This window comes from Marmota flaviventris, chromosome 6 (assembly GCF_047511675.1).
Source record: "Marmota flaviventris isolate mMarFla1 chromosome 6, mMarFla1.hap1, whole genome shotgun sequence".
In the NCBI taxonomy this organism is placed as follows: domain Eukaryota; kingdom Metazoa; phylum Chordata; class Mammalia; order Rodentia; family Sciuridae; genus Marmota; species Marmota flaviventris.
Genome location: NC_092503.1, coordinates 52,841,082 through 53,117,757, shown reverse-complemented (window position 1 = coordinate 53,117,757; position 276,676 = coordinate 52,841,082). Strand labels below are relative to the sequence as shown.

The 276,676-nt window shown below is 37.1% G+C and overlaps 1 protein-coding gene, 1 non-coding gene and 1 pseudogene across 11 annotated transcripts; 1 reads left to right on the top strand and 2 right to left on the bottom strand.

Annotated features, from left to right (window-relative positions):
* Positions 1-63,548: 63,548 nt before the first annotated feature.
* Positions 63,549-63,655, top strand: LOC114086983 (U6 spliceosomal RNA). Its single transcript, XR_003581718.2, has one exon. It is a non-coding gene; the product is annotated as a U6 spliceosomal RNA (small nuclear RNA).
* Positions 63,656-85,420: 21,765 nt separating this feature from the next.
* Positions 85,421-249,240, bottom strand: Cdk19 (cyclin dependent kinase 19). 10 transcript variants are annotated; one of them, XM_071613128.1, is made up of 16 exons: positions 248,676-248,752; positions 216,491-216,552; positions 214,529-214,586; positions 191,015-191,090; positions 145,754-145,864; positions 143,762-143,902; positions 113,864-113,921; positions 107,936-108,067; positions 103,446-103,589; positions 103,029-103,098; positions 97,984-98,056; positions 97,495-97,592; positions 97,317-97,379; positions 96,693-96,771; positions 95,716-95,982; positions 85,421-89,795 (listed from the first exon to the last, which is right to left on the bottom strand). In XM_071613128.1, exons 4-16 carry the CDS (start codon positions 191,036-191,038, stop codon positions 89,664-89,666), a joined length of 1,392 nt encoding a protein of 463 aa, XP_071469229.1. In that variant the 5' UTR covers positions 191,039-191,090; positions 214,529-214,586; positions 216,491-216,552; positions 248,676-248,752; the 3' UTR covers positions 85,421-89,663. The 10 variants fall into 10 exon arrangements, with proteins under 10 accessions (XP_071469229.1, XP_071469228.1, XP_071469227.1 ...); XM_071613127.1 differs by lacking the exons at positions 214,529-214,586; positions 248,676-248,752 and adding an exon at positions 249,092-249,219; XM_071613126.1 differs by lacking the exon at positions 214,529-214,586.
* LOC114086807 (small ribosomal subunit protein bS21m pseudogene) lies at positions 197,314-197,572 on the bottom strand (annotated as a pseudogene).
* Positions 249,241-276,676: the final 27,436 nt, after the last annotated feature.

Sequence of the window (276,676 nt, the reverse complement as noted above, 5' to 3'; positions counted from 1 at the left end):
CTAGTATTTTGCTCTCAGCAACAAAAAGCTGACTAACATAGAAATCTTATAATTTTCTGAATATATTTTTGATGAAATAAATTTACTTCATTGTAAAACCATTTTTTAATATGCTTGCTTCATATATTCTATATGTATTAGAGCTAAGCACTGGAAATGGAAACTTTTCCAGATATGTCAAGCAGAAAGGGATATAAGCAAGGGAATTATTTATTTTCAATATTGTTGGAAGGGCTAGAGGAGAAATCAGGGCCCATAACCTGAGTAAGGTCACACCACCCAAGTTTCAACCCGGAGGCCAGGAAGCTGCAGGGGGCTGCTGTTGCCACCACTGTCTCAGACCCTCTGATAGGAGGAGCACTAAATGGGGTATGCTGCACAAGTTCAAAAAGAACCACAGCCTGCCTCACTGACCCTGTCAGCTACGATACACCAAGAGAAACAAAGTGAAGGATGAAGGGTGGGTCAGCTGAGGGGCAAAGCTCATCCTGGGTTTTGTCTCCTCCAAATGCCATCACTGCTCTTGTGATAGCCTTTCTTTTAAAAGGGCTTTATTTCCTGACCCCATCTTGCCCCCACCTGCTTTCCACCCTGCAGCTTCCAGTTCTCTGTAGCTCCCTCAAGCAACTGCAATTGGTCACTTGCTGTAGAAGCCTACAGAAGGTTTCAGGAAGTGGATTTTTGTAAGATTTGGTTCTTCATTTAATAAATATGTTAAGTTGCTTGTGTCTACTCTGTGTGAATGGGCAAAAATGAGTTTAAGATGTCATCCCATACATAATTTACATCTGTATTTATCTCTCTGTGTGTGTGTGTGTGTGTGTGTGTGTGTAGACAGAGAGAGAGAAGGGGGGGCACAGAGAAGAACCTGTGACGGGGGAGAGAGTGAGCACAACTTTGTCAAGCTTTAACAAACAAATGTTACCTCATTTACTTCTCATGACTAAAATCAATACTGTACTCATCGTCATATTCAGATAAGAAAAATTAGTCTCAGAGAAAATTAGTAATCTATTTCAGGTTGTCCAAGATTGAGAGTTGTAGAGCCAGGTTAAAACTCAGTCTTGTCTTACCTTAAGTCCACAACTAATAACCATGATGCTGACACTACTTATATAAAAAGTGCTGTGTTTTACAGAGATACCATTGAAATGACTGGAACCTAAATCTGGTGACTTCAAACCATTAGTTTCCCAACCTCCCTAAAAATTTCCTACAAGTTCCTGGTGTGTTTTACTTTCACACCTGCTGAGGGCTCTGCCTGGTGCAGCTTTGAAAGGACTGATTCCTCAAAGCAGGTGGTATGGCAAGGTGGATTTGAGTGAATGTAGTGTTTCCCTCTTATGATGAAGTCTGGAGGACCCACCTTCAAATATAAAACCTACAATTCTCAGACCCTCTGAGGTAGTGAAAGCAATAAACATCATCAAAGAAATGAGAAGGTAATCATAGCCCATGGGAAAGAACTTCAAAGAAGAAAGGAAATCTGAGGCCCAGCAAATTGTGTCAAACTCAGGTAAGTCTTTCTAAGAACTGCCCCACCAACAGTATTTTAATATGTGTGTGTGTGTGTGTGTGTGTTTGTGTGTTGTCAACTTAAAAGGCAATTTGATGCACATTGAGTATGAGAACAAAGAGTTTATTAGAGAAAATGAAGAAGGCCACCCAGGGGAGAAAACATGAATTGTAGCAGCCCAGAATAAGCACCCCCAAAATGGCATCCGAAGGGGTCTGAGTGTTTACAGGTTTTTGAAAAGAACAGTAGGAGTTTATAGCAGACTGGTTGTTACAATTGTATTGGTTGTGGGGCACACTCCTGTAATCCCAGCAGCTTAGGAGGTGGAAAGCTGGAGGATCGCGAGTTCAAAGCCAGCCTCAGCAATTTAGTAAAGTGCTAAGCAACTCAGTGAGACTCTGTCTCTAGTAAAATACAAAATAGGGCTAGGGATGTGGCTCAGTGGTCGAGTGATCCTGAGTTCAATCCCTGGTACACCCCGCCCCCCCCCCCCAAAAAAAAGATGTGGGGAAAAAATGCATTGGTTGACAAGGACAGAATGGGATGTTGGTTTTGAGTCACTTATGTAACACAGTTTATGTAAGAATTTTAGTAAGAAGGAAAAGGGTTCACTGCTGAGAGCCATAGCCAAGTAGGAATGACATGGCATTTTTGGTTAAGGTGACCCTGTTCAGGGATTAGGGTGGCTCCAGGTTTAGGGTGGATCCTGCTGGGAATAGGGCGTATCCTGCTGCCTCAGGCTCCCACTCCTTGAGTTCCCGTGGGGTTCTGAGAGAATTGGTACGCAGAGCCCGGTGAAGGGAGTGTATTTTTCCCAGAACGTGCGTGTAGAGCCGGTGAGAGTCGGGAATAAAGAGTTGCTGTTTGAATCTACAAGGCTTTGTGGTGGCTCGGTTATTTTGTGCCCAGCCAGACTGCGGCAGTTCACTGGGATTTTTATCTTTATGACTTCAGGGAGTTTGAAGAAGCCATGCCAGGTCAGAATGATCTGGTGAGGGTGGTCTCCTCTTGTGACCCATGTTTTGCTCAGACTAAAGAATTTCGTGACTTCATTTTTGTGAAATTATATACATAGATCAATACATAGATCAAAATTTAAAAATCACCGTGATGTAATAGGAATTATATATTTGGTCTTCATTCCTGGTCCCTGGCGCAGACCTCCCAACTCCTTGGAATTTCCTCAGTGACAAGAGTAATAGGAACATCTTTTGTTATTCATAAGTCCCTGTCAACCACACCTGAGTTTAAGCTAGTAAAGTGACTCCTGGAGGGCCTCTCAATGGCTTCCAGATGAGGCTGGTCTCCAGAAGAACCAAGCCTTAATGACGGGAGTGGAAATTTCATCCTTTCTCCAGAACAAGGAGAGGGACTGGAGATGAATTCAATTACCAGTGGCCAGTGATTTACAATCATGCCTACGTAGGGACACCGCCAGAAACCCATCAACAGCAGGGTTTCCAAAGCTTCCAAGTTGGTGAACACATCCACCTCCTGGGTGGGTAGCACACCCCGAACTCCACAGGGATGGAAGCAACTACTATTGCCCGAGAAAGCTCAGTCCAATCCAATAGCAAGGACACTCTTGAGAAAGAGAAAAAAGGTTTATTGCTTTGCTAGCAAAGGACAAACACAGGTGACTCCTGTCCCAAAGGCTGTGATTCTGCCCATTTGTAGGAACAGGGGGCTTTTGTAGAGGTGTTTCAGAGAAAATGAGATTAGGGAGAGATTAGGAAGGAGAAGATCAGGGAGGAGAAATTTAGGGAAAAGAAGATCAGGGAGGAGAAGTTTAAGAAGATTGGGAAAAAGGAGGTGGGGGGGGAATGTAAGTTTCAAAGCCACAAGGGATATAGTCAAAGCATCAAGTGAACCCCTGTTATATTTCTGCTCTTGGTCCCTTTCAGAACTTGCCCTGTGTACCTTCATCTGTTTCTTCATCTGTATCTTTTAAAATAAACCAGTGTAAGTGAAGTGTTTTCCTGAGCTCTGTGAGCCACCTTAGCAAATCATTGAGGAAGGTTTCTGGAACCACCAGTTTATAGCCAGCTAGTCGGAAGCTGGGGTGATCCAAAACCCATGTGGGAATGGTCTTCTAGAACTAAACTCCTAACCTTGTGGTAACCAATGCTCATTTCAGGTATATAGTATCAAATTTGAATTGTTAGACACTCATTTGGTGTGGGAGAATTGGAGAATTACAGACAGAGGTACTGTCTGTCGAAAACTGTGCCATTCACATAGATCAGACGCATTTGAGTCTTTCCACAATGTCAGAATTCATTGAATTGGAATAAATTCAGAAGCCTCATCAATCTGATTGCGTTTTAATTCACCGGTTTTTCTTGGTTTCACTTATTGGTTGTAACTATGGCAATTGCAAGTTACTTTGTACTTAAAATACAGCCCTTGCTGCTCTGCTACTGCAAATAATTTTTTTTTTTTTTGAAGGAACAGGTTTCTTTTTCTTCCTCTCTCCCTGCTCCTCCCTAATTTCTCCCACTCCCTAATCTCAGGGGAAACAGAATTACCTTTCTTCCCCATTTTAGGCAGATTTATCTGTCCTTGAGTACACACCCATCAGATGAAAGTAGTCCAGACTTTGGGGATGATAGCTAAAGATCTCAGAAATTGTTAAGGTCGGGCGAGTGTCAGAGGAAGAGACCACCAAGAGACTGTCTCATGCAACAGCAGAGGGTTTATTGGGGGTCCAGCATGCTGGGGCTCAGAGCTCACTTCAGAAGAGCAGAGAGCCCTGAGTACAACTTAAGCAGAGTTTATATACATTCTTTGGAGAGGGCAGGGACTTCACATACATCATAACAAATCATCGCACACCGCGGGAAAATCAAACAACAACTCCAAAGCATGATTGGCTCATTCACTGGCGGGAACAAGTTGGGTAGGGGTGATTGGTCAGTACAAAATAGGGGTATACATTTGAACTGATTGGTTTAAGCCCTGAGGGGTGTACGTGCTGAGCTGCATGGTTTCTGGGAGGGGTTGTTTTTACAGAGCAACCAAATGGTCAGGAGAGATTTCTCAACATACATTCTTAACCTTTCAAAATGACTATCTCCTAACTTAACAAGTGAACTTCAACTCCAACAGAGAACACAAAAATGTAGCCTTTGAATCACCTCTTTAAAAGCTCCCTGTTCCTGCTGATGTGCAGAATCACAGCTTCTGGGACTAGGGTCCCTTGTGTTTGTCCTTTGCTAGCAAAGCAATAAAGTTTCTTTTTCCTTTTTCTCAAAACTGTGTCCTCATTATCGGATTGGCATCAGGGACAAGGATCAAGCTTTTGGCAACACTTTTATGCCATTCCAATGTTTTTTGAGGGTTGGGAAGTATTGGGGATTGAATCCAGAGGCACTTTACCACTGAGCTACATCTCCCGCCCTTTTTATTTTTTATTTTGAGACAAGATCTTGCTAAATTGCTTAGGGCCTTGCTAAATTGTTGAGGCTGGTCTCAAACTTGCAATCCTCCTGTCTTAGCTTCCCAAGCTGCTGGGAGTTAAAGTACCCACTGATTATAAAAAGACCACATCACCAGCAAAGTCATTATAGGTGGTCAAATGAGGATTTAAAAGCTGAACCAAGTCCAGTCCCAGACCTGTCAAAGAGCAGAGCTATCAAGGCAAGGGCCCAGACCACAGGCAGTTTCAAAGTGTAAGCTTGAAGTGTGCCAGGCCAAGGACAGGAGAAACCTCCCTGAGCTGAAGCCCAGGGACAGAAAAGCAATTCATTGCTATAGTGATTTTCCTGGGATAGACTCATGACAAGTAACCAAGTGACAGGTCAGCCTTCTGCTGTGCCATAGTTTTCTAACAGTGGCCCACTTTAATGCCTTTTTTCTTTTCTTTTTTGGTCAAACCAACCTAACAGTACCGTCAAATGAACTCAGGAGCATTCGACCACTGAGCCACATCCCCAGCACTATTTTTTATTTTATTTAGAGACAGGGTCTTACTGAGTGCTTAGCACCTCACTATTGCAGAGGCTGACTTTGAACTCGTGATTTTCCTGTCTCAGCCTCCCAAGCCACTGGGATTACAGGCATGCTCCACAGTGCCCAGCTCACTTTATGCTTTGAATACAGACCTTGCTGCTCTGCCACTGCAATTTATTTAAAAAATGGACATGTGTCTTTCTTTTCCTCTCTCCCTGCTCCTCCCTAATCTGAGGGGAAACAGGATTATCTTTCTTCCCCATTTTAGGCAGATTTATCTGTCCTTGAGTATACACCCACCAGAGGAAAGAAGTAATCCAGATTTGGGGGATGGTACCAGAAGATCTCAGAAATGACTATCTCAAATTAACAAGTGAATGACAACTTCGACAGAGAACACTAGGAATGTAGCCTTTGAATCACATCTTTAAAAGCCACCTGTTCCTGCTGATGGGCAGAATCACAGCCTTTAGACAGGAGTCACCTGTGTTTGTCCTTTGCTAGCAAAGCAATGAAGTTTCTTTTTCCTTTTTCTCAAAACTGTGTGCTTGTTATTGGATTAACAACAGTGACAAGGACCGAGCTTTTAGCAACAGTTTGAAGCACTCCTCCTTTTAAGTGGGATTGATAAATTCATGTGTCTAATGTTTTTGATGTGATTTGACATGCCCAATTGTACATGTTCTCCTGATTTAATTTTATAAGTTCACAAATAGTAATTTGTATGAACACTAATTATTTATCAGTTTATGCCTTATGGTTGTGTTGGGTAGATGGTGGTTGTCTGCTAGTACAAACAAGATACAGAGTTATTCTACCTTGGCACGTGTACTCAAAATGCAGTAACTCATGACAAGCTTCTACTTTATAATGTTGCAGGGACAAAAAAGGCAAGACACCAAATAGGAACATAAGCAGTTTTATTTGCTCAGAGGGCAAAGCTTTCACTAAATCCTCCCCAACCCCCAACCCCAAGTTCAGGTAGTTTCAGAACTTTATACCCAGTGTCTAAGGGGAGAGGCTCAGAAGTTCACAGTCTGCAGAAGTTCACACAAAAGCAGCTTTTCCTTTCACTGTTATGGGCAAATTAACACTTCAAGGACAGCACCTGAGAAGGGGAGAGCTTCTGCTCCCCTTTCTTTTCTCCCCCTGACAGCTGTTACCAGGGAGCCCAATTAGTAACATCTTCTCTTATCTTTGAAATATAAACATTTCTGTGAAGCTCCAGCCCAAGGCCAGAAGCCTAGTTAAAAGAATCTGTTTTTCTTATCACACTCTGCATTTGCAAGCACACTTCTACAAACTATTATATATGTTATTATTTATTTATATTAGATAGCCCATAAATGTTTGTGAAAAACTAGTAAAGGGGCATTCAGCATCTGGATTGCTGATCTCTTCCAGGCCAAGCAAGCTAAAGCAACAGGAAATAAGAAGTTTAATTACATTGAACACTTCATAGAGATTCTTGTGCTGATAGTCCTAAAATCGATTATGGTGAAGATTTCTGGAGAAGCTTAATTACGATTTTCTGGGGAGGAGGGGATGTCACTACAATAAGATGGAGTAAGTTAGTCTAGGCACACCCTAAAACTGCTGTCCTACACAACACAGAGTAACCCAACAGAGCACAGCCTGCTCTCCACAAGTGCAAAGAACAGGGGGAAATGACCTTTCCTATTCCATCTGCTATATCCTGGTTCACTCCCTTGGGCCCAGCAGTAACTGCCATTATCAATTACTTGGTGCTATGGCTCCCCAGATTCATGTGTTAAAAGTGCTAATCCACAAAGTGATGATATTTGGAAATGGGGCCTTAGGTGGTAATTAGGTTTAGATGAGTTCATGAGGGTTACAACATTGCTTTTGCTTTTTCTTTTTTTTTCTTAATTGCACGGTATTTTTCCATTATATGAATGTACCACAATTCATTATCCAAACTTGTATTGCTAAACATTTGGTTGTTTCCAAACTTTTATGATTACAAATAATGCTGTGATGAATATCTTTGCTATAAAAATACATGCCACTTGCACCTACAAGAGCGATTTGTTGGCTAAATTCCTAGAAGTTTCTGGGTAACAATGTGTTGATATCTGTAATGTTAATAGATATTGCCAAATTACCCTTCCTCATCATTGTGCCAGTTTACACTCCATTCCATATGGATGATCATGTTTATTTTCCCCTTACTTTCCATCCATATAGTATGTTAGTGAACTTCTGAGATTTATGGAATAGACATGTAAAAATGTTTCTTCTTTATAATTTTTTTTTCATTTTCTGTGCCTGATATTGAGAAACCTTTCACATGTTTAAGAACCTTTTGTTTTATCTTCTATACTTCACATCTTTTTCTCATTTTTATTGGTTGATATTTTTCTTAATGATTTGTAGGAGCCCTTTATGTAACAGGAAAACAAAACCTTTATGGATGATAAGAATTGTATGCTTTCCCTTGATTTATTGCTTGAATTTTTATTTTCCTTATGATGATTTTTGTCATGGTGAATGTCCTCAGCTTTTATAATAGTTCAATTTATCAAACTTTTCTTTTAAGTCTTCTAAATTTCCTAACATATTTAGAAATTCATTCTCCATTCTAAGAAGAAAATATCTCCATGCTTTCTTCCTCTCTTTACTTCTTAAATGTAAGTCTTTGTTGAAAATATATTTTGTATAAAGTATGAAATATAAATCCAACTTAATTGATTTCCAGAGAATCACCCAAACTGTCCCAATTTTGTTAAGAATCCATTTTTTCCCACTTCTGATTTGAAATGCATCCTTACTGTATACCAGAACCACAGGAATGACCATGTACCATGACACATAATTACGTTTTGGAATTTTATATTCTGTTACATTGATCTGCCTATTATATGCCAGCACTGGAAGGTTTGAATCATTATGGATTTATCATATGTTCTAATATCTCATGGCCTTTTCCATAATTTTCCTGGCTGGTCTTGCCCATTTATTTTTCATATTAACTTGAGAGGCATTTTAATTGCTGTCAAAAAATATGGCTTGTAATATTTTCACTGAGATTGCTCTAAAGTAAGGAAAGTTGAAATGAGTCTGATGTTGAGTCTCTGCTCAAAGGCAGGACTTGCCTTTTCATTTGTTCATACTTGCTTTTATCTCCCTCAGTAAAAGTTTTCTTTTGAACTTTCATATTCTTTGAAAAAATTTAATCTCCTTTTTTCAGTTGCAGTGTAAGTAGGGTCTTCTATTACATCTTCTAACTGATTATTGGTTTTCTATTTAAAAGGCTATTTCTGTATATTTATATTTTTTACCAAGCCAAATTACTGTCCACATTGTTTGACATAATTTCTCAGATGATGCTTTTAAATTTTCCAGATATGTCCTCTGGAAGTAGTGATCAAGTTTCCTCTGCTTTTTTATGTCTCTCATTGCTTTTAACTAATTGAATTAGCTAGTGTCTGTAGAATCATGTTAATTTTAATGGTACTAGACATCTTTGCCTTTTTCTGATTTTAATGGAAACATATTGTTTCTCCATTGTGCTCAATGCTGGCTTTTAGATTGAGATAAATATGTTTACTCATATTATAAAACTATCCACCTATTGCTAGATGACAATTTTCACCAGAACAGCTATTAGAGTTTTATCATGTGCCATCAAGTACCTAGAGAAAAGACAATATTAATAGATTTCCTGATTTTTAATAACCTTTGTATTCTTGGAATAATTCCTAATTGTTAATGTTATTATTTTTTAATGTGCTGCTGAAGTCAAGTTGCTACATCTCATGTTGGATTGTTGCACTGATATTCAAAAATGAGATTAGTCTATGATTATTTGTTCAATCTTTGTTGCATATAGTTTTCAATGTTGTATTGGCTTCATATAAAATAATATGGATAGTTTTTTCCCTTTTATGCTATGGAATAGTTTAAGTAGCATTGGGGTCAACTACATAAACTTCCTCTTTTTTTACAGTTCTTTGCTTTACCAACTTTTTCAATTAATCAATCATCTACCAGCCCCATTGTCTCAGATAAAGATATTTTATTATTTCAACTTTTTTCTATAATAAATATGGGTTACCGTTGTAATCATAAGAATATCAAAATATTGTGAAAATGAAGAAATAACCAAAGAAATGTACAAATGTATTTGCATGCAAAATATTTCAATATAATATTATTAATAATAAAAGCAAATTGAGGTCTAAGTGTTCACAGAGAGCTGGTTAAATAAATGATTATATTTTCTATATAATGCAGCTATTGAAAATGATGTTTTGATATGGGGGAATAATAATATATGTTCCTCAACTGTCTGAAATTTTGTAGTAGAAAACATTTACTTTTATGATAAATAATATATTTTTAAAAATCTAAATTTTAAATAGTTAAAATGATGGTGTGGTTGAACATTGTGACAGATGTTCACAATGTATAGCAATGCATGTTGCAGAGCAGTTTGAGCCAATCTTTGTCATGCATATCTCTATAGCATAAGGTGTGGAAATAAAGGTTGGAAGTGATTTTTGGGGGGCTTATTGGATTTGGGTGATGGCATTTTATTTCACTTATATTTACTTTCCAGTTTTTCTAGCATGATTATGAAGTATTTAAATGAATGGTGAATGGATGAATAGGCGGGTGGATAGTTAAATAAGTGGATTAAATGACAGTGTTTCAAGATTAAACAAGCATATTTATAGAATTAATTAGATACAAGTTCAGGAACACTAGATGGCTTTGGTCCACTTGAGTAAGACATCTTCCAGAACAAAAAGTTGCTGATCACCCAAACATTCATAGAAAGGCCCAGGTGAAGTCTAACTGAAATACTTCCCTCTCAAGTAATTTCACAATAACTCTTTCCAAAAATGAATTTTCTAGATTAGCCTTTAAAACAAGCAAGCTCCCAAGGACACTCGAAAACAGTGGTTACATTCATTAATTCCTAAATGAACAACAATCTTACATGGGGCAAAATGTCTTAGTATACTTAGAGTTCTATTTGATAAATTACTAGAGACATGTAGATAATTATTTGAAAGAAGGAGGTCAGTAGCCAAGGTTTTAGGTCTCTGTTCTGTTCTATAAATGTGGTTCTCTGTTGTGGTAATAATACTTGTATAGAGGGTCTTTCAAGTTGATAACATAACTCCTCCACAGAATTTGGACTCCTCTGTGAAACTTCCATGTGTATTGAAGTAAAAAGAAAAAAAATGGAATCACAATACTAAAAGGATGTATTAGTAAATCATTGTGTTTTCCTATACAAGCTACTTTGCTGATCACTCAGGACTCAACCTGTGAAGTTGAATAATACATAGCATCTGCCTCCAAAGAGATGTATTGCCAATGAAAACATTTATCAAAGTCATATAGGCAGAATTCAAAACCAAGAAAGTTCAGAATAGCCTTACGACTCTACTGGTCATGTCTTGTTTTGCCGTAAGAGGTCCTTCTACTTTTATTTTCATAAAATCTTTTCCTCTGGGGGCAACCGCACCCTCTCTTTAGCAGAGATAGACACTTTAAAGATACAAAATTATAAATGCAAAGTTATAAATACAAGAAATCAAAATATATTAAACTTTTAAAAAGCTGACAAATATGAACATATGTAAAACAATTCATATGTTAATTCATTCATTTTAGCCATTCCATGGTGTACACATATTTTAAAACATGTTATATACCATAAATATATTTGGTTTTTAATTTGCCAATTTTTAAAATTGAACTAATAAATAATGTTTAAAAAAGAACACAACTTGAAAATAGAGGCATACACAGAGCCCTAAAAGCCTTACAAAATCTCAAAAACTAACCTAGTATTTTTGTTAATTTATATTCTGATACCCTCTATGATATTTTTACCCTAGATGACATTGTTTGCTGGATCAGACCTTACCCAAGGCCAACTATCACCAGATTTTTCAGTTACCTAAGCCAATATTTTTGTGTATTCTTTAAGCTCCTTTGAATTATTTACAACATAGTATCCTAATTCATACAAAGATATCTGGTAATCTCATAATAAGCTTTAACAACAGGTGGACCTAAGGTTATGAAGAAAAGCACTTCTGCATTTATCCCAGTTCGAAAAACCCAGAATGTATGTGCAATCACATGGCAGTTCCCTCCAATAGTAGAAAGAACTTAGAATCACTTAATTATATCACTGTGTGATGATTTTATAATTGAACCCCATGAGGATATATGGGAAAATAAAAACATTTCTAAGGCCAGAACAAGAAAAGGAAAACATTATTATTGACTTCACCAAACATTTAGTAGACAACCATTAAAGAGAGATGATTATATGGATCCTTTGATGTGATTGTTTAGAAATAATTATTGCCAAGTGTTGCTTATGTTTCCAGTGGAGCGAAGAAATAATCAATTGTGTAAAGATGAAATAAGGTAGAAAAAGTTTAATTGACTAAAAACTGTATTTCTTAAAATCCATTAAAGAATGACATCTTAAAGAAGTAAATGGATATCATAACCTACAACAAACATTAGGTGATGAAGCTTTGAGACATAAATGTGCTATGGGAAAACAACAACTCTTAGAAAATTCTGTACAACTTTCCACATTAATGGGAAACAGAGTCACTTTGCAAGCATGAGGGCTTGGTATGGTTCTGCTTGGACTGATGGAAGAAAAGAGCCCAAACAATAATTGCAGATATGATTTGGAACAGACTCCTACTAGGACTTGTGTTTTATCACTACAGCTAAAGAGCAGAGGTGGCCAAGCACACCAAGTTTTAGTCCGTCTTTTCTAAGTGCCATTTATTTATTTATTTATTTATTTATTTATATTTTGGTAATGGGGATTGAACTCCGGACACTCAACCACTGAGCCACATCCCCACTCCTATTTTGTATTTTATTTAGAGTCAGGGTCTCACTGAATTGCTTAGCGCCTCGCCATTGCTGAGGCTGGCTTTGAACTCACAATCCTCCTGCCTCAACCTCCCGAGCCACTGGGATTCCAGGTGTACACCACCATGCCCTGAAGTGCCATTTATTTAACAGTGACCTTCTTGGATGTACTTGGAACCATTAAAGAGGAAAGGGACAGGATGCTTTGAGAGGTTTACAAAAACAGTTAATATATGGGATGAATTTTCTTTACAGCCATTTGAAAAAACCTACATTTTCAGTTATTACTCATAATGAAAAACTAGGTCTCCTGGCAGAATCATGGCCCCATGGGGTGGAGCCTCAGAGAACATCTCATCCAGGACACACTCTGCACATTAAGTAACTTATCAAAGACCACCCAGCGGCATGCAGCAGCCAGATCTGCACAACTTAAGTAAAAAGGAGAGTTGAACCTAAGGAGGAATGTTTGTGTCCATTCCAAAGTTGTAAAATCACACTCTCCATCCCCTACAAGTTATTCTTCAGTTTTCCCAAACTTCCTTCCTTCTACCCACTTTCACCGTATCCTGAGAATATCCTTGTTTCCCCCATTACTTCAATGACAAAAATGAGATTTATTCGTACAGAAAAATATACCTCCATAGGCCACACAATCCATGAGGGAGTGAACCCACCTGTCTTGTCCATGATCACATCCCACCCTCCTAGCCTAGTGTGCTCAGCTAATTGCTCAGTAAAGTCTCCCCTACCAGCTGGCTTGACATGACTGTGGTTCACTAAGACAACTTATCAACCTGCCTTCAGTTCTCTTTTGTGGCAAATCTTTGATCATTCATCATCAGCTAAACTTCTCATTCACCCTTACACATGGCCTTCAGCCACCCAGCCCCTCAGACTCAGCTGACCCTCACTTCTTAGTGCACCAAGAGTACATCAACTAGCAGAGAACATCTGCACACTCCCGGCAGCACATCTGTCCCCTCGCCTGTCCATGCCTAAGTGTTCTGTTTGGACAAGCTCTTTGTGCTCCTAAGCCCTGCAGCTGTGCACTGGGTGCCACTCCTCCTATGTGCTGAAGGACTTCAGTGTCAATGGTGCTCTTAACTCCTCTCTTCCTGAATTCTCCCCTTCTCCACTTGGGAAACTACAAGGTTGCGATATCTTGATCCTCCCTGGAGTCCACATCATTTCAATCCACCATCCCTTTTTCTCCTGTTCCCTTTAAAGCAAAATTCCTGGAAAGAGCTGTCATACGATCCTTGTCTCTCTTGAGCCAACTCCAGTCACGTTTTTTGCCCACATCCATGAGTTCCAGTTTGCCAAATCCCACAGGCAACTATGAGTCTTTATCTTATCTCTCAGAAGCTTGACAAACTAGAGCACTTCCTTTTCCTGGACACCAGGACTCACCCTCCCCTGGTTTCTTGTGACTCATTGCCTGCTCCTTCTCAGGGCCCTTGCTGGATCTTTCCCCTTTTTCTAGGTTGTTGCTGATTGTTTCGCTTTGCTTTTTTCAGTACTAGGGATCAAACCCAGGGCCTCGCATGGCCTAGGCAAGAGCTGTACCCCTGAGCTACACCCCAAGCCCTCTTTTCCCTCTTTCTGGTCTATAAATGTTTTCATGCTCTCAAAGTCCTCAGCTTTTTCTCTCTTCACTTTTCTCATGGGTCTTGCAGTTTTAAATGCCATCCTTACACCAATGACTCTCAAATTGGTATCTCCAGCCAGAGCTTTTCCCAGAATGCCAATGTCTTGAAACCTCCCTGGGAAGTCTGATGGGCACTCAACCTCAATATATGCCAAAGAGATTTGGTGACAATGAACTCCCCAAATGTGCTCGTCCCCCCCATGTCCTGTATCTTGGTAATTAGTGTCTTCATTCTCCTGGTTGTTTAGGTCCCGACTTTGGAATCATCTTTGATAATTTTTTGGTTTTTTGTACCAGGGATTGAACTCAGGGGCACTAGACCACTGAGTCACATCTCTAGCCCTTTTTTGTATTTTATTTAGAGACTGGGTCTCACTGAGTTGCTTAGCACCTCGCTAAGTTGCTGAGGCTGGCTTTGAAATGGTGGTCCTCTTGTCTCAGCCTCCCATGCCACTGGGATTATAGGCGTGCGCTACCATGCACAGTTTTGATGCTTTTTTCCCACTCACCTTCTACATCTAAGCATCAATAAATCATGTCACTTTTCTCTCCAAAGTGTACCCCATTCTAATCACTTGTCACTACATACTTGCCACCATTCTCTAGTACTAGCCATTAATTTGGACTTCTGCAATGGCCATATCTCTGTTTCAACTCTTGCCCCCAGATCCCAAGTCTATTTTGAGCATAATATCCAAGGGTATCCTTTGGACATATGAGATTTGTGCTTACAAGAGGAAATACACAATAAATTCTATTGTTAGTCATAAAGGAAAATTTGAAACAATCTGTCAATGAATTAATATTATGGTATATTTTTACAGTAGAATTACTATGTAACAAGGGGAAACAAGATAGATTTAAATGGGAGATATGAGAAGGCCTAGAAAATATTGCTGTATGAAAAAAATAATTTAAGAAACTGGTTAAATAAATTATGCTGCATCTATACAATGAAATGATAGGCAATAAGTAGTAATGTGTAGGTGGAATACTATGTACTAATTGGAAAGATGTTCAAGATATTTTGTGAAAATCCTTTTAATTAAAGGTATACATGTATATGCTTAAGTATATTCAGATTGTCCCTGGAATGATGCATAAGAAACTGATAAATTGGCTTTTTCAGGGAATGGAATATGAGGCTCAGGTGAAGAAGGGGATAGTTATTTTTACATTATGCCCTTGGATGCTACAAAAATTTTATTATGAGTATGTATATGTATATGTGAGCACACACAAGTATGTATACTGATACACACATACATTTTTATGGTATTTTAAGGTCGATTTGTTTGTAGTTTTGTTTTACATGTTCAACTTCATCTGAAATTGTTAGAGTCTGTAAACAAGTCAAAATAACATACACAAGTTGTTCGTCCCCCCCTGATTATTCTGCTGCAGCTGGACTGCGACAGATGGTGGCCCGTACGGGGAGCCCCGGGACACTCGGGGGTAAGTGACGAAAAAAAGCTGCCCGTCCATAGATAGGACGGGAGCAAATCTGCTCGTCCCTAGACAGATAGGGCGAGAGGAAAAATGGCGATTTTGAGAAAATGGAGAAGATTGATACAGTATGTTTGTGTCTTGTTTTGTCTCAGTGTATTGTATTGTCTTTGTGATGAAAATATGGAAGGGGTGAGAAGTAAATTACTAAGGGAAGAAGGCACCCCAGTGGAACAAAGAATAGTTAGGGCATGTGTTGATAAGAGCCCAGGAACTCTAGTCAGAAAGAAGAAAACAGTTCAGAGGAGGAAGGATTATCAAGAAAGAAATTGCAAAAGGCTACTACTAAATACTTTTCGTTATCGGAGGGTGCGTGAAGCCGCATGGAGGCTGCCGCGTATAGGAGCCGATCATGGCGCAGCAAGGAATTTCCAAGCTGCGGCAGCCGGCTCTTCCCCGCCCCCCACCCGGGAAGCAGAACGCCACTGTGAGAGCCCAAATCTAGACCTGACCTGGAGGCTGATAAATAATGAGTACTATTAATGCTTATTTCAAATGTAAAAAACCTTGAGATAATGTACTAAATTGTTCAGAAGGTTGTTTTCTTAGTGGAATGCTACAGGATTTTCCATCCGGTGTTCCTGCTTTCATCCCAGTGCCAGTGAGGGCGAGGGTGAAAGAATTTCTAGTGTGGCTGAAAACCAGACAACCGGACGAGACTTCAGATCAAGCTAGTTGCCTGCAGAACTTACCTGGACTGTGATTTAAGCTAGCTGCCTGCAGAACTTACCTGGACTGTGATTTACCTGGACTGTGAGTTAATCTATTGAGACACTGCTTTACCTGGACTGAGATAACAAACTGTAATCTACAACAAATTGTAACTCGGTATCTTTGCTAATGGTGTCATTGCTGGTATAATTTTTCCAAGGGCTTCTTGCATGGAGCCATCAATTGGCTTGGTATTGTGGCATTTTGTATCCTTCCCTTCTGTTTGTAGCAGGTTATTTATGGTGTTTCTGTAAAAACCACTATGGTCGTTATTTAAATTAAGCAAAAGGGGGAAATGTTAGAGTCTGTAAACAAGTCAAAATAACACCTGGCATTTTGCCAGGGGAATGTTAGAGTTCGTAAACAAGTCTGGATGGTGCCTGGCAAAATGCCAGAGGGAGTGGTTTGAGAAGTAACAAAAGCGAGCCATTAAGTGTGGAGATTCCTGATTGGTTGACTGCTGTATCTAGTTTATGCTAATTAGATAAGCTGTGTGGAATGTATAAATACTGCTCCTGTCCTGCAATAAACGGCTTCCACTCCTGCTGTATCAACATACACAAGTTGTTCGTCACCCCCCCCTTCCCCCCCCCCCCCCCCCCCCCCCCCCCCCCCGGTTATTTTGCTGCAGCCGGACTGTGGCATGAAATGTATTGATATAAAGAGTAAAGTAAGAGTATATTCTTGCAGCAGGGCACAGTGGCCCACGCCTGTAATCCCAGCAACTTGAGAGGCTGAGGCAGGAGGATCTCAGGTTCAAAGCTAGCCTTAGCAACTTAGCAAGGCACTAAGCAACCATTAAAATTTTTTTTAAAAGAGCTGGGATGTTTTTCAGTGGTTGAGTGCCCCTGAGTTCAATCCCTGGTACAAAAAAAAAAAAAGAAAAGAAAAGGAAAAAGAGTATATTCTTGAAGTAACTGACAGTTATCCCAATGCTAATCCATTTTTTTTCTCAACCAAGTCAAATGTCACTTTCACTGTACACTATGTTTCTATTGCTACTTTTTTTTTTTTTTTAATGATGCTGGGGATTGAACTCAGGGCCTCACACACTCTAAGCACTTACCATACCACTGAACTATACTCCCAGCCCTATGATTTTAATTATCATCATTTAATTCCTCATCAGCAGATTTCTAAACTCAAGTAAATGACCAATTCAAAAAAAATTTCCCTTGGGTTTGTGCTGCAACGCTATAAAAAAAATGATTGATACTGAGGTACCTATATATATGCTCTGCAATTATGTACTAATTCATTTTAATACAAATGTGTCCTGAATTGTAAAGACATTTGAATTTCAATATTTCCCTTTTCTTTAAAAATAGGTAAATAAATAAAAGCAAGGGAAAGCCTGTATTTCCTTCATAGCTATATTATTAACCCTGAGAAACTGTGCTTACTGCCTGCCAACATGCTTCTGGTCCCCTCTGTGGGTGAGTAATTGTGTGTTTTACAAGCACTCACCTGGATTTATATAGCCGTTCTGTAGGAAACTGCCACAGAACCAGCATGTGGTTAAGATTGTTCATCTCTCACTTAAATGCTGCTGCCTAAAACTTCCCAGCTGGAAGGTGGGCTTAGTGCTCACAAGAGCTACATTTAACTATTGGAAGGACTTGGAAAATTCCAGGTTTTATTAGATTCTGAGCCCTTGTTGGCTCGGTATTGTTCTATTTCTACTCCCTTTCCAAATAAGATAGTTCCATGTTCTGCTTGAGAGTGCACTGCAGAGGGACAATTTATACATTCTGTAGAATCGGTCTACAGTGGTAACAGGAAGAAGAGAGCAACAATAACGGGTTAGAAAATAATGGCCATTTTGTTTCTGGTAGCATTGCAGACTATATCCCTGGGCATCCCTCCCTCTGCAAAGCAACTAAAAATTCTAGAGAAATTATTTAAAGGTGTAATGTTTAGATTTAAATGTATAACAAAACATTAAATTGGGAGTTTTAAATGAGACATCAAGATATGATAAATGTCAGACACAAAGTAAGTTTTGAGACAGACCAAGATGATGTTCAACACAGGTGACCAAGAATACAACCCAGGCTGAAGACACGGTCTCGTGGCTTTGCCCTGGAACTCCACTGGGAGGGCTTTTGGAAAGAATTCCTTTTGAGAGCTCCTGCTACCCTACATGGGGTGGCCATAGAGAAAGAGACTCTAGCAACATGGGCGGTATTATCTTAGGTAACATGACCACAATCACACCTCATCACGGGCATCCATCTGCTTTGCCATATTCTACTGCCTAGAAGTAAGCCACAAGTCCTGCCCATACTCAAAGCCAAAAGCAATAATAGAATAATTGAAAAAGGTACAGTCAGCCCAGCGTCTCCATGGTTTCTGCATCTGTGGATTCAACCAACCTCAGATCAAAAATACACAGAAAACAGAGGGTTGAGAAAGGGAAGAAGAAGAAGTACTGGGGTTCTAATTAAAATAAGATATATTTCATATTGTATAATTATATAAAAATGGATTCAACTGTTATGCATAACTAAAAAGAACCAATACATTTTTTTAAATGTATGGAAAAATCCCAGAAGGGAATACAGCATGTATTAAGTGCTTTGGTCAAAGATAATTCTCAAATAAAAATCTTCACTGTTACATACACACATATACACATGCACGCGCGCAGGAAAGAGAAAACTTCATGTCATTCATTATTCTCTAAACAATACAGAGAATGCCTATTAGCATAGTACTCACATTGTATTTTGTGTTAGGTATTACAAATAGCCTAGAGATGATGTAAAGTACACAGGAGTCTATGCATAGGTTATATGCAAACACTACACCACTATATAAGGCACTTGAGCATCCCAGGGTTCTGGAATCAGTCCTCATGGATATCAAGGAACCACAATGTATGGATGGCTTTTCTGCATTGATGGAGAAAAAAAATGCATTTGACCCAATGGATTTTTTTCTTTTATTTGTTTGTTTGTTTTGTATAAAACAAATATACAAAAGCTACAAGGTCTGCAAACATACTCCTTGGATACTGTCTCACCTGGTAGTTTCTTTTCACACTTGTGTTTAATTTCCCTACTTGCTTTTATTTCCCTACTTGAGCCATAAGTTTCTGAAAGATTGGAGGGTGTTTTACACTGTGAGTCCCAGGAACCCCGTAGCAGTGTCACATACATACTTGGTACTCAAACATTATTTGGCTGGAATCAACTTGGCACAGGGGAAAGTGCACAGGGTTATAGAACCCAGGAAAGATGCATTTATAACCCAGATCCTTCCGTTTACTCAGTGGATAAACTACAGCAGTTACTAAACAATCCCCCTTCCTTAATTTCCTTATTTAACCCCATATTTTTGAGATAAAATGAGCTAATGTGTATAAATTGCCTGATTCGATAAATTGTAGCAATTGCTGCTATTTATAACAACAAACACTAGTAATAAAGTGTTGAAAATGAGCACATTTAACATTCAACAGAAAATTAAAACAGCTTTCTGTGATGGATATTTTTTTGCATGTATTAAAGTATCATGATTGCTTTTGATTGATGCTGCCCTGAATAAGTGTGGCCTAGCCAGATGTCCACCCTCTAAAGTGCTCCATCACCTTCTCTTTGCCAACTACCTTCTTCAAATCATCATTTCACTTGCATGTACCTCCCCCAAACGAATCTGATTACAACTACATACGACACATACTGAAGAGTTGTCTTCTAATTGTAGTAATGTTTCTGCCACGAGAGGGCACAATGTGACTGTATATACTAGGTTAAAAAAAATACAATCATAAAAGTTAATAAAACATTACAGGATACACTGTGCTCCTATCATTTTTTTTTTTACTTACTTTTTTTTTTTTTACATCTTTGACTTAATTGTATTCTTTAAGGCAAGAATAATTGAAAGAAGGCTATTTCCACAATTTTCTTCTGAAAAATATTTGTCTCAGACTATAACTGGTTAACTTGGCATTATTATTTTCTGTTTAAACTGCTATGATTCATCTGTTTGGGGGAGTCATTTCCTGCCGGGCCTGAAGAGGTCTTCTAGTTCCAAATTACTCCACGTTCCTAGTTCTTGTTATGTTTCCTGCAGGGCATCAAGTTCATGGGTTTTATTAGAGCCTTGCAAATTAGTAGAAAAAATTTACTAGCCCATAAACATTTTTATCAGCTTCATCTTGCTCCTGGGGGCAGATTGGTAATGAAATGCTGAAAGCACGATTATTCATAACTTGCTCAGCTATAAAACTAATGATTGTTATGCAACCAGTCTCTAGCTCTCCCTCCCCTCCTCATGAAGAGCATGCATGTCAAATGGAAGTGAGCATAACAGCAGTCAAGTAAGCCTGCAGCTGAACACCAAGGGCAGCCCATGTGTGTGTGGCAAGACTGTGCCTGGTGTCAAGAGTAGCAAGAGTGAGACATGCAGTCCGATTACGTTGACAGATGAAAGTCACCTTCTGCTGTGGTCTGAATGTTTGTGTTCCCTCAAAATTCATATATTGAAATCACAATCCTCAAGATGATAGTGTTAGGAAATGGGACTTCTGGGAGGTGCTTAGGTCATGAAGGTGGAATCTGATTAATGTCTTATAAAAAGAGATCCCAGGGAGATCCCTCCCCCTTCTGCCATATGAGGCACAGTGAGAATTTGGCTGTCTTGTGAAGAAATAGGACCTAACCAGACACTGAATCTGCCAGGGCCTTGACCTTGGACTCTCCAGCCTCCAGTACTGTGAGGAATCAATTTCTTTTGTTTATAAGCTATCTTGTCCTTGGGGTTTTGCAAAGCTGCCCTAACTACACTCTCCTTCGAGAAATCCTGCTGGCAACAATGTACAGTCCCTGGTGAAGGGAATTATTGACCAGAATGTAACTGTACCCTTCTGCTTGTCCTTGTCCTTGTCCCTTCACACACACCCCACACCCAGATACCCAGTGGGAAATGGAGAAAACCTCGGCATACTGTTGACTAAGGTTTCTGACCTTGGGACTGAGTTGGATGCTTCCTGCACAGGAAGCTGGCACTCTCTGGTGTGACCCAGTTGTTCACATCACCACAGTCTACCCATCTTCATTGTGAAGTCACAGGTGCTCCTTTGTGGTTGCCACATTCATTTCAACTTAGACTTCATATTCCATTCTAATCTTAATATGGCAAAGGTAAATGCCCTCAGCCTGGTATTCAGGAGTGCCTGTCCCTTTCTGGAAAAGTGGCTGTGGTATACTGTCCTTCATACCATTATAGCTCATATAGACCTACTGGTTCACCCAGGACGAATGAACTACATAGTCATTAATAATGAAAGCAAATGCACCCCAAAGCAAAGAAGCCTCCTGAAGGCAAGAGGTGATAGAGGGACAACAGCAAAGGAAGATTTTTTTTTCCCTCCACCATCAGCACTTCTCTCCTCTTCGTTCAAAGGCTCCATGGAAGTGCAGGGAGCCTGACTGATCCCATGATTGGCAGTGGCTCCTGATGTGAACCCTGCCCATAAACAGAGCCCAGGGGGATTGATGAGGACTAGTGAAGACATGGCCCCATAAGAGTGGGGTGGCTGCAACCAGGATCCTCGGTGGTTCCCAGGACTGGGCTGCCAGGACAACTGTGCCCGAGGATGCTGCTAACCTAAACTTCAAGACAGATTTCAGGACTGGTCTTTGCCTATGGCTGTACCCAGAGGTTAATAGATGCCCTGTGAAATCCCACTAAGTTCCTTTGCTCCAGGACTTCTAGGAGCCTATAACAGGCCAAAACTCTTATCTCCCAAAGGAAGATATTATTTTACAACAAATCCATTTTTGAAATAATGTCATACAAACCTGCTGTTTTGAGTTACTATGGGAACTATTTTTCTAATTATCTAATTTGGGTCAATTATTCCAAAAGAAAAAAAATCATAATGTGTTGTTCACTTATTAAGTAAGAGCAAGATGTGTTTAATCATGTGTGACAAAACAATAAGATTGAAAAGTACCTCTAGGGGATTATTAGGGGATCAGAAGTGGCATTATCACTATGATACATAATTATCACGTAGTACTGCAAATACCCTGGGTCCTAGAGAAAGGTACAAATGTTGTCTTTCATCCAGGTGTATCTGTGTTTCAACAAGCTTGCAGTGTTTCTCAAATGTCACTTTGTAATTATTCCCATGTTCTAGAAACTGGTTTGACAGTATCCTGGCATATGGTATAATGAATGAATGTGAAGGGACTCAGTGTTCATTAGGCAGGATTTGAATGCCTGTTACCTCAAGAAGATACTGTTTCCAAATCTAGTAATGCTCTAGATTATTCCCCTACACATAAGTAAATCGAATGCAGGTCGACGACTTGAGGACTGGGGATGTGGCTAAGTGGTATAACACTTGCCTACCATGAGCAAGTCCCTGGGTTCAGTCCCCAGCATCACAAAAGAAATTTAAGAAATATATACCTTCTTCCAAGCTTATGACCTAGAAGCAGACAAATTGGTTAAAAGAAGGCATTTGTGGAAAAATTAAACTTTGAGAAAATCTGTAATAATATATGTTTGTTGTTGTTATCATTGTCTTATATAGTAAGCACCTCTGTGATAACATATGGCAAAAAGGTGCCAGAAAAGTTTTTGGTGGTTCCTTTTGAAGGCTAGGAGTATGTTTTACTCACCTATAAGACTTCCCTACGTCCTGCTGATCTTGCTGAAGACTAAAATGTTTTTCTATTATCTATCCTCATCTCTAGACCATGAGAGTAACAGTGAATTAGAATCCTCAGAGCATGCCCAAGGACAGTGGGACTGGCAAGAATTATCTTCTGAATTCCAAAGAGAAGAAACCAAACCATCAATGTTCTGGGCTCACGAATAGATGGCAATAACCAAGTTCATACTTCATTCTGCTTGTGCAATGTAGCCAAAACCCACCAACACTTGCACCTTTAGGAGCTTCCTTGAGAGTGCCTCACATGAATACCTGTGTCAAGTTGGCCCAAGAGGTGATCCTCAGGGTTCTGACCCAGAAGCAAATTCAGCCATCTATTCTGAGACACCAAAGTCTGACTTTAAGACCAAAAAACCAGAAATTGAAAAAGAAGGAAAAAAAATCTGAGTCTCCTCCAGAAGCCTAGTAGGGAGAGGGAAGCGGCACATCTAATATTCCTGGCCACATGGGCAGATTTAAATGGCCCAAGAAAAAAAATGTGCCATTATGAGTGGAGAAGAAAACAGCTATTGTCTAACACTTAAATTAAAAATACTATATAAACAACTAACAGCTGTTTTTCAACCTTTGGTCTTCAGAGGAAAAAAAAAAATCAATAAAAGAAAAGACTCTTTCAAGTGTGGCTTTGGTCAACTAATTTCCAACCCAGAATTAAGCCCTGTTTCAGATAGTTTTATTTTGAAGACTAGAGAAAACTACAAAGTCAAATAAGCCACCAAAGGTCCAGATGGAGGCTGAGCCATACAGGCTTTACTGTACCAAGAGAAAGGTACACCTACGTCCCAGTGATCTTGGAGTTGAAAGCAGAAACCATCACTCTTGAACCCTGAAATTGGAAAGTGGATTTTAAAACGAAAAAATATTGACGTGCAGAAGAAGGCAAGGAGGAGTATCTCTTTGTTTGATTTCAGCTCTGTGACTACAACGACCTTCAAAAGGAGTAAATGACAGTCCATCTTGTCCATGTATAAACACTACCTGACAAGGCCGAGAGGACTCTAATGAGTGCCCATTTTGTAAATAAGGAAATTATAGGGGACTTTCCAAAGGGATATTCACATGAAAAATGACTAGCTGAGTCCTATAATTATGAAGCCAGAGGGATAAACTAACAGGAACTTTTTATAAACAGAGACTCAGGATGATCCCTGACTTATTCCCTCCGGGTCCTCTGCTAATGCTGTTTTCTCCATGCTGAATACCAGCTTTGTCTACTTAAGTGCATTATCTTACATGTATTTTAGATATGGACTTTTTACCCATTCCTTACTTTTTCATTATATATTAAGGTATAGATACAACTATATATAATAGAGAGAGAAACAGAGCTTTGAAATGTTCTGTTTCCTATATCATTGCTTTATCTTTCTTAAATTTAGGAACTTCAACTACATCTCCTCCTGCCTATGTATATCTTGTTGCTGTGTCTCTATTGATTAAATATTATGAACTCATGACATCCATTCCCACTATTATGGCAGAGGCAACCCTCTGAAAGCAGGAGCTACAATTTTCTAAGATCCTGGGTACAATATGGTTTTTAATGTGCTGCTGGGCTCACAGAGAGCAAAGAAACTCTCCAAAGTCCAAAGAAACAAGCATCTGGCTGAAATCCAGGTAGCAGGTCATAGGGTGGGGCAAAGTCCAACATTTACCACCCCCCAACCCCTCCACACACCCCCATGCCAATTGTAAGGTGTAAAACCAAAGTCACATCTCCTACCTTAATCCCTGACCATTGAAGAGGGTTAATTCAGTCCTCTGGATTCTGGAAGAAACAAACAAAAACCTCTTCTGGAGTAAATACCTTCAGGATTCTCACAAATCAAACAAAATTCAGAATCAAAGATCACCAAACCACAAAATAATAAGCCACCATATGTAAGAGAAAACGGAAACAATAAATTTATATTTCCAGGACTTTAGTACTGAATGCAAAATGTGAAATATATGGAATGTTTTTAAAAATCCAAGATGGAATTATAACTGTGTAGATATACCAAGAGATTGCAAAATATGATCAAGCAGATTTGGGAAAGAGGCAAGTAAAACACTTAAAAATGAAAAATATAATTGTTGAAATTAAACACTCTGTGGTAGAATTAAACACTAAATCAGACACAGTAGAGGGCTTGTGGGGAGCTGTATAGCTCAGTGGTAAAGTACTTGCCTGGCATGTGCAAAACCCTGGGTTCAATCTCCAACAACACGAAAAAGAAGGAGGAGGAGGAGGAGGAGGAGAAACACAGTTTAAAAGAGAATTATTTAACTAATAAGCCTGAAGAAATTATCCAGAATCAGGCTGGGGTTGTGGCTTAGTGGTAGAGTGCTCACCTAGCATGTGTGGAGGCCCTGGGTTCGATCCTCAGCACCACATATAAATAAATAAAACAAAGGTATGTGTCCACCTACAACTTAACAAAATATTTTTAAAAAGAAAGAAAGTTTCCAGAATATAGCACAGAGAAACAGAAAGATAGAAAATATGAAATAGGGATTAAGACAATGGAGGACAGAATGAGAAGGCTTAATGCACTTTACAACAGGAGTTCCAGAAAAGGCTAGAGAGAATAAATGAAAGGCAGTATTCAAATGAATAAGAATAATAAGAGTTTCTATAACTGATGAGAAATATTAGTCCCCAAATACAGGAAGTACCACCTATGCCATGCAAGATAAGTTTTAGAAATCTACTCCCAGACACATTGCAACAAAAACGCAGAATGCAAAACTCAAAAAGAAGCTCTTAAAGGAAACAAGAATAAAAAGCCCATAATCTACAAAGAAACAACAGTTAGATTGTAACAGACACCTTTATACAGAACCCAGCGTACTATAGAATATCTTCAAAGTGAAAGAGAAAAAACCAGAGAACTGCATGTGATGCAACACTACTTTTAAGAATGAGTGGGAAGTAGATTTTTCAAATAAGCATCATTATGTATGAACAAGAAAATGAGCAATACGAGGGGTGCGACACTTAAGCTTCTTTATGAGCACACCTCAGGAATCCTTTCATGTGAAAAACAGATTTAATATGAGGTTAACATTTACTGAGTTGAGTGACAAGGAGACTTTTTCATGTTCCTTCACTCTGGGAATTCAAGAAACAATTGAGTTATTGGTGGTTTAAAATGTCACAGAGCAGTAATCACAATGTGCTTCCCACTCTCAATTACTTCAAGTATTCTCCGATTTTGAGGCTATTCTTGAGAACTAAAATGTTTTTCTAGGATATATTGTGTAGTTTCCACGTGCTCAGCCTGACTAATGCATTAGTCACAGGCTCCATGAGAGACTAAGCAAAGTAAGTCTGTATCTCTGGAACAACCTTGCTTCCCAACTAAGAGTTCTCCACTCCCACCAATTATCTCCCCTACTGCCATCTCTGAAACTGCTTCTCTCCCTGACAGGAGACACTTTTTGAGTAGGGACTTGCTGCTTCTTGAAGCCTTTTAGTTCGGTAAAAAAATCTCCATCCTCCCTCTTGTGCAGAATTTCTCCCTGGATTTCTCACTCCTTATCCTATCATCTCTTGTCTATTGGTAGGAAAATGTGTGCACCCAACTGTTAAGAGAACTGAGAACAAGAAACTCAGAAGAAAACTTTAGGTGAAGTTGATGCCACTCGAACAAAGATATTTTATTTATTTAATTAATTTTTTTGTAGTTGTAGATGAACAGAATGCCTTTATTTTATTTGTTTATTTTTATGTGGTGCTGAGGATGGAACCCTGTGCCTCACGCATGCTAGGCAAGTCCTCTCTCACTGAGCTACAGCCCCAGCCCTGAACAAAGATATTTTAAGCCAGGCTTTTTGTAACATGGGACAGTGTAAGCCAGCCCAAGACCCAACCATCAGGAACTAGCTTAGCAAATTTTGGCAAAATAAGAAAATAAATTGATGATAAATAAAGGGAATGTGGGAGTAGTGGCTTCAGGGAGATTATGAAGCTATCAAGTTGTTTATATGAACTTATGTCAACTAATAAACACGCAGACTCAATTATGCACAAGGGTTACAACTCTGTAATAATCAGGCAGATACAGAGCTAAGAATTAAATATAGAATCTTCTAACTTAGTAAACTTATGAATGAAAGCACTTTTATATTGTTTTGCTGCCCCCATTATTCTTGAATGTTTTTCCATACAAAGGGGGCTGCTACATTTTTATTTAGAATGGTGGACTGAAAAACATATGATGATAGAAATGAAGAAAATCATGAAGAATGCTTAACTGTTTCCAATCACTGAACTTGGACAAATTCCAGTCATCTTTGTCCTGGCTAAATTATGTCTGTAGAGGGCTGGGAAGGGCGCTAGAGAAGGAATTCACTGTGACCATGTTCAATCATTGGTATCCTAACTCCATGTTTCCACTGCAGTGGAGGGAGGGCATGACGTCCTTGTGGGTCCACAGGCAAGGCACTCCACTACACAAGCCTAGAGTCCAAATGCTTGGAGTACCCCAGTTGTGTTTAAGTTTTGTTATCTTTTTTTTGTTTGTTTGTTTGTTTGTTTGGAATCAGAGTCTCACTGTGTTGACCAGACTGGTCTCCAACTTCTAGACTCAAGTGATCCTTCTATTCCAACTTCCCAAGGAGCTGGGACCACAGGCACACACTACCATGTCCAGCTCCTGCTTAAAGATTGGTTCAAATGCTTAATTTATCTTTTCACAATTATGTTCTATGTTGGGCATCCTACTATAAAATAATAAAACAAGGTCATGGAAGGAAAAAATTATAATATATAATTCTCTCTCTCTCTCTCTCTCTCTCTCTCTATATATATATATATATATATATATATATATATACACATATATAATAAGTTTAGATATATATAATCATATATATTATATATTTATATATATTATATATATTATAAATTATGTATATAGTAGAGTCCCAACAGGAGATAGGAACTACACAGTAACTTCTACAAGAAAAGTTAACTTTAAAGAGTTATTACCAGGGAGACTGGAGTTATAATTGATGGGCTAATGAGAGGCAAAGAGAGCCCTAAAAAAATATAGGAATAGCAGAGTTAGGGAGTAGTTACCATCATCTCCCTTAGAGCTAAAATAGAGCATTAAAGAAAAGACCACCTGATCCCAAGGCTGAGTGCCAGGACTCAAGGGAGTGGGTCAGAATAAGGCTCCTTGGAAGGCGGAAAATTCACAAAGGACCTTACTGGTGAGACTTACCTGCTCTCCAGAGTGCTGAAGAAGCCATCTGCCACAAAAGTGCTCAAGGTGGGGTTGAGAATGTCGCTCAGTGGTATTCTTGAGAATACCACTAGCATGTGCTCGTCTAGCATGTATGAGGCCCTGTGTTCAATTCCCAGTACTGCAAAAAATAAAAAAGTAAAAATAAACCTGCCCAAGGTGGTGCTAGGGAAGCCCTCCAAGGGGGTCTTTAAGCCCTCTCCTGCTAAGCTGAAGCGAAGAGGCAACAAACTGATGACTGTCACAGTAAATCAAACTGTTGGAAGGAGCTTGGGCCATACAAATGTTCCTTACAGGGTGGGAGCCCTAGATTTTCCTATCAGAGAGCTACGCTAGTTCCGCACTTCCTTCCTTCTATACAACACCTGTTGGCTCTCCATCTTAGTCATTAGGATTACACATCAGGCCCTAGAATATATATTTATTTTTGTCTGCCACCAGGCAGCCTGGACTTTCAGACATAGTAAGGAAAATAATGAGCTAAGAATACTGCAAAAATGTGTCATAGTTAAATAAAATGCCGATATCATGGTTCTCAAGTTTCTGTAACATACGGTTCCACCATGTTGTGATTAAGAGCATGGTCTCTCAACTACTTGCTAATTGCATAACCTTGGACGAATTACCTCGCCTCTCAGTGCCTCAATTTCCCCATCTGTAATGTGGGAAAAATAGTAATATTTTCTTCAGAGGGTCATTGAGAGCATGAAATGAATTAATATTAGGTTTGTAGGACAGAGCTTAGCATCTAGTAAGCATTGCATGTCACATTGTATTAGTATCTGAGAATAGCAATACCCTCTCCCATGTGCACCTACACCTCATGAGTCTAACCCTAACCCTAACCCTATGATCTCTCCCATGTTCCTTTCCTAGAATGTTAATCTTCCTCACACACATGGCTCCTAAGGGTCACCTGGGCGCAGCACACCCACAGAATCACGCTGTGAGTCCATCACTACCACCGGTCGTGCAGGACAGCCAGCTCACTCTTCTGTCATCAATGCCGGACAAAAAGCTGAAAGCCAAAACAAGTCCTGGCCCTCACATCCCTGATCCAAACAGCCTGGGGCCTGGCAGTGCCAGTAGAAGACCCTGAAAAGAAAAACAACCCCAAACAGTGCACAGGCTTGTCTTTGTCACGGCTGACCCCGCTCACAGCCTGGCACGGAAACAGAGCCGCTTTATGAGAAAATGCCTTTCTTTCCACTCGGTAATTGAATCCAGTTGTGGATTGAGGTTGCACGTTAATGGGGTTTAAGAAAGGTTTGCCTCTCAGACACATCCACTCCGGCTGAGCCACCTTTTCTTAATTAAATTGTAATTAAGCAAGGTCCTAAAACGTCCATGGACAATATCATCCTTCGGGATGGGACCCACACCCCCACCCAAGAAATATGCTAGGAATCCTTTAGGCTAACCTCCTGGGGGAGTCCAACACAACCCCTCTGATACTGAATTGGGTCTTCTCCAAATAGCAAAGGGACCACTTCACAGAACAGCCAAATTTTCAGAACACATCAGTTGACTTTGACATAGTTCCCCTTGGAGGGGGCTCTCCGTATCTGATGAACATATTTCTCCTGGAGATCCCTAATGGGGAAGAGTTTCACTGTGGCCAGGACAGGATGTTTCAGGGTCAGATTTGGTTGCATCTTGTCCCGTGGCTATTGCTGCCTGCTGACAGCATGAGACCCTCTGTTGATGAAACGAAGCAGTCCCTGTTCTAGCAACTGCCACCCAAGTCAGGACAGCAAGTCTTACACCACCCAGCTGGAATCCTGCCCTGGAGCCCTCGGGGCACAGATTCAAAGGTCTTTGTCAGAAACTCTTCAGTAGAGCAGGCTTAAAAAAAATTTTTTTTTAAGTTTTAAATTTTTTTTAACAGTTCATCTTGCAATGATGAATGTTCCACATGGGAAGTACAGTGGGATATGGGTTCAATTAGAAAGAGTAAAGTTTCTTTTATAGACATAAAGCAAAGTGAGTCCTTGGGCATCCACTCTGTGCCCAGGACTCTGGTTGGGTAGAAGCTACAAAGTGTGTGATGGTCCTTCCTGTTCTCAGGCACCTCTTGTGCCCCCCTCCAGCCTCTCCCTGGAAGGCTTTTCCATCTGTGTCAGTTAGGGTGCTAGGCAAGAAACAAATGGCACATGGAAACTCATGGCAGAGCTCAGCAAGGGGATTGTTTGCAAAGGTGTGGGCAGGGTGTGGGGAAGCCATAGGATGGGTCTGTGCTGTTAGTAACAGTGGGCAGTTACCACCCCAGCCTGAGTGTAAAGGGGAAGGATCAAGTCCTAGATCCAAAGAGAAAGAAAAGTGTAGAAAGCACCTCCTAACTAGACCTGGGACACAGCCACTGGAGCAACCCCACAGCAAGCAGCAGCAAATGAATTCCCACCCCTAGAACCCCTGATCTTGGTTCTCCTGCAAGGATTCCCCACTGGGGTTGCACATCAGAAGCCAGAGGGCAATGGGACCTGTGGATGGAGCCATACAGGTCAGCCTGGTCATTGTTCACCGGCTCCTGGTATCTTCCCAGGTATATGTACAAACACATTCATTCCTTCTTTCTTGTATTTCTTCAGGAAAAAAAAAAAAGTACATCATATACCTATTATGTGCCAGGCCTTAAAGTATAAAGGGGAGTAAGACCTAGTTCCTACTTTCTAGAAGCTCCCAGGTACAGTATGTTCTGGGTGCCTCCCACCAGCTCTTTCAGATCCATCCTCTGCCCTGCTCATGTCCCAAGAGGCTGACTGTACAGTGCCATCCACAGGTCCCATTGCCCTCTGGCTTCTAGTGGGCTCCTCCAGTAGGGGGACTCCTCCAGCAGGGAACCCCTATAGGAGAACAGAGGTCAGGATCAGAGGGGTGGGATTTGCCTGCTCCTTATTGTGTGTTTGCTCCAGTGGCTGTGTCACAAGTGACTGTGCTACTTACCAAAACATTCACAGCAAAGAGGGTTCGGCAGCCTGGAGTAAGTGGTAGGGAGAAGGGGGAAAGCTGAGTCTTAAAGGAGTCCATGGCTAGGTCCATGGGGAAGGCATTTTGGGAGAAGGAAACAGCGTGAGGAAGAGCCTGGAGCCAGGAATGAGTTCACTGAATCCATGAAACAAGAGCCCAGTGTGTCGCCTCTGGGGTGGGAGGTTTGTGCAGAGAGCAGGAGACATCAGGGGAATCGGAGCAGAGTGTGCACTGGGTGGTGGCGGCCAAGGAGTCTGGGCTGGACCTGCATGCAGTGGACAGGCACGGAGACCTGGGCAACTCAACAGCAGTGGAAAGTTGGGAGGGACAAAGACCAGAGGTTCCAGATAAGGATGCCTGGACTAACCTGGAGAAGAAAGGACCGAGGTGTGACATGAGAAAGAAGCAAAGGATTTGGTGACTCGCTGGCACTGGCAGGGAAGATGAATAAGAAAAGAGGCCATTGTCACTGCAAGAGGCTGAGGCTGAGGCTGGAAAATTACAGCACTGGTGGCGCACAGCTTTGCTGAGTGTGACCTTGGTCTCTCCTGGGACCAACCTGGTCTGTGGTCACCCCTACGGTGCTAAACACTGTCTCCACAGGAGGACTGGGCTCCTGGAGGTCCTCGGAACTCCACAGACTGAGTGAGCACCCCTAACCCTCTTTAGTCCTCAAAACAGAACCTCAGCCTTGGCCTGGGGGAGTCCCACCTAAGCACCCTTCTCCACTCCTGCAGCCCAACTGGGTCAGGCTGAAAAACCCCACCCTGAGATCCCCTGACCAGCCCTGTCTCTCTGATTTGGGGAAGTGACACTTGGTGACCCTCAGAGAGAAACCAGGCCTTCTCTTTCATTGGAACCAGCAGCTCATGTGCACAACATGTAATGGGAGTAGGGGGAGCTCCAGGCCTCCCTGAGCGCTTCCCTTTGTCATTGCTGCACAGCTAAGTCACAGATCCCCTTGTCACCTGGCTTGTGTGCCAAAGTGGGAGGATTTTCCCTGGAGCCCTTGGGACCACATTGCCTCTACTGGAACACCTTGAAGGATGGAAGGTAGAAGAGAAAGGCAGGCATCAGCACTGAAATCTCCGTTGATTTTCCAAAATCAGGTGGTGTGTTAGCTTTTCATCATTGTGACAAAATACCCAAGGGAAAAAAAGAAAGATTTCAGCTCATGGTTTCAGAGGGTTCAGTCCATAGTCACTTGGCCCTTTGCTTTGGGCCTTTGGCAAGGCCAAATGTCATGGTGGAGAGTGCATGGTAGAGTAACGCTGCTCACATTTTGGTGCCAGGAAGCAAGAGGAAGAGCCAGGGTCCCACTATCCTCCTTGGTGGCACACCGGGGTCCCACTATCCTCCTTGGGGGCACACCTGGGTCCCACTCTCCTCCTTGAGGGCACACCTGGGTCCCACTCTCCTCCTTGGGGGCACACCTGGGTCCCACTCTCCTCCTTGGGGGCACACCTGGGTCCCACTATCCTCCTTGAGGGCACACCTGGGTCCCACTATCCTCCTTGGTGGCACACCTGGGTCCCACTCTCCTCCTTGAGAGTACACCCGGGTCCCACTATCCTCTTTGAGGGCACACCCCCAGAGAACTAACTCCCTTCTAGTAGGCCCCACCTCTCCAGTAAAGCTATTAGCTGAGGACAAGACTTTAACACATGAGCCTTTGGGGGACATTTAGATCCAAACCTTAGCACATGGGGATGAGCAAGGAAGAAATGAAGACAAAAATTCTTTGAGTGAAGCTCTGCCTAGACTATTGGAGCCCAGAGTTTCTAAATTTGTAATAACTGAGGGCTGGGGCTGGATGGACTGTGGAGAGCTAAAATGCTGAGACACAACACTCAGTGCTTCAGGGCCTCCAGCTAGGGTACAGTACCCCTGAACCCCATATTCCTTAGTTTGCCATAGCAAATAACCACAACAAACATGGTGGCTTAAGACAACAGAAACTAATTCTCTCAGAGTTCCAGAAGGCAGAAGTCTGAGATCAAGATGATGCTATGCCGCCCACCCCACAAAGGCCCTTCCAGGAATTCCTTGGCTGGCAACTACATCACTTCCATCTCTGCCTTTGTCTTCCCATAGCCTTCTCCTAGTCTGTCTTCTCCTCTCCCATCTCTTACAAGGATCATTTTCATTGGATTCAGGGCCCACATGGATAATCCAGATGATCTCAAGATCTTTAATTAATTATTTCTGCAAAGACCCTCTTTCTATCTAAGGTCACATGCACAGGTCCAGGGACTGGGACATGGACATATCTTTTGGGGGCCAACATTCCATCAATTACTGATCACCTCCCTCTTCATTCTCTCCTTCCCTTGGGTCTCTCACTCTACCAAGAAACATGTTTGAGCTTTCTCATCAAAAATAAATAGATAAAGTGTTTCTACCCTGCCACTTTCCCAGGCTGCTCTTCACTTGTTTACCAGGCTGTTCTTCACCTGTTCTTCACTTAAACCGTCAAGTTGCTCCAAGGAGTGGTCTGCATGGCTACTTCAATTTCTGAAATACCACTTGCTCTTTTCCCCACTTACATTTTTTTGGGAGCAGTAGGGTGGTACTAGGAATTCAACCCAGGGACATTTGACCATTGAGCCACATCCACAGTCCTATTTTGTATTTTATTTAGAGACAGAGTTTCACAGAGTTGCTTTGTGCCTTGCTTTTGCTGAGGCTGGCTTTGAACTCACGATCCTCCTGCCTCAGCCTCTGGAGCCACTGGGATTACAAACATGTGCCACTGTGCCTGGCTTCCCCACTTACTTTTTATTATGATAATGTTTCAAGCTTAGAGAACAATGCAAAGAACAGTATGGTGTTTTGTTTTTTTTTAAAGAGAGAGAGAGGGAGAGAATTTTTTTAATATTTATTTTTTAGTTTTCGGCAGACACAACATCTTTGTTTGTATGTGGTGCTGAGGATCGAACCCGGGCCACACGCATGCCAGGCAAGCGAGCTACCGCTTGAGCCACATCCCCAGCCCCAGAACAGTATGATTTTTAGTCCACATTTTTCTCCCATTTAATTTCTTGTGGTAAAACATAACATAAAATTTATCATTGCAACCATTTTGAAGAGTGTGATAAATTAGAGGCATTAATTACTCCCATTTTCTTTTTTTTTTTTTTCCTTTTTTTTTTTTTTTTTTTTTTAGTGGCTGGGAATCAAGCTCAGGGCCTTGTGCATGCAGGCAAGCACCTATTTACTCTTGAAGGCTTTGTAACTTGGCTTTGACCTTCACCATGTCCATTAAGCTCTCTCAAAGATTACCAGCTTCCATTTCAACCTTCACAGCCTCTTACCAAATTGGGAACTGCCGACCATGACAACCCCTTTCCTAAAGCTCCTCCCTCAGCTTCCTAGACCCCTGTTCTCTTGTTCTCTACTATTACTGTAAACCTTCCCATCACCACCCCTGTTTTCTAAATAAGGATTTCTTCAAGGACCTGTTCTAGTTCCCCTTGGCTTTTATTGCTTCCTTGGAAACCTCTTCTAGTCTTATCCAGTGTGAGGGCTTCATCTAACTCCTCAATGCAGACCATTCTGTTTGGGTGGCAGGGTGTTTTGTTGTTGTTGTTTATGTTTTGGTACCAGGGATGGAACCCGAGGGGGCGGGGGGGGGGGGGCGCTTAACCACTGAGCCACATCCCAAGGCCTTCCCCACTTTTTTTTTTGTATTTTGTTTAAAGATAAGTTCTCCCTAAATTGCTTAGGGCCTCTTTGAGTTACTGAGGCTGGCTTGGAACTTTCCATCCTCCTGCCTCAGCCTCCTGAGCCACTGGGAATACACTACTGCACCTGGCCAGATCACTCTGTTTGACCGTGAAGACTACACTTGTCTTGGAGACCTAGATCCATATTTCCAGTTGATTTCTGCCTACACCTCAATGTCCCACTGAGACACAGGATGTCCACAAAGGGACCCATAATCTCTTTCACATATTTCCTCCACATTGGCCCCATTCTGAATGGGGCACCACTCCCCTCCCTCCAGCCCAGTGCAGAAATCTTGGTGCCATGTTTGCCTTCAAAACCCACTCTGACCCATAACTCCATCCCCCCAGTAGCTTCTCTCTCCTGAAATTTTTTCCAATCTGAAGCTCCCGAGGCTAATGCCTGTCCTCCTTTCATCCAGGGAGACTGCGGTGGACTTTGAACAGGCCGCTGGCCTCCACCCTCTGTTTCTGTTTGATTTTCTGAATTTCTCCATTGATTTTCCAAAATCAGGTGGTATGTTAGCTTTTGGTGTTTGGTGTCACATATTGCTAATGGATTGTTCTCCCTAAAACCTGGTTCTGATTCATCTGGTTGAATATCTTCATGAACTTCAACTACTTTGAGAATCAAACCTGTTCTCTGTCGCTGAGCATTCACTGCCCTCCCTGGGCTGGTCCTGACCCGGTCCTGACCCACCCTCCACTACCATGTACCCTTTGTTCCAGTCCATCAGACAAACGGGAGGTGTCCTCTCTTCACATGACGCACTTCCCTCCTTACCTTTGCCCATTCAAAATATGGGTTTCATGGTCTTCTAAAAGTTCTCTTTTCTTTCAGTTAAAATATGTGTAACAAAATAAGAGACACGGACTAAAGAGAAGACTGCCAATATTACATAAATTGGAATCACCCAACTCTTATTTCCTGTACCAAGAAAAAAAAAATTCCCCAGAACATTCTTATCTAACTAGGTTACAAACAGAGCTTTGTTTGCTCATGGAATTCACCAGCCTGGAGTGGAACCATCACCGTTTGAAGACTTGCACATTTTCTTGATGATTCACCTTTGGGGGAAGGCATCGATTTTCCTGCTCCTAATTTCTGTAACAGAAAAGAGGCTTTGTTTGCAGACAAGAGGATAACAAACGCTATTGCTTCAACCTTGCATCCTTGCACGTGAGGTTTCCAGGAAGTCAAACAGCGCCAAACACGTGAGGCACAGATCAAATAATGGCCTGCAGAAATAATGACAGAAACAGAGATTAGACTGTAGGTGCTTCAGTAAGTGCTTGTTTCTTGTGCATTTCAGTTCCCAAGTCCTTGGTCTGACCAGGAGGTGGCATCAGAATGCTTTTAAGAAGCCCCTCACACCTCACCCTGTCCAGCTACAGCAAAAAGACAATTTTTTTTCTGGAAAAACCTAGGTGTGGCATCCTTTGACCCAACTCCAAGGACCATGTAGTCTTTCTTTATGTTGTCCAATATCTGAATTTCAGATGCTTCTTTTGCTTCTTGGCTTTTCTTAGTGCTATCCTGTCCCCACAGCCATTGAGAAGTTCAAAGGCAGACAAAGCTGCAGCTTCTGAAGCAGCCAGAGCACTATGAGCACTAACAGACCTCAGGAACAGCCGACATTCCTGTAGAAAATACTCTGTTTTCTTCAAGACAAAGGTGTTTGGGTATACACAGCCTGAGGTTGAACATTTGGCAGGAGCTACCAGGTCCATCCCTCTGGAAAAGTTTGCCAACCTCTCTCAGCCTGTTTCCTCACCTGTAAAATAAGAGTTCTAAGATCACCTTGCAAGTATTGTAAGGGTTAACAATCAAAACATGGGGCTGGGGTTGTGGCTCAGCAATATAGCACTCACCTAACACAGGTGAGGCCCTGGGTTCAATCCTCAGTGCCACATAAAGATAAATAAATAAAAATAAATATTTTTTAAAAATCAAAACATACAAAGGACCTAGCTCAGGGCTTGGTACTGAGAAGATTCTTGCCTCCTGAGTCACTGGGATTACAGGCATGCATCACAGCACCTGGTTGTAAAATTACTTTTAACACCCTAGATTAGTGTTTTAAAAAAAAAAGATTAAGAATTTAAAATCCTTTTTATGGGGTTGAGGGAATTGCTCATTGGTACAGTACAGTACTTGCCTGGTGCACCTGAGACCCTGTGTTTGAGCCTTCAATCCTCTCAAACCCCATCACCACCACCCAAACTCCTTTATTGTGTTTACAAGACACATGCACAAAAGAAGAATGAGAAGGAGAATAAGCAGAAAAAAGAGAAGAGATTTGAGATAGACTTTTCAAGGATATTCCCACTACTCCCAGAACAGAGATCCATTTTTATTCCAGGGTCCACCTCTCCCCTTCTCTTAGCTCCTGTTGGCTGGGTAGAGTCTGCCCAAGACTGCAGAGCTCCAGCAACTGGCCCAGAGGAGGTCATTCAGACCATTGTACTCTCTAGTCACAGTCATTGGTTCAGAGATGAGCATGTGACCTACACTAAGCCAATCAGAGAGTCTCTAGGGAATTGTGGAAGCCATTAGAAAAGATCATCTTTTCTGGGGTACACACCACTGAGGTGTGACAGCTGCTGCGACCATGTTGTTACCACAGAGTGTCCAGGGAAGCTACCCAAAGGCAGTTGAGGTGGGGAACCAAGGGAAGTTTCAAAGCCCTGAAACAGAACAAGATTTGGGCAGAAGAGAGAAACAATCTGGAGTCAAAAGGGCAGAAGGGGCAAAGAATAAAAAAGGGGAAAGAAAAAGGGGAACCTGAGAGGCAAGGGGTGGATGCAGCAATAAGCAGAAGAAGGCACAGGGAGAGAGCATCTTCTCCAGCCTCCCTGAGGTCCAGCTCCTCCTGCTCCCCAGGTTCTGCTCCACCACTAGATGGGAATTCAGCTGCTAGACCTTAAGAGTTGGCATCCTGCTGGGAACTTGTTCAAAGGAAATTATAAAGAATATGCACAAAGAGTAATGTGCAAGGGTGTTCACTGTCCTTATTTGTGATAATAGGAAGTTGTAAACAATACAAATGTACATGATAAGTGTACGTGACATTTATCTGTTGTATATACATGCATAATCACAAAAATGTATATATGTATGTATATATGGTCCTGGTCCCTCATTAACTGTAAGGACACCCCAGGTCCCCACTTTCCCCTTTCAGGACTGTCCTTTAGTGTACTGGACTGAGAGGAGGACAGGAAGGGAGTCATACAGCAGACCATTGCTGCAGACTTTTCTCTATTGGCAGTACCTTGGACAGGCTGCTGACGTCCTCTGAAAGGCAAGCATCCAGGAACTGCCTTTCTGAGGGTGGGGATATGTGTTAGAAGGACATGCAGGACAGGCTCAGCCCCTTCCATGCCCTCAGCTCCTGTCACTGAATGTAAAGTCTACAGACTGAGCTCAAGCTCATTGGAAAATGGTGGAGAGAGCCATCTCAGCTGGGGATGGAACAAATTCAGCTACTTACTAAGTAGCATCCACTTGAACCACAGGGAACAAATGTCCTGGCTCTAACTAATTGGGTGGGTTCACCCTGCCCCCTGCAATCCTTTCTTCTTTCTCCAAGATCCTTTGCTTCCTAATGAGGTACTAGAAACCCATATGTCCTTTTCCTAATCAAATGCTCAAGTGGGGGAACTAATTTACACCCCAATATTTATTGTTGATTTTCTTAGAATCCCCACACTGGGGACAAAGCACAGCTGCCTTCATTGCCCTTCACCTCAGGAGGGAGAAGGAGTCACCTCTCACACCCACTGCATTCCAGTGACTCACGCTCTCTGCTCACTCCCCTTCCCAGACTTACAAGGTAGAAGGTGGTGTTGGTGCTAACAGAGTCACATAAGTCACCTCTTAGGAATCTCTGCCTCCTGGGCATGTTGGCTCAGATGTGGAGAACTTCCTTGGCCTCACTGTGGGCTTCAAATAGCCAACAGCAACAGGAAAAGTCCCGCTCCAGAGCTTGTTACATGTTTCAAGTAGTTGAAGTGCCTCGTCCAGAGCTCTTCTTTCCTTTTTGCGGAGCCAAGTTTTTATCTGGTATCATTTTCCTTCTGCCTGAAGGACTTTCTTTTAGTACATTTCTTCTAATACAGGATCATTTTTTTTTTCAGTCTGAGAATGTCTGAAAACATCTTTCTTTTGCACTTGTTTTTGAAAAACATTTTTGCTGACTAGAGAATTCTGGGTTGACAATAGGTTTTCTTCAGTGTTTTAAAGATTATTGTTCCTCTGTCTTGTCACCCCTTGTTTCTGACAAGACCTCCATTGTCATCCTTATCTTTACTTTTCTGTTCATAACCTAACATTTTTTTCCTTTAGCTGATTTCAAGCCTTTATCACTGGTTTTGAGCAACTTGGATATGATGTGCTTTTGGTATCAGTTTCTTCATGTTTCTTTTGATTGAATTTTTTCCTTGCTAAGCACTAGGTATTCTTTTATGTTAAAAAATATCCTAAGTGTTGTTCTGGAACACAGTTTAGCTACTTGGAAATATTCTGACCCTCTCACAGTGTACTTTTAAGCCTTTTTGGGAAGGGCTGGGCTGCCTTTTGTCTAATAGCCTACATACTAGTCTGAGGCTAATTAAGCCCCAATACCCAGAATACCCTTCCCAGCACCCTTACCCATAAGTACCTTGTGGATTATAAGGCTTTCAACTCTGAGTGGTGGTAACAGGGACTACCTCTGACCTGAGTGAGCTCTAGGGACACTTCCCTCAAATCCTTTTAGGGGATTCTAACGCAGCCTTGTGGTCTTTCCTTACACACACATGCTGATCAGTACCCAGCTGAAGACTCAAAGAGGACACTATAGAACTCGAGTTCTCCTGGGTGCAGGTGTCAATACGGTGTTGTGTCCTGAGGATTCCAGGTATGTGGTCTCCCTGGGATTCCAGCCCTATCTCCTCTACTCAGGAACCAAGTCCTCTCACTTCAGATAGAAGTTGTTTGGGGGGAAAATCAAAGAGCTCAGGGAACCTCAAGTCAAGGCTTCTGTATGCCAGAGAGGAAGTAGCATTGTTGGATATGGAAAAAGACAAACCCCAAAACAATGCGGCCCAGGGAGAAGGTATGAGGGAGTCACTGTCTTTCACAGTGACAAGACAGGCCCCTGGGTGGAGATATCCATCATGTCTGAAATGACAATTTCTGGGAAGAGGCCAAAGCATTGATGCCACCCTAAGCAAATTCTTTCCCAGATACTGACCTCACACCTACTAACCTCACATCTTCCATCTGGCCCTGTAAAGAAAGCCCAAACTGACCTGCTCTTTCATTGAATCACCTCTCAATTTAATCTATATAAGCCTAACCCCCCCTCCCTTTGGTTGGTGGCTCATTTTCCACCAGGAAAATGGGTCCATCAGAAGCTTCATTCTGTTCCTGAATAATAAAAGCTACGCTGAGCTGATTCCATGAAGTTTGCATCGGGCCCGGTCCTTTTGCCCTAACAGGGTCATTTGCTCACTGGGTCTCACTGTGATCTTCATTTCAACATCTGCCCTGTTGTGCCTTCAGAGATGTTAGCCTCACACCACAACTTCTGCATTGTTAATGTAGAGGCCTCTGTTTACTCTGGATCCCTTCTACCAAATCAGCCCGAGAATAATTGAAGGATATTATGGAATCGCAGCACCAGGAAGAGGCAGACAGCAAAGCTGGGATTTGAACTGAGCCCCCAAGGGAATCTGGGGTTCACTGAAGCCTATTTTATAGTTTAGGAAACTCTAACCAGGCGGTGCTCTGGTGTACCCAGCCAGGGTTAAGATCTGGTGCTGCACCCAAATATCCATCTCTGAAAGATCAATTGCCTTAGCATTAAACAGCTCTTAATTGGTTTGTATATTTAATGAACATTCAGCTCACTACATCATTTGCCCAAAAGCACATTTCAAACCAGCCAGAACTCTGAATCCCAAGCATTTCCATGTCTTTGTCCGTGTGATCTGAATACTTTGAATGATCTGCTTGTTTGTCCACATGGTGGAGGGAGAATTCCCAGTAGTCGCCTGGATCACCAGGAGAGGAGGTTTTGGAAAAGAGGACAAATGTCAGTGAGAAGCAGGAAAAAGAAGAAGGAAAGAAACAATGAAAGCAATAAGCCCATTTCTCAGGTGGTTTTAAAAGCTTCTAGTCAGAGACAATGAGCAGATAAGTATCTCCTTTTCTTTACTGGGATATTTTTAACGGAACTGCCTCTTTCCCATTTACTTTAATACAATACTAAGCGCCCACTTCTCAGCACATAAAAAGCCGGGAGGTTCCCAGTTGTGATGCCCAGAATGGACTTAGATCTGCCTTGTTGACCAGTCATCACAATAGGGCCTTTCATTGCAGGGCCACAGGATCCCCTGCAACGTGACTGAGAGCTGGCAAATGTTCCGGGACAGCACAAAGGAACGGAACTCGTCTTTGTACTATGGGTGTACAAACCAGTGGACAGCGTTTGGGGTCACCCGAACTTAGTTCAGAGCTCAGTGAATGGACAGGCCGCTTAGCTGCCCTCTGGACCTGTCTCCTGCACCCTGCAGGTCACGGATGGCCAGAGCTGGGCTGGGCTGTCTAGACAGGAGGAGGCCGGGCCCAGGTGAAGTCCACTTGGGCAACACACCATGTGTTCTGTGGTATTGTAACTTCTTCAACAAACTTGTACATTTCAGAAAGAGCTCTCTTACACAGAGTGTGGAAAAGTAAGGACATGAAATTGGGACATCAGGAAAAGTCTGCTGGGAAAATACTCTTTGTATCAAACTGAAGGGAGAAAGACTTCAAACATTTACCTTAAAGGCAAACTTACTGGGTATTATGTAACCTCCACACTGACCCTACGCATGAAGTATCTCCTACAGACTTTTTATCTGGATCCACAGGAAAAGGCTTCAACTGGGGTGAGAAAGTTGGAGTGATGTTCTGTCCATTGATTTGTCTTTATTTCTTCCGATGGGAAGTAAAATGGTAAAAAGGGCCTTTTCAAAACAAAAGCCCCAAAACACTGGAGGATCCTGATGTGCTTTCCAAACCAGCACTGATTCTTATGTTCAGCAGAGTTTGGGGGCCAGTTGAAATGATACCTATAGAGCCGGGCATGGTGGTGGAGCAAACCTGTAATCCCAGCAAGTTAGGAGGTTGAGGCAGAAGGATTGCAAATTCAAGGCCAGACCTAGCAACTTAGTGAGACACTCTCCCAAAATAAAAAAGTCTGGAGATGTAGCTCAGTGGTAAAGTGTCTCTGGATTCAATCCCCAGTACCCCACCCCCAAAATGACACTTGCATGGAGTTTATTGAACATATACTATGTCTACTATATAGACTTTGCTATCCTTCATTGTCATAATTTTACTATGGACCAATTACCAAGAAAAGATAAAAAAAAAGCCATGAGAATACTGGTGACAAGAAAAAAACATTGTTCCACAAATTCTTGCTGTATATGAGAGTCTTCATGTTCAGAGCTCATTTCACGCTTATAACAACCTCATGAAGAGGGAACTAGCAAATCCTTTATCTCCCAGGGGAGAAAACAGGCTCAGAGAGGTTATGGAACTGGTGCAACATCACACAACCAGAGTCAGGATTCAGATTCAAGCAATGTGTTGACTACAACCATCCACAGCTATTGTTGGTACCCAGGGGAACAGGAGCAGGAAGGCAGAAAAGAGAAAGCAGCGTGGGTGGGTGGGGTTCTAATGCAGTATGGGGGTCTGTCCAAGATGCAGCAAAGGGGGAAAAATAATCCTTCTGCAGATGAGGAGAGAGAAGAGGCAGAGTGTTGATGGCAGAGTATCGGTGCCACGTGGTGGGTGCTCTTTGTCTTCTCTGGCTCTCCTGGCAACAGTTAATAGTAATGTTCATGTAGTGAGGCGCAGATAGGACGGTTCCACCAGGCACGGCATGGCTGATAAACATGCTCATCTCTGCTCCGTTCAGCAAGGGAAACATCGTTAGGGTCTGTCCAGCAGAAAAGACAAAAAAAAAAAAAAAAAAAAAACGGAAAGATGCTTAAATTCCAAGGTTATGTGAGAACTGAGAAGCAAGAACAGGTGGTAAAATTTTTTTAAAAAAATGTATCTTCTGAAATATTAAGCTCCTAACAAAATCCTAACATTCACCAAGACAGGCAACAGGAGAGGTAAAAATGTGAGGAAGAAGACTCACGATTGAGGCTGTTTTTCCACAACATATTATTGCTACTGCCACATTTTTCTAGAATGTCTGAAAATATCCAGCTTTACAACACATACGTATTATTTTTGAGAGGTGCGTGTCTATAACCTCGGGATTGAAAAACAAACAACTGTATTGTCATGAGCTCACGCTGGAGTCTGTGGAAATTGTTTCCCCTCCTTATGTATCAGGATTCTAATTAGGACTATTATGGAAAATGAGCTTTGTGGACTATTGAATGGGCTCTTTGTGCAAATTGCAAATCTAGGGCTCTGCATTCTTTTTGCCTCACCAGATGGGGAGGGTGACCCCCCAACCCCACTTTGCGAAGTCTGCAATCAGGGCATACTCTCTCATGCTGGAGTGGTCCCTCTCCACACCTGTCATAAAAATAAGACATTCTTCCACGATGGATGGATGGATAGATGACTGGCTTTCAGTTTTCCCTTTGGCTCCAATCATAACTTCAACAAACAGAAGTCCATTTGGAAATCGTTCCCCTAAGACAGAACTAGTGACCTAAAAGGAGTAGGGTGAACAATAAACCTGACTCCTCCCTTTGCCTTGAGGATGTTAGAAATGTTCCACTTTTCTAATATTGTCTCTTAGTTGAAAGGGGAAGCAGGATGCTGCTCCCCTGAAACCCTAAGGCCTCAGAGAAAAGAGGTAATCCAGAGAGCCAGAGTCTCCCTGGCTTGAGAATCAGCATCAACAGGTAATTCCATTCACAGGTAAAACCTCCGGTATTCTTTTAAGAAGTTTTGTTTTTCTTTCCCTCTGGGGGTGGGAGGTCTTGCTATGTTGCCCAGCCTGGCCTCCAACTCCTGGACTCAAAGAATCCTCCTGCCTCAGCCTCCCAAGAAGGATCCTCTTAATGTCAAGGACTGTGCCTCTCCTGGGGTAGCTGTGGGCAATGCATAGAAATGGTTTTGGCTCTACCAGAGGTCTCCAGATACATGGTTTCAGGGGAACAAGTAAAGGTTGTTTACCAACCTGAGGGAAGCAGGAAACTGCTGACCCTGGCTTAGTAGGGTCTTCCCACTATAGGACCTGGAGGCTCCACAGTGCCAGAGAAAAGCCAGCATTTCAAGGAAGGTGGAGCCTAGTGCTGCAGATTTTCCCCAGTGGTTCTGATAAGCTCAGGTGGGTGATGGCAGTGGTGTTGGGCAGGCTTCCCAGTGCATCAGGCTAGTTATATCACTGACTCTTGTCCAGGCCTGCAGAGTCAGAATAGTCTATCCCACAGAGCAGCAGCCACATTGGATGAAGTCCAAGCCAACGCTGCCAGAAAAGAGCCCATCCTGGTGGTCCCAGGGGAAAACTCTGGATAACAGGAAGATCCGTCTGCATAGGAGCCTGTTGGCTGTGCCCTGGGGGCAGGAACTGAGCAGGAGGTAACCCTCTAAGGCCAGCAGGACTTGGGGTGCATGAGTGAAGCAAGGGACTACTGATCTGGACCACAGAGGTACTCCTGTCATTTACTTGGTGGTTTCTTTTTTTTTTTTTTTTAAGAGAGAGAGGGAGAATTTTAATATTTATTTTTTTAGTTTTCGGCAGACACAACATCTTTGTTTGTATGTGGTGCTGAGGATAGAACCCGGGCCGCACGCACGCATACCAGGCGAGCGCGCTACCACTTGAGCCACATCCCCAGCCCCACTTGGTGGTTTCTTAATGGACCCCCCATCCATGGAGGGAAATAAGTAAAGCATAATGAGATTTTCATTAAGCTAAATTTGTTCAATTCAAAGAACTGCTATTTGTTCTAGAAATATGTCCATTCTACTTTTTTGGTAGGAAAAAAGCACTTACTTTTAAAAAGATGTGATAATGTGACAGTAGGTGGCAACATTTTGGGGTATCATTTTTTAAAAAACATTTTTAGTTGTAGATGGACATAATACCTTTATTTTATTTATCTATATGGTGCTGAGGATCAAACCCAGTGCCTCACATGTGCTAGGCCATGCACTGAGCTACAATCCCAGCCCCTAGGGTATCATTTTTCAAATATTTCTATTTGTTAGAATAAAACATGGTAACACTCTATTAGTCTTCCGTTTTGTTTGCCTGTGTGTGTGTGTGTGGCAGATTAAAGATAGCTACAAATTCTCAGGTACTTCTCCCATTAAGAGGTACATCTAATTTGTCTCCTCGTGAGTCTGGGTAAGACATAGTGACTTACTCGACTAATAAAATGGGGTGGACATGACCATCTAGGACTTCTGAAACTAGATCATAGGAAGTCAGTGGCCTCTGCCTAATCCTGTTGAGATCCAACTGCCATGCTGTTAGGAAGCCCAAGCAGCCATGAGTAGAAGCCCAAAGCCCCTGGCCAATAGCCCAAGACAAGTCCCTAACTGACCTCCAGCATTAATTCATCTGTCAAAACTCAATTCTTCTGGCCAAGCCTGGCCAGAACCCCAGATTTGTGAGAAAATTAAATATTTTGATTTTAATTTTTTGTTTGTTTGTTTGGTTGGTTTTGTCTTAAACTACCACATTTGGGGATGATTTGTAACATAGAATATAAATCACAAAAACAGTTTAAATGGTCATTGAATTTCCAAAGCCAGAGAACCACTGCTTTATTGTGGCAACTTAATATCTTGTTAGGCAAAATAGCAAACCCCCAAAGAGGACCATGTCTTAATTCCCAAAATCTGTGAAAATGTCATGTCACATAGCAAAAGGTGATTAAAATTACAGATAGTACCGAGCCTGGTGAAATGTACCTGCACACAGGAGGATCTCTTGAGCCCAAGAGTTGAGACCAGCCTGGACGACATATTGACTCCATCTCAAAAAAACAAAAATACAGGTAGAGTTAAGATTACCAATTAACTGGCTTTAAAATGAGGAGATTGGCCAGGTGTGGTGGTGCATACCTATAATCCCAGTGACTCAGGAGTCTAAGGCAAAGGGATTATCTAAGGCAAAAGGATTCAACAATTTAGCAAGACCCTCAGCAATTTATCAAGACTCTGCCTCAAAATAAAAAAGGACTGGGTATTAGCTCCACAGTAAAGTGCTCCTGGGTTCAATCTCCAGTACCAAAAAAAAAAGAGAGGGGTGGAGATTGATGATCCTGGACTATCTGAGAGTTACCAATGTTGTCATGAGGGCCCTTAAGTGTAGCAGAGAGAGGCAGAAGAGGTCAACATGGTGCAATGCTAGGAGAACTTGACTTACTGCCTCTGGTTTTGAAGACTGAAAGAAGGAGCTGCCATAGTCTGAATATTTGTGTCTCCACAAAATGTTGAAACCTGATCCCCGACATGATAGTATTTAGAGATGGAGCCATTGGAAAATGATTAGATTAAGAGGCCTCATGGCAGAGAACAGGATCAGTGCCCTTGTGAAAGGGAGCCAGAGAGCCCAGGGAGAAGGCAACAAATATGAATCAGAAAGCGTGCCACTGCCAGACACCACCTCTGCCATCCCCTGCATCTTACATTCCCCAGCGTCCAGAACTGTGAGAAATAAACTTCTGTTATTTATAAGCCATCCTGCTTATGGTATTTGGTTATAGCAGCCCAAACTCACTAAGACAGAGGTCACCAGCCAAAGAATGACAGAGGTCATTCAAGACTAGAAAGGGCAAGAAAACAGATTTTTCTATAAAACATCCAGAAAGAAATGAAGCTTTGCCAGCACCTGGATTTCAGTCCATTGACATCCAAGCCAGACTTCTCATCTCCAGTTACAAAATAATTTGTGATATTTTAAGCTACTAAATCGGGGATGATTAGCTACACAGCCCTAGAAAACCAATACAGTGTCCAACCTGTGCTACGATGTATTCTACCTTTCAGAAGTAGAATAGAGGGTTAAAATTATCTAAGACCTTGTACAGCCCCTATTTTAGAGATGGAAGTTTTCTAAGGTCCAACAGCTAGATTGTGACATACCCAGGGCTAGAACTTCAGACCTCTAAACTCTAGGAGGAAAGGAAATTTGGGGGAGGAAGTTTCTGATTTGTTCTTCATTGTATCCCCAGTACCTAGGATGGTGCCTGACACAGAGTAGTATTTGTCAAGTGGAAAAATAAAAACTGATTTCTAAATGGTCTATTTTGGTCACTTACTGCAATAAATTTACTAAAAATGAAAACCCAATTTTTTTAAAAGACAAAAACAATCAACATTGCCTCTTCTATTTTACAACAGATTATGAAGCTTTTAATAATGTTCTATTTTAAATCTCATCACTTGCTTTATTTTAGTCATCAATAATTACATTTTTAAAATTATTTTAGTTGTATTTGGACAAGATACCTTTTATTTATTTATTTATTTTTATGCGGTGCTGAGGATTGAACCCAGTACCTCGCAACGTGCTAGGCAAGCATTCTACCACTGAGCCATAACCCCAACCCAGATAATTACATTTTATATAGGTATTTGGTACAAAATCCAAAAGGCACTAAAAAATAAGAGTTTTAATTTTGTCCCAACCATGCAAAAAGGCAATCACAGTAACCAGATTCTTTTTTTTTTAATTATTTCTAGTTGTAGATGGACACATACCTTTATTTTTATGCGGTGCTGAGCACATATTTTAGAGCTCATGCAAGGCAAGTGCTCTACCCCAGCCCCAGTTACCAGATTCTTATGCATTCTTCCAACTATATTGAATCATACAAAAGCACATAAACATTTTTTTTATGAAGACCAGTCTCTAGACTTGACTGAACAATAGTGCTACTCTGTAACTCCTCTCTAGCAACAGCCAACCTAGCAGTCAGGAATGAGTATTTTTCCTTGAATGATATCTTGTTTATGGAAATAGAAACATACCATACAGATAGTTCTACAAATGGTTCACATTTTGGGGGATAGAGGTGTGCAAGGGATTGAACTCAGGGGTGCTCAACCACTGAGCCACATCCCAGCCCTATTTTGTATTTTATTTAGAGACAGGGTCTCACTGAGTTGCTTGGCACCTCACTTTTCTGAGGCTGGCTTTGAACTCGCAATCCCCCTGCCTCAGCTTTCTGAGCTGATAGGATAAGAGGGGTGCACCACCACCACACCAGACATGTTTTACATTTTTTAACCTACAAAATTTTACCAAATTTTTTACCTAAATTTGGGAGATAAATAACGTGCCATCTCTATATTCACAACCATATTCCCTAGCATAACACCCTCTGCATACAACAGGGGCTCAATAAATGCTTAATGAGTTTCCTGTAAGAATTCTAAGTATGGGAAACCTGTTGGCATCTATAAAATATGGATATGGAAGAAATCAGCAGTGCTCTGTGGATCTGCTAAGGAATGGGAGGGGTCCAGTATCCATCAGAATTTCTATTTTAAGAGCCAAACCCAAACCAAAGTGTCCACCTTTTCCCCTGGGTTCTAGGCTCAGCAAAGCAAGCTTCTCAGTCTGGAAGATGCCACTTGAGCAAACAGGAGCCAGAGGCGAACCCCTGTTATGTCAGACCTTTAAAGTTGCAGAAAAGTTGAAATGTGGGAAAGAAAAGGATCTGGAGAGCCTGACTTGTTTACTCCAGAGGAGAGGCTGCAGAATAACTCACGGCCATTCCTGAGAGAGCTTCAGGCAGGAAGAATGGGACTAAAGGGCTACAGGAAGAGTGGAGCAAATATCAGAAAGGCTCGGGATAGTACCATGGCCTGCAGCCTCCGCCCCGATATCTTTTCGGGAGACCCTGCCTCTGCCAGCATATACAGCAGCACTGAGGAAGAGGTGCCCCTCTGCACAGACCCAGCTGAAGGGACACAGGTGTTCAAGTGGAAGAAGCCTTTGCCCCACAATGTGACCACAAGGCAGAGTGCCAGCTAGATTGCAGCCTCAGTCACCTCTGCCCTGTGCAAAGTACAAACTCCCAACCCAAGGCAGAGGGGTGCCTGCTTCCCCTGGTGTTCACTCATTTGTTGGACAAATATGTACTGGAACCTACTGCATGGTAGGTGTAAGGTCCTTGCTTAGCATCTAGATGACCATCCTAAGTGACAGCCACCATTTAAAAAAAAAAAAAATTCACTTTTCTGCCCAAGGGCGTTTCTGAGAAAGGCTCACCACTCCCTCATACCAACCCCACCCTTAACCTCTTGCATTAGGACCCACCTGGCTCTAATTCCTGATCCTGTCCCATAAAAGTCCCGAACCCTAAGCCTGTGTTGCCTCTCTCCATCTATGGAGAGATGTGCCTTTATTTGCCAGCTCTGACAAATAAACTCTCGTGTGTATTTCTGCCCGGTCTCCGTCTTTCATTTCTCACTCACCAGTCTCCCTGTTGCTCACTTTCCTTTCACTAGGCACATGAGTGACCCTGGAAGCAGATTTCACAGCTCGAGTCAAGCCTTCAGATAACTGTAGCCCCAACTAATATTGTGACTCCAACCTCATGAGAGACCCTGAGAGAGGACCCCCCAATTAGGCTGCTCCCAAATTCTTGATCCACAGAAATTATGAGAGAATAAGCATTTGTTGTTTTAAGCCACTGAGTTTTGGGGTCTTATTACATGGTGATGGATACCTTATACACCATAGCTAACCCTTGCAGGTCCATCTCACCATACCCTGCAGTCCAGACCTCCCTGCCTCCCACACCCACCCCAACGTCCAATCTGTTCAGTTCCCCCACAGTGACATTCCCATGCTACTGTCTCAACTATGACCTTATCCCAATCAGCTCATAGACTCTTTAATGCACTTCAATCACTTGCAGGATAAAGATCAAATCAATCAAATCAACCTGGCTTTCAAATCTGTCTGTAAATCCAATTCTGCAAGCATTAATTGAGCATTTGTGATGTGTTTGGCAGGGTGCGGCAGGGAACACAAGAGCGACTGTTGCAATCTGTGTGCCTTGGCTTTCTGTTGCTGTGACAAAATACCTAAGAAAAACAAAGGAAAAAAATTTATTCTGGCTCCCAGTTTCAGAGGTTCCGGTCCATAGTTGCTTGGCTTCATTGTTTTTGGATGGGTGGCGAGGCAGAGCAGAAGGGATGGCATAAGCCAACTGTTCATCTCTTGGCAACATGAAAGCAGAGAGACAGAGAGCAAAGGGCAAAGGGCAAAAAAACACCTTCAAAGGCAAAGCCCACTTCTTCCAACTAGCTCCCCCCACCCCAAGCTTTCCACCACCTCCCAACAGCACTACTAGCTGGGGACATTTAAGATGCAAACCACTAACAGTCCCTGCCCTCAGTGTTACTGGTGAGATGGACTGATGTCTCTGGAACAATCAGAAGACAGTGCAGGCTGGAGTTCAAGGTTTGTGGGGTTGGCAGAAAGTGTTGAATGAGAAGGTCACATGGGCTGGAAGTGGGGAGGAGGGGAGGCTGGGCCTGATTCAGTTCAGCACCAGAAAGGGAAGAAGGGGAGGGCTTAGGTGAGTAGAGGGACTGAGCTCTGACCGGAGCAGAGGAAACAAAGCCGGGGCCAGCTGAGGACAGGCAGGGCCTGGAATGCCTGGTAGAAGAATTCAGACTTAACCCAACAGGCAATGAGAAGTGCTGAGAACCTATTTAGGTTGATGAGATTAAAGGGAAGGTAAGATGGAAAGAAGATGAATGGATAGGAGGGCAAAGAGAGTGGAGCCAGGGATAAGATGACTTTGAATGGTTTGTCACCACTGAGATGTGGGGACCTAGAACCAGGCACCAGAAAGGAAAAGGAGCATCACTTTGATAACGAGGGTCCACATTCCCCCAAGCCCACCCCAGCCTGACACCCACCTCCTGCCCAGGTGAGCACAGGTCCTGTGAGACTGGAGTGAAAAATAGGTGAAGTTCCCACCTAGTCTGTAGCCCAGGAGTTTAGCCCTGTGTGTTAGGATCAGCCGGGAGCTCAGTCTGAAGCCATTTAGCAGAATGATCAAATGCAGAATCTGACAGACTCCCTGGGTCACAGACTGAGGAACCTCATTCATTCACTTAATTCTCCAGAGCCCTAAAGTTATCAAAACATGAGGATAATAAGAGTACCTACCATGTGGGTTGCTATGGAGATTGAATAAAATGAAAAGCAATTAGAATAATAAGGTGTGTATGTGTGCGCGTGCATACACGTGCTTTTTTTATGTGGACGCTTTTGTTAAAGAGAGTGCTCTTTAACTGACCTGGGGTGCAATTTGGTATCAGTATTTTTTAGTTTCCTGAGTGGAGCCAAGATTAATAATCACAAATGTATAGCCTCAAGAACACCCTCCACCATCTTCCCTTTCAGACTACCTACTTACAGAAGAAGTTAAAACCATCTCTGAAAATATATTCCTTGATTCAGATGAAGGAGAGAACAGAATAGATTATGGCCTTGGCTCATGGAGAAAGTTCAGGATTTGGGAGGATTATAGCAGCAAGTTTGAGGATGTTCAGAAGTTTCAGCTGAATTTGGTCCCAAGTCTTTGAAATCCCAAAACTCAAGGAGAAGGACTGCACAGTGTTGGTCTCCATTTTCTGGCACCCAGCAGGGCACCCACCACTTGCTTGTTCACCGGAGGATAAGGCAGGCCTCACTGAGGTCAGTGCACACAGCTGACTAGTCTAATGGGCAAATTTGGTGAAGTGATGACAGTCATAATGGAAATAGGCTGTGTACCTATTCAGGAATGCAAATTAGATTTTTCTTCTTGGCTGGAAAATCTCACTGTTAAGCCCAAAATATTCAGATTACCACTTTCCAGTATATAGTATTCTTACATTAACTGAACTTGGAGGGAGATGACTGTTGTCCTGAGAGTTGATACTATGTAGATGAAGGTGTCATATTCAGAGTGCTCATCAAGGGGTAGAAAGCCTTCCTACACCCACCAGACCAGTGCTTCTCAAGTTTGATGCATTTACCACTCACATTGTTCAAATGTAGATTCTAATTCATAGGTCCAAGGGAGGACCAAGGCTGTGCATGTCTATCAGGCTCCCAGTATGTTGATGTCTGCTGTTCCTGGAAGCAACCACTCTTCTGAAGGTGAAGCATCAGTCCATTTTTGGTAGGAAGTCTGCCCAGGTTTGGAGAATCATGTTACTTTGGTTTCAATAATTTGTTTCCACCAAAACTTATGTTGAGACTTGGTCCCAAATTTGTCAATTGGAGGAGGGGCCTAGTAGGAGGTGTTTGAGTCATGGGGACAAACCCATGATGGATTAATGCCTTTCTCCTGTGAGTGAATTCTTGTTCTTGTTGGACTAATTCATTTCCATGACAGCAGGTTGTTATCAAGTGAGGCTGCCCTAGGTTTGTCTCTTTCTTACCAGCCTGCTTGCCCTTCCACTTTCCAACATGAGTTGAAGCAGCATATGATTCTCACCAGAAGCTGAGCAGATGAAGCCACCCAATCTTGGACTTCCTGGCCTCCAGAACCATGAGCTAAAATGAAACCTCTTTCTTTACACATTACCTAGTCTCAATATTCTGTTTAAGAAATAGACAATGGACTAAGACACATGTAGACAGTAGTCCTGGATTGAGCTTAAAAGAATGAACAAGTCTCTGCCCATGGGTTACATATTAATTAATTTTTCTACCTTTAAAAAAATCACCAAAACAAAATTGATCACATAACTATGTTATATGCATGTACTAATATGCCACAGTGAAACCCCACTATTCTGTATTATTATTTTGCACTGATTTAAAAAGTTGAAAAATATTGAAATATAATTCCCAAAACAAATTTAGAGAGTCTGGGCAGCTTTAATTATGTCTAATGGGGTTATTGGATTTTTTAAATTTCCTTGGCATCTCTGATCTAATTTGGCATTTGGGGATTTCTGGTTCCAAAATACTCTGAAATGTTCTCTGTATGTAGACAGAATCAACCCACCGATGCTGCAGAAACAGGGGTCTCCTCCAGCTCTAGGACTTGGACAGACCTCTGGGAATAGTGTTGATTATTTAACTCCAGGGCTGGTTAATTGAGGCTCAGCCAAGTTTGGGGCTTTGCCACATGTCCCACTGCTGGTAGAAGATTCAAGAAGATCTCAGTGTGTGTTCCTGGCAGGTTGTTTGGTGATTGATATTTATGATATCCTGTTTCCATCACAGGGCCCTTACTTAGTTCAAGGACCTGACTCCTTTCCAAGGATCATAGTACAGAGGCCAGCCAGTGTTTATCTCAAGGTCCTTCTTTGGGCATTTCAGCCCGCCCTGGGGGAGACCTTTCTATTACACTCTCTGGTGCTGTACCCAGCTCTTCTGTAGCAGTGTTGCTGTGGCCTGAATATAGTTTGTTCCCATCAAAACCCATCTCAAGACTTGATTCCTCAATGCAACTATGTTGGGAAGTAGGGACTAGTGGGAGGTGTTTGGGACTTGAGGACAGAGCCCTAGTATATGAATTAATGCCATCTCATGGGAGAGAGTGAGTATTTACCCTCTGGGGACTGGATTAGTTACTGCGGGTTGTTAAAAAGCAAGACTTTCTCTTGCTTTCTCTCCCATCATGGGATCCCTTTGTACACACCTATTGGCCCTTCTACTTCTTGCCATGAGGCTTTCACCAGAAGCCAAGCAGATGCCAGCACCATATTCTTGGACTTCCAGAACCATAAGTCAAATAACCTCTTTTCTTTAGAAATTACCCAGTCTCGTGTGTTCTATTAGAGTAATAGGAAACAGACTAAGACTTTACTGTTATGTACAATGTAATTACTGATTAAAATCTAAATGTCTCTCATTTAGCCTAGGATGAGGTTGGTGCTTCTTAGTATTCGATATTTTATGTCTGTCACCTAGCATAGCATGTGACAAGTAGCTGCTCAAAAAATAAGTCTGGAATGAATAAACGTCAACTTTTGTGCCCTGTGCCAGCCATTATTCAATTGTTTACACATATTTACCCTTTCGATTCTTAAGACTTTATGAAAACAAGTTGTACTATTATCTCCTTTCACACAGAGAGAAACTAAAGCAGAAAGAACTTAAGTAACTGGCCACAATTACACAGCCTCTAGAAGTCTGTGCTTAAGCACTGGATCACAATGCCTTTCAATAAAATTCCACTGAGTGCCTGCAGAGTGAGGTTTAGATGCCAAGTAAAGTAACATGAGCTTGCGGAGCCAGAAGACAGAAGCATAGAATGTGGGAGACCAGGATCCTGGGAAGCAGACTAAAACAGGCAGACCAGGCTGTGAACAGTGGCCCAGGGGCTGCACATCCCAAGGGACCACAGATAGTCAGTCTTCAAGCATGAAGGGTTTCAGCTCAGATTCTTCATGTGTGTCCTGACTGTGGCCAAACCCAAGGAGGTGACAAGGGATGGAGACAGTATGTAGGGTTCACAGGGAGGTTCACCAGAAGGAAGAATTAGGCAACACCAAGGGATTCAGGGCTTCTCCACCAGTACAGTTAGCCTCAGGAAAACAGCTGGGCTGCAAGCACCTCCACACCTGCTCTGCAAGGCGTCCATGGCCTTCTCCAGGGCCCTCTGAGAGCAGCTCTCCCTACATACTTTGCTCAGCCTCTGTCTTCGGTCCTGTAAGTGGACTATAGCTCTCAATTTCCATCTCCTGTCCTCTTGCCAGTCAACCTCCAGGGAAGCCCAGCATCGGTGTCTTTCACATTGCTGTTCCTCCCCATAAATCAGGTCTGACACTTTCTCTTTTTTTTAATATTTAAATATTTTTTAAGCTGTGATTGGACACACACCTTTTTTTTATTGATTGATTTTTATGTGGTGCTGAGGATGGAACCCAGCGCCTCGCACATGCTAGGCGAGCGCTCTACTGCTGAGCCACCACCCCAGCCCCTACTTTCTCATTTTTTATTAGAGCTGTTACCATTCTTCTAATGATTCTTGTTATTTTTAGAAATTTCTTTGAGTGAGCACTGCAGTCTGCATTTTATTTGGAAGCCCCAACTAAGGTTTTTCTCTCCTACACTTGGCATTGTAGACTTCTGTCTCTAGCACAAGAGGTGCTTTTTGCTAAAGGAGTTGGGGAATTATCAACTAGGTGGGGAGGCATTTGAGGCCAGGGAGGGAGAGACGTTACACATTTTAAGCCCAGGGATGTACATGCCTGGCACAGCCAGTCCTGAGCAGCATCTGTATCAGTTCAGTGGGGTCTGGTCCAACTGACTCCAGATATAGTCTCCAGATTTGCCCACTCTGGTCTGGACTGAGCATGGGGAAGAATATGTGCAACCAAAGCTGTGAGCCAGAGCTTTGGGAAAGCTAGGAGATGGGTAAGGGGAGGAATGACTATATATCACTCACTATTTCATTTTTTTGCAAAAGTATGATACAACTGAAAATAAAATATCTCTCTTATTGCTTTCAGAGGTAGACTAGTCTCATTCTCCTGCCTGCAGAGATTGTCCTTCTAGGTGCATAATACAGATAGTCCCCAACTTAACAACATTCGACTTTCGATTCTTTGTAGTGGTGACAGTGCATGCATACAACCATTCTGTTTCACTTTCAATATAGTATTCAATAAACTACATGAGAGATTCAACAGTTCATAATAAAATAGGCTTTGGGTTTTGTTCAACTGTGGGTTAAGTGTTCAGCACATTTTAAGGTAGGCTGGGCAAAGCAATGATGTTCTGTGGGGTAGGTGTATTAAACAAATTTTCCACTTATAATTTTCAATCTATTAAGCATTAAATGCTAATGAGTCTATTAAGCCATGGCCCCAGTCTTAGTCAAGAAGCATCTGTATTCTCATTCAGCTTTTGGTGTCAGGGTAACTTTTTATAATAATGTCTAAGTTCCCAGATAAGAAGTTAAAATGATGGATCAAAGACCTAGGAATTAAACCAGAGACCTTGCATCTAATAGAAAAAAAAGTAGGCCCCAATCTCCATCATATTGGATTAGGCCCCTACTTCCGTAATAAGACTCCTATAGTGCAAGAATTAAAATCAAGAATCAATAAATGGAATGGATTCAAAGTAAAAAGCTTCTTCTCAGCAAAAGAAACAATCTGTGAGGTGAATAGAGAGCCTACATCTTGGCAGAAAATTTTTACCCCTCACACATCAGATAGAGCACTAATCTCTAGGGTATATAAAGAACTCAAAAAGCTAAATACCAAAAAAACAAATAACCCAATCAATAAATGGGCCAAAGACCTGAACAGAAACTTCTCAGAAGGTGATATACAATCAATCAGTGAACATATGAAAAAATGTTCATCATCACTAGGTATTAGAGAAATGCAAATCAAAACTACAGTCAGAATGGCAGCTATTAAGAATACAAACAACAATAAGTTTGGCGAGGATGTGGGGAAAAGGTATACTCACACACTGCTGGTGGGACTATAAAATGGTGCAGCCAATATGGAAAACAGAATGGAGATTCCTTGGAAAACTGGGAATGAAACCACCATTTGACCCAGCTATCCCTCTCCTCAGTCTATACCCAAAGGACTTAAAAACAGCACACTACAGGGATACAGCCACATCAATGATTATAGCAGCACAATTCACAATAGCTAAACTGTGGAACCAACTTAGATGCCCGTAAGTAGATGAATGGCTAGGGAAACTTTGGTATATATACACAATGGAACATTACTCAGCATTAAAAGAGAATAAAATCATGGCATTTTTAGGTAAATGGGTGGAGTTGGAGAAGATAATGCTAAGTGAAATTAGCCAATCCCCAAAAACAAATGCCAAATATTTTCTCTGATATAAGGAGGCTGACTCATAGTGGGTTGGAAGGGGAAGTATGTGAAGATTAGATGAACTCTAGATAGGGGAAAGGAGAGGGAGGGAAAGGGTATAAAAAAGATGGTGGAATGAGATGGACACCATTTCCCTAAGTAGATATATGAAGATGTGAATAGTGTGAATATACTATGTATACAACCAGAGATATGAAAAAATGTGCTCTATATGTGTAATATGAATTGTAATGCATTCTGCTGTCATATATAACAAATTAGAATAAAAAATAAAATTAAAAAAAAAAAGAATAGACAATGAATGAGTACTTAGCACTGTCTCTTTTCTGTACATGCCGTGCTCCTTAAAGCATGGCTTCTTTGATGACTTCATCACATTGTCCTTGATTTACACTTCACAAAACATGATTCTAGTTCTTGTGCAAACTCCCAGATCATGCAGAGAGGAGGTGGCTCCTCTGGGGGACTGGAAGCCTGAGGGGGCCCTGCTTGTCACTAGTGAGTGACAAGTGAGTCTGTTTGACTCCTGCTTGTTTATGAGGCAGGGGAGAGGCTGTCCTGGTATGTTTGCCATTTTTTAGCTTCATATTTTCATTTTATCTTTTCCTTTGTTTCTCTGTAAATCTTTCACCCAAATTCTTTTGCTCCTACTCTACTCTAGGAAATATTGGAAGAAAACTCTTTGTGTGTCTTTCTTTATGTTCTTAAAAATCACAATATTTAAATTCTCACTGAAGAATGAAACCATGTTCATTGTTGAAAAATGAAAGGAAAAGAACTGCTAATAATCCTAGCATTCAGGTACAACCGCTATTCACAATTTGGATTACTGAGATAAATCCCTAGGTGTAATGTATTATATTTTCATTTATATGGCTGGATTTTATTTGCAAGTGTTTTATTAAGGACTTTTTTCATCAGTGTGCCTGAAAATTTCAGGTCTGTAATTTTTAAATATCTTTATCTTGCTTTTGTATCAGGGTAATGCTGTTCTAAAATAGATTCAGTTAGGAAGTGATCTTCCTTTTCTATATTATAGAAAAGCTCGAGTAGAATTGGTACTATTTCTTCCTTAAATGTTGGTAAGATTCACCAGTGAAAGTATTTGGGCTAGGAGTTTACTTTATCGGAAGATTTTTAGCTACAAATTCAATTATATTACTTGTTAGAGATTTATACATAACCTGTTTCTTCTTGAGTCAGTTTTGTAAATTGTATCTCTTGAAATATTCTCTTAAATTCCTTTTGATTTATACCAAATTAGTGTGATAGTCTCTAATTTTTATTTTTATTATCTGCTATTTATTTATTTGTTGCCATTCTGGGAATTGAACCCAGAGCCTCCAAAATGCTAAACAACCATTGGCTAATTTCACTTAGCATTATCTTCTCCAACTCTACACTCAATTCTCTAACACTGAGAATTGAGGTGTGGTGGTGCATGCCTATAATTCTAGCTACTCAGGAGGCTAAGGCAGGAGGATACCAAGTTTGAGGCCAGCCTGGGCAACTTAGTGAGACCCTGTAGCTCACTAAGGAAGTAGCTCAACCACTCACTGCTTTAGCCTGTACATTTTGATATGTTGTGTTCTGTTAACTTTAAATTCATAATGTTTTTAGTTTTATTTATTTCCTTTTTGGTCCATGAATTATTTATAAATACAATGTTTAACTTGCAAATATTTGAGGATTCCCAAATGTCTCTCTGTTGACAGACCCTAATTTAATTCCACTGTGAGCAGAGAACATCCTTTGAATGATTTCAATTATTTTAAATGTATTTAGATTTGTTTCCTGGTCCAACACATGGTCTATCTCAAAGAGTGTGCCCTGCCATTATTAAAAGTATTTAAATTGGGGCTGGGGATGTGGCTCAAGCGGTAGCGCGCTCGCCTGGCATGCATGTGGCCCGGGATCGAGCCTCAGCACCACATACAAACAAAGATGTTGTGTCCGCTGAAAACTAAAAAATAAATATTAAAAAAATTCTCTCTCTCTCTCTCAAAATAAAATAAATAAATAAATAAAAAGTATTTAAATCATTTTTACTCTTACTTATTTTCTGTCCAGTTATTTCATCAATTATCAAAATTTGGGTATTGAAATATCTACACAGAATTGTCAATTTCTTTCTTCAGTTTTGTCAATTTTTGCTTCATATGTTTTGCAGCTCTGTTGTTATTTGTGTCTAATAGTTATACCTTACTGCTATATTAGTTTTTTTTACAATTATGAAAAGCTTCTCTCTCTCTCTCTCTCTCTCTCTCTCTCTCTCTCTCTCTATATATATATATATATATATATATATATATATATATATATATATATAATCTCTAGTATATTTCTTTTCCTAAAGTCAATGTCTGATATTAATTCAGCCAGCCCAGCTCTCTTATGATTACCGTTACATAGTCAATCTTTTTCATCCTTTTACTGTCAATCCAGTGTGTGTGTGTGTGTGTGTGTGTGTGTGTGTGTGTGTGTGTTGCTGGGGATTGAATCCTGGGCCTCTCATATGCTAAGCAAGTGCTCCACCACTGAGCTACACTCCAGTTCCTGTCAATTCTATTTTTATCTTTAAATCTAATGTTTGTCTCCCTAGACAGTATTTTATTGGATATTGTTTTGTAACCAGTCTAATTATGTTTGCCTTTGAATTAGATGTTTAGGAAGTAATGTAATTATTGATAGGCTTGTATTATATCTGTCATGTTGTTATTTAATTTCTATATGTGGCAGATTTTTTTGTTGTTCATCTGTAGCTTTTATTTTCTTCTTTTGTATTAAATACCATGTGTAACATTTTTATTCCATTGATAGGTTTTTAGATATTTAAAATTTTAAATAAAGAAATATTTTAAATTCTTAATTGTTGCTGTATAGATGAAAATATACATCTTACCTTTTCAAAATATAATTCAAGTTCATACTAACTTAATTCCAGTGTAATATGGTAACTTTGCTTCAATATAACTCCATTCCTCCTTCCCTTTTGCTGTTATTATTTATATGTATACATGTGTTATAAACTTATAAAATTATATTTTATTATACTAATTATTATGACATTTTTACAAAATATTTTTGAAGAAATTAAGAGGAGATAAAAGAACAATTTTTACTATTGACCCACATACTCACCATTTCCTGTGTTCTTCTTTTTTTTTTTTTTTCTTCTCTTTTTGGATTCTGGTTACCACCTTGCATTCATTTCCTTTCAGCTTAAGGAATTTCCTTTAGTGTTACTTGTAAAACATATCAGCTAGCAAACATTCTCTGATTTTGTTTATTTGAGAATATTTTACCTTCATTATTTTTTTTTTTTTAGAGAGAGGGAGAGAGAATTTTTAATATTTATTTTTTTAGTTATTGGCGGACACAACATCTTTGTTTGTATGTGGTGCTGAGGATCGAACCCAGGCCGCACGCATGCCAGGCAAGCACGCTACCACTTGAGCCACATCCCCAGCCCCTTTACCTTCATTATTAAAGGTTAGTTTTGCTAGACATAAATTTTCAGTTTTTCTTTCAGCAATTTGAATATATCATGCTACTGTTTTTGGACTTCCATGTTTCTAATGAGAGGTTGGTTATTAATTATATTGTCCCCTTGTATGTGATCAGTTGGTTTTCTCTTGTTAGCTTCCAGATTTTCTTTTGCTTTGGCTTCCTACACTATAATGTGTCGAGGTGTGGTTCTTTGTATTTATTCCACTTGGGTTTGTTTAGCTTCTGGGGTCTGTGGAAATTTTTCATCAGATTTTGGCAATTTTTTTCCATTATATCATTAAATTTTTCCTGCCTCTTTCTCTTTTAGTCTTCTGGGGCTCCACTTATGTATATGTTGTTATGCTTGAGTTATCCCAGCAACATCTGAGGCTCTATTGATTTTCTTTCATCTTTTTTCTGTGGTCTTCAGATTGAGTAATTTCTAATGATAGGTCTTAAAGTTCACTGATTCTTTCTTCTGTGATGTCCTCTAGTAATTTTTGTTTACAGTTTCTGTTATTATACACTTCAACTCAGAATTTCCATTAAGCTAATGAGACACAGTGACATGTGGCTATAGTCCCCGATGCTGGGGAGACTGAGATAAGAGAGTTGCTTGAACCCAGGAGTCTGAGACCAGCCTTGGCAATAAAGTAAGACTCTTTCAAGAAAGGAAGTAAGGAGAAAGAAGGAGAAGTGGGAGAAAGAAAGAAAGAGATGAAAGGAAGGGAGGGAGAGAAGGAAGGAAGGGAAGGAGGGAAGGAGGAAGAGAGGAAGGGAGAAAAGGAAAGAAGGAAGAAAGGAAATTTCCATTAAGTTCCTTTCTAAAAAAAATACTTCTACTTCTATATTGAGATCTTCTATTTATTGGTTCATTGTCAACATACTGATTTCTTAATTCTTAAGCATGATTTTCTTTATTCTTTGAATATGTTTATAGTGGCTGCTTTGAAATATTTGTCAAATCTAATTTCTTCTGGGCCCACTCAGAATCGGTTTCTATTGCTTCCTTTTTTCCTTGAGTATAGGCTAGATTTTCTGTTTCTTTACTTGACTCATGATTTTTGTTGAAAACTTGACATTTTATATGATATAGTGTAGCAATAGTAGACTGATTTTTCCCCTGAGCGTTTATTGTCTTTATTAACTGGTCTGAACTTAATAAGCAGAATCTCCGTCTCCTGTGGTGTGTGGTCACTAGTGCTTCTGCTTGGTTTTGTTTTGTTTTGGGGTTTGTTGTTGTTTTCAGGTTTTGTCTTTTTTTTTTTTTTTTTAATTTTTAGCCTGCCTAACTTTCTAAAGATCATTCCTGTATCTGAAGAACTCAGTGGTCGGACAGGGATTGGGCAGAGGCTGGGTTCAAACACTGTCAGCCTAAAAGATCCATCCTTTGTAATGGATCTCAGTGTGAGTGGAGGAATGCATTCAAAATTCAGTCCATTTTTGAGTCTATCTAATTTTGACTTTCTTTCAGGCTCTCTTGATTCTCCCCTACACATATGCATCAATCAGGGATGTGTGGAGAGTTTATATAACTTCTCTAGGGTGCTCTCGTTTCTAGGATTTCCCCCATTAAATTTCTGCTGGTCAGCTCCTTACTCCAACCAGGACTGCAACCACAGACTAAGAGAGCCGCAAAATTTCCCTTACAATTTCTCCTGAGTTAGCTGCTTTTATTGTCAGCACTGGGGGTGGGTCTTCATCTTCCACTCCAAATCAAGCCTACCAGATTCTGACAGTGAGGCTGCTGGTTTTCACCATCAGTGCTGCCCTGGTAACACTGCTGTGTTCAAGCCACAGGGCAGGGGCAGCTCCAGGCATGAAGGCCATAGACTCTCGTTATTTTTATATAAAATGTTAGCAGGTTTTCAAGACTACATATTTTTCCATGTATTGTTTTATTACTGAGGAAAACTCTAAATAAACCTGTTAGCTTCACTTGCTCTTAGTTGACTTTAAAAATCACTAATTTAGAAGGTCACACTGCTGAGTAATACATTATTAGTCTCACAAGTTTTGCAGGAGTTAACACGTCTGATGTGAAGATTATGATGATAATGGTTGCCTAGGTTACTCTTCAGGGACCTGAAATCCAGTTTTGCTGTAAAAACTCTTCACTTGGGTCTATGGATGTCCAATGGGTTGAGTGGAATGGGATAAAAAGACTTGGCATCTCTGCCTTCATACTGTGTCTGTCTCCTTTGTTGTCTTAACCTTTAGGTCAGATTCTACTCAGCTCTGTATGTAGGCCTGTTGAACATGTGAGAAATGTGTTGACTTGACCTGGGCTCTCCTAGCCATCCCCCCAGGCCAAAGACACCTACCAGCCACCATGACCAGAAACACCAGACCAAGAAAGAAAGAAAAAAAGGTGGCATCCGTGTTCCTGGAAGATCTCTGCCTATTCCCAGAAAAGATATGAATATTCCTCCACTTTATTATCCTATCCCTCCTCCTCATTATTCCTATGTGGTTTCTGCAACCGCTCAACCAGAGTTGAGAAACTGATTTGTGAGCAAAGTTCCCTCTTCTCCTTCATTTGGCCACTGAAGAAAGCCTTTCTCTCTCCTCAGGACTTGTCTCTCAGAGGAGTGTTTTTCCACGGGATGAACTTCCATTTGAAATGTTTCCCTTTGAAATATTCAAAGCCCTGACATATTTTTTTAACAATTTCACTCAGTTTTGTGTGTGTGTGTGTGTGTGTGTGTGTATAGAGATGCAGGACAGATTTGCCCAACCCATGACTCTGCTATGATCAAAAGCCTCACTCTATATGTACATTGAAAATGCAATCACACACACTGCACATCTTGTTTTCCACATTGGAAAGTCTATATTCCAGATTTGGTTTCATTCATGCATTTGATAATTTGGCTTCTTTTGGTTGGTTTTCTAATTTTTCAAATGGAAATTTTGGGATCAAATGTTTAAAAAGAGTAGAAACCCACAAGTCTAAGATCAGCCTAGGCAACATAGCAAGCTCACATTTTAAATAAAACAAATAACTAATAAAAAGCTGGAAAGCAGGGATTGTAATGAGTCAACCTAACAACTGTTTAGGGCACAGGTCAGGCAGATCAAGAGAGGGACTCCCTGCTATTGTGAGTAAAGTGGTCAGAGGGTGAAAAAGAGAACACCTCAGGGGCTAGGGTGTGTCTCAGTGGTAGAGCATTTGCCTAGCACATGGGAGGCCCTGGGTTCCATCCTCAGCACCACATAAAAATAAATAAATAAATGTATTATGTTAAAAAGAGAGAGAGAGAAAAATTAAGAGTAACAGTTTAGATAGGTGTCAATCTCATTGTATTTATTCTACTTGGGATGGATAGTTTTCATTAGATTTGGGAATTTTTATTCATTTCATCATTCAATATTATTCTTCCATTTTCTCTTTTGGTCTTTTGACCTAATCGAAATATTGTTATGCTCTCTTTGACAGCACATATACTAAAATTGGAACAATACAGAGAAAATTAGCATGTCCCCTGAACAAGGATGGCATGCAAATTCATGAAGCAGTCCATATTTTTAATAGATTCTACTGTCATGCATAACTAAAAAGAACAAAAAAAAATAAAAGAAATATTGTTAGTCTGAAAAGGGGGGAAGTTGTTTGAAAACCTGACAAAAAAAAAAAAAAAACGGTACCAAAAGCTATAAGATCTTTGCATTTATCTGTTTATGTATATATGCATGTTGCTATGTGACATTTTCCTATCTGGATGGTATTTTCAAATTAATTTATAAATTCCATAGAGGAGCTCTGTTTAATTAGCTAAAAGGAAAATAAGTGATTATATGAATTGAGTGTTCCTTCAACTCTTGGAAGTACCAAGACCAACTCCAATGTATTTCAAGTTCACATGATTTGAGTAAATCTTTGGTAAAGAAGACTAGTTTAATATTGTTGGTTTAATAATTAAAAGCTGCTTTTTCTGAGTTATCAGCAAAAAGATGTATTTGACTTTCTGTTCTTGCTTTGTTGACAATGGCCTGAGAAGCACATGCTGTAAAAACAGTTAACAAGGAAATAACTCAGGACGGTGGTCAGCTTGGTTTAACATCTCACAATTTTTTCATGAACAATTCACGCATCATTGTTAAGTACAAGTAAATGAGGTGAACATAAATGGGATAAAAATTTATAAATGAATTTTCATAGTTTCAACAACTTTTTTTGGGTAACTTGAAAGGTAAAAATTATAATATACTAAATTAAGTGATATTCATTAAATCTCTGAACCTGTCTAAGTCAGTTAAATGCTGAAACATTAACTCTGAACTTAAATTTAAGTTTATATACTTTTGGTATCTTTTTATTTGGTAGAGAGAAACTAAAAGTATTTGGGCATGTTAATAAATATGGAAATGTATACAATACATAAGTGTGTATTTCTAAATATTAGAGTTACTAAAAGTTCTCATTAATAAATACAATTTTTAGAAATAATAAAGTAAATAACTGTGTACACAAAGAAAGTAAGACATATACCTGGTAAGGAAAGTTATGAGAATGTGTTTTCTGGTTGTTATTTTATTGTTAAGGGACAAAGAATAATTTTTGTCCTAAGGTAAAATGACTGGTTGTTCCAAAATGGGAAAGAGGAAAAGTACAGAACAAGCTACAAGGATATAAGAAAGTGGTAGAAGGTTTGTGGAAGAGAACACTTGAAAGAAGAATTTTATGTATGGTCAAGATGGTTAAAATTGAGTGAAGTTATTACAGGAATTTTTAAAATGATGCTTAATATCAAAATTACATTTGTATAAAACCAACCCTTTCTCTGTTAAAAGAGCAAAGTTTTCTTGGTGGAAGTTTTTCTTAACCTTTTAAGTGATCTGCCTTGAAAACAAAGAGCTTACATCTTTTGAAAATAATTCTCTGTGGTTCATGTTATCTTTTTTTCCCAAAAAAGTATGAATAATTTATTTCAGGAATAAGATTAGAACACATATTTGGAGTTTCGTGGATGCTCACACTAACCCAGATTCATGCACCATTCCAACAAGTATTTCCCTGAGCTTCTACAGGTGTTGGTTTCCAGTAGACCTCATGAGGAAAGACAGTCACAAAATCCAGAACAAGGTATTTTCAGATCCTCTCACTAGAGCTAGCCTAGTTAAGTGTCCGTCAAGTTTGTGGCCCAAAAATTCTAAAACTACACATGACTAAAAAATGAAATAGTTTCTCCAATATTTAACTTGTCTTATTTGAATAACTTTATTTATATAAGATAAAATTTACTATTCCTAAAGAACTGATAAAGAAAATCTAACTTGTTTAAAGCCAAAGGGTTTAACTTGGTTTAAGCAAACAGAAACATTTTTGTGAAAAGTCCACAATTAATTTGACTTCAAGATTGACAGAATCCAGGGATTTGAGTGATGTTCTTATATCCAAGTGTCTCATATATTAGCTCTGCTGACTTCTTTCTTATATGCCATAGGATTAGCAAGATGGCTGGCCACTGTGCCCTTTCTTATATTTTCTCCTATATAATGCAAATTTTGGATCTGAACTTTCTCATTGGCCCACCTTGGGTCACAGGCCATACAAATGTCATTTCTGATTGGCCAGTCTGAGTCACATGTCCATCCCTAGACATAGGGATAGATCAACTCTATTTGGCAGAAGTTCAGATTGGTAGTAAGAAAAAGAAAGGAAAATATACACTGCACAGACAAAAAAGAGCCACAGTGATAAGCATATGTCTCTCAGGAGATTAAAAAAAAAAAACCTTCCATTAGCAAATGGGGTACTACAGCAGAAAGGGATGTAAAGTAGAAGTCAAAGTTTCTTAGTTCTAATGTTAGCTCAACTGGTCCTTGTAAGATATAAATGAGGATGCAGTGAGAGCATTTCATTAACATTTGAATAATACTTATGGTTAAATAGCATGGTTATTACTCAAGAGGCTGAGAATGTATCCCTTGGGAGGGGAAAAAATAAAAAATCTGAATCCCATCAAAGAAATTCCAGCAACAAATTATGTAAACAAAGTTGAAGTAAATATTATATGTCTCTTATTATTATTATCCTTGTCTTTTATTAGATCTTTCGATTGTTTAAAAAAAAACAGTCTTCACAATATTAAAAGAGCTAAGGTTCTTTTTTTTTCTTTTTATTTAAAAAGGTTTTTCTAGTTGTAGATGGACACAATACCTTTATTTTATTTATTTTATTATATTGCTGAGGATCGGACCCAGTGTTCCATGCATGAGAGGCAAGTGGTCTATCACTGAGCCACAACCCCAGCCCGCTAAGGTTATTTTCAACCATGCAACTTTTCTGTACAGTCATCTCTTGGTATCTGTCAGGGACTGATTCCAGGACACCCGTCTTTCCCACACAGGTACCAAAATAGTAGATGTTCAAGTGCCTTATATAAAATGGCATAGTATTTGTATATAACTTATACACCTTCTCCCATATATTATAAATCATCTCTAGATTGCTTGTTGTATTTAATACAATGTAAATAGTTACTGTACTATATTTTTTAGGGAATAATGACAAGAAAAATGTTTGTTCCTTCCTATTTAATACAGATTCAATTTTTTCTGAATATTTTTAATCTGTAATTAGTTCAACCTGTGGATACAAAACTGATGAATACAAAGGGCTGGCTATAATTGCCTTTAAAATATTTTGTCAATTTGCATTGTTTCTTAATAATCTGTGATGTTGTTGCTTTTTTTTTATTTGTGTGTTGGGGGTTGACTGAAAGTGAAGTGATTTTTTAATCTATAGATAAATCCTCTAAATGATATTCAAGATATATCACAAGTTTGGCTTTAAAATAGATTTGAATTTGTAATAGGCCTTACAATGATTTCAATAAGTCAGGCATTTGAGAACATAATGTGGAGGCACAATTATGTAATGACTTCTTAATATTCCAAAGGCATAAAGAGTTTTTTCAAATATGGAAAGAACTTAGTCTTTCTACAATGTCAATCTCTAAAAGCTGTTCTCCTTTATGGACTACAATATTTTTTATCAGTTTCATATACTTTTACTTTATAAAGAATTCCCATCAGAAGGAATTTCTAGAGGTTTTTCTCAGGTTTATACAGCCACATTTATTGTCATACTTAGAATATCCACAAAGTACAACACATCCATATCCAGATTCTTAGATCAAAGGACTTCATAATTCTCTACTCCATATATTTTATGAGGTCTGTCAAATTCAAATTCATATTTGTAACAGGATCAATTTCTTCATGAACAACTATTAACTAGGAATTAATAATTGTGCCTGTGGCCATTTGGATTGCTGCATTTCCCAATTTCAGTTTTCCTTCATTCCTCACCAATTTGCTGGACAAGGTGGGACACTTGCATCCAGCAGAAACTGCCTAATGCCACTGAGCTCCTGTATTGCAGGCCTGGTACCTCAGCCAGCAGCAGGGATGGGCTGTGAACATACAATCTAGTGTTTTAAGCCTTTTGATACTTTTAACAAACTACTCAAAATCAAATTCTATATGGCCAGTCTGCCTGCCTCTCTTTCTTCTTCCTCCCACTCCTTCCCTCCCTCCTTCCCTTCCTCCTTCCCTCCCTCCTTCTCTCCCTTCCTTCCTTTCTTTCCTCAAATTGACTTTGGAACCTTCTAGAGAAACTCTGCAAGTTCTCAAAAGAATCTATTCCCTCCCTTTACAAGAGATGATAAACTAATTAGGCTTATTTGACATGGCAAATTTGCATGGGAAACATTGTCACAAAATGATGTTTAAGTGTTCCAGAAATTGTATGAAATTCCTTTAAGTCTGATGTGTCCTGATACAATGTTATCAGTCATAATTCTGATTATTATGTTAAAATGTTATATGTCACAGAAATAACAAATTTCCATATCAATTATGAGATTATCATAATGAACTATTATTAGATCTTTAATCATGGCCATTTTAAGTCTTGTCACCCACAGATGACAAGTTAATTGTTTTACTCTGATGCTTTCCCCCCAAAGGCTTTTCAAACAACCATAATCCTAAAGCATTGTGTTTTCAAAGACTCATGTAAAGGACTCTGGCAAGTTTCTGATCACTTCAGAGCATTCCACTGGACTTGACAAGAATTTTCAAAACTCTAATGAAGAAACCAATTGGCTCCTATGCTGCTAACCCAGCATCAAGCAAAACAAGAGTTAATTACTTGGGACTAATGAACTGATGAAAGAAAAATAATTTTTAATCATCTAATAAATGTGTTCCAAATTTAAGGAAAAATTTAAGCTATATATAGCTTAAAACAATTTAGTAAATCATACCTTTGTAAATAAAATTGAAACATTTATTTTTTCTCCCTACATCATTCCTCCAGAATTCAAAAACTGTTGGTGAATATTTTTATTTTATGACAAATAGTTATTTGCAAAGTTTCAATAAGAACTGTTCTAAGAGAATATAATCAGAAACTGGCTATATAATTAAGTTTTGAGAATGTGCACAGAATACCTGCTTGAAGTGTTCCCCAGCCTTATGAAAAGAAGACCCAAGGAACATGAAGATATAATAGAGTTTTCAAGAAGAAAATAATCCACCCAAATCTATAGGTATTACAGGCACAGTCCCACATGAGTTCTGGGCTTGGTTTCCTAGCCTACAAGGGCTTTTAGAAGTCAGAGATTCCTTACCAAAAGTTCCAGAAAAGCAGATTCTAAAAGACTGTTCTTACTACCCTGTGCAATGAACAGGCCATGTTTAGTGAGATTAGATCTGTTTTGCCAGCTGATTGATCTTGCTGTGATTGTTTTTGTTGGACATAAGAGTGACTATAGAAAGAAAAAAATATCATGCACACATATTAGATTCTAGCCCTTTTAATTGTTTTTGAGGTTTTATTTGTAAACTTGGCTGAATCTTGAATTCTTTTAGTTTCCTCCAATATGTGGCTGCAACTCTCCAAATTAGCGTTTCCAATTGTTTTTCCACTTTGCTGTCTTGGAATGTCCAAGACCAAGAACCGCCTTTTTCCTGACACCCTGCAAGCTGAACTAGACTACTTGAAACAGACTTCAGAAAACTCGCCACAGCATCTTCTGCAGGGCCTAGCTTCCTGACACTCCAACTGCAAAAGGTACCTAGAGCCCAACACCTTGAAATCTGACCATCCTCTGGACTCTGAGAACATGTTCATAGCCATTAGCCCTTGTTTTCCTTTTGTTTGATTTAGTTGGTTGGTTCATGGAAACCCTGGCTGAGGAGCATACTCCCCCACAGTCATCATAGTTTCCTGCTCATAAGGTCTGAAACTCTCCTGTGCAGCCATCTGCCCAGCACCACATGGTCTCTCTCTGGCTAGAAGGATAAAAAAAACTCAAGGAAAAGCATGACAACAAGGACATCAAAACCTGGGAGTGACATGTTGAAGCCAAGTACCCAGGATGAATGTGACAAGAGCAATGCGGATGCCCAGAGTCCTGGTCGTACCTTCACCCCAGAGATAGCCTCACCAAAGGGGAGAGAATTGTTCAACAAAACGTATGAGACACCAATGTTTTGGGCTGTAGTAGGGCCCAACAGACCAGACCAGACCAAAACCAAGTCCTTCATTCTTAAGTTTCATGTCACCAAATCAACCTGACCTAAGAAATCAGGAGAAAACATCATTAGTAGCCAGTTTTAGAGCATGTGTGAGACACTGGGTTCGATTCTCAGCACCACATTAAGAATAAATAAATAAATAAACAAAGGCATTATGCCCACCTACAACTAAAAACAAAATTTAAAAAGGAAAGCAACTTTGAAAGGACGGATCTGATTTTTGGTCTTATGTTGCTTTCTTCAGTCTTTTCTTGTCTATTAACTATCATTGTTAAACTTACTTTTTCTGAACTTCTTCACTCCTTTAACTTAGAATCCCTTTAGAAATCTATGTGTTCCTGAAGTAAGATGACTTCCAATGTGGGATCCTTAAACCCTAAGTGTGGGGGAAGAGATAGAAAGGGGAAATTAATAATTTATTTTCAAAATTGCAAAGATGCCACAAGGAAATTTACAGTTGCCAAAGATAAGGCTGCTAAGCTAAGCACAGTGTCCCATTTCTAAGTTTGGATTGGACTTATGTCAACTCCATATGAGAATTCTGATTATCTTATGCTGATCAGAAGTTTTTGTTGGTCATTATAAATAGATGTGGTTAACAAAAGTAGAAGGGTAAGCCAATTATTACCTAATAAAGCAGTTCATTTTAAACATGGGTGTGGGTCAAAGAGAACAAAATAACAATCAAAGAGATCCTCAGAGATAAAATAAATGGAAGTCTCTGACTTGACTCAGACCTCCCTGGCACAACACAGGGAACAACAGAACGTGAAGCCTGTCAGGTAGGCCACATAGCAAGTTCTCAGCAGCAACTCCACTTACCCTTTAAACCTACAAATGCATGACAGCCCCGAGCAGATAGCCATTTTAAAGTAAGTGCTACAATTCCAACAATATAAATATAGACCAGCAATGTCTAAAAGACCTTCCTGAGATGGTGGGAATGTTCATATCTGTGCAGTCCAAACATGTGGCTGTTGAGTACTTTAAACAAAGTACTTTTTCTTTTTTGGATATGGGTTCTTGCTATATTGATCAGGCTGGCCCCAAACTCTGGGCTCAAGTGATCTTCTCTCCTCATTCTCCCAAATAGCTAAGATTACAGATGCATGCCATGGTGCCCTACTGGATTTTTAAAATTTAGCTTAATTATACTGCTTAATGTTCCAGATGATGAAGAGATAGACATTTGTATCATCAGTAAAGTTAAATTTTTTCTCTGAGATATTCAAAGGGTAAAGCAATCATTTCAAACATTAAATCACAGAATCCCATCTAAAAAAAAAAAAAAAAAGAAGAAGAAGAAGAAGATTGTTCCCAAACCAATTTAAATGTGAATTCACAATATTAATTGGGCCTAGAACCCAATTGCTCCCTCCCTCACTTTCTGCCCAGTTCTCACCTGCCCTTGTCTGCTTCCTGTTCTGGCCCACTGGGCTTTTGGGCACCTCCTCAGAATTGCTAAGACTGTGCTGAGTACAGTGTGAAAATCACCTACAAAACTGCAAGAGAAGAGAGCAGCAGCAGGTAATTCCCCTAACCAATGTTTACTGAGCAGCAACCAGAATCCAGGGCTAGATGTTCTAGTGCTTACCTGGAAAATAAAGCCCCTAACACAGATAGGAAAAGACAATAATGTTTATTAATAACATCTTAGCAGATGCTGTACATTCCTTATCTCATCTTGTCTTCTGTTAGTCCTGTGACACTTATTTCACAGTTTAGTACAGAAGGCTTCCATATAGCTCACCCATGAGCCCACACCAGGAAGTTGCTGGCACCCACATGTTACCGATCAGCTGAGGGTCCTTTTGCTCAATTCAGATAGAAATCATGAATAGGCAAAGTGCAGCGCAGATTCTTTATTAGCAGCTCTGAGCTTTGAATGCTAGCGGCTCCCAGCTCCCATTGTTAGCAACTCTCCTGGCTGCTCTCCTGGTAGCCAGAGCTAGCAACTACTGGCAACAGTCTGAAACTACCAGCTAGTGGCTCCAGGCAACTCTCTCTTGCTCTCTGTAGTCCCTGACATTCTCTGGCTGCTAGCCACCCTTAGTGTTACCAACTCCAGCTATTGGCCTTAAAAGCTGTATTAGTCAGCTTTTTGTTGCTATGATCAAATACCTGAAAATAACAATCTAAGAGGTTGAAAGGTTTATTTTAGACCCATGGTTTCAGATGTTTCAGTCCATGCTGCCTCCATTACTTTGGGGCTGAGGTGAGGCAGAATATCATGACAGAAAGGTGTGGGGGAGGAAAGTTGCTCAGCTCATGATGGCCGGGGACAAGATACCTTTGCTGGGCACCACCCCATCCCTTCCAGTATCCTACTTCTACCATTGGGCCCCACTACCTCAATTTCTACCACCTCCTAATAATGACATCAGCCAAAGCAAAAGTCTCCCAGAGCAGCCATGAGGGGTCTGATATAGCCCCCTAGCCATGAGAACATTTAGGTCAGTCACAGCTGTTCAAAATGGTAGATTAAAAAAAAATTAGAAGTACGTCTTGGGATGTGTTGAGCTCCTCTCTTTTGCCTCACAGGCCTGCTTGACATAAGGTTGTGTCCTGCCCTCCAGAGTTTACCATCCAGATGGGGAGGTTGCTTGTTCCTAGACAGCAGAGTGCAGCCCCTGGGTAACTAGAAACATGAGAAACAATATTATCTTTGAGGGTTAAACTGTCAGTGATTCAAAGAGGAGATATCCACACATAGCTCTCAGACTCAGAGCTCTACTGTCACCACCAGTTTGAAAACATTCAATGTCTAAATAAGTAAAGTTGTTAAATGGAGTTTAAGGTGATCAGCCATGAAAGGACAGATAGAGACAAGGCAGATATGAGTGCAGTCAGGGAACCAGACACTGGCTGAGCCTAAGTATTTCGAACCCAGTCCCAGGCTCCCAGGGCATCCCAGCTGGGAGATGAACACACCAGCCTCCCAGGCTTGAAGCCAGAGAACCTTGTGTTCCTCCAGCACCCTAGGTTCAGTGAGTCCAGGCTCACCATGTCCTCTCTCATGGGTTGGCCTGGAAGAGGACATGCCAGCTGGAGGCCTTCCTCTCCTGGGGGATGCCTATCACGATAGTTCTTCCAGAAGGTCCTGACCACTAATCCAGGCCACCCAGCCTTGCTTAATACTTCTTTCTGATCCCAGTACCCTCTCTTCCTTAACTGTTTCATAGCTTCAGAAATTTCTGGCCTTGGACAGGGATTTCTCATTGCGAATTTTTAAAGTGGCTCCTGATAATGGTGTGGTTTCTTTCCCATGAGGTTTTGACCACCGGGAGAGAATGTGCTGCCAGAACCCTTTTATGCGTAGATCAATTCAAATTTACAAAGTACAAAAGTAAATGGGACTTTATGAGGAGTCTTGGGGACTTGAAGTTTTAGAGACATGAGTTCAGGCAGTTCTGTATCAGTATTCCAAGGAAGGCAGAAAAAGTGGGAAGTTCCATGGGCGGTGGGCAGGTAGCCAATAGAAGATAAGGAAAACCGTATAAACTGAATGGAAATGTTCATAAAACATGACTCCAATAACGTCTTGGTGTGTACCTTGAGCCTCTGGGCACAATGTAATTGTTATGGTTTGAATGTGGGTGTCCCCCCCAAAGCTCATGCATGAGACAATGCAAGCAAGTTTAGAGGTGAAATGATTAAGAAAGTTCTATCCTAATCAGTGTGTTAATCCCCTTATAGGAATTAATTGACCGTGTAAACGGTAACTGTACACGGTCAGGGTGTGGCTGGAGGTAGATCACTGGGGGCATGCTTTTGGGGTATATTTTGTTTCTGTCTTCAGTGTCTCTGTTTCTGCTTTCTAATGTCATGTTCTGAGCTGCTTTCTTCTGCCACACTCTTCTCCACGATGTTCTGCCTCCCCTTGGGCCCAGAGCACTGGAGCCAGCTATCTATTAGACTGAGACCTCTAAACCATGAGCCCCAAAATAAACTTTTCCTCTCCCAGATTTGTTCTTGTCGTGTCTTTTGGTCATAGCAGTGAAAAGCTGACTAAAACAGAAATTGTCCAGTGCTTCCAGATACCCAAGGTCAAACAGTAGAGGTGACATTTGGGTACATCTGGAATCATAGGTAAGCCCTGTTTCCCAGTCCAGACTCCATCGCTGTCTCACTGTGCCCTCTTTGTGATCTTCCTTTTGTTTTTACAGATGTGAGACTCAGGTGTGGGTGGTCGGCAAAGCCCATTGACTCCCCATGGGCCCCAAAGCCCAGATTTCAAAGCGTCCATTACAAATATGTTCAATGAATTAAACTACAATGACAACTACTCCATATACAGAGATTCAGAACAGAAAAGAAGAAACTATAAAAAAGAACCAAATGTGACCTTCAATTCTAGCATCATGGAGTGAAGAGGTGAACACATCCTGTGGCAGAAAGGCAATAACGAAGGCTGAGCAAAACTGTCAAAACATGTAGAGCAATTCTTAAAACCAAGGACCCATTCATTTGAACAGGTATACATGGGAATTCAACTGGTAAATGGGCAAACGGAAACACTGAGGAGGAAAGGTACCATCCTTCTTCCCGTTTGACTTGCTGCCTTCTTTGATTGGTCTGGAGCATGCTCTTGAGAACCAAGGCAGTGAACCAGTAAACTAGCAATTAGGTTTACCTTGTTCTCAGGGCCTATAAAGCTGAGGGGCAAATTCTGGATTTTCTGCTAACAATCTTATTTCCAGAGGACTCTGATTTAGCCCATGGACCTCACTAGAACCAGTACTTCCCAGTGATCTTTCTAGAAACTTATGGGAATTTAGGGGGTTATCTAATGAGTGGTGGGTGAGGGTTAGTATTGCCAGATGTGCTAAAATATACAAGACTGTGTCCCACAATGAGGAACTGTCCTACATGCCTTATGACTTTTGAATGCCCTTTCAGTCATTCCTTAGGTGAAACACCTGTTTACAATTACATAAACCTAGAACCAAACTCATTTTAGATATAAACAGAAAGTATTTTTGCATATTTTTAATACACACTGAATTTTGAGGAGTTAGACTATCACACAAATCAAGCTGTACTTCGGCTATTTTGTTTTTTTTTAACTTTACCCAATATTCCCCATTTCAGGTCACATCACTGATAGCACCATGGCTTGTGGCATTTGAGTTGCCCATATAACACCTCATACCAGTCTGCTTTTTCTCACTAATTCATCATGGCTTCCAAATCAGGCATGCCAACATTTACATAATGAAATGGCATACTGCTTTGTCATGAGTTACTCTTCTTTTGTTCTTTTCTTATAGTACAGATAGAGCATTGGATTGGTGTACTTTCAAACCATTAGTTATATTATCTATGACAGAAAATTTAAAAGGGGGTGTTACAAAAATATTTTTAAAAGAAGGTGTGGGTCTGACACAGTTGAGAAACACTGACAGTATTCTTACCATGTCTACCTTCTCTTTCCTACTCTCACTCAGACAGGAGCCCAGATGAAACATGAACTAATAAGAAACATACAGGGTATACACAATTAAATGCCAAACCATATGGCTCAGACAGGGCATCTAGGATGCTTTCTTCAAAAATGTGGCTCAGAGAAGGCTGAGTAATTAGGGAGGCTTCATGGAGATGAGGCTTAAGTAGGACTTTCAGAGTAGGGGTAGGACTCAGAGGACAGAGGAAAGGAACCTCTTCTCGTCCCTGGCACATGCAAAGGGAGAGCAGTCTCAGCCCAGACACTAAGCGGCACATGCACAGCCAACATGGAGAGGCAGGGGCTGTTGCGCATGTTCTGCTTCCTAAGAGGTGCCAAGGGATTTCAGCAGTTAGTTATGGATTTCATTGTTACAGAGCTTTGTTGACTGTTTATCATCATAGCCTGTCACTGCTGCTAAGAAATAAATGTTTAATTTTCTAATTTAGCAATACTACAAATGGTAATATTAGAGTCATTCATTTAAATATAGAGAAGGCACATCCTAGCAATAATGGTAGGAGATGCTCAGTTTGTAATCAGCCACTGCTTTTTAACAACAAAACAATTCCAAACACAATGCTTTGAATGTTCTGTGCCCATGCCAATGACATTAAGTAATAAGGCAACCATCCTCCCCTATTTATCTGGGTGATTTTAACTGCTAATATCAGGAAATCCAGATAAAATTGAATTTTTTAAAAGGACATGCATAATCTTACAGAAAAGAAATTCAGAGATAGGGCTGGTTAAATTACTGATTTAGTGCTGTTTTTTAGGTTCCAGCTCTTTCTTTCTTCTCACGGGTCCTCAGGATTTTAGCTTTGCCTACGAGTCTGGCTCCCATCCTGGTCCCCATATGGCTGCCTTATTTCCCCAGTTCCTACACAGAAATCCAGAGGTACAAAATGGAATGTTGATATCTTTGTTACCTTTTAAAGGTCGAAATAAATCCTTCTAGAAAACCCCCAGAAATTTTGCCACACATTGTATTGGCTGGAATTGCATCGCATGCCCATGCTTAAACAATAACTTGGCAAAGGAGACAAGACCAATGTTTTCGGTTGGTCCGACCAAAGTTCATCCTCTGGAGCTGAAGAGGGGCCCAGTCTCCAGGGAAGGATATTGCCCCTGAGCAGAAGGAACAACTCAGGCTGTGATGGGAAAGAGGAAGAAAGAGATGCCTGCAAAGGATACAATAGCATCTGCCACAGCTAGAAATCTCTAAATTAGTTTCACAGATCATTCTTCAGAAAAAAGACTAATTCAGTAAAATAAACTAATAAGAGGGGCATTGTATTACCTTCCTGAAGATTCACAATGTCATCAGCATAGTAAGGACTCTGACAAATCCTGTATTTTAATTGTTGGTTTAGTCAGCATTTTCATGACTGTGACCAAAAGATCTGACAAGAACAACATACAGGAGGAAAAGTTTATTTTGTTTCACAGTTTCTGGGGTCACGATTTCCATGGTCAGCCAACTCCATAGCTCTGGGCCTGCAGTGAGGCAGAACATCATGACAGAAGGACATTGCAGAGGAAAGCAGCTCAGAACATGTCAACCAGGAGCAGAGAGAGAGGTCCACTCACCAAAGTCATGCCTCCAGTGACTTATCTCCTCCCCTACCTGCCTATAGTTATCACCCAGTTAATCCATGTCAGTGGATTAATCCACTGATTAGGTTAAAACTCTCATAATCTAGTCATTTCACCTTTAAAAATGTCTCACACATGAACTTTTGGGGAACACCCCATACCCAAACCATAATAGTTCACCTCTGGCCCCCAAAACCTCATGCTCATCTCACAGTGTAAAATAAATATAGTCCATTTTCAAGAGTTCCCATTGTCTTAACAGATCCAGCATTGCCCTCTTAGTCTAAGTCCAAAATTTCATCTGAGACTCAAGGCAAACTTTAGCTATGAGAGCAAACATCAAAAACAAGTTATATATATAGATCCACCATATACTGGTACATAGTAACCATTTCCATTCCATGAAGGAGAAATTAGAGCATAGAAAGAAGGGATAGGCGATGTTCATAGCAGCACAATTCACAATAGCAAGACTGTGGAACCAACCTAGATGCCCTTCAATAGATGAATGGATAAAAAAAAAATGTGGCATTTATACACAATGGAGTATTACTCTGCATTAAAAAATGACAAAATCATGGAATTTGCAGGGAAATGGATGGCATTAGAGCAGATTATGCTAAGTGAAGCTAGCCAATCCCTAATAAACAAATGCTAAATGTCTTCTTTGATATAAGGAGAGTAACTAAGAACAGAGTAGGGAGGAAGAGCATGAGAAGAAGATTAACATTAAACAGGGACAAGAGGTGGGAGGGAAAGGGAGAGAGAAGGGAAATTGCATGGAAATGGAAGGAGACCCTCATGGTTATACAAAATTACATACAAGAGGAAGTAAGGGGAAAGGGAAAAAAGGAAAAAAAAAGGGGGAGAAATGAATTACAGTAGATGGGGTAGAGAGAGAAGAAGGGAGGGGAGGGGAGGGGAGGGGGAATAGTAGAGGATAGGAAAGGCAGCAGAATACAACAGACACTAGTATGGCAATATGTAAATCAGTGGATGTGTAACCGATGTGATTCTGCAATCTGTATACGGGGTAAAAATGGGAGTTCATAACCCACTTGAATCAAAGTGTGAAATATGATATGTCAAGAACTATGTAATGTTTTGAACAACCAACAATAAAAATTTTAAAAAAATAAAATAAAATAAAGAAAAAGAAAAAAAAAATAATCTTATACATAAGGCAATCAAAAAAAAAAAAATGAACTTCAATGGGACAGGTTCTCTGTGTTGGATCTGAATCTTTCTTCCCCTAAGTTTAGTATAAGAAAATGCTTTGTAGTGGATGAGTCATCTCATTAGAACATGGACTATCAAACTCTATTTACAACAGAGAAAAACATGCAAACAAAGATGCAGCATTACATTAGTTGATTGTAACATTAATTCAGTTAATGAAGACCAGGAGCCAATGAACCCTGAATACTTCTCCAAAACCACCCCTTATTTTCTTGTTTGTGCAGCTTTAAAAATATTTATGGAATGCATTTACAGGCTCACCACAGCACTTAAATACACAGACAGAAGTAAGAAAATGTTTGAGAATAAGGCATCTAGACCTGGCCTGAATCATATTTAAATCCACATTTGCTGTGCATAATTCTCACGTTGGTCTGTCTCTTTACAATGAACCTAATGATAAAAAAGGACCACAACCTGATACCTCTAGGGCTATATTTCGGAATGCATAATTTTTCTGAACATATTTTACAATGCAGGATTTTTCTGATTTTATAGAGGTAATGCTACCTACCCATTGACTTTATAGAGCATACTACAGGGATACTGCCACATCAATGTTCATAGCAGCACAATTCACAATTGCTAGACTGTGGAACCAACCCAGATGCCCTTCAATAGATGAATGGATAAAAAAAAATGTGGCATTTATACACCATGGAGCATTACGCAGCACTAAAAAATGACAAAATCATGGAATTTGCAGGGAAATGGATGGCACTAGAGCAGATTATGCTTAGTGAAGCTAGCCAATCCCTAAAAAACAAATACCAAATGTCTTCTGTGATATAATGAGAGCAACTAAGAACAGAGCAGGGAGGAAGAACAGGAAGAAAAGATTAACATTAAACAGAGACATGAGGTGGGAGGCAAAGGGAGAGAAAAGGGAAATTGCATGGTAATGGAGGGAGACCCTCATTGTTATACAAAATTACATATAAGAGGTTGTGAGGGGAATGGGAAAATAAACAAGGAGAGAAATGAATTACAGTAGTTGGGGTAGAGAGAGAAGATGGGAGGGGAGGGGAGGGGGGATAGTTGAGGATGGGAAAGGTAGCAGAATACAACAGTTACTAATAGGGCATTATGTAAAAATGTGGATGTGTAACCGATGTGATTCTGCAATCTGTATTTGGGGTAAAATTGGGAGTTCATAACCAACTTGAATCTAATGCATGAAATATGATATGTCAAGAGCTTTGTAATGTTTTGAACAACTAATAAAAAATAAATAAAAAAAAGAAAGGGTGGGAATGTCACCCTGGGTTCAATCCCTAGTACCAGTAAATAAATAAATAAATAAGAAAAATCACATTAAAAAAAAAAAAACTAACACCCGTGTTGGTGTAGCCAGTATGCATAATCAAACATATTAATATTTCTGCAGCATAATGTATCAATATTCCCTGCTACAGTGTGGATCTTGAACTTTCCCCAAAGGCCCATATGTTATAGCCTTGGTCCTCAGGTTGGCACCATTTGAAGGTGGAACTTTTAAGAGGTGGGCCCTACTGGGAGGTCTTAGCTCACTGGAAATGTGTTCTTGAAGAAGGTTGTGGAATGCAATTGCTTTCTCTTGATGCTTTCTAGTCATTATGAGATGAGCAACTTGCTCCATCTCATACTCTCTGCCATGATGTGCTACTTTGCCCAAAAGCAACAGGGTCTCAAATGGCCATGGACTGTCAGCCAAGATAAACGTTTCATCTTTTCAAGTTGATTATTTCAGGTATTTTGTTTGAGTAACAAAAAAATTGACTAATAAATTCTCATTGGTGGATTAAATGAAGACAAAATGGTTAATATTCAGTTCATGTTTTGCCATAAAATAAGTTGAAATCAAATCAAATACCACAACTAATGAGAAGGAAAAAACAGAGTTTTAAAATTTTTTGACTTTCATAATTATAAATAAACTACTGAAGACCTGCAAAAAAAAAAAAAAAAGAAAGAAAGAAGGGATAGGACCAAAGCAAGACCAAAATCTAGTGGGGCAAACAAGGCTGGTAGCTCCACATCCAGCATCTGGGGCACATAGCATTGTGATGCTCTCTCCAAAGGGCCTGTAGTTCTTCCCCACATTCTTGCTGGCTGCAGGCCACATGGCTTTGCTCTTGGCTTTTTATCTGATTGATTCCTGCAGTCTTCCTTGGCCGATGTTCCACATTACTGGCATCTCTTAATCTTGGGGATCTCCACTGCAGTTTTGGCTTCCTTCTCACTTCTTCACACATTGCCCTCTTTGGGACAGCCTGCAGGGACTCCAAATCTGCTTCACTTTGCCTGGCTTCCCAGATCTTCCTTTGAAATCTCGATGGAAACCTCCAGGAGCCCCTAACTCCAGCATCCTGCCATCCTTCAGATTCAGCACCATGTGATTGACATTAAGATCTGCTGCCAATCCAAACAGAAGCCAAGACTCCTGGGATCATGGTTGCAGCAGCCTTTGAGTGCTTGGATGACTGAACACAGTGAAACAACTTCCTAGGCCCCCCTGTGCAAGCAGGGTGACTCTGTGGTTTCTTAAAGGAATTTTTATATTTGTACCTGAGATGGGTGTGGTCTTGTCAATTCCTGAGATACCCTCAAGCCATCTATCTTTCCTATCGTCTCTGTGCAAAGTACTTAACATCTCTTTAGTGACTGTAATACTTTAAACAGCCACAACTTTCTTAGTTCCAGTTTTACTTGAACTTCCTGACCAAATTGCAAGTTTTAAAAATATTTGTTTTGGAAGATCCAAGGTGGTGGGCCAGAGGGAGGCAGCATTCTGTGTCACTTGGTGACCTAGATCTCAACTAGTGGGAATACTGCCTGTCTGAGAGTGATAGAGGACCCCTATACAGCTGCCCTTGCGTGGAAATCACTGGTGCTATGCCCTGCACAGGGCTCCAGGCCTCAGCGTTGGAGCAGGACTCCCAGCTCCTGACACCCAACTCCCGAGGTTCTAGACCACACTGGGCTCTTGAGCGCCTTAGCAGGATCACCTGTCAGCACCGCTGCAGAACTTCCAGACACCCTCCACTCCCATGCAGGACACTCGGCTACTACCTACACAGGTGTTAAGATAGAAACTTAGGGGCTGGGGTTTTGGCTCAGTGGCACAGCCCTTGCCTAGCACATGTGAGGCACTGGGTTCAATCCTCAGCACCACATAAAAATAAATCATGGCATTGAGTCCATCTACAACTAAAAAAAATAATTTAAAAAAGGTAGAAACCTAAATGTTAGGGGATAATAGAAGAGCTGAATAATGCTGGGCAGCTTCACAAGAAGAGGTCCAACAAGAAAATGGACATTTTAGAACAGAATTTTTATTAACAAAAGTTGAATTGCCACCTATTTGCTTCTTACTTCTATCTTCAAACACGAGATAAATTTAGTGCTCAAGCACCCTGGTTGCCTGTTAAGACTGGATGTGTTAGAATTGAGAACCTCTAAAAAGGGAAGATCAACAGAACAAGATAGCGCACACACAGAAGAGACCCAAGCAGGAGCAGAAGGGACAGTAACGGAGTCCAGTGACTCCCTTACTGGAAAGAGGTCTGAAATGGTGTTTTAAAGGGCCAAGACACTACTTTTTGCCTATTAGAATGGTGCATACCTTGGTAAGGCCATTGAATATGGACACTTATACCCTGTAAATGGGAGTGTAAACCAGTGTAAACCAACGTAGCCTTTTTGGAAGGTAATTTGGTAGTATGTGTGAGAAGGACATAAGACAATGGTTCTCAAACTTTAAGGAGCCTGGAAGCTCCTTAAAACACAAATTGTCAGGTCCTATCCTCAGAATTTCTAATTCAGAACTGAGGGGTTGGACCTGGGTACTGGCATTTTTAACAACCCATGTGATACTGATGTTACTGATCCAGGGACCACATTGAGAACCATTGGCTTAAGGGGTTGGGAACTTGTCTCTGAGAGTTGTCAGGTACATGACTTACTTAAGTTTTTAACCTCTCTCAGTCACATTTCTTCATTTGTAAAAAAAATAGGGACAATAATAGTGACCACCTCAGATAGTTGTTGCGAGAATGAAATAAATTATCCTGGCAAAGTGCACAGAGAAACTACTCCATAAATGTTAGCTCAATAAGTGTTATAATTTAAAATGTTTATTCACTAGTTGGCATGTCTGAGTATACATCTTATGAGAAATACTTGCATTATGGCTTAGATTAAATAAATTCATTGAAAAATACAACTTAAAACTGACTCAGAACAATTGGAAAATCTGCATATCTCTATATCCTTTAAAGGTATCAAATTTATAATTAAAATACTTTTCATAAAGAGAATTCTACCAAATGTGTTGGTATATACTACTTAGAGAAAAAAATAGCATAAATTTTGTACAAGCTCATTATTTTATGGTCTTCCATGCCCTGATATCAAGCCCGACAAGGACATTACAAGAAAATTATAGGTCAATATCCTTCATGAGCATAGTTAGAATTATTTAACAAAATATCAAATAATCAAACATATTAGAAAAATGATATCATGACCAAAACTGCATTAGTTTCCTATGATTGTTATAACAAATCACTTCAAATTTGGTGGCATGAAACAACAGAAATTTATTCTCTTACAGTTCTGGAGGCCAGAAGTCTGAATCAAGGTGTAAACAGGACATTTCTTCGGCAGGAGAATCCATTCCTTGCCTCCTCCAAGTTCTGGTAGCTGCTGGCATTTCTTGGTTTGTGGCCATATCTCTCCAATCTCTGCCTATTTTACCACTGCTTTCTCCTCCATGTTTATATCAGGAATGCAAGGTTGTTTTAGCATTAAAAAACCAATGTAATTCATCACTTTAACAACAAAAAGGAGAAGACTCACGGTCATCCTATATGCACAAAAGACATTTAACAAAATTCAAACCTGTTCATAATTAAAACTCTTATCAAAAAAAGAATAGAAGGAAACTTCCTCAATTTGATAAAGGACATCTCAGAGACCTTTAACACCATACCTAATGATGAAATATGGAATACTCTCCCTTGAGGAGTAAGAACATTGCAGGATGTTCACCCACACCAGTTCTACTTGACATTATATTAGACATGCTAGACCATGCATTTAGGCAAGAAAGAAAGGAAAAAGTTATACAGACTGATCTTAAGCATAGTGGCTTGCACCTATAGCCCCAGCTACTCAGGAGGCTGAGGCAGGAGGACTGCTTGAACACAGGAGTTCAAGGCCAACTTGGGAAATATAGTAAGATCCTATCTTTAAAAAAGAGGGGAAAATCTGCAAAAATGAAACAAAAATTATGTTGGAAAGACAGGAAATTGAAAGAAAGAACTGTCTTATTAGTTCAGAAACAAATGATCTATAAAAACTCTATAGAAGGAGGAGGCAAGTCACAGATCAAATAAGTATGATGAGTTCCAGTTCCAGAAGCTGGAAATTCCAACAATAAAGCCTGAAAGGATGTGTTTCTGGTGAAGGCTCTCTTTCTAGTTCTTGCAAATGCCTGCTTTTTAACCTGGAGAAGAAAGAGAATGTGAGCTCTCCTACATCTCTTCTATAGGGCACTAATCCTATTGTACCTAGGCCCTCCCTTTATAACCTCATTTAACTTTAATTACTTTGTAAAGGCCCTGTCTCCAAACATCACATTGGGGGCTAGAGTTTCACATATGAATTTGAAGGGATCACGTTTAGTCCATAAACAAAACTTAGCTGCACTTTTTGAAACAAGTTTAAGCAGCAAACAAGCAATGTGCTAAGGAGCTTCACTTTGATGTTTTCAGTCAGTATTTTCATTTTTTTTTTTCCTGAATTATATTTTCATTTAAATAAAATGAGTGAATTTTCTTAAGTTTATGTTATTTGTCCAAGCCAGCTTCCTATTGCCTATTACACAAAATGACACCATGCCAGCCTTTAAAATGTTTACCCTCAGGCAGCAAAGAGAGATGACTTCCAAAGAATACTGGCAAGTATGAGAGCTTTTTTTTTTTTTTTTTTTTTTTTTTTTTTTTTTAAGAGAGAGAGAGAGAGAAAGAGAGAGCGAGAGATTTATTTAGATAATATTTATTTTTCAGTTCTCGGCAGACACAACATCTTTGTTTGTATGTGGTGCTGAGGATCGAACCCAGGCCGCACGCATGCTCCGCGAGCGCGCTACCGCTTGAGCCACATCCCCAGCCCGAGCTTTTTTACTTAAACATAATTTGAATGTTATTTATCCCTTTGGGGTGATGTTTTCCCATAACTTTGTAATAAAAAATATAAGAAATGAATCTATTGGGGCTGGGAATGTGGCTCAAGCGGTAGCGCGCTCGCCTGGCATGCGTGCGGCCCGGGTTCGATCCTCAGCACCACATACAAACAAAGATGTTGTGTTTGCCGATAACTAAAAAATAAATATTAAAATTCTCTCTCTCTCTTTAAAAAAAAAGGAAAAGAAATGAATCTATCTTAATAAAGTGATGTCTATTTCTAGTATTTTCATTATTCATAGAAAACTGTGTTAATGCCTATCCATTTACAAACATGACATATTATGATCCAGGAATTCTGTGCAAGGATACAAAAACAATGCTTGACTTGCCATATTCAGCTTCTGCTCTGTAGTGAGCACCATGTCAGCTGCTGAGAGTACAGAAGGGAATAAAGCCTAGGCCCTATCCCCCAGAGAATTTATAGTCTGTCCAGTCATCTACTTTTTCTTACCTACATGGCTGGTTAGAAAGTCAAGGAAGGTCAAAGAACAGTTTTCCAAGATAAGATCTATTCTACAAATAGCACAGAATTGAAGTCCACAGACCACGCCAACAATGAAATAGCCAAGCTGGACATGTGCAGTGTCCATTTTAAATAGAAGTTTTGTATTATGTCATTTAAACAGTTTTTGTCATTTTTTTCTCCCTCCCCACCCCCCAGTGCTAGGGATTGAACTAGGTAGGGCCTCAAGCAAACTAAGCAAATGTTCTCCAATGAGTTAATCTGAAGCCCCTTTTCAAAAAATTTTTATTTTCTTCCAGGGTTTCACTGTCACTTAAATATTCTTCAATTATATTTGATATAATGATATTATGATACCTTTGACTATTGCAGTAACCAAAGAAGATTCATTGGGTAAATTACAGAAAGAACAGTCAGGTTCAACAGAATGCTATTATAAGAGGAGAATCTCCCAAACCAACCCCATCTACAAAATGATGCTTGTTTTTTCTAAGACATCATGGTAATTTTCATTAAAAATAATAATAAAAAAAGATGTTTCTCTTAGAGGCATTTAGAGAACCATAATTTCACTTGTGAGCTATTTGTAAGTCTTGCTTGCTTCTGTGGTTTTGTGATATCATAATCATCCTGAACAGAATAACATTTTAATTCACAGGGAGGCAGGACAAGTGTAATCATAAAAGCTTCCAGGCATGCAGATGACATTTTAACATTTAAAACTTAGCACAAGAGTAGTTGTTGTGCACTTAAAAGATCCACACAGAAACAAAGTCAATTAAATTTTATTTCAACCAAGAATATAAAATAAATGCAACGTAATTTAATTAAGTTTTAACAGTCATTTCAAGAAGAATGTCAGGACAACTTAAAAGTGGGAAACACTCGACTCCAAAGTGGCAGCTTATCCTGTACCTATGGAGGGAGCGGGCCTTGCTAAGGCGTGGCCAGCGCAGAGCACACAAAATTGCAGCGGGGGATGGAGAGCTACAGTTGTCTCTATAATCATACAAAGAGGGATGCGTGCAGAAAATGACTGAAAAAAGAGACATGGACAGGTGCACTTCACAAACAAGAATTATTGGAAATACAAACTAGGCAGTTTAGAAAGGATATACTACATAACATATATAAAAAGTACTTTCCATTGTTGTTAAAAAGGACATCTTCAGTCCAGATTTTGTGTAATACTTTTAGTGTCTACACAGACAAATCTTTAAAAAAATTAAATAGTATTAATTTACTAAATATTTAGGAGATAACAGTGCATTAAGGTTTTTTTTTTTCATATAATACATATCACTCCCTTGCAGTGATAGCATAGAAGAGTAAGTATGGCCTTAGGAATACATTTTTTTTTAAAAACCCTAGAACAATGACCTTTGCTTTATGATATTTGTGACAATTCTTGAAGAGTATGGGGACCTAAGCTGCTATGTTTTGTATAATACGTTACTTGTACTTGACTCCTTCAAGCCTCTCTGTCTGATGGTGATTTCACTGTCTTTCTCCACCTCCTAAGAAGATATTACCAGAGTTTAAGATTTGCAACTTTCATAGAATTCTTCCTTCATTGAACAGTTTCTGCTACATATATTTACTCAAAAGTACATCAAGCTGCAAAAGTCTTATTCTCCAACTAATTTTTCTCTTCTTTTGCCTTTGGTAGAGAAAACAGCATCATTTTAGAGGCACAGAGAACAACTAGCAGTTGCTCCACCAGGAATGAGGCAGTGAACACATACGTAAATGTTGTCTCTTTCCATTCTTAAGAGTAAATTATGTTTATAAGAGAAAACATAGTTCAGATGGCCAAAATTCTAAGTACTAAAGTTTCAAAACCACACAGATATAAAAATATACAAGTCCTTGGTTTTTGCATCTCACTGCATGATCTACTTCATCACAAGGATTGTTTCAGCCTCACAGTATCAGCCCTGCCGCCAAGCTACTTTATTGTGAGCTCGTCTGTCCTGAACTTTTGAATCCCTTTTCCCAAACATACATCTCATTAGAAAGCTAACTCTAAAACTGACCTATAATATCAAGAGCAGAAAATCTTCAATTCATTCTTTCAATTATCTCCCCTGGTTTTGGTGTTCCTATAGGCTGAGGGATGTCTGTCCCCACTGCATCCTCAATAGGCATTAAACAGTATCTAACAAACTCAAAGAGGAATGCAGTCATTTGGGGACCAAAAAGTTTAAATTTTGCCCCCAAAGAGCTTCACAGGTCTCCTTAGAGATCCCATAGTCCAGGGCCCTTATGTGTATGCAAGGCTTTTTCCCCTTTATAAAGAAAGGAAAATATGAACCAAAATTATTCCGAAGGGTAATGGACACGAGTGGGCATCACTGACCCTGAGGCAAGAAGAGAGGACAAAAGGGCCAGAACCAGTGAAGTGATAAGAAGCCCAGTCATATATATAAAGGAAATCTCAGGCTATGTCCTGGAGAACACTGTACTGGGAGCAACTGATAAAATCCCCATATAGCTGATGTCAGTTCTACCAGCAAAATTCATTTATGTATAAGGAAAGCAAGCGGCCCAGTGAATGTATAAACCAAACCATAAGAATTACATGTCAACGTTGCTAATTAAATATTAAGGGGCATGGTATTTTGATTTATGTACATATCTGGGGTTATCTCTTTTTATTAAATGTAAGCTCCCCTTGAGGGCAGGAACAGATCTTCTATTTTCACTGTAATTTCCTACAACTACTTAGTAGAGTGTGTTCTGCCTATAAGAGTCATCCACTTGTTGAAGGCTACTGTGAACATTGCAAATATACAGTAATGTCTTTTCTGATATTAAATCACTGGCTTTTTCCTAAGCTGGACCAAGAAATCCTTCCCTAACACCATTTACTATGGAATTTGGAATAATACCTATCCAAGTGAGTTTAGAGTAAACCAAAGAGCCTTCATATTATAAGACAGTTCATTTTCAAGTCAATTACATGACAAAAACATCCCAAGAGAGCTTACTGTTACTGAATTGACCATAAGTAACAGGAAGTGTGTCCTGTTGTGTTTTCCACCTAGCAGAGCACTGGACACCTTGTAGGGTACAGTGAGCATCTGAGGACCAGTAGCTCTGGACAGTGAGGCTTCAGGGCATAGAAAAGAACTTTACACAGGTAGCAACTTCATGCAGGAAGATGTTCATTTCTTATTTTAAAAAAATGGAAGTGATAAAATACCATGGAAATGATCAGAAATTTCTTCAAATGGAGCATGTCAACTGTTTCATCTACAATCTTGATGAATGTCACTATACAGTATTATTATTAATAGCATTATTATGCTGAGATCAGTAAGGTCCTGGCTGGCTACAGTATCACATCAATAGTGCAAAATGTATACTGGCTTCTGTCTAAATTTCACTTGTATATGGACCCAGAGTATCATAACCAGGTAGATAAGTTCACAAAGAATAGTTTTAAAAATGCATATAATTTGCATATATGACAAATCAGCTATTTCTTCTAGCTCAAGAAAACATCTAAAACAAGGCTGGTGCTGCTAGTTGCATTCAGAACATTTTTTTTTTTTTTGCCCCTTACATTACAATGGGAACTCTGTCTTTACATTTCCTTTTGACTCTGGAGAATGAGGGGCTCCTTAAACTGGCTAAGAAAGAACTTAGCCTCTAATTCATAGATAATGGAAATGCAAATATTCACCTTATATTGTATAGTCTTATACTATCTGCCCATAGTTTTTAGGCACAATTATTTAGTTTTCTGCTAGGGGCAAAAGAAAGTATTCAGTGCAATGAAAAGATTTTTGATAGAATTAAGTTTCAGTAACAAAAGCGAAATTATGCATACATAATACCCACTTTAAACATGAATAAAACCTACATTTTTAACATGCTTTAAAAATAGTCACTCTATGTCTAATGCAAATACAAATGGAGGACACTGCTCTTTACTTTAAAAGCAGATGAATCTGCAGGCTTCAATTTGAATACCCTTGATTAAGTAAGAAAGTTATTCACACCTACCCAGATGTGAAGAAACAAAGGAAAGGAACAGTTCCTTTAGAGAAGCCAACTTTACATACAATACACACAAAGCTTTTCCTTCAAGGGGAAGTAACCCATTCTTTGATCAACATTACTCCTTAAAGAAATCCTAGTGCAGTTAATATTCTCTTCAGCTTTCTGGTGTGGATCACCAGAGGACTGTATTTCATCAAAGCTCTTGAAACCCTTTTTAAGGTAGACTTAGCTACATGAAGGTTAAAATCATAATTCTTAATTACCGAATACTATTCAGAATATGATGGTTCTAGGAACTAAGTTCCATATGAATGATTATATAAAAATCACCACACACTTCAGTTCTTCAGAGCATAAAGCATAGTAACTGCAAAGATCTAGGCTGTTTTTGGTTGTAAGTTCCCTCTGTCCCACCACTTGTTTTTTACTAGGCCTTCCCTGAAACTAGATAAATAAAAACATAATAGTAAAATACTTTGGGACAGTAACAGTTTTGTTTAAGACTTCCATGAGCAAAACAGTTAAAGTCTGTGAAAACTGTGTAGTGCTCTAAAAGGTGCATTGTTACCTGTGTTGCTAAATCAGTTCATGAAGTAAAAAACTATACACCACTGGAATTCTGTTTCTAAAACATTAAAATCCTATTAAAAGAGCTTTGAAAAGATAAATCATAGTGATTGCTACAGCATGAGAAAGGTGCACCAGAAAATCCTTCAAAAAATGCTGAAGGTTACAGAAGTGCTGGAATTAGATTAGACGCTTTATCAGAGAAGTCACAATGGAACACATGCAGGGAAGGTATTGGGGAAACTTCACAAGAATCTTCCATAAGTCAATAAAGAAGAGATATCAGTCCTGAAAAATACTCAGTATATAAAGTTTTCCTCCCAAACATGAGTTTTAAATGGCATCATAGTTTGTGTTTTGGGGGTTCTTTGCAATGCAGACATCATATTGCTGGAGTCTTGCTTTGTGCTGGCCTGGGCCAAGTCAAGGGCTGCTGATCAGTACCGGTGGGCCTGGTGAGATGGGTGGTACTGTGCACTCTGTTGAGACGAGGAGGAGTAGCCTAGAGTGCTCTGGGACTGAGAAGATCCCTGAACGCTGCTTTGGTAATTCAGGCGAGAACTGGAGTGCTAGAAGGAAATAGGAAAAGGAGATTACTGATAAATATAAGAAGATTTATGGCTCGAGGCTGGGGTTGTAGCTCAGTGGCAGAGTGCTTGTCTAGCATATATGAGGCACTGGGTTCGATCCTCAGCACTACATAAAAGTAAATAAAGGTACTATGTCTATCTACAACTAGAACAAAATAAATTTAAAAAAAAAAAAGAAGAGAAGTATGGTTCAAGATGTCAATTACAGTAGAATGGAGATATAAACCATTTTCATCAATAAGCTCCTGGTTTAGATCTACAGTAGCTGACAGTTAACGTAGTTTGGTAATACATTTACTTCTCTGAAATCACACACTATAACCACACATTCTGACAGGTATGACATTTGGCTGGATTCTTTGGGAGGCAAAGAAAGGGAGAGGAGAAATGCTGACCCACTGTTCTTCATACAAATACTAGGTACAATTTAACCTTTTACATAACTGAGCTTTACAAATAAGAATTACCAATTTGGCATATGGAAATCAATGACATTTGTAATGTATACTAACACGCTATTAATTTTCTCATTATAAAGAACAAAGCTGAGACTAAGAAATTACTATTTTGGAGAAAATAGTTTTCCGAAGTAGAAGCTAGTCCAACCCACAAGACAAAGGAAGGCAAGGTTGGGTAGCAATAAGTGGGTTTTATAAACTTCAGATAATATTTAGAACAAAATCTGCCCACCAATAAATCCTGCTTCCTGTCCAATAAGCAAATACAAAATTTTAATACATGGTTGCCTCTAAGAGAAGACAGAGACAAATGTATTTCTTTGTCTTCTAAGACAAGGGGTCTGACCATATTGCCCAGGTTAGTCTTGAACTCCCAGGCTCAAGTGAACTTCCCCCTCAGCATCCTGAGTGCTGGGATACAAGTTGTGAGCTACTGCTTGTATTTTTATGACTTCATTATTCAATATATGTTTATTACTTTAAATAAAACATCTTCATAGTTTTTATAGAAAATATGAAGAAAATGTATAAAAGAAAAATTCATCTATAGAATAAGAACATCGTGAGCTGGGGCCGTAGCTCAGTGGCAGAGCACTTGTCCGCCATGTGTGAGGCACTGGGTTTCATCTTAGCCCCACATAAAAATAAAATAAAAGCATGCTGTCCATCTACAACTACAAAAATAAATAAATAAATAAAAGAACGTGGTACCTGATTAAACATAAGCATAGCTGGAAATTAACCTTCTAAATATAGTGTCTTAGCCTACATTCTGAAGGTTAGGCTTACCTATGAGCAAAATGAGAAAGAATACATGCAATAAAACTATTTTTTGGAGTTAAAAATGTAAATGACCAAGAGGTAACAGGGGAAATTTAAAAAGGGACAGGTTGGGGGTATAGTTCAATTGTAGAGCATGTGTGCGCATGGCATGCACCAGGCCCTAGGTTCAATCCCCAGCACTAAAACTGAACCAACAAAAAAGAAAGGAGAAATCAGCAAGGTCCTCCCCCTCAGTATGCAAAGGCTACCAAACTGCACTTGTAATATCTGCCCAAGACAATAGGGCAATAAGACAATCTTGGTCAAAAACAACTTGGCTTTACCTTTTCCAAAATTACAGAGCTAACAAGTTGTATGTTTGAAAGATACCTTTCAAAATTCTGATTATGTTTTATTTTTTTCAAGTTTTTTAATGAAAAGGAAAGTTCTTTCTACTCATAATTCATCAGAGGCAATTCTTCTGGTAAAACATAATGTAAACATATAAGACTGTAATGTGCTAAAACATAACTTTTTTAAAGATAAGATTTCCTTTTTAGACAGAGAAAAAGCCAATTTCCCTCTTTTTCAAAGTATGAATCAGATTTGCTTGCACTGGAAGCAGCCCCAAAGCTTTGAAACTCTACTAATGGAACCTACTGAAGAGGAAGGCAAAAGTTCTCCCTAATAGAAAAGTTAAATATGGCCTTGAATAAATTGAGATAAAGTAACAGGGAGGATCAAACACAAAAAACAATATCACATTAGCCTATCTTAGAGATTATGAAAAATGGTTTATTCATGAAGAAACTAAAATATAAATATAAAAATATTCTGAGAAGCCCTAGAACCAGAAAATGTAAGGAAAGGAGAAGAAAATGATAAAACTAATGCCCTATGATTGTTAGGCTAGCTATGATTACTTTGGGGTTAGCAGATTGCACTTGGCACAATATCTCTTCTGTAGTACATAGAGAACAAACATACTGATTATGTAAGACTTGTAAATGGTTCTACTCCCTCCAACTAAATCACTGAGATATCTATCCATTTTGTCATTCTATCATTACTTACCTATAAGTAAGGTTTACTTATAGGTGGAGAACAATAAAGAAAAGCATTTTGAAGAATTTTTGAACTTGAAAAGAACAGGAGGAAATCAAGTAATTGGCTTATAATTGTCTATCACCAGGTGATAAAGAGTCTGTCCTTTTGTTATGGTGGGGTCAGGACCACTCGAGCCAGAGAGTTAATTTTGGGGATCCCAACAGACTAGATTAAGTTGCCCATAGCACTCAGTGTCTAATTAACAAACAGAAAAATAATGGTGAAGCATGAAATAAATTTATTTGTAATTTGGCCCAAACTGGGAAGATAGCCGGTCTAGAAATCTGTCTCCCCCTATGGGCAACAGTTTAGGATTATAGAGGAGAAAGACAAAAGCAGATAGCCAAGGGGTATGCAGGTTATACAACCAGAGTGGTGGTACACTGGTACCCATCCTGGGACAGTTTTTGTTTTCAGCACAAGATGGAGCTGGGAAGGAAGTAAACTATTACAGGTTAAAAGGACAATGTCTAGATGCTTCTTTAATTTTTTGATTTTAAAGGAGTCCCTGTTACTCTCGACCAAAACTTCAGTTAGGGTCCTCTGAGTCCTCTGCTTGACTAGGCCCAACTGTGCGCCTCCCTCTTTGTTCTTACTGAATCCTATAAGCAAGAATTCTGTTAAGGTGTGTTAAAAAAATCCCCCACCAGAAAAAAGCACACTCATACATTGCTGGTGGGACTGCAAACTGGTGCAACCAATATGGAAAGCAGTATGGAGATTCCTTAGAAAACTGGGAATGGAACCACCATTTGACCCAGCTACTCCTAGGTCTATACCCAAAGGACTTAAAAACAGCATACTATAGTAACACAGCCACATCAATGTTCATAGCAGCTCAACTCAGAATAGCTAAACTGTGGAACCAACCTAAATGTCCTTCAACAGATAAATGGATAAGGAAACTGTGAGATACACACACACACACACACACATACACAAAATTATTCAGCATTAAAAGAGAATAAAATTATGGCATTTGCAGGTAAATGGATGGAGTTGGAGAATATCATACTAAATGAAGTAAGCCAATTCCAGAAAACCAAAGCCCAATGTTTTCTCTGAAAAGTAGCTGGGGAGGGAGATGGGAAGAATGGAGGAACTTTGATTGGGCAAAGGAGGGTGGTGGGGTGGGGCATGGGGGAAGGAAAGAAGGTAAAATGCAATGGATATCACTACCCTAGGTACACACATGTATGACTGCACACATGGTACAGTTCTACATCATGTATAACCAGAGAAATGAAAAATTGCACTTTATTTGTGTTCAATGAATCAAAATGCATTCTGATAGCATATATACCTAATTAGAATAAATAAATAAATTTAATTAAAAAAAAAAACAACCCACCCTCAATAACGGGTCTCTCTGGCCTGCCTTCAGCAATAATACTACCAAGTCAGAAATCTTTTATCCCTGATGTTTCCTCTTGATAATTTTCCATCTCTAACCCCACCCTGTGCCTTGGTAATGAAACTCTGCTTGTCATTGTTAGTGTTGGAGTTTATCCCATCTCTCTTCCCACTTCAAGACTCTGTTGCAGTGGTCCCTATATCTATTCAGGTAGTCCTCCTTGAATAAAGTCTGCTTTACCATCCATTATGATTCAAATCTACAATGTTCCCCCCAAAGAATCAGTGTTGAAGTATTGGTCCACCGTAGAGCAATGTGCAGAGGTGAGGCTTTTGGTAAGTGATTGTGTCACGAGGACACTAATCTCATCAAGGGATCGATCCCGACAGGGTTGTAATTGAATGGACTATAGGGAGGTGGTAGAAACTGTAGGAAGTGGGGCCTCCTTAGAGAAGTCAGTCACTGTGGGTGTCGCCTTGAAGCATATATCTAGTTCCAGGTCACTTTCCCTCTCTCTCTCATTCCTGGCCACCACGAGATGAACAGCTCTGTTCTGCCAGGTGCTCCCTGCCATGCATGATATTGTGCTTCACCACAAATCCATAGCAATGGGCCCAAGAGACTATGAACTGAAACTTGTGAAACCATGAGCCAAAATAAATTGTTCCTCCTCTAAGTTGATTTTCTCAGGTATTTTGTCGTCGCAACAAAAAGCTAACTAACATGCCATGTTTAACAAATGTTTACATAAACTATTTCCTGTAACACAATCTGAGGCATAAAGCTATTTCCTGTAACACAATCTGAGGCATAAAGCTAAGAGTATACAGTCAACATTTGTGGCTCATATAATAGGGATAAACTGAGGTTTAGGGAAAAGTGGAATTTATAACAAAATTCACATACGTTCATGATTACTAACCAAATACCAAGATGTTTTTAGTGAATCAAAATGAAGCTTTGAGGGCTGGGGTTGTGGCTCAGCGGTAGAGCGCTTACCTAGCACATGCAAGGTGCTCGGTTTGATCCTCAGCACCACATAAAAATAAATAAAGTAAAGGTACTGTGTCCAACTACAACTAGAACACAAAAAATATGAAGATTTGACTGGTTTAATTGGAACCAAAGGGAAATATTCTATACTCCTCTGTTAACAGGAAATCTTTGTAAAGCCAGTTTAAGCTGCTATTTATTATGTCTTTCTTGATGCTTCTCTTTATTCCAGTTCCTTATCAGTGAGTTTATTGCTCCCTTGCCAGAGGTTTTGTTTTCTATTATCTCTATTCCAAGTGATCCTCTTCTGCGATTCCCTGAGGATGGTTCTAAAAATTTTTCCATCCTTCTTTCATTTAAGTTTTCCCTTCTACTTAGGTCTTTTCTTAGCTTTTTGCCACCTTGAAAAAAATATTTTTGCAACATTCTCTACCGTATCATAGTAGGTATTTTACCTCTCTCCAAGTATCAATCCTTAGACATTTTTCCTTTAATTTCCTAAATTAGTGGTACAATTATAGTTTTCCTTTTATCTTAATAATAAAAAGTATTGTCTAGTCTCAAAATTATTTCTCGTGAGACTTTAACAGCTATTTCTGGAAAGTCCCAGTCTTCATTCTTTTCTCTTCTACAGCCAAGTGGCTACTATTTTCTCCCTGTAAGAGCAAATCTTTCTAAGAATGTAATTAATTTCATCCAAAGTAAGCCACTACTTCCCTCCCTTTCCAATTGCTTATCTAGGTATTTTCTTCAGACCCAAAGCTGTTAAGCAATTATATGAGTAGAAATACTTTTTTTTTTTTTTTTTTAAGGAGGAAGCCGCCTATTCTACTTTTTCTCTTCCAGGTGTTAGGACAAGCAAGTCAAGATATGAATATCTCATAATTACATGAAATATGATAAAAATCTTCATTTTGATATAATTCCCTAGAAACAGAATTACAGAGTTTGTATATCAAATATTAAGAATTAAGAATTAACCTAAAAGGATCTCTTAAAAGCCTAGTTTCCATTTTATAAATCATGAAATATACACATACTAATTAAAAAGGAAAAATTCAGGGACTGGGATTGTGGCTCAGTGGTAGAGTACTTGCCTAGCATATGTGAGGCACTGGGCCTCGATACTCAGCACCACATACAAATAAATAAATGAGATAAAAAAATTTTGTCAACAACTAATAAAAATATTTAAAAAGAAAAAAGTAAAAATTCAGTGGAGTACCTGATAATCTGACGGCATAACTGGTCCCCCTGAGTTTGTGCCGGAAGCCCCCAGACGCGGCTTCTTGTTTGGAGGCACCTGATTCAAGCCGGAGTCCTGGCTGTGCTGCAACCCTGCTCCAGCACCCCCGACACCAGCCGCAGTCCCTCCTGTTGTCCCATTGGTCTGAGTGTTGTTCTGTTGTGGTGGGGGTGCCTGTGGAGGGGCTGCTGCCTGCTGTGGAGGGGCTGTGGGTTGCTGATGCTGGTTCTGCTGCTGCTGCTGATTCTTTTACGGCAGGCAGGCAGGCAGGCAGGAAGGAAGGAAGGAAAGAAGAAAAGAAAGAAAAATAAGATATAAAACTAAATTCACAGGGAATTCTATTACTTGATATGCACATGTGACTGCTGACCCAGCTGGGACACAACCTGTATGGGTCACTAAGTGATTGGAATGACTGAAGAACAGGGCAGCCAGAGAATATAGCATCCCCAAAATTCATACCAGCCCCAGAACAGAATGCATTTTCTGAAGTTCACTTAGATCACACAGTAATCCTCCAAAACTAGTCACAGACACCTTATAGGCCACAGGGCACAAAGCATATAGTTTCATACCCATTTAAAACAGCTATAAAAAATCTTTTCAATCATGATTTTGGAAAGAAGAGCAGTGTAAGGAGGAGGCATATATATCCAGTTAAGATAAAAGGACAGAGTGATGCCTGCAAAAGACAGTGTGTAATGTAATGGTAATGACACTGAACAGAAAAAAGCAAGAATTAGGAACTGGAATAGAATAAGCTATTAGACAAACCAGAAAGTTCAATGATCTGTAAGCTTATTGTATTTTACATTTCAAACTGTATCTACAATCCTCAAATTTCTACAGAAAATAGTATTTATTTAATTATTTAATAGAGATTATCAAATTATGCTCCCCTGAATTATCTGACACCCTTATTCTCAAAAATTCAAAGTGTACCATGCAGTTTATACCTTGTCACCTTTTTCTTCAGGCTCATCTTCATTAAGGAATTCTCGTTTAGGGTATGGAATCTGGCAGCCAGCAAACACACTAAAAAATTGTATTTAAAAAAATACATGTCAAGGCCTAAATTATTAATTTATCTTATTAATTTAAAATTCTAGTTTTTCTTTTGTAAATTATTTCATACTCTTTCTCTGTGGCTGGTATATGCTGAATGTCTCCCAAAACAACTCAATTTGAGCAATAAAAAAAAAAACCACTCAACTGATTTCTACACTGTCACTTTCAATTTCAAATTTTGACTGCTGCTTGCTAGCTGATATATATGACAAAGAAGCTTCTCCACACTGACTTCATCAGCACCAAAAATAACTGAATTAGTATTTGCTTCAACAACAACAAAATATTTTGTCCCCTCGAGAAAAAAATGCACTTCTAATAAATTCAAGCACAAAAGATATACTTGGATGACATTAGGATAAAGGAATAGAGGGGATTTGCTCTAGAAGACAGAATTTTAAATTCTCCATCTCTGATCTGATTGGTCTATAAGTCGCATTTGTTTTCAGTTTTAATTTTCATTTGCAAAACTGATTAATGGTCATTACTAAAACACTTGTTTTCATTCACACCTTTCTCCAGCTTGGCCTGTTTCAAAATATGGACCATTTTTCTTCAGGAGTTTTTCTCTGAGGCTGTATTAATAAAGAAAGTAAAATACTTCAGTAATGAGTACTTCCTTGATTTCATCCACCATCTGATATCCTTGACCTGGAGTGAAGGACATAGAAGAGGGAGTAAGATACATACTCTAATGTTGGCAAGGGGTCCTCCTGAAAATAAGGGTCCTGCAGAGCCTGCTCTGAGGTAATTCTCTTGGTTGGATCCATAGTAAGGAGTTTCTGAAGCTAGAGAAACAAAAGAAATTGACAGCACATGAAAAGGTTTGCTTACAAATCAATGTCCAGACTTTCGTAGTAAATGTGTAACAGGATTACATAAAATGTATTTTGTATAGCCCACTGCATAATCAGTATACTATACACCTATTTATGTGAACTTGGCAGAAATCATCAGCATTAAAGCACCTTTAAAATTCTTTTTTATGCTGATAAATCATTTTAAAAATTAAGGCTAGAAGGGTGACATTTCCAGAGAAAAATATTTAATTTTGCCTCAGCATCATCCTCCAATTTCTTTTGTTTCAAAAGAAGAAATAGCTGGGATAGTTCCACAGTAAACAAGATGAGATGAAAACTGTGTTAAGATCAGATTTCAGTCTGGGAGAGAAGCACCTACCAAGAGGAACACTTTGCTGTCAGGCTTGACCTTGTGTTTCTCCATGTATTTTATGAGGCTACTGTTGGCATACCTGCAAGCACACAGACAGTCACATATCAATGAGAACACTCACACAATTTACATTTTTTAATGAAAAGCTCTAAGACTGGTTTTCTTAGAAGGTATATTAAGTTTAAAGCATTGCTTTTGCTGATTAAAAACAAACACATTACCAAATATTGGCAAATGTGTTAAGAAAGAGAAATTGTTATATATCATATTTGAGATTTTTATATTGGAAAATAGTTACATGTCAACTATTAGAAAAAATTAATATGTAATATGACCTATCAATTCCATTTCTACGTACATACCTGAGTCTAAGTGATGCTTGTGTATATGCATATCAAAGTACATGAATAAGAGTCAGCTTTTATTTTTCCTCTGAGGTACTGGGGATAAACCCAAATCCTCTACACTGAACTACATCCTCAGCTCTTTTTATTTATTGAGACATGGTTTCATCAAGTTGCCCAGGCTGCCTCAAACTTGCAACCCTCCAGCCTCAGCCTCCAGAGCAGTTGAGATTATAGAAGTGCACTACCACACCCAGCTTCTTATCAACATTTTTGTAGCAGCAAAAATAACTATAAAAAACAAATGTCCATCAACTGAAAAAAAACTAGGTAAATTGTTAAAATGTCACAGAATACAATGCTATACATAAATGTATGTATGTATATGAATGCATATGGTTGGGTAGGAAAAACAGCATGTTGCTGAAGAAAATACATAGATAAACCAGGTGTGGTGGCACACGTCTGTAATCCCAGAGGCTCAGGAGACTGAGGCAGGAGGATCACAAGTTCAAAGCCAGTCTTGGCAATTAGCAAGAACCTAAGCAAGACCCTGTCTCAAAATGAAAAATAAAAAGCAGGAGGCTGTGGTTGTGGCTCAGTGATAGACCACTTGTCTAGCATGTGCAAGGCACTGGGTTCGATCCTGAGCATCACATAAATAAATAAAATAAAGGTATAAAAAATGTTGTATCTTAAAAAGGCGGGGAGATGGGGATGAGGCTCAGTGGTTAAGCGCTCCAGATTCAATCCCTGGTACCAAAAATAAATAAATAAATAAAAAGAAAGAAAAAAAATACATAAATGATTCTAGATACTAGTACTAGTTATATAAATTTCAAAGACATATTAAACTGAACAAAAATTTTTAGAGATACATACATGGAAGAATAAAACTATGATAAAAATGTGGAATGATAAACAAATTCAGAGCATTCAGTCTTCTCTGGTAGAGATAAAAAAGAAGGGAGGATACTCAGGGTACTTCAATAATCTTAGCAATGCTTTATTTCTTAGGTTGAGAGGTGAGTGGGGGAAATTCATTTGATTATTCTAAACATACTATGTATATATTTCATCATATATTTTCTTTCGTACATATGAAATATTTTGAATTAGAAAGGTCTAAAAATAGGTAAAAAATAGTCATGGTAAAAGAAAATATATAAAAATATAAAGAAAAAACTTCAATTCACTCATATCAAGCCATTCAGTGAGAAAGAACCACTGTCAAAGTTTTGATAATTTTTCTTTGGCTTCTTTTTCCTATGTACATGTATATATGTATGTGTGTATATACATATATGATTCAAATATACATGTGTGTATATATATAATATATAATATATATATATATATATACACACACACACATGATTCAAGCACAGCAGGACTTTTTCTTTGTTTTTATAGAATTGGAAACATAGTACATACTATGTTATCATGAGTTTTTTAAATTTCATATTGCTTCACAAACAGTTTGCTTTGTTAAATGCTCTTCAAACACATTCTTTTGAGTAGCTGAATATCTCCTATTGGTATGAAGCTGTTTCATAGTAGCTACAAGTACATGGCCAGGAAACAATACTATAGCTGATGAGAATCAGGCCAGGTGCTGGCCCAGTTATTTATCTAATTGAATTTATCCTTTAAAATTTCTCTCCTCTTAATTCTGGTTATTATAAACACTATTGTTTTAGGTAGAACTTTTCATTTTATCTTTAATGCTAAGTTAACTGTTAAGTGCCTTCATTAATTTTCTCCATCTTTTATATTATTAAATATCTTCAATTACTGAAACCACTTTCATTCAATATTCATTTGACAACTAATTAATGAGCATATACTATGTGCCAGGCCCTGAGGATACATAAAATGATATATAAAATAGAGATGATCCATACTATCTAGATGAAAAGACAGGATTCAAAAGCTAACCGTAGCACACATTGATGAATGCTAAAAGCAGCAGCACAGCATGCAATAGGAATGCAAGGAGACCAACCTAATTTAGACCTGAAAGGTTAGGGGAGGCAAAATCCAAAGGATAAGTCGAAACAATAAGTAAGAGTTAATCTGCCCGGCACAGTGGTGCACACCTGCATTCCCAGCAGCTCAGGAGGCTGAGGCAGGAGGATGGCAAATTCAAAGCCAGCCTCAGCAAAAATGAAGCACTAAGCAACTCATGGAGACCTTGTCTCTAAATAAAATACAAAATAGGGCTAGAAATGTGGCTCAGTGGTCGAGCACCCTTGAGTTCGATCCCCCCTCCACTGCAAAAAAAGAGTTAATGTGATAAAAGGGGTGAGAGGAAAAGGATGTCCTAAAGAGGAAAGAGCACATTTTAAAATTCAGAGGTCAAAAAGAAAGCTCAGAATACTTAAAAGAAATTCATGATGTTTTGGCTAAAGAATCCGAGAACGGTTAAGAAAGGAACCCAGAGATGCCAAAAGCATCCTAAACCATATTAAGGAACTGAAAGCAATGGTAAATTAAGTGCACCTAGAAAAAGTGACATGATCAAATTTGCTTCTGACAATGACTATAGTGTAGACAGAGAATTGGAATAGAGTAGAAGTAGAAAAATCACTAAGTAGGCTGGCCACTGCAGGAGTCCAGAAAAGATGATGTTGGGGGCCAAAACTATAACAGTGGCAGGGTGAATGGAGAGAAACAGAAACATTCAAAGGATCCCTAGGATTATATTTGCTAATCAACTGGATGCAGGGTATGAATGGAAGATAGTGAGAGATAGAAGGATCAGGAGGAACTCACAGGCTTGAACAATTAAGTCAATCATGGAGCCAGTTCCTATGGCAGGAAATAGCCTGGAGCAGTCTTGGAGAATAGATGATGAGTTCTATTTTGGACACTTAACGCTTAACAGAACTTTGAAGTTGGGATTCCATAAAGCATTTTATTCTCTTTTTTTTTTTGGTTCCGGGGATTGAACTCAGGGGCACTCAGCCACTGAGCCACATCCCCAGCCCTATTTTATATTTTATTTAGAGACAGAGTTTCACTGAGTTTTTAGTGCCTCCCAGTTGCTGAGGCTGGCTTTGAACTTGTGATTCTCCCGTCTTAGCCTCCAGAGCCAGTGGGATTATAGGCATGTGCCACCATGCCCAGATATAAAGCATTTTAATAAATAGACTTGAAATATGGAAAAGAGATCTGAGTGGGATATACAGGCTGAACAAACCTAACATAAAAACCTGAAACTTAAAATGCTCCAAAATCTGAAAAAAATCCAAAATCAAAAAAACTGTGTCCCTAAGAACTTATAAGAGATACTTAAGCTGTATAAATTCAGAGTTACCAACACAACTGATGATAAACTGTGGCCACTGAAATTCTGGAGTCTGGGGAAAATATCTAGAGTAAGAAGGGAGCCTAAACAGAATCTTAGTACTAGGGCTATCTTAAGGCAAAGGACCCTAACAAGGACTCTGCGAAAGAGGGACTGGAAATGATCAATGCCATTCTCTACTTCCCTTTATTATGCTTTCATTCCTACAAGTCATCCTGTCCTGAAATTTTCCTGGCAAGCTGCCCAAAGAGAACCCCTTCTACTGTTTTCTCTAGGTGTGCATATTTAGAACAAACTCCTTTCATGCCTTTGCTGTCCCTTCAAGTCTACTCAATATACATGTCTTCACCAGTGTGTTTTACTTGTGTCCTGGGCAACATGTTCTTCCTTCTGCTATTCCTCCTGGTTTCCTGGTTCAGCATTTCAGTCACCAGTTATTACTCAAAGATTAAATTACACATGTGGCTTTGAACTAAGATTTTTATCATGCTAAAACAGAATAGATAAACTATCTACTGACCCTGAAATTTTTAAAAGCTTAAAAATATAATAGTCGAAACTAGACATATATATTAGCAGCATTTAAAGCATCCCTTAAATCACAAGTATAGGTACCTACCTGACACACACAAGGCCCTACGTTCAATTCCCAAGGCGGGGGGTGGGGGGGTGGGGGGTGGGGGTGGGGGGAGGAGGAGGAGGAGGAGGAGGAAGGGGGGAGGAGGAGGAGGAGGGGAGAGGAGGAAGAGGAGGAGGGGAGAGGAGGAAGAGGAGGAGGGGAGAGGAGGAGGAGGAGAGGGGAGGAGGAGGGGGGAGAGGGGAGGAGGGAGGGGGAGAGGGGAAGGGGAGAGGGAGGGAGATGGGGGAGGGAGAGGGAGGGAGATGGGGGGGAGAGGGAGGGGGATGGGGAAGGGGGAGGGGGAGAATAAGAATACTAAAAGTGCCTGGCTTAAATAATAATCTACATCTGTGTTTTTTTAAAGATTAAATTTTCCTATTGGAGTTGCTACCTATAATTAACATGTTACGATCTGAATGTTTGTGGCCCCCTCCCCAAACTCATATTGAAACCTAATCTCCAATGCAATAATATTGAAAGGTGGTACCTTCAGAAGGTGCTTAGGTCATGGAAGATTCTGCCTTTATGAAAGGCATATTGCCTCATAGAAGAGGCTTCATCCCCTTTTACCCTCCCATCATTGAGGATTCAACCACAAGACACCATCCTGGAAGCTGAGAACAGTCCTTGACAGACATGCAATGTGCCAGCACCTTGATCTCAGACTTCCCAGCCACCCAACTATAAGAAAATAAATTTCTATTGTTTATGAATTACCTAAGCTAAATATTTTTTTTTCTAGCAGCACAGATGGACTACAACAATATGAATTACTTACGTTGTTCTTCTAAAGTCTTTTTGAAGTGTAGGGTATTCTGGCATCTTTCTAATATCTTCCCAGTCTTTATCTTACAAAAAAAATTGAATATTGTTATGAAAAATAATGTTAATTTTACTCAAAATATAATTGGTTTAGTTTTAAAATATACATAAAACACACTTTATCTTTTGAAATATGACTCAAAATACTTTTTGCGGGGGTACTTGGGCACTATTCGACCACTGAGGCACATCACCAGCCTTTTTTGTTTTTTATTTAGAGACAGGGTCTCACTGAGTTGCTTAGTGCCTCACTGTTGTTGAGGCTGGCTTTGAACTCACAATCCTCCTGCTTTAGCCTCTGGAGCCGGTGGGATTACAGACATAGGCCACTGCACCCAGCTCAAAATACTATTTGAAAAAGAAAACAAATTACCTGCAGGAAATCCCATGACACTAAATATCCGATCAAGTTGATCATGATGAAAGGGATTGCTTGTTTTAATATCTTCCTGACGACAGTGAAAAATAGGTTCTGAAGTCAACAATTCAGCAAATATGCAACCTATTGCCCATATATCTATGAAGAAAAAAAATCAAGTTTTTATACAAATGTATTACATTTCCTTAGTTACAATTCCTGGATATAATTCTAACACACACATAAGAATACTTTTCAATAAAGCAATGTACAAAGAACAGCAAGTGTAGAAGAGAATATATACAGTATATATGTGACACGAAATAGCTGTATCATGTAACAGATTGGAAGCTAAATAAAGAACATTTACTTATAAGTTTCCTAAAAAATAAACTTAGAAAGAAATTAAATTTGGCAAGCAATAAATTTTAAGATTTACACAAAAATCTTCCTAGCCACTATTAATAATTTAATTATTGAAGCATTCATTGATAACCTAATACCAGGCACAATACTCAGATCTGACAGAGTCAAACACAATCATTCAATATGGTGATGTAATTCTTTTAATGCTATAAATGTGTAATGAATATGTCTAGACAGACAGCAAAAGGATTTGGAAAAACCCAACTTTTATCTGAAAGATTACTAGCCTCAGTTCTTTTCCCAACAAATTACAAGGTTTATGAGCTGATAAATAATACAAGCATGACTAGGACATGGTGGTACATGCCTGCGATCTCAGCAATTTGGGAGGCAGAAGCAGGAGGATTTTAAGTGGCCTCAGCAATTTAGTGAGAACCTGTCTCAAAATAAAAAATAAAAAGGGCTGGGGATGTAACTCAGTGGTAGAGTACCCCTGGGTTCAATCCAGGGGTACTCTACCACTGAAAAAACAGTGGTACTGAAAAAACAAAACACCACAAAACCAGCAATATATGTGTGTGTGTGTGTGTGTGTGTATGTATTGTAGGATACAACTAGAGATACAGCTTATCTTAATAGGTCTGCTCTGATGCTATCCCACCCCCATCCTTAGGACAGAGTTAGGAAGCTTTAAAGGTTTTATAAGGGGCTAGGAATGTAGCTTAGAAGTAGGGAGTTTGTGCAGCATGATCAAGGACCTGGATTTGGTCCTCAGCACCATAAAAATTTTTTTTTTTAAGTTTTATTAACTAAAGTCACCAATTATAGATTATTCAATTGGGCTTTATATATTGAATGATTAGAATTTATATTCTGGGACTAAAATATTTAAAATGCTTTGCCAAATGTGTAAGTGAATTAATTTTTGTGAGATGTGTATCCACATTTGTCCCTTTAAATAAATGCCATTTAGTTATGTATTTTTAAAACAGATAATAATGCTAGGAATATGGTATAGTAAAAAAAGTACAGTGTTTAGTAGCCTATCAAATGTGAGAATCACATTCTGTAGATAAACTAGAGTTAAATAATATTCATTAGCTAAAATAATTGTCAGTATGATATTTTGTAAAAAGAGAAAATGCCAAGTGCAAAAAAACCATATAGTAATGCCTCTTTTATCTGATCCCATTCAGGAATGGTTTCCTTCCAGCTAAGTTAGCCTTCTGGATAATGGGAACATATCCCTTCAATAACCATTTTTTATTATACCATTACGTGCCATCATAAGGGATATAAAATATAATTTAATCCTCCTTAATGATGCAGCCAAGGTCATCAACATCATAAACATTCATCACACACGGTAGAGTAATAATACTGTTGAGTGTCTACTTTTTAATTCTTTTCTCTCTCCCACATCATGTTGGCTATCATTCTTGTCCCTGATGGTCCCATCTCTCTTCCTCCTGGATGCCTTTATCATACAGTCAACTGGGATGACTACTATATTGTTGTTGTTCATGTGTCTATCATGACCACGGTTTGTCTTTTATTCAAAACAGAACCCTGTATCTATACTTCCCCACAAACTGCTAAAATAAGGAATATCAAGTAGTGCTAAATTTTACTACAATTTCTGCCTCATATTAGCCTATAATTTTAAGTAGTTATCTGGCTCCTACATCAATCATCTCTGCCTCCCCCTCAGATCTCTTTCCTCAATCAATGGTTGTTCTCCTGATGCTTGTCCCCAATACACTGCCACTCCCCTCCCCACTAAATGTCATTCCATAAAACTCCACTGTTATCAAATCATCAAAATCTTTTTCCTATGCTCTGAATATACATACTCATTTCTGACATGGACTGGTATGGAGAAGAATGAGAATGAGTGATTATGTATGTGCTTATATACATATGCTATGAATATCTTTCAAGGCCAAAGATAATTGATTCAGGGAATTATTCTTTTCTCTGTCTTAACATCCTAACTCCTATTGAGAATGAATAATTAGGACTTTACTAAAATTAGAAACTAGTAATTATGTTTTTATCTTTAAATGGTAAATCTCATTTAGTGAGCAAGTAAGTTGCAAGCTTAAAATTCAATTTTAGTTCTCCTTACTGAGGAAATAAGAAATATACTTGGTTTTCAATTATACCCAATTCCCTTTATCTCCAAAAACTATTTTTATTTTAACAGAAGAAAATTTAATCAGAAAATAATTATAAAACTGTATTTTTCAAAGTATGGACTCTCAAAGTATGTGGGTCACACATACTGTGTGAACTGTGTGAAAAGTACATGTTAAAAATGGGTCTTACCATGAGTTGAGAATGAAACTGACTTTAGTGGAGCATCACTTAGCTTAACAAAAGGTATTGGCTGAATATGCCTTTTCTTAGAGAAAACACTCTCTTTTAGATATAGACTGTACTGGTAGTAGGTGAGGGCTACAGGCATATGGACGTCTATGGGTACTACATCCTCTAGGTTATCCAACATCAGCCTGATTGTTCCAAGGCACCACCTGTTTCTTCCAACATTCTAACATTCTCTTTGGCTTATTTTTACTCACTCTCTTCCTATCCTCTGGTAGCTTCTGAGATTGCCTAAGGGATCTAACTGCTTCCAATAGTTGATAAGAAGAGACCTAAATAACAAAAAGTAAACATCATTCTAAAAAAAGTCTCAAAAATACAGTGCTACATTAAAAGTCATTTGTTGACATTTGTTGGGCCACTCCATCCCTTCCATTTTTGTCTGTAGTTCTTTCTTTACCCTCTACAGACAGCTGCCACTTTCCTCCATGGATCATATGGCCAATTGTGAGAATAAGGGCCTTATATCATCTCACATTCCTCTACTGCCAAACAAATACTGGTTTCCTCACAGCTCTGAGGCTACTCAGAGGCTTTACCATTAATTTAACAGAAGCATTTGACAGTATTTATGAGATATTTACAATATTACAGTTCTATGCTAGAGTATCAGTATCTGAGGAACATATAAACATATTCTAGGTGTTTGACTTTTACAGAAATCAGACCTCCTGATGAACGAGGACATTAATTTGTGTTTGCTTTTTTACCCATGAGCAGGCTAGGTATCAGTCTAATTTGTCCAAATGTGAGAACTTCCTTTGCAGTTCTTTGGGTGCCACCAGGTTTTCATAAGCAAGGATTGTGCTTCTTGTCAATTTTTAACATTATAATTTTAGTATCCTTGTTAAATATGACTCAACAAAAATAATTAAAGGTAGTCCAAACTGATATGAGCCTAACACCAATAAGCAGATAATCCAAATTAAGAAAGAAAATTTAAAGGAATACACTTGGGAAATGTAGGCAATTTATAGAAATAGACCTTCTACCAGCTATTATTTATTCACTCACTATGCTTCTTTTATTATCTCCAGATTTGAGGATGGCTCTCTCCAGCTGACTCTCAACCAACAGAGGGGATATTCTGAGGACACTGTAGTGACCAGGTAGCAAAATCTCTGAAGCCTCTGTTATAAAGCAGACTTAAGTCCCAGTGAGTGTGTTTATGACGGGGTTTCTTACTCAGTGCCCCAACCACCCTGTAGCGAGATAGCAAGCTGCTGAGCACAGTTAATCTTGCTCAACTAACTAGATTATATTTCCTACCTTGAAGGAGAAACTGCATTCTGATAACGAATGATAAAAGAGAAAGATAAGACATATAGTTCTTGCTAGAAAATATGGTGACTAACTTTCCCCCAAGTAAGAGTTCTTGCCAACACTGTATTACTCCTGCTTTTATATTTTTCTTTCTGTGAGAAAAACGATCCTAAACTTCTCTCTAGTTCTTCTGGTCAATAGTTAGGTGAGAATAAAATAAAATTTGCATGTTCTTATTTTCATAGCAACCTAATAGGATCAGATACCTCTATTCTCTAAAAGAAAATGCTTTCTTCTTTAAAAATGACCATATTCTCCTATTCAGTTCTAAAATCCAAATCTACTTGAATGTAAAATCCAGGAACATAGAAGATATCAGGATTTTAACAGAAAGATATAAGGTAGTTTTTACCACGTACTTTCATTATTATACCATTTGGTATTTATGAAAGCTCGATGCCAAGATAGCAAATCATGTTAGACCAACTTACCAATGGCCTTTGTATAATGCCTCGCACCAAGCAAAAGTTCTGGAGCCCGATACCAAAATGTCACAACTACTGGATCCAAATCTGCTAGTGGCTTTAGAGGAGAATTGAATAATCTGGCAAAACCCATGTCAGCTAAAAAATAAAATAAATTAATATAAAACTCAGTTTGACATGCTATTAGAACCATGCAAGGTTGATAAAATGGTCACTAACCTTATGAAGCAATGCTTTTCCTCTGGAAAAAAATCACAGGTCTATGCCAAGCACTAAATGGGAATCACTTCATTTATCTTTAGTATCCCCCCTGGATGTAGATATTACCATGGTGTCCATTTTACTGCTGAAGAAACTGAGGCCTAAAGACTTGCCCCAAGCATCACTGAGCTAAGTTTAGTCAGAATTAAAATTCAGGTCTGACTTCAAATTTCTGGCTCTCAGAAACAATTATAATAATAATCTTAAATGTTTCTATTTAATATATAGAATAGTCTGAGAGTCTCCATGATCAGTCATGACTTCTATATACCTATATATCAAAGAACTGATTCTTACTTAGCTTAGTATGTTCTGCAGAAGCTCCTACATGCTCACATGAGCTGATTTATACATATCACTTCCTAACTCTACATTAGGTGACAGAATATTGGTAACTTGGATTTGGCTATGACAGGATATTTACATTATGGAAAGTAGCAAGTGTCACAAACTGAGATGGGAAATAGTCACTAATTGAAGGGTAACCAAAATATCACATGTGTTTCCAAGAGTATGCATAGAACATATAAGATATAATTTGTTATAATTCACATTTAACAAAGGCCTACCAAAGCTAACTGATCTAAATATTAGGGGTATATAAAACTGAGTTATTAGTAAAATATGTTATTAGTAAAAGAATATTTATAACCATGATAAGGTTCCAGAGATCAATTTTCTTAAGATTTCATAAATAACAAATACCTGTGTCTAAAAACACTTTACAGTTTACAACTGGCTTTTATGTGCATCATATACCACCTCATTTAATCCTTTTTTTTTTTTTTTTTGGTGGGGGGTGGACCATAGATTGAACTCAGGTGCACTCAACCACTGAGCCACATCCCCAGCCCTATTTTGTATTTTATTTAGAGACAGGGTCTCACTGAGTTGCGTAACGCCTTGCCATTGCTGAGGCTGGCTTTGAACTCACGATCCTCCTGCCTCAGCTTTCCAAGCCACTGGGATTACAGGCATGGGCCACCACACCTGGCTTCATTTAATCATAATGAGACACTGGTATAGTAAGTATTTTGCTCCCCACTTCTGAGATGAATAATCTAAGGCCCAAAGCAAGTTAAATGACTTTCCCAGGTTCACAGAGATAGTAAATAAAGATCTTCACTACTGAAAAACCCATGTTGTAATTTAGGAGCTACTTATTTTTTCTCTTCTTTTTGCAGTGCTGGGAATCGAATCCAGGGGCTTGCATATGCTAGGCAAGCTCTCTACCACTGAGCTACATTCCTAGCCCTTTTTGTATTTTGAAATGGCATCTAAGTTGCCCATGCTGGGCCCAAACTTTTGAACCTCCTACCTTAGCTTCCTAGATAGCTGGAATTACAGGTGTGTGACACTCTGCTCAGCTATTATCTACATTCTCATACACTAATCTGACATCCATAAATTATACATATGATAAATGCAAACCACAGAGACAAAGTCCCAAGAATGATAAACCTCTATGACTTGAAATATATAATAATCAATATATTTTGAGTACATAAGGGGCCTCAATATAAAATGTACAAACATACATAAAAGTTTCAACTATAGAGTATCATTTAATCTGAAATTAATGTATGATAATTTACACTGAAATCTTGATTTACTGTGATTTTATTTCCTTAGAGTTTGAATAAAATTTACAAGAACTTTCAGAGAATGCTTTTGGAGTATCCAGGTCTTTAAAAACAAAGCTATCCAAGGAAGCCTGTGCTGGTGCCTGCAGTTGTTGAACTAAATTTTCCTACAGCAAATAAAAATATTCAAGCATTTTACTAATATTACACCTATTATTCTACAATATTACACAATATTCAAAGCACTGTTTTATATATTTAATAGGTGTTATTGTTGATGGTAAGTATGTCATCACACAGATGAAAATGATTATATATGATAAATCAGATTAAACAATCAGATGCCGATTACTGTTGATGACAAAGTATGATGGAATGCTGTTTTATCCTTTGAAAAGCATTTTAAAGTAAAGGCTAAAGTCATCATTTCTCCTCTTATTTTCTACCTCCTTAGTTTTGTCTAAGTTTCATCTAATCACTGTCAGATTAAGTCAAGGCCAGAATGATACAATAGTCTTAATAATTCCTGCCTATTATATTAACTTCAAAGGAGCTTCAAACCATTTTTCAAATAATTACTAATTTAAACAAAAGATAACTAACTAAGTAACCATTACAACAACAGCTGGTTTAATTGAATTCTTCAATTAAACAGACAGGAGTAGCAGAATTCTGGTGTGGGTATTACTTAAGCAGTGTCAAATGAAAGAAAATTAGCAAAAAAATAAAATAAAATAAAAATCAGATATACCATCCAAAGAGTTTACATAACAAAATATATGGAGTAAATAAAATTAGCAAAGGGTTCTAAGAACTGTGAGAATAAAGGAAATTGTTACTGCTTTCTACTAGGTGCTAAATCCCTTGTGGGGAGGGTCTCTTCCAAGGTGTCATGTGGAACAGTGCTTAATAAACACTGGTGAAAGTGGACTAAATTTAAACTGTATCTTGAGCTGGATCCTGAAGGAAAAATCTTTTTAAATAGCAAAAAGGAAGGTAATACACATTTTGGCCTAGAAGTCTTTGGGTTGCTGGGGAAGAGAAGATTCAGATATAGGAAAGGGCATAAAATATTTTCCTTTCAACCAGGCATATTTTTCTTTTATGAGCCCCAAACAGAACTGTATTAAAACATTAATCACAGGCAATAGCATTATTTTTTTTTTCTTTTCCTGCAGTGCTAGGAACTGAAATCCAGGACCTTGCACATGCTAGGCAAGTACTTTACCATACCAATCCCTTCTCATTTTATTTTCAGAGAAGGTCTCCCTAAGTTGCTCAGGCTGGCCTGGAATTTGTGAACTTCCTGGGATGACAGGTATACACCATAACACCCAGAAGCCACTAGTGATTTTTTAAAACTAATGTGCAGACTGGGGATGTAGTTTATTGGTAGAGTATTTCCCTGGGATGTGGGAGGCCCTGGGTTGGCTTCCCAGCACTAACAACATCAACATGACATCAAAACAAAATTTATGCCAGATGCAGTGGCACAGTCCTCTAATCCCAGTGATTCACAGGCCAAGGCACGAGGATCCCAAGTTCAAGGTCATCCTTGAACTTATTGAGACCTTCAACACCTTAGCAAGACTTTGTCTCAAAAAATAAAAAGGACTGAGAAAGTAGCTCAGTGGTAACATGCCCCTGAATTCAATCTGCAGTACCAAAATAAATTTTAAAAAGACAGTAATTTAGTCAACTAGACCTTTATTATTTCTTACTTTCAATCCTGATTTTATCCCTAATCTTGGCTAAAATTCAATCCTAAAACTTTTAACATTAAGGTTATTAATTACCAACCAGACGATGGATTTTATGTTAAGGAGTAGTAAGAAGACATTAGATTTGGGTGACTGGGATATAGTAAATGACACAAACAAGAGAGAGTATAAGAAAATGATGATGAAGTTGGTTTGGAACAATGGAGTATAGACTGCCAGGAGGACAGCCAAATAGAAAGAAAAGAATTCAGCTAGGGTGACAGAATAGAATCTAACACCCAGATCTTAAAATCATTTTCATAGAATCAAGATTTTGAAATCAAATTTATCAATTCCCTAAAGAAGTAACTGTAGAAGGAGACCATGTTCCAAACCAATACTTAGGGTATCTTAAAATAACACGTAAACTGGAGTAAGAGGCATTAATGAATGAAATGCAGAAGTAAAAAAAAGTGGCAGACAGAAAAATAGAATTATATGATGCCATATAGACCAAGGAAAAAGACAGTCTCAAGACCAGACAGGCCAGAGGAACAAATGGTTTATTGTAGTAAAGAAGAACAGGAGTAAGGCAGGACACTGGGTTTGGTAAGCTAGGGGTCACAGATGTCCTTTTATAAAGCAGTTTTGATCAAGAGATAAATTAGATGCCAGACTATAACAAATTAGGGTAAGTGGAATCCAAAAGTGAACATCAAGGATGTTCCAGAAGTATAGGAATAAGAGTGGAATAAAAATAGAACAAATGTTAAAGAAAACAACATGGATACAAGACTTATTTTAAAATCAGGAAAAGGACTATGAACGTTTGAAGGAAAGAAGAAACTTGAGAAGGGGAAAATGATAATACTATCATATAAGAATCTTAGGCAGGGCAGGGTGATATTTAGAAGATAGGAAAGGAACTAGTAAGTTCGACTTTGGAAGGGAAGAGTAACTCTATCTGAGACTGTTTCATAGGCAGAGTTGTGTTGACAAAAAGTGGAAGTGAGCGAGGTCACACAACCAACTCCGACATTAACAGATGTTTGTTTGTTGTTAGCCATGTAGTCTCAGGACTAGGAACCCAAGTCCTATCTTTGAAAGACTAAATAAGCTACTAACTGTCTAAATCCAGCTTTCCTTATCTACATTATAAATGAAATAACATTGAAGGCACCTACCACACTGTACAGTACAGTTTATTTTACTGTCTCTCACAGGGAGGGACAATCCCTTTTACTCTTTCACCTGTACCTTGTAAAATGTAGGTACTTTAAAAATGCCTATAAGAAAAAGAGTGTGAGTATAAAACACAAATAAGTGAGGAGGAGTAGAAAAGGGAGGGGGAAAGATAAGAGGTATAGCAGCCCCAGGTAATTAATTAACATTAATACTTTTTTGAATAAAGCTGAATGCAAACTCAGAGTAGAATTTTAATGAAAGCGAAGTTGGTTTAGAGCTTCTTCAGAAATAGGTTAGGAAAGTAATGGAAGAAGTCGAAAACTAAGCAGCAGGACAGACTCAGGTGAAGCAGGAAAGCATGAGTTTGTTTTAGGTCAACTTAGCACCTTCTCTAGCAGAGTATATTCTAATAGCAAAGAAAGTAGGCTGATAAAACAAATTTAAAGTCCTTTTAAAAAGCACTGGACATGGGCTGGACTTGAGCTCAGTGGTAGAGTGCTTGTCTAGCACATATGAGGCACTGGATTCGATCCTTAGCAACACATAAAAATCAAGAAAGAAAGAAGGTATTTATCCATCTATAACTAAAAAATTTTTTTAAAAATTGAACATCCAATAAACATAATTTCTATGAAAATAAATTAGACAAAGCATTTCTTAGCTCATTTTTTAGGTATAAATAATGTTAATTTCTTTTAGACCCTTCAAGTAAGTATGAAAGGCTATAAACATATATTTATTGGGAAAAAATGTCAGTCCCTGGCACAGGATATGCAGGCCAAGAGTGGGGGAGTGAGGAAAACATGTGAGGGTCTCTAAGTCAAGGGGGATATATTCAGGGAAAGGACATTTGGTAAGGTTAAGGAAAAAAAACGAGATTTATGGGATTATGTTTAGGGTAACTCTGCAGGACAGTGGTAGTAAGTAACATAAACACATGCTTGGGACATTGTATGGGAGTGAATGTCTTCGTGGGCTTCCTTGTCAATTCCCAGTGATTTTTCAACTTAGAATTACAGGATCTTATTGCGGGGGAGGGGTTGAGGTTTTATAGACTATACACCTACATTTTTCAACATCTTTTCTAAAAATAATGTGCAGAAGTTATTTTAAAATTAACTTCTTAAATAAGAGTATTAAATAGGGAAACCGTCTTTGAAGGAATTTCAGCTTCTTAATAAATTATTTAAGGAGTAATTACCTACCTATTTTGACTCTCCCTCTCTCGGGACCTTCTCCCATTACTAGGATATTTGCTGGTTTCTAGAAATAAAAATAGAGCATTCAAATTACTGTTTATTCCTTTGACATGCTCTAAAATGGAAAAACTTCTTATAATATGAAAATAGCATTTGTGCATTTTCATCAAAACTAAACTTAAAATCAAATAGCAAGCACCTTCTACATAGTTAAAGCACTCAACACACTTGAAGTTAGCACTAACTTTACATAAACATCCTTGCCATGGAAACATAACTTATTTTCAAAATTATGCCATTCAAATAATTACAAAACAATTAAAGTTATTGTTTATAATCATCTCACACAAAAAAATAGTAATAACAATTTTAAAACCTGCATAAGTTATATAAACTGATTATTGCCCAGAACAAAGAGTTTGCATGGATGAAAATTTTTTATATAAAAATTTCAAACCACAATAAAATTGCCTTCACTTAAATAAATCAAATGGAACATTCTTTGCTAAATATTCCTAACCTGCCATAGGAAAACATGACCAACATTTAACAGACTCCATTAAAATTCATATGTACATGCAAAAGTAAGAAACTCCAAATATAATTTCAAAATGTAGAAAAGTAAAAACCAAGGTTAATACAGAGCTATATAAAGAAAATGAGTAGGCGGTAAATGTATCTACCATCTTTTAAGCTATCTTTATCTTCAGACATTTGGAAAAAGAAACTGTGCAGAGAGATTTGGGGTGGGAAGAGGCAAGCGAGTCTTTGTCGAGAAAATTTGTGTTTAAATTTACTGAATTCATTTATTTAATCGATGAATATGTTTTAATGTCTTCTAGGGGCAAAGAACCATACCTAAGCATTAAGAGGAAAAACTAAAACATCATAAAACCAAGATCCTAATCTCCAGATGCTCACTATGTAGAAAAAAAAAATTGGAAGTTTTGTATAATATTAGAAGCTTGGCCTGAGGCCTTTCTTCCATTAGAGATTTAACTGGGCTACCTTTATGATCCCTCTCAATCTGCTAATTTTTTAAAGCATTTCAATGAAAACAATAATTACTACTTTTTAGAAGTTCAAAGTCAGAAGTGATTAACTAGAGATTTCATTATTGAGGGAAATGTTCACCGGGGGTAAGGGTGAGAACTATATCCATTTGTAGATCCTGAAAAATGAACAGCAATCAGCATGGCAGAATAGAGGAAGAGTGAGAGCACCAGAGCATCACAGAAGGTGAAAAAACTGTGAATGGGTATACTGAGGATACAATAAGAAGTCTGACTTAGCAGGAGAAGGCTCATGTTGGGGGAAGTTGGATGAAACTGGACTATGGATAGTCTTAAATACCAGGTGAAGTAATCTGAGCTTTATACTACAGGTAGTGAGATTATAGGAAAGGTGGAATAAGAGAACTGGGCATGAAGTGATAAGGGACCAGAGAGGAAGAAATGGAGCTGAGAAGTGTTTAGAGGAGAACTTTGTGACTACTTGAAATCAAAGATTAAGAAAGAGTGATAAAGATTTCACCAAAGTTTTCTGAATCTATGTGCTCAAAAGAATGATAGTGCCTTTTATGGAAATAGAAAAGTTATGAGAGATACTGGTTTGGGATGGGGAACAACAAAGAGTAGTTGACATTAAGTTTGAGTAACATGAGATGCCTAAGTCATACTAGCCAGGGGAGTGAAAATAAGAAAATTTGGATTTGAAAGTTATTGCCACTACAGTGTAATAATTAAAAATGTGAGACAGGATTAATTCACCATAGAAAAATAAGAAAAATAACATCAGATAAAAACTGATGAATGAATAAATTTCCAAATTCAAGTTTGGAAAAAGAATCAAGTTTGGTAACTACTTATCAAAGATACATTATTACTGTACTGCAGACATTTAGGGAAAAAAATTTAAAGACCTTGACTTTGTCAAGAAGCATAAGCCTAGTAAGGCAAGTTGGGACAGACAGATTTTTTAGAATAGAGTGCATATTATAAAAAGTGACAAAATAGAAAAGTACCAAAAGAATGATTCTTTTCAGTGAATATCAGATAGTCTTTAGGAAGATGACTTTGGATGACTACAAGTAAACAGGACACAGATTTATTAAGAAGAAACAAAAGAATGACTGTTTCGGCAAATGGAACCCTACAGGTAAGAACACAGTCACATAAAAACACAGATATACCATATTAAGAGCCTGTATGAGTATTTTTATGTGAGTAGAGCATAGAATGCTTTGTACAGAAATAAGACTAGAAAACTATGCTGGGAATAAAATACCACATTAAAAAAACTAGAATCTATTCTATAGGCAAAGCAAAACAAGACAATGAGATAACATCTATTTAAGAAAGAAAGTCTGGAAACAATATGAAGGATAGATTGGAAGGACAGATGAATCAATGACCAATGAAGCACAAAGTAGAGGTTGGAAATGAGCTACAATAGTCTAGGGAAAAGTACAACTTAATCTGCGGCAATGGTCACAGAGGAACACAAAAACATTTCAAGGTAAAAGTTCAAGACTTGTCATCATTGTTTTTTTACACCATTCTCTCCATCCTCATTTATTCAACAAATATTGATTATATGCATACTAAGCAATAGACAATGGTTTTGATGTGAGAAATGTGACAGAAAAAAAAAACAGGAAAAATTCTTGCCCTTTTGGAGTTTATATTCTAATGGAAAGAGAATAAATAAGTATATACATAGTACATCACATATTATAAGTAATATGGAAATAAAGAAAACAAGGAGACTGCCATATCTTGTATTATGGCTAACCAAGTGTTCTAAGGGACCCTGCCCTTACAGAACAATTATATGCAGCATAAGGAAAATTTCTCAAAGAGTCCCTTATCTCACAGGAGTCAAAGATATCTACAACAACTTTCAGCCTCTGAATAATGTATGCTTATGGATGGAGAGTTAAGAAAAGGCAGAATGGACCTCAGAGCAGATACTAAATACACAATTCCGTTGGGACATGGAACCCTGAATCATCAACCAGGTGAGGAAGTTGAGTCTTCTATTCTACAATTGCCAAGACCCTGAAGGGAACTAAACCTAGATACCACCAGAAGAAGCAAAAGCAAAACCTTTCCAGAGGCAAAAAACTTCCCAACTTAGGCCTGAGGAATCATGTTTCCATACTGAATTAAAATCAGAATCCATTCATATGCTATTGACAAGAGGTAACCTAAATGAAGGACCCTAAAAGCTAAAAATTTAAGAATGTTTAAAAATATATTAACTGCTTAAGGAAAGCTGAGTCAAGCACAGAAATGTCAGACTAAATAATTTTGAAGACAAAAGCATAATTATTAGGTCCAGAAATGGTCAGTATATAATGATACAAAGTTCAATTTACCAGAAAGAGGCAAAGATTCTATACTTGTTACGTTTTACTTATACACACACATACAAACACACACACTTATGTATGTATGTACGTATATATGTGTTCTTTTTTTAAATTTTTTATTGTTGGCTGTTCAAAACATTACATAGTTCTTGATATATCATATTTCACACTTTGATTCAAGTGGGTTATGAGCTCCCATTTTTACCCCATATACAGATTGCAGAATTACATCAGTTACACATCCATTGATTTACATATTGCCATACTAGTGTCTGTTGTGTTCTGCTGCCTTTCCTATCCTCTACTATCCCCCCTCCCCTCCCCTCCCCTCCCCTCTTCTCTCTCTGCCCCCTCTACTGACATTCATTTGTCCCCCTTGTATTATTTTTCCCTTTCCCCTCACTTCCTCTTGTATGTACTTTTGTATAACTCTGAGGGTCTCCTTCCATTTCCATGCAATTTCCCTTCTCTCTCCCTTTCCCTCCCACCTCTCATCCCTGTTTAATGTTAATCTTCTTCTCATGCTCTTCAACCCTACTCTGTTCTTAGTTACTCTCCTTATATCAAAGAAGACATTTGGCACTTGTTTTTTAGGGATTGGCTAGCTTCACTTAGCATAATCTGCTCTAATGCCATCCATTTCCCTGTAAATTCTATGATTTTGTCATTTTTTAATGCAGAGTAATACTCCATTGTGTATAAATGCCACATTTTTTTTATCCATTCATCTATTGAAGGGCATCTAGGTTGGTTCCACAGTCTTGCTATTGTGAATTGTGCTGCTATGAACATCGATGTAGCAGTGTCCCTGTATCATGCTCTTTTTAGGTCTTTAGGGAATAGACCGAGAAGGGGAATAGCTGGGTCAAATGGTGGCTCCATTCCCAGCTTTCCAAGAAATCTCCATACTGCTTTCCAAATTGGCTGCACCAATTTGCAGTCCCACCAGCAATGTACAAGTGTACCCTTTTCCCCACATCCTCGCCAGCACTTGTTGTTTGACTTCATAATGGCTGCCAATCTTACTGGAGTGAGATGGTATCTTAGGGTGGTTTTGATTTGCATTTCTCTGACAGCTAGAGATGGTGAGCATTTTTTCATGTACTTGTTGATTGACTGTATGTCCTCCTCTGAGAAGTGTCTGTTCAGGTCCTTGGCCCATTTGTTGATTGGGTTGTTTGTTCTCTTATTGTCTAATTTTTTGAGTTCTTTGTATACTCTGGATATTAGGGCTCTATCTGAAGTGTGAGGAGTAAAGATTTGTTCCCAGGGTGTAGGCTCCCTATTTACCTCTCTTATTGTTTCTTTTGCTGAGAAAAAACTTTTTAGTTTGAGTAAGTCCCATTTGTTGATTCTAGTTATTAACTTTTGTGCTATGGGTGTCCTATTGAGGAATTTGGAGCCCGACCCCACCGAATGTAGATCGTAGCCAACTTTTTTTTCTATCAGACGGCGTGTCTCTGATTTGATATCAAGCTCCTTGATCCATTTTGAATTAACTTTTGTGCATGGCGAGAGAAAGGGATTCAATTTCATTTTGTTGCATATGGATTTCCAGTTTTCCCAGCATCATTTGTTGAAGATGCTATCCTTCCTCCATTGCATGCTTTTAGCCCCTTTATCAAATATAAGATAGTTGTAGTTTTGTGGATTGGTTTCTGTGTCCTCTATTCTGTACCATTGGTCCACCCACCTGTTTTGGTACCAGTACCATGCTGTTTTTGTTACTATTGCTCTGTAGTATAGTTTGAAGTCTGGTATCGCTATACCGCCTGATTCACACTTCCTGCTTAGCATTGTTTTTGCTATTCTGGGTCTTTAATTTTTCCATATGAATTTCATGATTGCTTTCTCTATTTCTACAAGAAATGCCGTTGGGATTTTGATTGGCATTGCATTAAACCTATAGAGAACTTTTGGTAATATCGCCATTTTGATGATGTTAGTTCTGCCTATCCATGAACAGGGTATATTTTTCCATCTTCTAAGATCTTCTTCAATTTCTCTCTTTAGGGTTCTGTAGTTTTCATTGTATAAGTCTTTCACCTCTTTTGTTAGGTTGATTCCCAAGTATTTTATTTTTTTTGAAGATATTGTGAATGGAGTGGTTGTCCTCATTTCCATTTCAGAGGATTTGTCGCTGATATACAGGAATGCCTTTGATTTATGTGTGTTGATTTTATATCCTGCCACTTTGCTGAATTCATTTATTAGCTCTAATAGTTTCTTTGTAGACCCTTTTGGGTCTGCTAGGTATAGAATCATGTCATCTGCAAATAGTGATAATTTAAGTTCTTCTTTTCCTATTTTGATGCCTTTAATTTCTTTCGTCTGTCTAATTGCTCTGGCCAGTGTTTCGAGAACTATGTTGAACAGAAGTGGAGAGAGAGGGCATCCCTGTCTTGTTCCAGATTTTAGAGGGAATGCCTTCAGTTTTTCTCCATTCAGAATGATGCTAGCCTGAGGCTTAGCATAGATTGCTTTTACAATATTGAGGTATGTTCCTGTTATCCCTAGTTTTTCTAGAGTTTTGAACATAAAGGGATGCTGTACTTTGTCGAATGCTTTTTCCTCATCTATCGAGATGATCATATGGTTCTTATTTTTAAGTCTATTGATGTGGTGAATAACATTTATTGATTTCCGTATATTGAACCAGCCTTGCATCCCAGGGATGAATCCTACTTGATCATGGTGCACAATTTTTTTGATATGTTTTTGTATCCGATTCGCCAGAATTTTATTGAGGATTTTTGCATCTAGGTTCATTAGAGATATTGGTCTGTAGTTTTCTTTCTTTGAAGTGTCTTTGTCTGGTTTAGGTATCAGGGTGATGTTGGCCTCGTAGAATGAATTTGGAAGTTCTCCCTCTTTTTCTATTTCCTGAAGTAGCTTGAAAAGTATTGGTATTAGTTCCTCTTTAAAGGTTTTGTAAAACTCTGCTGTATACCCATCCGGTCCTGGGCTTTTCTTAGTTGGTAGTCTTTTGATGGTTTCTTCTATTTCCTCAATTGATATTGGTCTGTTTAGGTTGTCTATATCCTCCTGACTCAATCTGGGCAGATCATATGACTTAAGAAATTTATCGATGCCTTCACTATCTTCTAATTTATTGGAGTATAAGGATTCAAAATAATTTTTTATTATCTTCTGTATATCTGAGGTGTCTGTTGTGATATTGCCTTTTTCATCCCGTATGCTAGTAATTTGAGTTCTCTCTCTTCTTCTCTTCGCTAGCATGGCTAAGGGTCTGTCGATTTTGTTTATTTTTTCAAAGAACCAACTTTTAGTTTTGTCAATTTTTTCAATTGTTTCTTTTGTTTCGATTTCATTAATTTCAGCTCTGATTTTAATTATTTCTTGCCTTCTACTTCTTTTGCTGTTGTTTTGCTCTTCTTTTTCTAGGATTTTGAGATGAAGTATGAGATCATTTGTTTGTTGGTTTTTTCTTTTTTTAAGGAATGAACTCCAAGCAATGAATTTTCCTCTTAGAACTGCTTTCAATGTGTCCCATAGATTCCGATATGTTGTGTCAGTGTTTTCATTAATCTCTAAGAATTTTTTAATTTCCTCCTTGATGTCTTCTATAACCCATTGATCATTCAGTAACCTATTGTTCATTCTCCAAGTGATGTATTCTTTTTCCTTCCTTCTTTTATCGTTGATTTTCAGTTCCATTCCATTATGATCAGATAGGATGCATGGTATTATCTCTACTCCTTTGTATTGTCTAAGAGTTTCCCTGTGACATAATATATGATCTATTTTTGAGAAGGATCCATGTGCTGCTGAGAAAAAAGTGTAACTGCTTGATGTTGGGTGGTATATTCTATATATGTCAATTAAGTCTAGGTTATTAATTGTGTTATTGAGTTCTATAGTTTCCTTATTCAACTTTTGTTTGGAAGATCTGTCCAGTGGCGAGAGAGGTGTGTTGAAGTCTCCCATGATTATTGTATGGTGGTCTATTAGACTCTTGAACTTGAGAAGAGTTTGTTTGATGAACATAGCTGTACCATTGTTTGGGGCATATATATTTATGATTGTTATGTCTTGTTGGTGTATGGTTCCCTTAAGCAGTATGTAGTGTCCCTCTTTATCCCTTTTGATTAACTTTGGCTTGAAATCTATTTTATTTGATATGAGTATGGACACTCCTGCTTGTTTCCGAAGTCCATATGAGTGATATGATTTTTCCCAACCTTTCACCTTCAGCCTATGTATGTCTTTTCCTAGCAAATGCGTCTCCTGTAGGCAGCATATTGTTGGGTCTTGTTTTGTGATCCATTCTACTAGCCTGTGTCTCTTGATTGGTGAGTTTAAGCCATTAACATTTAGGGTTATTATTGAGATATGGGTTGTTCTTGAGCCATATTTGTTTATTTATGTTACTAAACATGGTTTGTTTTCCTCTTTGATTATTTTTCCCCCCTTTACTGTCCTACCTCCCACTGTTGGTTTTCATTGTTATTTTCCATTTCCTCTTCCTGTAATGTTTTGCCAAGGATGTTTAGAAGAGATGGTTTTCTAGCTGCAAATTCTTTTAACTTTTGTTTATCGTGGAAGGTTTTAATTTCATCTTCCATCCTGAAGCTTAATTTCACTGGAAACACAATTCTTGGTTGGAACCCATTTTCTTTCAGTGTTTGAAATATGTTATTCCAGGATCTTCTAGCTTTCAGAGTCTGTGTTGAAAGGTCAGCTGTTATCCTGATTGGCTTACCCCTAAATGTGATCTACTTCCTTTCTCTTGTAGCTTTTAAAATTCTCTCCTTATTCTGTATGTTGGGCATCTTCATTATAATGTGTCTAGGTGTGGGTCTCTTATGATTTTGCACATTCGGCGTCCTGTAGGCTTCTAGGATTTGGGATTCTGTCTCATTCTTCAAGTCTGGGAAGTTTTCTCGTATTATTTCATTGAATAGATTGCTCATTCCTTTGGTTTGAAACTCTGTCCCTTCCTGTATCCCAATGACTCTTAAATTTGGTCTCTTGATGTTATCCCATATTTCTTGGATGTTCTGCTCATGGTTTCTTAACAGTCTTGCTGAGCTGTCTATGTTCTTTTCCAGTTGAAATACTTTGTCTTCATTGTCTGATGTTCTATCTTCTAAGTGTTCTACTCTGCTGGTAGTATTCTCCATTGAGTTTTTAAGTTGGTTTATTGCTTCCTGCATTTCTAGGATTTCTGTTTGTTTGGTTTTTATAACCTCTATCTCCCTGTATAGTTGATCTTTTGCTTCTTGGATTTGTTTATGTAATTCATTGTTGAAGTGATCTTTCATTGTCTGATTTTGCTGTCTGATGTCTTCCTTGAGACTCCAGATCATCTGAAGCATGTATATCCTGAATTCTTTATCTGACATTCCATCTGCTGCAGCTATTACCTCTTCTAACGTTGAGTTGACCTGCATTGCTTGTGGTCCTTTCTTTCCTTGTCTCTTCATACTGTTCGCGTTCCTTTCTACTTGGTGAAACTGTTGTGCTATTGAATTTTCCCCCTATATATTTATATTGGTCTTGTATAGTTGCAAGGTCTCCCTCGCAGGCGCGGGCGGCGGCTCTGCCCCTCCTCCAATTGGGGCAATGTGCCTACCACGCCGGCAGGCCACTGGGCCTGCTCTGCCGGTCGGTAGCAGGTACGCCTACCTTGCAGGCGCGGGCGGCGGCTCTGTCCCTCTGCGGGCCGCTAGGCTTGTTCTGTCGGTGGTCGCAGTTCTGCCTACTTTGCAGGCGCAGGCAGCGGCACTGCCCCTCTGCAGGCCTCTGGGGCTGTTCTGCCAGTGGGTCGCAGGTCCGCCTACCTTGCAGGCGCGGGGGGCGGGGCGGCTCTACCCTTCCTCAGGCCACTGGGCCTGTTCTGTCTGTCGGTTGCAGGTCTGGCCTGTTCTGATGGTGGTCACAGTTCCGTCTACCTTGCAGGCGCGGGGGGAGGGGGCGGCTCTGCCTCTCAGCAGGCCGCTGCTCCTCTTCTGCCAGTGGGTTGCAGGCCCACCTACCTTGCAGGAGTGATTGGAAGCTCTGCCCCTCCGCGGGCCACTGGGCCTTTTCTGTCGGTGGTCACAGTTCCGCCTACCTGGCAGGCGCGGGGGGTGGGGGGGCGGCTCTGCCCCTCAGCAGGCCGCTGGGCCTGTTCTGTGGGTGGTCACAGTTCCGTCTACCTTGCCGGCACAGGGGGAGGAGGCGACACTCCCTCTCACCAGGCCGCTGCTCCTCTTCTGCCGGTGGGTCGCAGGCCCGCCTACCTTGCAGGAGTGATTGGAAGCTCTGTCCCGCCGCGGGCCACTGGGCCTTTTCTGTCGGTGGTCACAGTTCCGCCTACCTGGCAGGCGCGGGGGGTGGGGGGTGGCTCTGCCCCTCAGCAGGCCGCTGGGCCTGCTCTGTGGGTGGTCACAGTTCCCTCTACCTTGCCAGCGCAGGGGGAGGGGGCGGCTCTGCCTCTCAGCAGGCCGCTGCTCCTCTTCTGCCGGTGGGTCGCAGGCCCGCCTACCTTGCAGGAGTGATTGGAAGCTCTGTCCCGCCGCGGGCCACTGGGCCTTTTCTCCGTATATATGTGTTTAAAACTTGATATAACTTCAGGGAGAAAAAAGACCAATGATAATATAGCTTTTTAAATACTGATATTTCAAGCAGACAAATATTAGTTTTGTATACTACCCAAAGAATACAATTAACAAGGATGAACTAGTGGGTATATACTCAACTTTTTACCCAATAATTAGAGAATATATGTTTTTCCCTCTCAGGCACATTTACAAATGTTGATTATATACCAACAGGTCTCAAGAAATTGTTATTAAATGGACTATGTTCTCTGACTACAATTCAATTAACTTAAAGTCAATTATAAAAATATAAATTTAAAACAGAATATTTCTAACGAACTCAGAAGTAAAAGGAGAAATCATAAAGAAAATTAAAATACTCAGGAATGAAATATTTAAAATACTTCATTTCAAAACCTGTGAAACGCAGCTAATACAATACTATATTATAAGGAAATTTATAAATTAATTATGTTAGGAAAAAAGTAAGCCTGGAAATAATGAATTAAGAGGACAAGAAGAAAGAAAGGAGGAGGAGAGGAAGGAGGAGGAAGAAAAGGATGCAGCAGCAGCTACTGCTCAAGAAAATAAACAAAAAGAGAGTAGAAGGAAAAAGACAAAGAAAAAGGGCAGAAATTTATGAACCCGAGAGGATTTATGAAGTCCATGGGACAAGTGGAGCAAGAAGAGAGAGGTACAAAATAAACAACATTACAAATGAAGAAAAAAAAACATAACTATGATCCAGTGGAGGACAGAAAGATAAAAGAATCCTATGAAGAACTTAACTAATTTGAAAATGTATACATAATAGCCAAAGTCAAGAAAATGTAGCCTAAAAAACTGATTCAAAATGAATTAGAAAACCTGAAGAAATTAAGAAGCACTGAATTAAGTTGAAACTGTAGTTTATCTGACTATTCCTATTAGGCCAGTTTAATCTTGATAGCAAAACCAGACAAAGCATGAAAAAGAAAAATTTCAGAATAATTTCACTCTTCAGTATAGATTAAAAAAAATTAAACAAAATATCAGTAAATCAAATCTAGGAAACAAGAATACCAATATAGTCTAACATGAGAAAATCCATACAAGTCTATAAAGATGAAAATGATACAATCATTTTGATAGATGCTGAAAAAGCAGTGGATAAAATTTAATACTCGTTCATAATAAAAATTATCAGCAACTTAGCCTAGGAAAAAATTTTCTTTTCTTTTTCGTTTTTTGTTGATGGACCTTTATTTTATTTGTTTATTTATATGTGGTGCTAGAAATCAAATGCAGTGCCTCGCACATAGGCGGCAAGTGCTCTACTGCTGAGCTACAATTCCAGCCCCGGGAAACAATTTTCTTAATTTGATAAAGGGTATATATCAAAATCTAAGAAGAAAACACTGGAAATACTACCTTTAAGATTGGTAATAGCACATGTCTGTAATCTTAGCAACTTGGGAAGCTAAGGCAGGAGGATCCCAAGTTCCAAAGTAAGCAATTTAGTGAAACCCTTTCAAAAAATTAAAAGGGTTGGGGATGCAGCTTAGTGGTAGAGCACCCCTAGATTCAATCCCCAGTAACACACACACACACACACACACACAAATTCAGGGATGTCCACTATCATCACTTCTAAAGTTAACATGTATTGTAAATACAACGCTATAGGTCAATATTAAAGGCACATGAATTATAAAGACAGAAATAAAACTATTCAGATGATTTCATTATCTACATCAAAAAACTCAAAAGATAAATTATTAGCAATCATAGAAGGTTTTAGAAAGATATCTGGCTAATTGAATAATATAAAAAAGTCAATGCATTTCTATATTTTAGTAAAAGTAAGAGCTAGGAAATATATATATTTCAAAGCCAATGCTTCTATAGCAACAAGAACTATACAGTATTTAGGAATAAATTAACAAAGGATATTATGGTTTAGATGTGGTGTCCCCCAAAAGCTCATGTGAGAGAATGCAAAAAGGTTTGAAGGAGAAATGACTGGGTTATAGACTTAACCTAATCAGTGAATTAATCCTCTTGATAGGGATTAAGTAAGTAGTAATTGAAGTGGTAGGGTGTAGCTAGAGGTGGTGGGAATTGGGGCGTGGTTTGGGGGAGTATACATCTAGCCAGTGGAGTCTTTCTTTCTCTGCTTCTTGATCACCAGGTAAGCTGCTTCCCTCTGCCACAGTCTTCCACCATGATGTTCTGCCTCACCTCAAGCCCTGAGGAAAGGAGCTGACCTTCTGTGGATTAAGACCTCTGAAACCCTGAGCCCTCAAATACGCTTTTCCTTCTCTACAATTGTTCTGGTCAGATCTTTTAGTCATAGCACCAAAAAAGCTGATAAAACAAAGGATGTACATGATACATATGAAATCTTATTTTAAATGACATAAAGAAGTCCTAAATAAAGACCTCATGTTTAGAGATAAAAAGACTCAATGTAGTAAAGATATCAATTCTCCTCATATTTATTTTTAAATTCAATGTGATTTCAATTAAAAAATCCGATTAGAGTTTTTGTAATGGGGGAGGTAGGACATGAAAAGCTGATTCTAAAAAGAGCAAAGGGCTAAGAATAGCCAAGATACAAAGAATATTATACAGGGGATTGAGGAGTGGGAATAGGAATCTGGCTCAAAACCAGATACCAAAGCTTGTTTTAGAGCTATGATAATTATCAGTGTGATGGTAGTACAGGAATAGATAAACTAATCAATGATGGAAACCATGATACTGACAGAAGAACAACTTGAGATCAATGGAAAAAGGAGCAACTATTTTAAAAACGATGCTCTAACAACAGATGAGGATTTGTATAAATGTGAAAAAATAAAATGAATCATCACCTTCTCTCTCTCCCCCCCCACACACATACATCAATTGCGACCAAAGATCTAAATAACACACACATCAATTTCAACTGAAGATCTAAATAAAAAGTAAACCTTTAGAACTTCAGAGAAAAAGTCTGAGAACATCTTTTTTGATCCTGAGGTAGATTTAAATTTCTTAAGACAAGTCACAAAAAACTCTGATCATAAAAGACTGAGAAATTTGACTATGTTATAATAACTTCCAATCATCAAAAAATAATGAGAAAATTTAAAATCAAAGCACAAACTGGAAGAAGTACTTATAACACATACAAGCAAGAAAGATTAAAGAAATCATACAAGTTAAAATGAAAAACAACCAAACAGAAAAATGAGCAAAATGTCCAAACAGATAATCAACTAAAGCATAAATTTTTAGTAAGTATTATGAAAAAGATGTTCAACCCAACCAATAAGGGAAATGTAAAGTAAGATCACAACGGACACTATTTTATACTTACTAGATTGGTTAAAAATTAAGAATAGGAAGTAGATCAATGGAAATTCCTATACATTGCTGGTAGGAGTATAAACTGGTATAACTTCTTTGGAAAACAATTTGACAACATCTTGTAAAAGTAAACAAATGCATACCCTTTGACTCAGTAATTCTATTTTTAGATATACCATAGAATGTTCATAATACCAGTTTGTATTTTTTTTTTAAAAAATGTGGTAGAGTAACACAAAATTTTAAAACAGTAGTGAAAAAAGTCACTGAATTATAAACAAATGTAAAAACATGTTCAAATTGTGGAGGCACTGAATAAAAAAAGCAAGTTTTAGAAGACTACATACATACAACAGGATACCATTTTCAAAAAGCTTAAAATCAGGCAGAGCTAAATATACTAAATGAGATAAATCTTTTCTCTCCCCTTGCCCCAGTATTGGAATTCTCTGAGGAGTGGAAATAGGAATCTGGACCCAGAAGTCCTTTCCAACTGAGCTACATCCCATTCCTTATTTATTTACTTGTTATTTTTAGACAGGGTCTCACTAAAGTGCCTCGAACTTGCAATCCCACTACATCTGCCTCCCAGGTCGCTGGGATTCCAAGTGTGTGCCATCTTACCCAGGAAGATAAATCCATTTTTAAATAGAAGAGAATAACTGATTCAAATCCAGGATATTTGTTCCCTCTTGGGAGGAGGTAGGAGAATATGGAACAACAAATAAAAGCATACTATTGGTAATCTTCCAGTTACTGAGTTAAGTGACAGGTTCTTGACAATTCGCTGTATTTTTATGCCTTATGACATACAAATATTTTAGATATTCTTTTGTACGTACATATTCAGAAGATAATGAAGACAGAAAATAAAGCAAGGAATAGGGATAGGTACTGTTTTGAATAAACTGATAAGGTGTTATCTTCGACATTGTTTAAGCATTCTTTTCTCTTCAGAGAAAGCCTTCTGGAGAAAGTAACATTTTGCATAAGACCTGAAGGAGGTACAATAGTGAGCCAGCTGGATGTCTAAGGAAAGAGCAGTCCAGGCAGAAGAGCAACTTGCAAGGCTTGAGGCAAAAGTGTGCCTGGACAAATCAGATACAAAAACATATCAAAAAGATCGTGCACCATGATCAAGTAGGATTCATCCCCGGGATGCAAGGTTGGTTCAACATATGGAAATCAATAAATGTAATTCATCACATCAATAGACTTAAAGATAAGAACCATATGATCATCTCAATAGATGCAGAGAAAGCATTCGACAAAATACAGCATCCCTTTATGTTCAAAACACTAGAAAAACTAGGGATAACAGGAACTTACCTCAACATTGTAAAAGCTACCTACGCTAAGCCTCAGGCCAGCATCATTCTAAACGGAGAAAAACTGAAGGCATTCCTCTAAAATCTGGAGCAAAACAGGGATGCCCTCTCTCAACACTTCTATTCAACACAGTTCTTGACACACTGGCCAGAGCAATTAGACAGACGAAAGAAATTAAAGGAATAACTATAGGAAAAGAAGAACTTAAACTATCACTATTTGCTGATGATATGATTCTATACCTAGAATATCTAAAAAAGTCTACCAAGAAACTTCAAGAACTAGTAAATGAATTCAACAAAGTGGCAGGATATAAAATCAACACCCATAAATCAAAGGCATTTCTATATATCAGTGACAAATCCTCTGAAAAGGAAATGAGGAAAACTACCTCATTCACAATATCCTCAAAAAATAAAATATTTAGGAATCAACTTAACAAAAGAGGTGAAAGATCTTTACAATGAAAACTATAGAACCCTAAAGAGAGAAATAGAAGAAGACCTTAGAAGATGGAAAGATCTACCTTGCTCATGGATAGGAGAATTAATATTATTAAAATGACCATACTACCAAAAGTACTATACAGGTTCAATGCAATTCCAATCAAAATTCCAATGGCATTCCTCATAGAAATAGGAAAAGCAATCATGAAATTCATCTGGAAAACTAAGAGACCCAGGAAGAGTGAAATAGGTGGTATCGCTGTACCAGACCTTAAACTATACTACAGAGCAATAGTAACAAAAACAGCATGGTACTGGCACCAAAACAGGCTGTAGACCAATGGTACAGAATAGAGGACACAGAGACTAACCCACAAAATTACAACTACCTTATATTAGACAAAGGTGCCAAAAGCATGCACTGGAGAAAGGATAGCATCTTCAACAAATGGTGCTGGGAAAACTGGAAATCCATATGCAACAAAATGAAATCGAATCCCTATCTCTCACCATACACAAAAGTTAACTCAAAATGGATCAAGGTTCTAGAGATTAAACTAGAGACTCTGTGTCTAATAGAAGAAAAAGTAGGCCCTAATCTCCATCACGTGGGACTAGGCCCCAACTTCCTTAGCACAAGAATTAACAAATGAGATGGATTCAAACTAAAAAGTTTTTTCTCAGCAAAAGAAATAATATGTGAGGTGAATAGGGAGCCTACATCCTGGGAACAAATTTTTACCCCTCACACATCAGACAGAGATCTAATCTCTAGGGTATATAAAGAGCTCAACAAGATAAGCACCAATAAAACAAATAATTCAATCAATAAATGGGCCAAGGACCTGAACAGACACTTCTCAGAAGAGGATATACAATCAATCAACAAATATATGAAAAAATGCTCATCATCTCTAGCAATCAGAGAAATGCAAATTAAAACTAAGATACGCTAAGATACCATCTCACTCCAGTAAGAGTGGCAGCCATTATGAAGACAAACAACAAGAAGTGCTGGCAAGGATGCGGAGAAAAAGGTACACTCATACACTGATGGTGGGACTGCAAATTGGTGTAGCCAATATGGAAAGCAGTATGGAGATTCCTTGGAAAGCTGGGAATGGAACCACCATTTGACCCAGCTATTCCTCTCTTCGGACTATACCCAAAGGACCTAAAAACAGCATACTACAGGGACACAGCCACATCAATGTTTATAGCAGCACAATTCACAATAGCTAAAATGTGGAGCCAACCTAGATGTCCTTCAGTGGATGAATGGATTAAAAATGTGATATTTATATACAATGGAATATTACTCAGCAATAAAAAAGAATAAGATCATGGCATTTGCAGGGAAATGGATGGCATTAGGGAAGATTATGCTAAGTGAAGTTAGCCAATCCCCAAAACACAAATGCCAAATGTCTTCTCTGATGTAAGGGGGGTGACTCAAAATGGGGTTGGGAGGGAGAGCAAGGGAGGAAGATTACCTCTAGATAGGGAATAGGGGTGGGAGGGAAAGGGAGGGAGAAGGGGAATAGCATGGATGGTGGAAGGAGACCCTCATCATTATACAAAATACATGTATGAAGATGTGAATTTGGTGTCAACATACCTTATATACAATCAGAGATATGATAAATTGTGGTATAAAGGTGTATTAAGAATTGTAATGCAAATAATAATAATAATAATAATTTTTAAAATACAATATAGGGCTAGGGATGTGGCTCAGTGGTTGAGTGTCCCAAGCCCTAGTACCAAAAAGAAAGAAAAAAATCCATAAAGCTCATATTCAGAAATTTAAAAAAAAAAAGTGTGCCTGGAGTGAACTAGAGACATGGCTAAGGAGAACCATGGCATTAGGAAGGACAGAATAATACAGTTGTGATGATTATAGAGAAAGGAAACCCAAGGAAGGGCTTACTTGCTGTTTTAAATATTCTGCTTATAGATCAAGTCACTTTAGTAACTGGAACTGGCTACCTTCTTGAGCACATCTAGCCTGTGCTCTGAGAGTTGGTGAGGGCTGCCATAGGTTTGCAGATGGGCAAGAGCAAGGACATGATGTCTGTAGCAGTTAGGGAGAATCTTGATGAGCTAGCAGGCTAGCCAGCTGGAGAAACAGTAGAGGTAACTGATTGGAGTCAATGTGAGAGGAGAAGAGTAAGTAGTAGGAGAAGCAATGGAGAATTAAGACAAAGATAGGAGAGGGGTTTTAATCATAGAGTCACACAGGAACTAGGAAAGATTTTAGGTTTTATATGACTAGAATTAGCATCATTCTGTTATTTTATCCTTCTTTTTTACCCTTAACTTTTAAATAGTTGTATAATATAGATGGATGGATGGATGGATAGATGGGTAGGTAGGACAGGGAGGAACACAGGTTGATTTTGGTATTCTGCCCAATCTCTGATGGCAGGATTTGGAAAGATTGTCATTTACCATGACATTATGTATTTCTGTGATGTTTGATTTTGTAAAATTTAGTTATTTACAATAAGAGAAGCGTATATTTAAAAATAAAATAAAAAATAAATACTACTAGAGAAAATAAAGGGAGGGGGAAAAAAACCAATGAAACAACCTGTGAAGAAAATCAAAGGTAAAAAAAAAACCTATATAGAACAGGATTCTAGACAATAAGAGAATTTAAAAAGGAAGAAGTAGCTACAAGTGGAATGAATAATTAGAAGGTCACTGGCAACTCAGTGAAAATAATCTCTGTGCAGTTACAGAAACCAGGCACAGTGAATGTGGCCCAAATAAGTGAAAAGAAGGTAATGCAGATTTACAGTATAATTTTAAAGGCCTTAATGAGAATGCGACTTCTAGGGGACATAATTTTTAAAGTTGTAAACTTTCAAACAAATCATCTTACATACCACTTGCTATACAGTATTTGTTAACACCAAAAGTTTGAGTTTAGGCACTTTCAAAATAAAAACAGTAAGATAAAACATAATTTTTAAGTATGAGATATGGGAGCAAAAACTGCTTTATAAAATAAATAAAATACAATAAGAACTACCAAATGTGAGAACTACAGGAAGCAGGTTTTATATCACTTAACTAACTCTTGTTAGACATTCTTTCAATCGCACTGTTGAAACAACAAGAACAATGAATGAGGACACACAAACAGAAGCAAGAGAGAGTCTAGCTAGCACTGAAGTTAGAAAATACCTTTGGGAAACATACTTGAAGCCTATCCTATGGAAGCTCTATGTACAAGGTCTCTACACAGAGTCTGAGATGAGAGCAGAGGCATAGTTAGGGGAACAGTAGTCTATGAGTTCTTCCATAAAGTCTGAGAAAGAAACCTAGAGCTTGGGCTCTTACCCACAGGTACATTAAGACCTAGAATTGCACAGGGGAATAATTTTGAAATATTCATCCCTTCATTGGGACTACCTGTCCCCTTCAGAACAAGTAAATAAATGTTAAGGTCACAAGATATTTTATGTTTCAAAGTAACAATATAAACAAAATAAATTATACAATCAACATGAAAATGTGTTTAACTTTTCAAAGTATTCATTTTTCTTTTCTCTTTTTCTTTGCAGGGGTGTGGGGGAGGGCTGCCGTGGAGTCCTGGGAATTGAACTCAGGGGCACTCAACCACTGAGCCACATCCCCAGCCCTATTTTGTATTTTATTTACAGACAGGGTCTCACTGAGTTGATTAGCACCTCGCCATTGCTGAGGCTGGCTTTGAACTCACAATTCTTCTGTCTCAGTCTCTGGAGAGCCACTGGGATTACACGCATGTGCCACCGCGCCCAGCTCTTTTCTCTCACATGGGTATGTGCATGGTGGTATTGATTCAACCCAAAGTCTTATCTCATGCATGCTAGGCAAGTGCTCTACCTCTGACCTACATCACCCCTTTTTTATTTAATTTTAAGACATGGTCTAAATTGCCCAGGCTGAACTTGAAATCCTCCTGACTCAACTTGCTGTGTGGCTGGGATTACAGACATGTGCCACTGTGCCCAGAAACTTCATTTTTCTATAAGATCTTTGGGGCAAATTTCAGAATACCTCCATCCAAGCAAGATTCCATGCTGAATTATATACACAGATGTTTCATTTTTAAACATTTTTTAGTTGTCAATGAATCTTTATGTATATGCAGTGCAGAGAATCGAACCCATGACTTACACATGATAGGCAAGTACTCTACCACTGTGCTATGACCCCACCCCTTATGTTTAATTTTAAAAAGACCACCTACAGTGATTACTTTCAGTGAAAGTATATGTATTGTTTAAAAAAGAAAACTTCAGTTCACACACATAACCCATACCCACACACAAATCTAAATGATGAAGAAAGGATACCAAAATTGTTCTGACCTAGTTACATCCCAATTAACATAGACTATGCTTTACTAAAACTCCTATTCTTACTGTGAACAAAAAATGCCAGCTGTGAAAGAAAGTGATACTGCTGGGTTTGCACACTTTGGTTACCATAGAAACAGTAGAAATGGCAGTAGTTGGATGGCTCACATTTAAGTTATCAGCAATAAAATCAGACAAATCAATTCTACAAGGTTTGCTTTAGTTCAATTGTATTTTCAAGGCAAAAGAGAAAGAAATAATGGGATAAATAAAACAACCACTCAGAAGATATCACTGAAATATCTGTATTTTTGCAGAATTTAGTTAATTCAATTTATATTCATGATGCTCTACATGCACTCCAGATTTGCTTTTTCCCTTTTATAGTATCTTTTTTTCCACAGGATTGAATTTATTTCAGTTAACTGGCATCATAAATAGAACAGCCTTAAAGATACACAGTCATTCTACCACATTTGCTTTTCATTCCCCACCCCAAGACATTTAGAACAAATATATGAAACTCACAATATGACTCTTATCAGCACCAATCGGGGAAGACAGAAAAACCCAAACACAATTGTCTACAATCCTGAATAATAGGAACAAGAACAATCAGAATGTCAATTGGACTGGTTTCTAAAAACAATGAACAGTGCAGGCCTGATATTAATGACTACAACTGTACTTTTATTTAAACATAGTGTTGGCACAATTCCCTTTACATTTGCTACAGAAGAACATTCCCAGGAGAAAACCTTCAGTTCATGTTCCTTTCTGTACACTGTTCTTCATTGTTCACCCCAAACAAATAAGATTGTGTTGCAGCAAATAGGACAAATAACTACTAAGAGTAAGGTCTATGCTTTCTTTTATTTAGCAAACACAATGGTCATTTACAAATAGTATTAGTCTATCATAACTGTTTAGCCCTTAAAATAACCTCATTAATTGGATAATAGAATCTATATTTAAAAATTATAGAGAATGTGATCATTGTGATTGCAACTTCCTAGAAGGCAGAGAGGAAGTTCTGTCACTGTATATCTGTTGAAATCTAAGCATATCATAAATAATTTTTTTAAAAGAAAACTTATGTTGAATGAATAAACAAACAAACAAATGAATTACTAATGGTCCTTTGATAGGTGACTTCCCAATTTTAAAAGAAGTGTCAGAAAACTAGAAAAAGCATTTACCCCAAATGATACCAAGCTCACTCCTGAACATAGGTTCTTTGAAAATTCTGATTCTGGTTTATTTGAGGATTTCAGAAGTCACCTACGTGCTGAGACTCCCAAGTGTAGACTTCTAGGGCTCTAATCCTGCACTGTACCTTAGAGTTATGTCAGTTGTATATTGTCCATCTCTACAATCATCACAATGAACCTTGTCCAAACTGAATTACCTTTCCCTTTCAAAACCGCCTCTTTTTGCAGTATTCGCTTCTCAGTCAACAAAAGCAGAAGTCTGAACTCCATTCTGTCTTTTATCCCTCAAATCTAATCAATCCTCAAATATGACTTCAGTCCTAAATATTTACCTATTATCTTCCCTCTTCTTTATGCTGTTCACCTCTGCCCTAGGTCTTCATGACTTCTCAACTAACTGACTTGAACAACCTGATAAAGCTACTCTCCCTGAATCCTCAAACCAACCCTCCTTAACTGTCTCAGTGGTCTGTCTTTAAAACTTGACCAGCTCAGGAAACTGGCAAACGGAAAAATCCATACTTCTAAACAGGGCAATTAAGAACCACCATTACTGGTTCCTACACCTTTCTCTCTTTTTTAAAATTCTTTGTTTTGGTTTGGATATGAAGTGTCCCACAAAGGCTCATATATTGAAGTCCTGTCTCCAAAGCAGCAGTGTTCAGAGGTGGAACCCTTGGAAAATGATTGGATCATGCAGGTTCTGACCTTACTGGTGGACTAATCCACTGATGGTACATGCTCCCCACCCCTTCACCCCCATACTCCCCACCCCCTGCTCGAGGACCTCCTGCTATTTCTCTCCCCTCTTTTAAGGCTTCTGAATGAAGTTTCTACTTTGGAGCTGGCTGACCATGACTGAAATATGAGCAAAAATAAATCTTTCCTCCTAAATTTTCTTTTTGTTGTCCCACCAACAAAAAGCAAGCCTGTATCCTTTAATGTAAGCTGTCTCCTCTACCTGAAATCCTCTCCTCCTCCACTCATTTTTACCTTATTAATTTCTACTCACCCTTTTAATTTCAGCTCAGTATGGACCTTCAAGAGAGTCCCTATCTAAGCTAGTTAAATGTTCTACATCTGTATTCTGAATTCCTTAGGCTTATTAGCTAATCCTTAAATGTATCTCATAATTTTTTATAACCCTGTTGTTTTATGATTATCTGTTTTATTAAATCTTCCCGCCATACACCCATTGGGGGAAGCAACTGTATTACTTCCGGTATTCCCAGTGCTCTGCATAGTGTCTGGTATATGGGTTTTTGTTTTGGTTTGTTGGTGGTTTTTTGTTTGTTTGTTTTTGTACTGGGGATTAAACCCAGGGATGCTTAACCACTGAGCCATGACCCCAGCCCTTTTATATTTTTTGTTTTGAAACAGGGTCTTGCTAATTGCTGAGGATGGTTTTGAACTTGTGATCCTCTGCAGTCTCTCAAGACCCTGAGATTACAGACATGCACCACTGTGCCTGGCTCTGTACATGCTAAGAAGTTAAAATATGTTGGTAAAGCAAATACTTTAAGTCTGCAAACAAGTATCCCCACCATGGGAATACAGTTAAAAAAATAGATAATCTAGTTAAAAATTATAGTTAGGTTTTAAAATTATATTAGTGTCATATTTTAGGTACTTCTGGATTAAATGTGTCTTTCTATTCAGAGAAACTCACCACTGTTTATGCTGTTTATTTCCAAGTAAAATGTATTTCCAGCTGGAAGTTTCATGCTTACAGGTAGATGCAGGCTATCTTACATCAGGAGTAGCATATACTATTAAATGCTGTGATTAATTTCATTTTACCTTAAACTAGGCTGGGAATATCCGTAACACAACACTTATGTTAATCAAACTTTGATACTCACAATACAATGCCTGCCAACACAGCACTGCCAACAGTTAACAATGCACTTCTTTGTCTGCCTTTTAGAAGTGGTTACAGGCCTGAATAGCAGAGATAAGGTTTTCTTTTTTTCTAACAAAAACTAATAAAACACAACCATTATTAAAACATAGTATTTTAATTTTTTAATACCAAAAGGCATGTTTTACATATTTATACTAGTTTTCTATTTTGTAAAGCAGAAGGGGTTAGGATGAATATCTGGCTAAAGGAATTCTGGGGAAAAAAGAGATTAAAATAAAGGGCACATTTGGATTACTGATAGGATCAAGACAGATTGTCCAGGAGCACCTACAGAAGGGAAATAAGGAGGAATCCAGAAACTTTATAAGTTTAAATTGGGGGTCAACAGCCATATAAATTACCTATTATGGCCCCCATTTTATACATGAGTAATCCTAAGATTTATGGATCATGATTAGCTATCTTTGAAATATTTTTTTAAGTACAGAATCTCTAAGCTCCCATATATCATAAGAACTCAGTAAGGCTAAAAATTCTAATACAATAATTATTCAAATGCCACCAAAACTGGCATGAGGGTTATAGTAAGAATCTAGTGATTTTTTTGAAATGTAACCCATTTGTCTTATCAGGCCCTTTTCAGCAGAGACAAAACCAAAGACTTCAGGGATTTCCTTGTCAGAATATGAAAAAAAGTTATATTGCACACAGATATTTCTAGATAATTTTGCAATAAGTGAGCACTTATGTTAGTCAAACTTTCACAAATACTAAACAATACAGAAAAGAAATTTTGCTGAAGGCTATACAAAGGGTAATAAATCACTTAAGAGGAAATGAGAAACTAAGGCAAGAACAAAGGAACCCAAATCCCTTAAAAATCCCCAACTCTTTAAGAGGCATCCTATTTTCCCCAGAGGTGGTCAACCCAGTACCTGTTCTGGGCATCTATACTCTATCTATACTTTATCTAATAAACTCTTGTCTGTTAAAACAAAAATTTCCCCTCTTGGGACGTGGTTTGCATCTAGTGACTTGCTTCTAATGAACAGCATATAGCAAAAGTAAGGAATGTCATTTTCATAATTAGGTTACAAAAGATTGACTTCCATTCAGTTAAGCCACACTCTCTTTTGCCCTCTAACCCCCATAAAACAAATTGCTGTGTTGTGAGATATGGGGAACTCATGTGGCAAGGAACCAGGGTCAACCTCCACCCATCCACTCATAAGAATGCAGATAAGCCACATCTGGATTTATGTACCACAGAAGCTGTGAAGTAATAAATGTTGTTTTAAGTCATTAAAATTTGGGTTAATTTGTTATGCAGCAATGATAACTAATACAGACTTAAAACATACATAAACAGCATGTAGTAATCTAGAAGGCTGCTGAAAATCCAATAAGTATTCTGCCTGAACAAACAGATACCATAAGAAAAAAAAACAAAACTATAGTTCATATCAATTAGTACTATATCATATAATGCACTTTTCTCTGGAGCTAGACTATCTATTGCATCACTTTCTTTAATCAACTGCAATCACATCTCACTCAAAGTATTAGTTTTTTTGTTCTTTGGTTTTTATTGTATTTTATTTGGGGTGGGGGTACTCAACCACTGAGCCACATCCCCAGCCCCCCCCCCCTTTTTAAATTTAGAAACAGGGGGTCACTGAATTGCTTAGGTCTTTACTAAGTTGCTGAGGCTGGCCTTAAACTTGCAATCCTCTTGCCTTAGCCTCCCAAGCCACTGGGATTTCAGGTATGCACCACCACACCCCGCTGCTATTTGGTTTTTGTTTAGGTGGTGTTATTGCTACTTCAGTAGACTTCTAATAGGTCTCTAATACAAGTGAATTTTTGACAACCCAAAATGTTTAAAAGATGTTAATCAACAACAAAACCCAAAAGATTTCTGGAAAAAAAACATTATTTTGTCTTTCAACTGGATCTCACAAAATTTCCATATGTTTGCCAACCACATATTATTTTTGCTTATAAACTGCAAGTTCAGCCACCAATTTGAAGAATAACTATTATTCAAAACCCAAGTTCAAGTTTTGAAATAGGACTTCCATGAATATTTTCTAAAAGAGAGAGCTAGGTTGGGGCTCTGGTACATTCATTCAAATTCTTCATTTAATAAAAACCTCATTACTATTGTGTGTTAGGTTCTAGGATATAATAGTGAAAAGGATAGTCTAGCTTGTAGTTTAGCTTATGCCACTGGTCCAGTAGCATATATTCTGTAACTAAGGAACCATGAATCTACTTAATGATACTATCATTGAGCCAGCATTTCTCCATCCTTGCAAAAGAATAATGTGAAACTACCAGATGCTTTACTGAAATTCTACTCAAGTAACTTATGAGCACAAACAATATGCCAACATCAAGACTACAAAAATTAGTGAGGTATGAACTTTGCTTTCAAGAAGCTCATAATATGAAAAAGAGATAAATTATATCTTGGCATTCCTCCAACCTACCGGAATAGTAATCCCATAAAAATGAGTCATCCTATATTTCATCTTCTTACTCTTAGTTATATCCTGCTGTAAAATTAAAATATATCTTTCCTCCCTTAGTGTTTACAAGTTACAAATATTTATAGATTTATATCTATAGACAGTGAAAAGGCTGTCTCTCAGCCAAGATGAATATACTTAGCTTTCCTTTCCTTTTAAAAGCAATGCCTTAATTTAAATAATTTGGGGGGGGGGTTTATTTAAATTCTCTACTATTGTATTAAATCATACGATCCAAATCAAATAATTAAAATGTTGTTCAAGATATGAAATCAATCATGATGAAAAATATCAACCTTTTTTTTTTTTTTTTTTTTTTTGGTGGTGGTGCTGGGGATTAAACCCAGAGCCTTGTGCATGTAAGGCAAGTGCTCTATCAACTGAGTTATATCCCCAGCCCAACATCAACCTTTTTGATGACGTAATGCTTCTTTGTATGTGAAGTCCAAAACACTGGCTGTAGTTTTAGATTACTACACTAAAAATGTATATTTACTTTAATTGTTTGGATTTCTCAGGTTTCTCACATCAAGTGAAAATTTAGAGATGGTAAGTTACTCTGAAACAGTTGCGACTAACAAGTAGTATAAAACCAGATGTCTTTCAGCAACAGAAAATGATGCATTAATAAAAACAAAAACAAAAAAAACCTATTCATTGACTAAAATAGCAATTCTAAAACTCATAAAAATGTTTCTTCAAATGTTTCCATCATTCTCCTTTTAGCATTATATTCATATTTTATATTTATTTTATCTACAGAGTAACAATTTAAATCTTCTACTTCTGAAAATTTTTTCAAAATCATGACAATGTGGTCCAGATATCAGGACTTCTGGTCAGTGAAAAGAATTATGGAGACTATCTCACACCGTCTAGGTACAAGGTTTCACATGTAAATTATTTGAGCAGCAGAGCCATTCAGTTAATGTACAGGTAAAATATAATAAGCACTACACTAGGGAAGAATCACACTCAAAACACATTTTCAGGGGCTGGGGTTGGGGCTCAGTGGTAGAGTGTTTGCCTAGCACGTGCAAGGCTCTGGGTTCGATCCGCAGCACCACGTAAAAATAAATAAGTAAAATAAAGGTATTGTGTCCAACTACAACTAAAAAAATATTTTTAAAAAATTTCACCATTTCATCCATCCTATGGGCAAGGTAATAGTTATCATTGGTGATGTTTAGCAGAAGGAAAAATTCCATTCTTTTGTTTACAAACTTGTGGTAACTTATAATAAGTGAACAGACTCCCCAAACTCCATAGTCTGATATTTAAGGCCTGTTTTAATCAGGTTCCAAACAACATATTTCCAGTCTTATCCCACACTACTCCAATTATCATATGTGAGCTAGGCAGAACTATATAGCCATTCTGAAACAATACAAGTGCTTTCTGGCCTCAGCTATTTTACATCCAAAACTCCTCTAAATCCCTCAATTCTACACACCCTTCAAAGTCTAACTCAAATGCAACATGCTCTCTGAAGCTACCCCCAGCCCCCCACTAGAACCTCTTCTGATGTTTAACACCATTTAGTCTGTCCTTTTGTACAGCCACAATCACATTCTCTTACCTATTTCACAGTGTAACTGTATGTACGTCATATTTCTTCTCTTGGACTATAAGCCCTTAAGAAGGCCTTTGATGCAGTCATATTTATACTGTTTCTATTCCTTTCTATTTTACACACACAAGAAAATAATAAATATTTACCAAGGACAAGTGTTCAAATACTTCATCAAAAATGCCATAATAATCAATATTCTCACTGGTATTCATTCTCTGAGAAAATATTTCCTCTACACCTCTTGTGTACAGGGGTAGTGATATGCAAAAAGGATCAGACAACAGATTCTGCCCTTTCAAGAAGTTTACAATCAAGGAGATAATCTAAGAAACCTATACACATAAATAATACTAAGAGAATACAGATAAAGTATAACAGGAACCAATAACAAGGAGAGATTATTTCTAAGTAAAAATAAATTTGAGGCAAATTTTAAAATTTGTGCTACGCCCTAAAAGACAGGTAATATTTGGATATGTAGATGAAGAGCAAAGAGTTTTAAGACAGGGGAATAAAGACCATTGAGTCAGGAAATCTCAGAAGGATACAGAAAACAATCAATAGTTCAATAATATAATATCTGTAAAAGATGGCAGGGACAGAGAAAAATTTTAAAGGCAGCTGGAGCTAAATGTGGTAAGACCCTGAAAGCGAAATAAGAAACTAGAACTTTAGTCATTGGATAAGAAACTATTTCAAAGTTCTTGAACAGGGCTACATAAATAGCCAGTGAGTCTAAAGTAGACTGGAGAGGAAAGAAATTACTGACAAGGAAATAAACAAAGAGGCCATTACTATAACACTAGAAAGGAATGAGGTACTAGGGATGGTAATAGATGAATGGAAGAGATATTTTAGAGATGACACTAAAAAGAACTTGACAAGTTCTGAATGTGAAATGCAATGAACAGTTTGCAAAAAGGTAAAAGATGTTTCTAGTGTAAGAGGTGGGTGGTGCCATAACCTTAAAAGAGGACACTAAACCAGCAGCAAGTTTGGATGGGAAAAAATGAGTCTTAGCCATGGTGAATTTTATCAGTAGAACTCAGGTGATAATATTACACAAAATATACAACTTCAAAAATGAAAGAAAACTCAAATTAATTACTCCTCACCAAAAGAATTCCAATCAATGGTTTAAACATAATTATAACCACGAAAATATAACTCACAGAGGTTAAATTAAGTGTATAACAAATTAAAATCTTAACACAATCTATGAGATTAATCTACAATAACTTCATATACCTAAGAACCATTTTTAAACATGCTGATTCATGGATAATAGTTGGAAGTCTTGAAGAACCTTATAGTTAAAATGATAGAGTAAAATGCTTCTGTCAAAATGGCAAACGCATATTCTGTAGTCACGATCATTTAGAAGAGACAGTCAAGTTAGATGTCTAGGCCTAAGAACCAAGGGATATTCACCTGATCTCTTTATATTTTCATTCCTTTCCGTAATAAACATGTCTCCTCAGTTAATAAAACTTAAATCTACCCTAGATTTATTCCTACCACATCACTTAAATTCTCAAAAGCCTAAAAAATAAATTATCACAAAGTCACTCATGAAGGGGGATGCAAAATAAAATCTCCAGTGATTAACTCATGAAGATTATAGCTATTCATTATTCATATCTTTTTATGAAAAAACAAACAGGGTTTGTGTCCCTGTCCAGGCACCAAAAAACAAAAAAAAAAAAAAAGAAAATGCTGAGCAAGGTGGCACATACCTGTAATCCCAGCTACTGAGGCGGCTGAGGCAGAAGGATTGCAAATTCAAGGACAGTCTCTGCAACTTAATGAGACTGTCTTAAAATAAAATAAAATAAAGGACTAGGGGTATAGCTCAGTGGTGGAGAGCCCTTGGGCTCAATCTCTAGTAAGGAAGGAGAAAAAAGGGGGGGGACTCATCAAAATAAACTAAAATAATAATTAATATCTAACATACAATTTGATATTAGTAAATGACTTCTGTAAGTACACTGAATAAAAAAATCAAAATTTAAACATTTTCAGTCCCATCGGCAATGTATGAGTGTTCCTTTTCCCCCACATCCTCACCGATACTTATTGTTTGCTTTCATAATAGCTGCCATTCTGACAGGAGTAAGATGAAATCATAGAATAGTTCTGATTTGCATTTCTCTAATTGTTAGAGATGAGAACATTTTTTCATATATTTGTTGACTGATTGTATATCCTCCTCTGAAAAGTGTCTGTTCAGGTCCTTGGCCCATTTACTGACTGGGTTATTGGAACCACCATTTGACCCAGCTATCCCTCTCTTCGGTCTATACCCAAAGGACTTAAAAACAGCATACTACAGGGACACAGCCACATCAATGTTTATAGCAGCACAATTCACAATAGCTAAACTGGAACCAACCTAGATGCCCTTCAGTAGATGAATGGATTTGTAAATGTGGCATATAAACACACTTTTAACACAATGGAACATTACTCAGCATTAAAAGAGAATAAAATCATGGCATTTTCGGGTAAATGGATGGAGTTGAAGAAGATAATGCTAAGTGAAGTTAGCCAATCCCAAAAAAACAAATGCTGAATGTTTTCTCTGATATAAGGAAGCTGATTCATAGTTGGGTAGGGAGGGGGAGCATGGGAGGAGTAGATGAACTCTAGATAGGGCAGAGGGTGGGAGGGGATGGAAGGGGGAAAGGGGTTAGCAATGATGGTGGAATGTGATGGACATCATTATCCAAAGTACATGCAAGAAGACACGAATTGGTGTGAATATACTTTATATACAACCAGAGATATGAAAAATTGTGCTCTATATGTGTAATATGAATTGTAATACATTCTGCATTTTTAAATTTATTTAATTTTTTTTTTTAATTTAAACATTTGAATTGTGGCTAATTTGCCTAATAAGCATATTTTACCTGTTAGGTCTATTTATTCATTTATTTATTATTAATGCTAATTACAACATTCTTTTTACCAGATGCAATATCCTTATTTCAGTTTAGGTCTTAAGGTTAAAAAAAAATTGAGAACTCAATCTTATTAATGTTTTTCTGATAATAAGCAATAATATGAAGAACAACCTGAACTGAAATGTACTTGTTTCACATACAACTACTCCATTAAAATTATACACTAATAATTTGTTAAAAATCACAATGAAATAATATATACCAATTTAATAAAGGTAATATTTTGATTAGAAGCTTATATGTAATTTTCATTCCTTCTTTGCTTATGTATAATTTCAAAATTTTCTATAGTTAATACTATTATAATTGTACCAAGAAGAAAAGATTTTCTTAAAAAAGGAAGAAAAGACATATTGATGCATTTTAAAGAAGCACACTTACCAGGTCTCTGTGAAGCACCCAATTTGCATGGAGATAATGGATACCATCAAGAATCTGGTAAAGTAATGATTTAACCATAGATCTTGGCAACTGCATGGGCTTTTTATTTGCTTTTGATGCACGGTGAAACTTAATAATATGCTAAAAATTAAAAAAAAAAATACTATAATGATATATAGTCTTCACTAATATCTATGCCAATAAAACACGATTGAGGCTGTAATAAATGCTCTATATTTTAAAAATTACTTTTTAAAGGCAAAGGACACAAAGAAAATAACTTGAATAAAATCAAGCAAATAACAATCTATTTTGGGGGGTGAATGGGGGGTTATAATGACTAGATTTACTGAAACCATTAAGATTTTCATTAAAAAGGACCAAAAGGTTAAAAGATTGATATTTAAATGCCTGACTAAAAACAGTACTAGTCATATTCTCTGCAGACAGAATGAAATATTAAAAGTCCACCTCTTTTTTGGTACAGAATGAATTCTGGCACAAAATGAAGATGTATTCTTAGGAGTTAATAGTAAATAGAAAATAATTAGAAAGGAGGGAGGAAAATAGGGAATTTAACTGCATTGAAATAAATACAACCAGGTCATGATTTTCAAATTTTTACAGCCATGTTATATTGCAGTTTACAAAAACATTGCAATGAAAGAGAAGAATTCTACATACCACCCCTCACCACCACCTCCACTTCCATCCCCATCCAAAGCATGCCAAAATGGATACTAAGATCAGTTAAAACCCCTATTCAAACAATACTAGTGAAGTTGTCAACAGTGTTCCACTAATTTTAAAATGACCAATGGTATGTAAAATTCTTTATAAGCTGTTCAACAGCATTCACTTAATTTTAATAAATAATAAAAAATTTGGTTTTATACTAAAATCAGAGATTTTTAATACAGATATAATGGGAGCTGCATACATAATTTTATATTTTTTATTTATTTATTTATTTTTTAATGTGGTGCTGAGGATTGAACCCAGAACCTTACATGTGCTAGGCAAGCACTCTACCGATGAGCCATAACCCCATTCCCAACTTCATACTTTTAAAAATACAATTTATATCATTATCCATAAAAAGAATTATGAAAAAAATGAGGTTCTAGTCAGCACCTGCTGTAATAGAATGGCCTCTGGAAGTTCCTTTAATACCTGTGAATCTGTTAAAGTTATTACTAAACAGATTTTTAATTTATATAGATGATAACACATACCATATTTAATCAAAATTTAATTATCCATAATTTGAATTCACTACCAAATTTGAAATTTTTTTCAGTAGTTATTTAGATAAAATGTTTAAATGCCATGATTCCTAATTTAAAACATTAGAAATTCTAATTTTTTTCTTTTTTCACTTATTGATTAAAAACTTCCTAAAAATCTACAAAACCTTGGGGCTGGGGTTGTGGCTCAGTGGTAGAGTGCTCGCCTAGCACATGCGAGGCTCTGGGTTCAATCCTCAGCACCACATATAGATAAATAAATAAATAAAATAAAGGTATTATAACCAAGTACAACTAAAAAATTTTTAAAAATTAAAAAAAAAATCTACAAAACCATACACACACTTCTGTATGGTGGACCCCAGTTTTAAATGGCAAAATGCTACAAGAGGTTGATCTTAACTTGGAAACTATTCACAAGTATATAACTGATTAAATCTGAACTAATGAACACATCAAAAAAGTAATTTTCACTATGCATATTAGCAAATTATCAATAATTATTTGCATGAAAATACAATCTTGTCACTCGGTAAAATTTTAAGTAAAATTTCTAAATATTACAATATTATCTTCTCAATAAATGTTGGTTTATTGCTCAGCTTCTTTAAAATCAACATTTAAAATTCATTACATTTATTTTGAACTCCTATTAACAGCAAGTTTTCCTTCCTGTGCATTAGCAGTTTGTTATTGCTTACATATATTATAAACAATCCTAAGTATACAGGAAGTTTAGACTTACCCACAAGTCGTGTTCTGCATAATCAAACAGCAGCCACACTTTCCTGTCACTGTGAGAAAGGAACACCTTTTGCAATGCGATCACATTAGGGTGCTTCAATTCTCGCAACAGCTGAATGCAAGAGAAAGAGAGGGATCGCTATCTTGTTAGTGAGAAGGGGAAATTATGTATTTCTTATAAATTAAGAATGAAATATCTGAAAATTTCAGAAAACCTAGGTAATCAAAATTTTTTAAAAATATAGTGCACTAAGGGTTGGGGTGGTGGCTCAGTGGTAGAACACTCGCCTAACATGAATGAGGCACTGGGTTCAATCCTCAGCACCACATAAAAATAAAATAAAAATATTGTATCCACCTAAAAATACAAAATAATTTAAAATATATATATATATATATATATATATATATATATATATATATATATATATATATATATATTTTACACTAAATACCACTACTCAGAGATAAACTCTGTCAATTCCTTAGTGCATTCCTTGTGATCTTTTTTCTGTCTCTCTGTTTAAAATGGAATCACTTTAAATAGTAAAACATAAAATGGTGAATGAAAGTAATACTGGGTCACCAAAGAATTAATTATATTTTGGTACATATGTATCATTTCTTACTACAGAAACAGCTACTTGGGAGGCAGAAATCATGTATTTATACAGTTTGTATCCACACTAGCACAGTACTAGTGCTCAACACACATTAACAAAGGGAGAGAGAGCTAACAATCCCTATACTTACCCATGCCATAATGTGTGGCTGAGGATTTTTTTAAAAAGTAGTGGATATAAAGGAATGACTCTCATACCAATGAGTAAAAATTGGAGTTTTGATAAGTTACTATAGTTTGGATCCTAAATATGCCCCAAATGCCCATATGTTGAAGACTTATACCCCAGCTGACAGCACTATTGGGAGAGTGGAAGAACCTTTTAGGGGCCTAGTAGAAAGAAATTAAGTCATTGAGGGTATGCCATTGAAGGAGATAATGAAACCTGACATTTTAAAGAAAGAAAAGAAACAGGTAAAATTAAATTTTGCACTCTTCCTTGGCTTCCTGGCAGCCACAAGGTAGGCATCCTCTGCCATATGTTCCTGCTCTGATGTACTGGGCCACCTACCACAAGTCCAAACAACAGGACCAAGCAACCATGGACCCAAATCTCTGAAACTATAAGTCAAAATAAACCTTTTTCCTTATTAAGTGATTATGTCAGGTGTTTATCACAGTGACAGAAAGATAACTAACACAGAAAAGGTCCTATAACAACAGTAGAGGGGAAAAAAAGAGTAGGCTTTCACAAGTACAAGCTTCACAGCTATGCTCTAACAATACAGAGGGAAGATAGATCCGATCACCACGTGAAATTTTAGCATTTGACATATAACTGATAGTTACTTGATAAAATATTTAGTAATAGTGACATTAACTGCTCAAGGTAAAAGCCTTATAAATATGCCCTCCTCAGGCTGTTCTTAAACCAGAGTTTAGATTTAATAGGTAAATAACTATATTCAATTTGAGAAATATTTTTATGTCTTTTAAATGTAAAGCTCTGGGGAAGATAAAAGAGGGAAAAGGAAGAAAACTTCTATTCATTTTTTTCTTTTATGTTTATTGACTACTTTTTATTTATGAAATATTATCTACAAATGTTTTTCTCGTTAAATTCTAATAACAACTCTACAATGCACAAAGAAGCTGAGGTACAGTATGATAAAAATAACTTGACCAAAGACAATAGTTTGAATGAGAAGGGGTTTGGATTTAAACAGATCTGCCTGACTCTTAAAGTCCATGTTTTTTCCCCACTAGAGTAAAAGTTTTGTCTTCAATTCCCACAATGCAGTAGGAAAGACAGACATATAGATCAATGAGGCAAAGAAAAATAAATTGCTTACCCATTCAAATAATTTGAAATGAGTAAAATGTACTTTAAGTGCCTATACTGGAATCATGTAAAAAAAAATCTGAACTCTCTGAAATTTTTATAAACTTCCTAATATTTATTTCTTTACTACTTTCAGTGACAGATTTCCTATTACTTCAAATTTTCTCATTTTGGTTCTGTACTTCAGCTCATCTATACCTCAACAACCTTGCCTGAAAGTGCTCTGCCAGTTGGGCATGATTCCAGGATATAACTCCCCAGGTTCTGTATCCAACCCATATTCCCTGGAACACAACTAAGAGGTAAGAGCTCAGGTGGTCTGGGTTGACTCCAGCCCATCATCCACTTTTCACAATCTGCCTCAGGGTTCTATCCATATTTCCTATTGGGTCTAGGTGAGAAAGGAAGAACTGGAAGAGAAATGACCAGGGAAGATGTGAGTCCTACTACCTTGGGTAGGGAAATAGGGAAAGCAGGTGCTCAGATCTTAGCTTCTACTGCCTAAGACATGTTATGCAATCCTGCTTCTTATTTCAGATGAAAGTACTAGACATAATATGCTCCTAACTAGTTGCATTTTGGAAGGATACAGAGCTATATCCAGAAAGTTTGTTAGTTTTGAATGCTTTAAGCTCTCTGACTCTATCAAGTACCATTTAATGACCCCATTGTGGTGGCCAGCTTTGGAGGCTCTGGGTAAGAGGTCTCACCCCAGGCACAAGGCTTGTCTCTTTGTGACTTCTTAGTACTGATAAACTTTAAAGTGTTTGCCTTTATTAAATATATACCCAAAATGTGTTTTCTTTGAAGCCTGAAGTATAATGGCATGGTGAAACTCCACTTCTACTGAAACACCAAACACTGGCACAGATCCTGAGTCCTGGCCCTCACTTGTCTGGTAGAGGTGATATCACATGTAGAAATATTTAACCATGACTTCTAAAAGATTATGTTTCTCTGTTAACTATAAATTATTGGTCCACTCTATAATAAATCCATTTTAAGTCCCATGTTAAAAATTATTTTCAATAGATAATACATTTACGTCATTCAAAAAATCAAAAGCACATAAAAGGATACATACAGAGATGTCTCAATACCAATCTTTGCATTTCCTGAGGGTAAAAATTTTTACTAGTTGCTTGTTAATCCAATGTTTCTTTATGCAAATTAAAGCAAGTATGAATATATATTTTATCCTCCCTTAGTTACATAAAAGATACTATAATATGCACACTGTTCTGTACCTGTTTTTATAGATTTCTCTCAGTACCAATACAGTGTCAATATATAGAAATCTTTCTTGTTCATTTTTATAGCTGCATGATATTTCTTGGTCACCTTTTTCATTGTGGTAAAATATGTGTAACATAAAATTTACCATTTTAATCATTATTAAGTGAATGATGCAGTAGAATTAGAGTACATTTGCATTATCATGCATTCATCACCACTATCCATCTCCAGAACTTTTCTATCATTCCTAACTGAAATTATGTACCATTAAAAACCTTCCTGTTTCCCTCTTTCCCCAGACCAATGGTAGCCATATTCTATTTTGTGTCTCTATGTTTTTGACTATTCTAAGTACCTCATATAAGAGGAATCATATAGTATTTGCTCTTTTGTATCTAGCTTCTTTCCCTTCATATAATCTTTTCGAGATTCATTCACGTTATAGCACATATCAGAGTTTCATTCCACTTGAAGGCTGCATAATTGCATTCTACACACATACTACCTTTTGTTTATCCACCTATCCTTCAATGTACATTTAGGTCATTTTCACCTTTTGGCTATTATGAATAAGGCTGCTTTGAACACTGAAATACAAAATATATTTGAATTTTCACTTTCAATTCTTTTGTATATACACCCAGAAATGTGACTGCTAGACTTATTTAATTTTTTGAAGAACTGCCATATGTCACCTTTTAATATGACATACATGGAAGAAGAGTATTTTCTTATTCAGCAATACATCCTTTCCAAACCTTGCTATGCTTTTTCTTCTCTATAGACCTATATAAATCACTAAATATCAATGTGAAGGCAGATTAAGGCAAAGAAATAGCAAAGTTAATGTTATCTAGGTCTGTTTTGTTCCCTCTTCTAATTCATCTTTCAGAATGATGTTTCAAAAATACAAAACTAATCATCTCCATCACTAGAGATAGGTATAAGTAACAAAGCAGAAGATAGGGGAAAGACCAAATATGAGGGGCTTTGTAAGCCATGGAAAGTGTCACTACTATCACTGGGAACATGCTGGGTTAGTAGAGAAACCAGCTGTTATAAAAGGTACCACACCTTGACTACCTTCTGTATAAGTTTCATGGATAGACCACTGAACAAGCAAGTGTGAGGGCAATGGAGTTTCAGGTGACTCAGATTTAGATTCACTGAAACATATTACTATAATTTACACTATTTACCTGTTTACATCTGCCTTCCCTATAAGCCACAGATTCTTGAGCACAAAGATAATCTTTAATTTATCTCTGTATCCCTAGGGAATATAGCACAATGGTTGACACACTGAAGGAGTTTTTTGTTTTTTGTTTTTAAGTGATCTTATTAAGTTCGGGGTTTTACTGGGATCCTAATTAGAATAAGATGTACTCCATGTATGTATAAATATGTCAACATATACTCTACTGTCATATATAACTGAAAAGAACAAATTAAAAAAAGTTTGGGGTTTTATTTTTTATTGTTTTATGTTTTTTTTTCTTTTTATTTATTTTTCATTTTATGTGGTGGTACAGAAAATCAAATAGTGCTTCACACATGCAAGGCAAGTGCTCTACCACTGAATTACAATTCCAAGTTTGGGATTTTAAATGTCACCAAATGCATTAGCTCCCAAATGTTTATTTCTAGCCCACATATCCTCTCTGGACTCCAGTTAAGTGTATCCATAACATCTCTACATGAATGTCTAAAGGCCAAAACAGAACTTGTGATCTCTACCTTCCTTACCCGCTATTCTACTTGCTCTTCCCTTTTACTAGCACCCCATCGTTCCGTTTCTTAAGTCAAAAACCTCATCTGTTTTATTTTCTATCACCTCTTCAATAAGAATTTCCTTGCCCTTCTATTTAAAACTGTAACCACTCTTCTGAACCTTTTCTTTTCAGCAAATACTACCCATAATCAAATATACTACAAGTTTATACCTCTTGTCTACAATCCCAAAGAGCTCAGAAAACCAAAGCTTTCTAGTAACTCACACAGGAAAAAGAATTCTACTTCAATGAAAGAAAAATACTTTGTCAAGGACACATTTCAGTTATATACTTTAATACTATGGAAGCTACTTTACAACTCTGTATATTATAGGTAAAGGATAGCAATGCAGAATAATTCTTGTCTATAGGCATGCAAATTCTGTGCTGTTCAGTAAAGGTTCATTGGCCCTTCTCCTGTCATGAAAGAAGCAAGTTTTGTCTCAATTTTGCACATTCATTTCAATATACCTGATCTATGTCTATTCTAAGAACTTTCCTTTGAAGAAGTTATAAAATTGGCTTGGTTCCTTCATTTAAAAAGTTAAATAAAATATTTAAAATGTGTTTATTCTGTATCTGTATAACAGAACTTTACACTTCAAAATTATCCTTTAATACTCATTAAACAAATATGTCACTTGAACTTACATGAAGTTGTTCATAGGTTATATATTGTCTGTCTCTCTTCATCAACATATAAGCTTGACAAAGACAGATTTTTGTTGGTTTTATGTTCCCAGTGCTTAAAGTGTTCCTAATATATAATTAAGCACTCAATATTTGTCAAATGAATTAAATCTACTGATGTACTTGATTCTTACAAAACAAACCAGTAAATGGCTTGTAACAAAATGTTGCTACCTTTCATAAATCAATTGCTTTTAAAAAGTGTTTTGAATGATTTTGCTTTTAACAACTGACTAAATTATACTCAAAATAGTAATTGAAAGGACATTTAATTATCCATATTTATTTTAGGCCTAAAAAGGAATAGCTCTCTCAATTAACACCTCCTCTACCACAAAGGTGATACCTAAGATAATCAACTTAAAAGGGGGGAAGGTTTATTTTGGATTATGGTTTCATAAGTTTTAGTCCATGGTCTCTGGATGAGTGTTGCTTTGGGCTAGTGGAGAGAAACACATGGCAGAAGAGGCCTGTTTTACCTCATGCTGACTGGAAAACAAAAAGACGGAGAAGAAGATTTTGTGGTTCCAATATCTCCTTCAATATCTTCCTTCTAGTAGACTCCATCTACTAAAGATTCTATTCCCTCCCAATAGCTCCATAATCTGGGGACAAAGGCTTCAACACAGGAACCTTTCAGGGACATTCAAGAACCAAACTATAACAAGAATATATTCATTATTCCCAGTTACTGAAACAAACAACAAAAAGGTAAAATTTTCTACCACAATTACTAAAACAAATGAGTAACAATAAATAACCTAAATGTTCAATATAAGAAAATTGATAATTATAGTATATCCACATATTGAAGCCTCAAATACATCCACTGAAAGTTTTCAATTACATGAAAAAGTCTTATGCTATAATGTTGTGATGTAATAATAAAAGGCTATAAAATATAAAATATAAAATGAAATGTTTATAAAATAGGAAATAAACCAAAACACTAATAGTAGCTATCTGTGGATGTGAAATATGGATTTTCTTTCATTTTTTCTATTTATAAGCTATCCACCATGAGCATTACTCCTAATTCTAAAAAACACAAATGCACACCAAAAGAAAGCCTTTCCCTCCATAAATTCACCTAACAAAGAGGATACCATTTTACTACCTCAGAGCGTCATGTGGTTATCTGAGAAGGGTCACATGCAAGGTGATGGTCATGCTGATACTTTTCCTAACTCAGCAAAATCAAATTTTACTATGGACTTTAATCTCTTGTCTCACAGATTTTTGCTCAACATGACATCATGCAACTACAAATAGGTTTAATCCTATTTAAATAGCAGTTAAGTACACCATTGATTTTCCTGTGACCTGTCACTTAAAATCAAGTCAATTTTCTATTCTTGTTTGATCTCTTAAAAATAACAGTATGATTCATATGACCATCAATCTTTCCCCTTGGTGAGAATAGTGTCAATGACTTTATTTTAGAAAGTACTGAGTATATCCCTTTTTTATGTAGAACACTCTCTCTTCCTCTCCGAAAGAATTAACGATAAATGAAGTAATGTATTTTACAGTATATCAGGAGATTTGCCCAATTCCAAAAATCCCAGTATTCCTAAAACTATAATTTAAGGATCAGCATTTTGAAATTTAACGTTTTCAGACCTATGACAGGTCTTTTAGAAGCTGGTCATTACAAGCATATCAGATGCATTGTAACCTTCCAGCAGGTGGCACTCATACTCTGAAAAGGGGTCTATAAACACAATAACCCAGCCCTGGTTCAAAGTGGCTCTAAATTTTTTGCCTTATTTTACTTTAGTGGCACTACTTAGGTACAAGTCACAAGCTCCAGGGAGGTCAGTGTTCCCCACTGCCACCCAGTAGAAGTGGATATTGTAGCAGCAAACATATTGCAAAAAATATAGGTTTTAGAACTCATAGATAAGTTTAGAGTCCTGACATACTATCAGTATGACAGAAATCAAGTTACCTTATAAACATACACACAGATTCTGTAAGGAATTAATTAATATGAGGAGATAAGTATATAACTCAATGCTTGAAACTCATTAAGCACTTGACAAATTACAGTTATCACTCTGATAACCATCACTATTTACAAGAATATTAGGACTAAATGAGATAATCTATATAGAATGCCTGGCTTATGGTAAATTCTTGATAAAAAGTACTGTTGTTAGACTTAAGTGAAGAAAACTACCTACTCAAGGCAGTCAGAGATAATCATCAGAAAGAAATGGACTGCCACGGAAAATAGTATAGCATTTACTTAAAAAGAGCCTGAAACACTTCTTTAATATATTATATAATATTATAGCTATATAAAAGCTATATATATTTTACAGAAATCTAGTTTTTTTTCTGAGTTCAAGTTCTGCATGTACTTAATTGAAGAGATAAATGTATATTGGTATATTTATTATTATTAATCCATAGATTCAAAGTTGAATATCACTTTTCACCCTTTTATCAAACCCACCCCCAACCAATCTTTGCCTGTTTTTTACTTTCCATTCATTAAGGTCTTTGCTCTTAATGATCTCTTTCTCTCCAAATCCTATAGGGATTATCTATACCATTCATTTAGAATTTACTAAATGACCTCTTATATAATCTATCTTTTTAATACATATTCTATTGTTTTATATATAAACATAACTTAAATAATGCACACATATGCTTATATGAAGTATATATCTAAACTTGTAAACTTATATAAAGTATATATACTTATAACTTATAAAAAGTATATATACACTTATATTAACTATTTAGCAAATTATATGGTCATTCCATACATGAATATTATCAATTCATCAACAAATCCTTTTAGTTATCTTTTTAAGTCCTCCTGTTACCCCAGAAGTCAAAAGTTATTCAGGGGGCTCAGTGGTAGAGTGCTAGCCTAGCAGGTTTGAGGCACTGGTTTTGATCCTCAGCACCACATTAAAAATAAATAAAATAGGGCTGGGGTTGTGGCCCAGTGGTAGAGCGCTCACCTAGTGCGTGTAGGGCCCTGGGTTTGATCATTAGCGCCACATAAAAATAAATAAATAAAACAAAGGTATTGTGTCCAACTACAACTAAAAAATATCTTTTAAAAATCAATAGTAGTCAAATAAATAAATAAAATAAAGGTATTGTGTCCAACTACTACTAAAAAATATTTTTTAAAAAGTTATTCAGAAAGTGGGTTGACCATAGAAAAAGGCTAATTTTGAAAGCAATGTGGTCAATATGTCTAAGAGCGAGAAGGGGGAGAAAATATGATATGGTCATAGCAATAAGAACAGAAAGGAGGGGATGGGGAGAAAAAGAGGGAAAGGCAGAATTAATAGGATTTAGTAATTAATAGAGGGCAGATATATATATATTCACATACATATATATTTTTATATATATACACATATATATATATACATATACATATATACATATATATTTATTATCAGAGAAGTAGAATTGAGGGACAAGGAAAAGCATCATTACAAGTTTGAGGTGGGGAGAAATGCTAATTTTAGAATCAGACATGATAAATTTGAGATGTTCATGGGGCATATTGATAGTGGTCCTGATTATCAGGATCTGGAGCTCAGGAGAGACTGCTAGACTTGACTTCATGAACATAGAGAAGAGATTGCCCAAAAAGTGTTTCACATAAGAAGAAGGGCAATTAATACAGAATTCTGTAGGAAAATGAAAGCACTAAAGGGCCTAAAAGTGACATTTAAAAGAAAAAGGATCACACAGATTCAGAATAACTGCTCAGAGAAGTAGGAGACTCCTCCAGGGAGAGGACATTGTAATGAAAATGAAGGAAAGTATCCTTCCTCCAAGAAGGGAGAATAGAGAATTTCAAGTAAGAGAAAGACTAATTTGATTTGTCATCCTCTGTTGGAGGTATATAGGAAGTTTAGAAAGATGATTTCTTACCCCTGAAACCTTAAATTCCAGGAAAACAGATATCATGTCTGTCTTGTTCATTGTTATTTATTGCACTCAACAAGCCCAGCCATGTGTGGGCACTTAAATACTTTTTGAACTAATATGAAAGCAGAAACAAAGCCAGATTAGAACAAAAGCTTAGCTGCCCTTGATGGTTAATGGTGAAGAGAAACCACCTGGCTATAAATGCAGGGACATTTTATGGGCTCCTGGAAGTGCTTTTCTTTGTTATAACAGGAAAGACTTCAACATTTGTTAAATATGGAGACAGAAGAATTCATGGAGAAGATAAGATTTTACATGTGACCCTTCCCAGATTTGCTAGTTTTAGCCCAAATGAGTATCTAACTGGTAGAAGATTTTTAAAAATTTTTAAATGAGTAGGGGGAAAAAAATCAAGCAATGCAGGATTAAGATTCAGAATAGAATAGCCTCCACATTAGCAAGAAAGTAGAGCAAAACAGCTACTAAATTGTCATCTTTTCTCAGCTTTCTCCCTTCCTTAACTTCTCAGCTCCCAAACTCTAATTTAAAGAGGTTCCTTGTAGCAGTGTCAAAAAGGCACTGTAGAAGTCAGAGGTTTGTAAAGGCAAAGTGGTGAGGAGATGGTAGAACTGGGAATGAGGAATGAAGAAGTAGCAGCTACAGAAAGATCTAAGAGGTTCTGGGATAAGCATGTGCCTCCATGCCTGGCTCAAGAGGATGTTCTTAAATCAAGGGTTACCAACAGTATTAGTTGGTAAGTAAGTGATATGGTAAGATCCACATCATTAAAAACCAAACCAAAACATGATCTCAGATAAATACCCATGGTTTGGAACATCTCAATTCTAAATCTATAGAATCAACTGAATGTGAGCACTTTTTAAAATACATGATCAAACAAAATAATGGCGCTATGTCAGAAGTTGCTCCCCCTCCCCCAACTTCTATTTTTGCAGAGACAGGATCTCACTGTATTTCCCAGGCTGGTCTTGCATTCCTGGGCTCAAGGCGATCCTCCCACCTCAGCCTCCCAAGTAGCTGGAGCTACAGGTGCATTGCCGCCACACCCAGCTAGAAGTTTCTTTTAAACTAAAACTGTTTCTTAAAATATCAGTAACACTGAAGGTCCTTGACCTGTTCTACCAGTATTCACACTGGCTGGCTTCTTGCCTGCATCCTACCTCATGTGACATCAAACCACCTCTAGGCTGCCCAGTTCACCAAGCTGCCTCATACTACAGCTGCTCTGCTGCCAGAAAGGCTTTAAACCCAACCTGCAAAAACCCTGAAGCTTCAGCTCAAGCATCCAGTCCTTTATGAAGCCTTTTCCTATTGGCCACTTTTCACTCTCAACCTCAACTAACCTCTCAAAATACTGACCATGCATTCATTGGTATCCCGCTGTCATACAACTGTAACATCTGAGGTTTTAGTTGTTTACTTCTCTTCCTAACCAGACTATACCTAAGGGTTGGAACCCTTTTAAAAATTCATCTTATTGTTCTCCAGTACCTAGAACTAAACTTGACATATATTGTAGACTCAAAACAAAGTGAAATTTTAAAAATATCGCCCCAAATTTTAGAAATACAAAATCTAAACTAGCTACCAAAGCAATACTCTAAATAGAGGTTTACAGTTTTTCCAAATACTGAAATCACCATTAAAGCTACTGAATTTGAACCACAGAAATAAGGAATCACAAAACAAAAAAATTCAAAAACAATATGTACTGTCTTTGCCCAAAACACTAAGGATGCAAGTTTAAACAGAACTCAGTGTATACTATGTTGTCTTCCCAGAGGTAAATGTGATTAAAACTATAATTCTACTTGTAGGAATGTTTAATTACACAACTGTGTTTCTATTGGCCCTAACCTACAGATTTCCTATATCCTCAAAAATGGTGGTGAAACTCTGAACAGAATGATGAAATTTACATTAGAAGTCATAAATCTTTCATTTATCATGAGTCACTTTTGCTTAACTGGTGGTATATCCTAATGACTTGGGCACACAGAAAGTTTTAAACATTTTTAAATTATAAAAAAAAAATGTGTTCAGGGCTGGGGTTGCGGCTCAGCGGTAGAGTGTTCACCTAGCAGGTGCAAGGCCTTGGGTTCGATCCTCAGCACCACATAAAAATAAATAAATAAAATAAAAGTATTGTGTCCAACTACAACCAAAAAAATAATTAAAAAAAATGTGTTCAATACAAGATCAGAATCATAAATACAGAAAACCACAAAGAAAATATAAATTACCTGTAATCCAACCCACCAAAAAAAAAATCTCCAAATCTTTTTCATATGCATATGTATATACAGTAATAACAATCACTGTGACCACAAAAAAAGCTGCTATTTATTATGCTTTTATCACCAGATAACATAGGCACCATGCTAAGCAACACAGACACATTATTTTATTTAATCTTTAAAAACAACTCAGATAGGTACTTTCTTTTAAACAGCCTTTGGGCTTTTATTTATTTTACACTCATTATGTCATGAATTCACAGGGTATAGTTTTCAGCAGCGCAGGCTTCTTTCCTCTGGTTCTCACAAAATGCACTTTTCTGGGTGGGACATGCTGGTGCTTCATTCGGTTAAACCTAGATATCTTTGTCTTCCTTCTTTTTCTGATCATTTTCCTTTATGTGTTCAGGAAGCTATCTTGGTTTAAAAGAGTACTCAATATGCTCAATGCATAACATTAATTTTCTTGGCAAGAATCCTGCCCTTGTTTGTTTACAATGCTTACCACACACCAGACAACACCTTAGACTCCTCCAGTTTTGCCATGGTAACTATTGTGGGACAGTCCTTTCTGACCAATATTCATTTCCTTTATGTCCACAATCTCACCTTTTTTGCAGATTCATATGTTTTTGGCCAAAGGAAAAACTCCATATTTTCTTAAAAGTCTAAAGAACAAATAGCAGACGTCTCTCTTCTTTCCCTTTGTGTTGTCATTTTGGTAAATTACTAGAAGATTTCAGTTTCAGCCAGAAGGCACTATTTTTTTTTTTAATTAGAGGATTATAGTTATACAAGTAGCTGGATTCATTTTGACAAAAATCATACAGGCATGGAACTTGATTTCAATCCCTGTCCCCCACTTCTCTTGCCTCCCTTCCCCTATCCTCCTTCCTCTCTCTATTGATCTTCCTTTGCATGTTTATTTATTTATTTCTGATTGGTACTTTCTACATATACATAAAAGTGAAATTCCCTGTGGTATATTCATATATGCATATAATGCAATTTTATTAAATGCATTCCAGATTTCCTCCCCTTTCCTATTCCTCCTCCCTCCCTACCCACCTCCTTCATATACTCCATTGAGCTTCCCTATATCCAATCCTGCCTTCTTTCCCTTATTTTACTCTAGCAGAAGACACTATTTTTAAGTTTCTCTTTTATAGTGGAAAAATTGAGGTGGCTAAGAGGTTAAGTAATTTATATGAAGACACACAGCTAATACATGGCAAAACATGGATTAAATAAATCTTTTTGGTGCCTTAGTTTCAAATCATATCTACATATATATGTGTACAAACATATAATATTTTCAAACAGGAACACAAAACCATACAGTTATGAAACCAACCTTTTTTTTTACTTAATGTTTACATAATATCAACAACTTTTCTGACAATAAACATCTGCCACATCAGCAGTGTTCATGGTTGCCAGGTATGGCATTGTCTGGGTATGAAATAAATAAATTTAGAATACTTATGTTACTCCAACATTACATATGCTTTTTAATATAATTAACAATGCTATAATGAATACTTTTATATATCTGTCTGATTAACTCCTTAAGATAAAAATACCCAAAAAACAAGAAAGCCCTCTTTTGTGGACTTCTGATTCTTCTTCAGTTCCTAGCTACATTTTGATTACTTAAAAACTCTATCCACTCATTCCTGAGGGGCATCCTCCACAGTAACTTCTGCTTACCCTGCAGATACAGCACACAGGATGTGCCCTGGAGAGTTGACTCCCTCCTCCTTTACCTCCACCAAGGCTAAGAGACAGAGAAACATTACTTACTGACATCATTGTTGCAATTCTTATCTCCAGTCCCACCCATCAGCCTGAATACATTCCTAGGAATATATAGAGGGACACACTCTCTGACCAACCTTCTAAGCAAGTTTTCTGCAATTGTGCTGGCTGGCAATTGGCAGGCTATCACCCTCCCCCTGCTTTTACTTTCCTGTTTCAAAACTCTTCCACATGATGACACTGAGAATGAGACTTTTCGATTCTCAGCACCACATATAAATAAATAAAGGTCCATCACAAACTAAAAAATATATTTAAAAAAAAAAGAAATACCTAGAAAAGATTTGCCTTAGTTAAGAATCAGTTCATGTTCTTGATTGTTTCCTACGCTGTGAAGAAACTTTTCAGTTTGATACCATCCCATTTATTGATTCTTGATTTTACTTCTTACATTTTATGAGTCTTATTGAGGAAGTTGGTTCCTAAGCTGACACGTTGGACGGCTGGGCCTACTTTTTTTCCTAATAAGTGCAGGGTCTCTGGTCTAATGCCTAGATCCTTGATCCCCTTAGAGTTGAGTTTTGTGCAGGTTGAGATAAAGGGGTTCCATTTCATTCTATTATACATGGATTTCCAGTTTTTCCAGCACCATTTGTTAAAGAAGCTATCTTTTCTCCAATGTATATTTATGGCACCTTTGTCTAGAGTGAGATAATTGTATTTATGTGGGTTTTTCTCTGTGTCTTCTATTCTGTTTTCATGGTCTTCATGTCTGTTTTGGTGCCAATACCATGCTGTTTTTGTTACTATAGCTCTGTAGTATAATTTAAGGTCTGATATTATGATGCTTTCTATATCACTTTTCTCTCTACAGATTACTTTGGCTATTCTGGGCCTTATATTTTTCCAAATAAATTTCATGATTGCCTTTTCTATTTCTGTGAAATTTCTTCACAGCAAAGGAAACAAATGTGAGCAGAGATCCTACAGAATGTGAGAAAATCTTTACCACTAGTACCTCAGATAAGGCATTGATTTCTAGGATATAAAAAAAGAACTCAAAATCTTGGCACCAGAAAAATATATAACCCAGTCAATAAATGGGCAAAGGAACTGAACAAATACTTCACAGAGGAAGAAATACAGATGGTCAAAAAAAATATGAAAAAATGTTCAACATCTTTAGCAATTAGAGAGATGCAAATTAAAACTACACAGAGATTCCATCTCACTCTAGTCAGAATGGCAATTATAAAGAATACATATAATAATAACTGTTGGTGAAAATGTGGAGAGAAAGGTACTCTCACACATTGTTGGTGGGACTGCAAATGGGTGTAACTACTATGGAAAGCCGTATAGAGATTGCTTAGAAAACCTGGGATGGAACCACGGTTTAACCCAGTTATGCTACTCTTCAGTCTATACCCAAAGGACTTAAGAACAGCACACTACAGTGGTGCAGCCACATCAACATTTATAGCAGCTCAACTCACAATAGCCAAGCTATGGAACTAGGTGTCCTTCAAAGGATGAATGGATAAAGAAAATGTGGTATATATCCACATAATAATGGTATATTACTCACCCATCAGGAAGAATGAAATAATGACATTTGCCAGTAAATGGACGGAACTGGAGAATATCATGATAAGTGAAATAAGCCAATGCCCAAAAAAGCCAAAGGACAAATGTTCTCTCTGATTTGTGGATGCTAATCAAAACAAGGAAGGTTGGGAAAGGGAAAAATATAAATCCATTGGATTAGACAAAGGGAAATGAAGGGATGAGAAAGGGGAGTCGAATAGGTAAGACAGTAGAATTAAATAGACATAACTTTCCTAGACTTGTATTTGAATACACACTGGGGTAAATCTGCATCATGTACAGTCACAATTTGCCAAAATACATTCTACTGTCATGTATTACTAAAAAGGACAAATTAAAAAAATTAAAAAGAAACAATGTAATAAGCAAGAAATAGCAGACTGCTTCAAATTATGTAAACAACAACCAGACTTCACATAGGAATTTTTTTCAGTGCTAGAGATTGAACCCAGGGCCTTGTTCATGCAAGTACTCTACCACAGAGCTACATCCCCAGCCCTACATAGGATCTTTATTCATGAAAATCCAATTTCTTGGAAGTAGGTAAAGAGATATTCTACCATTATCTACACAAGAAAACGACAACACCCAAGTAACTACAGAATAAAAAAGCAGAAATTCTAATTTAATTTTCAATTCTAATTGTACTTCACACTCATGCTAGACAATACTTTAAGAAGCTACAGAATTCTTGAAATTTTTATATATATCTCTACATACACAGAGATACATATGGTAGAATCTAACCAAAAACAATATTAAAGATAAAATTTCCTATGCATAAATCATCTAATTTTTAAAGATATGCATCATAATATCATTATGTGTTACTATTTCTCAAAGCAAATAAACAGAATCTTGACTTTAGAAATTCATCATCACAAAAAAAATATTCTAGTATAAATTTTAATTTCTCTCTTTTTTATAGTACTGGGATTAAACCCAGGGCCTCGGGAATTCTAGGCAAGCATTCTGAGAACTACAACCCCAGCCTTATTTTATTTCATTATTTATATTTTGAAATAGGGTCTCACTAAATTGCCCAGGCTGGGCTTGAACTTGTGATTCTCCTGTCTCTGCCTCCCAAGTAGCTGGAATTATAGGCATGTGCCACTGTAAACAGCTATATCAAATATAGATATATATATATATATAATTTCATGCTTTCAAATTCATTGTTTTTCTTAACCCAGAGTCTCACACATGCCAGGAAAGTACCCTACCCCTTAGCTATATTGCCAGTCCCTTTTTAATTTTGTTTTGAGGCAGGGTCTCCCTAAATTCAGGTTGGACTCACACTTTCAATCCTCTTGCCTCAGTCTCCCAAATCAAACTTACTCTTTAATTCAATCAACAAAATATGTATACAGTTGAAAATACTACATATGCAACTAGATCACATACAATAATGTAAACTACTAGACACCATTTGAAAGGAAAAAATACTTGTAACTAAAGAAAGCAAAAAACAACAGAAAAATACTAATTTCTAAACTAACAAAATTCATCTTCAAGCCAACTCAACCAAACACAGCTTTGTTAGATAAGCCTTCACTTCATACTTTCTCCAAGTGCCAAGACTGCTGAGAGGATCTGTTCTTTTCACCTGGGAGAAATTCTGAAACCACCATGTTTTATCACTGTCAGATCTACCTGACTTGTCCATAGCATCAGAAGCCAACCACATAGAAACACCTCTGAAGAGGGCCCTGAGCCATCAATCAAAAGACAGCAAGTCTAAATGGAAATAAAATACACTCCTTGTCTCAGATCACTTAGGCTGCTATAACAAATTACCATAGACTATGTAGCTTATAAACAAAAGAAATTTATTTCTCACAATTCTGGAGACCTGGAATTGTAAGATCAAGGTGCTGGCAGATTCAGTGTCTGGTGACCAACCACCTCCTTAAACACTACTCTCTCTTAACACCATAATCTCTAGTCGGGGAAGTGGGGAAGGGATCTCTCTAAAGTCTCTTTCTTAAGGGCACTAGTCTTACCTTCACCTTAAGAGAATTTCAACATACAGATTTTGGGGGAACACAGATATTCAGATCATACACCCACATAAAGCACATAAGAAGAATAAAACCTAACCACAAACTTCATTTCCCCATTACATTCAAGCCCTGCATATATAAAACAACAACGAAGCAGTGGATAAGCCACAAGTTATCTAATCTTACACCAACTATAATACTAGAACTTACAAACTATTCATGACTATCAGATACCCATTATAAACTATAAAGTACTCAAAAAAAATGAAAGGCAGTGTAATAAATGAGTAATTTTATAGAGAAAAAAAATCTTACACTAATTAAACCTAATGAAAAAAGACATGATACCTACTATAGACCTATAAGGAATATATTGTGATATACAATATAATGTCTACATATTTATTTGTGAATAATGGATAAATAGTGAATAAAAGCTATTTTCTACAAAAATTTTAAAAATAATAGATTGTGTTTATTTACTAATTACACCTTCAATATCCAGGCTAATTACAGTCATGAGCTGCATGACATTTCAGTCAACAATGGGTCACATGTGTGATGGTCCCATAAAATAAAAATGGAGCTGAAAACTACCTATCACCTAGTAACACCTAAGCCCCACAATGTCAAAGTGAAGGACATTACTGATGTGTCTTTTTTTATGATACTAGTGTAAACAAACCTACTGTGCTGCCAGTCATTTCAGAGTACAACAGTAAAATTGTATTTAGTACTTGATAATGATAAAAGATGATGATGTTCCTGGTAGATGTATTTACTATAGTATGCTTTTTACCATTATTTTTAGGAAGTATTCCTACTTATGAAAAAAATCGTCTTCTTGGAATGAGACCATCGTTTGACCCGTTGTCCCTCTCCTCTGTCTATACCCAAAGGACTTAAAATCAGCATACTACAGTGATGCAATGAATGTTTATAGCAGCTCAATTCACAATAGCTAAACTATAGAACCAACTTTGGTGCTCTTCAACAGATGAATGGATAAATAAACTGTGTCATATATACACAATGGAATATTACTCAGCCTTAAAAAAGAATGAAATTATGGCATTTGCAAGTAAATGGATGGAGCTGGAGAGTATGCTAAGCAAAATAAGCCAATCCCAAAGAACCAAAGGCCAAATGTTTTCTCTGATATGTGCATGCTAATTCACAATGGGGGGAGTGGTGCTAGGGAAAAATAGAGGTACTTTGGATTAGACAAAGGGGAGTGAAGGGTATGGGGGTAGAAAGAATAGTAGAATGAATCGGACATTATTACCCTATGTACATATATGATTACACAACACATGTAACTCTCCATCATGTACAACCAGAAGAATGAGAAGTTATTCTTTATTTATGTATGATGTGTCAAAATGCATTCTACTGTCATGTATAACTAATTAGAATTTTAAAAGGGATTAAAAATCATTTTCTATAGAACAGAATGCTGTGTTATGCCAGCATTGATCTCATGTTTACCACATCTCTTGTGCTTGATTTAACCTCATGCTGTCTTGTTCATCATGGCCCTAGAAGCAACAGGCTGTATCATATGTATACATATACACACCTACACAGCCTAGGTGTGTAGTAGGCTCTACTTTCTGGGTTTTTATAGGTACACTCTGATGCTCACACAACAACTAAATGTCTCAAAACATAGCGCAGTCATTATGTGACACAGGACTGTGCTTTTTCAAGGAAGGGTTTTTTTTTTTTTTAAGTGTGGATGGACGTAATACCTTTATTTTATTTATTTACATGTGGTACTGAGGATCGAACCCAGTACCTCACATGTGCTAGGCAAGTGCTCTACCACTGAGTTACAACCTCAAACCCCAAGGACAATTTCTTTTCTAACACATTTCACAAAAAATGACAGGGCCTTTGCCTTATTAGCTCTTATTCCCACTCCCTCTTTCCCCTTTTTTCCTATCTTTTGGGTTCTTGCTGTCCAGGTTTCCTTGGTAAGGCAGAGGAAATGGGGATGCTGAAAGATTAAAGGATCTAGGCAAATGAACAGGAGTATAGGGAAGCAGAATAAATGTAAGATATTTATCCACAGTAGCTAGAGACCATTCATTCAAGGAGTAGATTAGTCAAAGAGAGTCAAAGTCAGAGATCAGCACTAACAGAGCAGAACAAAGTTTTTGGTTAATGTTTTAGTTAGCTTTTTCACCATGTGACTAAAAGATCTGACCAGAACAATCATAAAGGAGGGAAACTTTATTTGAGAGCTCATGGTTTATGAGGTCTTATTCCATAGAAGGCCAGCTCCAATCCTTGGGGCTCAGTACTTCACTCCTGTTTATGACTAAATAATATTCCATTGTTTGGATATATCAATTTTGTTTATTCATTGATCAGTTGATGAGTATGTGATTAGTAGTCACTTTTTTGCTGCTATGAACATTCATGCACAGTTTTTATTTCAACAACATTTTCAGTTCTCTTGGATATATAACTAGGAGTGAAACTGCTGGGTTATTTGGTAATTCCATCCAATCAACATGTTTTCCATAGCAGTAGTACCATTATACTTTCCCACCAGCAATGTATGAGGCTTCTAGTTTCTTCCCATCCTCACTAACATCTGTTATTTTCTTCTTCTGCTGCTGCTACTACCACTACTACCACTACTACTACTACTACTACCACCACCACCACCACCACCACCACCACCATCACCATTCTAGTAGGTATAAGGTGGTACCTCACTATGGCTTTGGTTTGAATTTCCCTAACAATTAATGACATCAACCATCTTTTCATGTAATTAATGGCCATTCGTGTATCTGGAGAAATGTCCCTTCAAGCACTTTGCCCTTTTTTAATTAGGTTGCCTTTTTGTGAATATTTGTTTTTAAGTCGCAACTACCTTTTATTTAATTCTTCAAGTCTATAAACTGGTTTTTATCAATATTTTGATAGAATGTTTCCAATGTTCCTTTACTACCTCAGAGGATCCTCCTACTCTGAGCTTACATTTTACAATGCCTTCTGGAGTACTAAGAGCGTACTCATGATAGATAGCTAGCATTTCTAATGGTAGCTTAATCACTATGTAAGAGAGACAATATTATGCTAATGGGTTAACAGGGTCAAAAATAACTTAATCATTTAAACTCAAAAAACATTTTCTGAACATTCACATATTCAAGTGGCTGCATAGAGTTTTGTTTAAGTAGGTAATTAAGAATCTGGTGGAAAATGAATATTTAAATGTCATTATACTGGTACTAATAACCCTATCATTAATTTTCCATGTTCAGCTTTTTGGTCAAATGATCATCAAAATCTCTGAACACTGAAATGTCATGCAGTTTGCTTTTCATAGTGCTTTTGTAGGATTAAACCAGGACTGGGGGTATAGCTCAGGCATACAGCATAAGCCTAGCATGCACAAGATCCTAGATTCAACACCCAACACCGAACAAACAAAAAGACCAAAAACAATGAAGCATCTTTCTTTTATAAGAATCATTTAAAGTATTTTGGGATTGCAAATATTTTTATTTTGGCATCCTTAATTAGTTTGGCACTGCTCAATGACATTCTTTATGAACAAAAGCATACTACATTTACTAAGAAAGCATACATTTTTCTCTATGGAAGGAAATGAAACAATACTAATTATGTTTCAAATCTATGAGACTCGATGAAAGGAATTACACAATATTATACTTTCTCTTCTAAGCTTGGGGTAGTCAGATTATGGAGGGAAAGGAGATAATTAATTTAAAGATAAAAAACATTTTAATTCCACATTCAACACTTAACTTTTTTATTTTAATTGACAATAATTAGATGTATTTATGGAATATAACATGATGTTTTGATATATGCATTAATTATAGAACAATTAAATTAAAATAATTACTATATCATCACCTTATCATTTTTATAATTATTTTAATTACACAAATGGGTGAGGTATAAGGTAATAATTCAATACATGTGTATAATGCTACCAGTGCTTAAGGACATTCTTTTAAAAATAAAATGATGCTCAATTATAAGGAAATCATAAGTATATCAAAACAGTTGTTATTTTATCAGAGCATTTAATATATTATATTATAGAATTAATAAGCACTCCTGTATTTTTTAAAGCAATACATAAAACTAATACTTTATTTATAAAAAAGTGTCAAATCACTGAATATTATGGTATGATGTGGTTTATTCCCTAAGAGTTCAAGTGTTGGAGGCATGGTCCTTGGTTTATCAATGTTGGGAAATGATGTGGGGCCTTTAAGAGGTGGGGCCTACTGGGAGATTATTAGGTCAGTTAGGGTGTGCTCTCAGAAATGATTAAGAGAGTTCTCGTGGGGACATTATTATCTCTTATTACAAGAGTAAACCTGACTCCTGAACTGCTCTCTGATTTCCAATCTGCAAATGTGATTTCTTGCTTCTACATGTGCTTGCACCTTGATGCCATCCATTGCCATTAGTCTCTCACCAGAGGCCAAATCAATAGGGCTGCCTCATCTTAAACTTTCAGCCTCCAAAACTAAAAGCTAAAGAAATCTCTTTTATTTATAAACTTACATAGTCTTGGATATTTTGTTTTGGTAATGAAAAATGAACTAATACACTGGACCACCTATGAGTTAAAACATTTTAACATACTGTAAAGATTTTGACAAAACAGAATATCCAATGAATGACTTGGGAAGAATGTACACCGTGACACTCATGCTGAACACTCAAGAACTACACTTTTCAAAACCACTGCCTTGTTAACGATAATGATAAAGAATCTTTCTCCAGAAAGATTAAAAAAGCATTAAATAATCTTTCTAAAGATTAAATAAGCATTAAATAGTCAGTCAAACATTACCTGGACATGCCTAGGACAGTCTCAGGCTTTGACAGATTATTCAAGTTAAATATGAAGCAGGGGTCCACATGTATCACTCACTATGTTTATTTTATTCCATAAAGAGATTTGAAGTGCTATAATCAGTCAATCAATAAGCATTTAGAGCTTTGGATATATTGTACACTTCAACTAACATAACAATCGCGTTCTAAAAATCTTATGGAAAATAATTTCTCCTTATCTCAAAGAAACCTAATTCCATTATAACTAATCTTTTAAGACTATCTTATTTTTCTTAATTCTTCTATTAAACACATTTTTAAATGGTAAATCTTAACAGACAAAAAGGAAGGTCCAAATGTTTGTGCCCCACCCCCAAATGCATAAATTGAAATCTAAACCTCAACATAATAATATTAAGAGGTAGGTACGCCTTGAGCAGGTGATCAGGTCATGAGGATGATATTCTCATGAATGAAACAATGTCCTAATAAAACAGGCCCAAGTAGGCTTGTTTTCCCCTTTTCCACCAGTTGAGGATACCATGAAAAGTCGCATCTATAAAGCAGAGAGCAAACCTCATTAGATAGGCCATCTACTAGCACCTCAATCTTGGGACTTCCCAACCTCCAGAACTGTGAACAATACATTTCTGTTAATCATAAGTTCTCCATTCTAAGGGATTTTGGTATAGCAGCCTGAATGGACTAAAATATCAAGTGCCAGGAACAAAAGGAGAAATCAAATCAAAGCCAAAGAATAAAATGAGCTGATAAAAGTTAAAGCCCAATACAGGCCCTAGGTAGTGGTGTTCTAAATTCCTACTCAAAACAAAAGATAGTACCCCTTAAGGGTAGAGGGTTGAGGTATGGAATTAGCACACAAGAGTTCAGAGGCTAGGAAGAGCTACCATGTCAGTGAAAAAAAGGACTAGAAAAACTATCCACAGGTCTGGGAAAACAGTAAGGAAGCTTGCTGTATGTCCTGGGCATTATATTATATAGTGTGCAGAACATCAAAGGTAAAGAGACAACTTTAAAATCAAACAGTGAAAACAGATTATCTAAAAAAAGTTAAACTATTAATTACACTCCTCAAAATACTCAGCATTAGAGGCTGGGGTTGTGGCTCAGCAGTAGAGCATTCACCTAGGTCACGCCAGGTGCTGGGTTCGATCCTCAACACCAACTAAAAATAAATAAATAATACTCAGCATTAACCAAGACCAAGGACCATGGAGAAATCTTTAAAGTACTTGGGGTGGAGGAATCTTCTAATTCTACATCCAGCTAAATAATGTTTTTATTATTGTTATTTTTTGAGATAGTCTCACCATGTTATCCATGCTAGTCTTGAAGTTGTGATCTCCTACCTCAGGCTTCGGAGCAACTGGGATTACAGGTGTGTGCCACTACACCTAGCTTAAACTAAATTTTAAAATGGGGCAATAAAGACACTTGCATTCAAAGACTAAAAACAATTGCCATTCACAGGTCCTTGCTAAAAGAATCACTAAAAAATATACCTAACAAGGAGCAAGTAGTATACGCAGGAAAAAAAATCACAAAACTAAATCTAAGTAAGTCTTAACTATAAAGAAACTAAAATATAGAGAGGGGGACAGAGCAGTTAAGTGAAAACATGGTAGGACTAAAATAATGAGAAAAGTAAAACATTAGGGAGAAATCTGAAGTACGGGTTCTAAAGTTCTTATACTTGGCAGAAGCTGGATGAATGATAACTTAAGGCAAATGTGCATATAAAAATATAAGAGTAATTATAGTTACTAAGTTAGGAAGAGTATAAGTTATTTTCAATCCACAAACTGGGGCGGGGGAGAGGACTAAGGAAAACTCAATTAATATTACAGAAATCACAAAAGAAGGGATGAGATATAGGAAAACACCCAAACGGAGCAGAAATAAATCTAAATCTAAGCATGCTCTTACAGAACAGAAAAATACACATTAGTGTGATCAGATTAAAATCTCCCAATGCTTAGATCGGGAAAGATAATAAATTAAAAAAAGTAAACTTCACAAACATCTATTTCAGTTGGAAAGCTGCTACTGTTTCTTCTGAATGTAGAGATAGAATAGTAAGCAGTATGACTTTTAAAATGGTAATGGTTTTAAACAATCCAACAGATTGCCACAAGTGTTCTAAAAATCCTGACTCACAAAGTTATGTGACAGTAAGTGAAAATCAGAATTACCAGTGCTTTGAGACTTGTTCTTTGGAGAATCAATGAGCTTCTCTACAAAAGAAAATAGCCTCATATTCCAACTCCTATTTCTTAACAGAATTTCTTGACAAGGCAGACCCTGACTAGGATGATTTTAAGACCTTGGAACAGACTTCTTTCACAATCTTTGGCAGAGTCTTAGATGCCAATGTAGCAATGATTCATAGCAACCTGCAGAGCTTCTTCCTTCCCTGAAGCAGCAAAACCAGATGTTACCAGGTATTCCATCAGTTTTGCTGACAAGGCACTTTTCACTGTTTCATATCTCAGTGATCTTTCCAGTTTCAAAAATGGGTTCACATAACAAGAATTCTTTGATGGCATCAGCATGCTCTTACAGAACAGAAAAGAGAAGCTTGCTTTACTACAAAATATCAGAAGTTCACTCAGTCACATGCTTGAAAGGAAATAGCACAGCTGCCAATACCTTTAAAACCCTGATTTGAGAGACTGCAATGGAAAATATGTCAACAATTCTAGAGGAACATGTCATCTGAAAAGAGGCCACACTGTTCTCCTGTGCCTAGCCACAAACTAGAGTTCAGAGGGCTTCACTAAGACCTCTCCAAACACACCACTCCTCCCTCCCTCCCTTCTTTCCTTACTATCTTTCATTTTTTAGGGATTGAACCATGGGGTGCTTAGCCACTCAGCCACATTGCCAGAGCTTTTTATATTTAGAGACAGGGACTCACAAAGTTGCTGAGGTTGGCTTTGAACTTGAGATCCTCCTGCCTCAGCTTCCCAAGCTGCTGGGAATTACAGGCATGCGCCACCTCGCCCAGAAAACCGCTTCTTTCCTTAGATAATTTTATAAGACTTTTTCACTGGGGTAAATTCAGATTTAGGTAAGGTTCTCAGTCTTTTCAAATTAAGCTACCTTGTTATCAAAATATATGCATACTGTCCAAGATGTTTTCTGTCTGGGAATATATAAAAAGGGCTTCCTCAGCTTTGTTGACTTCCTGCTTCCATTAACAAGAACATTGACAGTAAAGAATTGTGTCCCCACACATTCAATCTTTAGAGTAAGATCAAAGCACACACAAGTTTTGTCCTACTTTTGTTTCTTATCTTTATTCTTGGGGGGGGGGCATGCATGTGTGTATAAGAGAGGACAGAAAGAGAGATCTTTTTTAACTTGAACTAGATCCCACAAAAATAAAGATGTCATGGCAAATTTTCATTGAGTTTTATCAATGGGAAACTATTCTATATAAGTCCCCACATGTAGCAGCAATGAAAACTATATATAACATAACTAGATACACTAGTGATCTACAATGACATACCCTTATTTTTAAAGGGTAAGTGAACAAATACATAAGCAATTTTGACTTTAAGAAAAAAATATGTTTTGTAAAAAGCAATTTTCAAATTAACAGAAAAGTATCAAAAAAACTTTTTAAAAGTGTTTTAGCTTTTAGTTCACAGACTCTTCATAGAAAAGTCCTAAACTCCACTTACAGATTAGGTAAAGAATTCTGACCTTTTATCTCAACTGTCATTATAAAGTGCTCATTTGAAACGCAATAGTAGCAAATATTAGACTCAACTACTGTGGCAGAATATATTTTCTAAAGATGGTCACAATGATAAGACTATACCACATGCTCTTCTAGAATCTTGCCAGCCCCCAACAAGAGATAAAGTCTCATTCTCCTCCGCTATCTGGGTATGTATGTGCTCCCTTGTAACTAAGACTAACAGAAAGCAGCATAAGTGGCGATGTATAGTCTGCCAAGCTTTGTCCAACAAACAAAACAAAAATGCAGCTTCTTCACAGAAAAAATTCAAGCGATCAACAAATATATGAAAAAATATTCAACATTTCTAATAATTAGAGAAATGCAAATCAAAACTAAGATTTTTATCTCACTCCAGTCAGAATGGCAGTTATCAAGAATACAAACAACAATAAGTGTTGATAAGATGTGAGGTAAAAGGCACACTCATACATTGCTGGTGGGACTGTAAATTAGTCCAACCACTTTGGAAAGCAATATGGAGATTCCTCAGAAAACTTGGAATGGAACCACCATTTGATCCAGCTATCCTACTCTTAGATCTATACCCAAAAGACTTAAAATCAGCATACTAATATCCACACCAATGTTTATAGTAGCTTAATTCATAATAGCTAAACTGTGGAACCACCTAGATGCCCATCAATAGATGAATGAATAAAGAAACTGTGGTATATACACACAATGGATTATTACTCAGCATTAAAAGAGAATAAATTATGGCATTTGCAGGTAAATGGATGGAGCTGGAGAATATTGTGCTAAGCAATGTAAACCAATCCCAAAAAACTAAAGAATCAATGTTTTCTCTGTTGCTGATCTATGACTGGGGTGGGGTTGCGGGGATGGAGGAACTTCGGATAGGGCAAAGGGGAGGATGGGAAGGGTTAGGGGGTTAGGAAAGATGGTGGAATGAGACAGACAGCATTACCCTAGGTACATGTATAATTGCACAAATGGTGCGTCTCTACACTGAGAACTGAAATGCTGCACTCCATTTGTGTACCATGAATTGAAATGCATTCTTCTGCTGTCATGTACAACTAAGTAGAATAAATAAAATAATAAATAAATAAATAAAACAAAGGAGCAGAACATTAAAAAAACATAAAAAAGAATACAAGCAACAATAAATGTTGGCGAGGATATAGGGAAAAAGGTATAGTCATACATTGCTGGTGGGACTGCAAATTGTTGCAACCACTATGGAAAGCATTATGGAAATTCCTCAGAGAACTTGGAATGGAATCACCATTTGATCCAGTTATCTCACTCCTCGGTCTATACCCAAAGGACTTAAAATAAGCCTACTACAGTGATGCAGCCTATCAATGTTTACAGCCGCTCAGTTCTCAATAGCTAAACTATAGACCAACCTAGATGCCCTTTAACAGATGAATGGATAAAGAAAATGTGGTATATGTACACAGTGGAATATTACTAAGCCGTAAAGAAGAAATTATGGCATTTGCAGGTAAATGGACAGAGCTGGAGAGTATTATGCTAAGCAAAATAAACCAATCCCAAAGAACCAAAGGCTGAATGTTTTCTCTGAAAAGTGAATGCTCACTTATAATGGGGCGGGGATGCCTAGGGAAGAATGGAGGAATTCTAAATTAAGCAGAGGAAAGTGAGAGGAGGGTGTATGGGGGTGGAAAAGATCGTGGAATGAGACGGACACTATTACCCCTTATATATGTATCACTGTATGACTCTGCATCATGTACAGCCAGAGGAATGAGAAGTTGTGCTCCATTTGTGTACATGTGTCCAAATACATTCTACTATCATGTATGACTAATTAGAATTTTTTTTAAATGCAGCTTCTTGTTCACTTTAACACTTGAGCTTGTTGCAATTATCATGAAACCATCTGTCACTTTGTTGTGCAGAAACAAGGACACATGTTGGCGTTCTGGCCAAGGGTCCTCATTTCTTCAATTTATCATAGCCCAATTACCAGACATGTTAGTAAATAAGCCATCAAATTAGTCCAGCCCCCAGCAATATAAGTGATCTTAATCTTCAAGTCTCCTGCTGAGACCTCAGTCATCACAGAACTGTCTTCCCCAAAGTGCCCTTTCAGAATTCCCAACAGGCAGAATTCATGGGCATAATAAAAATACAATGTTTCATCCACTAACTTTTGGGATGGATGTTAAACAGCAATACTAGCTAGAATAGCTATGGAGCCGGGGATCTAATCCCATTTCCAAATTTGGATATTTTTAAATCTAAACAATATTAGACTCCTGATCTACAAAACTGACAACTAAATGTGATGAGATTACACATGAACTTTCTCAAGTCCACCACCAAAAATGTCATAAATAAGTAAATAAATTGATTGCTTATACTAACCACTGCTGCTTTTCACAATGGCATTAAAGCCCTTTTAATATTTAACAACTCTTAAACAACCCCCACATATACACAAAGTCTTGGCCACAGGATGAAATGCTAGCTAAATTGTTTATATAAATTGTGAGAATTTGTTTCCTGCTATTGAATATTCCTTTTCCATTATTTATACAGAATAATGAACAAAATCCAATAATACCAATATATTTTTTACATGTAGTCTGCAATTGATGGTAATCATTTACTGCACAAGCTAAGAGACTATAAAACAAGTATTCTTTAAAAACTAATTTGGGAGTGGTAAAAGAAGGTAGCTATAATCAAAGCATATTATATGCATGTATGAAATTTCACAACAAAACCCATTATTTTGTACAAGTAATATGCACTAACAATTATTTTAAAAAATTAATTTGAAAGGGAATAATAAAAAACTAGCCATTATAAATACAACGAAGTACATGAAAATAAACCTTGCCTTACAGAGGTAGTCTGTTCAGATTCCTGTGAAAGACAAGAAAGGAAAAAAGTCCACTCATTGAGACATTTTGCCACAAAGCAAAGACTATTCACTACTAGGTTCTGAAGAGTAATATGAATACATGGAAGGGTTAATAACAATAATTCTTTGCATTTTCATAATTACATAAAGTCTATGGGATATTCTCATACAAATTAAATCATATATTTCTCCTGAGATATCTAGCTGGAAAGGACAATTATTATTCAGTGGTACTTCTTTATAATGTTCTATAAGAGAACAGTATTAATAACCACATGATAGGTCAACAAGACACTGGGCTTAAATAACATGAACTTGTCAATCAATAGGAAAGATAGAAACATGATATAAAATTATATATATGGAACCAATCTAGGTGCCCTTCAACAGATGAATGGGTAAAGAAAATGTGGTACATATGTAATATACACAATGGAATATTATTCAGTCTTAAAGAATGAAATTATGGCATTTGCTGGTAGATGGATGGAGCTGGAGAATATTATGCTAAGCAAACTAAGCCAATCCCAAAGAACCATAAGCTGAATATTTTGTCTGATATGAGCATGCTAATTCACAATAAGGGGGGAAGGGAAGAATAGAGATACTTTGGATTAGACAGAGGGGAGTGAAAGGAGGGGAGGGCGTATGGAGGTAGGAAAAAATAGTAGAATGAATCAGACATTATTACCCTATGGGCATATATGACTACATGACTAATACAACTGTACATCATGTACAATCAGAAGGAAGAGAAGTTATATTCTATTTATGTATGATGTGTCAAAATGCATTCGACTGTCATATGTAACTAATTTAAACAAATATTTAAAATTTGTTATATAAGGTAATTTTTTAATTTTTTTTAGTTGTTGATGGACTTTATTTATTTACTTATTTTATTTATATGCGGTGCTGAGAATCGAACCCCTGGGTTCAAACATGCTAGTCAAGCGCTCTACCACTGAGCCACAACCCCAGCCCAAGGTAATTTTTAATAAGGAATATCAAAATACATTATAAAGGTCAACTTACTATCTACAAAACATATGTGGTTGAACTCTGATGAATTCAAAATTGTTCTATAACTAGTAACTGGCCACTCAGACCCTTGACACATCCCTCTTTCACTATCTATTTTTTCTCCCTCCCTCTCACACTATTTATCCTTTAAAGCCCCTCTTAAATATTTCCTTAAATATAAAACTTTGACATCACCATAAAATATCTATCCTGTTGATAGATATTTCCTGTTTGTGGCTATTATCAATAATGCTGCTGTGAATATTCTCATACAAGTTTTTGTGGTCCTATGCATTAATTCCTCTTGGATATATATACCTAAAAATGAACTGATGGGTCATACAATAAGTATATGTATAAATTCATCAGAAATTACCAAGCTCTTAACTAAAATGGCTGAACCATGTTATGCTTCTACCAGCGCCAGTATTCTATAACCTCACCAACAATAGCATAACCAAACTTCTCAATTTTAGTCATTTTTGTGGATTCATCATATTTTAGTTTCAAATTATTTTAAAATATATATATTTATATTGCTGAAAAACAAAATTACATAGCAGAGATTATAGTTAAATAATCCTCTGATCCTAACCTTCCCCCTCTCTATAAGCAACTACTTTTAAACTTTCTCTGGTATTGGTTCTTCTGATTATTTCATATCTCTAAGTACTTATACCACTATGCTTGACTTACCAACTTTAACAATTATTATGATATGATAGATGAAACTATATCTCATTTCTCTCTCATCTTCACTTTTCCTCTTATCATTTTTAGGTTATCTATTACTTTAACTATCATTCTAACACCAATTTTTTGTTTTAGCAACTTGGAACAGTATTAGTATTTTCCCTGTATTAGTGAGAGTTACCCTAGCTATAGCAGTAAAAAAAAAAAAAAAAAAAAAATACCCCACAACTGCAATTGTTCAGCGCAAAAAAAAAAAAAGAAAAAGAAAAAAAAAATTTACAAACCACTGTTGTAATAACTACTTGATTGGGAGGGTTTAAAGGGAATTAAAACACTCCTCTATAGTTATACATAAAACTGAGAGCACATGTTCCTTCTCACTTCTAAGCCTTCCTACATGTCATTTCCTTAGGTCAAAGGTCCTTTCCAAGCTCTCTCCCTTCTTCTTCACCCTCCTAGTTTCCATTTGTCTTTCAGATTTATGTCACCACAAAATCCCCAAGGATCTTCCCAGCACTCCATGCTTAACTCTATCATAGAGCTGATTGATTACATGGTGTTAGCAATGATTTTCTTATCTGTTTCCTCTATAAATGTCTTGAAAGAAGGGGAACTCACTACTGCATCCTCTAGTGTTTGGCACAATGTCTGCATTATGGTAGATATTCAAATATTTAGTGAAAAATTAAATTATTTGATTAATTCTTCAAATGCTTATTTTCTACATACTTATTCATTAAATCATACATGGTTATAGGAAAGAGAATCAGAATGAATCCAAAATTTTATATAACAAAAACCAATAGTCCACAAATTTTATTTTAAATAATACCATACCTGAATAGAAAATATAAAATCTTCTAGTACTAGAAAAATTTTATAAGAACAAAAATCACAGCCTCTAATGTTATTAACATTGTAAAAATAAAAATTTCAAACAAACAGCTACATTTATTTAACAACTTATTAAAAGGCCACCTTTTTCCAAGCACTGTACTAGACAAATTGCAAGGATTCAAGCAAGAGTCAACATCAGACACAATTTTTTGAGCTAAGTTTTACGAAGGTAGAGTAAATCTATACTAAATAAATCTATAGAGTAAATCTATAAAAAGATGGTAATTAATTAAAATGCTAAGATAGGACCCCCCCAAATCTCCAAAATTATGAGAATATCAATTCCAAAGAGCCTACTCTGAAGTATTATTTCTTGTTTGAGAAAAAAACTAAAGACTTCAGAATCATTTAATTAACTTAATTGAGCAAAATTTATATAATAAATGATCTCCCTGTGCCTTTTGGGAAACACCTGAGTATAAACTTATGTACCATGCTTAAAAGTACAGATAGACCCAGGTGGGCATGCCTGTAATCCCAGCTACCAGGGAGGCTGAGGCAGAAAGATCACAAGTTTGAGGCCAGCCTGGGTAACTTAGTAAGACTCTATCTCAAAATAAAAAGGGGAGGATGTAGCTTAGTGGTAAAGTGCACCTGGTCGCAAAGGAGGCAGTCCCAGATTTAATAAAAAAAAGAAACTGATGAAACAGGTGCAAATAATGTTTGTGGAATCACAAACAGCTGCAGTCATAGAACAGACCAACTCTTGGCAAACAGCAGAGGAAAAAAAAATGTGAAGCACATAAAGTAAAAGAATTAAGAAGAGAAACAACAAACAGGATAAGGAGTAAGAAAAAATAAGTAAAATGAAAAGTCAAATGATAGGATAAAATATTAGTAACATGCTAATATTACTAATATTACACACACTCTGAAATCATGATTAAGAATTCTGGGCATAACTGGTATTTTTTGGCAGCTCTTTTACTTAATTGTGCAAACTACAAATTAATAGGCTCACTCTAGCACAAAATAGGTTTATCACAAACCAAAAACAATAGTAACTCAATGCTATCAATAACAGCACATGAGCTTTAACTCAATTAATTACATATTCCATCATTAGGTATGTTATCTGTGACCTGATTAATATTTAAATATTTTACTTAAGACATCTGATTCTTATGTATGTATGTGTATTTCATTAGAAACTGCCTTACTTTTAATACTTTATGAAATGGACAGATGAATGTATCCAATGATCAACGAAAGACAGCTGCTGCATGAATGCAAAAAAGAAAAAAGAAAGAAAAAGAAACCTCCTTGCTTTTATTTTTCTTGGTAATAAACTAAAGGATTATAATGGATTTTTAAAGTGTATATAAGGGCTTTTATAATCTATAAATTTCATCTCAGGATCATAAAGGGAACTATGGAATGTTATAAAAGGGGAAGCTAGGTCAATTGTGGTTGAAATGCACTACTATAGTATCTAAATCTAGAAGTGAAGTTAACAGATATGTAGATCTTAACTTTACTAGATAAACAAATTATATTCCTCAGTGCTATGAAAAAAAATAATTTACAATTTAGGACTACATAACAGTTTTAATATTCTGTACTATTGCAAATACTGGTACTGTTACCATATGGTGGGTTAAAAAGTATATCTAATGGCTTTATTTAATATTTCTCTGATTATTAATATGATTCAGCATTTTTCTTATTAGCCATTAATGTTTCCACTCCTTTGAAAGTTCCTATTTAACTCTTTAGCCTAATTTTTTTAACTGGATTAAAAATAACTAACTTTAAGAATTCTGAACAGGGGATACACCTCAATGATCGAGTACCACTTTCCAGATATGCATCAGGCCCTAGGTTCAAACTTGAGAACCTAGGGGGGAAAAAAAACCGGAGGAGAAAGGCTTAAAATGAACACAATGCCATCAGCAACATCCAAAGTCAAAAACTACATATAAATGTAGTTTTATGCATCAGATTATTTTAATATAAGGTAGTATGGTAGCAAACTTAAAGAAAGGCACACCCCCCAAATAGTTACTATTTATTTATAGAGAAAAAAGGGAACATGGGCTGGGGCTGTAACTCAACAGCAGAGCACTTGCCTAGCATGTGAGGCACTGGGTTCAATCCTCAGCACCACATAAAAATAAACAAATAAAGGCATTCTGTCCATTTACAATTACAAAAAAAAAAAAAAAAAAAAAAAAAAACCTTTTTTAAAAACAGGGAACAAAACAGTTCCCTTATAAACAAGTTCAAAAACAGCCTCAAACACTTGGCAAGGCCCTCAGCAACTTAGTGTGACACACTCTCATTAAAAAAAAAAAAAGTCTGGTGTTCAATCCTCAGTACTAAAATGCCTAGCATTGTCTTGAACAAATATAAATCCTTTGGCTTTAAATGCTAATTTCTTCCAACTATTTCAATGCTGTAGTATCTGATTCCATCACTAAAATCTGCAAATTGTAGAATTTTCAATTAATCAGAACATTCTTCTAAAAATGTCCAAACTAGTCCAGACTTTGAAATTACCAGAACTGTTTAATAACTATTTAATAACTTCTTGCAAGAAGTTTATAAAACTGACACTTATGTTTTATCAGTTTATCTCATTTCCATTATATACCGCCCATGATATTAAAATAGGATTACCTAATCATGAACAATAATCTTGATCCTTTCAAAATATATTTATTAACTCCCATTGGTATCTTCTAAAATTCTATTTGGTCTGGACTTTGCACTGTTCTTACCAGGGTTCTGTTTAAGTCAAAAATACATATAAAAACTATAAACAGTTTGATGGAGATCCAAGATGGAAGGCTAGAAGGAGGCTGCATTCTATGTCACTCTGTAACCTGGACTTCTAGTAGTGGAAATATTGTTTCTCCTTGAGTTGTGAGTGAACCCCTGACAGCTACTCCCACGCAGGAATCCAGGCTGCCATGCCAACGCAGGAATCCAGGCCTCAGTGTCAGTGCAGGACTCCCAGCCGCTCACCCACACAGGACCTGCAGGATCAGCACCATGGGGGAACACTGGCCGCCCACCCACACAGGAATCTCACTGTTCCCATGCAGGACTCCGGCTGCCCCTCCAATGTGGACTCCCATCTACCAATATGGGGCTCCCTTGGGTCACCTCCATCTTGGGACACTGCAGCCACTGCCATAGTCTCCTACACGCAGTAGCATGCACCTGGGAACACAGGACAGGGTCTGTGGTGTGCCATAACACTGCACACCACAGAGCTGCATCTCTGAACACGCTGCCCAACACCACCACCCGGCCAATACCTGACCAATACCCCTTATCTGAAAGCAGCCACCTCCGTGTTTAAAAGCATCTTGGGACACCTTTGTCACCATTTTCAGTTGAGGCAACTCCCAGCTTGGGACATCTGCTGGGGCCTAGAAGCAATATCAAGGTACCTATACTCCCCCATTCCCCTCTCTTCCCCACAGCCACTAACTTGGCACATTGCTTGCAGCTATGCAGCTCATCAGTAGGTCATAGAGCCTGGCCCTAAACTGCCCAATACAAAACAGCTCTCCATGACAGGTGCACAGCCCCCACAGCACCACCCACAAAACTCCAGAGAGACAGGTTCCTGATTGGGAAGTAGAAAGGGAGGGGGTTGAGTGAAATATAGTTTAGAGACCAGGAATTGTGAGGTCTTCAGGTGATATAAGACCAAGTGCCCACATCACACAAGCAGGCACCAAAGGAGATCCTTGGGGTGTAGTCTCCCATCAGGAACCAGCAAGTGCTATATCCAACCTCCAGGAGCTCCACCCCCAAGACCAACCCTCCAGCCATAATAACCTCACTATCCTGAGCATGCAGATACCAGCAAACAACAGACAACCTATTGGATGAGAAGGGAGCAGGAAAGGTACTGAACTCCAACAAAATCAATTCTTGTATTTTCATTTGAGATTTTTTTTTATTTTTTTTTCTCTTTTCCCACCCTCACATCCCCAACATTTGTGAAACCAAGTACTTTTCATGAATTTGACTGCTGAGGACAGGGATGTCTGAATAGTATATTATAGTTGTGTTGTATATTTTTTTATCTCCTATTTTTACATTTTTTTATTTTTCTTAATTTTTATGTTTGTTTTTTGTACTCTCTCTCTCTCTGAATCTTCCCACTTACTTGTCTCCCCAAAATTACTTTCTCTCTTTTCTCCTGCTACTAGCCAACTTCTTTAGATTCTTCTTTCAAGCTTCCTAAAATCTAATAATTCTATATCCTCACTTCCTACCTCCTTAACATCTCATCCTACACCCTACCCCCGGGTCTCTCTTTGTCCACCATCAGAAACTGTAGACCCTTTTGAAAACCTACTGTTTATATTGTAAATAATAACTGAACTCAACATTTCTGTATATTGGCACAAAACCGCAAATGTCTTAATAGGAGCTATTTGGTTTAAGGTTGCATATTGTTTTTATTAGGATCTGTTAACATTGTTCTCCCCCTTAAAGGAGAGGTATTGGAACCCTGCAGGGACACTATAAGCCTATAGGATAAAAACTGTAATACCTCGGATCCACAGTGCTAGAAAGGAAGATGCACAAACAACATGAAAATACAAGGGAAGAAAGTGCCCCCATAGAAACCAAGATACTACATTATTAGAATCCATGGCCAGCACAGCAGAAGCAATGACAGAGAAGGAATTCAGGATGTACATAATTAAAATGTCCTGTGAATTAAAGGATGATATAAGAGAGAAAATACAGACAGCAAAAAATCATTTGGATAAAGAGCTATAAGCAAATACAAGAAGCTAAAGATTATTTCAATATGGAGATAGAGGTTCTGAAAAAAAAAAACAAATAGAAATCCTTGAGATGAAACAATAAACCAAATAAAAAACTTAACAGATTAGATCACTTAGAAAACAGGACCTCAGATAATGAAGATAAAATATATAATCTTGAAAATAAAGTTGACCACACAATGAAGATGTAAGAAACCTTAAGCAAAACATTCAAGAATTAAAAAGAACAAATTTAAAAATTATTGGGATAGAGGAAGGCATAGTTACAAATCAAAGGCATGAACAATCTATTCAATGAAATCTTATCAGAAAATTCTCCAAACCTGAAGAATGAACTGGAAAATCAAATACAAGAGACTTACAGGACACCAAATGTACAAAATCACAACAGATCTACACCAACACACATTATAATGAAAATGCCTAGCACACAGAATAAGGAGATAATTAAAAGCCACAAGAGAAAAGAATCAGATTACATAGAGGGGGGAACCAATTAGGATCTCTGCAGACTTTTCAACCCAGACTCTGAAAGCTAGAAGATCCTGTAACAATATACACTAAGCTCTGAAAGAAAATGGATGCCAACCAAGAATCTTATATCCAACAAACTTTAGCTTTAGATTTGATGACAAAATAAAAACCTTTCAGGACAAACAAAAGTTAATAGAAAGTCTGCACTGCAGAACATCCTTGGCAAAATATTCCATGAAGAGGAAATGAAAATCAGCAAAGGGAGATATTACACCAAAGGAAAAACCAATCAATGGAGAAACCAAGTCAAGTTAAATTACCAAAAACAAACAAAAATGACCAGGAATACAAATCATGTCTCAATAATAACCCTGAATGTTAATGGTTTAAACTCAGCAATCAAAAGACATAGATTGGCAAACTGAATTTTTAAAAAGACCCAACAAAATACTTCAAAAAACTCATCTCATAGCAAAAGACATATACAGACTGAAGGTAAAAAGTTGGGGGAAAACATGCTACTCACATGGATGCAGAAACAAGCAGGGGTTTCTATCCCTATATCAGATAAAGGACACTTCAAGCCAAAGTTAATCAAAAGGGATAAAAAAGGATATTACATACTGCTTAAGGGAACCATACATCAACAAGACTTAACAATTATAAATATATATGCCCCAAACAACGGAGCATCTATGTTCATCAAACAACTCTTCTCAAGTTCAAGAGTCAAACAGACCACAACACAATAATTCTGGGTGACTTTAACACACCTCTTTCACCACTGAACAGATCTTCCAAACAAAAGCTAAACAAAGAAACTACACAACTCAATAATACATCAATAACTTAGATTTAACAGACTTATATAGAATATTTCATCCATCACTGAGTAAATACACTTTCCTCTCAGTATCACATGGATCCTTCTCTAAAACAGACCACATATTATGCCACAAGGCAACTCTTAGCAAAAACAAAAAAGTGGAGATACTACCCTACATTCAGATCATAATGAAATGAAATTAGAAATCAATGATAAAATAAAAATAAAAGCCACTCCAACACCTTAAAACAACTTCCATATTTCTGAAAATAATGTTCTGTACTCTCTGGATTTATCAACCATATCACTTGACATTACCTTGTCTAATAGCTCTCTCCACTGACTTAAAATAGCTATTGACTAGGTACATACCTTCATTCCTGATTACACATAAAACTCTACTTGCTGGTCACTGAGCCTTCCTAGGTGCTTCATTATCCCCTCCCTCATCTTTTTTTCTGGCAAAGTCATAGCTCCCAATACTCACTACTTGGATTAAAAAAAAATTTTTTTAAATCTCTCTCACTCCTGGTTGCTATAAAAACCCCTAATGCTTTGGCTAATTTTTCCAATCTCTATTCTAGTGTCCGATACCTCAGACACCAGCTAGTGACCTGGACCTGCTGAATTTGTAGAACCATTTCTAAAACTATGACAAGGTGCCAGGTTTTATGGCACACACCTATTATCTCAGCAGCTTGAGAGGCTGTCACAGGAGGATCACAGGTTCAAAGCCAGCCTCGGCAACTTAGCAAGGCTGTAAGCAACCTATGAGAACCTGTCTCAAAAACAAAAAAAAGGGGCTGAAGTTGCAGCTCAGTGGTAGAGTGCTTCCCTCACACTAGGTTCAATCCTCAGCACCACATAAGAAGAAAAGAAAGATATTGTGTTAACCTACAACTAAAAAAAATAATTAAGAAAATAAAAAGACAATAATTCTAAATACCAATTTCCCATTTGAGGTTGTAGCTCAGTGGCAGAGCATATGCTTAGCATGTTCAAAGCCCTGAATTCAACTGCCACACCAAATAAAGAAATAAAAATTTTAAAATTAGAGATAAATAATGCACTTCACCATAGAAACAAGTTACAAGTGGTCCTTACAAACTATAATATGAAACAACCAAAACTTAGTCACCTGAGTGAATTATCAGACTTATATTGAATATCATCCATCAATGAGTGAATACACTTTCCTCTAAGCATCACATGAATCCTTCTCTAAAACAGACTACATATTATGCCACAAGGCAATTATTAGCAAATAAAAAAAGTAGAGATACTACCCTGCCTTCAGATCATAATAGCTTGGGCAAACTGATAACCTGGGTACCATTTATATCCAAGTTTCCTGAGGGAGAACGCACTGCATGTTTCAAAAACTGGCTTAAAACAACTTCGATATTTCTGAAAATAATGTTCTATATTGCCTCAGCAAGTGTTTAAAAAAAACTCATAATCAATCTCTGCTAATCTACTGATATATTTGGAGGAAACAAATGTACTTTCTGCTACAGCACATTTTAAAAATAATTTAGCAGAGAAGAGAGAAGAGGGAAGTGATATTGGTCAAATTATACTGTTATATTGTGTGCATATACGGATATGTAACAAATCCCATCATTATGTGGGAGGGGGGGGTGGAATAACTTAGCAAAGACAACAAAGTATTGAATGTTTAAAAGAAGTATTTAGCAGACCTATTTTTAGTACTGATTTCATCTAAACCCATCCTCAATTTATCTTTCCATCCTACTAACAAATTCAACTTAAAAGAAAGGAGGAGGGGCTGGGGTTGTAGCTTGGTGGCAAAGCGTTTACCTTACACAGGTGAGGCACTGGGTTCGATCCTCAGCACCACATAAAAATAAAGATACTATGTCCCTCTATAACTTTAAAAAATTTTTTAAAAAGAAAGGAGGAAAAAACTAACCTTCACTGAGAGCTGATTAGGAGCCAAAAGGTTTATGTACTTTAACTTATCCTTACTACAATACTGTGAGGCTAGTTACTATTATCCCATATCAAACATAAAGAAACTTGGGTTCAGAAATTAGATAAGTTATACTCAGAATCGGCATATGGGATTAATAATTCTTATTAAATCAAAAAACAACAATGAAGAAAGATATTGTACATAGAAAGATAGTTAAATCTAAACCCAAGTAATCAGAATAAGTGGTTTAAAGAACAAACTGAAATAAAAGTAGAAACTATCCACATTGCAACCCAGGGGGTTAGATGTAATATATACTGCTAAAATATATGCAAGTCAGACTCCACTCTCACAGGCAGTCCTCCCTCCTAAGCACTCACAGGCAGTCCTCCCTCCTAAGCACTCACAGGATCCCCCTTTTTTTCTTTTCTATGCATACCACTTTTTATTTTATCTCTTCCTCTACTAAGGATAGGAGTACTGGACAACACCCAATACAGAAGTCATCCTGTTTGACAAAACAAGAATTTCCAGCAGCATTTATATGACAACAGGTCCCCAGACCAGAAAAATCTATACAACTAATCTCCTCCTCAAACCATCCATCCTGCTCCTCCAGTGCAGAACATTTATAGAGTTTGTAAAATACTCAGAAGTACTGCTGGCTGCTTCAGAATCAAGAATGGTATTGTCTCAGGTATACCCCTGAAGTGTGGAAAGAGAATGCTGGGGTTACCTAAAGTAGTGCTTGTCTTCTTAACCTATAGGACATGTATTATGGGGATATGTATCCACATGTCAGGAATATAAAGCCCAAGATAACCATGATAAGTCACCGGTTTATTTAAGATTTTCTGGGAAGAGTTTGCATATTTGTAAATTTTGACACATAATATTATACCTGTTTACAGAGCACAATTTATAAGGCTCTTGAACATGTTTAGAAAGAACTGCTTTGTCAAAACATTTCATGAGATTGAGCTAATATTCTGGTTATAGGCTAAGAATGACTTGGAACATTAGCAAGGAAAATGAAGCTCATGGAGTTCTGAGAATCTGATCAATCTGTACACTACTATAAGGTCTACTTTCTTAGTAATGCCAACCCTGCAAGTAAATCAAGATATATACAATTCCCCTTTAAAATCTTCATCTCTATAGCTACCAAGAAAATAGGTCCTGGAACTAGTAACAACTTGTGTAAGAGTGCAGGAGTAATGATGGAGTCCAAATAGAGCCCCAAGTCTACATGAATCCAAATCCAAGTTATTTCCCACTTTACAAACTGAAACCAAAGACATATTTCTTTTTTTAAAAAAATGATTTTGTTCCCATTTCAATGTCTCTAGGGTTACCAGTTTATGTTAAATTTCATAGCTTAGTATCTTCTATAAGAATACATTTAAAAAAAATAAATGAATAGACCAATAGATGAACAGACTAAGTAAATGTGGTATATACACACAATGGAGTTTTATTCAGCCATAAAGAAAAATGAAATAATGGCACTTGTTGGTAAATAGATGAAAATGGGACAATATCATGCTAACTGAAATAAGTCAGACTCACAAAATCAAGCGTCAAATGTGTTCTCTCATATGTGGACACCAGAGCAAAATAAGGGAAGAAGGCAGTAGTAGGGAGAGGTGGGATCAAATATCATAAGTATATAGAGAAGATCAATGGTATAGAAAGTAGAGAAGAAGGTGGAGGAAAGAAGGAAGGACAGGAATGGGAGAAAATATGGAATGAATTTAACAAAATCATGTTATTCACACATATAAATGTTACCAAGGGAATTTCAACTTCACATATATGTAGAAAATACCAATCAAAAATATGTAAATAAATAAAGGAGTGAAAGGAAGATCAATAGAGTAGAAGAAGGAGAATAGGGGGAGGGAGAAGAACAGGAAAAGGGAAGATGGGGATTGAAATAAAATTCCTTGCATGTATGATTTTGTCAAAAGGAACCCAACGACTATGTATAACTACAATGCTATAATAAAAAAAATACTTTAAACTTAATTAAATTTATAGTCTTGCCAGGTGCAGTGGCTAGGGAGGCTGAGACAGGAGGATCATGGGTTCAAAGCCAGACTCAGCAATGGCGAGGCGATAAGAAACTCAGTGAGACCCTGTCTCTAAATAAAATACAAAATAGGGCTGGGGATGTGGCTGAGTGGTTGAGTGCCCGAATTCAATCCCCAGTAACAAATATATATAGAGAGAGAGTCTTAAAACTGATTTACTTTGACCACAGGGGAAGCACATTCAGCTAAAAATTTTGTTTAATTAGAGTTTAACTAGGAAAAGATTATTACCAATAATAATAGTAACAACAGGGGATGGGGTTGTGGCTCAGTGGTAGAGTTCTCACCTTGCATGTGTAAGGCACTGGGTTTGATCCTCACCACCACATAAATAAATTAATAAAAGTACTGTGTCTACCTACAACTAAAAAAAAAAATTACAAAAAATAATAGTAACAACAATCATTTATTTGCACATTTATGCTCAGGTTCTAAGTTAAGCTCTTCACATAAACAGTATCAGATTTATATTCAGTCTTTCACTCTGTATTTATGTAACTATTGCAATTTTGCTTCAATGTTATTCAAGAGAAAAATAAACTAAATTCAGCGAATTGATAGCCAATTAAATCTAATTGCTTAGAGCAAGAATATAAAGTTGATAATTTTTAGGAGAACTCCACTGATTTTCCTTAGTATGGAAGTACACTAACACAGCAGAAAGCCAACTCTTCAATAATAACTCACCAATTCTTTATAAGCAAGGGAGTTGCAGCAACCACACACGGGTGCCTAAAGTCACTACCAATAGCCAACTAGTCTATTCCCAAAAAGTGGGGAAAGAGAGAAAGTTTTCAGCTACATCCATGAGTGGGTTACACAACATCCCATCTTCCCTCACCATAAAACACACACACACACACACACACACATACATACACACACACACACAATTGGTGAGTACAGCCAGTGTCTCTTTCAAATTGTTCCTTCTCACTTTTGTCACCTTTATACAAAACCCCATAAATCTACATGGCCCACCTCTTTTCCAATAATGATGGCAATAAATATTTACATCACCTACTGAAAATATAAACTCTTACCACTTAGTCTTCTCATAGGAAACACAGATTGAATATACTACAAAAATATACAACTACACACACACACATAACTACACACACACACACACACACACGTTTCAAGAGACTCATGATCTAACATATAGTAAGGCAGACAGAAACACCATAACATAAGACTGGTGATTCCATTTGCTTCCTGATTCTCTTTTAGCTCTTGGGAAATGAAAATTCCTCCCTATGCATTTGTTTACCTTGTATCAGTTCCCAGAATCCTAAGAAAACAACAAACTCTACCCCCAAACTCTTACAGTATTTCATTTTTCATTATTAATCTTAAAATTGGCAAGGAAAAATCTCCTCATGTATAAGAAATTCTCAAATTAACAGTTGATTTGTCATCAGAAATCACTGTCCTGAAGACAGTGGGTTGACAGTTCAAAAAAAAAAAAAAAAATACACTCCAAACATGAAGGAGTTCTAGGTAAGGATAAAGAATAAAGAAATACATCCCAACATGAAAATAAAATAAAAACATAATTTATTTCTAGTACACCTGCTCTATAAATACCAAGAGGAGACTTTCAGGACTTCAGACATTACAGGCGTTCTCCCTATGGCCATTTCTCCTCCTTTTCTCTCTGCTTCCTGGCACCACCTCCAGGCCCTTAATCCACAATGTGCTCTCACCTTAGACTCAGAGCAATGAAAACAGCCATCTGTGGTCTGAGACGTCTGAAACTGTGAGTCCCAAATAAACTGTTCCTCCTCTAAGCTTTTCTTGTCAGTTAAGTTATTTTGGTCACAGAGACATGAAAGCTAACCCCCCCCCCCAAAAAAAAGGAAGTATGTATAAAACAATCATTATATAACTGTGTTAGTGTACTGAATATATAAGATGTATATGCATAGCAATGTACTAAATAAAATTTTGTCAAAATTCCTATCACACTGGGACTAAATATTTCAAGTGGTGATAAAATTCTTTAATATAGAAACTGCATACTTTATAAAGTTCTATTAGGCAAGCTCTCAATAAAAATATGAAGGCTATGAATGACTTTAATAGTTTAGTTTCTCTATAACCTCCAAAATTTACATTAAGATATAAACACCTATGGATTCCTCAGCACACAGAAGTATCTGTTCAAAGAGGACATCTCCAGGGCTGGGGTAGCTCAGTTGGTAGAATGCTTGCCTCACATGCACAAGGCCCAAGGCCCTGGGTTCAATCCCTAGCACCAACAACTAAAAAAAAAAAAAAAAAGAACATCTACAATTGAGTTTTCATTTCCCATTAATCAATACATTAAATTCCAGCTATTTACCAAACTGACTCATGGAAGGAAAGGCTAAAAAATGCTTTTCTAAATTATATAGTACTCTAACACAGCAAAATAATACACCAATGATATTTATATTATTGATATGATAATGTGTAAGAATTTTAAGGAACAACAAATCACTTATCAAATACTTATTCTGGTAGGACATTATAAAATCGCTTCAGAAGTAATGAAAAACCACCAAACTGAAAGTTTCCAACAATAAACTTATACTGTAAAGCAAACTTAGCATCATGGATAACTAATGGAATTTTTAAAGTTCTATTTATTCATTTAATTTAAAAATTTATGATTTGGAAGGACTTCATAGTTCCCTTCATTAGCCAGTTAGACAAACAGACATCTAATTCTAATTTCAAGCAGACTTCTTGCCAGACTAAGAGTGATGAAGGAGTGTTTCCATATGAGTAAAACAGAAATGTGGAACTATTGGTAATATATGTAATAGTTACTAGAGGTTGAAATTTCTAACAGACATGAACAATATAAACAATTATTGAACAATTACTAAATAACAATTAAATATTTAAGAATTTAACAATTTAGAGATAAAAGTTTCTAACACGTAATATCATAATAATACCCTAATTAGCAATCTCCGCTGAAGAACTAAAATAAAGTATTATCATATTATGCCTTCTACCGTTTTGTCTGTTTTCTGATTTGTAAAAAGGGGATATTAAGGGCTAGGGCTGTGGCTGTGGCTCAGGGGTAGCAAACTTGCCTGGCATGTGTGAGACAACAGGTTTGATTCTCAGCACCACATATAAATAAACAAAATAAAGGTTTATCAAAAATTAAAATAGGGCTGGGGATGTGGCTCAAGCGGTAGCGCGCTCGTCTGGCATGCATGCGGCCAGGGTTCGATCCTCAGCACCACATACAAACAAAGATATTTGTATCCGCCGAGAACTAAAAAATAAATATTAAAAAAAAATTCTCTCTCTTTAAAAAAAATCCCTTTGGTTTGAAATAGAAAGTTATTTAAAAAAAACTAAAATAATTTTTTTAAAAGGGCGATATTAAAAGTGCTTATTTCACAGGACTGTGGTGAAAATTAAATGAACTTAAAAGCACCCAGCAAATGTTAGGTACTGTTAAGAGATAATCATTTCTCAATTGCATAGGTATTAATTTGTCATAGTAAGACAAAAAAGGAACTATCGTTATTTAAAGGATTATTATGATAATCTTTTCTGGCAACTAGTAAAATCTATCACTAAGTTATATATTTCCTAAAAATTTTAAATGCATAAGATAATAATATGACTCCTTTCCCTACATAAAAATAACAATCCTAAAACTATAGGGAATTATTAATTAAAATAATCATGTTCTAATTTTAATTGAATCATTATTTTGTTCAGTATTTCTAAGATTATAATATCCTAAATATCATTAAGAGAATGTTCAAAGACAACTTTCAAATAATTTTAACTTTATACAAATTTTCTCATCTTAATATAAAACATCCTTAAACTAACATCTGTGAAATAACTATGTATTGTATACATTATACTCAGATTACAACAAATCATCACCCAATATCAATAATAAGATAAGCAACTGTATTTACATCCACTTACTGCAATCTCTCTACAAGCCGACATGGATATTCCTGTGCCTTCGATTTGCTTCAACGCATATTCCTTTTCATCTTTTCTGCACATGAACAAAAACAAATTTTTTTTATTTTTTCATATATTACTTTCAGACTCAAAATTGTAACTATAAAAACAACAGGAATTCGTGTAGTTTCTCGGAGATATGTAGCCACTATGCCATGCATCACTTTTTTTTTTTTTTGGTGCTAGGGATTAAACCCAGGGCCTTGTGCATGTGAGGCAAGCACTCTACCCACTGAGCTATATCCCCAGCTCCTCACTTACTATTTTTGATAATATTTCAACTACAGAAATAAGAAATTAAAAAAGCAATTCATGTCATAATGAAAATACCAGACAGAGCCAAAACACAAAATTCAAAACTGAACAGGATACTAAACACAGCACTAGTTTTGAAGAGTAAACAAGAATAAATATAAACTCAAACATATTGCAAGATAATTCTACTCCTGTCTTAATTATCTGAAGTCTATGAAAGCATTCTGTTATAAACATTCACTAAAAAAATAACTGACAGACATAAACTCCCAGAGTCATTTAAAGTAATTTCATAGTATAAAAAGCATTCACAGGACAAGGAACCTGTTCTCACCTAGAAAACTGAGTCTCAACTAGAATAAGGGATATTCAAAAGCTCTAAGATCCCCAACCAAAAGCCCTTAAGACTTCAAAACATAGCCACCAACATCTCATTTCTCAGGAAACTCTACAAGAAACTCAGTAGTTACCGTTGGTTTTGCAAACAATAGAAAAAGGATTAGGGATCTCGGAATTCCTAATAGTTAATCAGAGTAACTAGGAATTCAATAATGATGATACAAACCCATAGAACCAACATCAGATGAGCAGCTGGTGAATAAAGTATCTTTGAGACACTAACACCAAAAATACACAAGGACCCCAGCTGAATGCTGGAACTACAGATCATATACGGGGTTGTTCTAATAACAGGGGCATAATTCACGCCCTCCAAATTTTGTCTTTGGAGTAGAGCCTCAGCAAGATATCATCAGGACATAATGGATGCATTAAAATGCCAAAAAAATGACAAATTTGTCCTATATAACTATTCTCCTCATTTATCTGTGTTTACTAGCCGATAAAGCAGTTTAAGATGCTTTAAAAACATAACATGCTTTAAAAACATATTTTTGCATGCATTTTAAAGATTATCACAATCACCTATGTTTTGGGGAAATGATTTCATTGTATAAGAAATTATAAAATTATGATTTCTTTCTCCCATAGTCAACGTGAAAATCATGGACATTTTTCTTCCAAGATATGCCATTCAGCAAATAAGCAGCATTTTGATAAACAGAAAATACCCCAGATATGTCAAAAGGATGGACTGTAGCCATGACATGTGGCACATGCCTGTAATCCCAGTGACTTGGGAGGCTGAGGCCCTAAGCAATCTAGTGAGACCCTGTCTCAAAATAAAAAAATAAAAATGGCTGGGGATGTGACTCAGTGGTTAAGAGTCTCTGAGTTCAATCTCAGTACCCCAAAAAAAAAAAAAGGATGGTCTGTGATATAATTATTAAAATGATGGCTATGGTCATTAGAAACATGTAAATGTCTACCATACACCACTAAGAAAATGCACAAATTATGTTATATAGAAATATATATACATCTATACATATGTTGGAGATAATACAAAAATTAAAAACAATTGTGTTAAGATGTAGGAAATTAAGTCAACCCAAGCACTAAGTAATATTGTCTTTTAAATTAGAATAAAGGTCAGGCTCAGTGGCGCAGGTCTGTAATCCCAGCAGCTCCGGAGATAGAGGCAGGAGGATCACAAATTCAAAGCCAGCCTCAGCAATTTAGCAAGGCACTAAGCAACTCAGTTAGACCCCATCACTAATAATATACAAAATAGGGCTACGGATGTGACTCAGTGGTCAAATGTCCCTCCCTGAGTTCAATCCCTGGTGCCACTCCCCCCACAAAAAAACTAGAATGGAGGAATCAAAATAATTTAATATTCTGGAAATAATCAACTACTAGGATAATCTCTAATATTTTCAAAGTGAGAGTCTGGGCATGTTTTAAAGACCAAGGTCAAAAATCAGGGAAAGCTTAAGTGATCATTTTTTCTCTTTTCTCCATAATGCTTCCTATTTCTTCAGATCACTCAGAAGTCTCGAAAAAGCATAAACAGCAGGTAACCAAATAAAATGAAAGCCAAGTACGTGTGTGACAGCACATATGCCTGAGATACTCTGACACAATGCTTAAAATGTACAGATTATACATTTAACAAGTAAATTAACTACCAGGTATCTCTTATTAAGTTTAATAAGTTCTTAAAACAAAATTATAAAAGCTTTCTGACAAATTTTTCACAAGTGATCACATTTTTCAACAGAAATATTTCAATTCCCTATTTCCCTAAATGAAGAGCTCCAGAAGCTCATGCAATTGCATAGTTTTATTTTTAATACTGTAAAGAATATTACACAATCTGGATAGGATATCGTTGCTATGGAAACTATAAGATTTTTTGCAGTAAGTCAAAAAGTGCAAAATTAACACATCACATTAATGGCTTTTGAATTTCACATCCAGACTGTCAAAGGAATTTGAAAGCTTGAGCAGAATAGACTGAAGCATAGGCCTCTTACTCTGAATTACATGGATAGGAACAAGGAATGAACCCAGTAATTATTTCACTTAATAAGTTTAAATATAACTTCCATCTGTTAAATCAATACTAAAAAATCTGCAATTTTAAACTCCGCAGTTTTTAAATGGAGAATAAAGTAGTACATATATCATTACTATTTCTCTTTTGTATACTGCCATATGGTAAATGGTGATGTGGCACCTCTGAAATTCACCGTGTGAAACAGCAAGGTCCCAGAGGGTATATGGAACTCAAGCAGAAACATCTCCTGAATGAAACATGTGAATACTAATTTGAGGGCAGAGGCTAATACTTTAGTATAAAGACTAAAGATGTGTCCCCTTTACCACATGTCCAGAAATATTTCAATAACTAAGGTACATGGGGTAGGGAAGCTTTACTGCTCTTATCCAATGTCAGTGTCCCTTTCCAGGAGTTCTTCCATGTAATAGTAGTATTTCATACCACACAGCTTGGATGTTTCAGGTAAGTGTAATATTAAGTATCATAAAAGTACAATGTTTTCTTTTATATGACAAGTGTGGAAAAGCAGGCAAACCTGTCCTGCCCTGCTATGACAGTTTGATTTTTAGAGGGCACCTTAATTCTTCCCTAACTCTATTTTAAAAGACAAGAAGAGAGACAAAACGAATACAGTTTTAGGAAAATTGCTTTTTACATTTTAATGTTCATTAAATAGCATGACTACAGAAAAGGCATCCTAAAAATAATCCAAGAAGTTTAATAAGTAAAAGTACAGGATTAAAATTTACATACATGGGTGTATGTATACATACTTGTAGTAAAAACATAGATATATACTATAGTGAATTTTTAAAATTTAAGTCATGTCTCCTATTTGTCCATAATGTGTATCAATACCATGCAAACTTCACTCTCACTTGTCACAATGAAAAAAGAAAAAAATATTAAGCAGAAACTGTGATTCTATTAAGTTTTCCACCTGAGACTCTATGTTCTGGAAAATTCTTGATGCAAACAATTCTAAAGATAATAGAAAAATAAGTACCTATTTGTACAAAGAGTAGAAATTACCACCTTAAGTAAAAACAATCCTAGGCAGAAAACCACACTCAATGTAGAATTTAAAGGTAATTCAGAGAATTTCTCAAGTACAGAGAATCAAGTTCAGTAGAAAAATCTCCTGAGTGAAATACTGGGAACTAGATTAATGGAAAACATGACCTTACACTTTTCAGTAAGGTCCAAACTAGATGCCCAGCTCCAAAAGAACTGTAGCAAGGTAATACACCATTCAGCAGCCAACATACACAAATATTTTTAGTGGTAGCTCAAACCTCTCTTGTTTTAATCATAATTAGATTAACCCAAGGATCTCCAGCTCCTAGCAATACTCTAGGAGGTACCCAGGTCAACACTGAACTACCTCTGGTCTGAAGAACCTATAGCAAACAAAAAGTCAGAAAAAGAAATTTTAGAAAAAGATGAAGCCACCCAGAACCTCAAAGCTAAGAGGTCCTGGAATAACATATACAAAGCTCTGAAAGAAAATAGATGCCAACCAAGAATCCTATATCCAGCAAAATTAAGCTTCAGATTTAAAGATGAAATAAAAACCTTCCATGATAAACAAAAACTAAAAGAATTCACAACTTTTGGGTATAGACTGAGAAGTAAGACAGCTGGGTCAAAAAGTGGTTCCATTCCCAGTTTTCCAAGGAATCTCCATACGGCTTTCCATATTGAATGCACCATTTTGCTGTCCCACCACCAATGTATGAGTGTGCCTTTTTCCACAAATCCTCACCAACACTTATTACTGTTTGTATTCTTTTTTAAAAAAATATTTTTTTAGTTGTAGGTGCACACAATATTTTATTTTTATGTGGTGCTGAGGATCAAACCCAGTGCCTCACACATGCTAAGCAAGTGCTCTACCTCTGAGCCACAACCTCAGCCCCTTGTTTGTATTCTTAATAGCTGCCATTCTGGCTGGAGTGAGATAAAATCTTAAAGTAGTTTTGATTTGCATTTCTCTAATTGCTAGAGATGTTGAACATTTTTTCATATATTTGTTGATTGATTGTATATCATCTTCTGAGAAGTGTCTGTTCAGTTCCTTAGCCCATTTATTGATTGGGTTATTTGTTTTTTGGGGGGTTAAGATTTTTGAGTTCTTTATATATTCTGGAGATTAGTGCTCTAGCTATGTGCGTGTGTTAAAAATTTGCTTCCATTCTGTAGCCTCTCTATTTACCTCCTTGATTGTTTCTTTTGCTGAGAAGAAGCTTTTTAGTTTGAATCCATCTCATTTATTGATTCTTGATTTTAATTCTTGTGCTATAGGAGTCTTATTAAGGAAGTTGGGGCCTAATCTGACATGATGGAGACTTGGGCCTACTTTTTCTTCTATTAGGCGCAGGGTCTCTGGTATAATTCCTAGGTCCTTGATCCACTTTGAGTTGAGTTTTGTGCATGGTGAGAGACAGGGGTTGAATTTCATTTTGTTGCATATGGATATCCAGTTCTCCCAGCACTATCTGTTGAAGAGGCAAGGTTAGTTCAACATATGGAAATTAATAAATGTAATTAATCACATTAATAGATTTTAACAAAGAATCATATGATCATCTCAACAGATACAGAGAAAGCATTTGACAAAATACAGCAGCCCTTCATGTTCAAAACACTAGAAAAACTAGAGATAGTTGGAACATAACTCAACATTGTAAAAGCTAAATCCAAGACCAACGTCATTCTAAATGAAGAAAAATTGAAAGCATTCCCTCTAAAAACAAGAGAAGGATGCCCTCTCTCTCTCTTCTATTCAACATAATCCTTGAAAATCTAACTAGAGCAATTAGACAGAAGGAAGAATTTAAAGGGATAAGAATAGGGAAAGAAGAACTCAAAACTATCCCTATTTGCTGATGACATGATTATATATATATATATATATATATATATATATATATATATATATATATATATATATATTTATGTTAAACTTGTCTTTTATTGCTCTGGGCAAGGATTCCATCACTCCAGCCTACTGTTAAGGTATTTTGGAAGCAGATTTATTCCAAATACATACATAATTCCTCTCCTCTCTGTTCAATGGTTGAACAGGGATGGGGGAGTAGCTCAGTAAAAAGTAACTGATGCTTTTCCAATAAGATTTTGCTTTTGGGTTCATAAAAGTGGGTAGAATATGGTAGGTATATGTTCCACCAGAGTTTGGAAATTTTCCTTACCTACCCTGGAATTAAACATACTTATTGTAAATACTTTTACAAAAATTACCATTTTTAAACTATTAAAGTGTATAATCAGTGGCATTAAGTACATTCACTTTTTTTGGCAATCATCACCATCTATCTTCAGAATGTTTTCAGATTTGCAAACTGACACTCTACACCCATTAAACAATAGCTGATAGCCTCCTTCCCTATCCTTTAACCACCACCATTCTACTCCTAGACTACTTTTGGACTGTTTCGCTTTCTCTTAATAAGAAAGACAGTCTACTGTTGACCAGTGGGGTTGCTTCTCTACATGCAAGTTTTCTTGCATATAGTCTATTTGAGTTTATTATAGAGAAAGGTGGAGACAAACTGGATGTGGGCCTCCTATCCTCGTCTCAGCAGCCCTGCCATGGATCTGCCCAATTCTTTCGCATCAAAAAGTTGATCTCTCAAGCCATTTCCATGTTGTAGATCCGCCTGCAGGTTTCATAGCTTTCCTGCTGTCGCTTGCGGCGAGGTTTCTCATCTTCGTCGTTTAATGTCCTCAGTGAGCCCATCCATGCTGAGGATTTTGTTCAGGGTCCTGTATGCACCTTCTACGTTCCCTTCATGTACCATCACAGTCTTGGCAATGAACTTCAGGTGCTTTGCCATGACCTTGGATTTAAGTCTTCATTCTTCAGGACCCGATAAAACCGAGGGAAAGCTTCGCGACCGAGACCACGTCGCCGGGCTGGGGAGGTGGGGGGGGGGGGCCGAGGGGGAACGGACATTCGGGGCAGAGGTGCACAGCAGGTCCCAGCTACCGCTCACAACCCAGAGGAGGATTAGGGCAGCGATTGGACAAGGAGTCTGCTGGGCGTTGGGGAGGGGGCCTCTGTGCAGACCCGGCCCTCCCCAGGCCCTACCAGACTTCCCCAATGCGGAGGAAGTCCCTCACCTGGCACCCTCAGAACACGCCTGACCCCCAGCCTAAGATTTTATATTTAGAACACCAAAAGCTCCACCAGAAAGCCTCCAGAACTCATAAATAAATTCAGCAAAGTATCAGGATATAAAATTAACACCCATAAATCAATTACATCCCTATACATCAGGGATTAATCCACTAAAAGAGAAATTAGAAAAACCATCCCCTTCACAATAGCCTCAAAATATAATAAAAACATTTGGGAATCAATGTAACAAAAGAGATGGAAAACCTATACAATGAAAGATAAAGAACACTAAAGAAAGAAACTGAAGAAGACCTTACAAGATGGAAAGATCTCTAATGCTCTTGGATAGGCAGAATTAACATTGTCAAATGGCCATATTACCAAAAGCGTCATACAGATTTAATACAATTCCTATTAAAATCACAATGGCTTTCTTTATAGAAACAGAAAAAGCAGTCATGACATTCATCTGGAAAAACAAGAAGCCCAGAATAGCCAAAGCAATCCTTAGCAAGAAAAATGAAGCAAGAGGCATCACAATACCAGACCTTAAATTATATTACAGAGCCACAGTAACAAAAACAGAATGGTATTGGCACCAAAACAGATAGTATGCCAATGGTAGAGAACAGAAGACACAGAGACAAACCCACATAAATACAGTTATCTCATACTAGACAAAGGCACCAAAAACATACATTGGAGAAAAGATAGCCTCTTCAATAAATGGTGCTGGTAAAACTGGAAATCCATATGTAGCAAAATGAAATTAAACCCCAATCTCTCACCCTGCACAAAATTCAATTCAAAGTGTATCAAAGACTTAGGCACTAGAACAGAGACCCTGTGCCTAATAGAAGAAAAAGCAAGCCCAAATCTCCACCATGTCAGCTTAAGAACTGACTTCCTTAACAAGACTTCTAACTCACAAGAAGTAAAATCAAGAATCAATAAATGGAATGTAATCAAACAAAAAAACTTCTTCACAGCCAAGGAAACAATAAAAAATGTTAATACAGAGTCTAAGAATGGGGAAAGAAGAATAGAGTATTAATATATAATACGCACCTCAGAGTATTAATATATAAAGGATATATAAAGAACACCAAAAAAAAAAAAAAACACCAAATAATCCAATCAATAAATGGGCAAAGGAACTGAACAGACACTTCGCAATAGAAGAAATACAATCGGTCAACAAATACATGAAAAAATGTTCAACATCTCCAGCATTTGAAAAATGCAAATCAAAACTACACTGAGATTCCATCTCACTCCAGTAAGAATGGCAATAATCAAGAATACAAGTAACAATAGATGTTGGCAAGGATGTGGGGACAAAAGTACACTCATACATTGCTGGTGGGACTGCAAATTGTTGCAATCACTCTGGAAAGCAGTATGGAGATTCCTCAGAAAACATAGAAAGGAACCTTAAAATCAGCATACTCTAGTGAGGCACCCACATCAATGTTTACAGCAGTTTAATTCACAATAGCTAAACTATAGAATCAACCAAGGCACCCTTCAACAAATAAATGGATAAAGAAAATGTGGTACATATACACAACGGAATATTACTCAGCTATAAAGAAAAATGAATTTATGACACTTGCCAGTAAATGGATGGAGTTGGAGAATATCATGCTAAGTGAAATAAGCCAATCCCAAAAAAACAAAGGCTGAATGTTCTCTTAATATGCAGATGCTAACACACAATATGGGAGTAGGGGAGGTAAGAATAGAAGTTCATTAAACAAAAAGAAGGGGAGGAGGGTGGAAATGGGAAAGAAAGTAGAATGAATCTGATATATGAATATATGACTAGTGTAACTCCACATCATGTACAACCAGATGAATGAGCAGTTACATACCATTTATGTAAGAAGTTTCAAAATGCAGTCTACTGTGATGCAAAACTAATTAGAACAAATAAAATGTATATATTTTATTAAAAAAAATATGAAGCCCCGTACGTTTACATAGACCTGTAATCCCAGCTGCTCAGCAGGCTGAGGCAGGAGGATCCAAATTCAAAGCCAGTTAGCAAGGCCCCAAGCAACTTAGCAAGACCTCATCTCAAAGTAAAAAAAACAAAGAGGGTTGGGGATGTGGTCAGTGGTTAAGCGCCCTGGATTCCATGCCTGGTATCAAAAAATAAAGAAAAATCTACAAAGTAAGATTAAAATCCTTTTTTGTTTCTAATAAAAACAGAAGAGCCTCGTTATTTTATACTAATTAACAAACTACTGAGTTCATTTTATGCATCCCCAACACTGTGCCAAACTCTAGGGATGAACAAAATTAGAGAGTGACTACCCCAATATAAGGGAGTTCATAATTCAACTGGAAGGAAATTCTGGGTGAATAAGAAATACAAACAAGTAACTCTGATATGCTTTCTACACACAAGAGAGGTGCAAGCAGGAACAGAGATTATGTAACCAATAATTCCTTTTGAGCTTTAAGGAAAGTAACTCCATAAGTCATGCCTTTAAGGGAGGTGTTCCCCAGGCAGAAAAGAGATGAGGATGTCAGAAAATTCCAGGTAGATACCCATGGTATAAGGGAAAAAAGCAACATATTCAGTAAGGTATTCAGTAAGACTGGAGGTTAGAAAAGTAAAGAAAGGAAAGGAACCATGGGAGCTCTACAAAGAAGTTTGAACTTCTTATGTAAACAGTGTGGAGCCAAAAGTTTTTAGAAAGAGAAGATACATTCACAAATTCTTTCTCAGAAAAAAATAACTGGTAATAATTACAGAGAAAAACTTGTGGTAAAGTAAATATTTGATAGGTTAAATCAAACATCCAGATAAATGAAGATGAAAGATTAATTTAGAATAGCAGCAGAGGAGAAGAAATAATGGATTAAAAAGACACTTCTGATACAACCAGAGATATGAAAAATTGTGCTCTATATGTATAACGTAATTATAATGCATTCTGCTGTCATATATAAAAAATTAATAAAATAAAAAATTAAAAAGTCACTTTTGAAGCTGGGCATGGTGGTACATTCCTATAATCCCAGCAACTCATGAGTCTGAGGCAGAAGGATCACAAATTTCTCAGCAAGACCCTCAGCAATTTAATAAGACCCTGTCTCAAAATAAAAAAGACTGGGGATTTAGCTCAGTGGTAAAGCAACCCTAGGTTCATTCCCCAGGATTCCCCCCTCCCAAAAAGAACATTTCTGAGTCTTCTGTATGTGATGGTGAGGATGGTTCTGAAGATGGGTGAAGTTTCCTCTTTGTCTAAAGGTGAATGACAACCTTAACCACAGAGATGATAACATTTTTATACAGCCATCTCTTAAAAATTTTTATTTTGGGTAGTGGGGATTGAACCTAGGGGCACTTTTACCACTGAGTTACATCACCAGTCCTTTCTACTCTATTTTGAGGCCGAATCTCACTTAATTGACCAGGCTGGCCTCTAATCTGTGCCTCAGTCTGTCTGGGCACAAAATAACCCAGCCGCCACAAAGCCTTGTAGGTTCAAACAGCAACTCTTTATTCCCGAACTCTCACCGGCACTCTACACACACTTCCTGGGAATACACTCCCTCCACCGGGCTCCGCGAGCCAATTCTGCGAGAACTCAACGGGAACTACAAAGTAGCGGGCGCCCAAGGCAGCAGGATCCGTCCTAATCCTGGAGCCGCCCTATTCCTGGAGTAGGGTCACCTTTCAACCATTCCCTCTAGCAAAATGCCAGGCGTCATTCCGACTAAACTGTGGCTCTCAACAAATCTGCAATCCTCCTGCCTCAGCCTCCCAAGACACTGGGATTATAGGTGTGTGCCACTGTATACAATCAAATATTAAATGGAAAGCTATAATTCATTTTAAAGAAAAACAATTCACTGAATTGAATTCACGTACCAATGTATCTCATCAGTGGAATAATAACACTTCACTTCTATCAGGATATGTTGATATTTCCCCAAACTTCTTACTTTTCATTCAAAAACTATTTGATTCATCAATGTACTTCTAGAATCTCAAATTCAACATTGCATTGGTAACTATATTACAAATTATCAATAATTTTGAATTTTAATTCTAAAAATGTCAAATTCTTAATTCTCAGGAATTAGTGAAATTAAAATAAACTTATCTGCAGTAATCCTTAAGATCCAGGCATCCCAAGGGTTAAACTTAAAACAAATAAGTGATTTATTTTAAAAGAATGTAAATCATTAGCAAATATTTAGTATAACCAAATTTTTGTATAAAATATCTAACTTTAAGAATTGGTGAATCTCAAGTCAAACCTACTTGCTATAGACAAGAGATGCAAGACATTTATTTCGGACACATTTTTTTCAGCACACACTGTGTGCCAAGCACTGGTACTGGACTCTGAGAACAGGAGAAAGAAGGAGCTGATTCCCTTGTGAATCTTTATAGAGACACAAGCAAGGGATACTCTAATAGGTGCTATATATATGCAAAGTACATGAGATTAAAATATGGAAAGAAGGGCTTAGTTTGGTAGAACACGTAGAAACAAAGGGCTATCCGGTAAATAATTTCAAAGGACACATCCAAGTGGACCTTAAGAGATGAGCAGAATTTCTTACAGAAGAGGGGACAGTGCAGAAATGTACAAAGTTTTAAGATTAAAATCCATGCTATATTCAAGAAAAAGGCAGAAGACAGGTACAGTTAGAACACAAAGCTAGAGAAAAGAGCAAAGAATATAAAATAAGCATAGTTTTGTGTGGTAAACCTGAAGTTGGCATTTTACCCCTATAACAGGAAGCCATCAGAGGTTTCTCAACAAGAGAAACATATGATTAAACAGATACTCTTGATAAGCAGTAGTATTCCGGATGAATCAGAGGTTTTAAAGCTACATATAAGGAACCACTGTAATGATTTGGGGAGGGTTGATGAGGGCCAAAATTAAAGAAAATGTAGTAGGAGTGAAGGGAATGAATCCAAGGCACATTCCAGAAATGGAATAATCTACTGCAGTCAAATATATTTGGTTATACTGTAGGCATTTGAAAAATATTTGACAAATCAATGTTAATATACATGTATACATATATGGTTCTATGGCAGACAGACAGCTAAACACCTTAAGATGACTAAGGTTTCCAGAGTATTGTCTCAGTGAAATTAAGGTCACCAAACAAAATTTGATATACGTACGTGTGTGTGCGCGCGCGCGTGCACAAGAAGGAAAGGAGAGGGGAAGAGAGAGGAAAAAGGAAGGAGGGAGGAAAGGGGATGAGGGAGGGAGGGGGGAGGGGGGGGGAGAGAGAGAGAGAGAGATTGATTATGAGCCAGTTTGCAGACAGTTTCTCAAAACTCTAGCCAGGGCAATCAGGCAAGAGAAGGAAATTAGGAGCATATGAATTGGAAAAGAAGAAGTCACACTATCATTGTTTGCTGATGGCATGATCCTATAAACAGAAAGACCCAAAAAAATCCCATTAGAAGACTTCTAGAAATGACAAATGAATTTAGCAAGTAGCAGAATACAAGATCAATACTCATAAATCAACAGTTTTCTATAGTCCAACAGTGATTCAGATGAGAAAAAAATCAGGAAAACCACCACCTTCACAATAGCCTAAAAAAAATAAAATACCTGGGAATTAATCTAACCACGGAGGAGAAAACAGAACACTGAAGAAAGAAATTGAAGAGGATCTCAGAAGATACAAATACCTCCCATGTTCTTGGTTAGGCAGAATTAATATAGTCAAAATGGGCATATTACCAAAAGTAATATGCATATCCAATGCAGTCCTAATCAAAATACTTACAACATTCTTCACAGAACTAAAAGAAACAGTCCTAAAATTCATTTGGAAGAAGAGACCCAAAATAGCCAAAAGCAATTCCAAACAAGAAAAGTGATGCAGGAGGGATCACAATACCCAATCTCAAATTATATTACAGAGCTACAATAGCAAAAACAGAATGGTATTAGCATCAAAAGAGACATGAAAACCAATGGAATAAAATAGAAGACACAGAGACAAACCCAATTTTATGCAGCCATCTGATCCTTGACAGAGGCGCCAAAAAAATATATGTTGAAGAAAAGACAACCTACTTAACAAATGCCGCTGGGAAAACTTGTTATCCATATATACAGAAGAATGAATTAAGATCCCTATCTTTCACATACCATAAAAAGTCAAATAAAAATGGACTAAAAATTAAGACAAGAGGGCTGGGGTTGTGGCTCAGAGGTAGAGCGCTTACCTACATGCATGAGGCACTGGGTTCGATCCTTAGCACCACATAAGAATAAAATAAAATAAAGTGTTCACCTATAACTAAATATTTTTTAAAAAGTAAGACAAGAAAGCTTAATACTACTAGAAGAAAACATAAGGTCAATACTTCATCATATAGGTGCAGGCACCAACTTCCTCAAAAAGACCCCTAAAGCTGAAGAAATAAAACCAAGAATCAGTAAGTGGGATGCCACCAAATTAAAAAGCTTCTACATAGCAACGGAAATGATTAAGAGAGTGAAGAGGGAGTCTATGAAATGGGAGAAAATCTTTGCCAGCTACTCCTCAGACAGGAGATTAATATCCAGAATATAGGGCTACGGATATAGCTCAATTGATAGACTGCTTGTCTCACATGCACAAGGCCCTGAGTTCATTGCCCAGCACCACCAAAAGAATCCAGGATATATGAAGAATATATATATAAAGAACCCAAATATATACAAATATATGAAGAACCTAAATACCAAAAAAAAAAAAATTGCTCAATTAATTTAAGTGGGCAAAAGAACTAAACAAATTTCTTACAGATGACCAACAAATGTGAAAAAAATGTTCAACATCTCTTGCAATTAGGGAAATGCAAATCAAAAGTACACTAAGATTTCCTCTCGCTCCAGTCAGAATGGCAATTATCAAGAACACAAATAGGGCTGGGATTGTGGCTTAGCGGTAGAACGCTTGCCTCGCACAAGCAGGACCCGGGTTCGATCCTCAGCACCACAAAAAAATAAAGGCATTGTGTTGTATCCATCTACACCTAAAAAATAAATAAATATTTTTTTAAAAAGAACACAAATAGTATAAATGCTGGCAAGGATGTGGGGAAAAAGGTATACTATCACATTATTGATGAGACTGCAAATTAGTACAACCACTCTGGAAAGCAACATGGAGATTCCTTAAAAAACTAGAAATGGAACCATATGACCTAGCTAGCCCACTCCTTGGTGTTCATCCAAAAGATCTAACATAAGATAGTACATAGTACTTCAATGTTTATAGCAGCACAATTCACAATATCCAAATTATGGAATCACCCCAGTTGCCTGTCAATACATGAATGGACTAAAAAAATGGGATGTATATACACAGTGGAGTTTTACTCAGTCATAAAGAAGAATGAAATAATGGCATTTGCAGGTAAATGGCTGTAATCAAATTCCTTGCATATATGATTTTGTCAAAATGAACCCAGAGCTCCTATGCCTAATAGAAGGAAAAGTAGGCCTAATCTTCATCATGTTGAATTAAGCCCCAACTTCCTTAACAAAACTCCTAAAACAAAAGAAATAAAATCAAGAATCAATAAATGGGATGGATTCAAATTAAAAAGCTTCTTCTCAGCAAAAAAAACAATCAATGAGGTGAATAGAGAGCCTACAGAATGGGAGCAAATTTTTACCACACGCACATCAGATAGAGCACTAATCTCCAGAATATATAAAGAACTAAAAAATTTTAACTCCCTAAAAACAAATAACCTAATCAATAAATGGGATAAGGAACTGAACAGACACTTCTCAAAAGATGATATACAATCAATCAATAAATATATGAAAAAATATTCAACATTCTAGCAATTAGAGAAATGCAAATCAAAACTACTCTAAGATTTCATCTCACTCCAGTCAGAATAGCAGCTATTAAGAATAAAAACAACAATAAGTGTTGGCGACAATGTGGGGGAAAAGGCACACTCATACACTGCTGGTGGGACAGCAAAATGGTGCAACCAATATGGAAAGCAGTATGGAAATTCCTTGGAAAATTGGGAATGGAACCACCTTTTGACCCAGCTATCCCACTCCTAGGTCTATACCCAAAGCACTTTACAATAGCATACTACAGGGACACAGCCACATCAATGTTTATAGCAGGACAATTCACAATAGCTAAATTGTGAGACCAACTCAGATGCCCTTCAATAGATGAATGGATAAAGAAACTGTGGTATATATACAAAAGGAAATGCTATTCAGCATTAAAAGAAAATAAAATCATGGTATTTGCAGGTAAATGGATGGAGGTAGAAAATCTTATGCTAAGTGAAGTAAGCCAATCCCAAAAAACCAAAGGCTGAATGTTTTCTCTGATAAGTGGATACTGATTCATAGTGGGGATGGCAGGGGGGGGGGTGCATGGGAGGAATGGAGGAACTTTGGATTGGGCAAAGGGGAGGGAGGGGAAGGGAGAGAACATGGGGGTGGAAAAAATGGTGGAATGAGACAGACATCATTACCCTAGAAACATGTATGACTGCACAAATGGTGTAACCCTACTTCTTGTACAACCAGAGAAGTGAATAATTGCACTACATTTGTGTAAAATGAATCAAAGAATATTCTGCTGTCATGTATAACTGATTAGAACAAATAAAAAATAAATTAAAAAAGAACCCAATTACTATGTATAATTATGATGCATAAATAAAAAAAATACAAAGAGAAATAAATTCCTTTTGGACATGTTGACTCTCAACTGGCTACTGGATAAGAAATAACAGAAATGGAGTTGAAAAAAATATATACCAGTAACTGTTAAAGCTATAGAAATGCAGAGCAAGGTGACACATGCCTATAATCTCAACCACTCAAGAGACTGATGAGGATCATAAATTCAAGGCCAGAATGGGCAAGTCAATGAGACTCTTTCTTAAGATAAACTTTTTTTTAAAAAGGACAGGGGATGTAGCTCACTGGTAAAGTACCCCTGGATTCAGTCCTCAGTATCACCAAAAAAAAAAAAAAGAAGAGAAAGAACAGAAGAAAAGGGTGAAAGATGGTAACCAATGCTCTTAAACCTCTTTCACATAATGGCGTTCACTTGATGTTATTACCTGTACCTGAACACCAGCATAAAAAGACCAACAGAAGTGATGGTATCCATTTAAGCTTCTACTGCTCCAAATCCCATTAGTTTGTAAAGAATTTAGAGAATAACAGGACCTACAACCCATTCACAGGATCCATGCCATAGGGGTTGGAAAGTCTTCTCTAGTAATCATCAGCCTTCAACAGGTTACAGAAAAAGAAACTATTAAAAGTCCATAATAATAACCAGCTATCCCACAAACTGGATATGGAATACTCTTAGAAAACTGGTTTGGCCCCTTGAAAAAAAGGAAACAGTCAAAAGAAATGAGGAATGTGGAGATAATCTAAATTAAAAGAAACTCAAAACAAAAAAAACAAAAGGACATGCATCAAAATCTTGAATGGACTGTGGTTCAAATAAAAGTCACTATAAAAGTTTATTTGTAGGACAACTAACAAAATTTAAATATGAACTAGATATTACATAATATTAAGATATTATGGTTAATTTTATTTCCTAATTTTTATTCTATTAAATGTCTCAAATGTAGGATAATGGTATGATTATACAGAAAAAAATGTTTTATTTGTATAGACATAGATTCAAGTTCTTGGAGATGACATCATAACATCTGCAAGTTAATTTCAAATGGTTCAATAACAACATAAACATTCACATATACTCAGAGATATAACACAAATATAGAAAGATAACAATGGATGACTCTAAGCAGAAGATAAATGGGTGTTCATTGTCTAAAGTTCAACTTTTCTGCTTTAACAAACTTGATTTTAAAAACTGAATAAGAAGCAATTTAAGAGTTAAAGAAAAAAATTGTTAAGATACTGATATAGAGAAGTCAAGTAACAAGTATTAAAAGGTAAGTGGGCAAACATATGTCAAATAAAAAAGCAACCCCAGCACTGGGGATGGGTAGGGACAATAAAGGGTTGTTTGTATAACCAGAAATTTGGGGTTGGAGATATAGCTCTGTGGTCTCAGTGGTAGAGTACTTGCTCAGCACATGCAAAGCCTTAGGTTCAGATCCCCATCACTCCAAAGCAGGTGGGAGGATGTAGAATCAAAAATTAAGGTCAAAAAATGGCAAGATCAAATAGAAGAGAATGGAAAGGAATTCATCAGATTTGATAGCTATAACATTTTACAAGACCATCACTAATAGAGCAAGTACTTTGCTCAAAACTCTGTAAAGGACTTTCCATACTCTTTTATTATAATTAATTGGAATTGAACCACACTTCTTAACCCATCCCCAAATGAGGAAGAGAACTTACTCATTTCTAAATATTCTATAGGTACTAACAAAGTACCTTGTAATTAGTAGGATAAACATCTGTTGCACTGAAATAAGTTTCTTAGTCTTAATCAAACTAAAAAAATGATTCCCCAATAATAAGAAAATCTAGAGAACTTCCTTTTTTAAAATATATACTTCAACTGCAAAAAGTGGTAGTGACTGCCTATAGCCCTAGCTAGTCTGCAGGCCAAGGCAGAAAGATGTCTTGAATGACTTCTAGACTAGGCTGGGCAACATAGTCAGACCCCCATCTCAAAAAATATCTTTATATAGCTATATTTTCTGAAAAAATAAAATCAAAATGACAGTGACAATGTTGCACTAAAATATTTTTATTGAAAAAGTAATCACATCTAAAAATTCATCAAAAGAAGCAACTATTTGGGGCTGAGGCTGTAGCTCTGTGGTAAAGTGCTTGCCTCGCATGTGTGAGGCACTGGGTTAAATACTCAGCACCACATAAAAATAATTAAAGACACTGTGTGTTCATCTACAACTCAATAAATTTTTAAAATTTTTTTTAAAATAAGCAACTATTTCCTTCTAAAGAGAAAGAAAAAATATATTTTGTTATTCTCAAATCTAGCATAGTCAGATCAGCTAGAACTAGATCATCAGATTGGACAGTACTGAATCAATAACCTTGATCCCTTTGGTTCTCCCCCTACCTGCTCTCCCTTTGGTGCTGGGAATAGAACCCAAGGCTAAGCTTAAGCACACACTCTACCACTGAGCTATGACTCCAACCCAGCCCCTAGTTTCATTTTTAGATTTCAGTATCCATGAAATCTCTGTATTATGTCGTAAGTATCAATGAAAAACAAATACCCAAAAAAGAGAATAACCAAGATATCAAAATTAACTCTTTTAAATGTATTAATATTTCATCACTAAAGATTCTACCAAACCTAAACCACTGAGGTTTTCTAATAAAATGTAATTTTTGCATGTTTTTTCCTAGTTGATCTTAACAACTGTGATACAGTCTCTTTGCTAATACAGTGTCCTTTTTAGAACCCAAATCATCTGAACCTTTACAATCCAGTCTCTGATATACACTGGAATGAAAAAAGTAAATTCCTTGAGAAGAGCTTACTTGAAACTTTAATCAACAAGGCACAGAAATCATAAAGTCAAATCAAAAAGTCAGCTATCAGCTATTATTATATTATATGAAATACACTGCATTATAATATTTTAAAGGCAATTATAATATCATTTACTCATTTTTATAGTATATTATGTGCATTGGGAAGTGTACCATACATTCCCTAAAGTATTAACAATGGAGAGTATCTTTTTCCTTCTTTAAGTCTATCTATGTTTCCTGATTTTTCTATGATTTTTAACAGTCATTCTTTCAAAAGTTTCCATATAGGTTGGCCTAAATTTGTCTATATAAAAATTCAGGTAAGGAGCTGAGGTTGTGGCTCAGTAGCAGAGAGCTTGCCTAGCAAGTGCAGGGCAAAGGGTTCAATCCTCAGCACCACATAAAAATAAAAATAAAGGTATTGTGTCCAACTAAAAAAAAAAAAAATGAAAAAAAATTCAGGTAAGGGCTGAGGCTGTGGCTCAGTGGTGGAGCGCTTGCCTTGCACATGTGAGGCATTGGGTTTGATCAACTCAGCACCACATAAAAATAAAGATACTGTGTCCATCTACAACTAAAAAAATATTTTTAAATAATTTCAGGTAAACCTAGCCTTGTCAAATCATCCATTACATAGGAAAGTCAATCCAAAGATCAAGTTCTAGTTACTAAAAAGCTGAAAAACAAGAAATTAGGAAGATAAAGCTGCTGCCCATCTAAGACTAAAGGTAAAAACCAACAAAAATGAGCCAACCAACTCATAACTTATGGTAGAAAACAATATTTTTTTTTCATTTACCATTAAGTCAACTTTAAAACAAAAGTGAACACTTATCCAATATGACAACACATGTATCATGAGAGTTATTTACAACAGCTACACTTTTAAGATAACTTACTACATGTCAGGGACTGATCTAAGCACTTCAAATATTAACTAGTTTAATCCCTACAACATGTTATAAAGAAAGTACAGAGACAGACACTGAAAGCTGAGATGGTAAGTGATTCACTCTAGATGACAAAGCTAGTGAAGTAGCAGATATCACAAAGCTTGTGAAATGGCAGATAAAAGTTTTTACAGGTTAGTAATCTGGCTTCAAAGTCTGCACTTTAATCACTACAGCCATTAGTTTCATTTCTTCACATTCCTCTTCTGAGAAAATGAAATGGAGAACAGTATGTGTTAAGGCTCAGAAGCAAAAGAACATTATACATCTTAAATTCAGAAAGGATGATTCAAAGCAGGGAAAAGCAAGTTAAAGGTGAAGAAGAAACAAGCAGAGCTAGAAGGAGAACAGGTAATTCAAATTAAGAAAATTGGACAGACATCCTGAGAAACAAAGGTAAGAATTTGAAGCAATCTGTGTTTTTGTGAAAACACAAAGGGGTGGAGATGGCACAGAAACTAGTTAAGAGGTCTTTGAAGTAATTTAAGTATACAGTCACCACAGTCTATATTAGGATGGTTGGAAGAAGAAAAAGAGGGTAAGTCTGAAAGATAATTAGGAAACAGTGTCAAAAGACCATGTGGTGAAAAACGAAAAAAAGCAAGAATAATTCCCAGTCTCTAGCAAAGGGAACGGGTGACAGTGATACCCTTCACTGAGTTATAAAGAACACTCTGGGGAAGTTTAGACAAGATGAAGTTGAGAGGACTATGGAAATAGAGGTGTCTAAAAGGCATGTAGACAAACCTAAAGAGATGCGAAATTAAAAGTTATGAAACAGGAGGGAGGACAGAACCCTAAAGAATATCACTGAAAAAAAACATGATTCCACAGTATTTAAAATGTATATTACATAATTTGGTACTTAATATTGCTAAGTGGTTTCTAGTCATTTTACGTTACTCTTGTCTTCTCAACTAAACACTAAGTTCACTAAAAACAACGTTTCCTATAAGCAATTGCAGCTCCATAGCTTTTAGCATATTAATGGGTATTTTCAGAGTAGTCAGGCAACTGAAACTTGGGGAAAAAAACAAAATATACCTGGTTTTAGGAAAATCCTTTACTTAGGATTCCCTTAATCTTCCATTTTTCCCTCAGGGTTTGTTCCCTCAGTTACTACTAACAAATCCAGGACAAAAATGAGCTTGCAGATTGGTAATTTGGAAGTTATATAATGGTACAGTAATCTACTGTCTCCTAAGCAAATCAAGAATAACTTTAAGAGAAAAGCAGAAGAGAGGTATCTTTGTTCAAAATAAGAGATTAATTTTTTTTACCGCATTTTACTACTACAGTAGAAATTTTTAAACTGTTAATCACAAAAGTACTTACTGTTTTTGTCCCTCAGTCTTCTCCACACTGATTGATCTGATCTCCCCGATTTCTCTTCTTTATTCTTCCCATTCATCAGACCAGTTCAAGCTTTCAGATATTTTGTGAACACCTGAGGCTAAGTCAAACCTCTCTTCTTTGCATTCACCAAGCACACCTCCGCACTATACACACAGCATCTTATACCACTTTTTTTTTTTCTTTTTTCCTTTTTTTGAGTACCAGGGATTAAACTCAGGGGCACTGGACCACTGAGCCACATCCCCAGCCCTATTATGTATTTTAGTTAGAGACAGGGTCTCACTGAGTTGCTTACTGTCTCACCATTGCTAAGGCTGGCTTTGAAGTTGCAATCCTCCTGCCTCAGTCTCCCAAGCCTCTGGGATTATAGGTGTGAGCCACCACACACCTTATACCACTTTCTATGGTAACTTTTTCACAAATATAAAGAGCCTACATGACTGATGAGCTTCTTACACTCTTATCAGTTTTTATATCTGTAAGTTGGGAAGAATAATACGTACACTGCAAAAAATGTTTTGAAGCTCAATGAGGTCACATATGTCAAATGCCTAGCAGTGTCCAACACCTACTACAGCCTCAATAAATATACATCAAAATTTTAAACTCTTTTTGAGAGACTATATATGAAGTCCACAAATAAGACATTACAATTAGAGTGCTTAGAATGGGTTGCAGGACTGAGTTTTTGGCATATAGATATAAACACACACACACACACACAAACACATCAGCAAAAATGGAACACAGTATTTGAAATTAATATTTCTTACATGAATAATAAATTACCAGAGAGGTGGTATCATTTTTATGTGTATCTTTGCAGCTAACAACCAAGCACTAGATGAACTAATATAACTGGCCATCTACCTTTTCTAGTAAGATGGAGGCTGACAATTAAGAGTCCAGAATTATTAAGTAGTTATTTGTACTACAGTGCATACTGCCACTACAAAGGTTACAATAACATTGAAGTATAATCTACTCTTGTGAAAGATTACACTTCAATGTTATTGAAACCTTTGTAGTTACTTAGCCGAATAATACACATATTACACACAAGGTATTATATTGAAAACTGCCTAAATCCCATCACTTAAGATACTTTTAAACAAAAATTTAATTCTATCTTCTCATGGAAGATAAGGTGATGGTAAGGAAAAGAAGGGCAGAAGATGCAGTCCGATAATCTGATATGAGCAGTACTTTGTTGTTGTTTTTTTTATATACTACTGAATAGAATAATCTGTGGGAATTTAAAACAAAATACCGTTTACATTATATACAAAGAACAAAACTTAGCTATAAAGTCTACAAAATATGTATAAGATACATATAATATTATAAAACTCTTTATCAAAAAAGATCTAAATGGACTGGGCGCACACTTATAATCACAGTGGTTTGGGAGGCTGAGGCAGGAGAACTGCAAGTTCAAAGTTAGCCTCAGCAATTTAGCGAGGCCCTAAGCAACTCAATGAAACTCTGTCTTTAGATATCACTTCTTCCTAACTTGATACATAGCTTCAACACAATCCCAATTCAAATCCCAGCCAGTTATTTTGTGGACATTGACAAAGTGAGTCTAACACTAATACAGAACACCAAGACTCAAAATATTAAGAAGAAAAACAATTTTTTTTAGGAAGACCGGCATTATTCTATAAAAATGTATTATAAGGCTACAGTAATGATAAAATGGCATTGGTAGAACAAAAGATAGATCGATGGAACAGAAACAGCCCAGAAATACAGAAATACATGAATATAGTTTGTCACTACTAAAGAAACAAAGGACAGCAATGGAGAAAGGACAGTCTTTTTCAGCAAATGGTGCTGGAACAGCTAGACATATACATGCAAAAAAATGAATTTAGGAGCTGGGGGTATAGCTCTGTCATAGAACACTTGCCTAGCACGCAGGAAGCCTGGGTTCCATCCCCAGGACTGCAAAAAAATAAACAAATTTAGACAAAGACCTTACAGCCTCCATAAAAATAAATTTAAAATGGATTTTAACTTAACTACAAAATGCAAACTATAAAACTCTAGAAGATAACATAAGAAAAAAATCTACTTTGGTTTAGCAATTAATGATTTTTAGATGAAACATAAAATTAATTTTTTTAACTTGGCAAGTTAGACTTGACTAAAACTAACTCTATGAAAAACACTTGTAAGAAAATAAAAAGACAAGCCACAGACTATGAAAAAATAGTTACAAAACAAATATCTGACAAAAAAAAAATTGGTATTCAAAATATACCAAAAAGAACTTAATAACAGACAACCCGATTCAAAAAGGAGCAAAAGTCAGTGCGGTGGTGGTGGCGGCGGCTCATAATCGCAGCAACTCCAGAGGCTGAGGCAGAAGGATCACAAGTTCAAGGCCACCCTTGGCAATTCAATTAGACCCTATTCTCGAAATAAAAAGTAAAAAGGGTTGGGGATATAGCTCAGTGATAGAGTGCCCCTGGTGTTCAATCCCCAGAACTGAAATATATATATGAGTGTGTATATACACACACACATATACATACATATATTTACAGACATATATATGTGTGTATATATACACATTTGAGCAAAAGAACTGGACACCTCACTAAAGAAGATATGCAGAAGAAAAAATAAGCATATAAAAATATGTTCAACATTGTCATTAGAGGGTTACAAATAAAAACAATAGTGAGGGTTGAGTGTGTAACTCAGTGGTAGAGCACATGTTTAGCATGCATAACACCCTGGATTGATCCCCAGCACCAAAATGAAAGAGACAACTGTCACTATACATTTATTAGAATAGCTAAAATTCAAAACACTGACATTCACTCATTGTTCATTCATTGATATTTGTAATGCAAAATGCATAGTCACTTTGTAAGACAGTTCCAATACAGTCCCAACTATATGATATTCTAGAGCAGGCAAAACTCTGGAGAAAGAAAAAGATTAGAGATTGTCAGGGGTTTGGAAGGAGCGAACCAGAAAACAAAACAAAACAAAACAAAACAAAACAAAAAAAAAAAAAAAAAAAAAAAAATATATATATATATATATATATATATATAACGAGAGAGAACACAGGAGTGAACTGTTTTATATGATATTATAATACTGAGTACATGTCCTTATACATTGTCAAAAAACCACTAAATACACAATGCAAAGATTAAGTAAACTCTAATGTAAACTATGGACTTTGGTTAAAAATGTAATAATACTGGCTCATCAGTTGTAACAAATGTTATCACATTAAAGCAAGAAGTTAATAATAAGGAAAAGAGAGGGAGAGTTAGTAGAAGAGAGTGGAAACTCTGTACTTTCTACTCAATTTTTCTGTAAATCTGAAACTGCTCTAAAAACTAAAATCAAGTAATTCTTAACATACTTTTATAATCATCCATTTAATCCCATCTTTCTCAAAGACATTGAAGAGGGGTAGAAGACTGAATGGAGAGTCTTGATCTGGATAATCTATTGAAATTCTCAACTGATAATAAAGTACACCAGAGTCACATTATCTAAATAAATATGAGTGTGCATAATTAATACTGGTGAAAACAGCCAACTAGCCTGGCAATGAAGTACAAAACAGTATTGAAGAAATTCCTTCCAATGCACTACTGGTAAATTTAACATGGCCACTGAAAAGAGTAAAAGGCAAGGTTTTAGGAGGTAAAACTGTAGGTAACCCCAATAAACAACATGAAACTCATCTATCTCCTCTAGTTAAGAAATGTAGGGGCCTCCCTGGATAGGAGGAAGTGAAATAGTAAAACTCTGCAAAACAAAGTGATCCTGTATTGGGCAGACAGCAGAGATTATAAATATGTACTATCCAACTTCACATAATAAGGAGTATATCCTCAATATAAGGTATAATATCAAGTCATTTACTTGATAATCTAAACAAATATAACTTCTAGAAGACATAAGAAAAAAATTCCTCCAATTCTCATGCAGAATCAAAAAACCAGTCATGCCTAGGAGTACATTATGTTAACTGCTATAGATCTTTAAAAAAAATAGTTCTATTCAATTATCAACTAATAAAAGCTCATAAATGATTGTATAAATTCACAAAAAGTAACATCTATAATATATGGCATATACATAGCAAAATGGCTTTTTTCCTTTAATCAAAGAAGATTACCAGGAAAGGTATATCAGAATTTCTGATCTCTAGTCATATTATTTTCTTAAAAAGTAACTCATTAAGAAGATCTCTATAAAAACACATTTTACAAGTGTGTGGGATGTGTTTGTCTCTCTACTGAAACAAGAACTAACTTGAGAGAAGAGCATATTAACAAGTTCAGAAGAGAGGTAATTAGCATATTGGAAACTAACATTCTGGCACATGAAACCTACAGCAAGAATGTCTATCCTCCAGTCATGAGTCACGGATTAGGCTGCCTCTCTATTTATTGTGAAGCAATCTTTCAGTAAAAGGAGCAGCAAGAAAGAATACAACATATGAATAATGACTTGGACAAGTTCCCAGGAAGAAATCACAGTGAAGCCAAGTCTGAAAAAAATTACACAATGCATATTGTACATTATACTAATGCCCTCTCTTCTTATTCACTCCTACTCTTTGTTAATGGCAAAGAAAGTGAATTTAGAGTCTTTAATTCTACCTAAAGTTTTCCATTTTTACAGACTGTAATAATAATGAACAAAAATTGTACAGTTATTTGCTGGGTTTTAAATTTGGTAAATCATTTAATGCAGCATTATAAATTATTTTGTGATGATACTCACAAAAAGCTCTCACCTGTCATAAGCCCACCCCAGCACACACACACAATAACAGAAGGCAACACTCTGATTTACCTTCTTCTGAAAAGTCTGCTACCTCCAACGCTTGAAGTCCAAACACGAAGCCCTCCTGGAATCTATGAACACAGCAGAGGCAAAAGGCAGAGAAGTTTATGTAGATTTAAAGTTACACTGCCCAAAATATAAAATGCCAAATGCCTATCATAAGTCTACATATCTGCCAAGGAAATCAGATTATAGATTTGACAGTAAGTAAATCAACAATGTATTGCTAACATGCAGTTCATTGTATATTATGCCGCTAGTTATACAAAAAGAACAAATAAGTTGAGCCTTAATTAATTTATATTCTTACCAAAAGAAATGATTTATTCTATTAGAAAAATTAAAAGAGCAATAAAGTATGAATTCATATATGCTGAAAGTAACAATCCAATTTTTTTTAATTACTTGAGAACCAATACACATGTGAGGAATATGAATGAAATAAAGTAGAAGAATATACTTCACAAAAGGGAATATGGAAGGCTCTACAGCTCAAGATAAATCTCTTTTTAGAACCACAAATTATTGGGAATATTGGAGAGAAACAATTAAAAATATACCTAGAAGTAAACAAATATAGAGGCGTAAAGGTAGAACCGTAGCTATACCAATGGCAAGATGTAATTCTGACAATAATTTTGAAATAAGCAAAGCTGGGGATGTGTTTCAGTGGCAGAGAGCTTGCATAGTATGCACAGACCCTGAGATTGATCCCTAGCATTACAGAGAAACAGGAAGAGGAAGAGGAAGACAAAGAAGAAGAAAAAAAAATGGGTAAGGTAATACACATTCTATGCAGTACAGGGAAAAATATACCTCTTTCCAATATTATAAAATAAAAATAAGCATGAATTTGAAAAGCTTTTCAGATAACATTCCTATCAAATATTAAGGATTTAATCAGGTAAAACATTAAAAGCTCAGATTTTATTTTATTCTTTTCTGGTGACAGGGCTAAAAGACTCCAAAATACAGCTGGTCTATAAATTTTATTATGTGTTAAATTTAAAAGATGAGGACATATTATCTTTATGTAATATTAAGAATTCTTTAAAAGTATCATCAAATATTAGGAAAGAAGCAACAAAGCATTGTCTTAAAATATGATGATATGTAAAAGGAAGAAACAAAGTATAATAAAACACTGACCCTGAAGTCAGATGACTTGATTTTAAGTTCCAGCTGGCTCATTATTTGCTTTGTGACATCAGGCATTTAATTTCTTAGTATAAGAGTTATTTGGGGGTGGGGTTTTGGCTCAGAGATAGAGCGCTCGCCTAGCATGCATGAGGCACTGGGTTCGATCCTCAGCACCACATAAAAATAAAATAAATATTCTGTGTCCACCTATAACTAAAAAATAAATTATTAAAAATAAAGAGTTGTTCAATGAGGACTCTTTCTCTCAGATCTACACTGAATATCAAATGAAATAAGGTATTTAAAATATATAATCAAAATTTATATATTATATAATCACAAAATTACATATTATGTAAAAAATTTGACTTATAGTAGCAACGTAATTCAAGTTATGAACTAAGAACCTACAGGAATATAGTGTCTAGCCAAGAAACTTAGGAAGCTATGTTAAGAGGCTCAAAGAAGCAAAGCAAAAGACTAAACTGGTCAGAAGAGACTAGATCAGTTGTCAAGGCTAAATGGCAATCAAAAGGGCACAGTCCCCAAGTGATATTTATATTATTAATTTGGCAAATTGATCAGCACTACCTGCCTCAGATACTATCTTAATTCTCACAACCTTCTAGACTGCATCATCCTCTAAAGCAGTGCTAGTGATATTCTAAGTGCTTATGACATACTGTGTTTGAAGCAAAGTAACTACTTGAATACCTCATATGTTTCTAAAAACCAAAGACAGAAAAATCCCATTCAAGAAACAATAGCAGCAAAGGCTTATAAGGATGTATGATGCACCAGGCATAGTTCTAAGACTTCCACAATTTTAAATCATTTGGTCTTTGCAAACCTGATTAATACTATTATAATCCTCACTTTACAGATGAAGAAATGAGACACAAGGAATTGGCCTAAAATAGGCAGTCAGAAGTAACAATTCAGACCACTTCAGAGCCATGCTTAGTCACCCATATCATCCAGTTTATGGAATGCAAATCACACAAACCAGGCATCTATCTATAAGGAAGCCAAACAATTACAAATGTTCTTAAATTTTAATAATGCTATATTATTCTTCGGCATTTGCAACATTCTATTGGAATGACCGTTGTACAATATGTATAACAAAATGGGAAGTACTGGGCTGGTACAACATTTGCCTGAGTTCCTGCGATCAATCCCGAGCACCACGAAAGGAAAAAAAAAAGGAAGGGAGAGAATACTTATGATATAAAACTAAAAGAAAAAAATGACATATTTTTAACTAAAAGAAGGCCTAAAAAATTAAAGAACATATATCCAAATAATGCTTAAATAATATTGGTGTTAAGAGTAATAAGATTTGAGTCAGGTGTGGAGCTGCATGCCTATAATCCCACCAACTCCAGAGGATGAAGCAGGAAGATTACATATTCGAGGCCAGCCTCCACAACTTGTGAGAACCTGTCTCAAAATAAAAAATAAAAATGGCTGAAGATGTCACTCAATGGTAGAGTACCCCAGATCCAAACCCCTGAACACCCATTATGATGGCTGCTACTCCAAAAAAAGAAAGGTCAGAGGATGTAGCTCAATGGTAAAGCACTGCCTACTAGCATGCACAAGGCTCTGGGTTTGAGCCCCAGAACCTAAGAAAGTAGAAAGGAAGGAAATAGCTAAAACAGAGAGAAATTGAAACCCTGTATATGATTGGTGGGAATGTAAAATGATGCAGTTGCTTTGGAAAACAGTATCAGAAGTTCCTCAAAAAATTAAACACAGCCAGCTATAGTGGCACATGTCTATAGTCCCAGCTACTTGGGAAACTGAGGTAGGAGGATCCCTTGAGTTCACCAGTTTGAGATCTGCCTGAGCGAAAGAGCAAGATCTTATCAAAATCAATCAATAAACAAACAAACTACCATATGATTCAGTATTTCTACTTCTGGATACCCATAATTACAAGAATTGAAAGCAAGAACTGAGAGAGATACTTGGATACATCTACGTTTGTGCAACATTATTCATAATGACAGAAAGGCAGAAGCAATCCAAGTGTCCATTAATGGATGAATGGATAAACAAAATGTAGTCTATAAATACAATAGAATATCATTCACCCATAAAATGGAAGGAAATTTTTAACACATGCTACAACAACCTTAAAGGCATTATGGTAGGTGAAATAAGCCAGGACAAATACTATAAATTCCAATTACATGAGGTTCCTAGAGTAGTCAAATTCATAAATACAAAGTAAAATGGTGATTGCTGGGGGTTAGAGAAAGAGGAAAAATAGAGATTTATTCTTTAATAGGTACAGTTTCAGATTTGCAAGATGAAAAGAGTCCTATGGATGAATGGTGGTAATGGTAGCACAACAGTACGAATTACTTAACAGCCACTGAACTGTACACTTAATAATGATGAAGGTTAATTTTTTGTATTTTATCACAATTTGTTTAAAGTTATTTGTATGGCCGAGGGTTTTAGCTCAGTAGTAGTGATTGCCTGGCATGCGTGAGGCGCTGGGTTCAATTCTCAGCACTGCATACAAATAAATAAATAAAGGTCCAACAACAACTAAAAAAAAAATTTTTTAAGTAATATGTACAAACTATAGAATACTTAAAAAGGGAACTATAAAGAAGAAAAATAAAATTGGTATTTCATCTCCCAGAAAAACTATTGTAAATCCTTCTTTAATGATTTTTGTCACATAGGAATTAATTTTAAAAAGTGATTAAAAAAACCTCCTATCTGTGCCATTCTTAAAAATGTTAATACTCTTTAGTACCAAAATATTTAATTTTACTAAAAGTTTAACTAGAAATATTTTTTAACTCAATCTTTAAAGTAATCAAAGAATTATTTTTGCTCCATGAACTTAAAACAGTAATAGTTATCAAAATAACAAATTCAATCTTCTAGGTTCCTCAGTAGATTAGCTTCTCTACTGAAAGTTACCAGAATTAATTCAACCAAACTACACTTTCTAGGAGATCACATATATTATTATATTGTAGGCATGTACAAAATACATAACAATGAATCCATGTGTAATTATAGTGTACCAATAAAAATATGGAAAAAATTAAAAGAGAAAAAGAGAGAGATTACATGTACTACTACTTAGGTGTTGTACTAAATCAGTCACCCTACCTCCATTCTCTATCTTTTTATAGTAAGTACTACTAGCTACTGAGTATCTTTCTCCCCTTCTTTCCTAGGAACAGACTCTGATTTTATTATGGGCAGCATGCTTTCCAATTTTCCACGCTGACAGGCCTGCCAATGAAATGGAAGTGGAAGTCACTGGATGGGTCTTCCAGGAAAGCTGCTTACAGAAGGCTGATACTGGGAGCATGCTTGTAACTTGAACATGGTGGATGGCACCTCAGAGTCATTTGGGGCTAGAAGGTAATAGATGTTATGCCAAAGGACAATGAAGTAGATAGAAGGGACTAAGGTCTTTGATCATACTAGAATCATCATACCAAACCTGAATGTCAATGTGAGAATACACCTGTTTTGTTGATACTACCTGTTTGCATTCTAGGTAAACCTAAAACTAATACAGCCACCTTTATGTTTCTACCAGTAGTGATATTTCTCAAATGAAAATCAAGATTGTCAAAATACTTATCTTGGCACACAGGCCCTTTCATGGTATCTTTTGCTTCTCCTTATTTCTATAGCCTTACCTTCATAAAGAACAGCACTAGTATGTTTCTCATACCACATGCCTTTGAACAAAGTATGCACACTTCTTGAAATGACCTTCCCCTGAATCTTTCTCCATGAATCTTCCAAGTCCCAGATTCTCCAAAAGCTTTCCTGCTGCACCCACCACAAATGCAGGTACAAATAATATATCAATGCACCAAATGTGAATAAATCTTCCTTTATGTTTACCTTTCCTATCAAGGTACCATAGTGCTTTTCAACAATAATTTAATTTTGGTTTTATTAGCTGCCTTTGTCATTGAAGTGAAAGACTCTGAGGATAGAGGTCATCTATAATTCCTTGGTTTTCCATAGTCCTTAGTACAAGGCCTAGAGCACATAGAAAAGCTCAATAAATGGTACATAAATGAAGTTCAAAGAAGCAGTCATTCTTAAGAACTTCAGGAATCTCATATTTGGGCTAGTGGTATGTCTCAGTGGTACAGCATGTACTTAGTGTGGTTAAGGCCCTGAGTTCAAACCACAACACATGTGTGCACATGTACACATACACATACATACATACACACACACACACACACCCTCCTCATATTCTCAAGCACTTAAAAATATACTGCCCCTTTCATTTCAGTTCACAAAAATTCTAATATCAAGGAATATGTCAGAAAATATCAAGATTTCAAGCCAGTTGGTAATAATTTACTTATCTATAAAATACAATTTTCTGGGCTGGGGTTGTAGCTCAGTGGTGGAGCGCTTGCCTAGCATGTGTGAGGCACTGGGTTCAATCCTCAGCACCACATAAAAAATAAATAAAGGCCCATCAACAACTAATAAAATATTTTTAAAAAAATAAAGTTATTGTGTCCATCTACAACTAAAAAATTTAATAAAGAAATAATAAAATACAATTTTCTTCCAAAATAAAGTTTCCTAAGTGGGATAAATACATCTATTTGGTATAATTCCTGTGGTATTCAAGAGAGCAAAGCAGAGAAAATTTTATCTTTCTTCAAAACATACTTACAACAAATATTTATTGATGATCAACTATGTGTAAGGATTTTGACAATTTTGATCTGTACTTTAGAAAGATTACTAACAGCAAAAAGGTGGGTATATTTGCTAGACTTAGATTCACTTAAAATACAAAACAGGTGGTCTCAACAGGTGGTATGCTGCCTGTAGGATCACAGGCACTGAACTTGACAATTAACATAAAGAAAATGAGTTCTTTGAAAGAGGAAACCCCCAAGGTACGGTAAGTGCACAGGAGAGTATCTATCTCATCTTTGAGAGATGAGAAAGCTTAGAAAGGGATGGTATTCTAAAATTTTTTTAAAAAGAAAAAATAAACTTTCAAGATTTTAATTTTCTATTTTTTATGCCCTCAAGTCTGTTTTTAAAGATAGGAGTCAAATGTTTTGGTGCTAATATAGTAATGTTTCTTTATATACATTATCTTGATTAATCCTCAAAATGTCCTGTGAGACACAGTTCTTGTTACCTCATTTTTAAGAAATACATTATTTGTTAAGACAGGTTCGGAGCTCAGAAATATCTTCCTCTAAAAACTGCTGTCAATTAACACGTTAGTTCTTAAATTCTAGGTATAAACATAAAATACCAAGAAGAGGTTATCAATTACAAACTCATCACTTAACTTCCATATGCCTCATCACTCTGGCATATTTTGACCATGAACAAAACAGGCACCTTTCAAATGAGGGGGAAATTTAACTTTCAGGAGCACAACTGATAGAACTGTAATTTAAGCTTCCTGGAATAAATTTTAAAGCACAAATAAAAACCTGCAGCAAAACTTTTGGATATAACTTTCTCATGATTCCCTCCAATATAAGTAAAAGAAGCAAGGTAGTGAACACTGTCTCTCCTAAACTCTGTGCCAAGACTGCATTAGCATGAAAATAAGAAAAAGAAAGTTTTGCAAAGTCAATTCTATATAGTTTTGTTCCCAGTGGCAAGAAACACAGCAGAACTTGGTGAAAGTAAGATCCTACTCAACTCTTCATTCAATTCTTAATTAAAAGTCAAAGAACCTCTACCAAAATTTGTCCAAGTGGCTCCCTCACCCCACTCTAATCCCAATTTCTCAGAATAAAAACTTTAAGCTCCCAACCTGAATTTTGTGAAGTAAACAAGCTAATGTTACACACCAGAACAGAAGCAACTTCCCAAACGAACCCAGCTATCTTTAACAAGGTAAAATATAATAATAAAGCGAAAAGGGCATGATACAATAACTCTTATCTATGAAAACAGAATTGAATTCTTATTACCCTCCCCTTCTAAACAGGCCTGGAAACACTGAAAAACAAAAATAGGAACAAAAGGATAGTCTTTGCAAACTGGAATTACACTGTTGGCAAATACTGCCACAATTTGAATTCAGCCTCTGGAAGGTCCACTCAAATACCATCCTGGCCACTTGTCTGTCCAACTCATCCAAGTGGTCACTGAAACCTACCTCCTAAATATCCCTTGAAATTTCCCCGAGCCCTTCCCTATTACTCACAGCTGCCACTAAAGAACACATTTCATTATTTCTCACTGGACCTCTCTAACAAGCCTCCTGCTTCCACTCTCATCCCCTTTTGGTCCTCTCCATCATCCATACAGTTGCAAAACCGTTCATGAAATTCCCCCTCTATGAAACTATACAGCAAACTGTTAGGCAACTGTTATCTAAAGTAAATGGGATTATAAGGGCCTTTTACTGCCTATATTTTACTTTTCTGCATTTTACAATCAGAAAATACTGTTTCCATTTTGGGAACTGTTAGAATCTACTTCACTTGGAATCTATTACTCTCCTTCTCCCAGTTTAAAGGCCAAATTCTTTAGCCTAGCCCACATGATCCCAAAAAGCATTTCCAATCTCTATCACGGGTACTCAAGACATTCTAAATTACTTGCTGTTGTATTTCTTGCTAATTTTATATGTTTTGCCTCCTCTGCATACAGAACAAAGATGTAATAAGAATCTTGAATCAGTTTCTTAATAAGCTATTTATTTCCCACTAACAGTTATCATAAATCACTAATCTAAGAAGAAAGTCATTTGTCTCATCTTGCAGCACACTACTAAATCCTACAATTACACCAACACACTAAATTCTTTCAGGATAAATGATATTTTTTAAAAGATAAAGTAAGAAGGCACAGTGCATAGTAGAAAATCTGGGTAGGGGCAGGAATAGGAGAAAAAAAAGAAAGCAAGGACCCTCCTTAAATCTGCAGCACAACTTTGCACAAAGTGGAATGGCTATATTTGAAATGCTATAACTTTTCATAACAAATAAACCAAACCAACTATAAATTTGAAAATAATACAAATGTCTTCTACCCCCCCCACACACACACTTCTTCAACTTATTTTACAAAATTGGCCACTTTTTAAAGTACCTAATTAGCTTTACCTAACTTTGGTTTCTGCAACTTCAAATGAAAACTTTAGAGGACTGTATGTAACTTAACAAGATCTCTTGATTGTAAATTACTCATAATTCTCTATTTCAAGTCATATAAACACAGAAACAAATCCCAGGTTTTTAAAATACAAACCAAACATATAAAAAAAATTCCTTACATAATTGTGTGCGTGAAATTAAATCTGCAAATCACTTTCGTCAATAAGATTTCTATCTAGGGCTGGGGCTGTAGCTCAATGGCACAGCGCTGGTGGCGCAATGTGAGGCACTGGGTTCGATCCTCAGCACCACATAAAAATAAATATATTTTTTTAAAAAAATATTTCTATCTAAAGAAATGATCAAGGAAAGGATAGGGAAAGGTGGACAGGAATAGAAACAGTTCAATAGGTTAACTGTTAAAGAACAAATCTAAGGATTGTCATGCTTTTTGTCCATTATACAATGTTAGTCTATGAAAAAAAAAATTCTCTCTTAGCTGTAATAATGGTATTATGGTTATACAGAAGAATATGATTATTTTTAGGAGATACATGCTAAGACATGAAAGGGATAGTGCCGTGATGATTGCAACTTATTTTTCAATGGTTGAGAAAAAATATATATGTATATACAAACACATTTACAGAGAAAGCAAATATAGCAACTTGCTGTTTAATCTGTAACAGGGATAGCAAACTGCATCCTGTGTCAAATCCAGAGGCCATCTATTTTTGCAAATAAAGTTTTATTGGAACACAGCCATTCCTATTTATATACCTATTGACTTTGGCTGTTTTCTCACTGCAGCATAATTCAGTAACTGTAACAGAGATAATATGGCCTCCAAAACCTAAAATATTTACTGGCTCTTTGCAGAAATAGAGAAAACACCTGACCCTTTATAGAAAAAAAAAAAAAAAGGCTAGATCCACTGATGTGGAGAGTGGATACATAGGTGACCATGGGATTAGGTTTTTAAACTTATCCTGTGTTTGAAATTTTTCATAATCAGATGTTAGAAAATATATATTTTATATATGAATCTTCTCATTTCTTAGAAGTACAAAATTAATATAGGAACAGAAAACTGAAATAGAGAGCTTAAACATAATCCTAATATTGACATGAGTTATTATGCACTTTTTATTGTGGAAAAAAAATTTCTTTGGTGGGGGAGGTAACCAGGTATTGAACCAAGGGTCTTAACCACTCAGCCACATCTCCAGTCCTTTTTATTTTTTATTTTGAGACAGGATCTCTCTAAGTTGCTTAGGGCCTCACTAAAGTGCTGATGCTGGCTTTGAACTTGCAATCCTCCTGCTTCAGTCTCCTGAGCCACTGGGATTATAGGAGTGCACTACCACCCCAAAAAAAGAAAAAACCCTTTTTAATAAAGCAATTTGCTGGGATTTGGGGTCGTTGTTTGTTTTGTTGTTCAATATTTATTATTTCTTTTGTTTTTTGCAATACCGGGAATCGAACCCAGAGCATTGGGCATGCTGAGCAAGCATTCTATTACTGAACTACATCCCCAGCCTGGCAATATCTATTTTTAAACATTCCTACCTTTATAAGAATTTATCCTAAAAAAATATATATACTGCTGAGAACCATAGCCAAGTAGGAATGACATGGCATTTTTGGTTGAAAGGTGACCCTGCTCAGGGATTAGGGTGGCTCCAGGTTTAGGGTGGATCCTGCTGGATTAAGGGTGGCTCCTGGTTTAGGGTGGATCCTGCTGGATTAGGGTGGCTCCAGGTTTAGGGTGGATCCTGCTGGATTAGGGTGGTTCCAGGTTTAGGGTGGATCCTGCTGGGAATAGGGCGTATCCTGCTGCCTCAGGCACCCGCTCCTTGAGTTCTCCCGGGGGTTCTGAGAGAATTGGTACGCAGAGCCCGGTGAAGGGAGTGTATTTTTCCCAGAACGTGCGTGTAGAGTGGGTGAGAGTTCGGGAATAAAGAGTTGCTGTTTGAATCTACAAGGCTTTGGTGGTGGTGGTTATTTTGTGCCCAGACAGACTGCGGCAATATACTGTGAAAAGATTAATAATAGCAGTGCTTGTTATCTGCCAGACACTGTTGCAAGTACTTTATGATGTTACCTCATGTAGTCCTAACACAGTCCTATGAAGTAGGTACTGCTATTATCCCTTTACACAGATGAGAGAAACGAAAAACACAGCTAATTTGCTCAAGTCACAAAGTTAAGTAGTAGAGCTGGAATTATAAATTCAGATAGCACAACCTCAAAGCCCGATTTTAACAATCATGCAATGCTATCTGTTAAAAAAAAAAAAAAAAAAAGGCAATGCATGGAAAATGTCCAAAAGGTAGATACAAAGTCAATACACAAATGGAGACATTCAATATCCCTGGCAATAAAATAATGATTATAATAACAAAGGCAAAAGATTATCTATCAGTCAAAAGCTAGTGTGGGAAGATAAAGAGAAGGGGGCACACTGTATTCTTTGAGTAGAAGTATAAATTGGCTCAGCTTTCTTGGAGGGAAAGAACAGTATGTTCCTACATTTAAAATGGCATATCCCATGACTTAACAATTATAATTCTTTTTAAGAATTTATTCTAAAGAGATCATCAAATGAACAAACATGCTAAGCATTACTTGCTGCAGGAAAGAAAAAAATCTATAAACAGCCTAAATGTTCATCAGTGGGTATTAACATAGCCAGATATGAAATACCATATAGCAGTTTACAGGATTATATAAATCTATATTTACTAACACCAAAAAATGACCACAATTCTTAATTTAAAAAAAAAAAAGATTAGAGCAGCATATAAAGGACATTTATATTTATAATTTCTTCACAGCATGTAAATATGCAAATTTGTGAATACCATAATGGTTGGAAAGTTGTCAGGAAAGAAATGCACCAAACTATTAAGTCTTTATCTCTGGATGATGGAATTTTGAGTATTTCTTACTTTCCCCTTAATATCCCCTTATCATCTAATTACTTTTGCACATTGTATAATTTTTTTAATTTTTAAAACTCATAGTCAATATTAAATATCTGCAGGTTGGGGTTGTAGCTCAATGATAGATGGCTTGCCTAGCATGAGTGAGGCACACGGTTTGATTCTCAGCACCACATATAAAGAATAAATAAAAAATAAATGTCCATCAACAATCAAAAAAGAATATTAAATATTTGCTTTTTACATTTCAAAAATCCAACATTTCCTCCTTTTAATAACAATCTAGTATACAGTATGTGTTTAATTAAGGAATTAAAAGCAATTTGTTCTTAACCACCGAGCCACAACCCCAGCCCTTTTTTTAAAATTTTGAGACAGACTCTCACTGTTACTTATGGCCCCAATAAGTTGCTAAGGCTGGCCTTGAACTTGTGGTCCTGCTGCCTCAGCCTCCCTGGGAGGTGAGCCACTGGAATTACAGGCAAGCACTACTGCACCCAGCAGAACAATTTGTTTTGAAGAACTTCCTGGCACTCTAGAAACAGATCCGCCAGTGAATATCAAAATTCATGTCAAAAATTAATGATAACAGGATTAATACTTTTTATTTAGAGTGTACAAGCATCATCTCCTCCATCCCTCACAATTCATAAGAAACAACACCATCCCCATTTTACACACTTCTGTTTTCAGACCCTAAATTTTTTCCAGTTCCTCCCATGGAATATAAAATTCTGTATATACATTTAGAATTTATTTGGCCCAATCAAGAAATGAAACCTCTTTGAGATTTCTGAGTTTAGTATTGCTTTCACCTCTATACTTCGTATTTCTCATTCCTCTTACTAAATTAAAAGCCAATTCTTGTGTGGCTCACTTCTACAGCATTGTATATAATGGAATATATTTATATTGTTATCTGCTTGATTGACTCTCTACATTGTAAGGAAAAGAATTATGTCTTTATCCCTACAGCCCTAATTTCTCCACATGGTAATTCATTAATTGTCAGATAAATGAGGTATTGCTAGTTATCTACTGTCTACTTAGCCAAATACACTAAACAGTTGAATCTGGTTTGGTTTGGTTGGTTAACCAGTTGTTTTCTGCAGTAGTGGCACACACCTGCTAGGCAAGCACTCTACCACTGAGCTATACCACCTAGTTCCTTTCATTTTATTTTGAGCCACAGTCTCACTAAATTGTCCAGTTTGGCCTGGAATTTCTAATCCTCCTGCCTCAGCCTCTTCATATCTGGGGTTACAGATATGCATCACTTCATCCAGCATTTAAAACAGTTTTAAAGGCTAGAACCCTGAGGCATGCCCTTCACTTAAAAAGCAAAAACAAACAAAAAACACTACCAGAACTAAATATAAAAGCTAAAGTTACAAAACTTTTAAGAAGAAAACAAAGGAATAAATCTTTGCAACCTTAGATCAATCAGTAATTTCTAAGCACAGGCCACAAAAGGGGAAAAAAAGAGAGAGAGAGAGCGCGAGAGAAAGCGAGCAATAAATTGGACTTCCTCAAAATTTAAAACATTTGTGCTTCAAACACCATTCAAGAAAGTAAAAAGGCAATCCACAAAGATATTTGCAAATCATAGATCATCAGGTCCTAGTATCTAGAACATACAAACAACTTTTACAACTCAACAATAAAAAAAAATCCTTTTAAAAAAAATTAGCAGTTTCAGTAGACAGTTCTCCAAAGAATATACACACATGACCAATAAGCACATGGAATGAGGTCCAATATCATTGATTATTATAGAAAGGCAAATCAGAACCACAATGAGATACCACTTTATACCCACTAGTATGATGAAAATTTAAAAGACAATACCAAATGTTAGCAAGAGTGTAGAGAAACTGGGACCCTCATAAAGTCTACCCTTGGTAGACTTTAAAGTTTTAATTAAATTATGTAGATTCCTAAAACCCTAGCACAAGAGATCAATATAGTAATACTAAAATATACTGGTCTACCGATTCATTTTGAGGTTTCCTAAACATGATCTATATTAAGTATATTTTTATTTATGTACTCTTTTCTAGCAAAGTATTTTCACTTTAGAAAACAAGGTTTTTAACTAAATATCTGCTGATCACAGTACTGTTTACAATAATAAAAAGTTACCAACAATTTAAGCATCAATCAGCAAAATGGCTGAAAAATAATAGTGCATGTATACAGAATGTAATCATTAAAAATATATAAAAAAAAAAGTAGAACAGTGATTTTTCTGGACAAAGAAAGAAAGCAAACTTTCCATGTACCTTCAAGAATAACTGACAACAATTAATGCCATTATTGTTGGAAGGGTTATACATGTGAAAGGTATGGTATTCTAGAGGAAAAGAAAAAGAAAAGCACTGCTGGATAAGTTTAATAAAATGGAAAAACATGTCCATTATTTATTGTGAAATAGAAAATACAGGTTACCAAAATTCACACAGAATATGATCACATTTTGGAGAAAATAAAAATGCATTCAGAAAAAAATGCAGAAAGATAAAAATTACACAATTCATAATGATCACTGATAACCACTCTTCCCTCCACCCCCTCAACCCCACCATCCCTGGTGCTATGGCTCAAACCCAGAACCTTGTGCATAGGCAAAGGCTATACCACACCCCAACTTTACTTCTTTTTTTCTTTTTGGTACCAGGGATTGAACCCTGGGGCACTTAACCACTGAGCCACATCCCCAGCCCTTTCTTTTATATTCTGAGACAGGATCTCCCTAAGTTGCTGAGGCTGACTTTGAATTTGCAATCCTCCTGCCTCAGCCTCCCAAGCCACTAAAATTAGAGGTGTGCATCACCACTCCTGGAGTTAAATTTTCTTAAACACATTTTTTAAATTGTAAATGGACACAATATCTTTTTACGTGGTGCTGAGGATCAAACCCAGTGCCTCACACATGCGAGGCAAGTGCTCTACTACCGAGCTACAGCCCCAGCCCTAAACACATTTTTTTTTAGAGAGAGACAGAGAGAGAGAGAGAGAGAGAGAGAATTTAATATTTATTTTTTAGTTTTCGGTGGACACAACATCTTTATTTGTATGTGGTGCTAAGGTCGAACCCAGCACCGCATGCATGCCAGGTGAGCTCACTACTGCTTGAGCCACATCCCCAGCCCCCTAAACACATTTTTAATAAGAAAAAATTTTAAGAAAAAAGGTCTTTCTCATTCTTTTTTCTTTATTTATAAGATGTAAGATACATGCTCCACCAACAAACCAACTTTTTTTCCCTAATAAACTTTTTAAATAACAATTAGTTAGGGATATAGATAAAATTCTGCTGAATCTAACCAGGTTAATCCTAGTTCTCATAACTAAGGTGAATATAATTGTCACTCAAAACTAGTCTATTTGCTAACTTTTATCATCACGCAAATTAATCATGTATTAACACATTATTAACATGTGTCATATATGTGCATATATACACATATACACACACATATATGAATAAATAAGCCAATACTCTGCTGAGGACTTTTATACATTATTGTATAATTACTCCTCACAGCAATCATGTGGGACAGTAATTTATCAAAACACAAATTTTAGAGAGATTACTTAACTAACAAAATCCTATAACTAGAAAGTATTTAGTAATCCAGATCTGAAATATGAGTTTCAAAATGCAAGGTTTTCTTCCACCACAATTTGCTTTTCATTTGTTTGCATATTTATGGAGACTCAAAAAATCATCTCTAAGAAAAATATAAACATTTAAGAAGGGAAAAACTTTATTTAAATAATTTATACCCAAAAGGATTTTATTAAATAAATTTTATTTATTTCACTTAGCATTATTTTCTCCAGCGCCATCCATTTACCTGCAAATGCCATGACTTTATTCACTTTTATTCCATAGGAATAGACAAACTCTAGATAGGGCAAAGGGGTGGGAGGGGAAGGGAGGGGGCAGGAGCTTAGCAATGATGGTGGAATGTGATAGACATCACTATCCAAAGTACATGTATGAAGACATGAATTGGTGTGAACATACTTTATATACAAACAGATATATGAAAAACTGTGCTCTATATGTGTAATAAGAATTGTAATGCATTCTGCTATAGTGTATTTAAAAAATAAAATCAATAAAATTAATTAATTAAAATTTTATTTATTTTATTATTTAATAAATTTATTGTATTATTTATTAAATAATATTTATTAAATAAAATTAATAAAGAAAATCCTTTTGGGTATAAATTAAAGTGCTGCGGTGGAAAATGTCTTTGTGATAAGAGTACTGAATTTATGATAGCAATAAACTAATCAAAGAACCTTAGCTGGCCTAAAATGAAAGTTACACATAAAATTTAACATCACTAAGTTCTACTCTCTATTACAAATAGCGAATTTCTGGGCTGTTTTCTGATCACTTATATAAAAAGATACACTCCTCTAGTTGTCTATCATATGGCTCTACTTAAAAGCTCATCTTTTTTTAATTTTTTTAATTGAACACAATACCTTTATTTCATTTATTTATTTTTATGTGGTGTTGAGGATGGAACCCAGAGCCTCACACTAGCTAGGTGAGTGCTCAACGGCTGAGCCACAATCCAAACCCCTAAAAGTCTATCTTTATCCACCTACATTTTAAATTTTTATGTTTATATAGACATGAAGAAAGTCAACAGTGTATTTAATTATAGAAAGTCTTTACACAGTGAGAGAGACAGTGACAGTTCATAATTGTACTTATCATTAAGCACTTGGTTGGTTGTTTGGTTTAAATTGGGAAGCAGGGATTGAACTCAGGAGCACTCGATCACTAAGCCACATCCCTGGCCCTATTTTATATTTTATTTAGTGACAGGTCTCACTGAGCTGCTAAGCACCTCATTTTTGCTATGGCCAGCTTTGAACTCGGGATCTTCCTGGCTCAGCCTCCTAAGCTGCTGGGATTGCGGGCAGGCAGCACCTGCTCAGCAGTACTTGGGTTTTAATTGCTTAAAATTAACTTGAAAAGCTTTTTCTCCTTTCCCACCTTTATTGAAACCCTTTGTTTCACATCGTGGTTGAGACTATTATTATTAACTAGCTTTTCTAAAAGTCATTCAAAATTGTTTTTTTTTTTTTTCTTCCTTGCCTTCCGACGGAGAGAAGGCACTGAGTCCCCTTTGCCTCTTCCCCCTTCTTCCTGCCCAGAATGTAGAAGCAATACATGGAGGTGCAACAATCATTTGGGATCATGAATACAAAAACCACAGGATTGAGGGAGAGAGAGAGACACCTGGTAATATCTTTGAGTGACTATACCCGTCCAGCATTCTCTCTCTTATTTAAGATCTTGATCAGTTTTTCTATTGCATGAAGCCAAATGACAGGTCCACATACGATAAGCAACTTAGTGTGTGTTTTTTCCAGGTTTTAAAAGGACAGCTAGATTAACTCTGTTTTCCAGTAAATTTGCAATTATTTTAAATGCTGTTAACAATTTCTACATCAAAATATAACTCAGGATGTCATTTATCACTAGAAAACTTCCTGACTAATTATACTTCTGAACATATCTTTAACATAAAATCGAAAACATAGATGAAAAGATTACATAAGTATATATCAAAAAACTATTTGCCAACTATAAAACTGGTATGATTGGGAGAGGTATCTATACCATGAACTACTGTCCCTAGGAGCTAAAGAGAGATGTAAATTGTAAGGCTGGTCATATCTTTAGCTCAGCTTTAGGGAAAGCATAGAGACAACAGTTGTAATTCCTATCTGAGGGAAACAGAAGCTATTTCATGTATCAACTGTGATAAAGAACTGAGATAAGAGCCACTTTTATATATTTTGTTAGTGGATGGGAATGAAACTATAAATGAAATTAGAAAATATATACAAGGAGCCTTAAAACAACTAACACTCTTTGACATCATAAATCAATTTATAAGACAATTATTAGAATCAGACATATGGACCAAGATGTAGAGACAAGAACATCTATTAAATATAACTAAATATAATGCTAAATATAATCAAAATACTACAAAAAAACTTTAAATGACCAACAAGTAGAAAGTATTAAGTACTACATATCCATATCACAGAAGATACAGACAGCCATTGAATATCACGCTTTTGAAGGAAAATTTAATAATATGGATAAACATTAACTCTATTTAAGGTCAGAGGATCTCAAACTCAGTCATGGTACCCTTAGGAACTTAGTGATTTGTTCACAGCACCCTAGTCAAAAAAATACATAATAATTCAATTTATTAATAAGGCAATTTAAGAATGTATATCCAAGCAACAATCATTTAAAAATAAAATACACATATACCAAAATAAGACATGATATTTTTGTTTCACTCTTAAATAACCATAATTGCTCAAGGGGATGCACAGTTTCTAAAATCTTAGAATCAAATAACCTTGCCACTGTCATTTCCAACTTCACATTAGTTTTGCACATTACTTAATTTTTATCACAGCAATCTTAAAAATTCAGGTTCTAAAAAGATGACATCATCAAAAGAAAAGAAGCACAACCTAATATCAAAGCTGTAAACTACTTCAAATGAGTAGTTCTTACAGATTCTCCATTTCTCTCAAAAAATCCAAAATGTTGATAGTACCCCATGTGAATATATTGTGGTGCCCCAGGAAACCTCAGTGCTGAGGTTAAGTGAGAAAAGCATTATATACCAAAGAGAATAATCTTTTTATAATACTACTTTTATAGTAAAAAAAATAAATTGTTTTGAAATATTAACAAAAAGATAATTCAACTTAAAAACAAAGAACTTGTTCAGAAATCTCTTCAAAGAAGACAAATGGACATTAAGTACGTGAAAAGATGTTCAACATCAGATACCAATAGAAAAATACAAATGAAAACTACAACAAGTACACCATTTCCAACAGTGGCACACACCTGTAATCCCAGCAGCTCGGGAGGCTGAGGCAGAAGGATGGAGAGTTCAAAGCCAGCCTCAGCAACTTAGTGATGCCCTAAGCAACTCAATGTCTCTAAATAAAACACACAAAAAAGGGCTGGGGATGTTGCTCAGTTGTTATGCACGCCTGGGTTCAATCCACCCCCCCACCCCACCCCCGCACACACCCACACTTCCACCAGAATAGCTATGATTTTAAAAAAAGAAAGCAAATAACAATTGTTAGGAAAGATGTGGAGAACTGGAACACAAACTGTAGGTGGGAATATAAAATAGAGCAGCCATTATAGAAAATATTTTGTTAGTTCCTCAAAAAGTTAAATATGGAATTACCATATGACTCAGTAATTTCACTTCCTAGGTATATACTCAAAACAGATGAAAACATATGTTCAAACAAAAACATGAACACACGTGTTCACTGAAGCATTATCACAAGAGCCAAAAAACTGAAGGAACACAAATGTTCATCAGTAGATACACACATAAACAAAATGTGAAATAGCTATACAATGGAATGTTATTCAATCATAAAAAGGAATGAAATTATGCTAGTTTAAATAAACCAGTCACAGAATGCCTATATTGTGTGATTCCACTCATATGAAATACCCAGAAAAGGCAAACACACAGAAAGGAGAGTGGTTGCCAGATCCTGGAGGGAAGGAGGGGAAACAGAATAGTAACCCTGTAAATTTAGGATTTAGTTTGGAGGTGATGCACATGTTCTACAACTAAATAGTGGTAATACATGCACAACACTGCAAATGTATTAAAACTCACTAAATTAAACAATTTTAAAAAATGATATTTATTCAATGATTTCATTTTTTTAGATGGGGGTCTCTATGTTGCCTAGGCTGGCCTCACTCCTCCTGCCTTAGTCTCCCAAGTGGCTTGGACTACAGGCACACAAGCTTGAAAGAAACTTTTGTGCTTTTCTTCTAAAAATAAAAGTTACACATACACAACAGAATGTTTTATTATTTTAAAATAGAAAATATACACATAGTAAAATAAGTAAAAATGTTTCCATTATCTTGGTCTAGCACTTTGGATTTTTAAAAATTACTAAGGAAAAGTTAAAAACAGCCTACAGTGAATACAAAATTTACTTAATAATTATTTATAATGACAAAACACTAGAAACAATCTAAATATTAATAGGAAATTTACTTATGTTATTAAGCCAATACAATGCTAAATTCAGGCAGACTCCTGAATTCAGGTCATACTAAATCAATCAATCAGTCAATCAATAAATCAATCAATCAATCCCTGCCTCCACTGAAAACCAAATTGGTAACCCAGAAAATTAATATTAATGGAACACCCCCCCCCCCAGAATGTAAAGGGGCTAAGGGAGTTGAGAAATATTGAGAATGAAATTGACAAGGAAGAGAGAGTTATTTGTTAACAGGCATACCTTAAGAAGAAAAGATGAGCGTAATTTACAAGAGGAAATAATTAAATAAATAATAGGAAATAAAAATTTCCCAAAACTAAAGATGAAAGAAAGGACCCAGCAAAAGATCCCTGAGGAGTTAAAAGGATTGGAATTATGGCAATAAAGGAGTAAAAGATGAGGTAAGAGTGAGACTGAAGCTACTGAATACCATTTTCTAACCTCTGAAGTTCAAATTAATATACAAAGGCTATGTATTCAAATGAAAAAAATAATGCATTAAAGACACAGGAGACAGGGCTGGGATTGTGGCTCAGGGGCAGAGTGCTTGCCTAGTGTGTGTGTGAGGCACTGGGTTCAATTCTCAACACCACATTAAGTAAATAAATAAATTAAATAAAGATACTGTGTTCAACCTACAACTAAAAATATTTTTTAAAAAAGACACAGGAAACAAGGGCTGGGGATGTGGCTCAAGCGGTAGCGCGCTCGCCTGGCATGCGTGCAGCAGGATGGATCCTCAGCACCACATACAAACAAAGATGTTGTGTCCGCCGAAAAATAAAAAATAAAAAAAAAAATTCTCTCTCTCTCTCTCTCTCTCAAAAAAAAAAAAAAGACACAGGAAACAAAGCCAGATTAACTTAAAGACCTACATCCTACATCTTCTGGACATGCTCTTGTGAAATCTTAGAATGCAGATAAAGTAAAAAATCTAGAAGGGAAAAAAACAAATTTCAAATAAGGAAATCTAAGAAATTCTAGAAAACACAAAGCAATAGATTAGGGTTCAAATAAAAATTATTAATATTAGTAACTCTAATTAATAATAATTCGTACTAATAATTCCAAATACAACCAAACTATCAACCAAGTATGAGGACAAAATATATTATTAGGTACATAAGAACTCCGAAAATAGTCAGGCACAGTGGCACATGCCTGTAATCCCAGCAACTCAGGAAGCTGAGGCAGGAGGATTGCAAGTTCAAGGCCGGCCTGAGCAACTTAGGGAGACCCTGTCTCAAAAATAAAAAATAAAAAGGAAGAGGATGTAGTAGTGAAGTGCCCCTGGGTGCAACCTGACAGTTCAGGGATGAGGGCAGCCAAGAACTCTGAATCCACAGTTCTTACATGGAAAAGCTACTTTAAAAAACATCCCCAATACCCACCCCCCAAAAAATTATCAAAGAAAAAACACACATGGGATGGAATATTAAAAAAAAAAAAAACTAATAACAAAGTTTATTTTTTCCCAGAGATAACTAATGTTTTTATTTTTGCATACATGATTTTTTGACAGATTGTGTATTGATTTTATTATTTTTTTAAATACACAACAACAATGGAATGCATTACAATCCTTATTACACATATAGAGCACAATTTTTCATATCTCTGTATATAAAGTATGTTCACATCAATTTATGCCATTATACATGTACTTTTTTTGTATTAGTTTAATACTAGAAGCAAAATAATATTAAACTAAAAACTAATAGCAAAAATAGGGAAAGAACAAAAAAAATTAAGGTCATTCATTAGGCCTTAATATCTAGGCCATTGTTTCAAGCAGCACTTATTTAATACTCAAGATTACATTTCTTACTCCATAGGCTTCAAAAAATTAACTCACTTCAGTTAAAAAAATCATAATATTTTAATGTTGGTGAATGGTTTCCAATGTTCATATCTTTTAGAATCAACTCATAGACAAAAACCACTGAATAAACCAGGATACTATAAAAATTCTTTTGGTGGGGGATAGTTGAACCTAGGGTCTTGAGTATCCTAAGCATGCAACCTACCACTGAGCTATCCCCCAAATTTATATTAAAATTGACAGACAACGAATAGGAAAGATGTATACTTTAACCTTCATTTTCAGAAGAACAGAGATAATATTAAGAAAAAGAAATTTAAGTTTATATCTTAAAGTCATAAAAGTTTTACCAGAAAAAAAATAAATATAATCAATTTGAAGGTTAGGATGGGAAAAAGGAAAATAAGACACAGTGAGATTTCACAAAACTGCTCAATTTTTCTAATGGAAAATCAAAAGAAACTATCTAAAGTTGATAAACCAACAAAAAGAATTTGAGCTGGGGATATAGCTCAATGCTAGAACAAGGCCCTGGCTTCAATCCCCCAACACTACACACACACACAAAGAATTAAATGGATATCAATTAAAGTTAGTGTTAAGGGCTTGTGCTGTAGCTCAGTGATGAAACACCTGCCTGTCATGCACAAAGCTCTGGGTTTAATCCCTAGCATTACTCAAAAAAATGTGAGACCCAATAAAACTTAAAACTCACATGATTAACACTGATTATCTCTGATAAGTAAAGAAAGCTTGGGCATGGAAAGTAAGAAAGAAGGCTTTTACTTTGCATTTTAATTACAATTATAGTGTTGAAGCTTTTTAACATGCATAAAGTAGCATGAAAATAAAATATTTCCACTTTAATACAAATACACTACAAAGATCAGCAGATTATGGAGAAACTAAAGTTAATAAACTTCTGGGTTTGGAGAGTTTTTGTTTTTGTGGCACTGGGGATTAAAACCAGGGGTATTCTATCACTGAACCATATCTCTAACCCTTTTTACGTTTTAGTCAGGGTTTGCTTAATTGCCCAACTGGCCTTGAACTTGGGATCCTCTGCCTCAGCCTCCCCTGTAGCTGGGATTATGAGTGTGCACCCAGCATTTTTTTTTTTTAATCCAGGAGCGCTTAGCCACTGAGCCACATCCCCAGTCTTTTTTTATATTTTATTTAAACATAAATAAATTGCTTAGGGCCTCTCTAAATTACTGAGGCTGGCTTTGTACTCACCATCCTCCTGCCTCAGCCTCTGGAGCCATTGGGATTATAGGCATGCACCACTGCACCCAGCACAATTCTCATTTTATAAGCTACACAAGATCAAATTAGTCATGTGCTGTATGACATTTCAATAAATGATAGACCATATGTATTAGTGGTCCCATAAGATTATAATAGAGCTGAAAACTTCCTACCGCCTATCGACATCACAGAAAGCACAACAAATTACTCAAATTTATGGGAATGCTGATGTAAATAAACTTACTGTGCTGTCATATAAAAGTAGAGCACATACAAATTACATGTAGTATATATTTTATCATAATGACCGTTACTTGTTTATTTGCTACACTTTTATCATTATATATAACACAGTATACTCCTGTTACTTTTTTTTTTTTTTTTTTAAGTTTAGGCTTGTGGTGTAACTCAATGGTAGAGCCCTTGCCCACTATGCATGAAGCCCTGGGTTTAATATCCAGCACCAAACACACACACACACACACACACACACACACACACACACACACACAAATTATTTCAATGAGGTTTTGTTGTGGATGATCTCAGTTACTAAGCTGAACGTGGTTAGGGAATAGATTTAATTACCAAGTGGTTCAGTTCACTTTTTATTCTGTTACCACAAATCAAAACCCAATCTGGCAAACTGCTGCAGGTATTTATAGATAGCTACATTTGGACAGAAAGGTAAGTCCATGGTTGCTGGAAAACTAATGTAAAACTTTTACTTTCCAAGTGGTTAGTTATGCCCTTCTGTAGGAAAGTTATTTTCATTAATACTGTCAAATAAGGTCACCAGTAAAGTTGATAAGCAATTACAGTTGCTTTTCACAAAGGTTAGTTTTCTTTATCCCTTCCCCTTTGGTGGTGTTAATCCCCCCACCCCCAGCCTTTTTTGCAGGTGCTGGGGATAGAACACAGGGTCTTAAGCTAGGCAAGCAGCTCTACAACTGAGCTATATCCTGGGCCCTTAAATAATGTTTTCAAATAGAAAATACACAAACACAACAGGTTTAAAATCTCTGTGGTACATTTTTCCTTTACAAGACTCATTGCATTTGTTTGTTTCCCAACACTGCCAAAAAAAAAAAAATTAATTAAAGGTATTTCATATGGGGGCTGGGCTGGTAGCTCAGTGATAAAGTGCTCGCCTAGCTTGTGCGAGACCCTGGGTTCAATCCTCAGCATCACATAAAAATAAATAAATAAAATAAAAGGTATTGTGTCCATCTACAACTAAAATAATATTTTAAAAGAAGTAAAAAAAAAGATATTTCATATGGACACCAGTTTTTGGAAGGCTTTAAAGGTTTTTCTTTCTCTTTCACCCATCACTCACTTCTGGATAAGAATTCAAACCCTCAATAAAAAACCTACTGCTGCACACTTGTATCCTGAATTACATCCTGTCATCTCTCTTGAGACTCTCTTTTATCTTGCACAGTGCCCACTCAAAACAGCTATTACAGGAAGTGTTGGACTATAAGCTATTTATAAATGGACAAAAATCCTTAAATAGCTTTGTCAGCTACTTCCTTATGGTTGTACATCTAAAATACTATTTTTTAAAAAATGGCCATATTATTCAAAACATTAAAACGTTTCTTGTCCCTTTTAAAATCCTAAAGTAGTATTAATATCATGCAGTCACATTACAAGATAACAATCAAATATATCTTTTAAAACACATGAGTTTATTAAAAACCAAATACTCCTAAAAGTTTACCACCAAGAAAATCTGAAAGTGTAATATACCGTTTTAAAATCTTCTATACTGATGTCTAACCCTCACTATACTTTTGTCACAGCATTTGTCCCAGCAAACTCACAATTTAACATCATATCTTATTTATTTAGCATATCAACCTCAAAAATATATTACACAAAAGTAAAAATACTAAATTCATCAACATTGGTATCCATTGTATTTAAAAACCTTGCCACAGACCTACTCTATCCAAAAGACCTACTCTATCTTGCTTTTCCCATGCTGCTGAACAATAGCAAACAAATTACTTACAACTCTCCATTTATTAATTATTTTTAAAGTCTTAACATTTCTTTTCCTTATTCTCAGCTACCCCCTCATCTCCAGTATTTGAGGATTTATATCTTGTACACTGCCATATTAGCAATTAATTTCAATTCATTACTTCCAAAGGTAAACAATTTCTATGAATTTAACTTATAGATATATTAATATGCACAAAACACTACACTAAGATATTCAATGCAGTATTATCATTGCCAAAAGACTGAAAAGAGCCTAAATGTCTATCATGCAGGATTGTTAAATAAATCACCAAGTCAATAAAATGGAATGTAATAAAACTAAGAGGAACAAGGTATCTCCATACATAAAATATGTAATGATCTTCAAGTTACATTTAAAAGAGATATGTACAGTATTCTAGCATTTTCCATATTTGGTATACACCAGAAAATCCTTTTTAGAGGTCAACCAAACATTGCTGCCTCTAGAAAGGGAAGAGTGGCTTGGAAAGGAAAGACTTGTTACACTGTGTATCTTTTCAGGCACTTGCATGTATTACTTAACTAAGTACACACACTTTATTTTACAAAAACTTTTTCAAAAAAGTAATCAAATATCTTTGATTCTTTGCAAATTAGTTATTCACCACATATTGGTTTATCAATAGCTATTTCAGGCTCAATTCTGAATTAAATACGGAGACAGTATGACCCACAAAGCCTAAAATATTTACTATCTGCCCTTTGTACAGGAAGTTTGCTCCATACTGCTTCTAACAATCAAAAAAAAATTGTTTTTGTTTTGTTTTTCCTGGTACTAGGGATTGAACCCAGGCACTCAACCACTAAGCCATATCCCCAGCCCTTTATATCTTTATATTCTTTATTTTGAGAGAGGGTCTCAAAAAATTGCTGAGGCTGACTTCGTTTTTTGTTTTTGATTTTTGGTTTGTGGTTGTTGTTGTTTTGGTACCAGGGACTGAATTCAGGGGCACTCAACCACTGAGCCACATTCCCAGCCTGTTTTTGTATTTTATTTAGAGACAGGGTCTCAATGAGTTGCTTAGTGCCTCACTTTTCTCCTATCTCAGCCTTCTAAGCCACTGGGATTACAGGCATGCGCCACCACGCCCACCTCAAAATTTTCTGGAAAAAAAAAAAATAAATTCCTTAGGCCTCAAAAATAGACTTGAAGGGCTGGGGATGTGGCTCAAGCGGTAGCGTGCTCGCCTGGTATGCGTTCGGCCCAGGTTCGATCCTCAGCACCACATACAAACAAAAATGTTGTGTCTGCCGAAAGCTAAAAAAAAATCAATCTCTCTTCTTTAAAAAAAAAAAAAAATAGATTTGGAATTGGTGCAGCCAATTTGGAAAGCAGTATGGAGATTCCTTGGAAAACTGGGAATGAAACCACCATTTGACCCAGCTATTCCTCTTCTCGGACTATACCCAAAGGACCTAAAAACTGCATATTACAGAGACACAGCCACATCAATGTTTACAGCAGCACAATTCACAATAGCTAAACTGTGGAGCCAACCTAGATGTCCTTTAGTGGATGAATGGATTTAAAAAATGTGGCATTTATACACAATGGAATATTACTCAGCAATAAAAAAGAATAAGATCATGGCATTTGCAGGGAAATGGATGGCATTAGAGAAGATTATGCTAAATGAAGTTAGCCAATCCCAAAAAAACAAATGCCAAATGTCTTCTCTGGTATAAGGGGGGTGACTCAAAATGAGGTTGGGAGGGAGAGCAAGGGAGGAAGATTATCTCTAGATAGGGAACATGGGTGGGAGGGAAAGGGAAGGAGAAGGGGAATAGCATGAATGGTGAAAAGAGACCCTCATCACTATACAAAATACATGTATGAAGATGTGAATTTGGTGTCAACATACCTTATATATAATCAGAGTTATGATATAATGGTGTATTAAGAATCATAATGCAAAAATAAATAAATAAATGTTTTTAAAAAATAGATTTGGAAAGTTTACATTGCAAAGATGACAAACTAATTAAATAGAAACCAGTGTCACTTCATTTATTAAGTGCTAAAGATACCATTTTTATCATAAATTCCTTATCAAGTTTTTTTCCTAAAACATATTTGAATGCTCACATTTTCTAAGCATTTCTGCAAAATATCTATTAAAAGCACAGAGACAGATTAATAAAATCTAAGAGCAAAGAGCCTGGGCTGGAGTTGTGGCTCACGGTAGAGTGTTCGTCTAGCACGTGCGAGGCCCTGGGTTCGATCCTCAGTACCACATAAAAATAAAATAAAGGTATTGTGTCCAACTACAACTAAAATAAAATATTTTTAAATAAATAAAAGCAAAGAGCCATATTACTAAAACCTAGGGATTCTAAAAGAGCCGACCTAAAGAGAAAAAAATGTTCAATATTTTTAAAAAAGAGGGCCAGGTGCTGGGGTTGTGGCTCAGTGATAGAGTGCTCGCCTAGCATGCATGAGGCACTGGGTTCAATCCTCAGTACCACATAAAAATAAAGATATTGTGTTACCTGAAACTAAAAAAAAAGGACAGGGTTGTGGCTTGGTGGTAGAGTGCTTGCATAGCATACATGAGGCACTGGGTTCGATCCCTGGCACCACATAAAAATAAACAAATAAAATAAAGGTACTGTGTCCATCTACAACTAAAAAAAATAATAATAAATAAATAATTTACCTATTTTCCTCATCAATATCCATTAAAAGAAACTTTCTTGAAAAGCACCATATAATTTCTTAGAAAAAACACCTTAGGCCTAGTTAGTGCTATACAAATACATTTAACCACTTATCTCATGTAACACCACCATATTTCAAGCTCTCAAAACTACTACTAAAAATATTGCTTTTTAAGAAAATAGACTATTTTTAAAAATAATTTTGGTTGGCTTTTAAGATCAGTGAAGCATGCTTACTAGTTTAGGACATATTTTAATATTTTAAAATTCCATATAATTTCTGATAGTGTGTTACATGGCCAGTCCTGTAGAAAACACTGGAGACAGAAAAATGAGTTAATCACTCATGAAAGATATTAATGTCATTATTGTAATATTACACACATAAGAATACAGAGGGATAGAAGCATATCTAAGAAATACACTAAATGAATACTCTAGAAGAAAAGCTATTTCAGTTGGGTACTGAAGTATGAGCAGGAGTTTGCCAAGTTTGTGAGGGTAAGGGAAATGGAAAAGGAGGAATGGTACAGCAATACCATTCTAGTTTGAATGGAACAAAGAAAATTAAACACGAAAGAAGATAGAAAATATGAGCAATTATATGCTACAGAAGTATATGGTTTGGATGCATTCACAGTAAGTATAAAAGCACTGCACTTTCAAGATATGAATGCAAATGTCTTTAGAAGCCAAACTATTAAGACTGAATAATATAAACTATAGGAAATGTACAATTTTCCGAAAAGAGATACGACTAATTTTATTTTGCAGGAAAGTGACACTGGCAGCAACTGGATCTTGGACTATAGTAAGGAAAGATTAAAGGCAGAGACCAAGAATGGTCAAAATTAGTGACAGTGACGATGAAGAGAAACAGCTACACTATAGAATCTGTTGAACTATACAACTCTCTTTCTGGCAGGGCTAGGGATTAAACGCAGGGGCGTTTGCTCTGCCTCTTGCACTTTTATAAAATGTACCATTTAGGAAGGGGGGGGGACAGGAGGGAAGAGAGAAGTACTGGGGAATGAATTACAGCAAATTAAATTCCATGCTTTTATAATTATGTCAAAAATGAATCCTAATGTTAAATATAAAAAGAACCAATAAAAATAACACCAAAATAAATAAAATGTCCCTTTTAATGTGATATTTTCCCTTTTCCATATTTTTTGGTATACATATAATTTTTGCATGGAAAAAGTTGTACAATAAGAATTATCAAGACTAGTGGCAATACAGTCTTCTTTTAGTTTTCTTCCTATATTAGGAAGAAAAACACACTGGAAACCACAAGAACTCAGAGATCTTTATTACTAGTTTCATCTTTGTTATGAGACAATGGCATTACAATTAACTTCTCAAAGCTCCAGGTCTCTATCCTGTAAAAAGAGGAAGTTGAACTCTATCTAAAACTCTTGCAAATCCTAATATGCTATGATCATACTGAAATATTTTTAACCTTTAGGAGATCACCAATAAAAAATGCATATAAAATGATCTATTCTAACTAAAACCAATTGTGAAATACCCATCAAAACAGATACTATGGGACCTATTATTTGCCATATGTATCTACAGGTACTTACTAAATTTGTAAAGGATTTCATAACACATTAAAGTATCCAGTCACCAATTACTCATTTGAAACCCTAAGGTCAAACTAGAACTGTTGGATATCTCTGTCAACCATTTTACTTTTAATTACTATGCATCTTTCAAAAACAGATCCAAAATGGAACATTCTTTTATTTCGGTGATTCAATAGACTAACTGAATGTCTGTGAAGTTAAACAGCTATTGTTGGATACAACAGTTTTCAGATGTTAATACTCTGCTATGGAGCCATGTTTTTCTGAACCTCTTAACATCTGACCTTAACAATATTCCTTTTATCAATCAAAATAAAAAATGTTTCCAATTGGAGAAATATAGCCTTGAGATTTGTAACCCTAATTGTTATCTGGGACTTTTTACTAATGAAGAGAAACTATTTTATTAATTCATACTCATACTAACAAGTTTAGAAATACTCTGTGAACTTGTTTCTCTTCAAGAATAACTTTCAAGGCTGGGTTGTTATGGTAAAGTGCATTCTTAGCATAAACAAGGCTCTGGATTCAATTTCCAGCATTGATAACAACTTTTAAGCCTGATTTTTTTAAAAGGCACCAAGACCCTTCAAAACAAGAAAGTAAACAAATAACATTTTTATTAAAGGTGAAAAACTCCTAGAAGAAATAAATTCTGATGTTTTATTACATAAAAAGGTAACTATAGAGAACAACAATGTACTGTATTTCAAATAAGCTATAAAAAAGGATTCTGAATGTTTTCACCACAAAAGAAATGACAAATGTGAGGTGGTATATTCACCCTGAATTAAATATTACACAATATATACATGTGTGGAAACATCATGACACTCCACAAAAAAATTTTAAAAAGAGAGAACTCAGATTTTTGTCTTAACATTTCCAGTCTGTTGAAAATTTAATATAGCCTAAATTAAAGTCCTATTTCAAAGAAAACAACATTCTAAGGTTTTGTAAACTACAGTATAAACTATAGGCAGAGGCTTTTCTACTGATTTTTGTTATTTCTTCCAATTTTCTTTCTAAAGACTTTGTTATATATTACATACACCTGAATGATTTAACATACACTTTTCACTACCTTTAACATACCTTCTCTTACTTCCTAAAATACCAATATTTTTCTGAGCAAACAAAAACAAAATCTGGGAAGAGCTAAACTGTAATTTGCCATGATCAGAGTGTAAAGTTCTTTTTAAAAAAAAAAAATTGTATTAGTTGTTGATAAACCTTTACTTATTTATTTATATGTGGTACTGAGACTCAAACCCAGTACCTCACACTTGCTAGGCAAGTGCTCTACCACAAAGCCACAACCCCTGCCTCGTAAAATTCCTTACTATGTAAATCTGTGTCTCAGTTTAGAACCATCAAGAAAAACTTTGTTCTCGAAAATTGCTGATTGTCAAAGAACATAAAACTAATCCTCCTACTAACCCACAAAAGATGTGGGTATTTACTATAAAGTGACAAATCTCAACCAGACCCTAGATCCAAAGGAGGGAAGGATTTTTATTGAACTAATGCTTTCAGATTGTAATGGTGGTTAAAAAAAAAAAAATCTGGTTTCAAGGTTCACAATCTTATACAAAAGAAACTTTATTAATTCTAATTAACAAATTTCACTCAAGAAGGAGGTGTATTCGAATCAAGAATTTTATTAGAGGGAGAAATATTCAAAAATAACAAACAGAAACAGGAATTACATTGGGTTTTGTTGTAAGCCCATACTATTCAAATGCAAATCAGAAGCAGAATTTTTTAAATTTTTCTCAAAAGTTGCCGGCTGAAAGAGAGCTACTTTAACAAAAAATTCAATATAAAGCACATTACAAAGTTAACCTAAGGAATATGAGGGGGAAAAAAAAAAAACACCTCTGAATTACATTATTAGGACAATGTCCAAACAGTAAAAATGGATGCACTTTCCCCAAATATCTAATAAGATTCCCACAGAAACACCAGTATAACAACTAGAGTGGATATTCCAAAAACAAAGTACAAGTCAATTATAGTATCTTACATTAGGTGATGTGCATTCTGGAACACCTGGTAATTAAATGACTTATGAAAAACAACTGAGTGGTACTGGCCTGTGTAGTTACTACAAGAGAAAAAAAATTATATGCAAGAATAATAATCCTTTAAGTTCAAATAATACTTTGTAATTTCCATGGTACTTTATAGTACACCTATAAGGTTGTATTTTGTTGTTCCTTTTATGAAATTAGTTCACACACCACCTATATACTTTGATCCCAGAGTTTTCAAAGCAACCATATCGAATTACAATAGTGCATGCAGAAAGATAAGTAGCACTCCAGATCTTACTGATGTCATTGTGGCTAAAAATTCGTTTATTCAAAAACGTTCTGTTACAATTCTAAAAACTCTCTCTTCCCTACAAATCGGACAGTCTTAAGAGTCTAAGAGAGACTAGCAGATTTTCCAGAGCTTCCCAACCCTGGGGGAGGAGAATTCCTGCCAGAATGGGACAGAGGTGACAGTTGGTTTAAACCTAGACTTCCCAAGCAGGGAGCTGGTTCCACCTGTCCGGCTGTAGGAGAGCATTCGCCCTCCAGGACGAATATTATTATCTAGCTTGTTTTAGCTTCTAAGACAACGATCAGAAGAAGCTTCCCAAGGGGTTTCCTACAGTTCTCCCTCAACTCCCAGGAAAACAAAGGTTCAGGCCCAGCTCTGTCACTCGTATTCCGTTGATAATCAAGGTCCTCGATAAACCTTAGCACGCAATCATTGGTAGAGGATGGAGTGTAGGACCTCAAAATACCTAAGACACCCAAGGGGGAAAGGAGGAGGAAGGCATCAAAGCCTAAGAGAACTCTAAAGTTAACGCTGGCAAAAAAAAAAAAAAAAAAAAGGAGGTCCCACCTTGCGGAGGAAGATGCAGAATTCAGAACGTCAGACTGCGAAATTGGGGGCAGAAGAGGGCTCGAGAAGTAGCCAGGTATACGACAGGAACCGGAGAAACTGTGCTCAGGGGCCGGGGCTGGTGGTGCCCAGGAGTCAGACCCGAGGGCCCACTAGGACCCCAGCGCTCGTCCGCCCGACGGACTCCCGGGCGAGGTTTCAAACCGCCGCCCCCGGGAAGCGCTCAGCCGATTGGAAGTTCCACGACGACCGTCACTACCCCAGGGCCAGAGCGGCAACTCATCAGCAGAGCCCTCGGCGTCTCCCCAAGAGACCAGACCCCACAAACTCCACCTCCAACGGAGGTCCCAACTCATGTCCCGCAGCCAGTTCTCAACAAGCGGTGAGCGTCCACCGCGACGGGACCGACGCCCCGGACTGGGCTGCGCTGCGGGAGTTCGAGGGGCGCGACGGGCCGCGCGGGGGCGGGCAGAAGGGTGTCCCTCAGAGTCAGCCCCTGGACTCGGCCCCGCGACCACCTCAGCCTCGCCCCTCTGGCTCGGCCCGACAGAGCTCCGACCCACCCATCCCGCCCAGCCGCATTCAGGGCGAGCACCAGGGCGAGCCCACTCCCCCCGCCCGTGCTCTTACCCATCTTTCCGCCTCGCCTTGTAGACGTGCCCGTAGGTGCCGCGTCCCACTTTGCACCCTTCATACTCAAACAAATCCTCCACCCGCTCCCGCTCCGCCGCCAGCTTCGCCTTGAAATCATAATCCATTGTCTGCTTCCCCCATAGAGGCACCGGGACGCGGGGGCCGCCGCCGCTCAGTCCCTCCTCCTCCTCCCCCCGCGACCGCCGCTCCACTTCTCCAACAGCCACCTCTCGGGCACGCGCGCGCGCGCCGCCCGCCACTCCGCGGTCCGCGTTCAGCAAGGGACTCCTTGGCGGCCGCGGCAGCCACCACCACCTCCTCCTCCTCCTCCACCTCCTCCTCCTCCTCGGCGGCGGCGGCTCCCGCAGGCACCCCCAGTCCCGCCTCCCCCCTTCATTTCCTTGTTTTGGAACCTGGTGGGCCGCGCTGCGGCTTCCTCGAACTCATTAACGAACCAGCCCGCCCCCAAGATCGCGGAGGCTCCTGGGAAATGTAGTCCCCGAGGCCTTAGGAGCGGTGGAATTTTCTCCGGCTGGAGAAATACAGCTCCCAGGTTTCCTTGGGCTTCCACAGCCTCGCCCCCACAAGGCATGCACGCCTGCGCACTGGCGCCGCCCCTACCCCAGGTAGCGCTGGATTCCCAGTTCCTCTAAAGGTAGAAAGCGAAAAGTTGAGAGATTTTTGCGAGCCCGTGGGAGCGGATTGAAAGAACGCCCTGGCTCTACTGAAAAGAAGATATTCCTGTTCTAACCGTTCTAAGCGAGGAGGAGAGTGGAAAGCATCTAACTGCCTTGCCTGGGAGTTTGCTCCAGTGGCTTGAGAAGCAGACACTACGGTTAGGAGAATGTGCTGAGGATTGTTTATTTTCTACTGCAGTTGGTCCGCCTATTGCTCCGCCCCCAACCAGCCACTCATTGGTGGAGACTAAAGAATGACGTCCTCTTTGGTGCGTGGGTATCCTTAGGCTTTGGCTTCTTTCCCGCTGTTGATTGGTAATTGGAATTGCTGGGTTCTTCCTGATAGGTTAATATTTTTTCTTTGCGGTGCAGAAATCGTATTTCAAAACTGAATGTTCAGCGGTTTCCTGGTTCTTGTGTTTGTCTGAGGGGAACATGTAATTTCTGAGCCCCAGCAGCCAATCATCCTTTTCTTAGCGTTTTAGTGGGTTTTCTCCTAGCATATGCGTTTCCCGTAGCCAAGGTTTAGCCATCTGTCTAAGGACAATTAAAGTGTCTGGAAGATACAGCGTTTTTAAAGCAATCATTTTGCCTTAAAATTTTTTGTGAAGATTTTTTTGCCGTCTATTCATAATTGGGAAATTATCCTGGAATGTTTCAGAAAGTGCCTTTAATCAGGGTGAGCATTGACTCACTATAGTGTTGGGTCTCAGGATATACTACACCATAACATGACTTTAGGAGACCAGATTGTGCCTTGCTAAAATATGCCCCTCTGGCATATTGATTATTTTGAGCTAAAAACCTTGAGAACCAACCAACACAAGAAAAGCTCGTGAGCTCCCTTCCACTGCCTAAAATACAAAACAACCCTTTTGTAAAGAGAAATATACATCTATAAAAGAAACCTTCATTAATAAAGGTATCTGTATCAGGAAGACAGCTATTCCTAGGCAACTTTTGTCACCCAAAAGACTATCTTCAAAACAAGACAACTTTTATTCACCTTTCACTTCCTCCCCTCATCTTTCTTTAATTTGCCTCCACTATCCCCCAAAACTCCCAAGTCCCGATTCCTTTCTGTAAGTCAGGATATTACATAAGCTTCACTCATCTAGCCCTTGAGTCTCATTTGGTGGAACTCCATATATAATTAAATTTGTTCTTTTGCACAGGCATGGCTGACAGCCTGTAGTCTCAGCGACTTGGGAAGCTGCAACAGGAGAATCTCTTGAACCCAGGAGTTCAGGGCCAGCCTGGGTTGTTTTCCTGTTAACCAGGTCAATTTAATTCACAGACCAAACAACTTAGAAGGGGAGAAGGAAGTCATTTTCCCTTTCAATGGCATGCCTATTATCTCAGATGCTTAAGATACAGACTTAAACGTGATTGGTGCTAAGATAGGGCATATGCAACAATCAGGAGAATGAAGGCAGTATGGTCAATTCTACCTGAAATGATAGGGAAATAAATTATCATTTTAAAAAAATTAACTACCTGATAGGTTTTCAAAGCATCTTGGAAACTAGAATGAAGGAGTCAGGATTTTTAACTACAACAGCCCCTTCCTGAGAAACCTCAAATCTTGAAGTTATCTTCAGTCAAGAATCTGAGTTGCTGTCTTGATAGGGATGATGATATGTGCTGGAGATAGCAGGAAAAAAAAATGGTCTTTTTCCATCAGACAACTAAAACTACTAAACAAACATGCAAGCAAGTTAAAAATAAGCTGTGTGGGGCTGGGGATGTGGCTCAAGTGGTAACATGCTTGCCTGGCATGTGTGAGGCACTGGGTTTGATCCTCATCACCACATAAAAATAAAATAATATTATGTCCACCTAAAACTAAAAAATAAATATTTAAAAAGAGCTATGTGAATAAAAAAATAAAATTTGACAGGTTGAGTTCTAGGTGAGTCAGAGTAGATTTCATGAAGAGGTAAATTCACAAGTAATAGGATCTTACTTGAAGGGCCAGTGGGGGAGAGAGCAGGAAACTTTCAAGTAGAACAGTGAGAGTGTGTGTGTGTGTGTGTGTGTGTGTGTGTGTGTATGTGTATACGCATTATAATATATATTCTGAGAAATGCACCCTGTCTAAATATTACAGATTAAGTCAAGGAAAAGGAATAGATAAGAAAAGACTAGACAGATAAGCAAAGGTCAACTATGAAGAGTTATTGTAGCGGTTTTAGATTTCATCATTCTATTTGCAATGGGAAAGAATTTTATGCTGAGGAGAAATATAACCAGTTTTGCTTGTTCAAAAAAAAATCCTTCTGACAACAGTATTCAGAATAGGTTAGAGGAAGGTAAGAATGTAACTGAATCCAGTGGGTTTGCATCTTAGTGAGTACAAAGCCAAAAATACAACCAGGATATAAAAGAATGGAGAAAAATAAAGAGAGCACAGGGGTTGTTGCAAAGTTATACTCTCCCTGAGGGACAGCAGCATGGGGATTTTATTCAGGGAGATTATCCCATGTTCATTCAGAAAAGTACATGCAGAGGCAGGCACATATCTGTGCATGCTCAGTTTAAAGTGTAAATTTCTGGGCATGCTTAGTTTAAGGTTGTAGTTTTAAAAAGGAGCCATGACAGACCCATTTCTGGACGTGCTCAGCTGAAGATCATTGAGCACATGTTTAAAAAGAAAAGATGCAAAGAAAAAAAAGGAAAAGTGTGGGACTGGGCTATAGCTCAGTGGCAGAGTGCTTGCCTAACATGTGTAAGGCACTGAGTTTGAGTCTTGGCACCACATAAAAATAAACAAAGGCATGCTGTCCATACACAACTACAAATTTTTCAAAAAAAGAAAATATGTGGCCAGTTGCTGCAGTACTTGTATATATTCCCAACTACTCAGGAGACTGTAGGCAGGAGGATCGCAAATTCAAGGTCAGCCTGGGAAATTCAGCAAGACCCTGTCTCAACTTTAAAAAGGAATGGGGGAACTGCTGGGGATGTAGCTCAGTGGTAGAACACCCCTTGTGTTCAATTCTCAGTATGATAAAAAGAAAAGAAAAATGGTGGTTGTAAATGCTTCTGGGTATGCTCATTTTAATATTTACAATGAGCCAAATTTTCTCTAAGTGCCTCAAAGATTGTGTCAGAGTGGCCTGGTGACCTTGGCTGGTTCTTTGTAAGATGGCTTTCCCACTTAGCAGCTAATAAGAGTAAAAAGCTATCACATTAATACTGGTTAAAGAAACAGATATGAACTATGGAATAGCAGTGGTGGTTATGAGAAAAGTCAGATATTGGAATTATTTAGAAATAAAATTCAACAGAACTTGATGATTAATTAAAAGTAGTGTTAAGGAAGAGGGAAGAATCCAAGATGGCTTCAAGGTTTTTTACTTCAGCAGTGTGGTACAAACTTTGGAAAACTAAGGAATACTGAATAAGAGCAATTTTTTGAGATAAACATGATGAATTTGGTGGGGCACATTGACTTTGAAGTGTCCATAGGGCATCAGGAAAGAAATCAGAGCCCAGTGAGATGGTACACACCTGTAATCCAAGCAACTTCAGAGGCTGAGGCAAGAGGATCACAAGTTCAAGGCTAGCCTCAGCAACTTAGCAAGTCCCTTGGCAATTTAGCAAGACCCTGTCTCAAAATAAAACATAAAAAGGACTGTGGATGTGGCTCAGCATTTGAGCACCCCTGGGTTGAATCTCTGGTACTCAAAAAAATAAATTTCAAAGGTATATGTTTGGGGCTGGGGTTGCGGCTCAGTGGCAGAACATTTGCCTTACACGTGTGAGGCACTGGGTTCGATCCTCAGCACCACATAAAAAAAGAAATAAATAAAATAAAGGTATTGTGTCCATCTACAACAAAAATTTAAAATTAAAAAAAAGGTATGTATTCTAAGACTCAGCAGTACTGCCTAGGATTTACCCTACAGTCATACTCCTTGTTTTGGATGTTATGAAAATCCCAGGAGCTCTTTAGAACAAAAGTATCTGCCAGGAGTTGTGTTGTACATCCGTAATCTCATGACTATAATCCCAGCAACTTGGGAGGCTACAGCAAGAGGATTCCAATTCAAGGCCAGCCTCAGTAACTAAGGAAAGCCCTAAACAACTTAGCAAGACTGTGTCTCAAAATATAGATAGATAGATAGATAGATAGATAGATAGATAGATAGATAGGGCTGGGGAAATGGCTCTGTGGTTAAGCACCCTGGGATTCAATCTCTAGTACCAAAAAAAAAAAATCTATTCCTCAACTGCTTGCTCAGACTGCTACTATAGCCCTAAACTGTCAGCACTCTTCTGGAATTGTATTGGTCTAGGATCTTGTCGTTTTCCTAAAGTAACCCTACATCCAATGACTATCAATGCAGAGATATAAAAATTCAGATCTCTCACACCACATTGGATATTCTGAACTCCTTGGAGGTAAACCGAGGCCATCATTAAGAATATATTGTAGGAGCTGGGGTTGTGGCTCAGTGGTAGAGTGCTCAACCGGCACATGCAAGGCGCTGGGTTCGATCATCAGCACCACATAAAAATAAATAAATAAAATAAAGGTATTGTGTCCAACTACAACTAAAAAAAAATGAAAAAAATAAAGAATACATTGCAGGGCTGGGGCTGGGGCTAAGTGGCAGAGTGCTTGCCTTGCACGTGTGAGGCACTGGGTTCGGTTTGATCCTCAGCACCACATAAAAATAAACAAAATAAAGATGCTGTCCATCTACAACTACAAAAAAATTTTTTTAATTAAAATAAAATAAAGGTATTGTGTCCATCTACAACTAAAAAAAATCACATTAAAAAATAAAGAAAGAGGGGGGCTGGGGTTGTGGCTCAGAGGTAGAGCACTTGTCTAGTGCGTGCAAAGCCCTGGGTTCGATCCTCAGTCCCACATTAAATAAATAAAGAAAGATATTTTTAAAAAAATAAAGAAAGAATATATGTGCATCAGCTTCTCAATTTCTCCAATCCTGCTTGCTTTCTTCCTTTCCCTTCTAACAAATATTGATCACAAGAACACTTCCTAACTGACAACATGTTAATATCTGTCTTAGAGTCCACTTCACTGGGCACCTGTTTTTTTCTTCCAGGCACCCAACTTGTAAAAATTAACATGTGCAAGATGACACCATGCTGTTTTTAATAGGAAAGGACTGGAAACAACAAAAATGTTCATCAGCCCTGAGTTCAATCCCCAGCACACACACACACACACAAAAAAAAAAAAAAATTCATTCAGGAGGGCACTGGGTAAATAAATCATAACATACTCATCAGTGGATTGTTTATTATGTAACCTTAAAAGTAATGTAAAAACTGTGAAATAAGATTTCCTTCTGTAAGAGAATCTACCACTACATTTGTACTAAGGCCACCCTTCCAATGATTGTTCCTAGCATGACTGAGCATAACAAGGATGTTAAAACAGGCCCATTCCTGTAAGAAAAAAGGATTCTGATGAACTTTGCTTGAAGATTCCCTGTATCCCCTGGCTGAAACTTTCCTGAAATTGTGCTACAGTCTGAGTAACTTCCTGCCCAATCTCTTTCCTTCCCTCTCTTCTTCACAGAGATCAAATCTACATCATAATCTGATGGTTCCCCCAGCTCCCTTTCCATCTTCCCTCACAGGCATTTCCTCCAGTAATCTCCTACATGTCTAATCCCATCTTGCTATCTGATTTTCTGTAGACATGAACAATGAGGAAATTATTTATGTACTGGTATGAAAAAAACTCAAATATACATTTAAGCAGGAAAAAAAGAATAGAAGTGTATACATAATATGCAACATTTTATAAGAAAAAAGTACACTGTATATGTATATATTTATCTCTAAAAAGTTTCAAGAAACTGCTCATTGAAAGAGAACTGTATACTTGAAATGCAGTGGTAGGCAATATAATTTTACTACATGCATGACTCTCTGAATTTTGATCTATGAGATGTTTCCTTTTAAATAAATAAACTGTATATGGGAAAAGATAGGAGCTCACCTAATAAAGGAGAGAGGAAGATAGGATTGAAGCTATCATGGTAAATAGGTTTGGGGAATTTTGTTTATTTTTAATAGAAGAAAGGAATTTTTCATATATTGATTGAAAACAGCTGGTGAAAAGAAAAAAAAAAAAGTGAACCCTAACGAAATACTAGGACTAAATTATGGAACAACAAGAGGACCCAGGCACATGTAGCTTCACATGTTAAAGGTCTTCTTCAGAAGGTGGATGGGGAGAGTATGATTATACACACATGAAAAAAAGTCGGGTGAGCCAGTCGCAGTGGTGCTCACCTGTAATTCCAGCAGCTCAGGAGGCATAGGCAGGAGAATCGATAGTTCAAAGCCAGCCTCAGCAATTTAGCAAGGCAATAAGCACCACAGTGAGTCCCTAGCTCTAAATATAATACAAAATTTTGCTGGGGATATGGCTCAGTGGTCAAGTGCCCCTGAATTCAATCCCCAGTATCCAAAAAAAAATCAGTTGAGAAGCTAAGAGATTCGTAGCCTCATTATATTAAAAATAATAACATTTCCATATCAAGTAGGAAACTTGATCACATGCACAGGGAAAGAAAGCATTGGGGCTTAAGGAAAGAATATTGGTTTGGGAACATTTCTTAGAAAATAAATGGAATGGAAGGAGGGAAAATAGAAGTTCATTGGATTAGACAAAGGGAAATGAAAGGATGGGAATAGGAAAGACAGTAGACTGAGTTGGACAGAACTTTCCTATGTTGATATATGAATACATGACCAGTGAAACTTCAAATCATGTACAACCACAGGAATGGGATCCTAATTAGAATAAGTTATACTCCATGTATGTATAATATGCCAAAATTCACTCTACTATAATGTATACCTAAAAATAACAATAAAAAATAACTTCTTAAAAAAAGAAAAATGGAATGAACATGAGAGCTAACATTTATTGAATCCCAGAATTAAGTTACCTCATTGCTGCACTATGAGGAAGGTATGTTTCATCCTCATTTTACTGATAAGAAAACAGGTTCTAGGGGGATAATTTCTGTAGTGTTACAGTTGGTCAGTGATGGGATTTAACTCCAAGTTTCTAAAACTATAGAGGATTTTGCCATTTATCAAGATGAAATGATCCAACTGAAACATTTCATCCTCTTGGATTAGTCTGTTTTCCATTACTAGGATGAAATATCTGAGGCAGGCTAAGTTTTTTTTTTTTTCTTTTTAGACTTGGGGTCTTGCTGTATTACTCAGGATGACCTTGTGGGCTCAATCAGTCCTCTTGCCTCAGCCTCCTGAGTAGCTGGAACTCTAAGCATGTGCCACCAGACAGAAAAGAGTTAACTTTTTAAAGAAGTTTGTTCTGGAGATCCAAGGTTAAGGGGCTACACCTGATGATATGCTTCTTTTTATTTATTTATTTGTTACTGAGGATTGACCCCAGGAGCACTTTACCATTCAGCTACATCCCCAGCCTTTTGCTAGTTTTTTTTTTTTCTTTTCTTTTTTAATTGAAACAGGGTCTCAATGAATCGCTGAGGCTGGCCTCAAACTTGCAATCCTCCTGATCAACCTCCTGAGTCAGTTGGATTACAGGCATGTGCCCAGCTTCTCCCTTTTCTTATAAAGTTATATTAGCTTTCAGTCACCATAATGAAATACCCAAGATAATTAACTTACAAAGAGGAAAAGCTTATTTTGGCTCAGTTTTGGAGATCCCAGTTCATTACTGATTGTTTGCTTTGGGCTTATGGCAACGCATCACATCACAACAGCAACACATCGTGGAGCAAAAACCATTCATCTCTTGGCCAGGAAGCAAAAGAGGAAGGGGCCAGGGGCCCACAATCCCCTTCAAGGGCATTCCCCCAATGACCTAAAAACCTCCCACACAGCCTCACCACCTAAAGATTTTACCATCTCCCACATTGCCACACTGGGGCCCAAACAGAGGCCTTTAGCAAAAGGCCTGACAGCAAAAACCGTCAGGACACAATCATACCCTGATGACTTTATCTGATCCTAATCACCTCCCAAAAGCTCTACCTCTAGATACCATATGTTAGGTTTCTACCTTCTTAATGGATACATCACAATGAGGATTAAATTTCAACATGTGAAGACGCGGGTACACTCTCAAAACATATCCCAACCATAGCACTGTCATAAATCCTACTTCATATGTATTACAATTACTAACCTTTTTTTTCCCTTCATATTTGGTTGAGATCAGTCATTATTTTCCCCTTCTAAGTGTATGCAAGAGTCACAGGGCTTATGAAATACAGAGAATGTATAGTTGCCATTGCTGTTGAGATGTTCATTGTCTTGGTAAGTATAAGAGTCTTTCCTTGCCTTTTCTGTTTCCCCCCACCAGCAACAGTTCTCTGGCCAATCAGGTTTCAGTGCACTAACTGCCATGTAAATATCTGCTACTCTTCTGGGAGGGATATTTGTATGGCTTAAACATTGATTTGAAGTGTGAGAAAGAAATTGCTTTCAATAAGAAAGGTCTAATCTTAAAGGCTATTGGGGAAACAGATTCTGGTCTCCTTAGTACAGAGTTAATGTCAGGGCAGCTAAGGAGGAGGAATGAAGGGCAGTGGGATCTCTCTATTGGTTGAGAAGGCAGATCAGACTAAGGAAAGGCTGCCCACTTGCTACAAATAGGCTTTAGGGGGAGCTTGATTGATGCCTGGGTTCCTTTTCTAGGGCTGCTGTGCTAAATTACCACAAACTGCTGAAACAAAACAACAAGTACTAATTACTTACCTGACAGTTCTGGAGACCAAGAGCCTAAAATCAAGATGTCTACATGGCTATATTCTCTCTAAAGCGTGGAAGAGAGAATCTTTCCTTAACATCTTTGAACTTCTGGTGATTGCCTTCAGTCTTTGGCATTGTTGACTTGATGGATGTAAAACTCCAATCCCTTTCCCTGTCTTCACATAGCTATTTTCCCTCTGTGTCTGAATTTACCTCTTCATATAGAAATAATGGACAAATTGAATTTTGGGCCCATCATAATCCATTATAAACTAATTTTAACTTAAAAACATCTGCAAAAAACAAAAACTGTTTCCATAGGGTAACATTTATAGGTTCCAGGTAGACAAATTTGGAAGGGATAATGATTCAACCCAGTCCTGTGCCCAGGTTTTGATTCTGTCACTGAATGACAAGCCATCTTTAAAAAGGGCAGGGGCAGGAAGATGGATTTTGCCTTCACCCTATGCCACATTTGGTGGCAGTAGGAGGGAATCTGGTATCTCCAGACTGGATTTTCTTCTATTTTCTTGAATAAAAGAGAATAACTAGAGAAATATTAATGAAGCACTCCCTCTTCATCTTTAAATGGTATTACTTTAATTACAGAAACATAACATAGTAGACATATTATCCTTAAAATTATTTTTTTTAATTTTTAGTTGTAGATGGACACAACACCATTATTTATTTATTTTTATGTAGTGCTGAGGATCGAACCCAGTGCCTTACACGTGCCAGGTGAGTGCTCTACCACTGAGCCACAACCCCAGCCCCACTTAAAATTATTTTCTGTAGAAGCATTATAAGAATTTTTTTTTATTGGTACCAGGGATTGAACCCAGAGGTGCTTAACCACCAAACCATATCCCCAGCTGTTTTGGGGGGATGGGGGGATGGGGGGTACTGGGGATTGAACTCAAGGGCACTCAAACACTGAGCCACATCCCCAGCCCTATTTTGTATTTTATTTAGAGACAGGGTCTCACTGAGTTGCTTAATGCCTCCCAGTTGCTGAGGCTGGCTTTGAACTCACAATCCTCCTGCCTCAGCCTCAAAACCCCTGGGATTACAGGCATGCACCACCCTGGCATCCCCAGCCCTTTTTATTTTTTGAGACAAGGTCTTGCTAAATGGCTGAGGCTGACATCGAACTTGGAAACCTCCTGCCTCAGCCACTACACCCAGCTTGTTCTTTTTATTATCATATTGTAGTATATCACGTGTGGGAAAATACAAGGTGTCCTCAAATATACACTAATGTGCTACAAAACAACAAAGTAAGTTCATCAATGCCACTGTCAAGCTGATAGTTATTTCAGAGAGCTGGTGGACATTTTTCTTTCCATCCAAAAAAAAAAAGAAAAAAAGAAATTTCTTCAAAATAGTAGCAAGACTACATAGGAACCTTATTTATCTCTTTAACTTAATATGTTTTCAGGGGGAAAAAATCCTGTAAATTTAACATGTATCAGCCATTCTTGCATTCTAAACTTTTTAGTCCCAATTCTAAACTTTCTAACTCCAAATAGCAGGAATTGTTCCCTGACACCAAATTGTAACCTTCCTTATGGTTTAAACAAAATTTTACAAAAAAAAAAAAAAAATGATAATCCCACAAATAGTTAATAAGGCCTAAGACCTAATCATATTCCAGTAAGGATTTTTTTTTTTGGACCAATAAGGATTATAAGTTGAATTTGGGTTAGGCTCATTGGCATACAAATGTAATACCAGCAGCTGTGGGGACCAAGGTAGGAGGATCCCAAGTTCTGAGGCCAGCCTCAGCAACTCAGTAAGACTCTCAAAATAAAAAATAAAAGTACTAGGGGTTCATCTCAGTGGTAAAACATCCCAGGGTTCAATCCCAGTACCACACAAAAAAGAAAAAGTTGAGTTTAGTAGGCCTAGGCAGACAACCTACAATGAAAGAAAAAAAATGATGGTTTCCACAATTTGTTCAAGTCAAGGAGAGGAGCATGTGCTCAGCAGCCAATGGATTAGGCATACCTTGCAAATCTTGCAAATCAGGTTCACTGCATATGTGATGGAAGTAGTGAGCAAAATTATGACTATTTGTTCATGCTTATGCCTTTCGTCATCTTGTTTATGATCTATATAGAAGCCAAATTTGCATATGGGGATAAAATTTCTTTTACCACAGTCTAATCTAGGTTGGAGAAATTTATTGAAGAGATTTATCATGCTGTTTCCTTGTGCTTTAAGACTCAGCTCGGGCTTGTCTTCAGGAGTCTCTTGACTCCCGTGGGCCAGGTTAGGTGCCCCTCATCAAACCATGCTGTTAGCTCTTTGTGCAGACTTCTTTACACTTCTCTTATTTTGTGCATATCATGTTTATGTTTCTCCTCACTGAGGCCATGAGGTCCTCCATGAGCAAAAATTAAACTGGTTGCAAAGCCCTGGGTTCAATCCCCAGCACCACCAAATAAATAAATAAATAAACTGGTTGCATTCTAAACCTTTACACTTGATTTTTTTTGGGGGGTGGGGGGCGGTGAGGCATACAATTCTAAGTCACAAATGAATTTTCCTCAGAACCCTTAAGACATTACCCCATTATTTTCTAACATCAAGTAGCTCAGATGTGTTATAAGTCTGTTTTATTCCTTTTTAAGCATTCTAGTTTTTTTCCATTAAAACACTTCTAGTGTTTTAATTTTGTTTTGCTCTATTATTTTGTCTCCTCCTCTCCACTATTATTATTTCTCACTCCTTATCACTCTATTTGCAACTCTCACTAATTACATGTGGGACTTCTGAGATTGAATCTTAATGCTTCTTACCAGTTCTCTCTTTTGCTTTCCTCTGAAGAGCTCACATTTATATTAAAAACCTTAGTATAGCCAGGCATGGTTGGTGCATGCCTGTAATCCCAGCGGCTGCAGAGGCTGAGACAGGAGGACCATGATGAATTCAAAACCAGCTTTGGCAAAAATGAGGTGCTAACAATCCCTAAAAAACAAATGCCAAATGTCTTCTTTGATATAAGGAGAGTAACTAAGATCAGAGTAGGGACGAAGAGCAGGAGAAGAAGATTAACATTTAACAGGGATGAGAGGTGGGAGGGAAAGGGAGAGAGAAGGGAAATTGCATGGTAATGGAAGGAGACCCTCAGGGTTATACAGTAGAGGGGGTAGAGAGAGAGGAGGGGAGGGGAGGGGAGAGGTGGGGAGGGGGGAGGGGGGAGGATGGGAAAGGCAGCGGAGCACAACAGACACTAGTATGGCAATATGTAAATCAATGGATGTGTAACTGATGTGATTCTGCAATCTGTGTATGGGGTGAAGGTGGGAGTTCATAACCCACTTGAATCAAAGTGTGGAATATGATATGTCAAGAAATTTGTAATGTTTTGAACAACCCACAATAAAAAATTTAAAAAAATAAATAAATAAATAAATATAAAAAAAAATGAGGTGCTAAGCAACTTAGTGAAACCCTGTTTTTAAATAAAATACAAAATAGGGCTGGGGATGTGACTCAGTAGTTGAGTGTCCCTGAGTTCAACTCCCAGTACAAAAAAAAAAAAACCACCTTAATATAGAACTCCAGGGCTGGTGATGGGGCTTGGTGGTAGAGCACTTGTCCAGCATTTATGAGGCCCAGGGTTTTATCCCAGTGGAAGGAAGGAAGAAGGGAGAAAAGAAGGGAGGGAAAGCAGCACTTCTGGTTTTGATTTGATGCTAAATGTCTGAAACCTTTGCTCTGACAACATTTTGCCTATAGAGGAAAGAAGTAGATAAGAGAAGATTGCCATGATTGCATATGATTTTTCTCCCAAAGATTCATATGCCACAAATGTGGTACTCAGTGTAATGGTATTCAGTGGTGGTGGAACCACTAAGAATTGGAGCCTAGTGGGAGGTAATTAGGTCATTGGGGGCACCACCCTTGGAAAGGATTAATGCCCATCTCAAGCAAGTGGATTAGGTTTTACAGAACTGGATTAGTTAGTAACTGAGAAAGCAGGTTGTTATAAAGTTCAGATTTCTAGGCTTCCTTTCTCACCATGTGACCTCTCTCTTTCACATGTATTCACACTAAGGATGTCATTCACTATGTTATGACATAGCCAGATGGCCCTCACCAGATGGGACTGCCCGATCTTTTTCCTTTATAAAATACCAAACCTCAGGTATTTTGTTATAGTAATACAAAACAGATTAAAACAAAGATCAACTGCTTTATATACAATTCTTCCATTAATGTTCCAGCTCTACAGACTATTGTTGCACTTCCTTGTATGCTAACTGAAGCCCCAGAACTTCTGAAATGTTTGTGACCCGTATCTCTCTAGTCTTGTGATTGAAACCTGCGACCTGCAGCTCTATTACCTCTGTCACCACAATCTTAAATGTTTTTAAAAGCTTATTCCCAAGTCTCTTTTCTATTATTTTGTCCCTCTTGGAGCTTCTAAATCTTTATTACAGTGGTCTCTTTTTTGTTGTTGTTCTTTGGGGTTCTGAGTATTGAACCCAGGGACACTTTATTGCTGAGCTACATCTCCAGTTTGGTTTTTTTTGTTTTTTTTTTTTTTGAGAACAGACTTGCTAAGTTGCTTAGGCCTCATTAAATGGCTTGGGGCCTCATGTGTCCCACTGCACCTAGTTCAGTGGTGTCTTTTTTTTTTTTTTAAGCTGTAGATGGACACAATACTTTTATTTTATTTATTTATTTTTTTATGTGGTGCTGAGGAATAAACCCAGTTTCTCACATGTGCTAGGCAGGCAATTTACCACGAGCTACAATCCCAGCCCCATCAGTGATGTCTTATAAGAGCAACAGGAGGCAGGTATGGTAGCACACAGCTGTTTGAGAGGCAGAGGCAGGAAGAGCACAAGTTTGAGGCCAGAATGGGCAACATAGGGAGACCCACCCTCAATATAAAAAATAAAAGTGGTGGGGTTGGGGCTCAGTGGTAGAGCACCCCAGGTTCAATCCTCAGTACCTAATAAAAGAGAGAGAGAGAAAGTAATGTGTGTTCAGTCCACCCAAATTTAACCAGAAGCAATAATCACAGCATGAGTGCCAAGGCTATGTTTATTTTATTTGCCAATACTCACAATATAGAGTGTCTGGTACTCCATGACACTTAATAATTTGTGAAGTAGGGCTGGGGATGTAGCTCAATGGTAGATCACAAGCTTAGCTCTACCAAAGAGTTTATCTCTCTTCTTATCATCTACAGCAGCCAAGAGAATGTGGTAATAGAATTGGGATATAGTACTAGTTTTAACAATGCAAATACAACTAAAGAAATTAAACAAAAAAAGATTTTATGTACCAGGAAAAAAAAAAAAAAGAACTTTCAATTTGCTTCAGGAAGTCAAATTTCAAAAACCAATTAAACTGAAACTGAAGCTGAAAGCCACTGTCAGACAGTGTATCTGGGGGCTGAGGTTGTTGCTCAGCGGGAGAGCACTTGTCTAGCACATGTGAGGCCCTGGGTTCAACCCAGAGAAACCATGTAAACATAAATAAATAAAATAAAGGTATTTATTTGTCCAACTACAACTAAAAAATAATTACTTTAAAAAAAAAGTCTGGAGAAAGAACTGCAATGTGTGATTTAATATCGTCAGAAATAGTTTAATTTCTTCTCATTGAGTTTTTCGGTATTGATCAACAAATGTCACCTAATCTATATGTCAATTTACTTTTGTAAAAATTTATTCATAAAAGTAAGACATAAAGTGTCTTAAGTTTTGGTTGTTGCTTTTAAGGTACTCTTATTTAAAATGTACCTTTATATATTTTACTGAGAATGAACCTAGTAGAAAGAGCAAGTTGATAGTATTTTATAGGTTGTGAAGAGTTACTCTAAAAAAAGGCATTGCAAGATGGCAGAATAGAGAATGTCACTTTCCTAGCTGATGCATGGTGTGAAACCAAGAAAGCAGACAGGCAGCTCTTAGCAAGGTGAGTGAATGAAAAAATGGTAGGGGGGCTTTACTGGAATTTAATACTGGATACTCAAAGCAGATTGGGGACTCATGAGATTGAATATAATAAAATAAGGAAGAAATCCCCTGTGCCACAGCTGCTACCACAGCCATAGTCACCACCCAGAGTGGTCCATCTGCGAGCAAAGTAGAGGGATAAGAAATTAAAGGAACCAGTATTTTTAGGAAGCCTGAGGCGTGTCTGGATACAAAGAGTTTAGAGATAAAAGACACTGCCCAACTGAAAGACATGCTGCACAATATCTTTGTTCAGGAAAGAAACCGCATCTCTCCTGGAGACGTGTGGAAGTCAGAGGAAAAAAACATTTTGCAGCCACAGTGAAGAGGCCAGCAACTGGGCAAACCTGAGTCTAGCCCAAAATATAGGCCTGACAAACCCACACTGTACAACATAAAATGGGCCTGAGTAACCAGGAGACCATCAGATGTGGAAAGAAGTTTTCAGAGGGGAGAACTTGTGGTGGAAACCCACTAGGTTCTCCCCCCTCCCTCTCCAATCCGCTTCTTGGAGGACAAGCTGGGAGAGATGCACCTTGCTGGGAATTCAAAAGGGCAGGGATGAGAGAGATTAAGTTTGGAGACTGAATCTGAGACCAGAAAATGTGTAGCCTGAAGTTGACATAGTGGACTAAGAATTGGCTCCTCCTTCATGCAAGTGGAACACAAAGGAGATTCCTGGGATACTGTCTTCCAGTGTGAATTAGCAATTTCTGGGCCCTAGAGGTGCTCTGATGTGAAATCTCCAGACTGATTGGCATTCAGCAAAGAGCCTGGAGCCCACCTAAGACCAAACCCTACATCCAGGAGTTCCACCTATGAAATGGCCTTTCTCACTCCAGCAATCCCACCCAGAGGGTGGAGCAAGCATCACAATCCAGGCAACCCCACCCAATGCTGCTGAGAAGGGAAGCTGAGAATCTTTTGAACTCCAACAGAAACAAATCTTTAACTTTTCATGGAGATCTCTTTTTTTTTTTTTTTCTGTTTTATTGTGAACTTAAAGTTCATGGAGATTCATAGATATTCATATTTGTATTTTTTCTCATTTCTAGCATATATGAAACCAGTTGGTTTTCATGGATCAATTTTTTGAGGACTAGGATATTTGATTAGTATACTTCAGTTTTGTTTTATATTCTTTTATTTTAAATTTTTACTTTATATTTTTTCTCTCACTTATCTGTTTCCTTTGATTCTCTCTCTTTCCTTCTGCTAACAGCCAATCCCTATTGTTCTCTCTTTTATGCTTCGTTTAATTTTTTTTACCTTCTCTCCTCCTCCTTCATAATCATCACATCCTACTTCACTTCTGTTCTCTCCCTGTCCACAGTTTGATATTGTAAACCCTTTTGCAAAATTACAGTTTTTATTGTAGGCAATAACTTATCATATATTTTCTGTTTATTGTGACATGTAGACATCATAAAGGAACAGTTTAGTTTAATGCTATATATTGTTTTCATTGGTTAATGTTATTATTTGTCTCCCCCTAAATGGTGAGGTACTGGAAACATTCAGGAACACTGTAAGTCTACAGGGTAGAAACTCTAAGCCCTCAGATCCATACTGTTACATGGGAAAACAACATGAAAAGGCAAGGGAACAAATTGCCCCAAACAAACCAAGAAACTTCAGTAACAAAATCCATTGATACCACAGTGGAAGAAATGTCAGAGAAGGAGTTTAGAATGTACATAGTTAAACAAATCTGTGAGGTAAAGGATGATGTAGGGAGTGAAAACAGAGAGAAAATATAGGAAGTGAAAGATCACTTGAATAAAAAGATAGAGATGCTGAAAAAAAAAATTAAACAGAAATCCTTGAAATTAAGGAATCAGTAAACAATTTAAAATTCAGTGGAAAACATCACCAACAAATAGACCACTTGTAAGACAGAGTTTCAGACAATGAAGACAAAATATATAAACTTGAAAACAAAGTTGACCATGGAGAAAAGATGTTAAGAGACCATAAACAGAATTTTCAAGAAACATGGGATAACCTGAAAAGACCAAATTTAAGATTTATTGGGATAGATGAAGGCTTGGAGATATAAACCAAAGGAATGCACAAACTTTTCATGAAATAATACCAGAATATTTCACAAACCTAAAAAATGAAATGAAAAATCAGGAACAGGATTCTCACAGTATCCCAAATATACAAAATTGAAACAGACCCACACATTATTATGAAAATTCCTAACACAGAGAATACAGATAGAATTTCAAAGCCTGCCATAGAAAAATGACAAATCATACTTAAAGGGAAACCAATCGGGATCTCAGCTGATTTCTCAACCCAGACCCTCAAATCTAGTAGGTCTTGGAATAATATATATCAAGCTCTGAAAGAAAATGGATGTCAGCCAAGAATACTATACCCATCAAAATTAAGCTTCAGAATTGATGATGAAATAAAAACCTTCCATGATGAACAAAATTTATAAGAATTCACAACTAGAAAGTCTGCACTATAAAACATTCTCAATTAAATATTTCATGAAGAACTAGTGAAAAATAAAAGTGAAAACCAAAAAAAGGAAGAACTACACTAGAAAAATAGTCAACTAAGGAGAAACTAATTCAAATTAAAAACTTGAGGGCTGGGGATGTGGCTCAAGCGGTAGCGCGCTCGCCTGGCATGCGTGCGGCCCGGGTTCGATCCTCAGCACCACATACAGACAAAGATGTTGTGTCCGCCAAATACTAAAAAATAAATATTAAAAATTAAAAAAAACTTGATATAAATCAAAATGACATAGAATAAAAACCACTTCTCAATAATAACATAAAATGGCCTAAACTCATCAATCCAAAGACACAGAATGGCAGGTTGGATATAAAAAAAGACCCAACAATATGCTGTCTCCAAGAAACTCACATCATAGGCAAAGACATCCACAAGTGGAAGGTAAAATAATGGGAAAAAACATATCATTCACATGGATCTTCTAAACAAGCCGGAGTTTCTATCCTTATGTCAGATAAAATGGACTTCAAGCCAAAGTTAATCACAAAGGACAAAGAAGGACATTTCAAACTGCTTAAGGGAATTATACATCAACAAGACATAACAATTGTACATATTGTTATGGAGCATCTATGTACATCAAATAAACCCTTCTCAATTTCAAGATTAAAATAGACCACAACACAATAATGCTGGGTGACATTAACATATCTCTCACCACTGGATAGATCCTCCAAACAAAAACTAAATAAATAATTTTTATAACTAAAAAATACAATTAATAATTTAGAATTATATAGAATATTTCATCCATTAATGACTGAATATACTTTCTTCCCAGTAGCTTACAGATTCTTCCCTAAAATAGTCCATATTTTAGAACACAAAGCAATTGTTAGGAAATACAAAAAAATAGAGATAATACCTTGTATTCTATCAGATCATAATGAAATAAAGTTAGAAATCAATGATAAAACAAAAGATAGAAGCTACTCTAACAGATGGATACTAAATAATATGATATTGAATGATCAATGGATAGCAGAAGAAATCAGAGATGAAATTTAAAAAATACTTAGAGGTAAATGAGAATAGCAATACAACATATCAAAATCTCTGGGACACCATGAAGGCAGTTCTAAGAGGAAAGTTCATCTTATTGAGCTCATTCATTAAAAGGATAGAAAATCACCAAATAAATAAACTAATATTACATCTCAAAACCCTAGAAAAAGAAGAAAAAAACAAAATCAAAAACAGTAAAAGACAGGAAATAATTAAAATCAGAGCTCAAATCAATGAAATTGAAATAAAAAATATCAATGAAAGAATAAGATGGTTCTTTAAATAAATAAAATTGATAAACCTTTAGCCAACGTAATGAAGAGAAAGAGAGAGAAAACTCAAATTACTAAAATTCATGACGAAATAGGAAATATCACAATAGACCCTACTGAAATGCAGACAATAATTAGAAGATATTTTGAAATTTACACTCTAATAGAAAATCTTGAAGACATCAACAAATTTCTAGAGTCATATGACCTATCCATATTAAATCAGGAGGACATAAAAAATTTAAACAGATCAATTTCAAGCAATAAAATTAAAGATGCCATCAAAAACCTACTAAAAAATAAAAGGCTAGGACCAGACATATTCTCATCTGAGTTTGACCAGACCTTCAAAGAAGAATGAACATCCATCCTCTTCAAATTATTCCATGAAACAGAAAAGGAGAGAACCTTTCCAAACTCATTCTGTGAAGCTAGTACTACTCTGATACCAAAACCAGACAAAGATATATCAAGAAAACTTGAGAACAATATCCCGATGAACATAGAAGTAAAAATTCTTTTTATAAATATGTTTTTAGTTGTAAATGGACACGATATATTTATTTACTTATTTTTATGTGGTGCTTGAGATCAAACCCAGTGCCTCACATGTGCTAGGCAACCACTCTACCACTGAGCCACAACCCCACCATCCCCTGCAAAAATCCTTAACAAAATATTGGCAAATTGCATACAAAAATATATTTAAAAGATAGTGCAGTGTGATCAAGTGGGGTTCATCTTAGGGTTGCAGGATTGGTTCAACCTACAGAAATCAGTAATCATAATTCATCATATCAATAAACTTAAAGAAAGAATCACATGATTATCTCAATAGATGCAGAAAAGGCATTTGACAAAATACAGAATCCATTCATGTTTAAAACACTAGAAAAACTAGGGATAGTAGAAACATACCTCAATATTTTAAAGGCTATGTATGTTAAGCCCAAGGCCAACATCATTCTGAATGAAGAAAAATTGAAAGCATTCTCTCTAAAAACAAGAGAAGGATGCCCTCTTTCACCACTTCTATTCAACATAATCCTTGAAACTCTAACCAGAACAATTAGATAGAAGGAAGAAATTAAAGGGATAAGAATAGGAAAAGAAGAACTCAAACTATCCCTATTTGACAATGACATGATTTTATATATAGAAACTCAAAAAACTCCACCAGAAAAACCTCTAGAAATCATAAATGAATTCAGCAAAATGTCAGGATATATATATGATCACCTATAAATCAATTATATCAACTATCAGAGAAATTAGGAAAACTACCCCACTCACAATAGCCTCAAAAAAATATAAAATATTTGGAAATCAATCTAACAAAAGAGGTGGAAGACCTCTACGATGAAAACTACAGAACACTAAAGAAAGAAATTGAAGAAAAGCTTAGAAGATGGAAAGATCTCTCATTCTCTGGGATAGGCAAAGTTAGTATTGTCAAATGGCCATACTACTAAAAGCATTATACAGATTTAATGCAATTTCTATTAAAATATAAACGACATTCTTTATAGAAATAGAAAAAGCAGTCATGAAATTCATTTGGAAAAATAAGAGACCCAAAATAGCCAAAGCAATTCTCAGCAAAAGTGAAGCAGGAGACATCACAATACCAGACCTTAAACTATACTATAGAGCCATAAGTAACAAAAATGGCATGGTATTGGCACCAAAACAGATAAGTAGACAAATGGTAGAGAATACAAGACACAGACACAAACCCACATAAATACAGTTAATCTCATACTAGACAAAGGCATCACAGATATACATTTGAGAAAAGATAGCCTCTTCAACAAATGGTACTGCTAAAACTGGAAATCCATATAAAGCAAATGAAACTTAACCCCTATTTCTCATCCTGCACAAAACTCAACTCAAAGTGGATCAAAGACCTAGGCATTAGACTAGAGATCCTATATCTAACAGAAGAAAAAGTAGGCCCAAATCTTGATCATATTGGCTTAGCAAATGAAATCCTCAACAAAATTCTTCAAGTGCAAAAACTAAAATCAAGAATCAATAAATGGGATAGTAGCAAATTAAAAAGCTTCACAACAAAGGAAACAATCAAGAATGTCAAGAGAGAGCCTACAGAATGGAAAAAAAATCTTCACCACATGCACATCAGATAGAGCACTAATCTCCAAGATATATAAAGAACTCAAAAAAATTAACACCAAAAAATAATAATAATAATAATAACCCAATCAATAAATGGGCTAAGGAACTGAGCAGACACTTCATAGAAGAAAATATACAATTGATCATCAAATATATGAAAAAATGTTCAACATCTCTAGTTATTAGAGAAATGCAAATCAAAACTAAGATTTCATCTCATTCCAGGCAGAATGGCAATTATCAAGAACACAAGCAACATAAATCAATGGATGTGTAACTGATGTGATTCTGCAATCTGTATACGGGGTAAAAATGGGAGTTCATAACCCACTTGAATCAAAGTGTGAAATATGATATATCAAGAACTATGTAATGTTTTGAACAACCAACAATAAAAATTAAAAAAAAAAAAAGAATACGAGCAACAATAAGTGTTGGTGAGGATATGGGGGAAAGGTACACTCATACATGGCTGGTAGGACTGCAAATTGGTGCAACCCACTCTGGAAAGTAGTATGGTGATTCCTCATAAAATGTGGAATGAAACTACCATTTGACCCAGCTATCCCATTTCCTCAGTATATACCCAAAGGACTTAAAATCAACATACTCTAATGACACAGCCGCATCAATGTTTATAGCATCTCAATTCACAATAGCTAAGCTATGTAACAACTTAGATGCCTTCAACAGATAAATGGATAAAGAAACTGTGGTACATATACACAATAGAATGTTACTCAGCTATGAAGAAAAATGAATTCATGGCACTAGTCAGTAAATGGATGGAACTGGAGACTATCATGCTAAGTGAAATAAGCCAATCCAAAAAAAGCCAAAGGTCAAATGTTCTCTCTGATATGTGGATGCTAACACACAATAAGGGAGCAGGGAAGGAAAGAATAAAAATTCATTGGCTTAGACAAAGGGGAATGAAGCAAAGGGGATGGGAACAGGAAAGACAATAGAATGAATCAGACATTACTTTCCTATGTTTATATATGAATACACAACTACTGAAACTCCATATCATGAACAATCACAAGAATGGGAAGTTTTACTCCATGTGTCTATAATGTGTCAAAATGCATTCTACTGTCATATATAATTAAAAAGAACAAATTTTTTAAAAAAACAAAGATTAAAAAAATAAAAGGGTTGGTCCATGCCACAGTCTGGCTGGGCACAAAATCACGAGCCACTCACAGCCTTGTAGATTCAAACAGCAAGTCTTTATTCCCGAAACTCTCACCGGCACGTTCGGGGGAAAATCTCCACCTCCACCGGGCTCTGCATCCCAAATACTCTCTGAATCCCGCAAGAACTCAACAGGAACTCAAGGAGCGGGTGCCTGAGGCAGCAGGATACGCCCTATTCCCAGCAGGATCCACCTTAAACCTGGAACCGCCCTAAACCGGGATCCGCCCTGGTCCTTGAGCAGGGTCACCTTTCTCAAACATTCATGCAATGTCACTGCAAATGACCTGGGTCCAAGGCAAGCCCATTTCCACAATGGAGAGTCCTCCCTCTAAGCAACATTGGGTAGGCTGACAAGGAAATTGCCATGCGTCATTCCTACTTGGCTATGGCTCTCAGCAGGTCCATATTGCTAGGTAAAAGATAATATTTTCTTTTAATGGTCTACATGCTTTCTATAAAGATAGAATAATTCTGGTTTGTTTTACCATGTCCATAACTGACACATCAAATATTCCTTGGATAGGTAAAATAAATTTTCTAAGAATTGGAGTTAATCCATTTCTAGAGAACTCATTATGCAATTTTCTTTCAGCCTATGCTGGTTTTTTAGTTATTTAAAAAGAAGAAAAATTCAACCTGTATTCCATCTACTTGGTCTTTTAAAGAACCAGAGAGATCTTTTACAAGTCATATTTCTTATTATATTAACAACTACTTTCCAATGGCACCTTTAAAATATGTCCCATTAGGGCTGGGGTTGTGGCTTAGCGGTAGAGTGCTTGCCTAGCACATGTGAAGCGCTGGGTTCCATCCTCAGCACTAAAAAATAAGTAAATAAATAAAATAAAATAAAGGTATTGTGTCCAACTACAACTAAAATATATATATATATATATATATACCATTAAATTGCTTGATGTTCCTTGGACAAGGACCTATGCAATACATTCCTTTTGGAACTTAGTAGGAAAGACATTTTCTCTGGAATAATTCCCTTAGGTAATTTAATAAGCTTTCCTTTTATCTTTGATGATGAGGAAGCTCAATGTTATATTTCAAACGCACTTATAGTAACTGTGTTAGGCTATATGGTAAGTACCTTTTCCTATGCAACTTTAAATTATTTTAACTTCTAATTTTAAATTTTTGTATATGTCTCTTATAAAGTCCTTTATGGGACTTCTATAATTGTATCTCATCCATTAATCAATAAATTTTAATTATTTTAATATTTGATATATTTCATGGATTTACAAAACACCATGTTTTACACACTTTCATGATGGAGAGAAATCATTTTATTCTCCCTAGGCAGGGCATTAAAAGGAAAAGACAGTGGAGCTGGGGCTGTAGCTAGCCCAGTGATAGAGCACTTACCTAGCATGTGTGAGGCACTGGTTTCAATTCTCAGAACCATGTAAATAATAAAACTAATAAATTAAAGGCCCATCAATATCTTAAAAAAAAAAAAAGGAAAAGAAGGTCTGGGGTCGTGGCTCAGCAGTAGAGCACTCACCTAGCATGTGCAAGGCCCTGGGTTCAATCCTCAGCACCACATAAAAATAGATAAATAAAATAAAGGTATTGTGTCCAACTATAACTAAAAAATAAAATATATGTAAAAAAAAAAGGAGAAGAACGTAACTAATAATTATTGCACTCATACCACGTGACAGGCACTGTTTTGGGCACGATTTAAGGGAATCTCTTATTATTCCCTTAACAATGTTGTGAAATAAGAATATTACATATGAAAATGTTAAGTGAAGTTACACTGTTGAAGTCACACTCTTATCTAGAAGTAGACCTCAGGTTCTGATTCTTAAAACCATGATTGCACTATTGTATCACATTATTCCAAATTCTGCCCCTGCTAAAGTCATCAGCAACAATTGCGACTTCTTCAAAGCATTTTTTCTAGAACAGCACCTCTCAAATATTAATGTGTATATGAACTTGGGGATCTTGTTAAAAATGCAGATTCTGATTCAGTAGAGCTGAGGAGGGGCCCAAGAGTCTGCATTTCTCACCACACCCAGGTGTTGCTGTTGCTGCTGCTAAAGATGGCCACATTTTGAGGAGTAGATTTTCTGAGTGTGTTACTACTACAGGGACTTAGATAGTTACTCTATTGGAATTATAAAACTTGAAATGTGCAGAATTCCCAAAGTTGCCGATATAAAAAAATATCAACGAATACAACTGTTTGTAGTGACTGTACAACTTAAGAGAATTTTGAGAACCTGTTTCCTATGCATAGCAAGAAGCCTATTGTGGGGTAGTATTAATCCTAAAGCATGCAAATCTTCAGTTAACTGGGGAAAAAAATCCAGTGAGTTGGAAAACCTCATTTTACAACCTATGTTGGTTAAGTCTGTTCTTTTCTAGGCATGACAGCCTTCTGAATAAATTCATTATTTATTTATGATACCCTAAATCTCAGTTGTGATTACCTCCCTGCATATCAGCCCCCCTGGCAGTATGGCAGATTAGATACACACAATATCTCTTCCTATGAATGAATGAATGAATTAAAATGCTGCATAGAACATCAACAACATCTGTTTAACAACTGTAGATCCAGCTAGGGAGGCTGAGGGAGGAGAACTTCTTGGGCTCAGGAGTTCAGGCCAAACCTAGGCAACATAGAAAGAACCTGTCTCAAAAAATAAACAAACAAACAAAAAACCCTGCTTAAAATACAAGCATGGTATCCCCAATGCCACAAAATATACATAATTTAAAAGTACATAAGTGCATATACACAAGCATGGGTGCAGAAGCCTGTTTTAAACTATCCAATGGTAGTGGACAATTTAGGAATCTCTCGCATTACTGTGTGGCTTCTGGGCAGACACTGACTGCCTTTGTCCCATAATCTTTTTACTAATTTGTCCAAGTATACCTTGTTTTACTGTGCTTCACTTTATTGTGCTTCAAAGATAAGTTTGGTTTGGTGTAGTTTGGTTTGGTGTTGAAGATTGAACCTCCAGTATGCTAAACACGTGTTCCACCACTGAACTACACCCCGCAGCTGAGTCGTTTACAAATTGAAGGTTTGTGGCAATGCTGAACCAAAAAGTCTGTAGGCTAGGCACCATTTTTGCAACAGCATGTATTCTCTTCACATCTGTGTCACATTTTGGTAATGCTTGCAATATTAAATATTTTTCATTATTATATCTGTTATATGATCTGTGATCAGTGCCTTTTGTTTGGTTGCAGGATTTTGGTTTTTGGTTTTTGTTTTGGGGACAGGGTCTTGCTACATTACCCAGGCTGTCCTCCAATTCAAGATCCTCCTGCCTCAGCCTCTGAGCTTCTGGGATTACAAGTACCACTGCACCCAGCTGTGATCTGTAATTTTTTTTTCTTTAAATGTTTTTTTTTTTTTTTTAGTTGTAGATGGACACACTACTTTTTTTGTTTATTTTTTTATTTTTTTATGTGGTTCTAGGATCAAACCACACCCGTCCCCCCCCCCATTTGTTACTATTTTATATTGTTACTATTTTAATTGTTCTGGGGTACCATGAACTGCATCCTTATAAGAGAGTTAATTTATTTATTTTTATTTATTTATTTTTGATAGTAAGGGTTGAACTAAGGGGTACTTCACTATCAAACCGTATCCCCAGATCTTTTTTTTTTTTTTTTTTAGTTATAGGTGGACACAATGTCTATATTTTATATTTATGTGGTGTTGAGGATCCAACCCAGTGCCTCACACATGCTAGGCAAGCACTCTACCTCTGAGCCACAATCCCAGCCCCTCCCCAGATCTTTTTATTTTTTATTTTGATACAGGGTCTTGCTGAGTAGCTGAAGGTCATGCTAAATTACTGAGACTGGCTTCAAACTTGCAATCCTCTTGACTCAGTCTCCCAATCACTGGGATTATGGGTGTGTGCCACCACATCCAGCCTCAGTCCTTTTTTATTTTGCAACAGGATATTATTAAATTGGTGAGGGTCTCACTAAGTTGCTGAGGTTCATCTTGAACTTGAGATTTTCCTGCCTCAACCTCCTTAGCCCCTATAATTTTAATATATATATTTTAGTTGTAGTTGTACATGATACATTTATTTTACTTATTTATTTTTTATGTGGTGTTGAGGATCTAACCAGGGCCTCACACATGCTAAGCAAGCGCTCTACCACTAAGCCACAACCCAAGTCCTCCTTAGCCCCTATTTACAAGCAAGTACCACTATACCTGGCCTAGAAAATGGTTTCTTGAGATGAAATCTTCTTCTGTGATGAACACTGTTGATATGACAAGAAAAGATTTTAAAAATATAAATTTAGTTGATAAGCAGTGACAGAGTTTGGGAGGATCAATTCCAACTTGAAAAAAAGTTCTACTGTATGTAAAATGCTATCAAATAGCCTGGTGCAGAAGTGCATGCCTATAATCCTAGCAGTTCTGGAGTCTGAGGCAGGAGGATCATAAACTCAAAGCCAGCTTCAGCAACTTTGTGAGACCCTAAGAAACTTAGCAAGATCCTATCTCAAAATCAAAAAATGGGGGAAAAATAAAAAAGAAAAAGGCTGGGCATGTGGCTCAGTAGTAAAGCACCTCTGAGTTCAATCCCTGATACCTTAATTAAGTAATGCTATCAAATAGCATTGCATGGCACAGAGGATTCTTTCATGAAAGCAAGAGTTAACGATGGAGCAAACTTCATAATGGTTTATTTTTCAATGCTAGGGATCAAACCCAGGGCCTCATACATGATAAGCAAGTGCTCTACCATTGAGCTACATCCCCAGTCCTGGTCTTATTTTTAGAAATTGCCATGGCCGGGCTGGGGATGTGGCTCAAGCGGTAGCGTGCTTGCCTGGCATGCGTGCAGCCTGGGTTCAATCCTCAGCACCACATACAAAGATGTTGTGTCCACCGAAAACTAAAAAAAATAAATATTAGAATTCTCTCTCTCTCTCTTTAAAAAAAAAAAGAAAGAAATTGCCATGGCCATTCCAACCAACAGTAGCCACCACCCTGATCAGTCAGAAGCCATCAACATTAAAATAAGATTCTCCACCAGAAAAATAGTTTATGATTCACTGATGTTCCTTATGACTGTTACCACATTTTAGTGAAATGGTGTTTTGTTGTTATGCTTTTTTGGTGCTGGAGATTAAACCAGGGCCTTACAAAAGCACACATTCTACCAGTTAGCTACATCCCAAGTCCCAATAAAATATTTTTCAGTCAAGTATCTACATTGTTTTATTAGATATGTTATTGCATACTTAGTAGACTCCAGTACCGTGTAAACATAATTTTATTTATTTATTTGTTTGTTTGTTTATTTATTTATTTATTTATTGGTACAAGGGATTGAACCCAAGGGCTTTAACCACTGAGCCACATCCCTAATCCTTTTTTATGTTTTATTTTGAGACAGGATCTCCCTAAATTACTTAGGGTCTCACTAAGTTGCTGA

Coding starts and splice junctions, on each gene's coding strand:
- Cdk19 (XM_071613124.1), bottom strand. CDS start 248,803: ATGGATTATGATTTCAAGGCGAAGCTGGCGGCGGAGCGGGAGCGGGTG. Junction 108,068..113,863: donor GAGAGGGAGAGTCAAAATAG/GTAGGTAATTAC, acceptor TTTATTTTTTAG/CTGACATGGGTTTTGCCAGA. Junction 97,593..97,983: donor ACAGCAAAGTGTTCCTCTTG/GTAGGTGCTTCT, acceptor TTGTTTCTCTAG/CTTCAGAAACTCCTTACTAT.